Source organism: Neoarius graeffei, chromosome 4, assembly GCF_027579695.1.
Source record: "Neoarius graeffei isolate fNeoGra1 chromosome 4, fNeoGra1.pri, whole genome shotgun sequence".
Taxonomy (NCBI): Eukaryota; Metazoa; Chordata; class Actinopteri; order Siluriformes; family Ariidae; genus Neoarius; species Neoarius graeffei.
Window position 1 is genome coordinate 25505219 of NC_083572.1, and position 288358 is coordinate 25793576.

The 288358-nt window shown below is 42.9% G+C and overlaps 1 protein-coding gene across 3 annotated transcripts; it reads right to left on the reverse strand.

Moving 5' to 3' along the window:
• Nucleotides 1-51241: 51241 nt before the first annotated feature.
• On the reverse strand, nucleotides 51242-212223 carry aamp (angio-associated, migratory cell protein). 3 transcript variants are annotated; one of them, XM_060919060.1, is made up of 11 exons: nucleotides 211556-212223; nucleotides 208873-209007; nucleotides 164727-164846; nucleotides 164475-164614; nucleotides 137865-138009; nucleotides 132708-132791; nucleotides 120726-120841; nucleotides 77229-77323; nucleotides 77025-77119; nucleotides 75938-76088; nucleotides 51242-51743 (listed from the first exon to the last, which is right to left on the reverse strand). In XM_060919060.1, exons 1-11 carry the CDS (start codon nucleotides 211647-211649, stop codon nucleotides 51668-51670), a joined length of 1251 nt encoding a protein of 416 aa, XP_060775043.1. In that variant the 5' UTR covers nucleotides 211650-212223; the 3' UTR covers nucleotides 51242-51667. The 3 variants fall into 3 exon arrangements, with proteins under 3 accessions (XP_060775043.1, XP_060775044.1, XP_060775045.1); XM_060919061.1 differs by lacking the exons at nucleotides 77025-77119; nucleotides 77229-77323 and having other exon boundaries at nucleotides 75938-76092; XM_060919062.1 differs by lacking the exons at nucleotides 75938-76088; nucleotides 77025-77119; nucleotides 77229-77323.
• Nucleotides 212224-288358: the final 76135 nt, after the last annotated feature.

Sequence of the window (288358 nt, forward strand, 5' to 3'; positions counted from 1 at the left end):
CAGGATAAAGCGGCTAGAGGTAATGAGATGAGATGAGACATCTGAAACGAGTTTTCAACATAGTACAGTGAAATGCACTTGTTCAGAGTGGGAAAACACACTTTGTGTCACCGAGTGCATAAAAACAGCTTTCCTGGCACAGGAGCGCATTCAGTCTATCTGTAAAGCCGTTTCAGAGCATAAAGCAAGGGTTTGACGAGGAACATTGATTTGGAGTGAAATGAGTGCATTCGAGCATGTGTGACATGAAACAACTTTCTAAGCATGGATTTTCATGTTTTGGAACTTTTAACACATTTTCATCATATTGGTAATTTTTACTGTATAAGCACATCTGAAACGAATTTTCAACATAGTACTGTGAAATGCACTTGTTCAGAGTGGGAAAACACACTTTGTGTCACCGAGTGCATGAAAACAGCTTTCCTACCGCAGGAGCGCATTCAGTCTATCTGTAAAGCCGTTTCAGAGCAAAAAGCAAATGCTTGACAAGGAACATTGCTTTTGAGTGAAATGAGTGCATTCGAGCATACAGTATGTGACATGAAACAACTTTCTAAGCATGGATTTTCATGTTTTCTAGCCTTTAACACATTTTCATCATATTGGTCATTTTAACTGTAAAAGCACATCTGAAACGAATTTTCTTTTTTTTTTTTTTAGGACTCATCATTTTTTTTTATTTAAAAAATATATGGTATAAAGAATGTAACTTTATTAACAGTGTAATAGAACGAACAAACAAACACATAATTACAAATCAAATGGCATCAAATCCAATGATAAAAATGCAGCAGTTTTCCAAGTCAACTTTTTTTTTTCCAGAATGTGTGTAACAAACAATATAACAAAAAACATACAACATTAGTGAACCAGGACATGGGACCTTCAATAAAGGCTAGGGACATGTTACTGGGGGGGGGGATTAGAGTGTGTGTGTGTGTACATGAATACATATGTATATTATCAGTTTAGCAATTATGTAAATATGTGAGCAGAAAAGTCTGGGGATTAGGATGAGTCCCACTGGGAGGAAGGGAGGAAGAGACAAGGGAGGGAGAAGCAGACTTCGGGCAAACTGACGCACCCCCCCCGACACAATCACACCCCCAAGAGAAAAAATAAAATAAAATGGAGGGGGGCGTGGTAAGATGACTTCCTCTGACCACTCCAAGCCCCAGTGCATCAGAGGTACAAGCCGAAACCTAGCGGGAGGAGAGGACAGGAAAGGTCCGCCGCAGAGCCCCCCAGACCACCCCCGGCCCCCACCATCCCGAACAGAACAGGAGCCCAAGGCTCTCCCAATCCACGCGCCTCACTGACCCTATGATGTGTTTTATCTAATGTCTAAATGCATTAAAAAGAGGGGGGGGGCAGAGCAGAGAGAGAGCCTTACTAAAGACTCCCCCCCCCGACCCACCCCCACCTTTCCTATAAATTGAGATTGTGATTTTTCTAAAATGTGATGTATTAAAAGAAGTGAGGTGCAAGCTGATTCGGGCCTTTTTACAGGCCACTCTACAGAGCGCCCCACCTCGGCCCTTACTTACTGGAGGTGTTTGTGTTATTGAGTGGGAATGTACCTTCCGAGTCAGCTAATGTGGAGCGTTAAAAAGTGAGACACGCAGAGTGGAGGCAGCCCGGTCCATTCCAGGGGAGGATGGGGTCAGCAGCAGAGGCAGCGGGGGAGAGGCCCCACCACGGCCCCACCATGGCCAGAACCCCCCCACACAAGTCAGCCAGCCCCCGACCCCTGGAAGCCAGAGCAGTATAGAGGAGAGACTGATGTTATGTTGTGTTTTTGATGGGGGGAGGGGGGGTGGGTCTCATCCTGTCTCAGGCAGAGAGGGCCAGCAGAGCGGTTATAACTGTAAGAAATTGGAAAGTGATGACCAGGTTAGGTTGTTATTAGATGGGATATTAGAGGTTTCTAATGATATGTGGTCCAGTAACAAGTTTTTCCAGGCAGATATGTGAATTTTGTTCTTTGATTTCCAGTTCATGAGGATAGTTTTCTTGGCGACAGCTAGCGCAACCAATAGGATGATGTTGTTAAAGTGATTCAAGGTGGATACAGTGGTATCTCCAAGCAAACAGAGCGATGGAGAGGTTGGGATGCAGCAGCCAAAGAAAGTGGAAAGTAGATCTGTTACCTTCTCCCAAAATTGTTTGATGGGGGTACAGTGCCAGAGTGCGTGAATATAGGTGTCCGGGCAGTTTTGAGCACAGTGAGGGCAGATGTCTGTGGAAAAACCCATGCAAAACAATTTGTGGCCCGTGAGATGAGTCCTGTGGATAATCTTATATTGGATTAATTGTAGGTTGGTATTTTTGGTCATGAGAAAGGTATTTTTGCAGACTTGAGTCCAGAAATTGGCATCAATAGAGATAGAGATCTGAATTCCATTTGGCAGATGGTAAGCTCATACTGGTATCAGTTTGTATCAATAACTTATAAATTTTGGATAATAGCTTTTTTGAAGAAGATATATTAATAAAATTTGCGATGGGTGTAGTGAGTTCTAAATTGGGTGTTGAGGTATTCATTGTGGATGTGATTGTTGATTTGATCTGTAGGTATTGTAGAAAGTGCTTGTTGGTGATGCCAAATTTCTGGACCATGTCCGCAAATATGGAAAATTTGCTGTTCATAAACAAGTGCTGTAGGTGTGTAATGCCTTTATCTTTCCAGGTGCAGAAATTAAGTGTTCGTTTGTTGCAAATTAAATCTGGGTTATTCCAAATCGGGGTGAGCTTTGAGAGTGAGTGCTTTGTGTTAGTGATGTTGTGGAATTTCCACCAGGCTGTCAGACCCGAACAGATGGTAGGGGCTTTGAAACAGGGGTGTTTTTTGATTGTTGGAGTAAGGAATGGCAGATCTGAAATCAGAAGGTCATTGCAAATTGTCTGTTCTAAGTCCAGCCAGATAGTATCGGATTGGTTATGATGGGTCCATCTGTGCACATATTGGAGATGATTTGCCAGACTATATAGAATGAAATTTGGTGCTTCTAATCCTCCTAGGGACTTGGGTTTTTGAAGGGTTGCTAGTTTAATTCTGGGTGTCTTGTTTTTCCAATAGAATTTTGTGATTGCTGAATCTAGAGATTTAAACCAGGATGTGGGTGGTTGTATTGGGATCATTGAAAAGAGGTAATTAACTTTGGGTAGAATTATCATTTTGATAGCAGATATACGGCCCATGATGGAGAGTGGAAGGTTTGTCCAGCGTTGCAAATCATCCTGAATTGTTTTTAGAAGGGGGGAAAAGTTTAGATTGAATAGATCAGACAGCCTGGGGGAAACTCTTATTCCTAAATAGGTGATGTGATCGGTGCATAGTGAGATAGGAAGGGTGTTGGCTGCTGCATTCCCACTTTGTGGTTTTAGAAGGAGAGCTGATGATTTATTCCAGTTGATTGAGTATTCTGAAATATTGGCAAATGAGTTTGTTTTTATTGTTTCTTGTAATGAACTTACTGGGTTTTGAAGAAAAAGTAGAATATCATCTGCGTAGAGGCTTATTTTATGATGCATGTTTTTAGTCTGAATACCTGTGGGGGCCTTGTTATTTGACATTGTCTTTAGTGCAGCATGTAATTCGTCTTCAAATATTGGGGTTTCTAATGCGATTTTTTTGGTCATTGTCAATTATTGGTAGTTGGATGTGGTCCAGAAAATGATTAATGTCTTTACTATCTGGGTTTTTTTCTGATGAATAGAGCTTATCGTAGAATTGGTAGAAAATCTGATTGATTTCAGTTGGTGAGTGAGTAAGCTTCCCTGCTGAGTCCTGTAACATTGTGACTGTAGATTTTTCTTTGTTTCTTTGAATTTGGTTTGCCAGGTATTTGCCAGATTTATTGTCATGGTGAAAATGTTCCTGTCTTAGTCGGTGTATTAAAAACTGGGTCCGTTTGTTGATGATTTCATTGAGTTCTGATTTGTATTTATCTAATTTGTTTTGAATTTTGACTGATGCGTTTGTCATATTAATATTCTCTAGATGTTTAATTTCTTCTTCCAATTGAATTTCCTTTTGCTTTTCTATTTTTTTTTTTGAAGACGGAAAATGAGATGATGACTCCTCTAAGCACTGCTTTTCCTGTTTCCCACAGAAGAGAAGGTGATGACTCCGGGGAGTCATTCATCTCTATAAAGAGTGCCCACTCTCTCCTGATAAGGGTGTCAAAATGTGGATCTTGGAGGAGTGATATGTTAAAGCGCCATCTGGGGATTGATCTGTGTGGTTGATTCATAGACCAGTTAATTGTTACAGGGGCATGGTCACTGATGATGATTGGGTGGATTATTGATTGAGAAATATTGGGAATAAGGGAGTTACTTGTAAGAAAAAAGTCCAGATGGGAGTAGGAGCGGTGGACAGACGAGAAGAATGAGTATTCTCTGTTGTATGGGTGTTGTATGCGCCAGCTGTCGGCAAGACCAAAATCACTCATGAACTGCTTGATAGTTGAGGTGGATTGCCAAATTTGTTTGTTTTTTGAATTATTAGAGTGGTCAATTGTTGAGTCTAAGACAGTATTGAAATCTCCTGCAATTATTACTGGGCAGTCGGTCATATTTGCTATTGAAGAAAAGAAGGATTGAAAAAAAGCTGGATTATCTGAGTTTGGGCCATACACGTTTCCGATTGTAATTGGGCTATTGTTAATTGAGATGTTAATGATAATAAAGCGTCCTTCTGGATCGGAAATGGTAGTGTTGTGAATAAATGAGATTTTTTTATGAATTAATATGCAAACACCTCGTTTTGAGTTATAATTGGCTGAAAATGCTTGATTATATTGAGCAGATTTGATTTTGTTGCGGTCAAATTCTGATAGATGGGTTTCTTGAAGGAGGCAAATATCTGCTTGTAATTTACTAAGTTGGTCAAATACCTTGGCCCTCTTTGCCTGAGATCCAATGCCGCGGACATTCCAAGTTAGGAAGGTTAGCTTGGACATGCTAATATGGTTAATGTCTGATTGTGGTAAATGAGAGAAATGTATTGGTGAAATGATGCAAATGGGAGTATGTGTGTAGTGGTGACGTTTCAGAGCATGAAGCAAACGCTTGACAAGGAACTTTGATTTTGAGTGAAATGAGTGCATTCGAGCATAAGTGACATGAAACAACTTTCTAAGCATGGATTTTCATGTTTTTGAGTTGTTAACACATTTTCATCATATTGGTAATTTTAACTGTAAAAGCACATCAGAAAGGAGTTTTCAACATAGTACTGTGAAATGCACTTGTTCAGAGTGGGGAAAACACACTTTGTGTCACGGAGTGGATGAAAACAGCTTTCCTACCGCAGGAGTGCATTCAGTCCTTCTGTAAAGCCGTTTCAGCGCATAAAGCAAACTTTGACAAAGGAGCTTTGATTTTGAGTGAAATGAGTGCATTCGAGCATAAGTGACATGAAACAACTTTCTAAGCATGGATTTTCATGTTTTCTCACTTTTAACACATTTTCATCATATTGTTAATTTTTACTGTATAAGCACATCTGAAACGAGTTTTCAACATAGTACTGTGAAATGCACTTGTTCAGAGTGGGAAAACACACTTTGTGTCACTGGGTGCATGAAAACAGCTTTCCTGGTGCAGGAGCGCTTTCAGTCTATCTGTAAAGCCGTTTCAGAGCATAAAGCAAGGGTTTGACAAGGAAAATTGATTTTGAGTGAAATGAGTGCATTCGAGCATATGTGACATGAAACAACTTTCTAAGCATGGATTTTCATGTTTTGGAGCTTTTAACACATTTACATCATATTGGTCATTTTAACTGAATAAGCACATCTGAAACGAGTTTTCAACATAGTTCTGTGAAATGCACTTGTTCAGAGTGGGAAAACACACTTTGTGTCACCGAGTGCATGAAAACAGCTTTCCTGGCGCAGGAGCGCAGTCAGTCTATCTGTAAAGCCGTTTCAGAGCATAAAGCAAACGTTTGACAACGAACACTGATTTTGAGTGAAATGAGTGCATTCGAGCCTACGTGACATGAAACAACTTTCTAAGCATGGATTTTCATGTTTTCGAGTTTTTAACACATTTTCATCATATTGGTAATTTTAACTGTAAAAGCACATCAGAAACGAGTTTTCAACATAGTACTGTGAAATGCGCTTGTTCAGAGTGGGAAAACACACTTTGTGTCACCGAGTGCATGAGAACAGCTTTCCTACCGCAGGAGTGCATTCAGTCCTTCTGTAAAGCCGTTTCAGAGCATAAAGCAAACGTTTGACAAGGAACATTGATATTGAGTGCATTCGAGCATAAGTGACATGAAACAACTTTCTAAGCATGGATTTTCATGTTTTCGAGCTTTTAACACATTTTCATCATATTGTTAATTTTTACTGTATAAGCACATCTGAAACGAGTTTTCAACATCGTACTGTGAAATGCACTTGTTCAGAGTGGGAAAACACACTTTGTGTCACCGAGTGCATGAAAACAGCTTTCCTGGCGCAGGAGCGCATTCAGTCTATCTGTAAAGCCGTTTCAGAGCATAAAGCAAGGGTTTGACAAGGAACATTGATTTTGAGTGAAATGAGTGCATTCGAGCATATGCGCGAATACACTCATGACACACGAAATAAGTGTTCGTTATCAAACTTTTGCTTTAGGCGTTGAAACGGCTGTACAGAAGTACTGAAGGCGCTCCTGCACTAGGAAAGCTGCTTTCATGCACTCGGTGACACAAAGTGTGTTTCACCACTCTGAACAACTGCTTTTCAGAGTACTTTGTTGAAAAGTCGTTTCAGATTTGCTTATGCAGTTAAACATTACCAGTGTAATGAATTTGTGTGAAAACGTCGAAAACATGAAAATCCATGCTTAGGAAGTTTTTACTTGTCAAATATGCTCGAATGCACTCATTACACACGAAATCAGTGATCGTTGTCAAACTTTTGCTTTCGCCGCTGAAACGGATGTAGAGAAGGACTGAAGGCCGTCCTGCACGAGGAACACTGTTTTCATGCACTCTGTGACACAGTGTGTTTTCCCACTCTGAACAACTGCTTTTCAGAGTACTTTGTTGAAAAGTCGTTTCAGATGTGCTAATGCAGTTAAACATGACCAGTATGATGAAAATGTGTGAAAAACTCGAAACCATGAAAATCCAGGTTTAGGAAGTTATTACTTGTCAAATATGCTCGAATGCACTCATGACACACGAAAGAAGTGTTCGTTGTCAAACTTTTGCTTTCGGTGTTGAAACGGCTGTACGGAAGGACTGAAGGCGCTCCTGCGCTAGGACAGCTGTTTTCATGCATTCTGTGACACAAAGTGTGTTTTCCCACTCTGAACAACTGCTTTTCAGAGTACTTTATTGAAAACTCGTTTCAGATGTGCTTATGTATTTAAACATGACCAGTATGCTGAAAATATGTGAAAGACTCGAAAACATGAAAATCCATGCTTTGGAAGTTGTTACCTGTCAAATATGCTCAAATGCTCTGAATACACCCGAAATCAGTATTTGTTGTCAAACTTTTGCTTTAGGCGCTGAAAGCATATTTGTTACTTATCAAATCTACTCGAATGCACTCATTGTACTGTGAAAAGTACTTTCACTTTCAGAGTGGGAAAACAGACTTTTTGTCACCTCGTGCATTAAAACAGCTTTCCAAGCGCAGTCTCGCCTTCAGTCTCTCTGTACAAACATTTCTGCACCTAATGCAAATGTTTGGCAATGAACATTGATTTCATGAGAAATTAGTGCATTCGAGGGGCGGCACGGTGGTGTAGTGGTTAGCGCTGTCGCCTCACAGCAAGAAGGTCCTGGGTTCGAGCCCCGGGGCCGGCGAGGGCCTTTCTGTGTGGAGTTTGCATGTTCTCCCCGTGTCCGCGTGGGTTTCCTCCGGGTGCTCCGGTTTCCCCCACAGTCCAAAGACATGCAGGTTAGGTTAACTGGTGACTCTAAATTGACCGTAGGTGTGAATGGTTGTCTGTGTCTATGTGTCAGCCCTGTGATGACCTGGCGACTTGTCCAGGGTGTACCCCGCCTTTCGCCCGTAGTCAGCTGGGATAGGCTCCAGCTTGCCTGCGACCCTGTAGAAGGATAAAGCGGCTAGAGATAATGAGATGAGATGAGATTAGTGCATTCGAGCATATTTGACAAGTAACAACTTTCTTAGCATGGATTTTCATGTTTTCGAGCTTTTAACATATCATATTGGTCATGCTTAACTGTATCAGCACATCTGAAACGAGTTTTCAACAAAGTACAGGTATGCGTCGATTTATGACTGCGTTTGGTTATGACTGACCGGTCGTAAAATGATCTGGTCGCCTATGTTAAATGAAGGTAAGTATATTGTGATGTGTAATGATATTGTAATCATCTCAAAGTCTTATTTTATCAACATTTTCTTATTTCATTACCTTGGCTCGTTATTTGGTTTAAGTCAAACACTGCTTACTACAGTACAATTCGTTTAATATGTGCAAAATAAAAAATATGAAATGCAGGGGTGAGAAATTGAAAACATTTTCTTTTGAAACCTACCAAACTACAAATGTAAAACATAGCAAAATACAAAACTTAGTGACCGCTGGCATCACTGGTGCTTGGCTGTGGGTCGTCTACGTCATCATCAGCTGTTGCAGCACTCAGGATGGCGGGAGGATTTGCTCGTTTCATAAACCAGGAGCTGAGGCGGAAACTGTTATACGCGGCAAGAGGCTGGATGCTGTGCGCTACCAGGAGCTGGGGCGGAAACTGTCGTACGCTCAGCTAGCTCAGCTGGGAAACACTTGCCAGTCATAACCAGATGGCCATAAACTCGATCGGTCGTAAGTTGCATAGGTCGTAAGTCGAAGACTACCTGTACTGTGAAAAGCACTTGATTAGAGTGGGAAAACACACATTGTGTCACCTTGTGCATTAAAACAGCTGTCCTAGCACAGGAGCACCTTCAGTACCTCTGTACAGCCGTTTCAGCACCTAAAGCAAACAAACATTGATTTCGTGAGAAATGAGTGCATTTGAGCATATTTGACAAGTAACAACTTTCTTCACATGGATTTTCATGTTTTCGAGCTTCTAACACATTATCATCATACTGGTAATGTTTAACTGTATAAGCACATTTGAAACGAGTTTTCAACAAAGTACCATCAGAAGCACTGGTTCAGATTGTTAAAACACACTTTGTGTCACCGGATGCATTGAAACAGCTTTCCTAGCGCAGGAGCGCCTTCAGTCTCTCTGTTCAGCGGTTTCAGCGCCTAAACCAAACATTTGACAATGCACATTGATTTCGTGAGAAATGAGTGCATTCGAGCATATTTGACAAGCAACAACTTTCTCAACATGAATTTGCATGTTTTCGAGCTTCTGACCCATTTTTATCATAATGTCATGTTTAACTGTCTAAGCACATCTGAAACGAGTTTTCAACAAAGTCCTGTGAAAAGCACTTGATCAGAGTAGGAAAACACACTTTGTGTCACAAAGTGCATTAAAACAGCTTTCCTAGCGCAAGAGCACCTTCAGTCTCTCTGAACAAACGTTTCGGCGCCTAAAGCAAACGTTTGACAAAGAACGTTGATTTCGTGTGAAATGAGTGCATTCGAGCATATTTGACAAGCAGCAACTTTCTTAGCATGGATTTTCATGTTTTCGAGTTTTCCACACGTTTTCATTGTTTCACTGTATAAGCACATCTGAAATGAGTTTTCAACAAAGTACTGTGAAAAGCACTTGTTCAGAGTGGGAGAACACACTTTGTGTCACTAAGTGCATGAAAACAGCTTTCCTACCACAGGAGTGCCTTCAGTCTCTCTATATGGCCGTTTCAGCACCTAAAGCAAATGTGACCCCTCACCGAATCCAGGGACACATGTCGGCCGAAACGAATCCGAGATAATCGCAAAAGAAGCATTTTTTTTCGAAATTTGTGATTTTTGTTTTTTTCCATCATGTGCAAGTTGAGATCTTGAAGAATGCAATCAGTATTTCAGATAATAGATTTTGTTGGAAAAGCATACAATTTTTGTTGCAAATTGTCTCGTTTTTGTCAGGACTGTAGCCTGCTGGGGGGTGTGGGTAAATTACCATATGGGCCATTCACATGATTTAAGTCTTTTTTTTTTTTTTTCGCGAATCAGCTGTATGATACGAGCTGAGCTCGTGGCTACTTAAGCTGCATACAGGCATGTAATTTCACTATGGAATGAGCAAGCTAAACAGAGTGCAGAGGAGCTGAAACACCGCGAAGCAAACAGACACACGGTATTTACATCGGAGATAACCATTTCTAGCAAAAAAAACGCAACCTCGTTTTCCAGATTGAATGGAATACTTGAATGATCGGATGATACACGGACCGTTCTAGGACTACTTTCCATCGGAGGCATTGATGTGTGCAAGGCGACGTTTCTCTTTCTGATGGGGTAAGTTTATTAATCTAAGACTGTGTGGTTATTTTTGCATGTAACGGAGAGTGTTGTGGTTTGGTTAAGCCTAGGTCACAACCGGACGTACGATTTTTTGACCGTGCGATTTTTGGCATTTCCCAAATCGCTGCGTTTTTTTTTTTTTTTTTTTGTTCACAGAGAAAGACGCACGTTGGCCGTAAGTTTGTCTTGCAACCTGAAAAAAACGTAAGCGCCCGTAGAGTTTGTTTGACATGACAACGAACCTCTGCTGCTGGTCTGCGGCTCGAAAATCAGCACGTCACACGCACGCTCTCGTGCGTTTCATGCGCACCCTCCGTGCGTTTCTTGCGTTTTTTGCATGTAGACCGGCCGTAGGAGCACGTACGGCCGGTTGTGACAGAGGCTTTACATGAAACTAGCATTGTGTTAGTTGTGTCATCATTGTGCTATCTTTCTTTCTTACGGTGAGTAATTTTTCAACCACAAAACGTTAAAGTATACTTTAGGACTTATTTTTGTACTTCATAATTGTGTTGGGCATACTTTACATGGAAGGAAAATTGACATGGTGATCTTTGTTTACATGAAAGTAGCATCGTGCTAGCTAGTAGGGGGTAGAGCAAAGTCATGCAAATGAATACCATTATGTGCCCGCCCTACACCCAGAGTAGCTGAGATGGAAAACTTTGAGGGCGATTTTCTCCCTTTTCTGTTTTAAGAGGTATACACTTTCAAAAGGCCACACATTCTTCAAATATTGTCAGATTTCCACATGGGGTGTTTTCCGTGGGCTCCTGCCAAGTACAACATTTATTTTCTTATAAAACTCAGTATATTATATATATTTCACAAGATACTCTCCCATTTGGATATTTAATAAGTTTAAGTTGTCTCCTACGTCGTCTCCTGCCTGAAAACATGGATCCTCGACCGAAACGCGAGGCTTCAAAGAACACCACAACACGCAACAAGCCAGATTCTCCAAAAAGCTCTGCTAAAGAGATTGCTAACGTTGGTGAGGTGACTAGCATTGAGTCAGACTTATTGAGTGCAACAAAATTCACGGAAGCCCTGCAAGCTTTAAAAGTGGACATATGTGGCAAAATTGATTCTAAAGTGGACTTGTTATCCAATAGCCTCTGTAGTGAAATATCTGCCGTGAAGGAGGAGTTGAAAAACTCATTGTCGGGCTTACAAGCTACTGTGGCTACCCATGCCTCCACTATCCAAGAACTAGAAACTTTTGCCTCAACGCATAGCGACATAGTCGCTACCATGGAGTCTAAACTTGAGGAGTTATCCGTGGAAGTATGTGCACTAAAAACGAAATGCGACGACCTCGAGGGCAGGCAAAGGAGGCATAATCTCCGCATACTGGGAATACCGGAGGGAGATGAAGGGACTACTCATCCTACACAATTCGTTGCTCAGCTTCTTCAAGACACACTGGGGCTGGATGAAAAGCCCTTGCTAGACAGGGCACATCGCTCTCCCCGTGAAAAACCAAAGAAGATTGGGAAGACTACACCGCGCCCGCGTGCGTTTGTAATCAGAGTGCATTACTACGAGGTCCATGATCAGATTCTCCGACGAGCAGCTGAGGCATCTCCACTATCACGCAACGGTAATAGACTGTCCATCTTCCCGGACTTCACGGCGGAGGTATCAAAGAAACACAAGGCATTCAACCCAGTAAAGAAGATTCTACATGATTACCCTTCAATCAAATTCAGCCTGTTGTTTCCTGCTGAGCTAAAAATCACACTGGCAACAGGTGCAGTTCACAAATTCACCGACCCTGACAAAGCAATGGCCTTTGTGTCAACAACAATGAGTGAAAACATAGAGTAGATGGAATATCCATAGACAATGTCTATGTAGGCTACTTGTTAGGTTGGGTGCCAACTTACATTCTACTTGTATAGAGTACTTGGCCCAGTGGACAAGGGAGTGATTACAGTTTGGTTAAGAGTTTAATGTGTTCTCTAGGGAGAATAGGTGCGTGCGTCAAGTTCAGATTGACGCTTCAGCAGTTTTTGGTTTGTGTCTGTCTATGTTTATCATTTGTTTTGTCCCCTTTTTAATTTTTGTATGTGTATGGGCCTATTGGTTTGTGCAGTTACGGCGCCAGATATTATTCTTATGATACGCTTACTACTGTATCACACATTTTCTGCCTCCATTTGTGATGTAATATGACCCCCCAAAAGACTTCTAATTCCGCTCCCCAGCATGGGAGATTTGCACTCAAATTTACAAGCTGGAATGTAAAGGGACTGAATCAACCAGTCAAGAGAAGCAAAGTTCTTCATCACCTTCAAACTCTTGGGACCCATATAGCGTTCCTACAGGAAACACACCTGAAAACAGAAAAACACTCTTTGTTGCATAAACGATGGGTTGGCCAGGTGTATCACTCACAATACAGCTGTAAGGCAAGGGGAACTACCATTCTCATTCACAGGTCTGTGCCATTCACTTTATCAAAAACCAAAATAGATAAAAATGGAAGATATGTCATAGTAACAGGAACACTTCATAATATCCCTGTAATTTTAGCTAATGTCTATGCCCTTAATTGGGATGACGAATGTTTTTTCCAGTCTTTTTTGTCTTTTTTCCCAAGATATGCAGTCTCAATGCCTCATCTTAGGTGGTGATTTCAACTGTTGGTTAAATCCTTCCTTAGACCGCTCCTCTATGAATATGAAGCCTCAAACAAAGTCAGCTAAACTAATCAAGTCCTTTTTAAAGGAATTTCATGTATCTGATGTCTGGCGGTTTCTGAATCCGACTAGCAGAGCTTATTCCTTTTTCTCAAATATGCACCACACGTTCACACGCATAGACTATTTTCTATTAGATAATCGTCTCCTTCCTGCTGTGCGCTTATGCACATATAACCCCATAGTTATTTCTGATCATAGTCCTGTGACTTTGGAACTTAACTGGAAAGGTTACACAAAGCCACGCCCACCGTGGCGCTTAAACACTCGTCTACTATCAGATGATAATTTTGTACAATTTATGTCCACCAATATTGATGTGTTTATTAAGGTCAATAAAACTCCAGATACTTCTCCTTCTATCCTATGGGAAACATTTAAGGCATTTGCCAGGGGTGTAATCATCTCTTATGCAAGTTTTGAGAAAAGACAGAGAGAGAAAAGAATCGCTGAGCTGCTATCTCAGATCTCACAACTTGACCAAATGTACACCTCTTCTCTTTCCCCAGATGCTTATAAACAAACTGATATTACAAGCTGAATTTAATAACTTATCAAGCACTCTTGCTGAAGACCTACTTTTTAAATGTAGATACACTCTATATGAGCAAGGTGATAAATCCAGCAAACTGTTAGTCCATCAATTGCGTAGCAAATCCTCAGCACATCAAATTCTTAAAATAAATACACCAACAGGCAATACAACTGATCCACAACAAATAAATAATCAATTCAAAAATTACTACTCTCACCTATATACTTCTGAGGCCCAAGGTGGACTATCAGAATTAGATTTTTTTTTTTTCAGAATCTTAATATACCCAGCTTAGATGCAACCTCAACATCAGACTTGGAACAACCCATCACATTAGGCGAGCTCTCAAGAGCAATCTGTGCAATGCAAAGCGGTAAATGTCCTGGCCCAGATGGCTTCCCTGTCGAATTCTATAAAAAATTTTCTACTCAATTGACCCCTCTTTTGCTTGAAATGTTTAACGAATCATACGCTTCCACCTGTTTACCACCGTCTCTACGGCAAACTTCCATCTCCTTAATATTAAAAAAAAAACAAAGACCCACTTCTCTGCAGCTCTTATAGACCCATTTCATTGATCAACGTAGATGCTAAGCTGTTAGCTATGCGTTTAGACAACATTCTACCTTCAGTGATATCTCATGACCAAACAGGATTTATTACAAATAGACATTCCTTTTTCAATGTTAGACGATTATTTAATATAATATATTCTCTCCCTTCGCGCTGTTCGGAGGCCGTTGTTGCGTTGGACGCGGCGAAGGCCTTTGACCGCGTGGAGTGGAATTACCTTTTCTACACTCTAAAGAAATTTGGTATATGTGATAAATTCATTTCCTGGGTTAAGCTCTTGTACCATCTCCCCTCTGCTTCAGTTAGAACCAATAATATAAATTCAGAATACTTTCATCTTCAACGTGGTACTAGACAGGGATGCCCGCTATCTCCTTTGCTTTTTGCAATTGCTATTGAGCCTCTCTCCATAGCTTTACACTCTCATCCACAGATCTCTGGAATACTCAGGGGTGAAGTTGAGCAAAAGATATCTCTGTACGCCGATGATTTGCTTCTCTTTATTTCTGATCTGAGTCTTTCGATGCCGAACGTATTCTCCACACTCTGCGCATTTGGGGCTATTTCAGGCTACAAGGTCAACTACGACAAAAGTAAGATTTTCCCTTTGAATGCAGATGGACGTAAATTTACCTCAAAAACGAACATTCCATTTAAAATAGTTTCTAATAAATTCACATATCTAGGTATTCAAATAACAGAGATTTGAAAATCTCTTCAAAGCAAACTTTGATCCTTTGCTAACTAGAACTAAACAAGATCTAAAACGCTGGTCCCTACTCCCCCTGTCTATGGCTGGGCGTGTTAACTCTGTCAAGATGAATATTTTACCAAAATTCTCTTACCTCTTTCAGTGTTTGCCAGTATATCTAACAAAAAAATTCTTCCGCATGCTAGATAGCTTGATATCTGATTTCCTATGGAAGGGTCGGCCTTCAAGACTTAGAAAAGTTTATTTGGAAAGACCAAGGGTCCTTGGTGGCCTTGCTCTACCAAACTTCCAATTTTACTATTGGGCTGCCAATCTACGCGTGTTTCATTACTGGCTACAGTACAAAAATCAAGAACATACTGCCGCCTGGGTCAATATTGAAGCCACTTCCTGTAAACCATCTTCCCTCCCAGCACTACTGTACTCTCCTAAAACCTGTTCTACTCTGCGATACACAAAAAACATAATTGTGAGGACCACTCTTAAAATTTGGAAACAGATTAAACTTCACTTTAACATTACTCCACCTCTGCTTCATGCCCCTATTGATCAGAATCATTCATTTCCACCATCATTGATGGGCAAGGCCTTCTCTTCATGGGTGCAAGCAGGTATCTCCTCTTTCAATGGCCTGTACATAGATGACACCTTTGCCTCATTCCAGCAGCTGACCGAACGATTCCCCTTGGGTACAAATAATTTTTTCCAATACTTGCAGATACGCAGCTTTGTTCAAACTGAAATCCCTAATTTCCCCTCAAAACCACCAGACGAACAAATCACATTTCTACAACCAGTTTTCAGAGAGAAAGGTTTCATTTCATACATGTATAGCAAAATCTTTTCTGAATACAATCACTCCCTTTCTTCCATTCAGACACTCTGGGAACAGGATCTTGGGGAGGTGTTGGGTGAGGATATCTGGGAGAGAATCCTGCACCGTGTACACTCTTCGTCCTTTTGTGCCAAACATGGCTTAATACAATTTAAAATCCTTCATCGCACCCACTGGACTAAAGAGAGACTTTCTAGGATTTATCCCCATATAAGCCCCCTATGTGACCGATGTCAACAGTCTCCAGCCTCCCTAATTCATATGTTTCTATCATGTCCAACTCTCCATAATTTCTGGGCTGAAATTTTCAATATCCTTTCAACTGTATTAAATGTGCCCTGTGACCCAATCCCAGTAACAGTCCTATTTGGGGTGTTGCCGCTTACTCAAGTGGTGCCTAAAAACAAAGCTGATTTTGTAGCTTTTGCCACCCTACTAGCTAGGAGATTGATCTTGTTAAAGTGGAAATCCTCTGCTCCTCCCACAGTTTACCACTGGCTGAGAGATCTTCTGTCCTTCTCCAAATTAGAGAAAATGAGGGCTACACTACATGGGTCCATAGTTAAATTTTACAAGATATGGAGCCCCTTTCTTGAACATTTGAAATCAATCCAGTTCCCCTCTGCCAACTTGTGACTTGTTTTCTTAGGGGTGTATATCATTTGTACAATTGGTAGGCAGTATAATTATTTATTTGTCTATTTATTTATTTCTGGCTCTGATTTTGTAATTTGTATTTCACTTTGAGGCCCAGTTTTTTTTTTTTTGCTTATGTTTTTCTTTTTGTTAGCCATTTAGTGTTTATGTTTGTATCTTTGTGGTTGTATATGTATTGAGGAAAACAAAAGAAAAAAGCCGAAATGTATCATTTTATTACTGTAATTGATAAATATCTCAAATAAACATATGTATCAAAAAAAGATTTCCACATGGAAGGCATCATTGGAAAGCTTAGAAACTGTACTTTCTGAATCTGTCAATAACTCAAAATGCCCCTGGGCAGACATGTGTCCCTGGATTCCGTTATCTGACACAAATGTTTGACAAAGAACATTGATTTCGTGTGAAATGACTGCATTCGAGCATATTTGACAAGTCACAACTTTCGAGCATTTGAGCATATTTGACAAGTTGATTGATTTTTCATATTTTCGAGCTTTTAACACTTTACCACAGGTAAACTGGTCATGTTTAACTGTACAATCGCATCTGACACGAGTTTTCAACAATATACTCTGGAAAGCAGTTGTTCAGAGTGGGAAAACATACTTTGTGTCACCGAGTGCATTAAACAGCTTTCCTGACGCTGGAGCGCCCTGAAAGTCTCTGTACATCCAATTCAGTGCTTAAAACAGGTGCTTCACATCGAACATTGCTTTTGTGTGAAATTCGTGCATTCGAGCATATTTGACAAGTAACAACTTTCTCAGCATGGATTTTCATGTTTTTGAGCTTTTAACTCTGCTTTTAGCGCTGAAACAGCTGTACAGAGACTTTGAAGCCACTCCTCCGTCAAGGAAGTTGTTTTCTGCATTCGGTGACACAAAGTGTGTTTTCCCACTCTGAACAAATGCTTTTCACAGTATTTTGTTGAAAACTCGTGTCTGATGTGATTGTACAGGTAAACATGACCAGTATGATGATCTCATCTCATTATCTCTAGCCGCTTTATCCTGTTCTACAGGGTCGCAGGCAAGCTGGAGCCTATCCCAGCTGACTATGGGCGAAAGGCGGGGTACACCCTGGACAAGTCGCCAGGTCATCGCAGGGCTGACACATAGACACAGACAACCATTCACACTCACATTCACACCTACGGTCAATTTAGAGTCACCAGTTAACCTAACCTGCATGTCTTTGGACTGTGGGGGAAACCGGAGCACCCGGAGGAAACCCACGCGGACACGGGGAGAACATGCAAACTCCGCACAGAAAGGCCCTCGCCGGCCACGGGGCTCGAACCCGGACCTTCTTGCTGTGAGGCAACAGCGCTAACCACTACACCACCGTGCCGCCCCAGTATGATGAAAGTGTTAAAAGCCTAAAAAAAAAATTCCATGCTTAGAATGCACTCATTTCACACACAGTCAATGTTCGCTGTGATGCCCCTGCTTTTTGCACTGAAACGGCTGTCCTGATACTTTGAAGGCACTCCTGCGTCAATGAAGCTGTTTAATGCACTCGCAGACAAAAAAATTTGTTCTACCATGCGAAACAACAACTTCTCACATGATTTTCATAAAAACTTATTAACATTTTATACTTAATATTAGCCTTAAGAATAAAATGGCCAACTTCCATTCCAAACTAAGAGGTCTGGGATGTCCTGACGTGACCATAAATTCCCTGATGATCAAGCCCCAAGACAAGCATGTGGCAGTGTTGAATGTGAAAAAGGGCAGAAGTCAATTACTCTCCACAGCATCCAAAAGGAGATTATCAAGCTGCTTTCAGAGTTTATGAAGAGAAACAATGATCATATAGTGAGTGCAGAAATGGACAAGACTTTCGCTTGCAGAAGGCAAGAAGTTCTTCAAGGACAGCCCATGGTTGCAGATTTCAAAAGCAGATGGCCAGCTCTGTTCACTTTGAAAGGGGTGCAAGTCCTTTATGTGCTAAGTTTTTTTTCCATGCCCCCAGACTATGCTTAGTGTTGGCCAAAAACAAGGATATTGGTCATGTGATGTTTAGTCCACTTTCTCTCTCCATTAATATTGCAGATGTTGTAATCAAATGGCTAGTAATTTATTATTCATCCTTCCTGTGTTGTATATTGTCGTGATGTTCTAATAGGGGGAGTGACAAATGCGTTGATGTTTTTTAGATCGATAAGGAGTTCATGTGCATATCAACTGTACCTCTGCTTCTTTGCTGCATTGGACCAGTACTCACCACGCATCATGGGGATCTTTCGAGGCAAAGGTGGAGTTGTTGGAAGAAAAATAAGACCTCATGGTGGTCATCTCCAAGGTTTGTATTGAAATGGGGAGCCCTATGCTTATGAAAGGCTTTCCCCTGTCCTAACATGCATAATTCTCTATACAGTTCATGTGCTAAGTGAGTATGGTGAGAACTGGTCCAAATGAAAAACCAGCTTGGTTGCCTCATTTCGTGTCTGATTTAGCTGAGATCCCTTTATAGATGTTAATGTTATATTTGCCTTTTGGGTTCCCAAGACCAAAGTCAACCACACACTAACAATGTTCAACACTTAAAGATTCGTCAAACTTGCTGTTTATTATCAAGACTCTGTTTTTACAAACAGCTGCCCAAAATGCTGAATATTGTCAAAGCAGGTTCCTTTTTTTTTTTAACAGGATGACACAGTTAATATAAGATGAGCATGCATCCTCAAATCCTTGTGCACCTACCTGAATGAAGACCATGAGAAACTTGTTAAGGGTTAGGGTTAGTCACTTCTCCTGTATTTGTCTGTGTGATATGTTACATTCACAGCAGAAATTAAGGGTTATGAATATGACTTATTAAACAGCATGAGTGTGCAAAATACTGAATTCATTCTTTGGCTATTGTCATTTAATTGTGCACATACCAATAATTTTCAGGCCAGTTTTATACAGTGTTCTCTGTGATTGTGATCTATATTCTCTTGTAGCAGCTGAGGATTGTGACTCTGTTATGATTGTTTGTTTCTGTTAATTCCTTCCTGGTTCTTCAGCAAATGTTTTTGGTGCTCACTAGGATTTCCAAACTTTTTGTAATGTATGTATCTGTATTATTTGTGTCTCTTGACTGTATGACCTCCACAGGATGCTCTTAATTTGTGCTTCTTTTCTTCATAAAATTGTTGTGTGAATAGTGGGCTTTCCCAGATCGCCACATGGCAAATGGCATACACCTCCAGTCTCTTGCCACACTTCACTGAGACTCAGAAAATGTTTATATTTTACTCCACAGGACACAGACATTGAGGCCAAGTCTTCCATGGAGCAAACTCTGATGGGACTGTATGTCATTCAGAAGGAGGGTGCAGAGGCCAGAGATGGCCCAGAGGACATCTGTGTCCTGATTGAAGGTGTGGAGGTTATCAGTGGTTTGGGGAGTGTTGCAGTTGTCTGTGCCGTGTTATTTGGACTGATATACAGTTTGAACCTAAGCTACCCACCAGAGCTCAAATGGACTTTCGAAGTCCTGCAGAAGATTCTCCTGAATCTGAATGGGTAGAGGTTGTCATCAAAGACACAATTCCTAAAAAACAAGCTTCTGGGGCGAATAGATTCACTCCAAAACTGCTAAAGTGTTTAGCCACATCCTTGTAATGTAACCTTTTTGTGTTGCTTGCCTTTGAAAGTTTTAAATTAGAAGTCCAAAAAAGATTGAAGAGAACAAATCAAATCTTGGTATCTGTTAAATGCACTTGGAGACAGAAAATGTTCTACCACACTGAACAACTTCTCACATGATTTTGATGAAAACACATGTCAGATATGATTGTTCAGGTGAACTATTATGATGATAGTGTCAAAAGGTCAAAAACATGAAAATCCATGTTTTCAAATAACATTTGAAAGATGTTACTTGTCAAGTATGAACGAATGCACTTCTCATCTCATTATCTGTAGCCGCTTTATCCTGTTCAACAGGGTTGCAGGCAAGCTGGAGCCTATCCCAGCTGACTATGGGCGAAAGGCGGGGTACACCCTGGACAAGTCGCCAGGTCATCACAGGGCTGACACATAGACAACCATTCATACTCACACCTACAGTCAGTTAACCTAACCTGCATGTCTTTGGACTGTGGGGGAAACCGGAGCACCCGGAGGAAACCCACACGGACACGGGGAGAACATGCAAACTCCGCACAGAAAGGCCCTCGCCGGCCACGGGGCTCGAACCCGGACCTTCTTGCTGTGAGGCGACAGTGCTAACCACTGCACCACCGTGCCCCCCTACGAATGCACTTATTTCACACAATCCATGTAAGTTGTGAAGCACTTCCTTTAGGTGCTGAAAAGGCTGTAGAGTCTAAAGATGCAGTTGCGCCAGGAAATCGGTTTAATGCACTGAGACACAAAGTTTGTTCTACCATGTTGAACAACTCACATGATTCTGATGTAAACTCATTTCAGATATGATTGTTCAGGTGAAAATGACTATGATGGTAGTGTCAAAAGCTTGAAAGCATGAAAATCCATGCTGAGAAAGGTTTTACATGTCAAATATGAACGAATGTAGTCGTTTCACATGAAATCCATGTAGTCTGTGAAGTGGCTGCTTTAGGTGCTCAAAAGGCTGTACAGAGTATGTTCTACCATGCTGAACAGCTTCTTCTCACATGATTTTGATGAAAATTCAAGTCAGATATGATTGTTCAGGTGAACATGACTTATGATGAAGTGTCAAAAGCTAGAAAAAATGAAACTCCATGCTCAGAAAGTTATTTGACAAATATGAATGAATGCACCTCATTTCACACCAAATCCATGTAGTCTGTGAAGTGACTGCTTTAGGGGCTGAAAAGGCTGTACAGAGGGTATCAACACTTTAACGTGCCAGGGAAGTTGTTTAATACACTTGGAGACACAAAATAATCCACGCTAAACAACAACTTCTCACATGATTTTGATGAAAACTCAAGTCAGATATGATTGTTCATGTGAACATGACTGTTATGGTGATAAAGTGGCAAGAGCTCAAAAACATGAAAATCCCTGCTTAGCAAGTTGTTACTTGTCAAGTATGAACGAATGCACTCATTTCACACCAAATCCTTGTGTGCTGTGAAGCAGCTGCTTTAGGTGTTGAAAAGGCTGTACAGAGTGTCTCAGGGCACTATCACGCCAGGAAAGGTGTTTATTGCCCTCGGAGGCATAAAATATGTTCTACTACGCTGAACAACTCTCATTATTTTTTGATGAAAACTCATGTTAGAAATGATTGTTCATGTGAACATGACTATTATGATAAAGTGTCAAAATCTAAAAAACATGAAAATCAATGCTTAGAAAGTTATTACTTGACAAATATGAACGAATGCACTCATTTCACATGAAATCCATGTAGTCTGTGAAGCAGCTGCTTTCGGCACTGAAAAGGCTGTCCAGAGAGTCAAACATCGATACCGCGCCAGGAAAGCTGTTTAATGCACTCGGAGATGCAAAATAAGTTCTACCTCACTGAACAGCTCATATTAATTTGATGAAAACTCATGTTTTGTTCAAACTCATATGATTATCATCATAATAGTCGTGTTCACATGAACAAAGTGTCAAAAGCTTGAAAACATAAACGTCCATGCTTAGAAAGTTGTTACTTGTGTGGTGGAAAAAGAAAAATGCTCACTTGTTTGGATCCAAGCAGGGAAAAAGAATTTTTATTGTTGGTTTCTGAATGCAAAAGAAATGCAGAACAAAAGAAACGGTTCCGGGGGCACGCACCTCCCCTCCTATGCAATGGCATTTTATATTCTTGTGAAATATTCTTTGAAAAACCATAACCCAGTCAGAAACAAGGATTTAAACTCTTATCAGGGAAGGAACTGATCATTCTCAACATTAGCAATCCACATGATCTAGGCAATAACATGACTTGTTGTAAGTTCCTTACGTGACCGCACAAGAGTCACCCTTAAGGCTATCCAATGGGTGCACTAGACATGCTCCTGTCGACTTCACACACGCATACACATGGAATTTGTAACCCTTAGTCAACAGTCACAGTCCTATATCAGGGCTGCCAAAGGCTTTAGGTCCTCACTTGAATTCTCCTGGAGCTCTTAACGTTTGCAGTTCTAGACTGTGTATGATGTTCGGTGTGGTAGAGAGGCAGTTGTTCACAAATAGGCCTGCAATGTCATACTCAGGCCCTCCGGCATTTCTGGAAAACAGGACATTTACCATGGCCCTCAGAGTATCATTCAGGCTTGTTCTTGTGGGTTTACATGCAAAAGGCTGAGACGATGTATGGGGCATCAGGGTGCACATTACACATGGTTCTGTAAGGTTTAGACTCTTCACTGTGTAGTTTACATATTCCCAAAACTCATTGTGGATGATGGGTGCAAAATGATTAGGGCCTGTTTCACTTTATCTTTGTTGCAGCAATTTTTGGGAGTAAGCAAGATGGGAGTAAGCAGGATCTTCTTATCATATGGTGAACTTTCTTCTGAAATGGGTTATCTTGAGCAATCATTAGGCCATCGTTATTAGGTCAAATATGTTGCCTGCCCCTCCTCCCTCTCCTGGGGAGTCCCTTGAGGATTTCCCATTAAAGCTGTCGAGAGACGAGACTCTGTGTCATGCATTTGACCAAGTGAGAGTCAAACTCTCCAGCCAAGTGGATAGGATAGGATATTTATTTGTCCTTTCGGAAAATTGTTCTGTGCCATTTACAGTACGTCTGATACAAACTATTACAAAAACACAAAGAAACACAATATACAAACAAAGTGCGACACCGGCCTTCCCCTATTTTGCTATTATTAAGGTCAGGTTGTACTGATTGACACAGGACACTCAAACCAGTGAACAAATAACCCAGTTGTTAATCCCAAAGAGCCATAGGGAACTCGTATTCCATATGGCTCACTTTAATCCCATGGCCGGACACTTAGGGCAGGATAAAACACTAGTCTGAATTTTGGCCAGAGATTCACAGGGTTGTCCGTCGGTGGCGTGCGGCGTGCCACGAATGCCAATTAGTAAATCCTGCGGCCACTCCAAAAGCGCCTTTGTGCCCTCTCCCTCTAATCAAGACCCCTTTTGAGAGAATTGGAATGGATCTCTTTGGGCCATTAGATCGGTCAGCATGGGGATATCGCTTTATTTTATTTCTGGTGGACTGTGCAATGCGATATCCAGAAGCAGTGCCTCTGCAATATCTCAGCACATAGTATTACGGAAGCGCTCTTCCATATTATCTCCTAGGTCAAGATTCCAAAAGAAATCCTGACAGACCAAGGCACTACATTTACGTCATGCACACTGCACAAACTGTATGGGTTATTGGGAATCAAGTCCATCCGCACCAGTGTCTATCACCCACAAACAGATGGCTTAGTGGAATGGTTTAATCAAACCCTCAAAAACTTAATTCGGAAGTTTGTAAGTGAGGATGCACGTAATTGGGATAAATGGCTCGAGCCCCTGTTATTTGCAGTACGAGAGGCTTTCTCGAATGAATGAATTTCACCCAGAGAAAAGCACTCTGCCTTTCCACACCCATCATTAAATACTTGTCAAAATACCACAATAGTGCAACAGATATCTTCTTAATCTCATGGTGTCCAGCCTTGGCACTCTATCATTAACCACTGTCCCGGCACGTACACATGTTTATACTAACCTAGAAAATAGCACATAAACAGCATTCTTCATCTTATATAAACATGAGACACAGTGTCTGACCTTCTAAGTATCTAAGAGGCACGAGTTCTCTATGTAGCGCCCCCAGCCCGCTATAAGGTACTGCAGTGATGCCCTGGGTTCTATGAACTTATAACTCAATGTAGATTCAATATATATAACTCCTAGATTGTATCTGTCTCTATGATGGACTGAATGCAAATAAACTATGTTTGACTTAATGTTCTTGTGGTCTTGTATGTAAGCTTCTAACTTATTTATTCCAAAAATGAATTGTCCACACAGTGAATAAAGTTTAGTGTCTATATTGTAAATGTAATAAGTAAAATAAAAAAAGCATGAAAATAAACAGAAAAACACAAATGTAGCCTAAATGAGAATGTATCAATATGTTCCTTACACAACTTAAATAGCCTATTAATCCTTTTCAGGTAACCACAGGTTTCTCAAAAAAACATACCAGTAGTAGACACAGTTAAACTAATCACATTCAAATACCGTCAACCTCTTGTATAATAAACCTATTGGGCCCATTCAACATATAACACAAAGCCGGCACACCTTACTTGTCTCCCATACCCTACCCAGTGTCCCCGATGCAGGCCTGAGTCGAGGCTGGCATGCGTTGTGGCCTTAAACAAAAATGGTCACTTCGACAAAAGAAAAGAAGTGAAGCAGGCTACTCACACCAGCTCCAGTGTGTATTCCCCACAAGCAGTCGGTTTAGTCAGCCGACCTCAAACTCCCATGTCAATTTCCACCGTAGACCTCCGGAAAACAGTTCACGGTTAGCTGCAGTTTCTGGAACTCCGTTGTTGGCTTAGCCAGCCAGACTTGGGTTTCAGCGGCAGTTCTTCTGGCAGACACGTTGGCTACGTTATCTGCAATCGCGTGTGCAGTTTATCCACTCTCACTCAAAGTTCAGTTTCAGTTCCGCGCACAAACTCCAAAAACAGTTTACTAACTGCGGTCTCACACCTTTACAGTTACCTCAAATATCACTTTTTAACCGAAAAATAACAATAGCTCACTGTCTTGATGACAGCAGCATTCTCCTTCCTCACTCAAAACAAAAAGAAGCCCATTTCCGCTATATCTGGGCCTTTTTCTGGCTCCGTGACCTCTCACCCTGTACAGTCATTGGTTCCAATGCATTTTTTTTTCCAGAATTAAAAATAATTAAACATGCAATAATAATAACATAGGTACACATGAGAACACTTAATATTACACCAGGAAAACACAAAATGTCAAGGACCAGACAGGAGAGGAGATCAAATGCACTCGAACCACAGTTTATTAATAACAGGGGAAAAGGGATAATGCATGTGTGTGAAGTTCAGTGGCAGGAGGACTAAGAGGCAGGGATGGCTGGTGGGAGCGTGGTGGTGATGTCTGAGGTCTCCCATCCAAGTGCTGACCAGGCCCAACCCTGCTTAGCATCTGAGATCAGACAAGATTAGGCGTAGTCAGAGAGGTGTGGCTGTAGGCTGACAGCTCTTGGGTTTCAGGCAGTCCCTCAGCAGGCAAGAGACAGAGAGCAGGCTGGAACACAGAGTCACAAATCAGGTAGCAAGATAGGGGACAGAAATGCAGGGTCAGGTTACCAGGGCAGAAGAGTAGGGCTCCAGGCAGGGCTGCTCACACCAGGCAGATGGAGAGGCAGGCGAGCAGCAGGGCTGGGTGAGCTGGAGATCAGGCAAAGGTACAGGAGAGGCAGGCAAGAGGCAGAGTCGACAGGACAGAAGGCAGATCCGGTTACTGGGGCTGGAGAGCAGACAGAACAGAATATCTTCAGGAGTCAGAGTAGTAGGAACACAGAGCAGGTTATGATGCTGAGAGTTGCAGACGATCTGACACAGAAGCTTGGGAGGACTGCAGTATAAATACACACAGGGGGGAAAGCAGGTGATCGGCAACAGCCAATGACCGTCACTGAAAGTGAATAAGAGGAAGCGAGTGCGGGCGTGGCCAGTAATGCTGAGTGGAGATGTTACCTGAAGAGAAAAGCCCACAGGTAGGACCATGACATAAAATAGTAAATAAAATCAAGTAACAGAAACATGCGTTTCCTCCTATACCCTATATCTCCACTTACATGGATAATAAAGGAAACTTATCTGTATTTTCTGAAAGGGTTACATCTAAAAATTATATTTTCCCCCTACACAGTGTCTCTGAAGCTTACTTTTCTAAAGATCACTAAAAGCACAAGAAAAATCTAAAAATTAGATTTTCCCCTACACATTCCCTCTTTTATTAATTCTTTGATAAATATAAAAGCAAAATACTTTCCCTCATACAATCTTCTGTTTCCGGTCTCTCCTGTACAGGCTTTCCAACAGGCACGTCATTCACGGGGAAAATTAGACATGATTATACTGCTGTTTTTGTGAGACATAGACATCTCTACACAAATGGCAAATTAACAGAAAAGAAAATATGCAGATTCACATTATATAAATGAAACATAACTATCATTATAAACATTACATTTGATAACAAACATCACCATTCAACCAACAATAAGCATAAATAAAAATATCTACAGTTCATAATTGTCCACATTTGAAAAAGGGGGATCATAACTCTCACAAGGCCTCTGAGGGCAGTCCATGACCTCCTCTGGATACATCATCTGGTAATTTTTTTTTATTTTCATGACCGCATACACCGTTTTCATCATCATATCTCTCAAACATCATAGCACACAGTCAGATATATCAGGGACAGTATACATATTACCGACATGAATATGGTCAATAACCCATCCATTACCCCATTGGAGAAACCATGAGTACCAGGAATTGTCAGCAAGCAGTGGCGCTATCACCACTTTTCGCACATGAGCAATGATGGAGGAAATGTTCTGATAGTTGTCTGGTATATAAAAACAACAAGAAGTGTTTAATATCTTACACACTGCACCTTTTTCTGCCAACAACATGTCAAGTGCAAGTCTGTTCTGAATCACAGCCATCTAGTTTGGCAGCATCTAGTTTGTTATTTATGAGGGTGAGGGCTGACTCTATCTCATTGGCTAAGCTTAGCAGCTGCCATGCCAGCTGCTTGTTTTAATGCCGCTGTTGTTCCTCCTACCAGGAAGAACAACCACCCCACATTCGCGCCAGGTGATGTCCAGGGGTCAGCAAGGACATACCCATTATATCTAGTGGGTGTTGATCTTCTTATCATATGGTGAACTTTTTTCTGAAATGGGTTATCTTGAGCAATCATTAAGCCATTCACTGTTTGATGTATACCCTTAGGCATGTTTGTATTACGAAGTAGTTGTCCTATAAAAAGGACTAATTTCACACACTCATTTATTCTTGACTTTTTGGCTGCGTCCTGTCAGTTGTATTAACTACTAATGGGTGTGCTTTGCCCTCAGGAAAACATTTAGTACAATTAGGTGAGTGCCCCAGAAACTTACAAAACCAGGTGAAGGGTGATTTATATTAGATAAAGGGTGATTGCATTAGATAAACACTGATAGGTGCTTTTAGGGGGTGACACTTCACTATTCTTGACGTATTTTGGTGCTCCGAGTGCAGGCATGCCCTTTCGCACTCCTCACCGAACTCCATGACACCCCACTAGCTTCACCTACTCACTGTTCTCTTCCTCCTTCATCTCTGATAGTTCCTCTTCACCCTCCTCTTTTCCTCCTGGCAGTGGTATGTGTTTGCAGTGGGAGGCTTGAATCCAAGTGGCTCTTTCTCCCAACCTTGACAGCTGTTTGCGTCGTCAGCAGCACCTGATATGGTCTCAACCACTGCAATCCTCCTCAGGTTCTTCATCGCAATCCAGTCACCAGGCTTCAAATCATGAAGCAGTCCGGGCATGCATCCTTCACCTACTTGCGAGTGATAGCGAGGGCAAAAAGGAAAAAAAGAGATCCATACAATAAAACATTTCATCTTCACACAACGTAGTTAGGGTTTGTGGTTTTAGGCCCTGAGCCCACGCCAGTATTGGGTGGCCTGCCAAACAGAATTTCAAAGGGGCTCAGATTGTTTTTTTCTTTTTCTCACACGCGTTCTCATACAAAATAACATGATAGTGAGGGTCTTCACCCAATTCAGGCCCGTATCTTCACAGTATTTGGCCAGTTTATTCTTCAGTGTGCCATTTTCTCTCTCTACTGCACCGGCATTTGCCAGGTGATAGGTACAGTGGTGTCACAAGTCAAAGCCCATTACTCAAGTCAAAGCCTCACTTACTTGTTTCAATGCCTGATTAACAAATGAGGAGCCATTACCATTGCTAATTTTCTTTAGGACGCCCCTACGTGGAATAATTTCAGTCAGCAGGGCCTTTGCTACTGCACCTGCATCTTGTTTCGAGGTTGTAAAAGTCTCTACCCACTTAGAAAACATATCCACAATCACTAGAAAGTACTTTTCCCCCTCAGTGGGTAAGAGCTCAATGAAATCCATCTACAAATTATCAAACAGCATGTATGGTGTTGAGTGTGCAGCTGTAGGCATACTCTGACATTTCCCTATATTGTGCACAGCACAGATGGATCTCACTTTTCACAAAATTTTTGGGAAAAACGCTGAAAACCCCTTTGTAAACCACACTGTTAGCCTGGATTTCATATCCAATTAAACAGTTAAATTAAATGTACTCTAAAGCCTTTAGCTTAAAAGCATTACTGACAAATAGCAAGTACTTACTTGTTTCATATAGTATAGTACTGCAATCAAACAAATTGTTTGTGCACAATGCAGTTGGATTTATAAGCTAAATTAATTAATGACATGAATCACAATTGCTAAAACATTTTTGAAACCTTTTCTAGCTCAAACTATTTCTTGCAGCTCTTGCAAAATCAAACTATTACCTCAAAACAGCCTATCTGCTCAAAACCAAACACGGTTTTCAGAAGCCATCAACATTAACTGTGCATTCATTACATTTCATAATATGGAAAGTATGGTCTGGATTCAAAAAATAAATGCTCTGTTTAATGCATGATCTGTTTAATGCTGTTTTATAGGGAAAAAAATCATACAGAAAATATTGCACTGCATGCAAGTCAGCCCTTGAGCAATTTCAAAGTGATTCCCTGAACAAGAGCATGTTATTTTTTTAATTTCAAGTAAAATTCTTATTTTAGTGAGTCAAAAGTGTTTAGAATTTAACAAAAGAGTTCATGAAATCTGCAAACTCTGTGATTTAAACCATTAACAGCGTTGCAAAAAAGAAAAAAAAAGATTGATTCCATATTGCAGTGTTTCCCAACCTTTCTTGAGCCATGGCACATATTTTACATTTGAAAAATCCCACGGCACACCACCAAACAAAAATATCACAAAAATGTGTGTGTGTGTATATATATATATATATATATATATATATATATATATATATATATATATATATATATAAATAAAATGATAATCTACGTCAGCCCTGTGATGACCTGGCGACTTGTCCAGGGTGTACCCCGCCTTTCGCCCGTAGTCAGCTGGGATAGGCTCCAGCTTGCCTGCGACCCTGTAGAAGGATAAAGCGGCTAGAGATAATGAGATGAGATGGATGAGATATATATATATATATATATATATATATATATATATATATATATAAATAAAATGATAATCTACGTCAGCCCTGTGATGACCTGGCGACTTGTCCAGGGTGTACCCCGCCTTTCGCCCGTAGTCAGCTGGGATAGGCTCCAGCTTGCCTGCGACCCTGTAGAACAGGATAAAGCAGCTAGAGATAATGAGATGAGATGATAATCTAGTCTCAATTTACTCACAATTTCCTTAGTGGGAAACCTGGGCCTGTTTAGTTGAACACAAAGCTGATATACTCGTAGGAATTGAAGAAAGACACACACAAAGATCTTCAACAGCTCTGAGTCACTCTCCTTTTTTAGTTTTTATAGCAGTCATGCTTGAAAAGCCCAGCTCATATAGATAGGTTGTGGAAAATCACCTTTTTTGCTTTCTTCTGACCTCTACTCATACTAGGGCCTTCATCTGGGTCAGAATTTTCTCCAGGGCCCAGTTTGGATTGTGTACTTTTTCTTTTCAAATATTTATCTATCCAGGGATGAGAGTGGGTGGTCATCAAAAAAGCAGAAAACAAGATAAAGGTATGCGAGGGCGCCAAAGGCACCCGAAGCCAATGGGGGTGTGTGTCTAGGAGGGATACCCCCCTCCAGGAAAATTTTGAAAAATAAGGCCTTACAAACCACTTTTCCTGCAATCTGAGCTGTAGTAGATAAAAAATATCTGTTGTCTTTTTTATATATTTACATGAAAATATGTTTCAAATCAATAGGAGTATTGTTTGAATTCAAAATAAAATCACATTCTACATTCATGATAAACAAAAATGACAAACTAAATTCATATTAAACTTAAGTTCTATTAATTATCAAAATGTTCATATATTAAATAAAATTTCTTATGTGACTGACCTTGTTAGGACTGGGACTGTTTTGGCCTCTAGAGGCCGCTGTTATTTCCTTTTCTGGTTATGTTTGTTTTGGCCTCTAGAGGTCACCACTGTGTTCTGTGTTTTTTTTTTGTCTTATTGCCTGTTTCCTGCCCCGCCCTGTCCTTAATTAGTTTGTGTATTTATACCCCTGAGTTCAGTCCTCTTGTCGGAGTCTTTGTGCTGTTATGTTTAGCTCCAGTTTCCTCTGTACCGTGTTCCTTGTCTTTTTGGTTTTGCATTTTGCTTTTCTTTTTGGACTTTTTGGACCTAGTATTTACTGTTTTTGGATCTTCTGAGCGTTGGTATTTTTGCCTTTTCTTTTCTGGTTTTTTGGCTTTTGTTTTGTACTTTGGATATTTCTTATTTTTTCCTTCATCTTCTGAGTGTTTTGGATTATTTTCATTTGGACTGTATATATTGTAAATAAACCTTTTGATACTTTTCTACTTCCAGCTCATGCCTCTGCATTTGAGTCATCCCCCTGGTGGCCTAGTGGGGGTTTGCTGGATTATCACACCAGTGAACCAGGTTCGAATCCCAGCAAAACCCTAACAGAAAGACTCCGTCATGGCCGACTCAGCAGAGGCTGCTTCAACTGTCTACCCGGCCAACCTTCAGGGAGTTATGGCAGCTTTGACACGCTTCGGAGCAACCATGTATGCTCACCAGCCAACGTGAGGCCCTTGCTCGCCACGAGGAACTGGGAAAACCCTGGCACAGCTGACACCTCTGCCTGCATCTCCTGATCCGGCTCCTGCTCCCGCTCCAGTGCCTCCCGCCACGCTGTCTCCTTCACCTCGAGAACCCAGCCTTCCTGCACCACAGAGGTATGACGGCAAGCATGGTGAGTGCCGGGAGTTCCTTACCCAGTGCCAACTCACCTTTGAGCTCCAGCCTACCACCTACACTACAGATCGCCGCAAGATTGCCTTTGTGATAACCTTGTTAGCTGGTAAGGCACGAGCTTGGGCAACGGCCATCTGGCAAAGACAGGGACCCGAGTGTTCTGACTTCAAGCTATTTACGGAGGAGATGCTTCGGGCCTTTGATCAGGCAGACATCAGTAAAGATGCAGCCAGGAAGCTCATGTCTGTCCGACAGGAAGGAAGCATTGCAGACTACGCCATCTCGTTCTGGACCCTCGCAGCAGTAAGTGGATGGAACGAGACTGCCCTGGTGTCAGCCTTCCACCATGGTCTGTCTGACCCCATCAAAGACGGTCTGGCTTCTATCGGATGCCCAAGTGACCTCGAAACTCTGATCTCACATTCTACTCGCCTTGACAACAGGATGAGAGAACGCCGCCAAGTCCTCCCTGCCTCTACCTGGAGCCCGTCTACCTCCTCCAGTGACTGTCCAGAGCCCATGCAAGTTGGCCGTACTCGTCTCTCCGTAGCCGAGAGGGAGCGCAGAAGGAGGGACAAGTGCTGCATCTACTGTGACAAGCCTGGTCACTTCCGAGCATCATGTCCCGAGCTCTTGGGAAAAGGACCGACCCGTCCAGCCGAGGGAGGGTTGTGACGGGGCCTACCCTCTCTCCTGGACTCCCTGGCTAAGGAATCTACATCTCCATCTCCTGGGGTGAGTCCATCCACTCTTGTCAAGCATTGTTAGACTCAGGGGCGGCTGGAAACTTTATGGATATCCACTTCGCCCAAAGCATCAATGTCCCGACTGCGCCTCTTGAAGTCCCACTGTCTGTGTCTACCCTCGATGGCCAAGCATTAGGTGATGGAAGAGTCACCCAAGTTACTTCTCCAGTCTTCCTCCAGTCTCAAGGTCACAAGGAAGAAATATCCCTGCACCTGATTCCTTCACCTGAGTTCCCAGTTATTCTAGGTCTTCCTTGGCTTACCCGCCACAACCCTCATATAGACTGGGTCACTAGCCAGGTTGTGGAGTGGGGTCCTGCTTGCTATGCCTCTTGTCTGCTCTCTAGCTCTCCTGTGTCTCCTGCCGAGCCTCCCGATCTCACCGAGTTATCTCAAGTTCCCACAGAGTACTGGGAACTCAAGGAAGTTTTCAGTAAGAGCAGGGCCGCCGTTCTCCCTCCGCACCGTGCCTATGACTGTGCCGTCGACTTGCTCCCTGGGACTACCCCTCCTCATGGCAGACTGTTTTCCCTCTCTCAGCCAGAATGCAAGGCCATGGAGGAGTACATCAAGGAGGCCTTGGCCTCTGGGTTCATTCGACCCTCCACCTCACCCGCTGGTGCCGGCTTCTTCTTTGTCGGCAAGAAGGATGGGGGGCTCCGGCCATGTATTGATTATAGGGGCCTGAACAAGATCACTGTGCGCAACCGCTATCCCCTCCCGTTGATGTCCACAGCATTCGACCTGCTTCAAGGCGCCACCATCTTCACCAAGTTGGACTTACAGAACGCATACCATCTCATCCGTATCCGACAGGGAGATGAGTGGAAGACCGCCTTTAACACCCCGTCAGGGCACTACGAGTACCAGGTCATGCCCTTCGGACTCACCAATGCACCAGCTGTTTTTCAGGCCCTTATCAACGACGTCTTGAGGGATATGATTAATCAATACGTTTTCGTCTACCTCGACGACATCCTGATATTCTCCAAGACCTTACAGGAGCACCGCCACCATGTCCGCCAAGTCCTCCAGAGACTTTTACAGAATAATCTGTTTGCTAAAGCCCAGAAATGTGAGTTTCATGTCCCTAAGGTCTCCTTCCTGGGATTTATCGTACGAACAGGGCAACTCCAAATGGACCCAGCCAAGACCCTGGCCGTCCGGGCCTGGCCTACTCCCAAGTCCGTTAAAGAGGTTCAGCGGTTCTTAGGATTCGCTAACTTCTACCGCAAGTTCATCAGGAACTTCAGCTCCGTAGCAGCACCTATGTCGGACCTCACCAAAAGGACTGGTGGTTCCTATGTCTGGTCCCCTCAGGCGGAAAAGGCGTTTAATGACCTCAAACACCGCTTTTGCACAGCACCTATTCTGGTTCTCCCGGACACCTCCCAACCATTCATCGTGGAGGTGGACGCCTCGGACAGTGGTGTTGGCACGGTGCTCTCTCAACGCTCGGAAGGGAAGCTGCACCCCTGCGCTTACTTCTCCCACCGCCTGAGCCCTGCGGAGTCCCGCTATGATGTGGGGGATCGGGAACTGCTAGCGGTTAAATGAGCCCTTGAGGAGTGGAGGCACTGGCTGGAGAGAGCACAACATCCATTCCTGGTGTGGACGGACCATAAGAACCTGGAGTACCTCCAGCAAGCCAAGAGGCTGAACCCACGACAGGCTAGGTGGGCTTTGTTTTTCAGCCGTTTCAATTTCACCCTATCATACCGCCCGGGCTCTAAGAACACCAAACCGGATGCGCTCTCCAGGCTGTTCTCACCCAACAACAGGGAGAGTGAAGTTGGGCCTATCATCCCTGTATCCCGGATTGTGGCTCCTGTCCGCTGGGGTACTGAGGAGACCATTTGACAAGCTCAACGCCGGGACCCTGATCCTGGGACAGGGTCACCGGGCCTCCTGTACATCCCTCGTCAAGCCCGGGCCAAGGTTCTCCAGTGGGGTCACTCTTCCCCTCTCACCGCCCACCCGGGAGCTCGGAGGACCCTGGACTTCCTGAAAAGACGCTTCTGGTGGCCTAACATGGAGAAGGAAGTAAGGTCATTCGTCCTGTCCTGTGAGGTCTGCACCAGAACCAAGAACCCGCGACAGTGTCCCCAGGGTCTCCTGCATCCTCTGCCTATTCCCCGGCGTCCCTGGTCCCACGTGGCGGTCAACTTCATCACGGGTCTCCCTGAGTCTCAAGGTAACACTGTCATTTTGGTCATTGTGGACAGATTCTCCAAGGCCTGCCGCTTTATACCACTGTGCAAACTCCCTTCTGCCCTTGACACTGCTAAATTGCTATTTAATCACGTCTTCCGAGTCTTTGGTCTTCCACAGGACATCGTCTCTGACCGGGGGCCCCAGTTCTCCTCCCGAGTGTGGCACGGCTTCTGCAAGCTCATCGGGGCCACTGCCAGCCTCTCCTCTGGGTTCCACCCCCAGTCCAATGGCCAGACGGAGAGGCTCAACCAAGACCTGGAAACCACCCTGCGAGGCCTGGCTATGGATAACCCGACATTGTGGAGCACCTGGCTGCCATGGGCTGAGTACGCCCACAACACCCTGCAGTCATCGGCCACCAAGCTGTCGCCGTTCCAGTGCCAATTCGGGTTCCAGCCATCTCTGTTCCCAGACCAGGAGGAGGACGCTGGGGTGCCCTCGGTCAACCAATACGTGAGATGGTGTCGCAAGACCTGGAGCAAGGTCAGGAGGACACTCATCCAGACCTCCAGTACCAACCAGACTCAGGCCAACCGCCATAGGAGACCTGCCCACACTTTCCGCCCTGGGCAGCGGGTTTGGCTGTCCACCAAATACCTTCCGCTGTGGGTGGAGAACCGCAAGCTTGCTCCTTGCTACATTGGCCCCTTCAAGGTTGTACGCAGAGTTAACCCTGTCTCCTACCGGCTCCAATTACCACGTACGCTAAGGATTAACCCCACATTCCATGTTTCCCTGTTGCGGCCCGTACTGACGTCCACGTATGCCCCTGCCCCTAGGAACCCCCCGCCCCCCCGCATCTTCCAGGGTCAGACTGTTTTCACCGTGCGCCGTCTGCTGGACTCCCGCCGGGTTCGCGGGGGTCTCCAATATCTTGTGGACTGGGAGGGCTATGGCCCTGAGGAGCGCTGCTGGGTCCCAGCTCGGGACATACTAGACAAAGAACTTTGTCGGGACTTCCATTCGGCCCATCCTGATCATCCTGGGAACGTCAGGAGACGCTCCTAGAGGGGGGGACTGGGACTGTTTTGGCCTCTAGAGGCTGCTGTTATTTCCTTTTCTGGTCATGTTTGTTTTGGTCTCTAGAGGTCACCACTGTGTTTTGTTTTTGTCTTATTGCCTGTTTCCTGCCCCGCCCTGTCCTTAATTAGTTTGTGTATTTATACCCCTGAGTTCACGGAGTCTTTGTGCTGTTATGTTTAGCTCCAGTTTCCTCTGTACCGTGTTCCTTGTCTTTTTGGTTTTGCACTTTGCTTTTCTTTTTGGACTTTTTGGACCTAGTATTTACTGTGTTTTTGGATCTTCTGAGCGTTGGTATTTTTGCCTTTTCTTTTCTGGTTTTTTGGCTTTTGTTTTGTACTTTGGATATTTCTTATTTTTTCCTTCATTTTCTGAGCGTTTTGGATTATTTTCGTTTGGACTGTATATATTGTAAATAAACCTTTTGATACTTTTCTACCTCCGCCTCACGCCTCTGCATTTGAGTCATCCCCCTGGTGGCCTAGTGGGGGTTTGCTGGATTATCACATGAGCGAACCAGGTTTGAATCCCAGCAAAACCCTAACAGACCTTTTCTCCCTATGTCCTCATTAGTTGCATATGATTTCTTCAAAAAGTCTTTTGAAATATTTAAGTTTTCAAAACTGTTAGCATTAATTCAGATTTACTGACTATCATATACATTTCAATGTATTAAATCAAACAAATGCTAAGTTTATGGGATAATGTCTATGTACACTTTATACAATTATTTATAGTTCAGTCACTTCTCATTTTCATTTGATCATTTCAACTTCTTCAGCTTTTTGGCCAAAGACAAAAGCTTGTCAGTCCTCTCTTTTGTAAGAACTGTTATGATTGGCTATCATGCTCTCGCCATCGATGTTTTGGCCAATTACATTGTAGATAACACGTATTCTACCACGAGACTTAGCGAGACTAAAGATGGCAAAAAATGTAAACATGTAACATTGTCGCAGGAATGAATTACGCTTGAGTATCACGAAGGAACATACCCCAACCCCCCTCAATAAATGAAAAAAAAAATCTCAATGGATTTGGCATAATATAAAAAGGTCGATTTTTACTCAGAAAAAGCGGAAATCCACCGAGAAGCGGAAAACTCTCATCCCTGCTATCGCTATCACCGCTGTCACACCCAAAGCATTACTAATTCTATTGTTTTTTTTTTTTTTTAAAGATATTTTTTTGGGCTTTTTGCACCTTTATTGGATAGGACAGTGTAGAGACAGGAAATGAGCAGGAGAGAGAGACGGGAAGGGATCGGGAAATGACCTCGGGCCGGAATCGAACCCGGGTCGCCCGCATTCATGGTATGACGCCTTAACCACCTGAGCCACGACACCCCCACTAATTCTATTGTTTGAATGGCAACAGGTAGATACACAGGTTAATTAGCTACCCGCTGCCATCTATTGGAAGAGTATTTAAATGTTCTGCCGGTCACTATACATCGCTGGCATAGACGAACGAAGACAAATTATTTGCAGTAAATAAATAATTTTTGGAACAATTAAGTGAAATTGGATAATGTCCCATGGTACACCTGATGATCTCTCACGGCACACTAATGTGCCGCGGCACAGTGGTTGGGAATCACTGCCATATTGGGTCAGGAGCATTTAATGGCTTTAGTGTTTAATTTTAAGAAGTCATGAAAAAACAGTGAATCATGCTGCAAGTTGTATCACAAGCATATCTCGAAGGAGCTGTAGGTTCCATCAAAATTCCCCATTTTCCCCTCATGCTTCCAGCCAGCAGAGGAGGAGGGGCAGCTACCAAACTGCCGTTGAGGTTAACTTTGCTGACCAGACCACGTTGTGCTTTCAGACCAGCACCAGATCTTTAGTTAGCTGCAGCAGAGCAATGCAGTTTTGATGAAAAGGGCTGTAGGTGAGAATTAAGAAAGTTTGTTTTAACCAGTTCAGCATAAATTTTCTGTTTCTTCACTACATGAGCTTTGAGCCATCGACATTCAATTCAATTTTTTTTCACTTTTAAGTAAAGTTACCTGTTAGCTAACGTGATGTTAGCTGAATGTTACCATTAGCTATAATGTTCACTCAAGGCATTGGTTGTGAGATTTTTCAAACTTTTTTTTACTAGTGTAGCATTTTTTTTACTAGTGTAACATTCTTAATTGAGAGACATTTGTGAGTGGAAAACGGCAATGTAGCAGGACACTTTCACCGATTTCCCAATTGTTAGCTAACGTTTGGGTTAAGATAGCTAACGTTATCGCAAGCTGAGATAGGTATTGCTAGGTAGGTAAGTGATGCCTTTCTCACAGGACGGGCTGTTTATGAGCAGGGATGTTTTAATATAACGCATTCAGTCGATATGTAGTTGATTGTTTTATTCAAGAGAACTGAATAGGGAAGAACTGTTTTAATTTAACTCCTTCTGTCAATATTCAGTCAATGTTTTTTTTTTTATTCAAGAAGCCGTTAAAGTAATGTAACAACATTTCATGCAAACAGTAAGAAAATACAGACGGCATGCAAAATACAGATGAATTGTGATCGTTTATCTTAAACCCCTTTCTCTTATTTGCCTCTTAGGTTCATTGTGATTGCTGATCATAGAGACAGATGATTTGGAAGTGTCAAGAGAGCACAGCTATTTAAACACTATAGGTTGAAACATGGAAGTTATGCAAGAACAGAACCACTCCCTTGTTTACATCAAGATTGTCTTTGCACATTTAAATCAGTCAATGCACTTAAAGTGCATTTATCCCACCTTCACACCAAAGGTTTGGATCAGCAACCAAGTGTAGATGTACCAGATAAGTTTTGTTGTCTGTCGTATGGGTTTGCTGAATCTTGTTCTGAGAGTTTATTTTACTCACCTGTATAATGCACACGTAAAGTGCATTATACTTTACATCAAGTCAGCTGCCCTTGTAAAGACTGTAATTTCAAAAGCAGTGTCTACTCCATTTTCAGAGTACACAAGAGTAAACTACACAAGGAGCAGAGATTTACATTAGAAATAATTGGTGATCTAAACAGTGATGCTGCACAAGAGCAGATTTCATACGCTCTTGTGTGGAGGATTCATATGTGGAGGAGTTAGAAGAGGGAACTGAAGAAACCAGTGCAAGCAATTTTTGTGATTTAGAAAAACAGCTTGAGCGCAACTTTGCATCTCTTTTGTTAAAGATGCAAGCTGTTCTGCATTTGCCAGAAAGCACTGTGCAAGAAGTAGTAGAAGAGCTTTGTGAAATTAACAAGATGTCAGAGCCACTTCTGTGTAAGACACTTCAGTGAAGGCCATACTAAACAAATATTATGCAGAGATAAATTCAACAGTTATCAAAGAAGTTACCAGTGTCCTGTCAGAAAGTAGCAGCAGATTTTGTGCCAAAGACGGATCCCTTGGAACTGCTAAAATTAGAGCAGCCTATGTACGCAGAGAGTTTCCACAAGTAAGCCCCATAGAATATTTTGTGGGAAAAAAGGCACTGGCATATGTCCCCATTATATGGATGCTCCAGAGGTTGCTTAACAAAACTGATGTGTTGGAGAAAGCCATGGCAAAAAAGTACATGTTCTTCAGGAACACAGTTCATATGTAGGGTAATTACCCAGTATGTAATTACTAACATACCCTCAAGAGTGCTGCAACCCCTTTTATTTGATCTCAAGTCATTATAGCAAAATAGGGTTTACCTGGAGCAACTAGGTGCTAGTGTGAAAGTCTTGCATGTTGCCATCTTGCTGCCCACTCTCTTGCAGGATTTCAGGAGAGCTTCATTATTGAAAAATTCTGCAGATTCTGTTTGACCAGTAGCAGCAACACTCAAGAACAAGGGGTAAATTCTGCTTTTTTTTTTTTTCAATATAGAGACAAAGACTCCCATGATAGACAGGTAAAGGAAGTGGGAGAGAACCCAGAATTGAGACTAGCCTATGGTGTGAAAGGAGCATGTCTTTTCACTGAGAAGCTTGAGCACTTTCATGTGGTCACCGGTTACCCTCCTGACATCTTACATGATGTCTTGGAAGGTATCCTTCCAAATGAGTTGTCACTGTGTCTTAAAGATCTGATAGGCAAAAGGTATTTCACATTAGATATGTTAAATCAGGCTATCAGGTACTTTAAATTACACATTTACTGACAAAACAGACTGACTTCAAATGGTTGGAAAGGGATTTGCCACCAAACAAACCATTGGCGGAAATGCCCATGAGAACTGGTGTCTTATCAGGCTCCTTCCATTTTTCATTATGTCCCTGCACGTGGGAAATTCTCATGCTTCTCAAAGACATTGTTGAGCTAGTTGTGGCACCAAGACATATTAAAGAAACACTGCATTTCTTGGATTGTAAGATAGTAGAGCACAGACATCAGCTGCAGTCAACATTTCCAGATTTCCATTTAAGGCCAAAGCATCACTACTTAGAGCATTACCCTGAGCTTGTAAGAAGATTCAGTCCCCTGATTGATGTTTAGACAATGCGCTTCGAGGGGAAGCACAAGTTCTTTAAAATGGCAATTCTCAATGCTCAAAATTTCAAAAATGTTCCCATGACACTTGTTACTAAACACCAGAAAGGAGTCAGTTGCCATCCTGACTGTATATTTCAGATCATCAGTTGAGATGACAAAGGTAACACCCTTTTTGCTTGACTCTTTTTCTGTGAATGTAAAAATTAATCAAGGGTAATCAAAACATTACAAAGCCAGGTTCCATTTTAGATATTTCATCTGTCTGTTTAGATGGAATTCAGTATTATCCAGGCATGATACTGTCATGCTCAGGTCTTCCTGAATTTGCTGAGATTGAGAAGATCATTGCAGGTAACAAACAAGTCATGTTTGTCTGTCACAAAATGACAGCATCCCTGAGGGTGACAACATGTGGGAAATTCTCATGCTTCTCAAAGTGCTGTGAGCATTTGAGATCTTATGAGCTTCTGGTGATATCTCCTCTGTGTGCAGGGCTCGAAATTCGTATATTTTTTCACCAGCCAGCCGGACTAGTTACCTTCCAAAGTAACTAGCCAAACAGAAAATCAACTCGCCAAAATTTGTTCATGTATGAATTTTACTCAGGGGTGAAAGTAACTTTTATTTCTTGCCGTTACTATTATGTTGAGTCATAGCGCGCGCGCGCAGCGGGCGCCAAAAAATACACCTAATTATTTATTATTGCCTACTTATCAAGCATTCACTAGGACTTCTTATCACTCAGTAGAACTAGTATAGTACTTTTTTTTATCACACTATCACTCTTTCATCCACCTGTACCAGTTTTTGATTATAAATAAATTGCAAACATCATTTCAACAACACAATCGTTTTAATAACTTTTTTTTAGCTGAACAGTTGAAAACTAACTTTTCATTTTGGACATTCTGTCTACTAAAACACTTTGGATACCAGCTGCGCACGTTGGCGCAAGATGGTTAAGCAGTGGGCTCCGCGCACTATCTCGCACGTTGTCTGTCGAGTGAAACACGGAAGGAATTCACTTCAGACAGAATTCAGAGACAGGTCAGAACGAGTTATATGCAATGTATATTGAGGAAAACGTGTTGCTTTTGGTAAATTGACATTAGCAGGTGTGTTGTTATGCTGAAAGTGCATTTTTTTTTTCAGAGACAGTATATTTTTCTTTCCGGTACGGCCAAATCTTTTAGTGGTACGCCAGACTGGCCAGGACCGGCTTACTTTCACCCCTGATTTTACTTCTGTCAAAAATAACACAAAAGAGAGTAGTTACCATTGTTCATGACTAATGTGCATTTATTTCAATAACCGGAGTATTTTGATACTGTTGTTAAATACATAAATGAGAACAACACAGAGCACCATAATATAATATCAACAGATAATAACATATTGGACTTTTTCCCCTGGTCTGCAGGTTGGGATGTCTGTAAACCAATCAGGATGCTCTTTGTCTAGCATGCGCTTCATGAACGGGCACACGCGCAGTCTCTCTCGCGCTCCCTCGCGCACTCCGTCATATGCGCGATGTAGACATTAATGTTTCGCGTGCACGCTCTTGCTCGCTTGCTCTAGATTCCGGGAGATATTCTCCAATTTGCGGGCATCAGGGAGCCACTATCAATGGGAGACTCCCGGAACTTCCGGGAGACTTGGGATGTCTGTTATATGCATGCGCAGGAGTGAAAAAACCGACAGCCTGACCGTCCTGCCGATAAACACATCGATTAACACAGGCACGGCACGCGCTTAATATGTGGCGGCTTTACATAACGGTGTGTCTGAATCTTCGCTTCATATATATATTTTTTATTCTCAAGGCTGGCTAGTGACAGGAATTACTCGCCAAATGACAAATTAAGTCGCCTCGGGCCACGGACGCAGATAGAGGGGGGGACAGGGGGGATTCGTCCCACCCAGATTTAAATTCACCTAGTTCGGTCCCCCCCACTTATAGGGAGGAAAAAACGTTTATGCTGTCTTTCTTTGCATAAGGCAAACCTCACGGAAAAATCAAAAGACTAATTACCATTCGGTTTATTGAGGTGCACAGCAGTACAGACGTAGTTGCAACTGCGCAGACTGCACAGGTTGCGAGCTCGAGCTTGGTTGCTATGGTTACCCACAACAAGTTTGACAGGCATATCGGGGACAGCGCCTCCTAGTTCAGGACCCCAACACGGCATGATGAAGGGTGCCAAAAGGCAGAAAACGATTGCATCGTTTTTTCAAAAAAAATAAAATAAAACGACTAAGTAAACTGTGCCTTACTTTATCATATCACCTTGCAATTTTTTGATAGTCTGTTCAAAGTAATGTCGTAGTGAAAGTAAAATCGTACGGAGTAGAGATGCCTTTCTGGTAGCCTCCTTCTTTCGGTGGCAGCCTGTAGATACAGTGCTCAGAAGGCAGTTTTAATGTTTAATCTGGCGTTCCCTGCCATAATTTCAGCGAGCATATTGTTTCATAAGGAAACTTTGCGAAGAGTTGTTGACTGACTGCTGCTCACGCAACACACAGGCATAGTTAGAAAGTCAGGATGCACTGGTTTACACTTTACACACACACACATAGCCCAGCCTCTCGCTATGTTTAACAGTTGGAACTTAGCAGTTTTAAAACTAGTTTTGCAGTTTTGCAATTTCTGTGCGTGATGATAATGTGTAAACTTTGGATTTCCATAGGCTATGTTAAAATGTTATCATTGTCCTGGCCTGCAGGTAGTTCCTGGTGATGGCAGTGAGGGAGGTGAAATAACATGTATACACACTACCGTTCAAAAGTTTGGGGTCACCCAGACAATTTTGTGTTTTCCATGAAAAGTCACACTTTTATTTACCACCATAAGTTGTAAAATGAATAGAAAATATAGTCAAGACATTTTTCTGGCCATTTTGAGCATTTAATCGACCCCACAAATGTGATGCTCCAGAAACTCAATCTGCTCAAAGGAAGGTCAGTTTTATAGCTTCTCTAAAGAGCTAAACTGTTTTCAGCTGTGCTAACATGATTGTACAAGGGTTTTCTAATCATCCATTAGCCTTCTGAGGCAATGAGCAAACACAGTGTACCATTAGAACACTGGAGTGATAGTTGCTGGAAATGGGCCTCTATACACCTATGGAGATATTGCACCAAAAACCAGACATTTGCAGCTAGAATAGTCATTTACCACATTAGCAATGTATAGAGTGTATTTCTGATTAGTTTAAAGTGATCTTCATTGAAAAGAACAGTGCTTTTCTTTCAAAAATAAGGACATTTCAAAGTGACCCCAAACTTTTGAACGGTAGTGTGTGTATATATATATATATATATATATATATATATATATATATATATATGCACATATACATGCATACACAAAATGGAATCATTTGCTGACAGCTCAGTCCCCCCCAGTTCAAAAATCCTATCTGCGCCCCTGGTCTCACAGTGGTAAACATGGCCTTGTCCCAACTTTTTTGAGATGTGTTGTTGTCATGAAATTTAAAATCACCTAATTTTTCTCTTTAAATGATACATTTTCTCAGTTTAAACATTTGATATGTCATCTATGGTCTATTCTGAATAAAATATGGAATTTTGAAACTTCCACATCGTTGCATTCCGTTTTTATTTACAATTTGTACTTTGTCCCAACTTTTTTGGAATCGGGGTTGTAAATGATGGATACCTTAATAGTAACAAAAAGTATTAATTTTTCAACTGAAAAGATATATTATTAAAAGATAAATATCAACAAGATTACCTTGGCCATAACTATCTCATCTCATCTCATTATCTCTAGCCGCTTTATCCTTCTACAGGGTCGCAGGCAAGCTGGAGCCTATCCCAGCTGACTACGGGCGAAAGGCGGGGTACACCCTGGACAAGTCGCCAGGTCATCACAGGGCTGACACATAGACACAAACAACCATTCACACTCACATTCACACCTACGGTCAATTTAGAGTCACCAGTTAACCTAACCTGCATGTCTTTGGACTGTGGGGGAAACCGGAGCACCCGGAGGAAACCCACGCGGACACGGGGAGAACATGCAAACTCCACACAGAAAGGCCCTCGCCGGCCCCGGGGCTCGAACCCAGGACCTTCTTGCTGTGAGGCGACAGCGCTAACCACTACACCACCGTGCCGCCCGGCCATAACTATGTGTAGGTTATTCTTAATAACAGCTGTAATATCACGAACCAAGCCACTAACAACATAATTGTAAGCCTGTAGCCCTTTGTAGGCTTTCAAGTCATCAGCAGTGTAGGCAGTGTTTGAACTACGGGGGTACTCGGGGGATCCGAGATCCCCTGAAACAGACATGAGATCCCTTGAAAACATGATTTGGGAAATGTTGGGGGGTCTCTAAAATATTGGCAAAATGATGTTTATTGACATAGCAATCGTGTGTAACGGGAAGCATTTGCATATCCGAAGTGTTGTGTTTACATCAAAGATAAAATAAACCGATATGACAACGACTGCTGCTGCCAGGTTGGTTGTTGAGTAGCCTGACTGTTTTTTTTTTCTTGCGTGTGGTATCATTGTTGACGCGAGGTTGTTTTTTGAACATGCCAATGCGGACACAATTTCCCCTGATGAGTTATGACTTCAGACGCGATGCGTGTGTGGAGGTGTGGAGTCCGCGTGATATGTGCGTAAGATAGGCTTCTCATGTGTTTGGAGATCCGCGCTCTGAGACAAGCGCAAGCACCCACCCCCCCCACCCCCCCAGGGAAAAAAAGGGACCCCCCGAAAATATCGGCATAGATCGAACACTGAGTGTAGGCACTGGGTGTAAACAACAAATAGTTTACAATGTCTGGGTAGCAAACAGATGGCAGAATTGGTGTCAGGTCCTCCTTATGTTTCCATTCTCCCTTGCCCCGAGTCTTATCATATGGGTCAAACCCATCAATCACAGCCAGTTTCTCCACATACCGTGCCCTTTCTGCAGCTGGTAATGTACTCACATAACCAGAATTATCAGCCATCGTGTCACTTTACTCTCGCTCGTACTTTGTTTTATATTGTGAGGGCATGTACTTGATCTTCCAATATGGCGCCTAACAGAATCTCGCAGCGCGGTGACGTCATGCGGTAGCCCTCTATTAGGGCCACTTGGAGAAAATATTTTTTTCAAAATTCCAAGAAAAAAAGTCAGAAATTTCGAGAAAAAAAGTCGGAAATTTCGAGAAAAAAAGTCGGAATTATGACATACAAAGAACGCATGCTCTAACTGCTGCCATGGCAACGAAAGGCCACCAGAAAGGGAAGTCGTGGAAAGTGGCTGCTAACCAGCCTGGCCCTGAACATGTGAACTTGGCGACGTTGACTCTGAATGCAAGACACAAGGGATGTAGTTGAAAGGTAAGATTATCATTCTGTTCTGTTTGATGTTACATTGCATTGCGGATATGGTTAAGCGTACGTAATATCAATTAGGATCAGAAGTGGCACTTACTACCATGCAGGCTGCATGCTACAACCACAAGGCATACTGTCTCTGCTAGTTTAGAAATCTGGACATGACACTACCCTTAGTAGCCTATCATGTCCAAGTGCTAAACGTTTGTGCGTACAGTGAAACGACACAATTGTTGTCCGTATAATGACTGCAGAAACCCATTTCATCTAGCTAGTATTGCTAATATTATGCTAACGCCACTACAGTAGGCCTAAGCCTCGTCTGTAGAGCAGAAGGGTTTCCAAGTCACCTCTAATATTTCAATCTAGAGACATCAAACATATAATTTGCCTCGGCAGGCTAGATGAATAATTCCACTTGTACCTACCTGAAGTGTCATGAGTCCAGGAGTTAAATTCCTATTAAACGTTTTCTGGTGAGATTAGCCCACTGAATTGTTTTCGTTTTGGATTAATTGGCTATGAAAGTAGTTTAATCAAGGAAGATAACGTTAGCCTAAATTTGGGCTCAGCATGGGATGACTTTTGATGTTATCAGGGAAACCTGTGGGGATAAGATGGAACAGGCATATCTGTCCATACAATGTGATAGTAAAATATTGTGATTTCTACAGAAAGTATCATATGTGAACGTTCTTTTATGACTTTTCTCAGTTTAACGTACTGATTTTCACATTTTCCTGTATGAAGTAGTGTAAACGATGGAACATAGGTTTGACCCATAGACTATACAGTCGTTGGTTTGACCAACATAGATTTAAATTCTGCTATAGTAGGTAGTACACGTAAAGAAAGACGTTTGGAACAAGCTGACCTAAATACTATGTTGTGGTGTGACTACAGTTTCTAATAATGAAAACCTTGGTCTGATTTTTTTTTTTTTTAAGTTTCCTTGATCCCTGAACCGGTTGTGGAGGACTCCCAGACATCTGCCACCACCATGGCCATGGTGCTTGACAAGCAATACAACAACCTTCATCTGGAGGAGAAAAAACTCCTTCTGGAGATTGAGGTCTTGCAGCTCCAAAAGGAAAGACTGCAACTTAAATTGAAGAGACTCGCGCAGATGGAGGAGTGATGTAGTAATGTGTGTGTGTGTGTGTATGAGAGAGAGAGATAAGTGATGAGTGGTGATGTAATTATATGCAATAAATGAATTGATATATTTATATTATTTATATATATTTATATTATTTATAAGTAATAAAATGAATAAGCTGGCATTACACTGTTTGTTCTTTATTGAATACTTTATAGTTAGATTATAATAGCCTAAATTTGTGTATTACATACTTGCACTGCCTTAACATTTCAAGCTTTCTTGTAGTTATTGACATTGATGGCACTTATGGCTTGACTGGTTTTTTTTAAATTAAATTTTATTCATTTAAGAAAGTATGTCCAGTAATAATAGTAACAATAGTAATAATAATAACAATAGTAATAATATCAAGAACACAATAACAAGAACAACACTATAATAATAATAACACACACACACTGATTCACACACTATTTCGCTAACACACAATGCAAGTGGTCTTTAGTTTCTGTTGGAGATTGGTCAGTCTTGTGCATTGAAGATTCTCTCCACATACATTTGCCGCACAAATCGACCAGCTCCTTGCTGGTCCTCTTCATCCTCTCTGTCCTCTACGCTGTGATGGACAACTCCCTCCTCTTCTTCAGGGTCAGGTAGCTGAAGATCCCTTATGAATTACAATTTGAAAAGGAAAGATAGGCTTATAAGTATCATGTTTACTATAAATCAGTAAATGACATATGTCCTTAAACCATATCATGAAGGTCTTTACATATGTGGTCAGGCAGGCTTACCTTGCCATGTTGTGCAAAACAACAGTTGCACACACAATGTTGCACAGGAATCATTCTGAGTTCTCCATGCAGACAGTGAAACCTCCGTTTCAGGACTCCAAAGGCCCTCTCAATTGTGTTCCTGGTTGAGCAGTGTGCTGCATTGTATTTCCTCTGTGCAGGGGTGGTGGGGTTCAAGAAGGGCGTTAGGAGCCATGGCTTCAGAGGGTACCCAGAATCACCCAACAAAATGCCATCGATGATGCCCTCCTCGAATGCCTCGCACAGCTGGGAATTTTGAAGAATTCTTGAATCATGAACTGATCCTGGCCAGTGAGCCACACAATTTAAAAACTTTAAATTGTGGTCACACACAGCTTGAATGTTCAGACTATGGTAGCCTTTTCTGTTGACAAAAAGATGTTCATTGGCAGATGGCGCCTGCACATGTGTTCCATCGATGGCTCCCACAACATTGGGGAACCTTGAGATGTTGAAACCCCCCCTTTGAGACGGTTCAACTCTGCCGGTTCTGTAGGGAATTGGGGAAGCCTTTCTGAGAGTGCCCTTGACACTCTGTACACCACCCGAGAGACAGAGGCTTTACGAAGGCCTATTGTGTCACCTACAGTATTTAAAAAACTTCCTGTAGCATTAAATCTTAATGCGGTGCAAACCTGCAACAGAGCTGGAATGCTGTGGCTTCTTGATGTTGTAGGCCCTAGTTCTTCTGACTAGGTCTGTCAGCCTAAGGATGCTTCTTTTGACAATCTAAACCGAGAAATTACTTCATCACTGTTGTAACTGTTGCTCAACAATTTGGGGTCTTCTTTGTCGTATTTTGTGCTTCATAATGTGCTAAATGGGAGACAGGTCTGGACTGCAGGCAGCCCAGTTTAGCACCTGAACTCTTTTACTACAGACCCATGCAGTTTTAATATGTGCAGAAAGCAGTTTGGCATCATCTTGCTGAAAGAAGGAAGGCCTTCCCTGAAAAAGATTTTGTCTAGATGGCAGCATATTGCTCTGAAACACGTACAGTTGTGCTCAAAATAATAACAGTGTCTTTAAAAAGGCGAGTAAATGTCAAAATTCTTCAAATAAATTGTACTTTAATGAACACAAATGCATTGGGCATACTGCACATTCTATTTCAAAGCAAGAAAATTGGAAAGAGTAATTACATTTCATAATATTTCACAGAAAGTCAAGAAATGTCTCATCTCATCTCATCTCATTATCTCTAGCCGCTTTATCCTTCTACAGGGTCGCAGGCAAGCTGGAGCCTATCCCAGCTGACTATGGGCGAAAGGCGGGGTACACCCTGGACAAGTCGCCAGGTCATCACAGGGCTGACACATAGACACAGACAACCATTCACATTCACACCTACGGTCAATTTAGAGTCACCAGTTAACCTAACCTGCATGTCTTTGGACTGTGGGGGAAACCGGAGCACCCGGAGGAAACCCACGCGGACACGGGGAGAACATGCAAACTCCGCACAGAAAGGCCCTCGCCGGCCCCGGAGCTCGAACCCAGGACCTTCTTGCTGTGAGGCGACAGCGCTAACCACTACACCACCGTGCCGCCGTCAAGAAATGTAATGTTCAAAAAAATAGCAGTGTTGACATCTTTCTTTGGAAACTCAAAAATGTACCATACTAAGAAATTCTTGAAAATTCAACTTTGCTGAGTATCCTAAACTAATATTTTGTTGCATAACCATGGTTTCTGATAACTGCTTCGCATCTGTGGTGCATGGAGTCGACCAACTTCTGGCAACGGTCAACAGGTATTGCAGCCCAGGTCAATTGTACTACGTTCCACAATTCCTCTGCATTTCTTGCTTTGCCTCATGAACAGCATTTTTTATGTCAGCCCACAAGTTTTCTATGGGATTGAGGTCCGGGGATTGTGCTGGCCACTCCATTAGTTGGATGCTGTTTGTCTAGAACCATGATTTTGCTCGCTTGCTGGTGTGTTTGGGGTCATTGTCTTGTTGAAACACCCACTTCAAAGGCATTTCCTCTTCAGCATATGGCAACATGACTTCTTCCAGTATCCTGATGTACTCAAACTGATCCATGATCCCTGGTATGCGGTAAATAGGACCAACACCGTAGTATGAAAAACATCCCCATATCATGATGCTTGCACCACCATGCTTAACAGTCTTCACTGTGTACTGTGGCTTGAATTCTGTGTTTGCAGGACGTCTGACAAACTGTCTGTGACCCTTAGACCCAAAAAGAACAATCTTACTTTCATCTGTCCACAAAATATTACGCCATTTCTTTTCAGGCCAGTCAATGTGTTCTTTGGCAAATTGTAGCCGCTTCAGCACGTCTTTTCTTTAACAATGGGACTTTGCGGGGGCTTCTTGCTGGTAGATTGGCTTCGCGTAGACGTCGTCTGATTGTACCAGTACTCACAGGCAAGTTTAGATCTTCTTTGATCCTCCTGGAGCTGATCATTGGCTGAGCCTTTGCCAGTTTGGTTATTCTCCGATCCATTCGAGTTGTTGTTTTTCTTTTTCTTCCTCATTTTTCTGGTTTTGGCTGCCATTTTAAAGCGTTTGATATCATTTTAGCTGAACAGCCTACAAGTTTCTGCACTTCTTTGTAGGTTTTCCCCTCTTTTATCCATTTCTTGATTAAAAGCCGCGCTTCATCATAACAGTGTCTTGAACGACCCATTTTACTTGGTTTTTCAGGACCAATGCAGGACAGCCAGCATATGCAATGTCAGTTGCCTTGATCCTTAAATAAGGACCACCTGTTAACACCTTTTTTTTCACAAAATCAATGCCCTCCCTAATTGAACTCACCACTGCTATTTTTTTGAACACACCCCTTTCAGCTAATCATTCAATTTCACAGAATCAGTAGCATGCACAGCAGGCCTGTTGGGTCTGTTGGTTTTCTATACCTTTACTATACCCTCCAGAAACTTGCTTGCGGTGTAAAGGTTGAAATTTTAACAAAAAGTGATTTATCTCGCTACTGTTGAGGGACTGCTATTATTTTGAACATAACTGTATATATCATTCAGCATTAATGATGTCTTCCCAGATGTACAAGCTACCCATGTCATGTGCATTAGCGCACCCTCATACCATCACAGATGCTGGCTTTTGAACTGTGCACTGATGAGCCGAACAGTCCCTCTCCTCTTTAGCCTGGAGGACATGCTGTCCATGATTTCTAAAAAAAAAAAAAAAATTTCTACTTTTGATTCATCAGACCTTGTAACAATTTTCCACTTCATCCTGTTCCATCATAAAAGAACTCAGGCCCAGAGAAGGTGGCGGCGTTTCTGTATATTGTTTATATATGGTTTTAACTTGCATTTGTGGATGAAGTATAATGAACTGTTTTCACAGACGATGGTTTTTTTTGAAGTGTTCCTGAGCCCATACAGTGATCTCCACTACAGACACTTTTAATGCAGTGTCACCTGAGGGCCTGAAGATCACAGGCATCCTATCATTTTTCAACCTTGTCTCTTGCATACAAAGATTTATCCAGATTCTCTGAATCCTTTAATGATGTACCATAGATGATGTGATCCCCAAATTCTTTGCAAGTTTACATTGAGGATCATTATTCTTAAATTGTTGCACTGCTTGCCCACAGTCTTTCACAGAGCAGTGAACCCCTCCCAACCTTTACTTCTCAGAGACTCAGTCTCTATGGGATGCTCTTTTTATACCCAATCATGTTACTGACCTGTTGCCAATTAACCAAAGGAGTTATTTAAAAAAAAAAAAAAAAAAGAGCACTACACAACTTTTTTGAAATGTATTGCTGACATCAAATTCAAAATGAGCATATATTTTTCAAAAAACTAACATTTCTGTTCCGACATTTGATACATTGTACCGTTTTCAATGAAATATAGGGTTTCCATGATTTGCAAATGATCAAATTCTGTTTTTCAACACAGTGCCCCAACTTTTTCTGGAATTGGGATTGTATGAGTACAACTTTTGTTCTTGGTTAGAGCAGTGTACAGGACAAATACAAAAAGATTAAGCTGGAAAAAAAACCTATAGTATTTAGTTTACGATCCAATACATAACCACTGTGTGCCTTATGCTTTCCTGATCAAGAACTACATGAAAAAAAGATTACACAGAAGTCAAAATGGGTCATCTTAAGTAGGTCAAATAATTCAGGGATCATGAGTTTATTTAAAAAAGGGGGGGGGGCAGTAAATCAAGAAACTCGTGTTGATTTTCACTTTGTCTTGCAAAATGGTAAAATTATCAGATTTATTCACCTATAATTCAAATGCAATGCCAATATACATTACAGATTACACATAAATGAAGCAATTCTAATTGAGTCATCAAGAGATCTTAACCTTTGGAAGCCAGTCCAGTCCAAACACATTTGTAAGTAAGTTGCAGTTGTGGTGATTACCAAATTACACTTAACTGTGTAAAAACACTAATCTCTGTAGAACTGAGAAGCAGCTAGATTCAGTTAGTAAAACAGAGAGCATGATTATTCTTTGAGGATGTAAAAACAGGTCTAAATGGTTGTTTTGCTCCATGGGGAGAGTCACTCTTGTCCTATCGCTCAGGCCTCTGGAGACAGAAGACTTTGGCTTTGTGGTCTCCACCTGCTGTCACAGCCATGGAAGCATCTCTGGAAGACAGATGGAGGAACGCAAAATTACAGTGATTAGATGCTGGCAATGTGTGTAACTATATTTACCACCTTTAACATATACAGTGCTCTCTACAATTATTGGCACCCATTGAAAAGATTAGTCAAAAGGATTAGAAAAAAAATCCACAGATTATTGAAGTAGCTTCATCTCATGCTAAAAAAGAAAAAAAAAATCCAACCTTTAATTGAAAAATTTATTCAGAGAAAAAAAATTCATCAAGAAATAATTTGACAAAAAAACATGCCACTATTATTGGCATCCCTGGAAATAATGGTGAACACAATGTACGTGAAACATGTTTGCCATTTAAATTGTACATATTATTTGAGTTGACTGGACTCTGTAGGAACTCTCAAGCTGTAATCCATGACTTCCTACTGACATTCGGTTTAAATAAAGAAAATATAGTCACACTTCCATAGTGTGAAGCTACCTCAGATCATTATCTCATCTCATTCAAAATATGTCTGAGCAATAATACATGCACCTTACCACACTACTCTGTTAAACATACATTCATGTCAGCTACTTCACAAAGTTTTATAGTCTCCCAGAGTTATCAAATTTGATTGGATCACCGTCAGCCCCTACAGAACTTGATCAGGCAACTGAATGCTGACAGTCAAATGTATACTTCAAATAATATAGCTCCACTTAAAAGAAAAATGATGAGAGGAAAAAAAAAATCAGCACCCTGGGATAACGATTACACAAAAATTAGACGATTAGACAAAAATGTCACCAGTTCGATTTCCCTGGACCAGCAGGAATGGCTGAAGTGCCGCTGAGCAAGGAACCTAACCCACAACTGCTTCAGGTATGTTGTACGTGGCTCTGGATAAGTGTCTGCCAAATGCCATTTATATAATAGAATTAGAATGTTTTACTCCCCTTAGAGAAATCAAACCAATTTCATTAATTCCCACATCAAAATCTTCAACTTGCATATTAGATCATTTACCTACACAACTCTTCAAACAGATAATACCAGAAGCAATTGAATCTCTTCTAAAAATAATCTATTCTTCCCTTAGAATTGGTTATGTACCCAAATCCTTTAAACTAGCAGTTATCAAACCCCTGATTAAAAAAACCTAACCTTGACCCCTGTCAGCTGTCCAATTATCGGCCAATATTAAACCTCCCCTTCATCTCCAAGAGCCTAGGCAAAGCTGTAGCACAGCAGTTATGCTCATATCTACGTAGGAATAACATCCATGAAATGTATCAATCAGGATTTAGACCTCATCATCGCACCGAGACAGCACTGGTTAAGGTACTAAACGGCCTACTGTTGGCGTCTGATCGGGGCGGTGTCTCCCTGCTTGCATTACTTGACCTTAGTGCAGCATTTGACACTAATCATTCCATTCTCCTGGATAGACTAGAAAATGATGTGGAAGTTAAGCCCTCTCCTGGCTCAGGTCTTACGTGATATTTTTTCTTTTGGGCTTTTTCCACCTTTATTGGTTAGGACAGTGTAGAGACAGGAAATGAGCGGGAGAGAGAGACCTCCCGCTTATCTTTAACTAATGGTGATCGGTAGATCACCATTAGTTTGTTGATGTAAATGGCGAGTTTCTCTTTACATACCTAGGTAAAGTCTGGCGTTCCACAAGGTTCTGTCTTAGGCCCACTGCTTTTTTTTTCTTTATATGTATTACCTCTGGGTGATATTCATATTGGTATTAGCTTCCATTGCTATGCTAATGACACACAGTTGTATGTTTCTGCAAAGCCAGATGAGAGATACCAGCTTAATAAAATTGAGAAATGTGTTGAAGACATTAGACACATATCCTTATCGATAACATCACCCGGGTAGCTTTCTTTCATCTCAGAAATATTGCAAAGATAAGAAATTTAATGTCACTACATGATGCAGAAAAACTAGTTCATGCTTTTGTTACCTAAATTACTTTACTTAATCTAATTACTTCCTCTAGATTGGATTATCATAATGCCTTACTCTCTGGATATTCCAACAAGTGCATGAACAAGCTCCAGTTAGTTCAAAGTGCAGTAGCAAGAGTCCTCACTAGAACTAGAAAATATGAGCACATCCCTACCTTATTCACACACTGCATTGGCTCCCAATCAAATTTCGTATTGATTATAAAATACTATAATTGACCTTAAAAGCACTGAATGGTCTTGCACTACAGTACCTGAGTGAACTTGTGGTCCTTTATGACCCACCACACCTATTTTGATTAAAAGGTGCAGGATATCTGCTGGTACCTCATATAGCGAAGGCTACCATCAGGGGGCAGAACCTTTGCTTACAAAGCCCCACAGATAAATCCTGACTGACAAGTAGTGTTTGGGACTCGGACACAGTCTCAGTGTTCAAGTCTAGGCTGAAAACAATAACTTTTATTCGGTAAAGGAGTAGATCTGGGGGCAGCACGGTGGTGTAGTGGTTAGCACTGTCGCCTCACAGCAAGAAGGTCCGGGTTCGAGGCCCATGGCCGGCAAGGGCCTTTCCGTGTGGAGTTTGCATGTTCTCCCCGTGGGTTTCTTCCGGGGGCTCCGGTTTCCCCCACAGTCCAAAGACATGCAGGTTAGGTTAACTGGTGACTCTAAATTGACCAAACGTGTGAATGTGAGTGTGAATGGTTGTCTGTGTCTATGTGTCAGCCCTGCGATGACCTGGTGACTTGTCCAGGGTGCACCCCGCCTTTCGCCCGTAGTCAGCTGGGATAGGCTCCAGTTTGCCTGCAACCCTGTAGAACAGGATAAAGCGGCTAGAAATAATGAGATGAGGTGAATGAAAAGATCTGGAGGGTCCTCGGGTATAAAGTGTTCTAGTAAAAACTGGGATACATGGATGCTGTCATCCCCCCCACTCTCACTCATTCACTTGGGTTTGCTGACGGTGTAGTGGCTGGCTGCTTTATGTTCCAGGGCTCCCTCATGACTATGTTACCTCCCTTTTGCTCTCCCTTTTAGTTATGCTGTCACAGTTAGTCTTGCTGGAGTCCCTGCTTGCACTCACAATGTATCCTGTTCTTACTGTAGAATTATACCAGGTGGGTGGAGCACAGAAGCACGGCAGGCCAGAATTGAGTTCTCAATAACTCTTATTTTAGCTTTTCAGCTTTTATATTCACTCCTATCTACACACACACACACACACACACACACGTGTTCTGGTCGGGAGAGCTCCCTTCCTCTGCGCTCCCTCTCCCCTTATAGGGCACGGTCACTGGGGAAGACACACAAACACGGGTTAATTTCCGTCAGGTGCAGTGATTCTGCCACTTACCTTCCCTGACTCCGCCTTCCCTTCACAGACCGACGCTTGACCACGCCCCCGCTGCCACATACCCCCACCGCCCAACTCAGGCCGGGCAGCCATCCAGCCTGCAGCCGTCCGGCCTGCAGCCGACTCCCCCCCCCCCCCTTGACGGGAGAGAAAGTCCGCCATGACCATCTGCGCCTCTGGCCTGTGGACCACCTCGAACTTAAATGGCTGGAGCGCCAGATACCAACGGGTGATCCACGCGTTGGCAATCCTTCATGCAGTAGAGCGACTGCAAGGGCGCGTGGTCCGACCAGAGGGTGAAAGGGCGCCCCAGCAGGTAGTAGCGGAGGGCGAGGTCCGCCCACTTGATAGCAAGGCATTCCTTCTCTATGATGCTGTACTTGCCCTCACGCACCGACAGCTTGCGGCTGATGTACAGCACTGGATGGTCCTCCCCCTCCACCTCCTGGGACAGAACAGCCCCCAGCCCTCTGTCCGATGCGTCTGTCTGCAAAACAAAGGAGAGAGAAAAGTCAGGCATTGCTCCGTCCACTGGACCAGATCTGGTGCCCCCTTTTTAGTGAGATCAGTCAGCGGGCTGGTGACGTCCGAATAATTAGGTATAAACCTGCGATAGTAGCCAGCCAGCCCCAGGAACTGTCTCACCCCATTTTTGGTCTTGGGCAGGCCGCAATCGCTGCTGTCTTATTGATTTGGGGACGCACCTGCCCATTGCCCAAGTGGAAGCCCAGATACCGTACTTCCACCTGCCCAATCGCACACTTCTTCGGGTTGGCTGTGAGCCTGGCTCGGCTCAGCGACCTAAGGACGGCCCTCAGGTGTTCTAGGTGCTGCGGCCAGTCATTACTATAAATAATAATGTCATCCAGGTATGCAGCCGCATAGGTGGCGTGGGGGCGGAGGACCCTACCCATAAGCCGCTGGAACGTAGCGGGTGCCCCAAACAGCCCAAAAGGAAGTGTGACGAACTGGTGTAAGCCAAATGGTGTGGAAAAGGCCGTTTTCTCTCGGGATAGCGGAGTCAAGGGGATCTGCCAATATTCCTTTGTCAAATCCAGTGTCGAATAAAAGCGAGCCGTGCCGAGTCGATCGAGCAACTCGTCAATACGAGGCATTGGGTACGCGTCAAATTTAGACACCGCGTTGACTTTTCTAAAGTCCACACAGAACCGGACCGACCCATCAGCCTTGGGAACCAAGACCACCGGGCTGCTCCAGTCACTGTGGGACTCCTCAACGATGCCCATTTTGAGCATGGCCTCGAGTTCTTCCCGAACCACCTTTTTCTTGTGTTTGGGCAGTCTGTAAGGGCAGCTGCACACTACTACCCCCGGGGGCGTCTCAATGTGGTGTTCTATGAGGTGGGTGCGGCCGGGCAGGGTCAAGAACACATCAGAAAATTCTGTCTGCAACTGGGCTACCTCAGTGAGCTGGGTCGGGGAGAGGTGGTCTCCACAGGGGACCGGAGCGGTGGGCGATGTCAATTTTCCCTTTTGAACCTCCGGCCCCAGCTCCGCCTTCTCTGGAACCACAGACACCAACGCCACAGGGACCTCCTCATTCCAAAGTTTTAACAGATTGAGGTGGTAAATCTGTAATGCCCCACCCCTGTCCGTTCTCACGTCCCCGACTCGCTGTGTGACCTCAAAGGGTCCTTGCCACCTGGCGATTAATTTGGAGCTCGACGTGGGCAACAGCACGAGTACTTTATCTCCCGGTGTGAACTCCCTAAGGCGCGTGCCCGTTGTACAGACGGACTTGACGTTCTTGGGCCTGCCGCAAATTCTCCTGGGTTAAGTGCGTGAGGGTGTGGAGTTTGGCGCGCAGATCGATAACATACTAAATTTCATTTTTACTTGTTGAAGGTCCCTCCTCCCAATTTTCCCACAACACATCTAGAATGCCACGCGGCTTACGCCCATATAATAATTTGAACAGGGAGAACCCCGTGGAGGCTTGTGGGACCTCTCGCACTGCGAATAACAGGGGCTCGAGCCATTTATCCCAGTTGCGTGCATCTTCGCTTACAAATTTTTTAATTATGGTTTTGAGGATGTGGTTGAACCGTTCGATTAAGCCATCCGTTTGTGGGTGATAAATGCTGGTGCGGATAGGCTTAATTCCCAGTAACCTATACAGTTTGCGCAGTGTGTGTGACATAAACGAAGTGCCTTGATCAGTCAGAATCTCTTTGGGGATTCCGACTCGGGAGATGACGCGGAAGAGTGCTTCCGCAATACTATGTGCTGAGATATTGCGAAGAGGCACTGCTTCCGGATATCGCGTTGCATAGTCCACCAGAACTAAAATAAAGCGATACCCTTGTGTTAACCGATCTAATGGCCCGACGAGATCCGTCCCAATTCTTTTGAACGGGGTCTCGATTAATGGCAGAGGGCGCAAAGGCGCTTTTGGAATGGCCGTTGGATTTACTAACTGGCATTCGCGGCACGCCGTACACCACCTACGGACATCGCCGCGAATCCCTGGCCAATAGAACCGGGCCATTATTCGGGCTAGTGTCTTATACTACCCAAAGTGTCCGGCCATGGGATTAAAGTGAGCCACCTGGAATATAGATTCCCGGCGGCTCTTTGGGATTAAAAGCTGTGTTATCTGCTCCTTGGTCTGAGTGTCCTGCGTCACTCGGTATAATCTATCCTTAAAAATGGAGAAATAGGGGAAGGACGGGGTGGTGCGTTTGACCATCAATTACTCTCACTTGGTCAAACGCATGCCGCAGAGTCTCATCTCGCGACTGCTCTAACGGGAAATCCGCGAGGGATTCCCCGAGAGAGGGAGGAGGAGTATGCTGCTCCTCACTCTGATGCGGTGGTGACATGGACGGCTCTGTGACAGCTCTTCCCGCCAAAGCCACACCAGGACCTCCCCCCCGTTAAATTATTGCAGGCCCCACTCTTCACTAAATGTGTCATTAATTCCCCGAATCCCGGCCAATCAGTCCCCAAAATTATAGAGTGGGTGAGGCGAGGATTAACCGCTGCCTGTACTCTAAATTTCTCCCCTCGAAACAGAATGTGGACCAACACTAAAGGGTAGTTGTGAACATCCCTGTGCGCACACAACACCTTCACCAATTGTGCTCTCCCCAATGCCTCGTCTTGCACCAGGCTTTGGTGGATTGAGGTCTGATTACAGCCGGAGTCCACCAAAGCCTGATACGTATCCCCTTGGATACTCACCGGTATGCGATACGCTCCGGCCCAATCGAGGGCGGTCCCTGGCGCGTCGGGGATCCGGACCACCGCGCCCACCTCCATCGCCGAGCACTGATGCTGGAGGTGCCCTGGCTCCCCGCAGCGCCAGCAAACCGGCCCAGGCTCTCTCTCTGCACCGGTGTTCCGGAGATCACTCACCTGAAGGGGAGAAGACACAGACACGGAAGTAGGAAACGTTAGGACACCGCGGGTGCTGTGGGCTGGCTGGGGTGGAGCTGGCCCCCGCCTCCGCGGTGGGGGAATGGGGTGAGAACGAGGAACAGAAGGGGAGAGAGAAAGAGAGGGGAGAAGGAGAGACACGCTGTCCTGCTGTCGGAACGACTGCCATATGGTCCTCCGCCAGCTCGATGGCCTGATCCAGCGACGCCGGGCGATGGCACTGGACCCACTCCAAGGTTCCTTCCGGAAGTCGAGCGACGAATTGCTCCAGCGCCACCAGATCGATGATTCCCTCGGCGTCACGGTTGTCAGCCCTCAGCCACTGCCGGCAGGTGTCCCGGAGTTGCTGGCCGAATGCGAACAGCCGGCTGACCTCCTCCAGGCGCAGCACGCAGAAGCGCTGCCGCTGCTGCTCCGGGGTGCGGCCCACGTGCTGGAGGATGGCCCTGCGGAGGTCCGTGTAGACCAGCCGGCTGTCAGCGGGGAGCTGTAGCGCGGCCAGCTTCGCCTCGCCTGTTAGCAGGGGGAGGAGGCGCGCCGCACGCTGTTCCACCGGCCAACCCCACGCCTCGGCTGCCTGCTCGAAAAGAGCAAGGAAGGCTTCGGGGTCGTCCTGCAGACCCATCTTCGTTAGGGTGAGGTGGGGCGGGTCCGCGGCGGTGGTGATCGGGGCACCCGCCGACGCGAGCAGGTGCCGGAACGCCTGGCAATCTTCCTGTTGCGCCAGCACCAGGGCTTCAAAGCGCTGTTCTTGTTCCTTCCAGAGGGCGATCAGCGCCTGGTGCTGGCTCTGTTGGGCCGTGGCGAGGGCATGGACCAGGTCCTGAAAGGGGGAGGACTCCATGTGGCCGTTCCCTTCTGCACTATCCCGGGTTTCGGCACCACTGTAGAATTATATCAGGTGGGTGGAGCACAGAAGCACAGCAGGCCAGAACTAAGTTCTCAATAACTCTTATTTTAGCTTTTCAGCTTTTATATTCACTCCTATCCACACACACACACACACACACACACACACACACACACACACACACACACGTGTTCTGGTCAGGACAGCTCCTTTCCTCTGCGCTCCCTCTCCTCTTATAGGGCGTGGTCACTGGGGAAGACACAGAAACGCAGGTTAATTTCCATCAGGTGCAGTGATTCTGCCACTTACCTTCCCTGACTCCGCCCTCCCTTCACAGACCGACGCTTGACCACGCCCCCGCTGCCACAGTGACATTAGGAATACCCAACAACCTGTGTTGTCCCCTTCCGCCTCTCCCTCTCTTTTGAGTTCCATGTCGATCCTGAGCTGGATACATGTCAGGGTCCAGGGAACCAAACCGGAGACCCTTTGGCACCATGGCTGCCTCCATGATGCATGATTGTGTGAGCATGCAGAAGCGGTGGTAAAACAGCATGATCATTTCACACACTAGCTGTGTATCTTTTTAAAAGTGACATCTGCTGGATGGCACATCAGAGCAAAAACATACCAGTCCGTACTGTAAAATGTTTAGCAATTTTAAGCACAGAGACGTTAACGGCGACAGCTTATCAGAGAGTTTAAGTCTTATTAGACTTAATTTAAATTGATTCAATACATTTTTGACCCTTAATCTATGCAGAATATTCCACAATGGCAAAACAAAACTGTTCTTAGAATTTTTTCCAATTAAAAAAAGCTGAATTTGTTCCTGGCTAAGTATTCCATGTGGCTGTATTACACTTCTCCATAAAACCAGTAACCTTATCCACCCTTGAGCCCCAAACAATGGTGACAGCTGCCAGTCTGCTGTCTAGAAAGCTGACTTCATCTTGGCTTTAATGACCCTCCACTTTTTGGAGTGGAGTGAAAGTGGAGGCTAGCAATCATCCACTTTCTGTCACCGAGACCTGGATCACTCCAGAAAACTCTGCTCTGTCCTTTACCTATGCTTTGATTCAGACTCTACGAGTAATTGCCCAGGGGTGATGGAACAGGTTTACTTTTGTCTCAGACATTGTTTGATACCTCTTTCATCATCTCACCTCAACACTTCATCTTGTTACTGCTTCAGTTAATCACCACCACAACCTTCCTGGTCCCCTTGGATACTTCCTCTCTGACAAGCTCCAGTCCTCTTGCATTCTCTTTCTTTTGCACCCCCCCACCCGATATTCAACAGCTGTCCTCTGTCACACAAGCATGAATACGTTCTGGAACTGGTTTTCAGCCAGTCTTCCATAGCAGTAGACACTGTTATTCCACTGTGCTTTTCAGATCATCAGGTTGTATATTTGACCGTTTCCCTGCCCTTCCGGTTATCAACTGTTCATACACTCTTGTTGCAACCTGCACCCAATCTTTCATTCCTCCCTGGCTTCAAACATTTTAACAACCTTTCCACACTATAGCTGCTTTTACATAGGCACTTGCACTGGAACAAGTCCTTCCCGGAACAAGTTGCCCTGGCACAACTGCCAGTGTAAGCATGATTTGCTCTGGAACAATGCCACCGGTAGGCACAACTTGCTCTTGCTTACCATCTAAAACCCAATCTATGGCTTACACATGCGCAACAACGTTCATCTGGGTCATTTATCATCTGGAGAAAAGACCACTTTGCAGCAAATTCAAGTTTCAAGTTTATTTTTATAGCGCTTTTAACAACAGATTTAAAGAAAATTAAAGACTTTAAATATGAGCTAATTTTATCCCTAATCTATTCCCAATAAGCAAGCCTGTGGCAATGGTGGCAAGGAAAAACTCCCTCAGACGACATGAAGAAACCTCGAGAGGAACCAGACTCAAAAAGGAACTGATTCTCATTTGGATGATAACAGACAAAGTGATTATAAAGAACTTGCTTCTTCTATAACAGTGTCCTATATAGTCAAAGTATAACTGTGACACCAGGAAACTCATTAGAGTTTTAACAAAAAGGTCAGTTCTTTGAGTCATTTTTCTGCCTCTAAACGAAGGAGTCAAGCAATTCCCAAGCCAACAGCAGTGACAACTGAACTAAAGTTCTTGCCCTCATCCAGTTGTGGGGAGACACAGATACCCAGTGGGATTTGGAGAAACTGGGCCACAACGAGCCAATTTACCACCTAATCACCAAACATTTAAACAGAAATAAGCAGCAAGAGGACAAAAAAACAAGCTTCTGATCAATGATTTGTACACACGCACTTTTGTGTTTACCTGTCTAACGTTTGGTTTGCCACGGATGGAGTGTGAGTGTAAAGACAAAGAAAAGTGGGTCCACACACACACACACACACACACATATATACATACATACACACACACATACACACACATACTAGTGCATCTCAAAAAATTTGAATACCATGAAAAAGTTCCTTTTTTCATAATTTAATTCAAAAAGGTATACTTTCATATATTCTATATTCATTACATGTAAAGTGAAATATTTAAAGCCTTTTTTGTTTTAATTTTGATGATTATGGCTTATAGCTCATGAAAATCAGAAATCCAGCATCTCAAATTATTAGAATATTCCCCAAGATCAATCAAAAAAAGGATTTACAATACAGAAATGTCCAACTTCTGAAAATTATATTCATTTATACACTCAAAACTTGGTTGGGGCTCCTTTACCATGAATTACTGTATCAATGCGGTGTGGCATGGAGGTGATCAGTCTGTGGCACTGCTGAGGTGTTATAGAAGCCCAGGTTGCTTTGATAGTGGCCTTCACACTGCTGAGGTGTTATTGAAGCCCAGGTTGCTTTGATAGTGGCCTTCAGCGCATCTGTATTTTTGGGTCGGGTGTTTCTCATCTTCCTCTTGACAATACCCCATAGATTCTCTATGGGGTTCAGGTCAGGCAAGTTGGCTGGCCAATCAAACACAGTAATATCATGGTCAGCAAACCATTTGGTAGTAGTTTTGGCACTGTGGGTAGGTGCTAAGTTCTGCTGGAAAAGGAAATCAGCATCTCCAAAAAGCTCATCAGCAGATGGAAGCATGAAGTGCTCTAAAATCTCCTGGTAGATGGCTGTGTTGACTTTGGGCTTGATAAAATACAGTGGACCAACACCAGCAGATGACATGGCACCCCAAATCATCACAGACTGTGGAAACTTCACACTGGGCTTCAAACACCTTGGATTCTGTGCCTCTCCACTCTTCCTCCAGACTCTAGAACCATGATTTCCAAATTAAATGCAAAATGTACTTTCATCTGAAAAGAGGACTTTGGACCACTGAGCAACAGTCCATTTCTTTCTCTCCTTAGCCCAGATAAGACACTTCTGACATTGTCTCTGGCTCAGGAGTAGCTTGATATTAGAAATGCAAAAGTTGTATCCCCTTTCTTGAAGATGCCTGTTCGTGATGGGTCTTGATACACTGACACCAGCCTCAGTCCACTCCTTGTGAAGCTCTCCCAAGTTCTTGAATCAACTTTGCTTGACAATCCTCTCAAGACTGCGGCCATCCCTGTTGCTTGTGCACCTTTTCCAGCCACCCTTTTCAGCAATGACCTTTTGTGGCTTACCCTCCTTGTGGAGTAGTCTGGTTAACACCAGACCATATCACAAGTGAAATATGGTCTGGAATCCGCCTATTGAATTTCTCGTAGGGGAGGTGTGGTTTACAATTGTCAATGGCCGTTTATTGGATGTTGCGAATGTCTATCATTTGGTGTATACGTAGCCCATGGCCAATCATGGCAGTTGTACCCGGTGACGTAGTTAGAGCGACGAAGAAGACGAAGAGGCGAAGAAGAGAAGGAAAGAGAAAGAGAAGGCAAAACAAAAATAGGAAAACAATGGCACCGAATGATTACTGCCGTTTGTGCAAGACAAAGCTTGATCGAAAGTTTGGTTCGTATCGCTCGCCGCCATGTTAAATGTGATCCGTAAACAGTCCCAAATAAACTACAAGCTTCCGTTTGTCGAGTAGTACGTGTCACCGTCTTTCCACCCCTCCCCACTCTCTGATTGGCTCCCTAACTCAGGCGAGCCTTTAGACCATAGTTTCCATGCTGTCTTTTCAGATTGGAACGATTGTGCAAAGCAGCATGGGATTTCCCAGGCTACTTGTGGAGGGCATCAGTGATCATCTTCTGGACAACAGTCAAGTCAGCAGTCTTCCCCATGATTGTGGTTGTGTGTACTGAACTAGACCGAGAGATACACTGTGTTCATACCGTTTTACTCAAACTCGAAATAAAATATTCTAATATTTTGAGATGGGTTTTTTTTATGTTTTTGTACTGTATGCCATATTGATTAAAAGAGAAAAATGCTTGAAACATTTTAGTTTGTGTAATGAGTCTATAATATATAACATTTTCACTTTCTTAAATAACTGATGGAAAATATTGAACTTATATATATATATATATATATATATATATATATATATATATATATAAATAAAAAGTTGGGACAAAGTACAAATTGTAAATAAAAACGGAATGCAATGATGTGGAAGTTTCAAAATTCCATATTTTATTCAGAACATATCAAATGTTTAAACTGAGAAAATGTATCATTTAAAGAGAAAAATTAGGTGATTTTAAATTTCATGACAACACCACATCTGAAAAAAGTTGGGACAAGGCCATGTTTACCACTGTGAGACATCCCCTTTTCTCTTTACAACAGTCTGTAAACATCTGCTCAAGTTTAGGGATAGGAATGTTAACCGATTCTTGTCTAATGTAGGATTCTAGTTGCTCAACTGTCTTAGGTCTTTTTTGTCGTATCTTCCGTTTTATGATGCGCCAAATGTTTTCTATGGGTGAAAGATCTGGACTGCAGGCTGGCCAGTTCAGTACCCGGACCCTTCTTCTACGCAGCCATGATGCTGTAATTGATGCAGTATGTGGTTTGGCATTGTCATGTTGGAAAATGCAAGGTCTTCCCTGAAAGAGACGTCGTCTGGATGGGAGCATATGTTGCTCTAGAACCTGGATATACCTTTCAGCATTGATGGTGTCTTTCCAGATGTGTAAGCTGCCGATGCCACACGCACTAATGCAACCCCATACCATCAGAGATGCAGGCTCCTGAACTGAGCGCTGATGACAACTTGGGTCGTCCATCTCCTCTTTAATCCGAATGACACGGCGTCCCTGATTTCCATAAAGAACTTCAAATTTTGATTCGTCTGACCACAGAACAGTTTTCCACTTTGCCACAGTCCATTTTAAATAAGCCTTGGCCCAGAGAAGACATCTGCGCTTCTGGATCATGTTTAGATACGGCTTCTTCATTGAACTATAGTGTTTTAGCTGGCAACGGCGGATGGCAGGGTGAATTGTGTTCACAGATAATGTTCTCTGGAAATATTCCTGAGCCCATTTTGTGATTTCCAATACAGTGCCATCTAAGGGCCCGAAGATCATGGGCACCCAGTAAAACCCAGTGGTTTTCCGGCCTTGACCCTTACGCACAGAGATTCTTCCAGATTCTCTGAATCTTTTGATGATATTATGCACTGTAAATGATATGTTCAAACTCTGCAATTTTACACTGTCGAACTCCTTTCTGATATTGCTCCACTATTTGTTGGAGCAGAATTAGGGGGATTGGTGATCCTCTCCCCATCTTTACTTCTGAGAGCCGCTGACACTCCAAGATGCTCTTTTTATACCCAGTCATGTTAATGACCTATTGCCAATTGACCTAATGAGTTACAGTTTGGTCCTCCAGCTGTTCCTTTTTTGTACCTTTAACTTTTCCAGCCTCTTATTGCCCCTGTCCCAACTTTTTTGAGATGTGTTGTCATGAAATTTCAAATGAGACAATATTTGGCATGGAATTTCAAAATGTCTCACTTTCGACATTTGATATGTTGTCTATGTTCTATTGTGAATACAATATCGGTTTTTAAGATCTGTAAATTATTGCATTCCATTTTTATTTACAATTTGTACTTTGTCCCAACTTTTTTGGAATTGGGGTTGTATGCTTTTGGACCAAGCACAAGGAAAACCGCTCTCCTCAAGTTATCCACAGGTGAGACCATCACAAACCGCAATGAACAGATGGAACGATGGGTAGAATACTATCAAGACCTGTACTTGAGAGAGAATGTAGTCACAGAGTCGGCCCTTGACAGTTCCTACCAGTCATGGAGGAACTCGATGTCCCACCAACAAATGAAGAGCTCAGCAAGGCCATTGACTCCCTTGCACATGGCAAGGCTCCAGAAAGTGATGGCATTCCAGCAGAAGTGCTACAGTGCACCAAGTCCACTCGACGACTGCACCTCCATGAGTTCCTCTGTCAGGGCTGGGAAGAATGATCAGTGCCCCATGACATGCATGACACATTGTCATGCTTTACAAGAACAAAAGGGACCACAGCAATTGTAACAATTATCATGGGACATCACTGCTGAGCATTGCAGGGAAGGCGTCTGCCTGGGTAGCCTTGAAGAGACTGCAGCAACTCGCTGACTAAGTCTATCCTGAGTTGCAGTGTGGCTTCAGAGCACAGCGATCCACCATCGACATGCTTTTCACTCTGAAACAGCTGCAGGAGAAGTGCCAGGAACAAAAGCAGCCCCTGCACATAGATCTGACTAAGGCATTTGACCTCGTAAGCAGAAAGGGTCTCAAGCTCTTTAAGAAGATGGGATGTCCACAAGAACTTCTGAACATGATACTGTCATTCCACGAGGACATGAAGGGTACTGTGCAGTTCGACGGGTCATCTGCTCCCTTCTCCACCAGCAGTGGAGTGAAGCATAGCTGTGTCCTTGCTCCCACGCTCTTTTTGGCATCTTTTTGCTGCTGCTATCATATGCCTTCAGCTCATCAGAAGACAGGGTGTTTCTCCACACACAGATTGCAAGCTGTTCAACCTTTCCTGCTTGCGAGCCAAGACAAAAGTCTGCCAGCTTATACTCCGAGAGATGCTCTTTGCTGGCGACGCTGCCCTGGCTTCCCACACACAGGAAGGACTCCAGAGGCTCATCAACTGCCTGGCTCATGCCTGTAAAGAATTTGTCCTCACCATTAATCTAAAGAAGACAAACATGATGGGACAGGATGTCAGTGACACACCTAACATCTCCATTGGGGATTACACTCTGGACGTGCTCGAGGACTTCATGTACCTTGGCTCCACGATCTCCAACAACCTGACCCTTGATGCAGAGATTAACAAGCGCATCAGCAAAGCAGAATCTGCCATGTCACGACTGCCCAAAAGAGTGTGGGAGAATGACAAGCTGACCACAAACACGAAGACTGTAGTGTACAATGCCTAAATATTGGGCACTCTGCTCTATGGCAGCAAAATGTGGACAGCTTATGTATGACAGGAGCAATGCCTCAACACCTTCCACCTGTGTTGCATGCACCACACCTTGGGCATATTGTGGCAAGATAGAGTTTCCAGTAAGAATGTCCTCAAGCAGACACTCTTACCATGTTTGCGATTCTGTCCCAGAGACGCCTGCGTGGCTCAGACGCGTTCGTCGTATGGAGGATGGACGCCTCCCAAAGGATGTTCTGTACGGCAAACTCACCTCAGGCTCCAGACAAGTTGGCCGCCCGATGCTGCGTTACAAGGATGTATCCAAGAGGAACATGAAATCTGCCAACATCAACCCAGACTCGTAGGAAGCAGCTGCAACTGACCACAGCAACTGGCGACATGTCATCAAGACAGGTGTCAAAAGAGCTGAGGCAAAAGGGGAACAGTAGTGGCTTGGCAGAAGGGAATGACGAGAGCACGTACAGCTCCTGCATCCCTCATTACCATCAGAGTTCATATGCAGCAACTGTGACCAAGACTGCTGCTCCAGAATTGGACTTTACAGTCACAGCCAATGCTGCTCTACAACAAACTGACAATCCACAGGCCATTGTCTTTTGTTGTAGACAGAAAGAGATGACGTGTGTACATACATGCACCTTTTATTTTTTGGCATGTACACTCAAGCACAGCGAAATTCCTCCTCTTCATTTAACCCACCAGAAGCAGTGAACACATGCATGCACAAGTGAGCAGTGAGCGCACGCGCACATGTACCCAGAGAAGTGGGCAGCTATGCTACAGCATCTGGGGAGCAGTTGGGGGTTAGGTGCCTTGCTCAAAGGCCATGATACAAAAGGAGGAGAAAGTGTTGTTCATTCACTCAACTCCCCTTACCTTTTTCCTGCCAGTCCCAGGAACTGAATCAAACAACCCTCTGAGCCCAAGCTGCCCCATTCTATCAATAGGAGTATTATTTGAATTCAAAATAAAATCACATTCTACATTCAAGGGTATGGTCATGATCAACAAAAATGACAAACTAAATTCACATTAAACTTAAGTTCTATTAATTATCAAAATGTTCATATATTAAATAAAATTTCTTAGGGTGACTGACCTTTGCTCCCTATGTCCTCATTAGTTGCATATGATTTCTTCAAAAAGTCTTTTGAAATATTTAAGTTTTCAAAACTGTTAGTCAGTAAATCTGAATTAATGCTATCATATACATGTTCAATGTATTAAATCAAACGAATGCTAAGTTTATGGGATAATGTCTATGCACACTTTATACAGTTATTTATAGTTCACAGTCACTTCTCATTTTCATTTGATCCTTTCGACTTCTTCAGCTTTTTGGCCAAAGACCAAAAGGTCGATTTTTACACCAGAAGCATTACTAATTCTATTGTTTGAATTGCCATTGAATTGCCACAGGTAGATACACCTGCTGCCATCTATTGGAAGAGTATTTAATTGTTCTGCCGGTCACTATACATCGCTGGCATAGACGAACGAAGACAAATTATTTGCAGTAAATAAATAATTTTCGGAACAATTAAGTAAAATTGGATAATGTCCCACAGTACACCTGATGATCTCTCATGGCACACAGTGGTTGGGAATCACTGATGTAGGGGACACAGCAAACATGTGGAAGAAGGTGCTTTGGTCAGATGAGACCAAAGTTGAACTTTTTGGCCTAAATGGAAAGCGCTATGTGTGGTGGAAAACTAACACTGCTCATCACCCTGCACACACCATCCCCACTGTGAAACATGGTGGTGGCAGCATCATGCTATGGGGATGCTTTTCTTCAGCAGGGTCAGGGAAGCTAGTCAGAGTTGATGGGAAGATGGATGCAGCTAAATACAGGGCAATCCTGGAAGAAAACCTGTTGGAGGCTGCAAAAGACTTGAGACTGGGAAGGAGATTCACCTTCCAGCAAGACAATGACCCTAAACATACAGCCAGAGCTACAATGGAATGGTTTAAATCAAAGAATATTCATGTGGTAGAATGGCCCAGTCAAAGTCCAGACCTAAATCCCATTGAGCATCTGTGGCAAGACTTAAAAATTGCTGTTCACAGATGCTCTCCATCCAATCTGCCTGAGCTTGAGCTATTTTGCAAAGAAGAATGGACAAAAATTTTAGTGTCTAGATGTGCAATGCTGGTAGAGACATACCACAAAAGACTTGCAGCTGTAACATGGATTAAAGCAAAAAAAAAAAAATCATCTGACTGAAAAAAAAAAGCTCCATGTCGTTGGCCCCTACCACGTCAGCGATGCGTCAAATTTTAAACGCCGTGTTGTCCATTATCTCCTCGGCCCCTACTTATAGTACATTTACATAATTTTAACAATGACTAAAGCTAAGGCAAGACTTTACCATTGTCATTACTGGCTATTCATGATGAAACATCAAGTTTTCAGCGCAAAGTGCAAATTTATTTCAACAATACTTTAGTAATGCACAACAGTGGTTCAGAGAAAAGTGCAAGTGCAGTCGAACTTGAACCATGCTTTCAAAAGAGTGGAACAGAAAGAAAAATAAGAAAATCTGTTGAAATAAAGCCAGGAAACAAGAAAAGTAAAGTGAAAGTTCACTTTTTTTGCTTCTTCGCAGTGAAGCCAAAGGCATCTAGTTTGGCAACATCTGATGCCTGTTTTTGTTTCTTTTTCCTTGGCACAGCAGCAGGAGCTTGCCATTATCACCCATTTCATTTTGCCAAGCCCATCTCCACTTATTCTTTACCGTTTTGACACATCTGTGCCTTCATTTAAAAGAAGTGCGTCCATGCTGGCAAAACCGAAAGTAATTTGACGCGCTCTAGTGATGGAAATCGAAGGGCCTATGTCAGGTGAAATATGGCCTTATACGCAGTACTCGAGTTGAGGGGGGATGTGGGGGGAGGCATCCCCCTTCTGAAATAAAAATCTCAAATCATCCCCCTTAAAAAACGGCCATCCCCCCATCACATCCCTTGGACCATTTTACCAATTAATGTGGAAATTAGCCTACTATTATTTTAACAAATATTACTACCATTTCAACATTAGAGGCTTTGCGCAGTGATAGCCTACATGTAGCCGGATAAAAAAGACGCATATTTATTTATTCGGTTGCACCTCTCATTCACACCTACAGTACCAGTCAAAAGTTTGGAAACACCTCTAATTCAGTGGTTTTTCATTATTTTAAAATGTTCTGAATTGTAGATTAATACTAAAGTCATCGACTTTATGAAGAAATATCTATGGAATTATTTGGTAAACAAAAAAAGTGTTAATCAAACCAGAATATATGTTTTATATTTTAGATTCTTCAAAGTAGGCACCTTTTGCTTAGATGACAGCTTTGCACATCTTGGCATTTTCTCAGTCAGCTTTACGAGGTAGTCACCTGGAATGACTTTCAGTTTACAGCTGTGCCTTGTCAAGAGTTAATTTCATGAATTTCTTGACCTCTTAATGTGTTTGAGACCATCAGTTGTGTTGTGAAGAGGTAGAGTTGGTATACAGTGAATGGCCCTATTTGACTACTGTTCTAATCCATATTATGCCAAGAACTACTCACACTGCAAAAAATAAAAATCTTAGTAAGTTTATTTGTCTATTTTCAAGTCAAAACATCTAGCCACCCTTATTATAAGACATAATTGCCCAACAAGCAAAACCTCATTTAGCTAGAAAGGCTAGTTTTTAGACAGTCCATCTTGAAAATCTTGTATAGACAAAATGTCTTGAAAAAGTCTTATTTGGAGCACCTTTGAAAATAAAACAAGTTTTTTTAAACAAGTAAGTACATTTTGGACATTTGTCAAATGCGGTTCATCTTGTTTCAAGAAAAAAAAAAACAAAGCATGCTTGTTTTGGGAATTAATGAACTTTACTGAAATCTTTGAATCTTTCATTACAATTCATCTCCACCTTACATATCCTAAGTTTACTGCGACTGTTTTCTCAGTCATTCAGAGTGAGCTCCTTCTAGATGCTGTACGGTACATACTCTAGACCAGACAAGTGCCTTCAAAAAGGCTATGAGTGAGTGGAGGGCATTTTAGTGAGGTTTTTTTGGAATGCTGTGAGTTAAGTTCAGTGTTTTTTTGTTTTTTTTTTGTTTGTTTGGGGTTTTTTTGTGCCTGATCTTGTAAACCCCTCATACACATGAATAGTCAATGCCCCCAAAATGCACTGTTGCTTTGGCGTGGTGTAAGCACTGTAAGTCAAAATGCGTAGACTTTTTTTTTTGGTGCCTGAGGTCCTGGGGAAGTGGAATCTTAAGAGATGTTTTAATGTTTGAATGTTGAAATGGGGAAAAAAAAATAAACTTGTTGCAATACTACACGTGTCGTTAACTTGATTCAAGATAGTCTCTGGTCTCATATCTAGAATATTTTACTAATTACAGGTCACAAAAGGAGAATCTTTTAAGCTAGCAATGCTTAGTTGTAGAATTTAACAATCCTAATATTAGTATATTTATCTTAAATTCAGTTTTTACTGCTAAGACTGTCATGAATTTAAGTGAAATACCCTTAAAATGAAATAAATAAAAAAGACTTGAATGGCTAAATGTAAGAAGTACAATCTTGTTATAAGAACTATTTTGATTATTTTGAGTTAATCAGATCTCGCATAATAAGTTCCCCAATCTTATTTTGGAATTATTTCATCTAAAAACAGGTTAGATTTTTCATCTTACTTTAAGAAATCTTACCAAGTCAAATTTGACTAGTTCCATTGGCAGATTTTTTTCACCTGATTCAAGCAAATATGCTTTGTTTTAATCTTTTATTTCTTATTTTTGAAAGGCCATTTTTTGCAGTGCAACTAAGTAAAGAAAAACGACAGTCCATCATTACTTTAAGAAATGAAGGTCAGTCAGTCTGAAAAAGTTTGGGATGAGTTGGACCGCAGAGTGAAGGCAAAGCAGCCAACGAGTGCTCAGCACCTCTGCGAACTCCTTCGAGACTGTTGGAAAACCATTTCGAGTGATTACCTCATGAAGCTGATTGAGAAAATGTCAAGAGTGTGCAAAGCTGTAATCAAAGCAAAAGGTGCCTACTTTAAGAATCTAAAATCTAAAACATATTTTGGTTTGATTAACATTTTAAAGTTTACTAAATGATTCCTTATGTGTTGCTGCATAGTCTGGATGACTTCAGTATTCATTTACAATGTAGGAAAAAAATGTAAAAATAAAAACATTGAATTTGAAGGTGTTTCCAAACTTTTGACTGGTATTGTATACGGAGGTTTCAGTCACTGAAAACAGCTACTTTCACAAACTCTGGGCAGAGTGGAGATTTCTGAAAACTCCATCTTCAGAAATCGGGAAAACGAAGTGACAGTGGGCGAGAGGGCGCGCGCGAATACAATGAGTCATAGGTGTGAATCTTTCACCGAATGCCAATTGTCCCGGTTCTTCATGAAATCGCACGCGCAAATTCATCCGGTTAACTTTCAAATAACTGTTCTTGTGCACTTGTGACACCGGACCGAGTCACTTTCCTGAAGTTTGAGCTTCGGAGTATTGGCTTCCACTGTTTTCTGACCTTTTGTGCGGAGCGCCGCGGCTCACCCCAAGGCGTGGGGCTGGCCCGCCCTAGCGCTGGTTCGTTGGGGAGAGGGCAGAGGTCGCTGGCTGCCAAGTTTGGGGAGGCTGGGACCTCCCCTGGCCGAGTTACGAGCGTGCAAAGTCGGTCTGGAGCCGCCGATAGAAACGAAACTCAAGCCGAGCACCGCGGCTCGCTGCCTACGCCGAGCCTCCCTAGGACTAGACAGTAGCAGAGGCTGTATTTATTTATTTATGCATATCGAGCACAACAACTTATTCCTTTACATATACTCAAACACAGCACAAGAAAGGGTTCAACAACAGGCAATCACAGCAGCTTGGTGAAGTTCTAAATCACATCGGTGTCAGACCTATGGGCCTACCCCCCCTTTTTTTTCTTCCTTGGATCTGCATCAATCTCATTATTGACCTTTAGCGCTCCCAGTTGACGGAAATCCGTCGTAGCGACGGAAAACTTTAATCCATGAGCTGTAATTGCAGCAAAAGGTGGCTCTACAAAGTATTGACGCAGGGGGGCTGAATACTAATGCACATCACATTTTTCAGATTTTTATTTGTTTAAAATTTTGAAGACCATTTATCATTTTCGTTTCACTTCACAATTATGTGCTGCTCTGTGTTGGTCTATCACATAAAATCTCAATAAAAAACTTTTAAGGTCATGGTTGTAAGGTGGAAAAATGTGAAAAAGTTAAAGGGGTATGAATACTTTTTCAAGGCACTGTACTTGTGGTGATACCGGTCTCCTCGCCCAGCTGCCTCAATGGTGCTGAATGGTTAGCGTCCCCGCCACTCCATCTCAGAACAGAAGAAACTGTACCATTTCAGCACCACCGTTTTAGACCAGTGATTGTCGTATGGTTTGGGGGCAGGGAGAGACAATTTTGCATGGCTGGAGCACATAAAGGGGTATGGACATCTACCCTCTACAAGGAGGTGAGGGAGTATAAAAGGGAACTGTGTCTACCAGTGAAGTAAGTCATGCTCGCCATCATGCTAATTCTAACTTGCTTTGTATCTCTGCCAACAGACTCTAGTCCAGAAGGACTTCACTTACTTCCACAGAGATGCAGCACCACAGAGCAACTGCACCATGGCACAGAGGCTCCCTGCTCCTCCACAATGCACTGAGCTCACCTCCACAAACAAGATCTGTATGCATACCCCCTACCCTGCACCCCTGTCCTCCAGACAAAAAAAAAAAAAAAATTCCCAGTCCTGCCTGCTATGTCTACTTCTGAATACTTAAGTGCTATAATATCAGAGAACTGTTTGTTATGCAACAATGTACTAATAATAGTAGTCATCCAAGTTTGCATAAAGTAGCTAACTAGTTAGCAACATACAGTGTCTTACAAAAGTCTTCATCCCCCTTGATGTTTGTCCTGTTTTGTCGCATTACAAGCTGGAATTAAAATGGATTTTTGGGGTGTTGGCAGCATTTGATTTACACAACACGCCTACCACTTTAGAAGTGCAAATTTAAAAAATTTTTCTTATTGTGACACAATAAGATAAAAAAGCAGAAATCTGGAGTGTGCATAAGTATTCACCCCCAAAGTCACCTTTTGTAGAGCCACCTTTTGCTGCAATTACAACTGCAATTCTCTTGGAGTATGTCTCTATTAGCTTAGCACATCTGGCCATTGGGATTGTTGCCCATTCCTCAAGGCAAAACTGCTCCAACTCCTTCAAGTTAGATGGGTTTTGGCATACAGCAATTTTCAAGTTATGCCACAGATTCTCAACTGGATTGAGGTCTGGGCTTTGACTAGGCCATTCCAAGACTATTAAATGTTTCCCTTTAAACCACTCCAGTGTAGCTTTAGCAGTATGTGATTAGGGTCACTGTTCTGCTGGAATGCGAACCTTCGTCCCAGTCTCAAACCTCTGGCCGACTCGGACAAGTTTTCCTCCAGAATTGCCCTGTAGTGTCCTCCAGCTTTCCTTCAATCCTGACCAGCTTTCCTCTCCCTGCAGATAAAAAGCATCCCCACAGCATGATGCTGCCACCACCATGCTTCACAGCAGGGATGGCATTCTCAGGGTGATGGGAAGTGTTAGGTTTGCACCACACATGGAGTTTCCCATGATGGCCAAAAAGACTTAAGTCTCATCTGACCAGAGAATCTTCCATGTGTTTGGGGAGTCTGCTACATACTGTTGGGCAAACTCCAAACGCCTTTTCTTCTTTTTTTTTCTTTAAGCAACGGCTTTTTTTGGCCACTCTTCCATAAAACCCCGTTCTGTGGAGTATACAGCTTAAAGTGGTCCGACAGGCAGATACTCCCATTTCTGCTGTGGATCTTTGTAGCTCCTTCAGTGGTATCTTTAGTGTCTTTGTTGCATCTCTGATTAACGCCCTCCTTGACCGGACTGAGAGTTTTGGTGGGTGGCCTCTCTCTTGTTAGGTTTGTAGTGGTGCCATATTCTTTCCCTTTTGCTATAATGGATTTAATGGTGCTCCCTAGGACATTCAATTTTTTTTTAAATAAATAACCCAACCCTGATCTATACTTCTCCACAACTTTGTCTCTTTGGAGTGCTCCTTGGTTTTCATGTTGCTTGCTTAGGAGTGTTGCAGAGTCAGGGTCCTTCCAAAACAGGTTGATTTATACAGACATCATGATAAATACTTTTGCAAGACACTGCAATTGCAGGCAACTTATTTTGTGTCGAATTTTGCTTTTGTGGGGGGGCGGCACGGTGGTGTAGTGGTTAGCGCTGTCGCCTCACAGCAAGAAGGTCCGGGTTCGAGCCCCGTGGCTGGTGAGGGCCTTTCTGTGCGGAGTTTGCATGTGTCCGCGTGGGTTTTCTCCGGGTGCTCCGGTTTCCCCCACAGTCCAAAGACATGCAGGTTAGGTTAACTGGTGACTCTAAATTGACCGTAGGTGTGAATGTGAATGGTTGTCTGTGTGTCAGCCCTGTGATGACCTGGCGACTTGTCCAGGGTGTACCCCGCCTTTCGCCCGTAGTCAGCTGGGATAGGCTCCAGCTTGCCTGCGACCATGTAGAACAGGATAAAGCGGCTAGAGATAATGAGATTTTGCATTTGTGATACCTACTTTAAGTTTTAATTAAAACAAAACAGAATTTCAAAAGAATTGGAAAAAAAAAGTTTTGTGCAAAACATGTTGTTAAACATGTATGGGGTAGTAGTTGCCATTCACAGCCAAATGTCCAAGTGACAGAATCACATGCCAAATTTGACCCCATGCAGACATGCATTTATCAAAGTCTGAATCAGGTATATCCAATCATGTCCATAAATATTTGAACACTGACAAAGCTATTATTTTTTCTGTCTACGTCAATATACAAGAGTTTGATGTCTGTGGATTCCAGACTTCAAGACTTGCAACCAAATATAAAAAAAAATTACAATTTTCATTCAATTATATAAATTTATCCCATTACTTTTGGTCCTTTAAACAAGAAGGAACCGCATATTAAAAGTGCTGTAAATTCCTATAATGTGCACCCGCTAATTAAACCTGAAAGTCTACACTTTGAGGTCTTATTCATTATGTAATTTAAACTCCAACATACTGTGGGAAATGGCTAAAATAACAATAACTGTCAAATATTTGTCAATTATTTACAGACATGACTGTACATGTTGACCAGTTTAATGTTTTGTGCATTTTTGTTTAGATAGAATATTTAACACTCCCACCCCAACAGCTAGAAACTGGCATAGTCACCGGTTGAGTTTGAAGTCCAGGATCTCTGCTGTGTGACCACGGTATTCGGCCACCATGTTTCCTGAGCGAGCATCCCACAAAGTCACAACTCCACCCAGATTACAGGTAGCCACGACCGCTGAGGCCTGCTCCCACTGAAGATGGACAATCCCTACCTAAGTTTTCCCAAAAGAGATTCGTACAAGTTGGATTACATTTATTCCTTGTCAGCAAATAAACAAACATTTATTATACACCAATCAACCACAACGTTAAAACCACCTGCTTAATATTGTTTTGGTACTCCTTGTGCTGCCAAAACAGCTCTGACCCATTGTAGCAGGGTGCATTATTCTACTGAAAGATGCCACTGCCATTATGGTCTGCAACAATGTTTAGGTAGGTGGTATATGTCAAAGTAACATCTACATGAACAACAGGACCCAAGGTCTACCAGCATAACATTGCCCAGAGCAGCACAATGCCTCTGTCAGTTTGCCTTCTTCCCATAGTTTATCCTAGTACCATCTCTTCCCCAGGTAACTGCTGCACATGCACCTAGCCATCCACACGATGTAAAAGAAAATGGGATATGCAGCAAGCTGCAATATGTTGTGTTCCGACACCTATCATAGCCAGCATTAACTTTTTCAGCTGTTTCTGCTACAGTAGCTCCTTCTGGGGGATTGGACCAGACGGACTAACCTTTGCTCCCCAAGTGCCTCAAATCAGCCTTGGGCATCCATGATCCTGTCACTGGTCATCCTTCCCTGGACCACTTCTTGAAAGTACTAACCACTGCACACTGGGAACACCCCACAAGACCTGCAGTTTTGGAGACCAAGTCGTCTAGCCATCACAATTTAGCCCTTGTCAAAGTTGCTCAGACCCTTAAGCCAATTGTTCTTGCTTCCAATACATCAACTACAAAAACTGACTGTTTACCTGCTACCTAATATATTCCACCCCTTGACAGGTGCCATTGTAACAAAATAACTATTTGTTTCATGCATTTGTGGTTTTAATGTTATAGCTGATCAGTGTATATAGAATCACATGTATTCACAATATGTATACAATGCATATAATCATACAAATTAATTTGCACCTACCTCATGTTTGCACCTATGCCTAAGGCTCTGTGTGGTCAAGTCATATATGGCCAGAGTGCCATCCAGATATGCCACAGCAATCAGGGGCAGCCTGACCGAGTAACAAGCCACCACATTAGCATGAAACCAGTGATTGTTGATCATAAATAAAGAAATAAAACACATTTAGAAACCGATACTCCTAAAGAAGCATGACTTACACGTTACAAAATCCTACAGACTCCACAGAGATGGAATCCTGCTCATCCATCGTGTTTTTCTCCTCACTGTTCTCAACTGAGAATGAGCCAAGTACCTAAGCCAAAAGAATTACACCTCACTGCATTGCACAACTTTTGCACATACAGTGGGGAAAATAAGCATTCAACATATCAACTATTTTTCTATTGAACATATTTCCAGTGCAGCTATTCACATGAAATGTTAAAGCATTTAAATTTTTAATTTATTTAGTTTTGCTATGGTGAGATATACATGTATAAACTGGGAAATGACTACAGCTTGTGCCAATTACAGTGGCCCCATTGTACCTAATATGCATGTCTTTGAACATTGGTATTAATGCAATAAAACTACACAAAAATGACAGGGAAAAGTATTCGACATGCTAACAAAGTGATTTAAAGATCATAGGCAATGGTTTTCAATTTATGCACATTTGAAACTTTATATGTTACAGAGAGTTTTTTAATTTTCTTCTGGTCCAAAGTAGTATTGTTAAGTAATAATTAAAATAAGTTAGCGCGGATTGCAGCGAATTTCTGTTCGGTGATTTTCATGACCACTCGGCGCATGACGTCATTCAAGACAAACAAACTGCCTGAGTAGAGTCCATTTCCGTTTACTTGCATTGCCGTTCGGCTTGAGTGCAGACGTGCGTTTGGGAATTTCCAAAGAAAAACCATGCCTTATGTGCAGTGAGCTGTAACAACGGGATCGGTTCAGGAAGAAGTTTTTACCTTTTTATGAAAGCGGAGAAGAGGCAGAGCAAGTGGGTTGGCTTTTACCAAAAGAGAAGAGGCGGAGTGAGTGGGTTGGGTTTTTCCGAAAGAGAAGAGGCGGAGCGAGTGGATTGTGCGCGTCAAGCAAAAGGGTTGGCAGCTGGGTAAACACGCCACTCTGTGCTCCGATCACTTCAACGACGATTCATTTTTGAAGAATCCCCATCAGTTGGAGAGTTTAGGTGTCAGTGTCAGACAGAGAAGGCTCAAACCTGACGATGTTCCGACAAAATTCGAGCACAAAATCAAGCAGTCGAAGAAGAAACGGACCAGCAACACTCAAGCAAAAAGGAGAAGATTGGAGGTAAACATTTTTACCTTTTTAATTTAAATGCTTGGCAGTCGAAAAATAATCATTGATGAGATAAGATGAGATAAGATGATGAGATAAGATAAGATGAGATAAGATAAGATGAGATTGATGAGATAAGATGTCAGGGCTGATATATTGACACTGGGAAATACCGCAGATGGCAGGCTAATGTGGCCGGCGCACTGTCAAGTAATCGTTACCTATATCCACTATGGCTTCGCGACGGCCATAGGTTCATACATGTATGGTTTCACCTCTCGATATTCAATTTGGAGAGTTCCTACTTCAAAATCGCTATCGCTTTCAGACATTTCACACAATCTCTCACGACCAAAGTCCGAACACGTGCTCAGTTCACAAGTAAACACAGAACTGCTTCCAGTCTGTTTGCCTTGAATGACGTCATGACGACTGCCCCCTGGCGGTAAAAGTGCACGTCAGCGAGATGTAAACAAGCCTTCGGAACTTGAGCAAACCAGTATATTTTAATAGTTTTATTCGATTTTAGGGTGCAAATTAGACACTAGGAAGATTGAATTTGCTTTTTGGGTCGTTCTTCTAGAAAATAAAGTTGATATTCTACGTTCCACCTCCGACCTCTTACCTATGACCATTTTATATTATATACACGCACACACACACACACACACACGTACATACATACACGACAAACAGATGAAAACCTGGAAGAGCCTGAAGGTGTACAACATTTTGTATGAGGCTGGGTTAAAGATCTGGGGATCAGGACACGATCAATCCTGTATCGTTTTTGCCCAGGTAAATTGGAGTTTCTGGTGTAGTGGCGGCACGGTGGTGTAGTGGTAAGCACTGTCGCCTCCCAACAAGAAGGTTCTGGGTTCAAGCCCACCCGCTGGCGGGGGCCTTTCTGTGTGGAGTTTCCATCTTCTTCCCGTGTCTGCGTGGGTATCCTCTGGGTGCTCCAGTTTTTCCCACAGTTCAAAGACATGCAGTTAGGTTAACATGGGGCAGCCTTGGGCTGAAGTGCCCTTGAGCAAGGTACCTAACCCCCAACTGCTCCCTGGCCACTGTCATATGGCTGCCCACTGCTCTGGGTGTGTGCGCATTGTGTGTTCTCATGAATTAAATGCAGAGGATGAATCTCACTGTGCTTCAAGTGTGCATGTGACAAAAAAGGCTGCTTCTTCTTCGAGAAGGTTGCTAGGACACCAGAAGTTTTACTATCAGGTGTAAACAAACCACAGCCACTCAATTCTCAATCCTCCCTGCTCTTCTCTTCCAGCAGGCATCACAGATCCATGTAATTTACCCACAAATGTATTTATTCCGCTCTCTCCCTCACTCGCTCTGTGCACGTGGGTTACATGTGACAAAATAAAGGCTTGTTCTTAGTTTACCCATAAATGCATTTATTCCACTTGAAAAGTATACAGCAAACCAGCTACCGGATTTGAGACCTTACAACATCCTGAACTATTTGGCTTCAAACTTGAAAAAATTTCGCAGCCCATTAGTTTAGAAAGACTGTCCTAGAAGATATGAGCAGTAGGAACAATGCCTACTAACAAGCCGACATACATCAACAAGCTGATATCACAGCAACAGTGATCCTGGAAATGCTTGGCTATAGGATGGACACAAATCATAAGGTGCAATATCCACCATGGAAAAGAAGATTAGAGGCTAAGATCAAGGCGACCCGGAGAAGTTAACCAGCTATCAGAATTCCAGAAAAGTAAGGGCTACTGGGGATCACGTGGACCTGCAGACGCAATGGTCGGAGGGTGCTAGAGCTCCTACTAACTATCCCTCAATTTTGATATTTAGTTAGGCTACACAGTTAATAGCCGTATTTACGGAATCGGTAAAGTTGTAGGAGATGTCAGGGGACAAGAAGCCGGGCGGTTTGCCAGCCAAAACCCCTTCAGCGAAACGCAAACCGTCGGAGGGCGGCGGCGTGGATGCTAGCATTGCTAGTAGCGTTAGCGTGGCTATTGAACTAGCATTAGCCAGACAACAAGATAGCCTGGAAGCAGCGGTGACACGGGCTGTTCAGGGAGCTCTCGACGGAATGAAAAAACTCCGTAGATAGCTTGGAGAGGAAAGTGGAAGCCCACATGAAAACTGTCAAGGGACTGGTCGCGAAAGTAGACTGTGTACAAGCCGAGATGAGAGCCATGAAAAGGGAAGTGAGTAACAACACCTCTGATCGGGAAAAGATGCAGCTAAAAGTTGCCTCGCTGGAGGACCAAGACCGACGGAACAACGTGAGAATTACGGGGATCGTGTCCGGCAGAGAGGGGATGCAATCGCTTTCCTACAAGACATGTTGCCGAAATGGATCCCCTCGCTTAGCAACGTCAAGATTCAAATAGAGTGCGCCCATAGGATCCGCAGTAACAAGAACAATGGCCAGGCTACCATGATATTCAAAGTGCTCAGGTACCAGGACCGCAACACCATTCTGCAAGGGGCTTGTGAGGCAAAGAAAAAGGCTCCCATACAGGACGCCGGGAGGATAATACAATTCTATGCGGATTACAGTGCATTCACGAGCGAGAGGAGAAAGGCATATGGAGAGGTGATGAAGGAGCTGTACGAGAGAGGCATCCAGGCTTTTCTAATCTACCCAGCCATCCTGAGAATGACGATCAACAGTGAACAACGCACCTTCACCTCAGTGCGTGAGGCTGCACAGTTCCTGAGGAAGGAGGCTGGTGAGGGACCACCATCGCGCTGTCAGCTGTTCAACATCGGCTCGAGGAATTGCGTCACGACTGGAGGAGGATGACATGGAGCAGTCGGACATTTCGGATCGACATGGATGAGATCGGGGCCAGTGAGGATCACACCGAGAGCACTTGTTGGGGACTGGTGATAGTCGGGAGGACCTCACAGCCACAGTAAGAGGTGGCTGCATAAGGTGTGATAGGTTCGCAACAATCCCGGACTCTGTTACAAAGTTGAGGTGGGAGAATTATATTTGCCAGAATGTTTACATTATTACTTTTGATTACCCCCCATCTGACCGTACTGTTATTCTAGGATGCCCCAGCTATGAAAATGTCTAATTATGGTTGTTAGATAATCTTAAAGGGGATATTTATGTTTACTAAATATTATTTTGATTTATGACCGGAATTGATGACGGCGGTCACAATATGTACATTTATGTGCCTAATTTTGTTTCCACCTGCACTTTACTCGGACTATCTCATGGTTTTGGATGAATAAGGGATTTCCTGCAGGTGTATGTTTTATTGCAGGGAGTTAACCTGACGGGAAGGAGTGTTATAAGGGAGGGATAAACAGGAGTTTAGGGGTCTTGTCGAGCTGCGTTATGCAGAAGTCACACGCGTCAGAACCACTGTTCAGGGGTGGGGGGTGGGTCTGGAGGGGGGGTGGCGGTGGGAGATCTAGGTTATGACTCTTACATCAGGGTTAGACCTTTTATTGTAACACCTGGAGCAATAGGTACCAATTTCGATAATGGTTAAGCTATCTATATTGAGCTATAATGTCCGGGGTCTGAATACAAAAGTTAAAAGAGTAAAATGTTTAGACTTACTCCATCGCAAGAATGTGGATGTAGCATTCATTCAAGAAACAAACCTGAGGGCAGAGGATGTATCATGCTTTCAAAACAAGCAATATAAAAGTTGTAGTTTCAGATTGTGAAAGTTCTAACTCTAGGGGGACAGTCATCTTGACTAAAAGGAACTTGGCCCTAGAAGTGGAAAAGATTAATGAAGGGACAACAGGTCGCATAGCTTATTTATGTACATCCATATATGGAAAGAAAAGTAGCCTTTGTATCCATATATGCACCAGCAGTTTTTGATCCTCTCTTTTTTTCCTGAACTTACCAAGGCGCTGCTGTCCTTATTAGATTATGAGCTGATTGTGGGAGGGGATATGAACGCAGTGTGCGACCTCAATTTAGATAGATCCACCTTGTCTGCTTCCCACACCCAGCAGCAGCATCAGCTGCTTTTAACACCATGATAGAGAATATTAACCTAGTTGATATGTGACGCATTCAGAACCAGAGCATTAGAGACTATACATGCTTTTCCGCGTACCATAAATCACATTCCAGAATCGACTACTTTTTGCTCTCTTTGAGTCTAAAAACGGGCGTAGATTTGATACAGGTGCTGCCGGCGACACTGTCTGACCACAACCTGCTGTTGATGACGATACATCTTAGTCACAGATTCAACAAAACACCTAGATGGCGCTTTAATACGACACTTCTACAGGATGAGGTATTTGTAGCACAATTTAGGAAAAGGGTTACGGAATTCATAACCATTAAAATAGGCACAGTAGATGATGCCTCGTATATATGGATGGCCACCAAGGGTTGTATTAGGGACTTTACATCCTCTTATGCATCGCACCTCAAAAAATAGAGGAGCCGCAGGGTCTGCGAGTTAGAAAGGAAGTGTCACATACTTGAGAAGCGGTTAAAGGGTAGATACGCTGAATCGGTGGAAAAAGAACTGAAGGGAGTCAGGGTGGAGCTCAATGATCTGTTGAGGAGGCGAGCGGAATTCGTCATGCACAGAGTCAGGCAGAGTTATTGTTTTAATGGAGGCAAACCAAGCAGGTTATTGGCGCTGAAGCTTAAGCAAAGTGAATCCAGAGCATCGATCAATACCATAAAAACGATTAATAATAGATTTACATCTGACCCAAAAGAGATAAATACCGCGTTCCACTCTTTTTACAAGGAGTTGTACAAATCAACGCTTAATTTTGACTCAGAGAAATGTAAGCAATTTCTGAGCAATCTGGATTTGCCCACGTTAGGGGAGCAGGAAGCAACAGATCTGGGTCATCCCATATCTTTAAAGGAGCCGGGCCCAGACAGCATACCGCCAGAGCTCTTGCTACACTTCTGGGATATTCTGGGGCCAGTTTTGTTGGGGTCGATCAGATCAGCGGTTGAAAAAGGCTCTTTCCCTGCTCACACTAATGCCGCCTTGATTTTGCTAATCCCTAAAAAGGGAAAAGACAAAACTGATTGCTCCAATTACAGACCAATTTCATTAATTGACTCAAACAAGAAGCTGTACTCTAAGGTGCTAGCATTACGTTTGGAGAGATACATGGACAAACTAATCCATAAGGATCAGACTGGTTTCATGAAAGGGCGTCTAGCAGCGGACAATATTCAACGTCTAATACATGCAATTCATGAAACTCAACCGTTAAAGACTCCATGCGCGATATTGTCACTTGACGCTGAAAAGGCCTTTGACATGCTCGAATGGCAGTATCTGTGGGTGGTCTTGGAGAGATTTGGCCTAGGGAGAGGGTTTGTCGACATGATTCGTGTTTTATATGCTAACCCTACCGCCATGGTGTCCACGAACGGTTTACACTCGAGCCCCTTTTCCATTAATCTTTCGTGGGACTCGACAGGGATGCAGCCTCTCGTCAAGTTTATTTATTCTCTCGTTAGAACCACTAACCCAACATTTGAGGGAGAACCAGGTTATTGCCCCCATTCGGATTAAAACCTCGTTGCATGCCATTATTGGCCTTCGCTGATGACGTACTTATCTACTTAACAGATATCGAAAAGTCAGTACCTTCGCTGCTAGCCACTTTTGAAGAGTTCAGGATGTTGTCCAGCTATAAGATCAACTGGATGAAGTCAACTCTGATGCCCCTGAATGAATCCGCAAAAGCGGTAGTTTTGCCTTATGATATTCCCATTAATACAAGAATCACGTACTTGGGCATCCAGATTCAGCCTTCACTGCACAATATAGTTAAAACAAATTATGAGAACAAATTAAAGCCGCAAGCGGCCTCGACGGGCCCTCGCGCCAGCGGCCAAGGGGGGCGGGGGCATGCGTCCCCGCGAAATACCTTCCACAGCTTCTTCGGCAAGAGACATTACTCCCACAATGGCGACAGAGCACAGAATTGGACACATGGCAACAATAGGGTCTCGCACTGTACGGTGCTCGGGGCCTAATAATAATAATAATAATAATAATCCTTTAAAAAACAATAGGGTCTCGCACTGAACGGTGCTCGGGCCCTAATAATAATAACTAGAAACTATATGCCAAGCAGGCACCTTAATGCGAGAGGCAAAAATCACAACACGTTAGGGGGCGCTATAGAGGCCCTGAGGCCCGCCTGGATCTGGGCTTCTGGTTCTCAGAAGCGGTGGCAGTCTAAGAAAAAGGAGCCAAATTTCGGGCGTTGTCGACCCTGGCAAGCGCCCCAATAAGGGTCTTGTAAAGAGTTTGCTTGCCAAGTTTGACAAATCAGAAGCTGCAATATCATTTCTGCCATAACCAGCAGCCCCAGGGGCGAAAGTGCACAAAATTTGGCGTACATGTCAGGTGAGCTATGAAGAGTTTGCGTATGAAGTTTGATGACAATTGAGTAAATAGAAGATGAGATATAGATTTTTGAAGAATAAATTTTTTGGTTTTTCCCATGTCAGTAGGTGGCGCTATGCTGTACATGAGCGATTATGAGTTGGAGAAATAAGTGTCTACAACAGCAATGCACTATCACAAGGTAGTGGTGTGAAGGAAAAGCATTATGGAATTATTTACCAAAAACCCGTTTTGGAGCAATTGCGTCGGCCAAAAACAGCGCCCCCCATGGACGAAAATTCCCAAAATGTGGTATACATGACATGGGAGGTAGTAAGAGGGTGGCCGTGAAGTTTGACCAAATTTGAGGAAAGATTGGATTTTTTGCCCAAAAATAGCGCCCCCAGTGGCGAAATATCACAGAAATTGGGTAACATGTCAGAAGCCCAATGAGTGATTTGCTTGTGAAGTATGAGCAGTTTTGAGCAATTAGAAGATTTGTTATGAATTTTTAAGCATGTAAAATTTTGCATTGAAAATTGATTGACGTATAACTTCTGAACGGTTTATGCTACATGAAACGTATTTAGTAACTTTTGTCAGCCATGTCTGTAGATGATGTGTATCAATTTTGGTGACATTCCTATGAATGGTCTAGGAGGAGTTGCGCCGTCTTCGAGGCCATGCATTTCGCACAAAAGTGAAATTACCTCACTTCCTGTTGGGCGTGGCTAATGCATTGGCATTACATTTTTGTCCGGATTAGTGAGATACATATGCGTACCAAATGGCATGCCACTACTACAAACTACATGGCAACCAGGCACCTTAATGCGGGAGGCCAAAATCACAACGAGTTAGGGGGCGCTATAGAGGCCCTGAGGCCCGCCTGGATCTGGGCTTCTGGTTCTCAGTAGCGGTGGCAGTCTAAGAAAAAGGAGCCAAATTTCGTGCGTAGTCGACCATGGCAAGCGCCCCAATAAGTGTCTTATAAAGAGTTTGCTTGCCAAGTTTGACAAATCAGAAGCTGCAATATCATTTCTGCCATAACCAGCACCCCCAGGGGCGAAAGTGCACAAAATTTGGCGTACATGTCAGGTGAGCTATGAAGAGTTTGCGTATGAAGTTTGATGACAATTGAGTAAATAGAAGATGAGATATAGATTTTTGAAGAATAAATTTTTTGGTTTTTCCCATGTCAGTAGGTGGCGCTATGCTGTACATGAGCGATTACGAGTTGGAAAAATAAGTGTCTACAACAGCAACGCACTATCACAAGGTAGTGGTGTGAAGGAAAAGCATTATGGAATTATTTACCAAAAACCCGTTTTGGAGCAATTGCGTCGGCCAAAAACAGCGCCCCCCATGGACGAAAATTCCCAAAATGTGGTATACATGACATGGGAGGTAGTAAGAGGGTGGCCGTGAAGTTTGACCAAATTTGAGGAAAGATTGGATTTTGTGCCCAAAAATAGCGCCCCCAGTGGCGAAATATCACAGAAATTGGGTAACATGTCAGAAGCCCAATGAGTGATTTGCCTGTGAAGTATGAGCAGTTTTGAGCAATTAGAAGATTTGTTATGAATTTTTAAGCATGTAAAATTTTGAAGTGAAAATTGATTGACGTATAACTTCTGAACGGTTTATGCTACATGAAACGTATTTAGTAACTTTTGTCAGCCATGTCTGTAGATGATGTGTATCAATTTTGGTGACATTCCTATGAACGGTCTAGGAGGAGTTGCGCCGTCTTCGAGGCCATGCATTTCGCACAAAAGTGAAATTACCTCACTTCCTGTTGGGCGTGGCTAATGCATTGGCATTACATTTTTGTCCGGCTTAGTGAGATACATATGCGTACCAAATGGCATGCCACCACTACAAACTACATGGCAACCAGGCACCTTAATGCGGGAGACCAAAATCACAACGACTTAGGGGGCGCTATAGAGGCCCTGAGCCCCGGCCAAGTTTGGGCTTTTGGTTCTGAGTAGCGGTGGCAATTCTCGGAACTGGCGCCAAATTTCGTGCGTTTTCGCCCATGGCAAGCGCCCCGAAAATGGCCCAACAGCGGAGAAAAATAAAGAAGAAGACGGAAGAATAATAATAGTGAACTCTTACAAGAACAATAGGGCCTTCGCCCATTCGGGCTCGGGCCCTAATTATGAGGAGGTGGAATGTGACATAGCCATATGGACTAAATTACCAGCTTCACTGCAAACAAGGATTGCCTCCATCAAAATGAACGTGCTGCCTCGCCTCAACTTTGTTAGCATGATGATTCCGCTCCCTCCTCCGGCGGGATATTGGAAGAGAGTTGACTCCCTGCTACGAAAACATATCTGTGGACATCCCAAAATTAAATTCTCCACCTTACAGCGAGCAAAGCAAGAAGGTGGGCTGGCCTTCCCAAATTTTATGAGATATCACCTTTCAGCTATGCCCGCTTAAGACATGGCTTGACTGCTCCTCTCAGGTAGCCTGGAGAGATATAGAAGATGCACTAGTGCTTCCATACAAACTTGAAGGGGTCTTATTTTCTGGACTAACCATCAACCAATGTATCACTTTGGGCCTGTTATTACAAACTCGATAAGAAATTTTAAGGTGGTTGAGAAGAGTTTGGGGGGGGGGGGGGGGGGGGATTGGAAATGGCATCTGAATACTCCACTGTGGGGGAACAAGAACATTATCTCAGGGAATAAGCCGTTTGAATCAGCATTATGGTCCTCAAAGGGAGTGTACAATCTCGGAGATGTATTTGACCCAGGGGGTATGCTTAGCTTTCAGACATTGTGTTCTCTTTTTAATCTGCCAACGACTTCTCACTTTCTGTACCTCCAACTGCGGTCGGCTCTTCGCGCAGACTAACTCTAAGCTGCAGACACATCCTATTGTAGCCTGGCCATCCACAACGAACACTAGAGGACTCGTATCAGAATCAGAAACACTTATTGCCAGGTATGCGAACACACGAGGAATTTGACTCCGGTACCACTTAGCTTTCATAGTACAACACAGATAAAAGCGTATACACAAAACAAACAAACAAAAAAAGGAATGGTGCAATAGTTGGGAATAATAGGAAATACAGAGAGAGAGTCTAACTGCAGTGATCTTCAGGGGAAGATTGTTGCTCCAGCAACGACCTTGACCAAGGCAGTGCTGGCTGAGAGAGCCGAAGATAAGATTGGAATTTGTTTAGGCTTGAAACGGGTAGACGTGGCAGACTACCCCGCTTGTCCATTCTGGTCTCTAAAAACCATTTCTCTCTGCAAAGCCATCAACTTCTCCTAGATGGAATCCACAGAGTGGCTCAAGTTCTAATAGCCACAGTCTAAGTGCCGACAGCTCTGCCCACCACTTCAATCATGTCGGGCAGCTTTATGGGGCATTGAACAGCTGTCACTGTTTTCTGACTTCCTCGATACACCAGGGCAATGCCTAGTCCAATCAGCAAAAGTCCTGTGATCATGGTTCCGAATAGATAAATATCCTCAATGTCCTCCACAGAAAGAACTGCCAGGCACATGACACGCCACCTCTCCCACACGTCCATTGTATATCCAGCTGCGAATGTTCCGGCAGGACAGGCTGGTTCCCCAGAACCCAGGCCTCTCGTCGATAAGATTGTGTCAATTGTGTATATCAGTAATATCAGTTGTGTATTCACGACTTCAAACACATACACAGAGCTACCCCTGGTCAAGGCATGGTCTAGAGACTTGGCTGTTGCGGAGGAGGATATAAACTGGAAAAATGTCTGGGAGAACACATTGCACGCGTCCAAGAACCCCAATCACCAGTTGATTCACAAGTTGTGTCAGAAGGCCTATCTGACACAACTTTTGAGATTTCATATGAAGCTGTTAACCGGCCCGAACTGTGACTTGTGCTCCCTAAACACACCGGGAACATTTAAGCATATGGTATGGGACTGCCCAGAGGTTTATGGCTTTTGGAGGAAGGTAACAGTGACTTTATCCAATATGATTGATAAACCGGTACCTCTGGAGCCGACTCTCATTTTGCTCAATGACGATTCACATTTGGGGCTGACTGAGAAACAACGCAAGGTTTGGTTGGCTGGCTTGACGGCTGCCAAAAAACTGGTAGTACAACGTTGGCTACCCCCTCACAAATTATACGTTAGGAAATGGCTGGAATACTTTCAGGATGTGGTTATGTTAGAGATGTCTACAGCACGAGTGAACAAAGCTAAAAGTTCTACACTGGACTCATGGAAGAGAGCCGCTCTGGCTAGGGACCTGCTCAGTTCAGAATAAAGGCAAATCGTAGGATTGTAAGACACTAGACCGAGGGGGGAGGGAGGGGTATGTTAAAGATATTTGCACTTTTTGACCTTGTTAAGTGAAATTATAATTTCAATAAAACAGTTGTTCACAAAAAAAAAAAGGTAAGGGCTACTGAAGAAATACTGCAAGCTGTCCATAACCGAGGCCCTAGAGACTGCCAAACAAAGACACTCAGGCCTGACTACCCATCTGAGGTACACAAGCAAAGCTGAAGCCAGGAGAGTAAAAAGGAAGTTCTCCACTCAACCATCAAAAGGTGTACACCCAGTGGCAGAATAATAACATGGTTCCAGATCTACCAAGGCTGGAGACTGAACAATACTGGATGTTAATATGGGAAAAAGAAAAAAAAAAAAAAATCACATAATGACAGTGCTCGGTGGCTAAAGAAGCTAACCTCACTACATGAACACTTGGCAGCACAGATGGGACTCACCCGGAATAGCTGACTGAAGGTCTGACAGTCCTGATCGTGAAGGACCTACAGAAGGGAGCAGTCCCATCCAACTACTGCCCGATAACTTGCTTCTGCACAAAATGGAAGCTCCTGTCAGGCATCATAGCGGAGGAGTAGTCTTATGACTCAATGCCCTACACATGAATCCTGGAATGCTTGAAACTGTACATCATCAACAGGACTCTCAGAACCTTTATAAAGAACTCTATGAGGCTGTGGAAAATAATCCAAGAGGCCAACTTAAAGCCAATAACACAGGTCACCATCAAGTGCAGCATATACCAAGAAAGTTATGCTGCTGTTCGGCATAGGACTGAACCCCTTCAGCCAGATCACCACCAAGAGCAGCTATGGATACAGACTTGGATGACATCAAGCTGTATACCAGATCTGAGCGAGACATTTCACTCACTAATCCACACTACCAGGATCTACAACAATGACATCGGAATGTCATTTGGACTAAAAAGTGTGCCTAGATGGTAACAAGGAGAGGGAAAGCAGTCAGAACTGAGGGGGTGGTGCTACCAGATGGGAGACGTGAAAGACAGCTACAAGTACCTTGGAATCCTGCAGGCAAAAGGCAACCATGAAGAGTCCGCTAAGAAAGCCGCAACAGCCAAATACCTATGGAGGGTAAAGCAAGTCCTGAGAAGTCAGCTGAATGGGAAGAATAAAGTCTGGGCCATCAACACCTATGCCCTGCTGGTCATCAGATACCCTGCTGGCATAATAAGCTGGCCAAAGGAGAAGACAGAATTGTTTATTGGATGTGGCTCACAGTTTTTTCAAGGTTACCCTTGAAAGCTGTGAATATTAAATCAAAAATCATACAAATTGCGTGCATACATGCACACAATTTGTACTGTCTAATTGTACACTCAGGTACAATTAGTGCAATTTTAAAAGGAACTTTGTCACACTTGCTTCATTTTGCAGCAAAACCCAGGAACCTTCATTATGTTTTCTTTTACAATCTGAAAACAAATGTTTGGAACAGTAATGTTTTTGTACTGATTTAAAAATGTAGACATTATAAGATGGAAATCTATAAAAGATTGTATGAAAAAATAGGGTGCCTAGACTTTGGCACAGTACTGCATGTCTACGTACACCCACATGTGCATGCATACACACACGGAAATACGCCACTCATTTTTCATACAAACTACATCCAGGACATTGAGTAACATTTTACAATACCCTCACAAGTGAGAATATTGATGAATTGATTTGATTAAGTTGTGCTTGATTCAGTTTTTTTTGTAGTGGCGTCCAATAATAATAAAAAGATAATGACACGTTGGTTTGAAAATATCAACTTTGTGTTGAAAAACTCATTTTTCATATGAGCTACATTCCGGACCAGAGTAACACATTTTCCAATATTTCCCAACTCGTGAGAATATTGATGTCACTTCCAGTGTTTTACTGCTGACTTGCCACATGTTATTAAAATAGCAAACGGGTTCAAAATTAAAATTTTTCTGATTAACTTGTGTATTTTTTGTGGATGTCTTGATATAATGAAAAGATTATTACACGGTGATTAAGATAGCATTTATCTTCTCATACTGAAAAATATTTCACTTGTTTGCGTTGCTCACTCGTGAACATATTTCACCACACAAAGATAAACTTCATATCTCCACACCACCATCCTCTGTGTACACACATGCGCATTTCAAACAATTACAATATTTTCCATCAGTTATTTTAAAAAGTGAAAGTTTAATAGCATCGTTACACAAAAGAGGTTTCAATCATTTTTCTATTTTAATTTTGATCATTATGGCCTACAGTTAAAAAAAAAAATTTCATTTTGAGTAAATTATGATTCAAACAGTATAAAATACCGGGAATGTGAGAGTTGGCGCATGCGCATTCTGTGTGACATACTTCCTGGTTTCCGAGTTGTGGGCGACTAGTTTTTTCCGCGAGTGTTTGTGTTAAATCATTAATCTTTTCTATTTTCTCTACAAATAATTTTCCAGTACCCTTTTCATTTTTTATTGTACTTTCACTTCCCTTTTTCCACATTTTTAATTTTTTTTTTTTCGGAAGAACGTCAAGACCGGAAGCTTTCTTTTTTCTCCTCCTGCGTAAAGACTACAAGTGGAGGCCATCCACATTGGATCTGCTTTAATCAGATTCTCAATTAAAGGTACGTGAATCTTTTCATCACGGCACACCTTCAGCTTGTTCAGTGTGCTGAGTGCAGGACGTTTATTCATTCTTCCTCCGTCGCTAGTGATAGCTTTATTTGTGAAAAGTGCAGATTAGTTAGCTCTCTGACAGAGAAGATTGCAGCTTTAGAGGTGAGTATTCAGACTCAAGACAGGGCTAGTGAGAATGAGAACAGTTCAAGTATCAAGTATATGTAAATACTTAATTTAATTTATCTAGAAGTTTTTTCTCTATTTTCTATTCTCTGTTTATCCTGTAATGATGCTGCTAGAATCTTAATTTCCCTGAGGGAACCCTCCCAAAGAGATCAATAAAGTTCTATCTAATCTAATCTAGATCTGGAGGGTCCTGAGGCATACAGTGTTTTCGTAAACTGGGATGTATGGATGCTGTCAGTCCCCCACTCACTTGCTCACTCAAGTTTGTTGACTGTAGTGGCTGGCTGTTTTATGTCTCGGGGGACCCTCATGCCCATGTTACCTTCTGGCTCTCCCATTTTAGTTATGCTGTCATAGTTAGTTTTGCCAGAGTCCCTGCTTGCACTCAGTACAAAATGTATACTGTTCTTAAATCATCTGGCGACATTGGGCATACCTAACAAGCTGTGTTTTCTCTCCCTTTCTCCCACCCCCCTCCCTCTTTGAGTTACATGTCAATCCTGAGATCGAGATGCTGACCTCTTCTGCTCCTCGGACCTGCCTGATCCACCCTGATGCACCATGTCTGGCTGGAGTCTCATCACATCACTTCTGTGGAGGACAGCCCCATATGGACAGTTGAAAGTCACACTTGGAAGATGCTCTGGACACTTACAGTAATGTTTTTATGGCTGAGAACTACAGTTGACTTGCTAATTTTAGGACTGCAGTTGTTATGAACAGTTTTGCACTCAAGTCTCCATCAGTGAACACAACTTCAACACAACAGGCTACATGTTAAAACTGTTAATGTTATAATCACGTTGTCTTATCACCCAAACGAGGATGGGTTCCCCTCGAGGTTTCATCCTCATGTCGTCTGAGGGAATTTTTCCTTGCCACTGTCGCCACAGGCTTACTCGTTGAGGATAGATTAGGGATAAAATTAGCTCATGTTTAAAGTCATTCAAATTCTGTAAAGCTGCTTTGCGACAATGTCTATTGTTAAAAGTGCTATAGAAATAAACTTGACATGTATCTCTCGTTCTCATTCAGTTCACGCAACCACAATCATGGGGAACACTGCTGACCATGCTGATCATCGACACCCTCCACAAGGATGCTAAGCCACAGAAGGTAATAACTGAAAAGGCTGGCTGTAAAAAGGTGCAGAAGCACCAGGGATAACCACAACCTTGAGAGGATTGTCAAGAGAAGTCGATTCAAGAACTTGGGAGAGCTTCACAAAGAGTGGACTGAGGCTGGTGTCAGTGCATCAAGAGCTACCACACACACACACACGTCTTCAGGAAAGGGACTACAACTGTTGCATTCCTAATAGCAAGCCACTGCAGAACCAGAAACAACATCAGAAGCGTCTTTCCTGGGCTAAAGAGAGAAAGAAGTCAAGTTTATTTGTATAGCACTTTTAACAATAGACACTGCTGCAATGTCCAAAAAACTGGACTGTTGCTCAGTGGTCAGATAAAAGTAAATTTTGCATTTCCTTTGGAAATCATGGTCCTAGAGTCTGGACAAAGAGTGGAAAGGCACAGAATCCAAGGTGTTTGAAGTCCAGTGTGACGTTTGCGCAGCCTGTGATGATTTGGCGTGTCATGTCATCTGTGGACCAACTGTCATCCAGTTGGTCCACTGTATTTTATCAAGTCCAAAGTCAATGCAGCCATCTACCAGGAGATTTTAAAGCACTTCATGCTTCCATCTGCTGACGAGCTTTACAGAGATGCCGATTTCCTTCTCCAGCAGGACTTAACACCTACCCACAGTGCCAAAATTACTACCAAATGGTTTACTGCCTATGATATTACTGTGCTTGATTGGCCAGCCAACTCATCTGACCTGAACCCCATAGAGAATCTATGGGATACTGTCAACAGGAAAATAAACACCTGACCCAAAAATACAGACAAGCTGAAGGCCGCCATCAAAGCAACCTGGGCTTCAATAACATCTCAGCAGTGCTGCAGGTTGATCGCCTTCATGCAATGCCACAATACAGTAATTCATGGCAAAGGAGCCCCAACCAAGTATTGAATGTACAAAATCAACATACTTTAAGAAGATGGACATTTCTGCATTGGAAATCCTTTTTGATTGAGCTTAGGAAATATTCTAATAATTTGAGATACTGGATTTCTAATTTTCATGAGCTATGACAATTAAAATTAAAAAAAAGGCTTGAAATTTCACTATGTGCAGTGAACATAAAGAATTAAATTGCACAAAAAAGTGACTTTTGCACGGTATTCTAATTGTTTGAGATGCACGAGGGCGTGCGCACACACCCTTCAAAGGTTTGGACACCTGCTCAAAGGCACTAACAGCTAATTATGGCAGTATTGTTTACCTTGACATTTTCAGCATGCTCTCACCAGCGGTCCTCATTATTATTACAGGTGTTGATATGACGTCAGTGTGGGAAACAAGGCCGGATCGGTGGACATTTAGTGGTAATATTCACATTTGTCCGTCTGTATTTCAAAAGCATCAAACCGGATGGCCCATGAAAAACTGCAAAGTTTTGAGTCTAATCTACTAATTTTCTTCCAAAAATGTCACACTGAGCATTGTCGTAACGTGTTATGTGAAACTCATAACTCTGCCACCCAAGGTCCGAGTCCTGCCAAAACTTACAGAGCACGTCAGAAAATCGGACCCGTGTAACCATCTTTTGGTCATCTTTGAGCTAGCGGTCAACCTAGCGGTTAGCATTAACGACAAACGTCAACATAGTGGAGTAGAAGAAAGATTCTAGCTTCCGCTATGATGCAGCGGGAAAAGTCAGAGTTTGGGAAAGTTGTGGGCCGTGTCCGAAATCACTCTCATTCACTACTACCTACTCACTCGTGAACTCACTGGTAAAAAAAAAAATCCCTCACACCACTTTACTGCGCCATTATTTACGTCATTACTGTCGCACAATTAAAACATGCCAGATCAGTCAGCTGGTAGGTTTTCAAAATAATAAATGCATGCATTTGTGAGAAATATGTATTATACTGAGGGTAATTTCCACATTAATAAATACAAAAGCACTTTGTGTCTGCTGCATCTTTAAGTGCTTTTAAATCAAGGCCGAATACTTTCTTCTTTGTCGCTGCCTTTTATTAAATCAAATTTGAGGCTTTTGATTAATTTAATCGCTCTGCACTATAACTTATTCTTGTATTTTATCTGTCTTATTCTATTTTAGGGGCGGCATGGTGGTGTAGTGGTTAGCGCTGTCGCCTCACAGCAAGAAGGTCCGGGTTTGAGCCCCGTGGCCGGCGAGGGCCTTTCTGTGCTGAGTTTGCATGTTCTCCCCGTGGGTTTCCTCCGGGTGCTCCGGTTTCCCCCGCAGTCCAAAGACATGCAGATTAGGTTAACTGGTGACTCTAAATTGACTGTAGGTGTGAATGGTTGTCTGTGTCTATGTGTCAGCCCTGTGATGACCTGGTGACTTGTCCAGGGTGTACCCCGCCTTTCGGCCGTAGTCAGCTGGGATAGGCTCCAGCTTGCCTGCGACCCTGTAGGACAGGATAAAGCGGCAAGAGATAATGAGATTCTATTTTAGCTTATTTTCTATTCTTTTACCATTTTTAATTGTACTTGAACATCCAGGAGTGTATTTCTTCCTTCGTGCATCCCCCCAACACACCACAATATTGTCATTTTTGAGTCACAACTTAAATTTCTCGTGCCCGTTGTCGTAAGGAAAAAAAAATTACTCCTATACTCAAATGATCCTTATGAGACAGCTTTTACAGCTCTGAGAAAACGCATGATGATACATACACACACACACACATACATATATATATATATAACTAATAAATAAATTTATTAGTAATTTATTTATAAATTACTATAAATAAATTACATATATATACATATACACACACACACATACATATATATATATATATATATATATATATATATATACACACACACACACACACATACTAATGTACTAATATATATATATATATATATATATATACACACACACACACACACACACACACACTAATGTACTAATATATATATATATATATATACACACACACACACACACACACACACACACATATATATATATATATATATATATATATATATATATATATATATATATAATACATATATGCATAATACACACACACATATATATATATATATATATATATATATATATATATATATATATATATATATATAAAATAGAGCTTGGTTCGTAACCATTGGTTGTACACTACACAAACAGCTTTGAAACTTCCACTTTAGAACTAAACTTTTACTAGAATTCACAAACTTTGAGTTGAGGAAAGGGAAGCAAAGAAAGGTGCTCCAAGGAAAGAACATTACATTTTTATTGTAATTTATTTTGTACTTCTCAAAATCATAGTCGCCCTTTGCGACCAAGCCTCAAATTTTAATGGGCCTGGTACATATAAAAAATATATTTTATAATATATATATATATATTTTATAATATATATATATATATTTTATAATACATATGTAAGGTCCTCTAAAATAACACTGTATTTTATACTCTATATTGGATTGCCCTATTTTCTGTGTAATTAACTCCATTTACCATAATGCCTTGTGGTTTGGAATATTTTCACTGTTCTGATGTGTTGTGACGTTCTGTGCATTCGGACCAATCAGACTTATTTGCTCGTTGTAGTTTTATTTGAATTTTGATGTCAGCCAATGGTAATTGGTATATGTTTAATGCCCGCGAGTTCGCGGGCTTTTTGAGATGTTTCATCACTTCGCGAGGGAGAAGCTCACGGAGTTCCCGCCTGCTGCCGAGCAGAGAGAGATCGCGTTGTTTGTGAGCTCTATTTCAGCACTTATTTTGCAGACAGTTTTTTTTTATAGTTTGGTCTGCTTGTGGCCATAAACTCCGGTGTCACTCCAGTGAGTGATCTTGCTGTTTTTTTTTTCTGCGGACACATCTGCCCTCCGTGCTGTGCCCACCGGAGCGCTTTCGTCAGTCCCGGGAACTCACTGTGTCGGGTCTGGGACCCAGCCCGCTACCGAGGGGTTTGGGGTGAGCAGCATCTTATTCGAGCGAGCTAACCCACAGCAATAGCTAGCCCTCTGCTCAGGAGCATCTGCTGCGTGACTGTACCGACATCTGTAACCTGATCCGTCTGGTTTGACCGGTGGATTGTGAGTAACGCGAACCCACACTTACACTGACACACACACACACACACGCGTTCCTCTGGTCTCGCCTGGATAGCCAGCGTTTTAGAAGGGCATTGCAGCGGTTGCTGTTCTGTCTGCAGTTCACAGAGCTGCCACCTGTGCACCAACGGGCCCCAACTGCGCGCGCGTTTTTCTTTCTTGTCCACTTCTTTTCTTTTGATACTTTACCCAGTTTTATTTTCTTACTATGTACTGCTGGTATACACACTGTTGATGTGCTATCTGTAACATCTCTATTATGTAGGCTAATTGTTTCCGCTCTTCTTGTGCCGGTGTTACTATTTTCTTGGTGATTACATTGCATGCTTCTTTGGGAGCATTTATTGTCAAATACTATTATTATTATTATTATTGCTTATTAATAAATATAATCATTATTATTTAATTATATCTTGGGTGTATTGGCTGCTCATTTGGTTGTTTATATTTGAACATTCTGACATGCACACTGCAGACTAGCTATTAGTTCTTTCACTCATGCTACTGTTATTTTAAAGTCTGAGGAAATACACCATACACTAGCTTCAAAGGTAAGTGTAGTATTTTCGCAGTGGAGGCACCGCGCTGTTAAATTTATCATTTATTAGATTTATGCTTATTATTCTCTCTCTCTACTCATACTTGTACCCTTATGGTATCAGGAATCTCAGCCAGCTCACCACTCCACCGCTGAGAACTTAGGACCCTGTTGCGCCATTATTTATTGGGATTTAGGGTAACTCTTTAGTAGCCTATAGCCTACTGTGCTGGGTAATCAGCACCTGTCCAAAAAAAAAAAAAAGGGGGGTTACATTTTGGAGGCACCGCTGGGATTTTCCTGTTTACCAGAACAAGTAGATCGCTGTGTTTTGCTTAGTGTTTGTGTTGTGTTAGTTATTGCTGTTTGCTGGGCAGTTTTTTTTTTAAACATGGACCTTAGTCAGGCTGTTGAGTGGAGCCGTGAGGAGAATGTGGAGTTGTGTCATGCCATTTTACTTAGCAGAGTGCCATTGGAGGCCACTGATGATGTGGTTAGCCGTGTGCTCAGCACAGTTAAGGTTCTGGGTAGGACCCGGATACGCGGTCGCCGTGGTGACAAGACTGGTAGGCACCTGTACATTTTAGTCGAGACTTCTGCTGAGTTGGATCAGAGCTCTGTCCCTCCTGAAGTGGGAATTGTAGGTGAGGCAGGTCCATGGGCTGTTCATGTAGTGAGTAGTTTGCTGCTTGCTAGTCCTGTTCTTGAAAGTGATGGATTCGAAGCCAAGCTATTTTCATTATTACAGCAGGAAGGCAAGTCTATGGGTGATGTGAAGGCTGTTTTGGGCACGCAGCCTCCTAAACCTGATGTCAGCATGGATCTTGTGAATGCCATAGGCCAGCTCGTTGATCGCTGTAACCAGGCATCTGTTGATGTGCCTGGCTATAGAAAACTGAGGCTGTTTTCCGGTTTACGGCCCGTTCCCCCAGGCGAGGAAGAATATGAGGCCTGGATGGAGCAGGCTACTCAGATGATTACTGAGTGGCAGTGCAGTGATGCTGCTAAGCGACAGCGCATTGTTGAGAGTTTGCGTGGGCCTGCTGCGGATATAGTAAGGTTTTTGAAAGTCAGTAGCCCATCTGCTACTGCTACTGATTACTTAACCGCTCTTGACACTACTTATGGATCAACTGAGAGTGGGGCAGACCTTATGGCATCGTTTCGCCATACTTTTCAAGAAGATGGTGAGAAACTTTCTGCTTTCTTGTATCGCTTGGACAAGCTTCTCCACCGTGCTCTTTTGAGAGGAGGGATTGAAGCTGCAGGCCTGAATCGTGCACGTCTGGAGCAGTTGTTCAAGGGTGCTCTCACCACTGACATTGTGGCTTTACGTGTGCGACTTCTGCACACTTTGCAAGCTCCGCCTTCTTTTTCCCAGTTAATGCGAAATGTGAGAGAGGAAGAGCACTGGGTAAGTGCAAGGGAGAGTGCAAAGGTTTCTGTGGCCTCATCTACATTTTGCCAGGTTCCTGTGACTGCTGCTGTCGCTCTTCCTCATGTGCCTGTTACTCCCCTGGCGTCTGAGGTTGACAGTCTGAGGAAAGAGGTCAAGGAGCTGACGTCTTTAGTAACTAAACTTTTGACTGCTACTACCGTGGCTCCTGAAAATCCTCAAGTCTCACAGTTTGGTGTAAGCCACAGCACAGAAACCACAGCCCCAGCTGTTCCCACAAGGGCTGTTTCTTCGAACCTGCCGAAGTCTACGACATCCTCTTCTGTTCCTGCCATTTTTTGTTACAAGTGTGGAGAAGACGGCCACACCAAGCGAGAGTGCACACGCCCTGAGAACTTGAGGGTAGTGAATCAGAAGCTGCTTAAGAGGGTCACGCAGCAGGGAAACTTCCCCGGAGCTCAGTGAAGGAACGGCACAGAGCTCCATCACACAAAACACGTTCCGCTCATTGTTCACCTCCAATCAAAGTCAGCCAATCACAACTGCCGTCTGGGTTAGTGGGGCCCTCGGCTGAGGTGCCCGTGCAGATAGAAGGTATTTATGCTAAAGCTCTGCTTGATAGTGGTTCTCAGGTCACCATCTTGTATCATAGCTTTTATAATGCATATTTGAAGCATTTGCCACTGCAGCCAGTGGAAAATCTGGAAATATGGGGTTTGAGCTCTCACAAATACCCATATGATGGATATTTACCTCTTAGGCTTGAGTTCACTGAAGCGGTCACTGGTGTGCCTCAGGTGGTGGACACTTTAGCTCTTGTGTGTCCTGACCCTCAGACAAAAGAGGGTATAGCCATTTTGGTAGGCACAAACACTCACTTAGTGAAGAAGTTGTTCCACTCTTGTCGTGAACAGGCAGGTGACGGGTTTCTTAACACGCTGACCATACACCCGGTGATAAAAGAGGTTTTTGAGTCCATTAAGCACACAGGTGTATCACCGGAGGATGTGAATAAACACGGTACTGTGTGGTTCACGAAACCTAAGCCTGTTGTTTTAAAGCCTGGGCAGGAGCTGCAGCTTTCAGGACTGCCCAAGTTTCCTGGTGAACTCAATGACTCTTTAGTCCTGGTAGACCAGCCTTTTAGTGCTGATGATACATCTGTCCCTGAGCTTGAGGTTCGGCCTGAAGTCCATCCAGTCTCTGCGGTGTCCTGCCGTCGTATTACGGTAAATGTGAGGAATGTTTCTTCCAGGGATGTTCTTGTGAAGAGAGGTAGTCCCCTCGCTCACATATACCCTGTAGAGATGGTGCCACAGTTTCCGTCCACTTGCAGTCCCATAGCTGCTGGTGAGCTTACTTCTGCTTCTTTTGATTTTGGCACTTCTTCTATGCCAGAGGAGGCAAAACATCGCCTCTGCGAGAAGATGTTGCAGAGGAAGGAAGTGTTTTCTTGTAGCGAGTGGGATGTAGGCTGCTCAAAAAGCACTCAGCATGAAATCAGGTTAAATGACTCGCGGCCTTTTCGGGAGCGATCTCGACGTTTAGCTCCTGCTGATCTAGAGGATGTGCGTCAGCATTTGCTGGAACTCCAGAATCATGGCATCATTTCGGAGTCTCGGAGTCCGTATGCTTCGCCCATTGTTGTAGTGCGCAAGAAGTCAGGTAAAGTCAGGATGTGTATTGATTATAGAACGCTTAACCAGCGGACCATCCCTGACCAGTACACAGTTCCCAGGATCGAAGACGCCCTCCATTGTCTCTCTGGTAGTAAGTGGTTCTCGGTGTTGGACTTGAGAAGTGGCTACTACCAGATTCCCATGAGCGAGGCTGATAAAGAAAAGACAGCGTTCATCTGTCCTTTAGGTTTCTATCAGTTTGAGCGTATGCCTCAGGGAATCTGTGGTGCCCCTGCCACATTCCAGAGAGTCATGGAGCGGACAGTCGGAGACATGAATTTTCTGGAGGTTCTGGTGTATTTAGATGACCTGATTGTCTTTGGTAGCACCTTGGAGGAGCATGAGGAGAGACTCTTAAAGGTTCTGGACAGGTTGAGAGATGAAGGTCTCAAACTTTCGTTGGATAAGTGTCAGTTTGGCAGGACGTCTGTGAACTATGTGGGGCACATAGTTTCACAGGATGGCATAGCCACTGACCCCTCCAAAATAGAGGCTGTTGTTTCATGGCCTCGACCACAGACTGTCACTGAGCTACGGTCATTTTTGGGTTTTTGTGGATATTACCGTCGTTTTGTGAAGGGTTTTTCCACATTATGCCGACCGCTGAACGAGTTGCTTCAGGGCTGTCTGCCTCGGAAGAAGAGCTCGAGTTCACAGGCTGCTGACTCGAAACCTTCTTTCCGGCCCTCTGAACCTTTTGGCCCTAGATGGAGCGATCAGTGCGAATCCGCTTTTCAGGAGTTGAAGTCAAGGTTAACTCAGGCCCCGGTGCTAGCTTTTGCAGACCCCCAAAAGCCATATGTTTTGCATGTGGATGCAAGCCTGGATGGTCTAGGTGGTATCCTTTATCAAGAGTACGTTGAAGGATTGCGTCCTGTGGCGTTCATCAGTCGTAGTCTTTCCCCTTCAGAGAGGAATTATCCAGCTCACAAACTGGAGTTTTTAGCTTTGAAGTGGGCTATTGTGGATCGGCTGCATGACTACCTTTATGGAGCCAGTTTTGAAGTCAGGACGGACAACAACCCCCTGACTTATATAACCAAGTCTGCCACATTGGATGCCACTGGTCATCGCTGGTTGTCGGCATTGTCCACTTACGACTTCAGCCTGAAGTACAGGCCTGGGCGGAAGAACATGGATGCTGACGCACTGTCGCGACGCCCTCACGTCAGTCTGTCCCTTGACGATGAGTGGCAAGAGATTCCCGCCCCTGGAGTGCGAGCTATTTGTCAGGTGGTGGCCACACAGAGAGCTGGTTGTTCTCCATTCCCCCGGGTTGCTGATCAGATTTGCAGCCATGAGTCAGCTGTTCCAACAGCATTCTGTCATGTTGCTGCTGTAGCACCTGATCAGTTGCCTACTTTTAGTTCTAGTGAGCTTCAAGAAGCTCAGAAAAGCGACCCTGTTATAGGAGATGTCTGGCAAGCTATAAGTCTGAAGAAGCCTGCTAGTAGTATCCTGACGCGGCATCCTGACTTTAAGATCCTGAAAAAGGAGTGGGCAAAGCTGTCTATTGACAAGGGACTGCTATACAGGACTGTTAAGCAGGGTGGTCAGTGTGTGAGACAACTGGTGCTCCCTAAGCAATTCCATGGTCTGGTTTTTAAGCTGCTGCACGACGATAGTGGCCACTTGGGGTTTGACAAGTCATATAGTCTGGTTCGGGACAGGTTTTACTGGCCTCGTATGAAGCTTGATGCAGAGAAATACTGTAAGACATGTGAGCGCTGCATCAAGCGGAAAACGTTGCCTCAGAGGGCTGCTCCTCTTTCCCACATACAGAGTTCTGGACCCATGGATTTGGTGTGCATAGATTTTCTTTCGATTGAGCCTGACTCTCGAAATGTTTGCAATGTGTTGGTCGTCACTGACCATTTCACGCGTTATGCACAAGCCTTTCCTACTAAGGACCAGACAGCTGTCACAGTGGCAAGGACTCTCTGGGAGAGATATTTTATTCATTATGGCTTGCCCACCCGTATCCACTCCGACCAGGGTAGGGACTTCGAGAGTAGACTGGTGACTGAGATGTTGACAATGTTGGGTGTGAAAAAGTCGAGGACGTCTCCTTACCACCCCCAGGGTGACCCACAACCTGAGAGGTTCAATAGGACTTTGTTAGACATGTTGGGCACCCTAGAGTCACATCAAAAGTCAAAGTGGAGTCAGCATATAGCACATTTGGTGCATGCGTATAATTGCACTCCTAATGAGGCTACCGGGTACTCACCCTATTTCTTGATGTTTGGTCGGGAGGCTCGCCTCCCTGTTGATGTTTGCTTTGGTGTTTCATCTGATGACACGTCATTTGCATCACATTTAAAGTATGTGGCAAAGATGAAAGAGGAGTTGCAAGCTGCTTACCAGCTGGCATGTGCCTCTGCGGATAGGATGAATCAGAGCAACAAGGAGAGGTATGACCAGAAAGTTCGCTATCATAGCCTGAGTCCTGGGGATCGGGTTTTGATTAGAAACTTGGGTCTGAAAGGGAAGCAGAAGCTAGCGGATAGATGGAGCTCATGTCTTTACAGTGTTGATGGTCAGCTTTCTGACCTCCCTGTGTACAGGTTGACGCCTGTTGATGGTAATGGACCAGTCAAGGTGATGCACCGTAACCATATCTTGCCTTTAGGACAGGAGGTAAGACTAGGTCCAGGGGTCGCCACCACTCCAGCCGTGGGCCCAAGAGCTGTGAAACACAGAAGGGCTAGGGAAAATCGTAGGACTGGTGTCTCTGAGGTGTTGCCTCCTGTGGTACATGCACAGTCTAGCACTTCTGATTCTGATTCGGAATATGGTTGTTATGCTGAGGATGCAGTGCAACATGCTCCTCTGACTGCTGGCACGCATAATGCCCAGCCTGTACCAGATTCTACTGCGCCGTGTGTCTCCACCACAGTTAGAAGCCCTAGGTTAGTGCCCACACCTAGAGATGTGATAACTCCACTCAACCCTGCACTCCTTACCTCTCCACATAGGTCTCCTGAGGTAGTGAAGGATTTAGTAGCCACAGACCAGGATGTTAGTTGTCCTGATGTTCACTCTGTAGTTTATTCTGCAGCTCCCACAGACTCCGTTCTTCCCTTAGTACGTAGGTCACATAGGGATAGGAAGCCTACTGACCGCTTGACTTATGGCAAGCTAGGAGTGCAGAGCAGGAATGTTGTAGCATCACACTTTGCACTTGCCGAGCCATTCCCTGCACGATATAAAGTTTCTCATGCCTGGTGGTGTAATCCGCAGGCTCTTTGCAGTACATGCACAGACCGGCCATTCCTTATGCCATGCACTTCACCTGCCTTTACACCCATAGCTAGTTTTTAAGCAATAGGCCATGTTTGTTTTGGGTCTTTGTTTTGTTTTGCTTATTTGTTTTCTTACCTATTTTTCCTGTTCACCTTATAATATATGTAACCCAGCATGGGGGCATGCTGTTTGTTGGTGGGGGGAGAGTGTAAGGTCCTCTAAAATAACACTGTATTTTATACTCTATATTGGATTGCCCTATTTTCTGTGTAATTAACTCCATTTACCATAATGCCTTGTGGTTTGGAATATTTTCACTGTTCTGATGTGTTGTGACGTTCTGTGCATTCGGACCAATCAGACTTATTTGCTCGTTGTAGTTTTATTTGAATTTTGATGTCAGCCAATGGTAATTGGTATATGTTTAATGCCCGCGAGTTCGCGGGCTTTTTGAGATGTTTCATCACTTCGCGAGGGAGAAGCTCACGGAGTTCCCGCCTGCTGCCGAGCAGAGAGAGATCGCGTTGTTTGTGAGCTCTATTTCAGCACTTATTTTGCAGACAGTTTTTTTTTATAGTTTGGTCTGCTTGTGGCCATAAACTCCGGTGTCACTCCAGTGAGTGATCTTGCTGTTTTTTTTTTCTGCGGACACATCTGCCCTCCGTGCTGTGCCCACCGGAGCGCTTTCGTCAGTCCCGGGAACTCACTGTGTCGGGTCTGGGACCCAGCCCGCTACCGAGGGGTTTGGGGTGAGCAGCATCTTATTCGAGCGAGCTAACCCACAGCAATAGCTAGCCCTCTGCTCAGGAGCATCTGCTGCGTGACTGTACCGACATCTGTAACCTGATCCGTCTGGTTTGACCGGTGGATTGTGAGTAACGCGAACCCACACTTACACTGACACACACACACACACACGCGTTCCTCTGGTCTCGCCTGGATAGCCAGCGTTTTAGAAGGGCATTGCAGCGGTTGCTGTTCTGTCTGCAGTTCACAGAGCTGCCACCTGTGCACCAACGGGCCCCAACTGCGCGCGCGTTTTTCTTTCTTGTCCACTTCTTTTCTTTTGATACTTTACCCAGTTTTATTTTCTTACTATGTACTGCTGGTATACACACTGTTGATGTGCTATCTGTAACATCTCTATTATGTAGGCTAATTGTTTCCGCTCTTCTTGTGCCGGTGTTACTATTTTCTTGGTGATTACATTGCATGCTTCTTTGGGAGCATTTATTGTCAAATACTATTATTATTATTATTATTATTATTGCTTATTAATAAATATAATCATTATTATTTAATTATATCTTGGGTGTATTGGCTGCTCATTTGGTTGTTTATATTTGAACATTCTGACATGCACACTGCAGACTAGCTATTAGTTCTTTCACTCATGCTACTGTTATTTTAAAGTCTGAGGAAATACACCATACACTAGCTTCAAAGGTAAGTGTAGTATTTTCGCAGTGGAGGCACCGCGCTGTTAAATTTATCATTTATTAGATTTATGCTTATTATTCTCTCTCTCTACTCATACTTGTACCCTTATGGTATCAGGAATCTCAGCCAGCTCACCACTCCACCGCTGAGAACTTAGGACCCTGTTGCGCCATTATTTATTGGGATTTAGGGTAACTCTTTAGTAGCCTATAGCCTACTGTGCTGGGTAATCAGCACCTGTCCAAAAAAAAAAAAAAGGGGGTTACACATATATATATATATATATATATATATATATATATATATATATATATATAAATAAACACAGTCAAAAGTTTAGAAACACCTTCAAATTCGATGTTTTTTCTTTATTTTAATTAACTAAAAGACACTTTGTGTCTTAAAGTAATGACTGACTTATTTCTCTTTACTTAGTTGAGTGGTTATTGACATATGGATTACCACAGTTGTCGAACGGGGCTATTTACTGTATTTTTATTAGGGCCCGAGCCCTATAGGGCAAAGGCCCTATTGTTCTTGTAAGAGTTCACTATTATTTATTAGGGCCCGAGCCCTATGGGCGAAGGCCCTATTGTTCTTGTAAGAGTTCACTATTATTAGGGCCCGAGCCCTATGGGCGAAGGCCCTATTGTTCTTGTAAGAGTTCACTATTATTATTCTTCCGTCTTCTTCTTCTTCCGTCTTCTTCTTCTTCTTTATTTTTCTCCGCTGTTGGGCCATTTTCGGGGCGCTTGCCATGGGCGAAAACGCACGAAATTTGGCACCAGTTCCGAGAATTGCCACTGCTACTCAGAACCAGAAGCCCAAACTTGGCCGGGGCTCAGGGCCTCTATAGCGCCCCCTAAGTCGTTGTGATTTTGGCCTCCCGCATTAAGGTGCCTGGGTGCCATGTAGTTTGTGGTACTGGCATGCCATTTGGTACGCATATGTATCTCACTAAGCCGGACAAAAATGTAATGCCAATGCATTAGCCACGCCCAACAGGAAGTGAGGTAATTTCACTTTTGTGCGAAATGCATGGCCACGAAGACGGCGCAACTCCTCCTAGACCGTTCATAGGAATGTCACCAAAATTGATACACATCATCTACAGACATGGCTGACAAAAGTTACTAAATACGTTTCACGTAGGATAAACCGTTCAGAAGTTATACGTCAATCAATTTTCGATGCAAAATTTTACATGCTTAAAAATTCATAAATCTTCTGATTGCTCAAAACTGCTCATACTTCACACACAAATCACTCATTGGGCTTCTGACATGTTACCCAATTTCTGTGATATTTCGCCACTGGGGGCGCTATTTTTGGGCAAAAATTCCAATCTTTCCTCAAATTTGGTCAAACTTCACGGCCACCCTCTTACTACCTCCCATGTCATGTATACCACGTTTTGGAAATTTTCGTCCATGGGGGGCGCTGTTTTTGGCCGACGCAATTGCTCCAAAACGGGTTTTTGGTAAATAATTCCATAATGCTTTTCCTTCACACCACTACCTTGTGATAGTATGTTGCTGTTGTAGACACTTATTTTTCCAACTCATAATCGCTCATGTACAGCATAGCGCCACCTACTGACATGGGAAAAACCAAAAAATTTATTCTTCAAAAATCTATATCTCATCTTCTATTTACTCAATTGTCATCAAACTTCATACGCAAACTCTTCATAGCTCACCTGACGTCTACGCCAAATTTTGTGCACTTTCGCCCCTGGGGGTGCTGGTTATGGCAAAAATGATATTGCAGCTTCTGATTTGTCAAACTTGCCAAGCAAACTCTTTACAAGACCCTTATTGGGGCGCTTGCCATGGTCGACAACGCACGAAATTTGGCTCCTTTTTCTTAGACTGCCACCGCTACTGAGAACCAGAAGCCCAGATCCAGGCGGGCCTCAGGGCCTCTATAGCGCCCCCTAACTCGTTGTGATTTTGGCCTCCCGCATTAAGGTGCCTGGTTGCCATGTAGTTTGTAGTAGTGGCTTGCCATTTGGTACGCATATATATCTCACTAAGCCGGACAAAAATGTAATGCCAATGCATTAGCCACGCCCAACAGGAAGTGAGGTAATTTCACTTTTGTGCGAAATGCATGGCCACGAAGACGGCGCAACTCCTCCTAGACCGTTCATAGGAATGTCACCAAAATTGATACACATCATCTACAGACATGGCTGACAAAAGGTACTAAATAGGTTTCACGTACCATAAACCGTTCAGAAGTTATACGTCAATCAATTTTCAATGCAACATTTTACATGCTTAAAAATTCATAACAAATCTTCTACTTGCTCAAAACTGCTCATACTTCACACGCAGATCACTCATTGGGCTTCTGACATGTTACCCACTTTCTGTGATATTTCGCCACTGGGGGCGCTATTTTTGGGCAAAAATTCCAGTCTTTCCTCAAATTTGGTCAAACTTCACGGCCACCCTCTTACTACCTCCCATGTCATGTATACCACATTTTGGGAATTTTTGTCCATGGGGGGCGCTGTTTTTGGCCGACGCAATTGCTCCAAAACGGGTTTTTGGTAAATAATTCCATAATGCTTTTCCTTCACACCACTACCTTGTGATAGTGCGTTGCTGTTGTAGACACTTATTTTTCCAACTCATAATCGCTCATGTACAGCATAGCGCCACCTACTGACATGGGAAAAACCAAAAATTTTATTCTTCAAAAATCTCTCTCTCATCTTCTATTTACTCAATTGTCATCAAACTTCATACGCAAACTCTTCATAGCTCACCTGACATGTACGCCTAATTTTGTGCACTTTCGCCCCTGGGGGTGCTGGTTATGGCAGAAATGATATTGCAGCTTCTGATTTGTCAAACTTGGCAAGCAAACTCTTTACAAGACCCTTATTAGGGCGCTATTATTATTAGGGCCCGAGCACCGTACAGTGCGAGACCCTATCGTTGCCATGTGTCCAATTCTGTTCTTTGTCGCCATTGCGGGAGTAATGTCTCTTGCCGAAGAAGCTGTGGAAGGTATTTCGCGGGGACGCATGCCCCCGCCCCCCTTGGCCGCTGGCGCGAGGGCCCGTCGAAGCCGCTTGCGGCTTTAATTATTCTTCTACTTCTTCCGTCTTCTTCTTTATTTTTCTCCGCTGTTGGGCCATTTTCGGGGCGCTTGCCATGGGCGAAAACGCACGAAATTTGGCACCAGTTCCGAGAATTGCCACCGCTACTCAGAACCAAAAGCCCAAACTTGGCCGGGGCTCAGGGCCTCTATAGCGCCCCCTAAGTCGTTGTGATTTTGGTCTCCCGCATTAAGGTGCCTGGTTGCCATATAGTTTGTAGTAGTGGCATGCCATTTGGTACGCATATGTATCTCACTAAGCCGGACAAAAATGTAATGCCAATGCATTAGCCACGCCCAACAGGAAGTGAGGTAATTTCACTTTTGTGTGAAATGCATGGCCACGAAGAGGGCGCAACTCCTCCTAGACCGTTCATAGGAATGTCACCAAAATTGATACACATCATCTACAGACATGGCTGACAAAAGTTACTAAATACGTTTCACGTAGGATACACCGTTCAGAAGTTATACGTCAATCAATTTTCACTTCAAAATTTTACATGCTTAAAAATTCATAACAAATCTTCTAATTGCTCAAAACTGCTCAAACTTCACACGCTGATCACTCATTGGGCTTCTGACATGTTACCCAATTTCTGTGATATTTCGCCACTGGGGGCGCTATTTTTGGGCAAAAATTCCAATCTTTCCTCAAATTTGGTCAAACTTCACGGCCACCCTCTTGCTACCTCCCATGTCATGTATACCACATTTTGGGAATTTTCGTCTATGGGGGGCGCTGTTTTTGGCCCACGCAGTTGCTCCAAAACGGGTTTTTGGTAAATAATTCCATAATGCTTTTCCTTCACACCACTACCTTCTGATAGTGCGTTGCTGTTGTAGACACTTATTTTTCCAACTCATAATCGCTCATGTACAGCATAGCGCCACCTACTGACATGGGAAAAACCAAAAAATTTATTCTTCAAAAATCTATATCTCATCTTCTATTTACTCAATTGTCATCAAACTTCATACGCAAACTCTTCATAGCTCACCTGACATGTACGCCGAATTTTGTGCACTTTCGCCCCTGGGGGTGCTGGTTATGGCAGAAATGATATTGCAGCTTCTGATTTGTCAAACTTGGCACGCAAACTCTTTACAGGACCCTTATTGGGGCGCTTGCCATGGTCGACAACGCACGAGATTTGGCTCCTTTTTCTTAGACTGCCACCGCTTCTGAGAACCAGAAGCCCAGATCCAGGCGGGCCTCAGGGCCTCTATAGCGCCCCCTAACTCGTTGTGATTTTGGCCTCCCGCATTAAGGTGCCTGGTTGCCATGTAGTTTGTAGTAGTGGCATGCCATTTGGTACGCATACGTATCTCACTAAGCCGGACAAGAATGTAATGCCAATGCATTAGCCACGCCCAACAGGAAGTGAGGTAATTTCACTTTTGTGCGAAATGCATGGCCACGAAGACGGCGCAACTCCTCCTTGACCGTTCATAGGAATGTCACCAAAATTGATACACATCATCTACAGACATGGCTGACAAAAGTTCCTAGATACCTTTCACGTTGCATAAACCGTTCAGAAGTTATACGTCAATCAATTTTCAATGCAAAATTTTACATGCTTAAAAATTCATGACAAATCTTCTAATTGCTCAAAACTGCTCATACTTCACACGCAAACCACTCATTGGGCTTCTGACATGTTACCCAATTTCTGTGATATTTCGCCACTGGGGGCGCTATTTTTGGGCAAAAAATCCAATCTTTCCTCAAATTTGGTCAAAGTTCACGGCCACCCTCTTACTACCTCCCATGTCATGTATACCACATTTTGGGAATTTTCGTTCATGGGGGGCGCTGTTTTTGGCCGACGCACTTGCTCCAAAACGGGTTTTTGGTAAATAATTCCATTATGCTTTTCCTTCACACCACTACCTTGTGATTGTACGTTGCTGTTGTAGACACTTATTTTTCCAACTCATAATCGCTCATGTACAGCATAGCGCCACCTACTGACATGGGAAAAACCAAAAAATTTATTCTTCAAAAATCTATATCTCATCTTCTATTTACTCAATTGTCATCAAACTTCATACGCAAACTCTTCATAGGTCAACTGACATATACGCCAAATTTTGTGCACTTTCGCCCCTGGGGGTGCTGGTTATGGCAAAAATGATATTGCAGCTTCTGATTTGTCAAACTTGGCAAGCAAACTCTTTACAGTATTTCGTGGGGACACATGCCCCCGCCCCCCTTGGCCGCTGGCGCGAGGGCCCGTCGAGGCCGCTTGCGGCTTTAATTAGGGCCCGAGCCCTATGGGCGAAGGCCCTATTGTTCTTGTAAGAGTTCACTATTCTTCTTCTTCTTCTTCTTCCGTCTTCTTCTTCTTCTTTATTTTTCTCCGCTGTTGGGCCATTTTCGGGGTGCTTGCCATGGGCGAAAACGCACGAAATTTGGCACCAGTTCCGAGAATTGCCACCGCTACTCAGAACCAAAAGCCCAAACTTGGCCGGGGCTCAGGGCCTCTATAGCGCCCCCTAAGTCGTTGTGATTTTGGTCTCCCGCATTAAGGTGCCTGGTTGCCATATAGTTTGTAGTAGTGGCATGCCATTTGGTACGCATATGTATCTCACTAAGCCGGACAAAAATGTAATGCCAATGCATTAGCCACGCCCAACAGGAAGTGAGGTAATTTCACTTTTGTGTGAAATGCATGGCCACGAAGAGGGCGCAACTCCTCCTAGACCGTTCATAGGAATGTCACCAAAATTGATACACATCATCTACAGACATGGCTGACAAAAGTTACTAAATACGTTTCACGTACGATCAACCGTTCAGAAGTTATACGTCAATCAATTTTCACTTCAAAATTTTACATGCTTAAAAATTCATAACAAATCTTCTAATTGCTCAAAACTGCTCATACTTCACAAGCAAATCACTCATTGGGCTTCTGACATGTTACCCAATTTCTGTGATATTTCGCCACTGGGGGCGCTATTTTTGGGCAAAAAATCCAATCTTTCCTCAAATTTGGTCAAACTTCACGGCCACCCTCTTACTACCTCCCATGTCATGTATACCACATTTTGGGAATTTTCGTCCATGGGGGGTGCTGTTTTTGGCCGACGCAATTTCTCCAAAACGGGTTTTTGGTCAATAATTCCATAATGCTTTTCCTTCACACCACTACCTTGTGATAGTGCGTTGCTTTTGTAGACACTTATTTTTCCAACTCATAATCGCTCATGTACAGCATAGCGCCACCTACTGACATGGGAAAAACCAAAAAATTTATTCTTCAAAAATCTATATCTCATCTTCTATTTACTCAATTGTCATCAAACTTCATACGCAAACTCTTCATGGCTCACCTGACATGTACGCCAAATTTTGTGCACTTTCGCCCCTGGGGGTGCTGGTTATGGCAAAAATGATATTGCAGCTTCTGATTTGTCAAACTTGGCAAGCAAACTCTTTACAAGACCCTTATTGGGGCGCTTGCCATGGTCGACAACGCACGAAATTTGGCTCCTTTTTCTTAGACTGCCACCGCTACTGAGAACCAGAAGCCCAGATCCAGGCGGGCCTCAGGGCCTCTATAGCGCCCCCTAACTCGTTGTGATTCTGGCCTCCCGCATTAAGGTGCCTGGTTGCCATGTAGTTTGTAGTAGTGGCATGCCATTTGGTACGCATATGTATCTCACTACGCCGGACAAAAATGTAATGCCAATGCATTAGCCACGCCCAACAGGAAGTGAGGTAATTTCACTTTTGTGCGAAATGCATGGCCACGAAGACGGCGCAACTCCTCCTAGACCGTTCATAGGAATGTCACCAAAATTGATACACACCATCTACAGACACGGCTGACAAAAGTTACTAAATACGTTTCACGTTGCATAAACCGTTCAGAAGTTTTACGTCAATCAATTTTCAATGCAAAATTTTACATGCTTAAAAATTCATAACATATCTTCTAATTGCTCAAAACTGCTCATACTTCACACGCAAATCACTCATTGGGCTTCTGACATGTTACCCAATTTCTGTGATATTTCGCCACTGGGGGCGCTATTTTTGGGCAAAAAATCCAATCTTTCCTCAAATTTGGTCAAACTTCACGGCCACCCTCTTACTACCTCCCATGTCATGTATACCACATTTTGGGAATTTTCGTCCATGGGGGGCGCTGTTTTTGGCCGACGCAATTGCTCCAAAACAGGTTTTTGGTAAATATTTCCATAATGCTTTTCCTTCACACCACTACCTTGTGATAGTACGTTGCTGTTGTGGACACTTATTTTTCCAACTCATAATCGCTCATGTACAGCATTGCGCCACCTACTTACATGGGAAAAACCGAAAAATTTATTCTTCAAAAATCTATATCTCATCTTCTATTTATTCAATTGTCATCAAACTTCATACGCAAACTCTTCATAGCTCACCTGACATCTACACCAAATTTTGTGCACTTTCGCCCCTGGGGGTGCTGGTTATGGCAGAAATGATATTGCAGCTTCTGATTTGTCAACCTTGGCAAGCAAACTCTTTACAAGACCCTTATTGGGGCGCTTGCCATGGTCGACAACGCTCGAAATTTGGCTCCATTTCCTTAGACTGCCACCGCTACTGAGAACCAGAAGCCCAGATCCAGGCGGGCCTCAGGGCCTCTATAGCGCCCCCTAACGTGTTGTGATTTTTGCCTCTCGCATTAAGGTGCCTGGTTGCCATGTAGTTTGTAGTAGTGGCATGCCCTTTGGTACGCATATGTATCTCACCAAGCCGGACAAAAATGTAATGCCAATGCATTAGCCACGCCCTACAGGAAGTGAGGTAATTTCGCTTTTGTGCGAAATGCATGGCCACGAAGACGGCGCAACTCCTCCTAGACCGTTCATAGGAACGTCACCAAAATTGATACACATCATCTACAGACATGGCTGACAAAAGTTGCTAAATACGTTTCACGTAGGGTAAACCGTTCAGAAGTTGTACGTCAATCATTTTTCAATGCAGAATTTTACATGCTTAAAAATTCATAACAAATCTTCTAATTGCTCAACACTGCTCATACTTCACACGCAAATCCCTCATTGGGCTTCTGACATGTGACCCAATTTCTGTGATGTTTCGCCACTGGGGGCGCTATTTTTGGGCAAAAAAATCCACTCTTTTCTCAAATTTGGTCAAACTTCACGGCCACCCTCTTACTACCTCCCATGTCATGTATACCACATTTTGGGAATTTTCGTTCATGGGGGGCGCTGTTTTTGGCCCACGCAATTGCTCCAAAACGGGTTTTCGGTAAATAATTCCATAATTCTTTTCCTTCACACCACTACCTTGTGCTTGTACGTTGCTGTTGTAGACACTTATTTTTCCAACTCATGATCGCTCATGTACAGCATAGCGCCACCTACTGACATTGGAAAAACCAAAAAATTTATTCTTCAAAAATCTATATCTCATCTTCTATTTACTCAATTGTCATCAAACTTCATACGCAAACTCTTCATAGCTCACCTGACATATACGCCAAATTTTGTGCACTTTCGCCCCTGGGGGTGCTGATTATGGCAAAAATGCTATTGCAGCTTCTAATTTGTCAAACTTGGCAAGCTAACTCTTTTCAAGACCCTTATTGAGGCGCTTGCCATGGTCGACTACGCACGAAGTGCGAGACCCTATTGTTGCCATGTGTCCAATTCTGTGCTTTGTCGCCATTGTGCGAGTAATGTCTCTTGCCGCAGAAGCTGTGGAAGGTGTTTCGCAGGGACGCATGCCCCCGCCCCCCTTGGCCGCTGGCGCGAGGGCCCGTCGAGGCCGCTTGCGGCTTTATAATGTCTCTTGCCGAAGAAGCTGTGGAAGGTTTTTCGTGGGGACGCATGCCCCCGCCCCCCCTTGGCCGCTGGCGCGAGGGCCCGTCGAGGCCGCTTGCGGCTTTAATTAGGGCCCGAGCCCTATAGGGCGAAGGCCCTATTGTTCTTGTAAGAGTTCACTATTATTATTATTCTTCTTTATTTTTCTCCGCTGTTGGGCCATTTTCGGGGCGCTTGCCATGGGCGAAAACGCGCGAAATTTGGCGCCACTTCCGAGAATTGCCACCGCTACTCAGAACCAAAAGCCCACACTTGGCCGGGGCTCAGGGCCTCTATAGCGCCCCCTAAGTCATTGTGATTTTGGCCTCCCGCATTAAGGTGCCTGGTTGCCATATAGTTTGTAGTAGTGGCATGCCATTTGGTATGCATATGTATCTCACTAAGCCGGACAAAAATGTAATGCCAATGCATTAGCCACGCCCAACAGGAAGTGAGGTAATTTCACTTTTGTGTGAAATGCATGGCCACGAAGACGGCGCAACTCCTCCTAGACCGTTCATAGGAATGTCACCAAAATTGATACACATCATCTAGAGACATGGCTGACAAAAGTTACTAAATACGTTTCACGTAGGATAAACCGTTCAGAAGTTATACGTCAATCAATTTTCACTTCAAAATTTTACATGCTAAAAAATTCATAACAAATCTTCTTTCTAACAAAACTAAAAATCTAACAAAACTTTCGCCACTGGGGGCGCTGTTTTCAGGCAACAATTTATATCTCGGCTTCTGATTGGTCAAACTTGATCAAACTTGACAAAACAACTCTTCATAGGTCCCTTGACATGTATACCAAATTTGGTGAACTTTCACCACTGGGGGCGCTCATTGCGCTGTAGCAGTTGCAGGAGAGGTGTTTACAATCATGAGCCACCAGGAGTATGTTGTTTTGGTTGCCTTAAACACACATGACTTGTGGGGAATGGGTGGGCAGTCGGGAGCAAGTGTTGTAGCGTTACATACAGACTAATAGATGTCTAACAGAAGACAATCCTACGTAGCTATAGCTTGGTGACTGATGAGGTAAATACATTAATTTGGTTGGGAAGCCATGGCATAAAATGTTCTGTCCATGACAACATCTCAGCGCACCGTGTACTCTGTGTCCAATTCTGTGCTTTGTCGCCATTGTGGGAGTAATGTCTCTTGCCGAAGAAGCTGTGGAAGGTATATCGCGGGGACGCATGCCCCCGCCCCCCTTGGCCGCTGGCGCGAGGGCCCGTCGAGGCCGCTTGCGGCTTTAATTATTATTTACTCTTTACTGGTTGGTGGTGTCCAATGCACTAAGAAGGCAAGAAATTCCATTTTAGACAAGACACACCTGTTAATTGAGAAGCATTCCAGGTGACTACCTCATGAAGCTGGTTCAGATAATGCCAATAGTGTGCAAAGCTGTTATCAAGGTAAATAGTGACGACTTTGAAGAATCTAAAAGATGAAATGTTTTTTTAAACACTTTTTTTGTTTACCATATAATTCCATGTTATTTCATAGTTTTGATGAGTTCAGTATTGTTCTACAATGTAGGAAAAAAATTAAAAAATAAAAACATCGAATTTGAAGGTGTTTCCAAACTTTTGACTGGTAGCGTGTATATATACACACACACATACACACACAAATATATATATATATATATATATATATATATATATATATATATATATATATATATACACACACACACACACGCGTGTATATATATATATATATATATATATATATATATATATATATATACACACACTTTTTTTTTTTTTTTTAAATTTCACACACACACACACACACACACACACACACACACACACACACACACAGGGATTATTTAGGATTCAGGAGTCTAATTGCTTGGAGGAAGCAACTATTTCTGCTCCAGAACCTCTTGCCACGATGCTGGGGGGGGGGGGGGGGGGTGTCTTTTATAATGTTCTGAACCCTGGTCAAACAGCGCTCAACTGCAATGTCTTGGAAGGAAGAGACATCCTGATGATCTTTTCCACCATCCTCACCACTCAAGTTTTCCAGTCTGTGGCTTTGCAATCCCCAAACCAGATTGAGATGCAGCTGGTCAGTACATTCTCTATAGTGCTCCTATAGAAAGTGGTGAGGATGGGAGGGCGAGGCATGTTCTCATCAGGTGCAGAAAGTGCACGTGCTTCTGTGCTGTCAAGGTCTGGTCATTTCAACCACATACAGTTGGTACAGTATACAGTTTAAAACAAAACATTTCTCCAGGACCACAATCTACAACACAGTGCAAGAGTGCAACACTGCAGACAATAAATGACAAAGTGCAGAGCGGAGTATGCATATTGAGGTAGTATATGAAAGGGAATAAATGTAAACCTTGTGTGTGAGAGACACCGTAAACATTGCCATTATTGTCCACTGCATGATGTCCATGAAAATCAGTCCAGTCCCTCACAGTTGAGGAGTCTGATGGCATGTGGGAAGAAACTGTTAAGGAGCCTGCCTGTGAAGGCCCAAATGCTTTGCTACCTTTTTCCAGGGGTGTGTGGGGTCAGCCACAATGCTGGTGATTTTCCGGATGCAGGCACGTGGTGTAAATGTCCATGATGGAGGGAAGAGAGACTCCGATGATCTCTGCTGTCCTCACTATCCGCTGTAGGGTCTTGTGATCCAAGACGGTGCAATTTCCAAACCAGACCAGAATACAGCTGCTCAGAATGCTTAATAGTCCTACTGTAGAATATTGTGAGGATGGGTGATGAGAGAGAGGTTTTCCTCAGCCTCCGTAGGAAGTAGAGACACTGCTGGGCTTTCTTGACAATGGAGCTGGTGTTGAGGGACCAGGTGTGGTTCTCTGCCATGTTCAGAGACAGGTTGATGGAGAGGCCTTCTTTGGAACAGGGATGATGGTGGTGCTCTTGAAGCAGGTGGGGACAACAGCTTGGCTCAGGGAGGACATCTGTGAGCTCCTCTGCACAGTCCTTAAGCACACGACCTGGAATGTTGTCAGGTCCTACAGCTTTGCAGGTGTTGATCCTGGAGAGGGATCTCCTCACACTGGCTGGAGACAGGGACAGCACCTGGTCATCCGGAAGGGGTGGTGTCTTCTGTGCAGGCGTGCTGTTGTTGGCTTCAAACCATCCAAATAAGTTGTTCAGGCTGTTCAGCAGAGTGATGTCCTTGTCACAGGTCTGTGGTTGAGGTTTATAGTCCGTGATGGTCTGTATCCCCTGCCACAGGCTCCTTGTGTCTCTGCTGTCAGTGAAATGATGGGTTATCCTGCTGCTGTACTGCCCCTTTTCTAGTCTGATGCCACGGGACAAGTTGGCTCTTGCTGATCTCAGACCAGCCTCATCACCTGATGAGGCTGGTCTGAGATCTATAAGCACACTTTGCATCTCTAATGAGATCTATAAGCACACTTTACATCTCTGATGGTACAGTTCAAGTTGGCTCTTGCTGATCTGAGCACCACCACATCCCCAGCTTTGAATGTGGCATTTCACACCTTCAGCGTTGCATGTACCTCACTGGTCATCCATGGCTTCTGATTGGCTCGTGTGATATACTTGGGGACAAACATCCTCCATGCACTTCCAAATGTATGCAGACACCGATACAGCATACTACTCTACATTGATGTGTTGATTCTCAGTCACTGCCTCCCTAAACATGTCCCAATCCGTGCACTCAAAACCATTCTGTAATGCTGACGCAGCACCCTTGGGCCAGACCCTCACCTGCTTCCTGGTGAGTTTTTTTTTTTTTTCCTGGTGAGGATGGGCCTCTATGTGGGGACCAAGATCACAAAGATGGTCCAAGGAGCTGAGATGAGGGCAGGAGGCTGCCTTAAATGCTTTCATTTTTATGTAGGCTAGGTCCAGTGTGCTCATGACACTACTTGCATAATCCACATACTGATGGAAATGAGGGAGGACAGTCTTCATGTTGGCCTGGTTAAAATCCCCAGCTACAAACCCCCCAGATTTGTGGTTTGTAGATGACTGATGGAGTGATAAAGTATATTTAAGGCCTCTTTGGTGTTTGCATTGGAGGGAATGTACACAGCTGTAATGATCATTGTAAATTCCCTGGGCAGATAAAATGGTCTGCATTTAACAGTCAAAAACTCAACGTCCAGAGAGCAATGACTTGAGACCACTGTTGCATTATTACACCAGTTGTGTGTGTAGATGCACACACCACACCCCTGGGATTTACCACCGAGAGTACAGCTCCTGTCCCATTGGAATGTTGTTAGCCACTCCATGTTAAGAGTGACATCCAGAACGTTTAGTTATCTCTGTTAGAACTATAGTGCAGCAGTCCCTCATATCCAGTTTCATTGTTAAAACCAGCCTCAGGTAGTCCAATTTATTCTCCAAGGAGCAAACATTTGCAAGCAGGAAGAGGCATCCGAAAAGGATTAGCCTTTAGTTTGGCTGTTAGCCCGTAAAAGTTTCTGAGATCAACTGAACACACCCAATTGGATGTAGCCCGTATGTTAGTCACCAATCCTCCCTCCAAACAATTTAACACAGTACACCAGTTCAGCTACAGTCGACTTCCAGGTTTGTAATGCACATGTGAAAAATAAAGGCTTCTAATTCTAAAAATCTAATCAGAACTTTTCTGTAATCGTGATTTTTACTGCCAACAAAATCCATGAAATCAACAGACTTCATTTTTATCAAGTTTAAATCTCACTCGGCTGGATAACACACAGTACTGAAACAGATACTCAATCCTGTTACCATAGCAAAGCAATTCTTGCCATCTAAAAAGATAGCTTTTCTCAGTGAATATAAACAAAACCAATGTCACACAAAAATACAAGGAAAATTTTAATCTTTCGGGGAGAAGGGGGGGGGGGGACCACACACACACACAGGCCAGTGATTGAGTTTATAGGCAGCAAAATGCCCCCAAAGTCTGGGTGAGTGTACTCACCATTTACTTGTGTGCGCGTTTAACTGCTTCAATGATTAGTTGTTTTTTTAAAACACCCCAACACTTGGCACTCAGGCATCTTCAGAGTTGTTTTCAACAACTGTGCAAAATGACTTAAGGCCTCTGTATGCTCGTGCGACAAGGCTTTTGCAGATAGCTTTTCGCAGACAGTTGTAATTTATTGTTGAGCGGGGATAATAGGCATGCGCGATGTTATTCACCGGCACAACACAAGGGGGCGCGAAGTCGCTAGGAGTAGTTGGTGGGTGTGGTTAGTGGAGTGTTTATCCTCCGGTTACTTATAATAACTAGAACTTTTTTTTTTATAATGACTAGAACTGGAGTCGTATAGATGTACGTACTTCCTCAATCAACCGCTCTTCATGCTGCTCCATCTTCGCTCGTGTTTTTAAAAATGCCGGTCGTGAAAACAAACCAAACCGGGAAAGTAGGGAAGCGGAAGTGCCTGTACAGCGGATGTAAAGTGGACCAATCAGAGCCCTCTTGTCTGCGGCGCTGTCTGCGAGGCTTCTGCGGTGGTCACAATTTTTGGGAGGTGCGCGCAGAGCGTCTGCGAAGGTGGGGGGGCTACACAGACACTGTCTGCGACGCTATCTGCGAGGACTGGGTTGTCAGCATAAATTGGCCTTTAAGAATCGTGCCTAAAAGACTTGGGTGCAAAATGACCAGATACCTTCCTGCACACATGCTGCTCTGGCAGGAACTTTTATTAAAAAAAAAAAAAAAATGTACACCCAGCGGCTTGTACTCAATGGCTTGGCCATCTTTCAAGGCATGACTAAATGAAACCAACATAGCTCCACCAGGGACATCTTTTGATTGGTCTAAGTGAAACCTTACTTGTATTCACTGGCCATCTTTCAAGGAGTCATATCAATGTGACAGGACTTGACATGCCAATGCACGTTAATGAGCTTAGCTCAATTGCTAGCTATAAGTCTCCTTTTTGCCAATTATAAATTGTAATTCATTAATAAATGGTAATATGTTTTACATTTTACAATAAGACTCCCTCTTGCCAGTTATGAATGATAGTAACTCCTCAATAGATCAAATTTCACTTAATAAAGGACTCTGCCAACCAAGCATAATTTTTTGGTGGTTAAAATTGTAGTAGCATTTTAAATACATGATAAAGCTGACACTTTAACATACTGACTGACAAAGGGACAAGATAAAGTAAACTAAGCAAATAAGATTTAATCGAACATACAGAAAATGTGCAGAACTGATAGTGTGCATCTGTAACTTGAGCTTGCCAAGCTCTCATGATGACAGTGCATTATTTCTCTAAAGTTGCTGTGGTAATCTCCCATATTTAAAAGCACCAAATAAATAAAATTTAACTGAATTGGATTTCATGACAATTATATCCTTATACACAATAACACTGTTGTAAAGGACTCCCAAAATAATGGCACCACATTATAAAAAGGGTGTGACTTCAGACGATCCAAAAAAGAAAAAAAAACAAACAAAAAACCTCCCAATCATTTTACAAGGAGATAGGATTATATACGAAGTCTTGACTTGTAGAGATGCCCTCACCTTGCCTGTTGACGTGTTAATGAGTTTAGCCCGTCCATCAGTTGATCCTGTGAGAACCAGAGTTCCATCCTTGCTGCACTCCATGGATGTCAGTGGCCCCTGGTGGCCATCATAACCTGAGAAATCAATACAGCAGAGATGCCTACCCCAAATTTTGAATTTCAGTATTCTTGAAAACATTTTTCAGTATTTTGGAATGACTTTCAGTCACATTAATTTATGCGCATTTCCATTATAAAGAGGTGTATATACCAATATGTTTAACATTTAAATTATTAAAAAGAACTGTTTTGTGTGAATTGAATAAACAAAATGCGAGCAGCCATCTCAACTGAATTTCCACTCAACAAATTTCTAGAGCATACAATATATCACATTTTTATAAATACAATAGTGTTCCCTGTTTGCAGACATTACGGTTGACTACCAATCATTGGTACTGAATGTAACTCCTCAAAAGTATTATATTATATTGCCTGGCAAAATGTTCTACCTGTTAACGGATTCTAATAAAATTTAAAAAAATTTCTTATTTCATGCCAAAGAGAGTCCGACATTGTTATCTTAATGTCCCAATATATAAATACTTCAGCATAATGCTTCAGAAGAGAGACTGAATAAAATGACATTTATAATTGTATTTAAAACAGTGGAATGATCAATTTTTTGCCACAATCCCAACAGCACTAATCATAAAATTCTGTTTTTGATCATACTACATGTACATTTGCACTTGCAACACTGAAAAGACTTTGAATTAAAGAATTGCAGCCAGTGTTTGATATTTCAGTGAATAAAAATCATACATGTAAAAAGAAACTGAATAAGTTTAACTCACATTTCATGGCACTAATTGGCAAGTTCAACTCCAAGCATAGGTCAACCATAGGGTGACCAGATTTCCCTAGTCTGAAACCGGGACACTTTTGCGCGCGACTATGCTCGTGCACGCACACCTTTTTTTTACGTAAACGTGACACTCAGAGAGGTGCTCTTATCATTTTGTTGAAGCTCACATTTATCAACATCTCACATGAAATAAAACAAACAGGCATTTTGTTATCTAGTAGCATAGTGGTATACAGATCAGTTAATTTATGGTCAGACAACAGATTTTGTAATGGCTGAGAATAGGCCAGGCTATGTCCATAGGCCAAATTTAAACTGATTTATTCCACCTGTTTGTGAGAACACCAAGAAGAATGCAGATGCACATGTAGGCTACAGCTCTAAAATTGTATGCACTATAGCATGAACTTAAAAAGTAGATATGGTACCTCAACATAGCCTAGGTCAGAATCAACCTTACTAACCATTCCCCACAACTGAATGAATAAAGCAAGATGATGTGTACAAAAGTGAATACTTTAATGGAAGGTGCAACAAGCTGTTCAACACATTATGGCCAAACTGTCAGAATGGTATGTTAAACAGAAACAAAAAAGAGACAAGTGATTTGAGAATATACACTCAAACAAAACAGCAATAAAGGAGGAGAGGGGCGACAGCCCGAGGAAAGCCCCCACAGGAGCGCACAGCATTTGCAACATAGGCTACCCAACTCAGTACAAGAACAAAGCACAGGAACAAAGCTAAGGCAACTGTCAATCCACCCACCCTAAAGAAAATGCATTAGCCTACGTATATTTACAGGAAGAGTTTTAATGTGATCCTGTATATCGGCGTTACCACCGTGGGCTACGGAGAAGGAACACTTCCAGTGTGTGCAGTAGGCTTCATGCGCATTGTTCTGCACCTCTCGGAGGAAGGGGTAGGTGCCCTGTAAATCTTTGGAAAAGGTACATTTTCTTTTCGGCATAATTGCTGCGGCGTTACTGCTGCTAGCTGCTAGACAAAGAACATTCACGCCAGTTAATGTTTATTTTATTGTTGCATGGCAACACGTTCTGTTGTCTGGAATAATGTGGCTAAATAAACATCCATGCCACAGGGCCAGGGGGCAGTAACCAGGAAAGTTTGCGATTCCTGTCAATTCATCAAAATAGTAAATGCAGACATTTCTCCGCTAATGATTCCCACGCTCAGGGGCGCCGCTAGAAATCTTGGGCCCTATGAAAGATTACAATTTAGGGCCCCCCCAGTAAAATTTTCAAGCTCAAGCAACTGAGTTTTAAGTCTGTTTTTGGCTGGCACTTCTACTTTACTATGCATGCGATCAGCTACCTATCAAGTTTAGGTGATACAATTATTTGGTATATGAACATTTTAAATGCAGAACTGTCAGAATTAGACTGAATAGACTGTTGCCTTAAAATGAAAATTCCATGATATATATGGAATATATATATATATATATATATATATATATATATATTTTTTTTTTTCCTTTTATGAGCAACTATTATTAGGCCACTCAGTAGCCTATGGAGTTCATTCAATCCAAATGTTTGTGTTGAGAGAAATTGCATGCATCACTGTATCAGTATGGATTTATAACATTCTGTATGCACATTATGGATACTCCAGAGCCCTCCAGCAAACATCATCAATAATCAGGATTACAAAATGTATTCCTTTGTTTCCTCCATTTATTGACTTATTGTATGTGATCAAATGTATGCCTTGATGAATAACTACACTAGTTTTTTTGATACAATTACATAGTGCACTGCAAGAAATCCACTAAGTGTTTTTGGTTTCTTTTAGGCATCACACATTTATTAGAAAACACAGCAAATGTTCAAATATTCAAGTTAAATACTTAGCAACAGTGTCAATAAATCCACACATGAACAATAGCAATGATATCTATGACCACAGCTAATGTGCAAAATATTAAAGTTAAATACTTAATATCAACAAATCCACACATGAACAATGGCAAAACACTTAGACTTAATTATACAATAAAGATACCTATGAAAAAAGGTGATTTTTTTTTCACACACAGTGTGATATCCGGACTTCATAATTCATCACACCTGCTCCTGCTTAGCAACTTCTAGAATGTACACCTCTGTTGCGCACATAGAAAAACTGCCAGCTGATCTAAGCTGCGCTAACAGCGCTGTGCACACACGGAACTACACATTTCACGTGTCCCGCACCCAGAATCAGACTGTACCATTAGTAAAAATGGTGGAGGGGTGAAATGACAATATCATAAATAATTCAAGAAAAATGTTATAGCAAATCATAACCATGTGTAATTTGCATATTTTAACAGATGAAATGAAATATTTTATTTCAAAAACTTACACAAGGCAATACTATTAAAATAATATTAATATCCCTCACAGGCCCCCCTGTCAGTGCCAGGCCCTTAGAATCGTCCTAACTCCCCCCCCCCCCCAGCGGAGCCCCTGCCCACGCTGCTCAGTCGCAAACGTCGCGAGTGGCGAAAACCGGGACATATCCGTGGACTCGGGACACACAACCCCAAATCGGGACTGTCCCGGTAAAACCGGGACGTCTGGTCACCCTAGGCAACCATCACTGCTTCAGCACGTGTCACGTTCCGTGTCTTTTCATCCACAGATTTCGTAAAAAACTGCTGGATACCCCCAGATTTACTTTCCGCCTGACTCGCCATTTCAGCATACTCCATATGGTTTTTGGAGTTGACATGCCGCGTGCAGTCATCGCGATCACCATGAGTGATGTTAATGTCAGTTCTACACAGTTTGCAGTGCGCGTATCCATTGCCCTTTTGACTGGGTGTAATGCACGGCCATTCTACCGTATCGAAAATAGTGCGAACAAATGTGCGGAATCTGCGCATGTCACACACAGCATGTGCAGAATCTGCGCATGTCACACACAGCATGTGCGGAATCTGCGCATGTCACACACAGCAATGTGTGGTTGTCGTAAAAATAAATAGCCTAGCCGTGAATCGCGCATGGATTGAAAAAGTCGCTTGGACATTTAAAAACAACTCACTGAAATTGTTTAAGACTTTATAATAATTCCGTACAGAATAACACTGTCTGCCGTAACATCGTATTTACGTAACTTTTCCGTACAAAATACGGCCAAGCCGTACTAGTAGGCATCTCTGATACAGTAATGAGTAAAAGACTTAGCAACTCAAAACAGGGAGTTTACCCTCTCTCACATTTGACCCTTTCTAAGCATTTGTAGGATGATTTCCAGGCTTCTCATACAGTTTTTATATCAGTTATACAGTGTTTTCCCCAGAAAAAAATTAAAGCCCTAAATTCTGGCATGATACACAGATAACTGAGCGGCAAGGGCGCGAAAGCACGAAGCAAAACTAGGGGGGTCCAGGGGCATGCACCCCTGGAAAATTTTTTGAAAACAGATGCTCTTAGGTGCATTTTCAGGGTCTCTGAGAGGTTTTAGATACATGATCATAGGATAGATTTTACCAGTGTTTCAATGATTTCTGACCTAAATAGTATTAATGTATACACATTTGAAATTTCACCTTAAAAGTTCAACATGCAAGTTAAACTGTTTTGTTATAGATTACTTACATATATGATGGATTGAAAATCTACAGGGATACCTTAATTATCTATGATGAAGTAATGCTGTAACAAAAATGTGCATGAAAATATGAACAGTGGTTTGCTCCATCTTATGCAATCCAATGAAGAGAATCGATCATCATGACCTCCTGTTGATCACAAAGGTACCTGAACCTCAGAACTGCCACCTTAAAATAAGTTGCTGTATTACTATAACTAATGACTTAGAACGTTTCTAATGCAATTATCATAATATATGTATAACTAAGGGTGGCACGGTGGTGTAGTGGTTAGCACTGTCGCCTCACAGCAAGAAGGTCTGGGTTCGAGCCCCGTGGCCGGCAAGGGCCTTTCTGTGCAGAGTTTGCATGTTCTCCTCGTGTCCACGTGGGTTTCCCCCGGGTGCTCCAGTTTCCCCCACAGTCCAAAGACATGCAGGTTAGGTTAACTGGTGACTCTAAATTGACCGTAGGTGTGAATGCGAGGGTGAATGGTTGTCTGTGTCTATGTGTCAGCCCTGTGATGACCTGGCGACTTGTCCAGGGTGTACTCTGCCTTTCGCCTGTCAGCTGGGATAGGCTCCAGCTTGCCTGCGACCCTGTCGAACAGGATAAAGCGGCTAGAGATAATGAGATGAGATGTATAAGATACACTGAAAAGAAAAGTAAGGCAACTGCATATTATAAAGTTTAAATTTTGGCACTTTATTAAATGGACTAGATTAAGATTAAAACATATTTAAAGGAAAAGAAAACTTAATTCATCCATTTAAGTTTGCAGAAAGATTATGTACATAAACACATTCATGAAGAGAATTTGTTAATAAGTATCAAATGTAGCATAATTCTGAATAATAATGATAAGCATATTTTGCAGTGTGATGTCACTGTGAGCCTTTAACAAAAGAATAATCCGGAGCCGCCTTTTGTTAAATGGATCCCAGTGACATCACACTGCCAAAAATGCTTATGATTATTATTTGAAATTATGCTATATTTGACACATTTGGACAACTTCACTTTGTGAGTGTGTTTATAAATACATAATCTTTCTGCAAACCCAAACGAATGAATTAAGTTTTCTACTCCTTTAAAGCAGATTAATTCTCCTTGGCTTTTGCTTGGCCCAATGTTGGGCAACCCTTTCATAGTCCATCTCGCGGTCATCCATGCTGATGTGGATCAAACTGTCCAGCGAGTCTTCTCCTAGCTTATTAAAATCAGTCAGCTTTGTCCGTCTGGTGGGGGACAACATCGGCAGCCAATGAGATCGCTTATAATGAATCAGAAAATTCCGGGATGTCTGACGTTTTCTTTCAATATTTTTATTGGACAGTTTGAACACGTGATCTTGACATAGCCAACAGATTACAGTTTGTTTACCTCATACCACACGGACATATTACTTTGACAGAATCAACACAAACATTGGGGGAAAAAAAACCCGCTTAACACAAATATCAATCAATATGTAAATGGATCTGTTACTTTCTCTCCTATGTATCTAGTTACTTGTGGGTAGGATATTTAACGTATCGGTATAAATCTAAGCGTATCGGATTTTAACTAAAGCGACCAAGCGCATCAGCAGGCAGAGCAAGCATATCAGGCCCAATACGCTAAAATGCTTCGGGGAAAACCATGATTCTAGCTGTTATTATAGGGGATTAAAATAAAGTACATGTAGAAATGGAGCATTTCCACATTGAAATAGAACATTTCTACAGCCTAGAACACACCACGTTGCACCAACTACTGAAACCTAACTACTACAACAACACCTCGATTACGTTCATTATGTCTTATATTAGATATGATTAGTTTTTTCTTTTTTATCAGACATCTAATTTTAGGTTTGTTTACCTGACATGTTTCAATGTACGTAACTGTCGTCTTCCTCAGAGTGTCACTGGATGTTGTTGGTGACGCATCTTATCAGCTGATGTTTCCGAAGGCGTGACCTTCCTGTCTGGTTTGACAGGTCGGTCACATCTTCTACTGTCTGTTCGTCCCCTGCAAGATGGCACTCCAGGTATGGGAGAGCATGTATGCTCCCTCATCCCGGTTGATGGTCCTCGGGCTTCACTTTCGGATCTCCATGGCCTCCCTGATCCAGCGCTGATGTTTATTATCTTCTGTGCAGATGGCTCTGGCATTCCCCCAGTCCATAACGTGATTTTCTCTTTTGCAGTGATCTGTTATGGCTGACTTGTAATTTTCCTGTTGTGCCTTTTCTTTTATTGTTCGGGTTTGTCTTGTAGCTGTCTCCTTTTCGCACTCTTTATGTTCATTTTTCCTTGTGGTGAAGCTCCTCCCTGTCTCCCCGATGTAAGTTTTATTGCATGATTGGCATGGAATCTCATATATGGTGTTGCATTTGTTTTCCGGATGTATTCTGTCTTTGGGATGAACCAGGATCTGACGGAGTGTTGTGTGTGGTTTGACAGCTGTGTTAATGTTGTGTTTCCTCATTGCTCTTTGAATGTGTTCCGTTATTCCTCTGATGTATGGTAATGTTACTACTCCCCTGTGTGTTCTTGTTTGTTGCTTTGTTTTTTCTCTTTCTTCTGTGTTTTGTTGTTCTTGACCTGTTCTGCCCCTTTGGATATTGCCCACTGTGGATATTGACATGCCTTCAGCGCGTGTTGTATGTATTGTTCCTCCTGTTCTTTGTCCTATGGATCTGTAATTATTGCTGCGCGTTCATGTAATTAATGTTCTAACTACTGATATTTTGTGCATTATGGGGTGTTCGGAAGTCCAGTTTAAATACTGGTGTGTGGGTTTTCTGTGTACTTTTATTTTGATGTCCCCATCTTCTGTGTGTTGTATTTTTAGGTCCAAAAATGCTATTGACTGCTCCGTTTCCTCTTCATGTGTGAATTTTATGTTGCCGGTATTGTCTATGGTGTTGAGATGGTTGGTGAGTTGTTGAGTGTATCCCGTCTTCACTTTTTCCAGTATATCATCCACGTAACGTTTCCAAAGTGTTGGTCTGTATTCTACCAGTATTGTAGCGAGTGCTTTCTGCTCCAGGTCTTCCATGAAAAAGCCGCACATGATGGCCAATAGTGGGTCTCCCATGGCAAACCCTTCCTTTTGTCTGTATATTGTATTCCTAAACTGAAAGTATGTGGATGTGGCGATGAATTGAAGGAGTTGAGTGATGTACTGTGAGGTTTGTACGTTTCCTGAGCGTCCTGTCTGTTTTTAATCTGTCTTGCACTACCTGTATAGTGGCTTCCGTGGGTGTTCTGGTGAAAAGAGATATGACGTCGTGTGATATGAAAACTTCGTCTTGCTGCATTTTGATGTTTTTTAGTTCTTCTGCCAGTTGTTTTGAGTTTTTGCAGTGTTGGTCTGTGAGTCCTAGTAATGGTTTGATTTCGGCAAGTGCTTTTGATAGGTTGTATGTCACTGAGCCAATGCTGTCTACTATGGGGCGTAATGGTGTTCCTGGTTTGTGTATTTTTGGTGTGCCGTAAATCCTGGGGATGACGCTGGCTGTGGGTACTAGGTGATTGTATGCCTGTTTATCCATTTTATTTTCACTGAGTAGCACTTTGAGTTTCTTTTTCTTATCTTCAGTTGAGTCTTTTCTTAATTTCTCAAAGGCGTTGTCACTGAGTAATTCCATCATCTTTTGTTCATATTCATCAGTGTCCATGATAACTGTTGTTCTACCTTTGTCTGCTGGGAGATTGTGATGTCTTTATTTTTTGCTAATGTTCTCATGGCTTTGGCTGTTTGGTGATGTTGCTGGGTGGTGGTTTGGCCATTTTCAATATGCCAGCTGTTGCATTTCTTAGTGCTGCTTTTTGTCCCTGATCCTGTATTTTTTCACATGCTAATTCAGTTGCCAGAATGAATTCATCGTGAGGTATATTGTTCGGTGTGACAGCGTAGTTGAGTCCTTTTCCTAGTATACTGCGTTCTGCTTGTGAAAGTTTGTACCTTGATATGTTGTAGATCCATTTGTCGTTGATGTGTGCGTACTCCGGTTCCGCCTTCTTTTTCTGTGCGATGAGTCTGTCCAGTTTTCGGATTTGTCGGATTTTTGTCTTGGTGAATTCCTGCTCGTGTATGTCTGCCAAGTATCCATGTATTGCTATTTCCATGTCCTTGTTCTGGGAAAACTGGCATTTGAAAGTTTCCGTCTCCCTGTGTAGTTCGCTGTTGATATTTTTGAGTTTGTCAGTTGTGCACCGTATTCGTTCTTTTACCAGAGTCATCCGCACTTTCCTGATCATCATCTCCGTGTTTCTGGTTGGAATCGAGTTCTTGATATTCAGGCTGGCCGGTATGACCTTCATCCCGGTAGCACAGATTGAACCTCAGGTGGTTCCTGTAGCATGCCCGTTTTCGCGCCAGTCGTTCTAGGCGGCGAAACTCCTTGATGCTTTTATCACCGTAACTTATTCTTAATCTCTCGATTATGTTCATTATATCTTATATTAAATATGGTTCGTTTTTTATTTTTTATCAGACATCTAGTTTTAGGTTTGTTTACCTGACCATAATGCACAAAATATCAGTAGTTAGAACATTACATGAATGCGCAGCAATAATTACAGATCCACAGGACAAAGAACAGGAGGAACAATACATACAACATGGACGAAGGCATGTCAATATCCACAGTGGGCAATATCCAAAGGAGCAGAACAGGTCAAGAAAAACAAAACAGAAAAAAGAGAAAAAACAAAGCAACAAACAAGAACACAGGGGAGTAGTAACATTACCATACATCAGCGGAATAACGGAACGCATTCAAAGAGCAATGAGGAAACACAACATTAACACAGCTGTCAAACCACACACAACACTCCGTCAGATTCTGGTTCATCCCAAAGACAGAATACATCCGGAAAACAAATGCAACACCATATATGAGATTCCATGCCAATCATGCAATAAAACTTGCATCGGGGAGACAGGGAGGAGCTTCACCACAAGGAAAAATGAACATAAAGAGTGCGAAAAGGAGACAGCTACAAGACAAACCCGAACAATAAAAGAAAAGGCACAACAGGAAAGTTACAAGTCAGCCATAACAGATCACTGCAAAAGAGAAAATCACATTATGGACTGGGGGAATGCCAGAGTCATCCGCATAGAAGATAATAAACATCAGCGCTAGATCAGGGAGGTCATGGAGATCCGAAAGCGAAGCCCGAGGACCATCAACCGGGATGAGGGAGCATACATGCTCTCCCATACCTGGAGTGCCATCTTGCAGGGGACGAACAGACAGTAGAAGACGTGACCGACCTGTCAAACCAGACAGGAAGGTCACGCCTTCGGAAACATCAGCTGATAAGATGCGTCACCAACAACATCCGGTGACACTCTGAGGAAGACGACAGTTACGTACGTCGAAACATGTCAGGTAAACAAACCTAAAACTAGATGTCTGATAAACAATAATGCAATAAATGCAAAAATAACTTCTAAAGCTAGAATACCATGAAGAGAATAGATCCCAAAAGTATAAAACCACAAAGACGACAATATACCGATCATGATGGGAATACAATGACCAAGAAGAAAAGATCATCTTTTTACTGATTTTACTGTCTTTAACCCTCTGGGGTCGAGAGCTTCACCGGCGAAGCTCGGCATGTTTAGAATGAGTAAGTCATGTATTTAGATAAAATATCTTTGTGAGTTTTTAAATCATACAAGCATAGACAAACTTTATACTTTCCTATATGCCCACTGCCAAATATTTTTTTAAAATTACCTAAATTAGATGAAACATAAAACTTAAACCTTGTCAGATTACTCAGTTACACCTGAGTCAGAGCGCTGAGTGCCCACTTATGCATTCATAAAAGACTATTCACATGGTAAAGGAATGATCACTTTCACCCCTTCAGTTTCGATTGGTTTCTCTTTCACGGTGGGAACGCCCACCGTAAATAGGATACGTCAGCCATAATTTAGGCTACCAGTTTGGAGGTAAAATTTGTTGCGAGATGGCACAAGGATTTGATGCTCAGGAGGTGCTTCAGATGATTCAGGACAGCGATTCAATTTCAGGACAGCGATTCAATTAAATCTTGAACTGCAATGATGAGTGGTGTCATTTGGAACTTTGACTCACTCAATCCAGCCGAAGATCAACTCAAGTAAGTGTAAATATTTATTCCATTTATAATGAGCATATCAGTTGATATGCATGCGCTGTAGTGCATACACAGGAAAAATGACTGAGCGATTTTCAGAGTTAAAAGTATTTTCCTCAAAAAGAGTTAATTAGCTCTGTTGAGTTTAGAGAGTAAAATTTGGAGTTCAAGCAAAATTAGAGTAATTGCATAGGTTGTGGCTCTGAACAGAATAAAATAGTACAAGAGTTAATTTCAAAAACACACTGAAGAGTCAAATACCACCACAAAGAGTAAAATATTAATACTGAATTGAAGATAATTTACTCTGGAAAAACAGCTCTATCAAAAGAGTAACTTTCTCTTTTTAGAGAGAATGTTATCTGGCATACAGTAAAATTTTCTTCAATTTGAGTAAATTTTAATCAGCCAAATTTCCTGTGTAATATTTGCCTTGCTTCTTGAGTAAACAAAATGTGCACCGGTGCTTGTTTGCTCTCTTTTCTTCTTAGTCTTTTTCTGGCATGCTTGGCTAAATAAACAAATGATGTTGTGAAAAACAGTTTTTAAACCTTGTTGGAATGCGTGAACAAACATTACCTTACCCATTGTGACGAAGTTGACAGTGGGAGGGGTACTCGCGTCTCACTGAGTGGAATTTTTTTTTTGACTCCTCATTGAATACCCCTCCCACTGCCAACTCTTTATCCCAAAAACAATAGGACAAATTTGATGGCCAGTTAACTGTCCAAATCAATGGAGCAGATTTAAAAAAGTTTTTATGCTTGATACATTTCCTAAGACTGAACAGAATCACCTAAAGTGACCAAAATGGTTCATCACAATGGGAAAGGTTTTTTTCCCCACGCATTCCAACAATCCCAAAACTGCTTTTTACAACAGCTTCATTTCTCTTTTTTTTTTTTATAAAGTACAATCATGACATACATACCACATAGATATTATTGGAGCTGAACTTGTGCTGAATACAGAAAAAAAAAATTAACATGACTGAAAATACTGCTTAGATTTGTTGAAATTGACAGAGCATGTCAGGGTCATTAGTGCCAGAAAATACCCTCAGCCCCCAGAGGGTTAAATGCGTTTTGAAAAAACATTCACACTGGAAAATTGACAACACTGACAAGATAAAGGTGCTTATGGACTGCTGTGGCAGGACATCAACACTCAGTCCTGGAAGCTGCCATAAAGTCATTTGTGTTTTGAAAAAATTGAGGGGGGACCCCCTTCAGTTAGCAAAATTACAAATCGTAAATTCATCAGAATATAATTTATTTTGCAAAGCAATCATTGGTGGATATAAAACTATGTATAGACAAAATGTGTATGAAAAAATATTTAGAACTGCTCAAATGTAAAATAAACTTCCCCTTTAATTAAAACAAACATTTTGACATTTACCTTTAATGACATGGATTGCACTGCCTTGCTTAAGGTCCCACAGACGCAGGGTCCCATCCTCATAACCCACCATTGCTCTTTTTCCTTTGTACAAGTATGAAAAAAAAAAAATTTCATGAACACTGCAAGACTCATTTTAACACTCATATATTCATCAGGAAACTTAACACACTTCATCTGAGATAAAACGTGTGCACCTCAAACAATTAGAATATTGTGGAAAAGTTTTTTTTCACAAACTCAGTGTACCTTTTTATGTTCATTACACATAAGTGAAATATTTCAAGCCTTTTGTTTTAATTTTCATGATTATGCTTACAGCTAATGAAAATCAGAAATCCAATATCTCAAATTACTACAATATTTCCCATCAATTAAAAAAGAATTTACAACACAAGCGACAAACTTCTGAAAATGTTCATTCATTTACACATTCAATACTTGTTTGGGGCTCCTTTACCATGAATTACTGTGTCAATGCAGCGTGACATGGAGACAATCAGCCTATGGCACTGCTGAGTTGTTACTGAAGCCCAGGTTGCTTTGATAGCGACCTTCAGCTCATCTACATTTTTGGATAGGGTGTTTCTCATTTTCTTTGACAACACCCCATAGATTCTCTAAGGGGTTCAGGTCAGGAGAGTTGGCTGGCTTAATCAAGCACAGTAATATAGTCAGCAAACCATTTGGTAGTAATTTTAGCACTGGGCAGGTGCCAAGTACTGCTGGAAAAAGAAAACGGTATCTCCATAAAAGTTTGTCAGCAGATCGAAGCATGAAGTGCTCCAAAATCTCCTGGTTGATGGCCGTGTTGATTTTGGAGTAGATAAAACACAGTGGACCAACTCCAGCAAGTGACATGGCCCCCTCAAAACCATCACGGACTGCAGAAACTTCACACTGGACTTCAAACACATTGGATTCTGTGCTTCTCCACTTTTCCTCCAGACTCTAGGACCTCGATTCCCCAAATGAAATGCAAAATTTACTTTCATCTGAAAAGAGGACTTTGGACCACTGAGCAACAAGTCCAGTTCTTTCTCTCCTTAACCAAGGTAAGACACTTCTAACATTGTCTCTAGTTCTGGAGTGGCTTGATACTACCTTGATTGGGACAGTTGTAACCCCATTCCTGAAGATGTCTGTGCATGGTGGCTCTTGATGCACGGACACCAGCCTCAGTCCACGCCTTGTGAAGCTCTCCCAAGTTCCTGAATTGCCTTTTCTTGACAATCCTCTGAAGGCTGTGGTCATCCCTTGTGCGCCTTTTCCAACCAGCCTTTTCAGCAAGGACTTCCTGTGGATTACCCTCCTTGTGGAGGGTGTCGATGATCATCTTATGGACAACAATCAACAGTCTTCCACATGATTGTGGTTGCGAGTACTGAACTAGACAGTGATACACAGGATTTGTTTTACTGTTTTACTCAAACTCAAAATGAACCTCATTTTTAGAATGTTTGTGCGCTGTAGGCCATAATTATCAAAATTAAAATAGAAAAATGCCTGAAACATTAGTTTACATGTAAAGAGTCTAAAATATATTAAATTTTCACTTTCTTCAATAAATGATGGAAAATATTGATTTTTTCACAATATTCTAACTGCTTGAGATGAACTTTATATATATATATATATATATATATATATATATATATATATATATATATATATGTGTGTGTGTGTGTGTGTGTGTGTGGATTTTACATAAAAATACTTGGTTGGGGCATGAAGCTGTGTGCACATACACACAAGTGTGTTGTGTTATATATAAAAAACACAAAAACACACTATTACACATATAGTGGCGCTTGAAATCTTGTGAACCCTTTAGAATTTTCTATATTTCTGCATAAATATGACCTAAAACAAGATCAGATTTTCACACAAGTCCTCAAAAGTAGATAGAGTTAAACAATTGAGACAAAATTATAATACTTGGTCATTTATTTATTGAAGAAAATGATCCAATATTACATATCTGTGAGTGGCAAAAGTATGTGAACCCCTACAATGAGCAGTTAATTTGAAGGTGAAATTAGAGTCAGGTGTTTTCACTCAATGGGATGACAATCAGGTGTGAGTGTTTTATTTAAAGAACAGGGATCCATCAAACTTAGATTAGATAGAACTTTATTGATCCCTTTGGGAGGGTTCCCTCAGGGAAATTAAGATTCCAGCAGCATCATTACAGGATAAACAGAGAATAGAAAATAGAGAAAAAACTTCTAGATAAATTAAGTATTTACATATACAATATAAAAAGAATAACATATGGGGAAGAGGGGGGCAGCAGGAGAGATATTGCACTTAAATATTGCACATCGTCCGGTATTGCTTCTTGTTAGGCTAGGCTACTGTTCCTTCCTGTCCTCTGTCCTCCTGTTACCCCCCCCCAGAGAGGAGTTGTACAGTCTGATGGCATGAGGGACAAAAGGAGGAGTTAAGTCTGTTCGTCCTGCACTTGGGAAGGATCATTCGGTCACTGAACAGGCTCCTCTGGTTGCTGGTGACGGTGTGCAGAGGGTGACTGGCATCGTCCATGATGTTCAATAGTTTGTCCATAGTCCTCTTCTCTGCCACAGTCACCAGAGTCTCCAGTTTCATGCCGACCACAGAGCCAGCCCGCCTGATCAGTTTGTACAGCCTGGATGTGTCCTTCTTGGATGTGCTGCCCCCCCAGCATACCACGGTGTAAAACGACACTGGTGACCACAGACTGATAGAACATCCACAGGAGTTTTCTGAGGACCTCAGAAAAAGCATTGTTGATGCGTCTCAGGCTGGAAAAGGTTACAAAACCATCTCTAAAGAGTTTGGACTCCACCAATTCACAGTCAGACAGATTGTGTACAAATGGAGGAAATTCAAGACCATTGTTACCCTTCCCAGGAGTGGTGGACCAACGAAAATCACTCCAAGAGCAAGGCACGTAATAGTCGGCAAGGTCACAAAGGACCCCAGGGTAACTTCTAAGAAACTGAAGGCCTCTCTCACATTGGTTAATGTGAATTTTCATGAGTCCATCATCAGGAGAACACTGAACAACAATGGTGTGCATGGCAGGGTTGCAAGGAGAAAGCCATTGCTCTCCAAAAAGAACATTGCTGCTCGTCTGCAGTTTGCTAAAGCTCACATGGACAAGCCAGAAGGCTATTGGAAAAATCTTTTGTGGACGGATGAAACCAAAATAGAACTTTTTGATTTAATGAGAACTGTTATGTTTGGAGAAAGGAAAACACTGCATTCCAGCACTATGGACCTTATCCCACCTGTAAAACATGGTGGTGGTAGTAGTATCACGGTTTGGGCCGTTTTGCTGCATCTGGGCCAGGACGGCTTGCCATCATTGATGGAACAATGAATTCTGAATTATACCAGCGAATTCTAAAGGAAAAAGTCAGGACATCTGTCCATGAACTGACTCAAGAGATGGTGGGCCATGCAGCAAGACAACAACCCAAAGCACACAAGTCAGTCATTCTACCAAAGAATGGTTAAAGAAGAATAAAGTTAAAGGTTTTGGAATGGCCAAGTCAAAGTCCTGACCTTAATCCAATCGAAATGTTGTGGAAGGACCTGAAGCAAACAGTTCATGTGAGGAAACCCACCAACATCCCAAGTTGAAGCTGTTCTGTAAGGAGGAATGGGCTAAAATTCCTCCAAGCCGGTGTGCAACAGTTACCAGAAACGTTTAGTTGCAGTTATTGCTGCACAAGAGGGTCACACCAGATACTGAAAGCAAAAGGTTCACATACTTTTGCCACTCACAGACGTAATATTGGATCATTTTCCTCAATAAATAAATGACCAAGTATAATATTGTTGTCTCATTTGTTTAACTGGGTTCTCTTTATCTAATTTTAGGACTTGCTTGAAAATCTTGTGTGACGTTTTAAGTCATATTTATGCAAAAATGTAGAAAATTCTAAAGGGTTCACAAACTTTCAAGCACCACTGTATCATTCAGCATTAATGATGCCTTCCCAGATGTTCAAACTACCCATGTCATATGCACTAGTGCTGATACGATCACAGACGCTGGCTTTTGAACTGTGCACTGATCAGCCGTATGGTTGAGAGGTCCCCATGATGAACTCCTCACCATCTTTACTTCTGAGAGACTCCACCTCTCTGGGATACTCTTTTTTCCTTCATGTTACTGACCTGTTGCTAAATTAACCAAATTAGGTTTAGCATTACACAACTTTTTCAGGCTTTTGTTGCCCTTGTCCCAACTTTTCTGAAACGTGTTGCTGACATCAAATTTAAGAAAATAGTATTATTTTTCAAAAAACAAAATTTCAGTTTCAACATTTGATATGTTGTCTTTGTGCCATTTTCAATTAAATATAGTTTTTCCATGATTTGCAAATCTTCACATTCTCTTTTGTTTTACACAGTGTCCCAACTTTTTTGGAATTGGGGCTGTATATAAAGGCGACATACTTTAATTCCTAACAAATCCCGAATTCACCAGTATACATAACACCATCTGTCCATTTTCTTGCATCAGAGAGGTCTCATGATAGTGTTTCATTATAATACACAACCCTTGTACTGGTATAAATAACCATAAAGTTATTTATGGACCTGCCCGATCCATCCTGATGCCCTGTGTCTGGTTGGAGTCCCAGCACATCGTTCCTGTGGAGGACAGCCCCATATGGACAGTTGTAAGACGCTCTGGACACTTACAGTAATGCTTTTATGGCTGAGGACTACAGTTGACTTGCTGAGGACTGCAGTTGTCATGAAGTTTTGCACTCAAGTTTCCATTAATGAAGAGTTATAACATCAATGAAACTGACTTCATGTTAAAACTGTTAATGTTATAGTCATGTCATCTGTTGCTGCCCAAATGAGGATGGGTTCCCTTTTGAGTCTGGTTCCTCTCGAGGTTTCATGTCGTCTGAGGGAGTTTTTCCTTGCCACCGTCGCCACGGGCTTGCTCATTGGGGATAGATTGGGGATAAAATTGGCTCATGTGTTGGGTCATTCAGAGTCTGTAAAGCTGCTTTGGGACAATGTCTATTGTTACAAGTGCTAATACAAACAAACTTAAAGTTGAAGTGAACATAATTATTCCCTGATTCCTCAGTGTTCCATTTTAAAATGCGAATTAATTGTTAAGTCTAGCATTAAGAACAGTCTCACCATCAGGAAGGATTTTTCCACTTGTTGCCTGACAGTTGGGTCCTTGGAAGGTCTTGCATTCTCCACTTGGTATCTTCCACATCCACATATTGCCATCAGCAGTACCTGCAAGCAACACCGGTGCACAGGGGTGCCACTGCAACCACTAACAAAGAGAGTGAAGAGCACTGAACTCAACAAAGCAGCTCAGACTGTATAAAAAGTACACAGCATACAGTACAGCTCATAAGGTTCATTACACCTTATGATTATAGCAAGGTTCCCCCTGGGTTCTGAAAAATGTTCACTTTTTTACTTGGAAAAAAGTCAAATAAGTATTCTTCACTTTCTTAATCTGTATTTTTTGCAGTTGCCGATTTATCAAATTAGACTGCATACCAACCAAACTGGCACAATTCAAATATGCACAGACACCGGCCTCTCCATTACATATAAATTTTGAATTAATGGTAACATTTGAGATTTAATTCTGACTCCAGCAAGTCTCACTACTACTGGAACCCTCAATCCACTCAATCTCCTCCCACATGGTCTACTTACAGGTTACGGACTGTCCTCAAGCCACCATGTGCTTAGGAACTGGCTTAGGCCAGTTACTTATTGAGAATTATTCTTCTTGTAAAGTAGCCTTTGTTGGGGTTGGCCCAGTATTCAAAAGCTTTCTTGAAGTCAAACTTTGCCATGTCCAGAATAGGTGGGGTGTCATGAGAAATCTGTACGAGACGGCTGCACTCTGACTTCTAACCAGTTCCTTGTGATGGTTTTGATGAGGTTGTGAAACCTCTCTCACAATCCACACTGGCAACAGAGGTACACAGGGCAATGGAAAGCAACTTGGCGGTCTGTGGATAGTCCTCCAAAAAGACAACTCAATGTCTTTGAACATATCAAAGGACATGTCTCTATTCTGCACTCATCTGATATTTGAAAGTTGACCACTCAATTTTAAATGCAGCACTATCAGCTCTGAGGTTTAACCTCTCTTTCTACCAAAGTGACTACAGAGTGACTTCATTACCATATCTGGCCAGGATTTGAGGGATCAAAGATTAAGAAAGCCCTAAGGATATTCCCATCAGGGAGTCTGGACCAGAGATTGGTCTCAAGATTGGTAAGGAATTGCTCTTTCACATTTTTAAAACTCACTCTCCTTGCTGCACGGTCAACAATAGCAGGACCCTCCCAATCGAAAGACCCTTCTACAGACCCCTCTGGTGCAGCTGATCGTGCAGAGGTCAAAAAATTCTGGAAATTGATACCAGAATTGTCTTTCAAATCAGAAATGGCACTGATGTAGGAAATGAAAGATGTGTGCCTGAGAGAAATCAAGTTTTTCTTCTGAAAAACCCTGCACAGTTGACCAACCAAGATAAGGACATCAGTAAAGAAATGAGTTGTAGCTATAAATTCACGCGTACCCATTTTCTTCACCACTGGCTCTTTATCCTGGAGTAAGGCAGAGATGAGTGGGCTCAAATTTCTAAGGATGGCCTCCACAGCCCCTTCAAAAGAGAGCCACCTGGTGTCAAATACCTGCTTAATTTGTGCTTGAATATGTTTTAAAGCTGCCTGACGCTTGTGACCATAACAGTATTTGTAAATGGCACTGAAGGTCTCCTGGTAAGTGTCCAGGTACAAGATAGCATTAGCAGCTTGAGAAACTGTGAGCACTGATCCAGTGATCCAGTGCACTGATCCAGTAAATGGAAAGAGCTGCTTCAACCTCATGGCGACACCTGAGCAGGTTCCAACCATTACAGAGGCCCTATCACTAGCAACATAATTCTTAATATCTAAACCCATATTAACGTGTTCAACAGTTTGATATATTGCATCACCTGTACCACTATCAAGATTTAGAGAAGTTTAGTTTTCACATGACCATGTATGGTTTTCCCCAAAGCGTTTTAGTGTATCGGGCCCAATACGCTTGCTCTGTCTGATGATACACTTTGTCGCTTTAGTTAAAATCTGATACGCTTAGATTTATACCGATACGTTAAATTTCCTACCCCCAAGTAACTAGATACATAGAGCAAATAACAGATCCATTTACATATTGATTGATATTTGTGTTAAACAAGCGGCCTTTTTTTCCCAATGTTTATATTGATTCTGTCAAAGTAATATGTCTGCTTGGTATGATGTAAACAAACGAATCTGTTGACTGTGTCAAGATAACGTGTTCAAACCGTCCAATAAAAATATCGAAAGAAAACGGCAGACATCCCGGAATTTTCAGATTCATTATAAGCGATCTCATTGGCTGCCGAAGTTGCCCCCCACCAGACGGACAAAGCTGACTGATTTTAATCACAAAAGTTTGACCTAGTCTATTATCATTATGGCTTTGATCAAAGATTGGTTGACTAAACGTCAACAAACCCACGTGAGTGATGGTGCACAAAACCAGACAACTGTCACGACAACGAAAACGTCATCAATTTTGATCACAGTGACTGGCTCAAAAAGCATTCGCTGGACAATTTGATCCACATCAGCATGGATGACAGCAAGATGGACTATGAGAGGGTTGCCCAACATTGGGCCAAGCAAAAGCCAAGGAGAATTAATCTGCTTTAAAGGAGTAGAAAACTTAATTCATTCGTTTGGGTTTGCAGAAAGATTATGTATTTATAAACACACTTACAAAGTGAAGTTGTCCAAATGTGTCAAATATAGCATAATTTCAAATAATAATCATAAGCATTTTTGGCAGTGTGATGTCACTGGGATCCATTTAACAAAAGGCGGCTCCGGATTATTCTTTTGTTAAAGGCTCACAGTGACATCACACTGCAAAATATGCTTATCATTATTATTCAAAATTATGCTACATTTGATACTTATTAACAAATTTTCTTCATGAATGTGTTTATAAGTACATAATCTTTCTGCAAACTTAAATGGATGAATTAAGTTTTCTTTTCCTTTAAATACATTTTAATCTTAATCCAGTCCATTTAATAAAGTGCCAAAACTTAAACCTTATAATATGCAGTTACCTTACTTTTCTTTTCAGTGTATCTTAGTTATACATATATTATGATAATTGCATCAGAAACATTCTAAATCATTAGTTATAGTAATACAGCAACTTATTTTAAGGTGGCGTTTCTGAGGTTCAGATACCTTTGTGATCAACAGGAGGTCATGATGATCGATTCTCTTCATTGGATTTCATAAGATGGAGCAAACCACTGTTCATATTTTCATGCACATTTTTGTTACAGCACTACCTGATCATAGATAATTAAGGTATCCCCGTAGATTTTCAATCTATCATATACCTAAGTAATCTATAACAAAACAGTTTAACTTGCATGTTGAACTTTAAGGTGAAATTTCAAATGTGTATACATTAATACTATTTAGGTCAGAAATCACTGAAACACTGGTAAAATCTATCCTATAATAATGTATCTAAAACCTCTCAGAGACCCTGAAAATGCACCTAAGAGCATCTATTTTCAAAAAATTTTCCGGGGGTGCATGCCCCCCAGTTTCGCTTCGCGCCTTTGGCGCTCGCTTTCTCACCGTTGGTGCTCAATTGTCTGTGTATTATCATGCCAGAATTTAGGGCTTTAATTTTTTTCTGGGGAAAACACTGCCATGTGTATGGTATTTTATAAAGATTAAAGTTATTTTCAGTTGCCCTGTCTGGAATTATCCTGGAGAAGTCAAACAAACATCCCAGAGTCACAAAGTTCCTTCAACAGATTATCCACTACAACCTTAGCCATGGCTTGCTGAAATTCTTTCATAGAACTGTCATGTCTATAGTTAGGATGCTTATCAACATGATCTTGTCAGCCTTCAAACACTCTGGGCGATCTGAAAGTCTACCAAGTCCCCGAAGTCCAAATTAGGACGAGTTTCCTTAGACAGATTCACAGGTTTCATAGCCTTCACAATCACTCCACTCTCAGATTCATGCCTTTTTTAAATAGCCCGGTCCATTGAGCCCAAACATCTTTCATCAATACAAGCCTGCTTGTGGTCTTTTGTATTTGCATGCTTCTGAACAGAGTCAAGAATCTTGGAACAACCAACAGTGAAGGAATTTGATTTTCCTGTCGATTTACAAGCTGAATACAGCATGACACCACATTTTTCATCATATGTTAGCCACGGGAACTCAACATGCGACGCCGACAGAAACATAGCTCCCTTCAGTCACTTGCTGCAGCTGACAGCACTTTCACTTTTTTTTTTACTGACCCATGTATTACTGACACTGTCAGATGTGCTAGGGGACGGTAGGGGCTCCGACTGTGCCTCCCCCGTGGCTGTTTCGGCCCTTAAATCATCTTCAGTGCTTGAAGAAGCCTGCCCAAAAAATTATTAGCTTAGACTGTGCCTTTGTTTAGTTCACGCATAGACAATTACACCACCACACCAGGCTGATTAAGATGCACTACGATTGGTCAAAAGCTTGGCGCCCATTTGGTCATTATATGTAGTCGGTTTTTATCGGTCACAAGCACATGCTCATTGTTTGCACTCTGGCTTCCCACTGTCAATTCTGAGAATCAACTGGGAGTAGTCTCTTCACTGCGGTTAGATTTCGGCAAATGTAGGCATTTCTAGAAAATATGACGAATACATTTGTCACTGTGATGACTCAGTAATTTTCTCTTCGTCACTGATGGATTATGTTCATCGATGATTAGCACCAGCGGGAACCCTGATTTTAGTCCCATTACATAACAGACTACAGAAATATCGCTCATATATTTTCAGTTCAATACATGTCTACACAAAATAGACCTACCTCCCAAGGGTGTTCTTGATCTGGCCTTCAGCTGTTGACAGGTTTTTTCCTTAAAACTTCCTATAATTTCTTCGACATTCACCTAATTTGGAGGCCTGTACGCTCACATTATAGCTGAAAGTCTGAAAACACTCATTTTTAATTTCAACGCCTATAGACCCCTTGCGCATATCACATCATATGACAATGTCACCTGGGTGGCAAACAGTCTTTTCTGTAAGAAAGATTTAATCGGTCTTAAATATGGTTCATTTTTGTGCCGTTTTTGGTTGTTCAAATAGAGAAATAGATGAACGCTATTACCATCTCCCTGCTATCAAGAAAAATGTTAAAGAAGCAAATGCTTCAAGAAGTAATGAGTGGTTAAAACAGAATATGATGAGAAGATCTGGGCCTGAAAACTGCAGAGAAATATGTGAATATCCACATTTAATAGCGATCATTTTATTTCAGGTAAGAACTTGTATTTAAAAGTAGAAAAGTTGGAAGCGAGTATGGAAGAGAGTTTGCTAATCAATCAGTCTTGTTTTATTCCTGTTCGCATAAGAGTTAGCTTCTTCATGAAAGTGTTTTATTTTCTTACAAATGAACCAGCTTCCTGATTCAACACGGAAAACCCAGATTGGGCACCAAACAAATTACTCAGACATAACTCAGTTAAAAAAATAAAAACTAAACCACGCAACACAAGGAGTGACATGTACAATATATCCTGAGGGGGGGGAAAAAAAAACGCCAAAAACAAACAAACCCAGGAGGGGTCACGTGATGGCGGTGCACTGAGCAGACGCTTTTGCCAGAGCTCCGTGCCACTTTTTTCATTATCCTGACAACAACTGGGCGCTATAAGACATTTTTGTTTTGAACATAACAGACTATGTCCTTGGAAAACTTTTGGCAACAGTCTTTCGACAAGATGGGAAGAACCAGAGGAAATAAAGACTAAAAACAAACAAACAAAAAAAAACCATCCCATCCGAGCCCGGCGACGACACACAAGATGGCGACCAGACCAAATTTGTAACCGCAGATGGGCTTGACCCTGCCCTTGCTAAAGCCCTGAGCATAATGACTTCCAACATTATTAAAGTTATTGATGAAAAACGTAGCCCTCTGGCTGAGACTATCCACAAGCATGCTACAGAGCTCCAGGCTGCTAGGAAGCGGCTAGATGAAGCAGAGGCTAGGTTACTAGCAGTTGAAAACTCCGCCACAGCACAAGAGCCGAGGATTGTGGAGCTGGAAAAGCAGGTTAGCGCCCTCACGGAGAGTTTGGACATGGCGGAGGATACGGAGACTGGGCAGCCGGTGGAGTTTTTCGAGTCATGACTACCCCGCATCCTAAAGATGACCACGAAGGCCGGCCGCATAAAGCTGGAGAGAGCCCACCGCACCCTCGCACTGAAACCGGACCCGAACAGGAGGCCCAGGTCGCTGCTGTTACGATTCCACGTGTTCAGAGACAAACAGAGGGTCATAGAAGCAGTGCGTAGGGCGAGCCAGGACGTAGGCTTAATCTACAACGGATCCAGGGTCTCTTTCTACAGCGATTTTTCTTCAACAGTGATGAAGAAATTTCTGTCAATCCAGAGCCAAGGCCAGGGAGCAAACGAACAGGCTAAACCGACTGTCTGCTAGCTGCACAGAGTCGTCACTCAGGGCCCACTACATCGAGACTGTGTCTGTTCCCCGAGCTCAACAAAAAGGTAGAAATTTTCAGAGAGTTTGTTCCAGTAACCTAATCAATATAAAATTAGATCAGACTGACTGTACAGCTGCTGCCAGCACCTTTGATCTAAAGGTGGGGCTATTAAATGTAAGATCTCTTACATCTAAAGCGCTAATGGTTAATGAACTCATTACTGATCAGGAGTTTAATGTACTGTGTTTAACAGAAACATGGATTAAGCCAAATGAATATATAGCATTAAATGAAGCGAGTCCTCCTGGATACAGTTATATACACCAGCCTCGTCTAACTGGCAGAGGAGGAGGCGTCGCGGTTATTTATAACGATTATCTAGGTGTAACACACAAACCTGGTTATACATTTAATACATTTGAAGTTCTTCATACTCATATAATGTATGTAGCCTCGAAAAATAAGTCTACCCAGTTAATTCCATTGCTTATTATTTACAGGCCCCCGGGGCCATATTCTGAGTTTCTTTCTGAATTTGCAGATTTTATCTCAGATTTGGTTATTTCCTTAGACAAAGCTTTAGTTGTCGGAGATTTTAATATTCACTTCGATAACCCAGAAGACCCTTTAAAAACAGCGTTTGTGTCCATCTTAGATTCAGTCGGGATTAAGCAGAATGTCATAGGACCGACCCATAATGGTGGTCACACCCTTGATCTAATACTAACATTCAGATTAAACGTAGACAATATAGTCATACTTCCACAGTCTGAAGTTCTCAGATCATTGTCTCATCTCATTCAAAATATGTCTGAGTAATAATATGCATATATTATTACTCAGACATATTTTGAATGAGATGAGACAATGATCTGAGATCTGACCTCACCACGCTACTGTATTAAACGTACTTTCACGTCAACTACTGCACAGAGCTTTATAAATGATCTCTCAGAGCTGTCAACTTTGATTGGGTCACTGTCAGCCCCTGCAGAACTTGATCAGGCAACTGAATGCTTAGAGTCAACATTCCGCCATACTTTAGATAATGTAGCTCCTCTAAAAAGGAAAATGGTCAGAGACAAAAAATTAGCACCCTGGTATAATGATGACACTCGCACATTAAAACAGACCACTCGAAAATTGGAACGTAAATGGCGTCAAACAAAATTGGTAGGGTTCAAATTAGCTTGGAAGGAGAGCTTCCTGAAGTATAGAAAAGCTCTTAGTGCTGCGAGATCAACATATTTCTCCTCCCTAATAGAAGATAACAAAAATAATCCTAGATTCCTATTTAATACTGTAGCAAAATTAACCAGGAATAAGTCCACTATCAACACATGCACACCTGCAGTATGTAGTAGCAACGACTTCATGAATTTTTTTAATGACAAAATTGAGAATATCCGACAAAAAATTCAAACTACTAATTTAAGGTTAGACAATGAAAGTGACCTTGTAGTTAACAATATAACTGTATCAGATCATCAGTTAGAATGTTTTACTCCCCTAAAAGAAACTGAATTACTTTCATTAATCTCTACATCAAAAGCCTCAACTTGCGTACTAGATCCCTTACCGACACATCTATTCAAACAGATAATGCCTGGAGTAATTGAACCGCTTCTAAAAATAATAAATTCTTCTCTTATGATTGGCTATGTACCCAAATCCTTTAAACTAGCAGTTATCAAACCCCTGATTAAAAAACCTGACCTTGATCCCTGTCAGCTGTCCAATTATCGGCCAATATCAAACCTCCCCTTTATCTCCAAGATCCTTGAAAAAGCTGTGGCACAGCAGTTATGCTCATATTTACATAGGAATAACATCCATGAAATGTATCAGTCAGGATTTAGACCTCATCATAGCACAGAGACAGCACTGGTTAAAGTAGTAAACGACCTACTGTTGGCGTCTGATCAGGGCTGTGTCTCGCTACTTGTGTTGCTTGACCTTAGTGCAGCATTTGATACCATTGATCATTCCATTCTTCTGGATAGACTAGAAAATGTTGTGGGAGTTAAGGGAATGGCCCTCTCCTGGCTCAGGTCTTATCTAACTGATCGTTATCAGTATGTTGATATAAATGGTGATATTTCTAGACGTACTGAGGTAAAGTTTGGTGTTCCACAAGGTTCTGTCTTGGGTCCACTGCTTTTTTCTCTATATATGTTACCTCTGGGCGATATTATTCGTAAACATTGTATTAGTTTCCACTGTTATGCTGATGACACACAGTTGTATGTCTCTGCAAAACCTGATGAGAGACACCAGCTTAATAAAATTGAGGAATGTGTTAAGGACATTAGACACTGGATGCTTATAAATTTCCTTCTGCTTAACTCTGACAAGACTGAAGTACTTGTGCTAGGACCACATACAGCTTTCTGATTACACAGTAACTCTGGATGGCCTTTCTGTTTCTTCACGTGCAGCAGTAAAAGACCTCGGAGTGATTATTGACCCCAGTCTTTCATTCGAAACTCACATTGATAACATCACCCGGATAGCTTTCTTTCATCTCAGAAATATTGCAAAGATAAGAAATTTAATGTCATTGCATGATGCAGAAAAACTAGTCCATGCTTTCGTTACCTCCAGGTTGGATTATTGTAATGCCTTACTGTCTGGATGTTCCAATAAGTGCATAAACAAGCTCCAGTTAGTTCAAAATGCCGCAGCAAGAGTCCTTACTAGAACTAGAAAATATGACCACATCACGCCTGTCTTATCCACACTGCATTGGCTCCCAATCAAATTTCGTATTGATTATAAAATACTACTATTGACCTTTAAAGCACTAAATGGTCTCGCACCACAGTACCTGAGTGAACTTCTGCTCCTCTATGACCCGCCACGCCTACTTAGATCAAAAGGTGCAGGACAGGATGTTGTGTAATGTAATACATACTATATATGGTCAATTTGAAGATCAAGATGGTGATTTTGAATTAAAGAACAGGCATGTACAATTGGCATTACATATTGGAAATTTTTTTAAAATCAAAAACCAAGTTCATCTCAGCCTAAAAAATTTGGGCAGACGCTCCCGCGCGGCACATGCCAGCAATTCCCCCCCCCATGAAACGAGCAATAAGCATGGATTAAAGTTTTCTGTCGCTACGACGGATTTCCGTCAACTGGGAGCGCTAAAGGTCAATAATGAGATTGATGCAGATCCAAGGAAGAAAAAAAAAGGGGGGGGGGGGGGGGGGTAGGCCCATAGGTCTGACACCGATGTGATTTAGAACTTCACCAAGCTCCTGTGATTGCCTGTTGTTGAACCCTTTCTTGTGCTATGTTTGAGTATATGTAAAGGAATAAAGTTGTTGCGCTAGATAGGCATAAATAAATAAATACAGCCTCCGCTACTGTCTAGTCCCAGGGAGGCTAGGCGTAGGCAGCGAGCCGCAGTGCTCGGCTTGAGTTTTGTTTCTATCGGCGGCTCCAGCTCGACTTTGCACGCTCGTAACTTGGCCAGGGGAGGTCCCAGCCTCCCCAAACTTGGCAGCCAGCGACCTCTGCCCTCTCCCCAATGAACCAGCGCTGCCAGGGCGGGCCAGTTCCCCGCCTCGGGATGCGATTCACCCCGAGGCGAGCCGCGGCGCTCCGCATCAGTTTCCTTTTAACGGCGGTGTTCTGATAAATGGTCCTACTTCCACAAAGCGTCCTACGGTAGGAGGGGATGTCAGACATGTCTGTCGAGCAGTCCTACATTACAGGAAATCCTACAGTGTGATTCAACTTTAACTTTTAGTCATAGTTCGCGATTTTTCCCTCTGCAAAGAACATGCTTCTACATTGATACAATGTCAACCAACCCTGTCAGAATTCATATGAATGTAGGACGTCCTGACAATTCAAACGACTCCGTCAGAATATGCCTTTACATTTCATATTACATTTTACAACTCATATGACCCCATCAGAATATGCTTCTACATTAATATATGAGTGTAGGACATTCTTACAATTCAAATGACGCCGCAGGACATTCTGACAACTCATATGACCACGTCAGAATATGCTTCTACAGTAAGTAGGACGTTCTGACTATTCAAATGACCATCGGAATAAGTTTTTACAATATATGAATGTAGGGTGTTCGGACATATGCTTCTACATTAAAATAGGAGTGTAGGACGTTCTGACAGTTCAAACGACCTCGTCAGAATATTCTTTTACTTTAAATATATGAATGCAGGACTTTGACAACTCAATGACCATCAGAATATGCCTTTACATTAACATATGAATGTAGGAAGTTTTGACAATTCAAATGACCCCACCAGAATATACTACACTCACTGTAAAAAAGAATAAGTTAAGCTTACTTGAAAAAAAGGTGGAAACTCGTTGCCTCAAATAAATGAAGTAATATAACTTGTTCTCTTTCAAATTATCATCTTTACGTTTAAAAGTAATCTCCACTGAAAATATGTGTTATCCTTACTTGGAACTTGAATGTTGAGGTTGCTTAAAACCATCTAGTAACGTTTACTTCATACCAGCTAGTAAAGGTTACTTGGAGCAAAGTTGCGTTTACTGGTGGTGTTAAATGGGTTTCTCTTACTTCCAGCTGTGTAATGGGTACCTAATTCCTGATTGTAAGGTTTACTTGCAGAATCTACACCTTACCTATAGTTTGTAAGTATCAGCAACTTAAACAATTAATGTCTCACTTACACAATGTAATGTAATTAAATGTTATTTTTATTGCAAGATATAAAAGGGCATAACATATTGGAGCATCAATACAGTTTTCATTCAGTCAATAACTTTTTTTAAAGCTTACTTTCATTTAACACATCCAACCCAGAGAAGTATAACATTCCACTTGAAGTGTCAGTCCACCATTTCTGGAATTAAACTCATTTTCTCCACCTCCACTCGAGTTAAATAACTGAGTTTTACCTTTCTCCTATTCATCCAGCCGTTCTCCTTGTCTGGCGACGCAACAGCACACAGAAAACAAACTTCCACAACTAATTTTGAATGATTTCATTTTATTGGAACGCTTCAAGATGGCCAACTATTTGTTTTGAACAGGTTTACGGATTTGCACCAAATCTTACAAAACTGATTACAAAAACTGATTACATTTTGGATGTCTCAAATGGCACACACGCACATACAGTGCACCAGGCTCTCTCTCTCTCAGCGATATTTCAGGGAGATATTTCAGATGTATTGCAAGACTCACGCAATGGCTAGAAACCAGCATTATGTTTGATTAAGTAGTAAAGATTGAATGCACACCGTTGAGCTGCACCGTTTATAGCACAGCTGATGTAGGACAAAAACCGTTCAAATGCCAAGAAATTACGTTTTGTGCTCTGCACATGCGCAGTGGGGCTTTGTAGGACGCATTGATGTGTAGGACAGTTTATCAGAACAGCGGCTCCACTGATGAAACAATTTGGCTGTCCTACTACTAGGCAACTACTTGCCTACTACTAATACTAGGCCTATTGTAGTAATAATAATAATAATAATAATAAATGATATTTGCCTATTGAAAGGTGATCAGGTAAAAAATCTAAACAGCCCTGTTGAAGCCGCAGCAAGACCTATGCTATTAAGTCTTTTGTAGATTAAACAGGCTTCAGCAGACAACGTTCTGGAAAGGCTGTATTTTTCTTTGGTTTGATTAGCCTACGATTTAATCTTTAAACATTATGGTTTCAGCAGTTCACTTAAACATTGGAGTTAGGGATGTTAACCGATGACCGTTTGACTGGTGGTTGACCGAATCAACGTCAACCGGTTAATTTTTTTTTTGGGTTGTCGGTTAAAAAAAAAAAAAAAAAATCAATCGTTTTGAAGCTGCCGATTTTGGAGCGGAGAACCTGGAATTCCATGTTGTAAACGCTTGGGCCATGCCATACGGTGTAAGGGCGACAGCTGACAAATCAGAAACACCCATTCAGTCATGTCCCGCCCTCCCGCCCCAGTTAAAGACAGCTGACAAATCAGAAACACCTATTCAGTCATGTCCTGCCCAGCTGCCACTCGGTGAAAGAAAAAGTGTAGACACAGGCTTTTTAGCTTACAAATTACTATTCTGTTTTTTTTTTTAAATTATTATTAGAAGGCACATCGAGTTTAGTCCTGCCTTGGCCAGTGCATTCTGAAAGTATGTTTCGGTCTATAGCCAACAATGCATGTTATTGCAGATCATATCTCTCCACACAAACTAAAGGCGCAGATGCCGACTTTTTTTTTTTTTGAATCGCGCAGATCCGTTTTTTTTTGGGGGGGGAGGGCGTTGGAGTGTCTGATTGTAATTTCAAGGTGGATTCTGTATTAAAATTACTAAATAGGCGGGTGCCGTTGCAGTCCATGAGGCGTGGGGGGTGTGGGCGGAGGGCAGTGGATCAGGGGGCTGCGCGCGTTTGCGCGGAAGCTGAGCAATCAGTTTATTAAACTGTACATTAAATTTTGTGCGGCTTCGGCACGGGCGTGTGCGGCTTTCTGATTTGCTGTTTTCTTCTCGTGCTTGTACTTCCTGTGTTTCATGGACTGTGGCGGCATTTGCTTATATGCAGAATTTGCTTTGATGAAGTTGTGGTCGGACGCTCCAACGCCCCCCCTTGGGAAAGGAAGGTCGGATCTGCGCGATTCAGCCGTAGAGAGGGCGCCATCCGCCAAAAGGCGCGCCGTTTGCACCCCTGTAATAATTCCAATTCTAGAATTTTAAACTCATAGGTTAACCGACTTTAACCGGCTAATGAGGCTCGGTGGTCGGCCAAGATTTTTTTTAGTTTTCGCCATCCCTAATTGGAGTCTGCAGAGTCGGGCTGGAGAGACACTTGTTTAAGATGCCAAACTTCATAGTAAGGAGAAAATAATTCCACAGTATTTAGTGCCTCGTCAGTCTCAAAAATTAATAGTGAAGGACCAACGCGAATTAAGTCCCCAAAAAAAAAAAAAAAAACCTCGTAGGCCTATATTTTACATTTTCAAAAAAGTCCGGAATTGGAAGTCAGTCAGTAATGAAGTGTCTCATTCACTAAGCACAAAAGGTCAGAAAACAGTGGAAGCCAATACTCCGAAGCTCAAAATTCAGGAAAGTGGCTCCGGTGTTGCAAGTGCACAAGAACAGTTATTTGAAATGAATTTGTGCGTGCACGTGCAATTTCATGAAGAACCGGGACAATTGGCATTCGGTGAAAGATTCACACCTATGACTCATTATATTCACGCGCGCCCTCTCGCCCACTGTTGCTTCGTTTTCCCTATTTACACGAGTGTCTGAAGATGGAGTTTTCAGAAATCTCCACTCTGCCCCGAGTTTGCGAAAGTAGCTGTTTTCAGTGACTGAAACCTCCATATACAGTACCAGTCAAAAGTTTGGAAACACCTTCAAATTTGATGTTTTTATTTAAAAAATTTTCCCTACATTGTAAATGAATACTGAAGTCATCCAGACTATGCAGCAACACGTAAGGAATCATTTAGTAAACTTTAAAATGTTAATCAAACCAAAATATGTTTTAGATTTTAGATTCTTAAAGTAGGCACCTTTTGCTTTGATTACAACTTTGCACACTCTTGACATTCTCTCAGTCAGCTTCATGAGGTAATCACTCAAAATGGTTTTCCAACAGTCTTGAAGGAGTTCCCAGAGGTGCTGAGCACTCGTTGGCTGCTTTGCCTTCACTCTGCGGTCCAACTCATCCCAAACTTTTTTGGACTGACTGACCTTCATTTCTTAAAGTAATGATGGACCGTTATTTTTCTTTACTTAGTTGAGTAGTTCTTGGCATAATATGGATTAGAGCAGTACTCAAATAGGGCCATTCACTGTATACCAACTCTACCTCTTCACAACACAACTGATGGTCTCAAACACATTAAGAGGTCAAGAAATTCATGAAATTAACTCTTGACAAGGCACAGCTGTAAACTGAAAGCCATTCCAGGTGACTACCTCGTAAAGCTGACTGAGAAAATGCTAAGATGTGCAAAGCTGTCATCTAAGCAAAAGGTGCCTACTTTGAAGAATCTAAAATATAAAACATATTCTGGTTTGATTAACACTTTTTTTGTTTACCAAATAATTCTATATACATTTCTTCATAATGTCGATGACTTTAGTATTAATCTACAATTCAGATTAAAATAATGAAAAACCACTGAATTAGAGGCGTTTCCAAACTTTTGACAGGTACTGTAGGTGTGAATGAGAGATGCAACCGAATAAATAAATATGCGTCTTTTTTATCCGGCTACATGTAGGCTATCACTGCACAAAGCCTCTAATGTTGAAATGGTAGTAATATTTGTTAAAATAATAGTAGGCTAATTTCCACATTAATTGGTAAAATGGCACAAGGGATGTGATGGGGGATGGCCGTTTTATAAGGGGGATGATTTGAGATTTTTATTTCAGAAGGGGGATGCCTCCCCCCACATCCCCCCTCAACTCGAGTACTGCGTATAAGGCCATATTTCACCTGACATAGGCCCTTCGATTTCCATCACTAGAGCGCGTCAAATTACTTTCGGTTTTGCCAGCATGGACATGCTTCTTTTAAATGAAGGCACAGATGTGTCAGACATCGACAAAACGGTAAAGAATAAGTGGAGATGGGCTTGGCGAAATGAAATGGGCGATAATGGCAAGCTCCTGCTGCTGTGCCAAGGAAAAAGAAACAAAAATAGGCATCAGGTGTTGCCAAACTAGATGCCTTTGGCTTCACTGCGAAGAAGCAGAAAAAGTGAACTTTCATTTTACTTTTCTTGTTTCCTGGCTTTATTTCAACAAATTCTTATTTTTCTTTCTGTTCCACTCTTTTGAAAGCATGGTTCAAGTTCGACTGCACTTGCACTTTTCTCTTAACCACTGTTGTGCATTACTAAAGTATTGTTGAAATAAATTTGCACTTTGCGCTGAAAACTTGATGTTTCATCATTTATAGCCAGTAATAATGGTAAAGTCTTGCCTTAGCTTTATTCATTGTTAAAATTATGTAAATGTACTATAAGTAGGGGCCAAGGGGATAATGGACAACACGGCGTTTAAAATTTGACGCATCGCTGACGTGGTAGGGGCCAACGACATGGAGCTTTTTTTTTTTTCAGTCAGATTTTTTTTTTTTTTGCTTTAATCCATGAATGAGTAGGAGACCATGGTACCATACCTAAAATTTAATCAGAAATATAGATATGATACTATGATGGAGACACACACACACACACGGCATTGATTCGTGCGATATACATTATAAATATAATGAATCATTGAACAGGCAAAATAATTTTCGACCTACCTTTGTGTTTTTTGGTGAAGTTCGATAGTCCTTGCCCCTCTACTAGCGTAGTTTATCATGTCAGAACACAATGAGCAAAGTACTTTTCCTGGGACGTCTATTTTCCGTATGTGATCACCGAGCTTCGTTGTGACAGTCTGCTTGTCGATCTCGACATTCAATGTTCTTTCTAATCAAGCCCATCGAAAACAGTTCTTTATTCCTGCACCTTTATCAATCTCCCTCGCTCGATCCTCTTCTTCTTATCTAGGACTTTTGCCATTGTCGATATGCTAAAATACCCCGCCTGAATACGTGTCTTTCCGATGTTACCAATGCGTATCGTCAAACAGTGTGTACAGTCGGTGAACGGCGATTGCAAGCCACGCGTGGAGAGCATGCACACTTGTGTTTATACACTGCATGCGATGGGATTTCCCGAAAATTCTACTGCAAATAAGTCGAACATTGTCGCAAAAGTGAATGATAATTACGACATGTCGAAAGACTCGACTGTGTTAACCCGGAGCCTGCCAAGAATCAAGACGTTATAAGGTGACCACAGATCGTTAACCATCCCCCCCGAAAATTTCTCAACGGATTTACATCGATCTCAAAAATGATCATTTTGTTCTGAAAAAGTCGGAAATCCGCCCATCAGCAGAAAATTCTCATCCCTGATTTGAAAGGTGCTTGCATGGTGAAGTCCCTGTTTATTTGGGGAAAGACCCTCAGTTTGTTTTTCTCTGTTGTACATTTGTTATGCTTGTTTAGTGTAGTTCATGCGTTTAGCTCAGGACATGACTTATAAGATTTATGTGGGGTATCAGTGTGGCTTTTTCCATTCCTGTTAAATGTAACTGTCCTATGTATCTGATAATGTGGGTCATGGGATGCATATACAGGGTGAGTGTAGGTGTAAACGGCTCTGATTTTTTTTTTTTCCCTGCCCTTATGGCAAATAGTATCTTATGACCATGTCCGATTTATAGAATATTAAGATCTGTTCTTGGAACATCCGTGGCCTCCAAAAACCTGCCAAGAGGACGGCAGTATTATTTTTGAATAAGGAAGATGTTTCTATTGCGTTCCTCCAGGAGACTCACCTGGAGGACAAGGATAATGCCAAATTGCAAAGGAGTTGGGTGGGGCAGGTCTTTGCTACTTCATATTCTTCTTTCAGTAGGGGTGTAGCCATTTTGATTCGTAAAAAGCTGGCATTTAGGTCTCTTGATTGTGTTAAAGACAGCCAGGGCCGGTATATAATTGTTAAAGGAATACTCGCAAGAAAACATTTATGAATCTATATTGTCCCCCAGCCTATTCCCCTGATTTTCTCTCCAAAACTTTTGCAGTTTTTTATGGCTCGGGCCTCAGGGGAGTCTTTTGTGGGGGGAGATTTCAATTGTCACCTTAATCCCTCTCTTGACAAACTTCCATTTGACATTTCTCCCCCTCTAAACAAGCGAGTGCGCTCACTAATACGTGTCACGATATTGAATATTCTGATGTGTGGAGGCAGCTTCACCCTACTGATTCAGAGTTCACTTTTTTTTTTCAGCCCCACATAAAAGCTATACCAGAATTGATTACATTTTCATCCCCTCCTCAAAAATGTATCTTGCTTTATCATGTTCTATAGGCAACATTGTGTTATCAGACCATGTCCCCCTTTATTTGGTATACTTGCTCGCTGAGGACAGGGCATTGTCACGGTGCTGGAGATTTCAGCCTTATCTCCTCAAAGATAAGTTTATCTCCTACTTTACTTCAGAATTTAAGATTTTTTATTCTATCAACTCACCATCCACAGATAATCCCTCTGTTCTCTGGGAGATGTGTAAAATATACTCTCGTGGACTGATCATGTCTTTTGTTGCATCCAAAAGACGTGTGAAGAATGAACAGCGTAAACTTCTCGAATCTCGACTAGCTGAACTGGAGTCCTGATTTGTTTAAGGAACTGTTATCTGCATGTGCTGCATTAAATACTTTTCTGATTCTGGACTCCAAACAGTCCCTTAAATTTGCCAGGCAGAAACTACATGAGTTTGGGGATAAACCTGGAAGATATCTTGCTAATCTTGTCAAAAAGAGGGCAGATTCTCAAAATATAGTCTCTATTACTGACTCTAAATGGTGTAAGATCATTTGATATCAGAACCATTAATAAACACTTTGCATTCCAACCTATATAGTTCCAAGCAGCCTGACGGTGCCCTGACCCTTATGCATCAGTTTTTTGCAGACTTAAGACTCCCCAGAGCTACTGATGATCAAAAATTACAACTAAATGCCCCAATTACTAGAGAGGAAGCGTTACTTGCTTTGAAATCTATGCCGTCCAGTAAGGCCCCAGGGCCAGATGGATTCAAATGAGAGTTTTATAAGGAGTTTAGTGGTATTCTTTTAGACCCTCTGCTGTCTATGCTCACTCACTCATTTGAAAATGGGATCCTACCTCAATCCCTTAGGGAGGCCAACATTTCTCTTATCCTTAAAAAAGGAAAATGTCCGGATAGCTGTGCCTCATACAGGCCGATAGCCCTACTTAACTCTGACCAAAAACTGCTCTCCAAAATTTTGGCCTTACGCCTAGAGGGGGTTCTGCCTCATTGTCAGGGAGGACCAAACTGGCTTTGTCTCCTGTGATATGAGGAGGCTCCTTAACATCATCCAACTAACCCAGAGCTGCAAGGACCTGGCCCTCGTGCTCTCTCTCGACACCGAGAAGGCGTTTGACCAGGTCGAGTGGTCGTATTTGTTCTACGTTCTGGAGGAATTTGGCCGAGGCAATAATTTTGTGAATTGGATTAGGGTTCTGTATAATTCTCCGACGGCAGCGGTTCTGACGAATGGATTGAGATCCGACAATTTTCCCCTCCACCGCGGGAATAGGCAGGGTGACCCCCTCAGCCCCCTGCTCTTTGATATTGCTATTGAGCCACTGGCCCAATTAGTAAGGCAAAACACTTTAATTTCTGGTATTTTCATTGGTGAAAAGGAACACAAAATTACTCTATATGCGGATGACATTTTGGTACACTTATCGCAACCCCAGACTTCTGTTCCCCGCCTGATTAAGGTCATTTCGTCATTCAGCGTCTTCTCAGGATATAAAATTAACTTTGCAAAATCCGAGGCTATGCCCCTAGGGTCGTTAACACGTGTTCCAGATATGGCTGAGCCCTTCCCGTTCTGCTGGTCTCTCACTGGTTTCATTTACTTACAAGTGCATGTAACACCAACTTTTGGTCAGATGTTTAAGTCCAACCCCTCCCGGATGCCATAAGGGCAGACTTAGACCACTGGGCCCCTCTCCCTATTTCCTGGCTTGGTAGGTTTGCTCTTATAAAAATGAACATCCTGCCCAGACTGCTATACCCACTGCAAATGATCCCCATCTTATTATCCAACAAGGTTATTAAGGTGCTTGAAGGCTGGCTAAGCTCCTTCATTTGGAGCAAAAGGAAGCCTCATCTCAAGATGACAAAACTTCAAATGGCAGGTTGTGATGGAGGGTTAGATGTACCAAATCTTAGATTTTGCCAACCGGCATCACACCTGCGGGTGATTGCAAGCTGGCACAACTGTGATTCAGCCTCGATACTGAGTCCTCTCAGTCAAAGTGTCCCTTGTTGAATCTATTGTTTTTGAATAATCCTGAATCTGTTAAATAACACTGCTCTAACCCTATTACTCTCAGTACCATCAGAGCCTGGAGATCCATTCGCTCTATAGAAGGCCAGGCTCATTTATCATCTCTTCTCACTCCCATTCTTGATAACCTGGACTTCCTGCCAGGCTGTAAGCACCAGGGCTTTAAAGTGTGGAGCACCCAAGGGCTGAAGAAAATAGGTGATCTATTTAAAGCCCAGATTTTACTATCCTTTCAGCAGTTGCAACAACAATTTGGTTTATTCAAATCAAGGTGACTTCTACAGATATTTACAAATTAGAGATTTCATAGTTAAAGACACCACCAGAGATGCCTACCCCAAATTTTGAATTTCAGTATTCTTGAAAACATTTTTCAGTATTTTGGAATGACTTTCAGTCACATTAATTTATGCGCATTTCCATTATAAAGAGGTGTATATACCAATATGTTTAACATTTAAATTATTAAAAAGAACTGTTTTGTGTGAATTGAATAAACAAAATGCGAGCAGCCATCTCAACTGAATTTCCACTCAACAAATTTCTAGAGCATACAATATATCACATTTTTATAAATACAATAGTGTTCCCTGTTTGCAGACATTACGGTTGACTACCAATCATTAGTATTGAATGTAACTCCTCAAAAGTATTATATTGCTTGGCAAAATGTTCTACCTGTTAACGGATTCTAATAAAATTAAAAAAAATTCTTATTTCATGCCAAAGAGAGTCCGACATTGTTATCTTAATGTCCCAATATATAAATACTTCAGCATAATGCTTCAGAAGAGAGACTGAATAAAATGACATTTATAATTGTATTTAAAACAGTGGAATGATCAATTTTTTTGCCACAATCCCAACAGCACTAATCATAAAATTCTCTTTTTGATCATACTACATGTACATTTGCACTTGCAACACTGAAAAGACTTTGAATTAAAGAAGTACAGCCAGTGTTTGATATTTCAGTGAATAAAAATCATACATGTAAAAAGAAACTGAATAAGTTTAACTTACATTTCATGGCACTAATTGGCAAGTTCAACTCCAAGCATAGGTCAACCATCACCGCTTCAGCACGTGTCACGTTCCGTGTCTTTTCATCCACAGATTTCGTAAAAAACTGCTGGATACCCCCAGATTTACTTTCCGCCTGACTCGCCATTTCAGCATACTCCATATGGTTTTTGGAGTTGACATGCCGCGTGCAGTCATCGCGATCACCATGAGTGATGTAAATGTCAGTTCTACACAGTTTGCAGTGCGCGTATCCATTGCTCTTTTGACTGGGTGTAATGCACGGCCATTCTACCGTATCGAAAATAGCGCGAACAAATGTGTGGAATCTGCGCATGTCACACACAGCATGTGCAGAATCTGCGCATGTCACACACAGCATGTGCAGAAACTGCGCATGTCACACACAGCAATGTGTGGTTGTCGTAAAAATAAATAGCCTAGCCGTGAATCGCACATGGATTGAAAAAGTCGCTTGGACATTTAAAAACAACTCACTGGAATTTAAGACTTTATAATAATTCCGTACAGAATAACACTGTTTGCCGTAACATCGTATTTACGTAACTTTTCCGTACAAAATACGGCCAATCCGTACTAGTAGGCATCTCTGCACCACCTTAATGACCAATAACACCACTTCATGTGTGGAGAAGGCCCCATCTCTACAGATTAATAAGAAATGCATTACTGTTTTTTGTTTTTTTTTACAGAGCCCTGAACTCTAATTCTCCTCTTACCTCACAAACCATCAAGCTAGCTTGGGATCTAGGCGTTGCTATAGATGACGCTGACTGGCAGGGTCTCAGGCCATGAACATGTGTTTGTAACTGCACTAAATCCATACAGTGCAGAATTGTACATCGCACGCATATAACACCTGTTGTCAAGAACAAAATGGACGCTAATATTTCCCCGCTTTGTTGGAAATGCAGTTCTGAGACTGGTAGTTATGCTCACTGCTTCTGGTCATGTGTGAAGTTACAAAAGTATTGGTCTAGTATTGTGATTGAACTGACTGCCATCTTTGGTGTCCCAATACGGATGGACCCTCTGTGCAATCTTGGTCTCCCAGATGATCGGATCACTGACAGTAAAACACAGAAGACTTTTCAATATACTGACCTTTGCTGCTAGAAAGAACATTCTACTCTTCTGGATCAAGAATGTTGCTCCAACAACAAAAAAAAAAAATTCATGGTACAACATTGTTATGGACTGCGTTCCTAGTGAATACATCACGTGCATGCTTCACTCCAAAATAGATGCTTTCTATAAGGTTTGGGACCCTTATTTGCAGCATATTGGGCCCACGCTGTCATCTTCCTTGCTTTGTGGATTTCCCAGATCAGCCTAGCCTGTCTCTGTGACTTTGTTTTGAGTGCTCACTATCTAACAAGCACCTTGTAGCCTTGCTATGTTTGTATGCTCTGTATTGATTCCTATTTGGATACTGTCCTGTCTTGCTGCAGGAGATTGAAAGGGAGGGGGCTGGATGGAGACTGTGCCCACTGTCATTTTTATTTTCATATTTATTTTCCATTTACTGTACCCCACATGCCCACATTCTGCAGTTTTTTTCTTTTTTTTCTTCTGTCATGTCTGAGCAGTTCAGTGTGTTTTGCGTTTTGAGAAAATGTAATAAAAATATTTTTAAACAAAAAAAAAATATATATATAAAAATAAACCCAGAACAATTAAGAGCAGACGGCCCTGAAGCATTGCTTCTGTTATCAGAGGAACCCAGTCCTGTGCAAAATGTCAGCATGGAGCCAGAGTGTAGTAATGAACCTACAGTTCAAGAGAGTGTTCCACACTAGAGGTCTGCGCGGGACAAAATTTTCAGTCCCGCTCCCGCAAAGAATTATGATTTTCAGTCCCGCTCCCGCCTGCCATATTTTGTCCTGCTCCCGCCCGCAAATCCCGCATGATGCAGACGTTCGCGTTATCTCACCAAAGTTCTTGTCATTGGCTTGGGGAATTAAACATGCTGAGCTTAGCTGAGCTCTCCACTGACAGATCCTTCACCTAGCGCACGTAGCGAGGGTGCGCGTTGCCAGGTGGCATGCGCAGCTGAGGCTTTACAGAGATACCCAACACACCTACTCCCGCGGGAGTGCAGGGCTCTAATGCCAAAAAAAAAAAAAAAAAGGTGTGTTTCCGGTTACGTAGATTTCAAAACTAGGGTCAGTAGGCAGGCTTTTTTTTTTTCAAGATGGCTGCCATAACCTATATTTAGACAGGAATAATTTCACAAAAAATATAATGAATTTCTTTGCAGGTCACCTGAGTTACCACCTTCTGATGAATCTGATGCAGCATGAGACACCTTTTAACATGAATTTTTCTGTAAATATAACAGCTCAATACACCATGTTTGTTTCAGTTCAGAGAGAGAGAAGCCCCTCCCCTCTCTGCTCCCTGAGTGGAGCTCGTCGCCTTGGTAACGGTGCAGTGAAAAGACACAATATAACAAGCAAAGAGCGCTTTTTCTCTCAGAGTTCCCTCTCCTCGAACAACGCTGATTTACACGGAAACGAAAGGAGCTATTCACAAAATTCTTTCACATTGAGTGCTACAAGGCTCCCATGAACACATTAATATAATTTTTTTTGTCCCTAGTGTAAAAAATGTGGACACTAGAGCGAGTTAAAAACAAGTGACTTTTCTGATTTTGCAGTAAAAGCGCTGCCACGTTTATAATGTGAGTCTCGTTACTTTCAGGCTTCTCATTCAAAAACTGTAAATCCTATCGCTCAGGTAGACACTTGTCTTGATTCACACAATGTGTGACTACAACTTTTGAGAAAATTGTGTGTGTAGAGTGAAAATTGTGGCTGAGAAAACAGTTTAAATGAGAAAGTTAGAGCTTTTTTTTTCAAGCTGCCTACACTCTAAACTCCTGAGCTCCACTGGTGTGTAACGCCATAGACACCCATTATAAAGTCTGAATTTCTCCAGATTTGCTCATGGTGTTTGATCTGTGACTGATCAAAAAGTATAGAACCTAGCAAAAAAGTTGAATGCCAGATCCACACAGGAGAATTTTGTCTCCGTTTTAAAGTTTGAATCATGTCTCTAGGTGAAAGACAAAATAAGCGTTATCTCTGCTTCTGTTCCCTCCGATGTCTCCTCCGACGGCCCCGACACACTACTGCCTCCGCCGAGTGTGCGCGCGCACACCGCATGTCGGGGCCGCGGATGAGTTACTCTCCCCTGATCAACAAAGTCTGCGGGGAATTTGTGGTTATTATCGGTACAAACAGCGCGAATCACAACTTAAATGAGTGCGGTTCAGTTTGACATTATTGTCAGTCCGTTAGATAAACATTTAATTTTATTAAAATCGAAAATTAATATTTAGAGCCTGTGGGCTACAAAAATAAGTCATTAAAGTAGCCGGCTGGACTTAATTGTGTAGTCGGCTGTATGGCCGGCAGCCGGCACTTGTGGAAAGCCCTGATTTTCCCAGTGAGTGACAAAAACTTCCGGTTCACGCGGTTGGGTTATATGTAAAAGTCGCGACTGGGAAAAAAACGAAAAAAAAAGTTTAGGGTCGGGCGGTACGGATTAGGGTCGGTCGGGTAACCGGAAACACACTTTTTTTTTTTTTTTTGGCCCAATCTCAAACACGGAAGAGCAGAAAGGAATCGGAAATGTACGCGAGATTAGACCACATCCGCAAATTTAGGCATCTTAAAATGTTTTTAATGCCAAATAAAATATCCAGCACAAATTATATATGATAGACAAATTAATAATTTATAAATTTTATTTTAAACACGTTTTTAGTTAGCGGGACTGCAGCTTATCACCTCTCCCGCCCGCTCCGGCATTGTGCACTCACCCTCCCGCCCACGCTCGCAACGAGCTTTCAAAATTTGTCCCGCGCCGCACTGCTTTGCGTCGGGTCCCACGGGACTCCCGCGGGAGTGCAGGGCTCTATTCCACACCCACCTTTACAACAGCCGCATGCATGTGAAATGGAAATAAAATCGACTAAGGCAGGAAAAACTATTTTGGATAAAATTATTACTGTGTCAGTTGCACACTTATCAACCTATGTGACTCAGTTGTACCTTCTGAATAGAGAATAAAGTGAATGAAGAGTTAACTGAAATCATTGAATAATAATTTCAATAAATGATCTCATTCAATAAATGAAATCATTTATTGAAATTATTATTGCAAGGGTGATTATAGTTACTATATAACAATAGCTACAATTGGAATGTGCTAGTTCTGTTAGCATTTAATTATTTTACCATCCACCATGAGGTAAAATTAAAATAAAATCTGTTTGAAAGTCTCGAGCAAGATAATTATTTTACAAACAACACTTCAGATGTTTCACCAATAATAAGTATCACTATATAAAATGATAGAGTGCAAACAGCTCTGTACCTAGGTGTCCTTGGGGTTGTTGAGATATGGAGGGCAGGGAATACCATTTAGCTCATAGTTCAGGTACTAGTCCTTTGAGGGTAAATGCTCTGGCTTTTACAGCATTCTGATCCTAAAAGCTGACGTCAGGGAAAAGTTCTTTTGTAGTTTTTTTTTTTTTAATTGGTCTTCTGTGGAGGGACTCTTCCAACCCGTAGCTAACGCTTGGCCACAAATCTACACAGTCATTCCAATCGTTTCGAGGAATTTTGTAAGGATCATAACTACAAATAAACTCATTTCTGTGTACATCTATCCTTTGCTTCTTTTTAAGATTGTCCAAGTAATCCGGTAGTAAAGCTTTTTTTAGCTGTAGTTTTCTTCAGACAACAGCAACAGACATCTTCACTTGGCTTCCGTATATGAATAGCATGTAAACAAAAGTTCGCTTGTCCCCCAGGATAAAGGTAGCAATGGTTGCTAACAAATGTGACATCAGTGCAAAGGGTCTATATTCTATGGTAGACAGGTAAAATATCTCATCTCATCATCTCTAGCCGCTTTATCCTGTTCTACAGGGTCACAGGCAAGCTGGAGCCTATCCCAGCTGACTACGGGCGAGAGGTGGGGTACACCCTGGACAAGTCGCCAGGTCATCACAGGACTGACACATAGACACAGACAACCATTCACACTTGCATTCACACCTACGGTCAATTTAGAGTCACCAGTTAGCCTAACCTGCATGTCTTTGGACTGTGGGGGAAACCGGAGCACCCGGAGGAAACCCACGCGGACACGGGGAGAACATGCAAACTCCGCACAGAAAGGCCCTCGCCGGCCACGGGGCTCGAACCCGGACCTTCTTGCTGTGAGGCGACAGCGCTAACCACTACACCACCGTGCCGCCCTTCAGGTAAAATATGTTCAAGTTTATCAAAGTCCAAATATTTATGGACCTTTCCTTCTCCTGGGCAAGTTTTTTTTTTCATATTATACTTTTTGCTTGTATTTTTCTTGCATAGTGTAACAGTGTTTCTCAACTGGTGGGTCAACCAAAATCTGGGTCGCAGGCCCTTTATGACTGGGTTGTAGACTGTTGGGAAGGGGGGGGAAGCACTGCTAAATGTGCATTATAAAACAGAAAACGATGGGGAAAATATGACAATAAACCAAATTGTTTCAAAAAGTAAGAAGCAGCAGCTCCCTGTACCCAAAGAAAAATATGGTCATGTCATGCATCCAATTAAATTATGTTAATTTTGCGCTAATTCACCTGTAAACAGATGCTGCCAACATTGATAAATGGAGTGAAATTCCTATAAAATCCTGGAGGGGGAGGAGGGAGGAAAAAAAAAAAAAACTATGCAAGGTAAACAAAAAACAACAAGCATGGTTTGTGCAGACCAGTGTGTAGGGAGTTACAGGAAAGCATGAAACCATCAAAATTCATAAAGTATTTAGAGACAAAACACTCAAGACAAAGAAAGTCTATCAAGTTCCTCCCCCCAAAAAGAAAGGAACTGGATATGGATCTCAAAATAATAAATATAAAATAAAAATTCTAAAACTATGTTCACTGGTCAGTATCTATTATGCCAAATGAAAAGGAGAACAGCTAAGGTTCATGGTTGGGAAGCTATATTAACCAGATAAATTGGAGTCAGTTAAATATACTACATATTTATACATAGCCTTGAGCTTGATATTTACTTAATATGTGCAATACACACATTTAACGGTCAACTGTACTATTCTCAATCTTGTATCTTATGATTGGCTGTGGGGGGGGAAACCTACATAAAATTGCATAAGCCTATTCTTTTTAATATGGACTGGAACCTAGCTGTTTTCTGCTTCAGTTTACATACCTCTAGATCTCCTACTTCAAAAGACCAGATCTCCTCTTTGGCTTCAACTTTCCACACTTTAATCAGACCACTCATGTCCCCAGATGCCACTAGCTTTGAGTCATGGCTGAATGTTGCACATGTAACAGAGTCCTTATGGCCTAACAAAAACACGTGAATGAAAACTGCATTTTAAAAAAAAGTGGATTTATTAAAATAAAATAAAAAATTTTTTTTGAGTTTTGGCAAAGTTGATGTGTGGGCAAATCATACCTGTACATTCAAACACCACCTCTCCATTGTTGACCTTCCATACATAAGCTTTGTCATCCTCACCACCTGTGATGGCTAGGTTGTTTGTTACTAGGTCCAAACTGATGCAGAACACAGAACCTGAACCAGAGAATTTACAGAGTGAATAATTGCATCACCACCATCAAACACAGCCAACTGCCTGTTAATACTAATCTTTATATTTATTATAATTAGGGCTATCAACGTTAACATGACACATTAACCAAATTCCTTTTAACACCACTAATTGTTCTGACGCACTATTAATGCATGCACATTCTGTGCCCCTCCCCCATAGTTTGGGAAATCAGGAAGCGACACCGCGTGAGCAAGCCATGTAGCTGGTCGGCCGAAGTCATGATAAAGTGCACTTATATACAGAATCAACTTATATTACTGCATTATAACTTCACGTAAAATGTGTGTACTTTTATATGCTTTTGATGGCAGGCCTCAACATTAACTTTTGACACCTTTTGCCCTGCAGGGCAAATGGCCTCAATTTTTTTTTTTTGCCCCCCTTGAATTTCCTTTTGCCTTAAAATCTTGTGGTATTTTGGCAAGGTTTTCAAGTACATGGTTCAAGGCAATACGGATGTTTTCCAAGGGTATAACTGAGTTATTTAGACAAAAGTACATGTTTGTTTAATTAATTAATTACCCCACACTGATTTTTAAAAACATTTATTTCTGCAACCGAAGAATAAGACAAGTCCTGAAAACAGGAAACATAAATCAATATCATATATGTAAGACTGACGTATGGTACGAGTACATAATACATCTTTTTATATATAGAGTTTAGGACACAACACTGTTTTCCCTATAACAATGACTAGGAAATTTTGTAAAGATGAATTATAAAACTAAAAACATTATAAAACAGGAGTCTGTACTACAGTACTGTCTTATTCAGTTTGCCATTGCATTTAGGAGCAAATTAAACAACCTGTCCCACTCATCTACATCAGTTTCCTGTGCAGCCTCTACAAATTATGAGCGTCGTTCACGCTGTCCCTCCGTCCACCCGAGGTGGACTGCCCTCTCAGCATTAGGGGTCATCCATAATTTTCATCATTATCACAAGCGTACAAACCGTACGCAGGGGGGAGGGGGGTTAATGACCAGGCATACACTTTTTAAAAATGAAAAAATGATGAGCCGTTAATGTGCGAATTGGCGGCTGCCATGTTAAAAATTTCGCGCCACATTGGTGTTGCCAGCTAGCTCTACATGCTTTCTTTCTTCAATACAACAACAATGGCTGACCCAGATTTTGACCTCTTTACAAATTTGTGAATAGCAAAAAATACCGCTATTCACAAGACTCCTTCAAACGAGTATGAGCAGTTTTTAAATGTTTATTGTTTCCTGCATTCATCTGAGAAGCGGCAGGAGGCAGTTAGGGCAGGACAGGCTGCTTGGAAAGAATCAAAAACGAACGTTTCAAAGCAAGCTGAGCTGTGGCAGCAAGCGATCATCCGGATGGAAAAAGTCAAGTCAACTTTTACAATTCGGGATTATTTCTCTCGTAAAACGGTACGTAGGATATCATATGGGTATTTTGTACTTGCGTCAGCAGTCAGTTGAATTTTATACAGTCAGTCTTCTTTTCTTCCATTTCAGAATGAAAGTCCTGCACGACCAGTCCCAGCTCCAAAACTGGATTTCCTATTGTTCATGAGGAGCCAAAAGGCAACAGCTCCCCTTAAAAAGACAGTCCCTAATTTTCAAAAATGAATCGCCTGCTTTCTATGAAAACTTCTGGACCCGTCTTGCGTCTTCTTTTCTTCTCTTGTGAATCTTTGTATTGTCCTGTCATCCGATTTTAATAAAAAGTAATGCAAGACATGGTTTTATTTTGAATTCATATTCCACGTAGATCCATCATTTTTTTGTCTGCTAATGTACAATTTTTTTGGGGGGAGGGGGGTTGCTCAAAAGTCTACTCTTTGTAGACTCATGATAATGATGAAAATTATGGATGACCCCTTATATGCATCAAGATCGGGGCCCTGTAAAGCAAGGGTTCTCAACCTTTTCTGCTTTAAGACCCACCTATTCATACTTGTACCAAGTCAGGGCCCATTAAAAAAGATCCCCAATTATTTTGGCTCATCTATTCTATTGCAATCTAATAATCTATTTTAAAGCATATTAATGAGATGCAACATCACTCCCTACTACAGATAGAAATTTAAATAAAATGCAATAAACACATTTTTAGATTGTAGGTATTATGTATACAACTGTATGGATGTGCCAGAAGCGAAACCATGCATGCAGGGCATTCGCAGTCAAAAGTGATTAATGATCCAAAAGTGGAGTCTAATCGGGTAACACAGGAACTTATTGCCATGTTTGTGTGCAGAAAACAAGCAGGTTATTAAAATGAAATAGTAAAAGAAGTGGATGTAGAAGCCACTCAATGGGATTAGATCCTTACACACTAACACAAATATTTTCCCTATGAAAGAAAACTTTACCACCTAAATTTGACATTAGTAGAATAAAATTATCATATTGTAGCCATAAACTGAATACAGAAATAGTTATGCATACTATTAAATTAATGTGAAGATAATTAACAGATAATCATATTAAGTTTTTTTTTCCAAAAGACGATTTAGTCTTTTGTATTTGTATCATCTGTACATGCACGACCCCACCAGCTCTGCTGATCAACTTATGTTTAAATAAAGTTGATCTGAAATAAAAATGATCACGGGGAGGCGAGGATACACCACGTTCCAAATTATTATGCAAATTGGAATTAAGTGTCAAAGATTAAATTTTTTGTTTTTCAATTAAAAACTCATGGATGGTATTATGTTTCAGGGCTCTTTGGATCACTGAAATCAAATCTCAGACACCTGTGATAATTAGTTTGCCAGATGAGCCCAATTAAAGGAAAACTACTTAAGAAGGACGTTCCACATTATTAAGCAGGCCACAGGTTTCAAACAAAACGGGAAAGAAAAAGGATCTCTCTGCTGCCGAAAAGTGGCAAATAGTGCAATGCCTTGGACAAGATATGAAAACATTACTGTTGATATTTCACAAAAACTTAAGCGTGATCATTGTACTGTGAAGAGATTTGTGGCTGATTCAGAGCACAGACAGGTTTGTGCAGATAAAGGCATAATGAAGGTTTCTGACAGACAAATTCATCGGATTAAGAGAGCAGCTGCTAAAATGCCATTACAAAGCAGCAAACGGGTATTTGGAGCTACTGATGCCTCTGGAGTCCCGCAAACCTCAAGGTGTAGGATCCTCCAGAGGCTTGCAGTTGTGCATAAACCTACTATTCGGCCATCCCTAACCAATGCTCACAAGCAGAAACTGTTGCAGTGGGCCCAGAAATACATGAAGACTAATTTTCAATCAATCAATCAATCAATCAATCAATCAATCAATCAATCAAAGTCTTGTTTACTGATTAGTGCCTTGCAACCCTGGATGGTCCAGATGGATGGAGTAGTGGATGGTTGGTGGATGGCCACCATGTCCCAACAAGGCTGCAACATCAGTAAGGAGGTGGCAGTGTCATGTTTTGGGCCAGAATCATGGGGAGAGAGCTGGTAGGCCCCTTTAAGGTCCCTGAAGGTGTGAAAATGACTTCGGCAAAGTATACAGAGTTTCTGACTGACCACTTTCTCCCATGGTACAAAAAGAAGAACCGTGCCTTCCATAGCAAAATCACCTTCATGCATAACAATGCACCATTTCATGTTGCAAAGAATGTGTCTCATTGGCTGCTATGGGCATAAAAGGAGAGAAACTCATGGTGTGGTCCCCATCCTCAACCCTATCGAGAACCTTTGGGGTATCCTCAAGCAAAAGATCTATGAAGGTAGGAGGCAGTTCACATCAAAACAGCAGCTCTGGGAGGCTATTCTGACATCCTGCAAAGAAATTCAAGCAGAAACTCTCCAAAACCTCAAGTTCAATGGATGCAAGAATTGTGAAGGTGATATGAAAGGAGTCCTATGTTAACATGTAACTTGGCCTGTTAAAATGTTTTTGATTGAAATAGCTTTTGATTTCAGTAAATATGACCTCCTAATGCTGCAAATTCAACAAATGACCATTTTCAGTTCTTTACAGCCTAGAAAATGTTTTGAAACTCTGTTGTGCATAATTTACAACAGTGCATTGAGTTTTTTTTATTTTTGAAAAAAAAAAAAAAGTTATAATTGGGAGGTTTGTTCAATAAAATTCGATTTGTACTCTAATGGTTGATGACTGGAAAATTATACTGATTCATTTGCATCGACCATTTAGGAAAATCAGAGAAAAATATCGTTTGCATAATAATTTGGAAAGCGATGTAATGTTTTGTTTTTTTGTAATGTACTCGCTTGAAAAATCATTTTTGTGCTTAAAGAAGGTGTGCCCAAACGGGCCTAACTCGCTAAAATATTTCTGCCTGAACGTCTCAGTCGGGCAAGTCGAGCATTCAGGCAATGCCTGGTGTTGAGGCTAGGATGGTCTAGAGGGGAGAAAAGTGTCCAGGTGTGACGTGCACATCTTTCTAAGCGCACAGGCTCCACAGTGGAGTGTGTTTGTTTTATTCTGAGAAATTTGTGAGCTATGCAAGTGTTTATAAATGCAATTTTTGCTCATGAAATGTACCATATTTTTACCAGTGAGGCGTTGCACCATTATGAACTATGTGCAGGGAGCGCGCAGCAGCCAGGAATTTGTTAGGATTAACTTCCAAAAGCAAGTTGCTCATAAAACTACAACATTTTCAGGTTCTAACAGTACCAATTAGGACAAGGCAGACCCTTTCTAGTTTGTGCTACATTAGGTTGGGGGGGGAGGGGGGGGTTTCCCAGCATGCAATTACCGTTATAGATTTTTCCTAAAAAAAAAAAAACCACACCATATCTCTGCAACCGTTAAAGACTTTTACAATTCCACTCTCTCAAGTACTTTTACAACGCTCACTCCAGGAATTTACAAGACAGCCATTGTCATCAAGTACACCTCTTTCCTCCAATTTACAATGTGATAACTGCCCAACTCTGAAATCAGATAAAAGCTCTGCATTCCAAAATTAAAAGGCTGCAACAAAAAGTAAAAAGAAAACACAAATACAAGTCAGAGCAAGTGGGTGAATCCATTTAAAACTATGGTTGATTCTCCAATACCTTTCAGCAGGTACATACTAATGCATCTCAAAAAATTAGAATACCATGAAAAAAGTTCCCTTTTTTTCATAATTTAATTCAAAAAGGTAAACTTACATATATTCTATATTCATTACATGTAAAGTGAAATATTTAAAGCCTTTTTTGTTTTAATTTTGATGATTATGGCTTATAGCTCATGAAAATCAGAAATCCAGTATCTCAAATTATTAGAATATTCCCTAAGATCAATCAAAAAAAAGGATTTACAACACAGAAATGTCCAACTTCTGAAAAGTATATTCATTTATACACTCAATACTTGGTTGGGGCTCCTTTACCATGAATTACTATATCAATGCGGTGTGGCATGGAGGTGATCAGTCTGTGGCACCGCTGAGGTGTTATTGAAGCCCAGGTTGCTTTGATAGTGGCCTTCAGCGCATCTGTATTTTTGGGTCGGGTGTTTCTCATCTTCCTCTTGACAATACCCCATAGATTCTCCATAGATTCTCTATGGGGTTCAGGTCAGGCAAGTTGGCTGGCCAATCAAACACAGTAATATCATGGTCAGCAAACCATTTGGTAGTAGTTTTGGCACTGTGGGTAGGTGCTAAGCAGGGCTCGAAATTAACTTTTTTTTCTTTGTGTCCACCAGTGGTCCCGAATTCTGTGTTGTATTGTCCCGAATGGAAGCAATAGTGTCCCCATTTTTTTCCTCTCTGAAATAACCAGTGGTTAATATTATCATATGAAGTTACTATTATATTTGTAACTATGCGATTTTGAACCCTTTATATCATTTTTACAATAAGTCACAAGACACAAGCGACACATGTCCTATACATCATCTACTTCAAAATTACAGTTATTGCATTTTCAGTTTATTAAACTTTGGCGATCTCACTGTATGAATAGATACCCATTTATTTAACGGGGCCAACTAGCTCATTCAGAAAATGTTTCAACTCCCTACATCTGCAGTACACTTTAGTTGAAAATAAGACCCCTTTTATGTTCATTTCATCTACTTATACCTTGAATATCTGTTGGCACTTATAAGGCCAACTTATCATTTTCACCATTACCGTTATCCATTTTTATGAACTTTCCGTTAGCCATTACCGTTATCCATTTTTATGAACTTTCCGTTATCCATTTTTATGAACTTTCCGTTATCCGTTTTTTATGAACTTTCCGTTATCCATTACCGTTATCCATTTTTATGAACTTTCCGTTAACCATTACCATTATCCATTTTTATGAACTTTCCGTTATCCATTTTTATGAACTTTCCGTTATCCGTTTTTTATGAACTTTCCGTTAACCATTACCGTTATCCATTTTATGAACTTTCCGTTAACCATTACCGTTATCCATTTTTATGAACTTTCCGTTATCCATTTTTATGAACTTTCCGTTATCCATTTTTTATGAACTTTCCGTTATCCATTACCGTTATCCATTTTTATGAACTTTCCGTTAACCATTACCATTATCCATTTTTATGAACTTTCCGTTATCCATTACCGTTATCCATTTTTATGAACTTTCCGTTAACCATTACCGTTATCCATTTTTATGAACTTTCCGTTAACCATTACCGTTATCCATTTTTATGAACTTTCCGTTAACCATTACCGTTATCCGTTTTTATGAACTTTCCGTTAACCATTACCGTTATCCGTTTTTATGAACTTTCCGTTAACCATTACCGTTATCCGTTTTTATGAACTTTCCGTTATCCATTACCGTTATCCATTTTTATGAACTTTCCGTTATCCATTTTATGAACTTTCGCTGCCGGGTGCAAACGTTAGCAACATCAGCATAGTGGCAGGTCCGAGCCTAGTTGTGCTGCTGACTGACTAAACTTTCTGAACTAGAAAGACACCAAGAAAACTCACTTCTTCTGTTGAACGGTATCTTCCGTCAATATCACCCACATCATTCCTGTTGTATTTTATAACGTGTCTAACAGTGTTCATTAAGTTCATTCAGTTGCTAGCGTTGCCTGCAGACCAGGCGATGACACTTTGGATCCTGAAGGTCCCGGAGACGTTATGTCTGGGCTTTCAGTTTCTTCCCCGCGGTCGGTCCGCTTCAACCACTTAAGCGTTTTTGTTCTGGCAAGAGTCGGCGCAGCGTGTGCGGTAGCGATTCCATTCCAAGTCCATATAATGCGGACTCCGGCCGAAGATTCTAGAACAGAATGCGCTGCTCTGTAGCTTATGGATGCAGGTGCATCGAAAGTGTAGCTACTATGTATTTTTCGCTGTTAACGTTTTAAAATTGACAAATTAGGTGAATGTCTACGTATGTGTTACGGCTTTGTAAAAAATATTAATGTAGAACTTTTTTTCTAGATCTATTTTTTTCCATTGTCCCGGGATTGTCCCAGATATGATAATTTTGTGTCCCGATGACATTTTTTATGGTCCCCGGGACATCGGGACACCGTTAGTTTCGAGCGCTGGTGCTAAGTCCTGCTGGAAAAGGAAATCAGCATCTCCAAAAAGCTCGTCAGCAGATGGAAGCATGAAGTGCTCTAAAATCTCCTGGTAGATGGCTGTGTTGACTTTGGACTTGATAAAATACAGTGGACCAACACCAGCAGATGACATGGCACCCCAAATCATCACAGACTGTGGAAACTTCACACTGGGCTTCAAACACCTTGGATTCTGTGCCTCTCCACTCTTCTTCCAGACTCTAGAACCGCGATTTCCAAATTAAATGCAAAATGTACTTTCATCTGAAAAGAGGACTTTGGACCACTGAGCAACAGTCCATTTCTTTCTCTCCTTAGCCCAGATAAGACACTTCTGACATTGTCTCTGGCTCAGGAGTAGCTTGATATTAGGAATGCGAAAGTTGTATCCCCTTTCTTGAAGATGTCTGTTCGTGATGGGTCTTGATACACTGACACCAGCCTCAGTCCACTCCTTGTGAAGCTCTCCCAAGTTCTTGAATCAACTTTTCTTGACAATCCTCTCAAGACTACGGCCATCCCCGTTGCTTGTGCACCTTTTCCAGCCACCCTTTTCACAGGCATGCAAACTGGTCAGGGGTGAAAAAGGTGAGAAGGATGCACGGGGACACGGCACGCGCGCAAAAGTACATTTCGTAGTCTACGTTACAAAAAAAATTGCAACCAGTGACATCTTGAATTTAATACAGTACAAAATAACTTTCCATAAACATGTCTTAATAAGTTACTGTTGAGTGGCCGGTAAATTGTACCATTTATTTGTCAGTGGCCGGTAAAGTTTGATATTTTGTGAAGTTAATTTTCACCCCTGTGTACAACACAGTGGGCTATTTACAAAAAGGTATATATTGCTGCCTGTGCTATCTAACAGACCTACCCCAGAGGACACACCTGGCCAATCCCTGTCTGTCAATTTTCTTAAAGACATCACCTATGTGAAATCAGGGGCGGATCTAGAAAAATATTTATGGGGTGGCAAGAGGGGGGCAGGAATTTTTGAGGGGTGGCAACGTATTACAGACATGTATATATACTGAATTTAATCACAGTTTGACGACAAATAGTATGTACACACTACAAAAGGGCACAGACTGCCATTTACAAACTCATACAGATAAACTTAATCTCATGCCTTTATTGTTCACGAAGAACACACATTCTCAGATGAGGTCTATACCGTTTCTGGACAGTTTTATACTGTATATGCAAAAGAACAGACACTAAAAAACAACAATAACAACACTGCTTCAAGTTCAGCATGATTTAAACCATTTACACCAGTGTCACATTTTATAGTTTTTTTCCTCACGCTTTGTAAAGGCTCACCAGTGAGCATAACATGAACTTGTCATGCCTACAACAGCTGAATGCGGCGATTTCCATGTTGCTCAGCAAAACGCTTCACAAATTTATCAAGATCTAATGCTTTTGTGCGCTTTGATTCAATGCTGAGTACAGCCAAACTTGGTTCCCCCTCTTTTCTGTCATAGTCAACCGCAAATAAGTCTTTATGAGCCTGAGAGATGAAAAACTTCGTTCACAGGATGCACTGCTCACAGGCAAGACAACCGCTATTTTACACAACCTGAACAACTAAAAAAAAAAAAAAAAAAAAAAAAACATCATCATCATCATCTTGGTATGGGTCCAAAAACAGTGAACTCCATGAGAGTGGTAGGACTCTCCTGTTCCCCCTTTTTTCTGTCTAGTACTCTCCTCGTCTGATGTAACTCATGTTTAAGATCCTCAATATTTGAATCATAAGCTTCAGCCAATAGCAATGTTTTCCTTGACAGACGGTGAATCAATATTAACTTTTGTGGCCGACTTTACACAAAACTAATGTCAGACCTAGCTAACATTAGGCCAAAAAAAAAAAAAAAAAAAAAAAAAAAGTGTGTTTCAGGTAACATGAAATACTAAAATAAGGTCGGTAGGTAGGAAATTTTTTTTTTCTTAATTTGTTTTATTTTGTTCGAAAAAATTAAAAAGTAAACATCTTACAAAATAGTATTTTGGCACAGAATCCTTTATACCACACATCATAATAAAATAAGTGTTTTAAATCTTTAAACGAATAAAAAAAATATCGCAAGAGTTCGAGTTATGATCTGCGGAAGCGTATTGCTGCCACACTCAAAAAAAAAAAAAAAATTGGCTTAGACTCAAGTAATTACGTGAAAAGATATTGTTAACAGAATTATCACGTTTTTACAATATATTTATCATGTAATAACATAACACGTAATTTCATGATATTTTCATGTGATAATGTGAAAACACCTTATCAAGAAATAACGTGAAAATATGGTTTAACGTCCTAGGCTAGGCTACTTCCATTAAAAGCAGACGGCCTCGCCTAGCCTACTGTAGAACTTGGGTCGAGCAAAAACACGGAGCAAAAACATGGCTGAATCCTGAATGACTCCTATTTGTATAAATAGGGGACTACATAGACGGCAAAATGTAGTGTTTTTCCCTGCCATGGAAGTGCACTTGTATACTGAAGAGGAAGCAATTTGCATTACAGCCAGGAGGGCTGATAGAAGTGGCAAAACATTTAACTTTTTATCGTTTCTTTCACAACTTGAATGCGTTGAAACAAAAAAATTATGACAAACTAACGCTGCTTACACTAAAATATCGAGGGAAATTTGTAATAAAAACTTTACGGTCGGCAATTTCGACGCGGAAATTCTCGATCGGTCGGGTTACCGGAAACACACTTTTTTTTTTGCCTTACATGTATAGTTAGCTAAATAACCTTCTCCAACCTGATTTTTATCCTCTCAAAATCAGCATCGCAACTATACTAGCACTGTTCATTCATTATAATTTCATTTTTTGATAGATAGTTAATCAGCTTTTACCCCTTTCCTCCCGTGTCTCCTTTCCTCGCGACTCCTGGCTCCCTCGCTTCGCGCCTCTCAATTTTCCAAAACAACCAATCTCTGGCGTTATCTCGTGCTGCATTCGCCGCAGTCGGACATTGGAAATTCGTGCACGTAAATGTCAAATTGGCCGTAATTTTTCTTTGAATTCGTCGCTGCCAACTGGGGTAGCAGCAGGGGTGGCAAGGCTTTCTTTTAGAGTGGCATATGCCACCCCGGTAGAGTCGCCCATGGTTATTCACCCCCGAGTGCGCTGGAAACTGTTCCATTGGTATTCAGATTCAGTCGCGAGATGAGGTTGCCAGATCTCTCTATAAAAAGGTGACTTTGCGGTCTGAATCTGTGGAATATTCGTAAGCGAGGACTGGCAACCAGCAGTGGGTTGTGCACCAGCTGATCAGAACTCCAATGGAAAAGAAGCGTGTTAGTAACTGTTTATCTTGATTGGCTGTAACCTTGTAAGTGAAATGTTTGGCAACAATAGCGTTGTAGCCTGCCCACCCCCCCCCCAAAAAAAAAAACTCTTCGGATCTACACGATTCACACAAGTGACCTATTTTGGGACCAAAACGGCGAATTTCGCCGAAAGGTGAGGAGTTTGCATGTGTGTGTGGACATGTACTACCAGTAGTTTACCACAGCCAGCATTGAGGAACGGCAGCAAAGAAAGTGTTTATTTTCAGCAAGACTTCCATCATGCCACTATATTGTTGTGCACCTGGATGTAGTAACCATCAACAAACAAGGCAAGGGTTATCATTTTAACGGATCCCGGTAGATACTGACCGACGGAGAAGATGGATAGCGGCCATTAACAGGAAAGATTGGCAGCCCTCGGCATACCAGCGCTTGTGCAGTGACCACTTTGTTGGAGGTAAGACGAATAAAATTAGCCAGAAAAGGCATTACATTGCTGTTAACATTCTGTGGCGGCGAGTGTGTAACCAAATAGGCTAAAATAACCCATTGTAACCTCTTTGTTCTTCTGTAGTAGCTATTAGCTAACGACATTAGCTAGCGTTGTGTTCCTTTGCTGTTGGTAGACTGTAGGACAGATCAGAGGCAGTGTCCTACAAACAGCGCTTAATTTGAGGGGGAGCAAGCCAGAGCGTGCTCCGGAACCTCGGGCATTGGCTCCGGCAGCTATTTTCACTGGATCCGGTGATCCGACACCTCTTTTGACTATGTAACAAAAAAAAAATAATAATAATAATTAAATAAAAAAATGCAAGTTTATTTAGTGTTAATGTCTGATTTTGATATCTGTCTTGTTGGTGATTTCTCTCATGAAACGACATCCACAAAATATCTGCAGATGAACTTAATTTGCAGTGTTATTACAAAACATGCCCAGAAGCGCAGCGCCGCGCCCCCCTCCCCCCCTCTTTTTTTTCCGCACCGGAGCCGCTCATCCTCTCCGCTCCGGGACCTCCCACTTTACAAATTAAGCACTGCCTACGAATAAGTGTTCAAAACAAGAGGAACATGTATTTGTCTCTTAAATCCAGGCCGTTCCCTGTAATCTGTAACAACGGTTGGAGAAAGTAATGGCAAATAGTGAGTGCACAAACCATAGAAGGTAAACTGTACACAGCGCCAGGGCAGTGTGATGGTAACGGAGGTGATCTGATCCATTTAAATAGTTGCCGGAACACCGAATGAAATGAAAATAGCTGCTGGATCCGACAACGGAGGTTACGGATCTTGTTCCGTCATGTTCCGGCTCAAATTAAGCCCTGATTTTAGGCCTATAGGCTATTGAATAACTTGATGTTACGGTACATATTCAGCCAGTTTTTCTCTGGGCTATTATAAATGATTTTGTTTTGCATTTTTAAAAATAACTCTCCTTCCAAGATGAACTTTATTCTTTGTCTCTGATGTTATGGTGCTAATGGTCTGAATAACGTTTAATGTTTTTATCTGATATGACGTTAACTGGCAGGCGCACTTTCTGCCTGTTTTTCTCTCTGAGCAGTTGTTGTTGTTTTTTTTCACTAGACGGTTGTTTTTACTACTGTACCCGTCTTTGGAGATGATATATCTATAGCCTACTTGACCTCTGATTTGATTAAATAAAATTCGGCAAAAATGAAGAATGACACTCCTCGATGATGACTACAGCTTTAATAAAGATGAAAGAGCCATGGGGCGATAAGCAGCCCTACGGGTAAAAATATTCTAAAAGCAAACTGATTAATGCATCAGTAATAGGCTACTAATATTAGTTATAATAATAATAATAATAATAATAATAATAATATAGGCTATTAGTAATAACGATAGTGATAGTATTAAAGATAGTAGTAGGTATTTAAAATAATCAGACTAGGCTGCTTACAGGGCAAAGGGCGCGTTATCATTGCTCAGCTGTTCGTTTATTAAATAAACATTGCAGTCGCGCAGTAACCACACGCCGCTTATCAGATAGAATCACAGATTCTATGGATAGAATAACCCTTCAAAAAAGTGCGACTTGTAGTCCGGTGCGATGTATATGTTTTTTTCGTCTTCATAATGCATTTTTTGGCTGATACGACAAACTCCCTCCAAAGATTTTCTATGGGGTTGAGATCTGGAGACTGGCTAGGCCACTCCAGGACCTTGAAATGCTTCTTACAAAGCCACTCCTTCGTTGCCCGGGCGGTGTGTTTGGGATCATTGTCATGCTGAAAAACCCAGCCACGTTTCATCAGCTGATGGAAGGAGGTTTTCACTCAAAATCTCACGATACATGGCCCAATTCATTCTTTCCTTTACACGGATCAGTCGTCCTGGTCCCTTTGCAGAAAAACAGCCCCAAAGCATGTTTCCACCCCCATGCTTCACAGTAGTTATGGTGTTCTTTGGATGCAACTCAGCATTCTTTCTCCTCCAAACACAAGTTGAGTTTTTACCAAAAAGTTTTATTTTGGTTTCATCTGACCATATGACATTCTCCCAATCCTCTTCTGGATCATCCAAATGCTCTCTAGCAAACTTCAGACAGGCCTGGACACGTCTGGCACTGCAGGATTTGAGTCCCGGTGGCGTAGTGGGTTACTGATGGTAGCCTTTGTTACTTTGGTCCCAGCTCTCTGCAGGTCATTCACTAGGTCCCCCCCGTGTGGTTCTGGGATTTTTGCTCACCGTTCTTGTGATCATTTTGACCCTACGGGGTGAGATCTTGCATGGAGCCCCAGATCGAGGGAGATTATCAGTGGTCTTGTATGTCTTCCATTTTCTAATAATTGCTCCCACAGTTGATTTCTTCACACCAAGCTGCTTACTAGGGTTGGGCGGTATTACGGTAAGAAGGTATCCCGAGGTATCCAAAAGTACCAACGGTATCGGTCTCATTACCGTCATTTTAAAAAAATATATAATATCAAATAAATATGGAGTACATGAGGTCATAATATAAAATAATAAATTGAAGATCATCCCGAATAACTGTGTGATCGTATTTTCACTAATTCTATCAATTTCCTAAAGAAGTTCTCATCGCATGCAGGGTTGTTTATGTCGTTACCATGGCAACCCTGCGTGACATTTGGAGTCTGACAGAAAGCTTCGCAAGAGACTGAGACCAGGGGTGTCATGGCTCAGATGGCTAAGGCACCGTACCATAAATCCGGGGACCCGGGTTCGATTCCGACCCGAGGTTATTTCCCGATCCCGTCTCTCTCTCCCCCCCGCTCATTTCCTGTCTCTCTATACTGTCCTATCTTAAAAAAAAAAAAAAAGACTGAGACCGCGGTTGAAAGATGGCAAGTCAAGATAACGAGTTAGTGGCAAAAAAAAAAAAAAAAAAAAAAAAACCCATCGGTAGTGTGGCAATATTTTGGTTTCAAACCAAACGAAAAATCTAATATGTCCCCTAAGGCACACCATAGCCTGAGGTACTCCACTTCCACGAGATCTCTCCAATGAGTTGTGTTTTGAGTAGGTTACATGAGTAACAACAAGGTAAAATAATATAACGTTTGGGATGTTTGGGAACATGTTTGGGAACATTTGGGATGTGGGTAATAAACGTTTGAAATGTCAAGAAACGGAAGAAAACATCGTAGCGTAAACTGTTAGGTTTCTGGTGGGAATTAGCAATGCGCTTGCTATCTTTGTTGGGTGTGTTAAACCGTATGGATTTAAGTGGAATAATTGTAAGGAGTTATGTGATCAAGACAACGTTTTAAGCAAGGTAAGGCCATTTGATTATTAATTTCCCCGCCATGGCATGACGTGGGCCCATATGATTTTGCCTTGTGCAGCTATCACGCATTTGAATTAGGTTCGCCTCATTTGCGCTGAAGAATATGGTTTATCGCGCAGTCTAAACGGACTTGGGTGTTGGTTGATTCTTTTTCTTTTTTTTATTTCCCATGCTTGAAAGGGTATGATCCTGCTCATCGTGTACTTTTTTTTTGATGGAGTAGGTGAAATAGTGCTGCAAATGGCGTTTCAACGCAGACGTGTAAACGACAGTTGAATGCTATTTTCAAGATGAAGGAAGAGTTGCGTGATGCTTTGAAATATCTCAATCCATTCATCAATGCACAAAATTCGCTTTGCTGCTTAATCCATACCACAATGCACACAATTCGCTATGCTGCTTTTAAATAGTACATTTGAGGCATAGGCGCGCGTTACACAGTAGGCCGAAACAAAATATTTTTTTCTCGGTAATACCGTATACCCCGGGAAAACACAGACAGTTTAAAGGTATTAAAATTTGGATACCGCCCAACCCTACTGCTTACCTATTGCAGATTCAGTCTTCCCAGCCTGGTGCAGGTCTACAATTTTGTTTCTGGTGTCCTTTGACAGCTCTTTGGTCTTGGCCATAGTGGAGTTTGGAGTGTGACTGTTTGAGGTTGTGGACAGGTGTCTTTTATACTGATAACGAGTTCAAACAGGTGCCATTAATACAGGTAACGAGTGGAGGACAGAGGAGGCTCTTAAGAAGTTACAGGTCTGTGAGAGCCAGAAATCTTGCTTGTTTGTAGGTGACCAAATACTTATTTTACCGAGGAATTTACCAATTAATTCATTAAAAATCCTACAATGTGATTTCCTGGATTCTTTCCCCCCCCATTCTGTCTCTCATAGTTGAGGTGTACCTATGATGAAAATTACAAGCTTCTCTCATCTTTTTAAGTGGGAGAACTTGCACAATTGGTGGCTGACTAAATACTTTTTTGCCCCACTGTAGATGAGCATCTGCATGGACAATTTTTACAGGATGGGCTGTGAAAACTTGATTAATCCAGTAAAACCTGAAGTGTAAATTATTAAAACCTTAAAGTATAGAGAAATTAAACTGAAAAAAAAACCAAGCTGGACATCATGAGGGTGACCGAATCACGTTGTGAATGAAAAACCGTGAGCGAGTTCAGCACTGTCGTAAAAGTCCCCCAAAATATTTTACGACAGTAAAAATAAAAGTGAAAATGTGTACCATACAAAAGAAAAATACAATAAGTCCGAATGAAATGAAGATTCACCATAGATATTTTATTGAGATACACACACACACGTTTCCCCCCCCACACACACACCAAGTACCTTGTACTTGGTGCCAAGTACCCTGCGGTCTCAAAAGTAGCCGGTCACCGACGGCAAAAGAAAAAAAAAGTTGTGAACGTAAATTACATCCACCATGTCATGTATGTCCGTTGCCGCGTCAACTTTGTTTACATCCTCGACATGAGTGCAGCCATTACTGCCCCTTGTGCCATACGTAAGCCGTACTCTGATTGGCTTAGAGTGTTCCATGGACTGTGAATGGTTCATACCATCATGTGACTCACAAATGGCGACAAAGAGAGTTGCAAGCGGCTCCATGCTGGATGCATGGCTAAAAAGGTCTAGAGGGAAAGGTAAGTACGTTTTGAACGCAAATTTATTCCGTCATTGTGTTGATATAGAAAAATAAATACGTCTTAGTCCACCGTTTCTCAGCCTTGCTTAAGACATTATAATCGCAGATCGTAAAGTTGACTGTGCGTTTGACAGCTGCTCGAAAAAACAAACTGCGTGCGTAACAACGCTAATCAAGCTTAAGCTAGACGACCCGCCTCAAATACCCGTCCCGGGTAAATGTTATCCCAATTTTAGATGACCTGTTCCAAACCATCCCGCCCCATGAAAAACTCGTACTTGCATCTCTCTCTCTCATATTCATATTTTATTTTTTTATATATATATATATATATATATATATATATATATATATATATATATATATATATATATATAGGCGGCACGGTGGTGTAGTGGTTAGCGCTGTCGCCTCACAGCAAGAAGGTCCTGGGTTCGAGCCCCGGGGCCGGCGAGGGCCTTTCTGTGCGGAGTTTGCATGTTCTCCCCGTGTCCGCGTGGGTTTCCTCCGGGTGCTCCGGTTTCCCCCACAGTCCAAAGACATGCAGGTTAGGTTAACTGGTGACTCTAAATTGACCGTAGGTGTGAATGTGAGTGTGAATGGTTGTCTGTGTCTATGTGTCAGCCCTGCGATGACCTGGCGACTTGTCCAGGGTGTACCCCGCCTTTCGCCCGTAGTCAGCTGGGATAGGCTCCAGCTTGCCTGCGACCCTGTAGAAGGATAAAGCGGCTAGAGATAATGAGATGAGATATATATATATATATATATATATATATATATATATATATATATATACACACACATTTTTTATTTATACACATATACACACATTTTATATATATATATATATATATATGGATCAGCTGGATAGTACAGTGGTAATGCTCACTGACTACGACGCAGGAGATCGGGGTTCGAATCACGGTCGGGGCAAAACATCATCCAGTAAGGGTCCTTAGGCAAGACCCCTCATGATATATCAGCCTTATATATCAGCAAGGGGGAGCCAGGAAGACAGGTCAGCGGGGAGATGTGGTACCAAGCCCCAACACAAGAGCTGCTGACCTGAGAAGGAAGATCGTGACCCAACTGGAAACCTGGAGCCCCTGACAAATACCGAAGCTGAGTTGCCAAGTACCTTCAGAAGATCTACTAGTAGATGTGAATGCTGCTCTGAAGACAATCTTCACAAGAACCATCACTGAGACCAACAAGCTGATACACAGTACAGCAATAGTAATCATGGAGATGCTTGGACACAAGATGGGCTCGGGATATAAACAGTATCCACCATGGAAGAGACGATTAGAGGCCAAGATAAAGGCAGCACGGAGAGAAGTTAGCCAGCTAGCTGAACTACAGAAAGGGAACATGGTGAATAAAGGGGCACCCAGGAAGTACAACTCACTCTCCATACCAGAGGCACTCGAAACTGCCAAACAGCGACTAACAGCTCTGGCCACCCGGTTGAAGAGATACACCAAGGAGGGAGAGGCCAGAAGAATAAACAAGCTGTTCTCCACTGAACCAGCCAAGGTGTACTCTCAGTGGCAGGGGAACAACAACCGGTCAGACCCACCAAGAGCTGAGGTGGAAAAATACTGGAAAGACATATGGGAAAGAATGGCATCACACAACACCGATGCCCAATGGTTAGTGGACCTAAGAGCTGACCACAGCAACCTCCCAGAACAAGAACCAGTAACCATCTCAATGGCAGACATCCAAGAAAGAGTGTCAAAGATGAAGAGCTAGACAGCACCAGGCCCCGATATGATCCATACGTACTGGCTGAAGAAGCTAACTGCACTCCATGAACGCCTAGCAGCACAGATGAACCAGCTGCTGAGGGATGGAACCCACCCAGAATGGCTAACCCAAGGCAGGACAGTCCTAATCATGAAGGACCCCCAGAAGGGACCCATCCCATCCAACTACCGGCCAATTACCTGTCTCTGCACAACATGGAAGGCCCTGTCAGGCATCATTGCGGCAAAAATGAGTAAGCATGTGGCTCAATACATGAGCGAGGCACAGAAAGGGATTGGCAGTAACACCAGAGGAGCCAAGCACCAGCTACTGGTCGATAGAACAGTCGCCCGAGACTGTAAGAAGAGACAGACCAACCTGTGCACTGCCTGGATTGACTACAAGAAAGCCTACGACTCAATGCCACACACATGGATACTGGAATGTCTGGAACTGTATAAGATCAACAGGAACCTAAGGACCTTCATCCAGAACTCAATGGAAATGTGGAAGACAACCCTAGAGGCCAACTCAAAACCCATTGCCCAAGTCAACATCAAGTGCGGCATATACCAAGGAGACGCGCTATCACCACTGCTGTTCTGCATAGGCCTGAACCCCCTCAGTCGGATCATCACGAAGAGCGGCTACGGGTACCGATTCCGTAGTGGGGCAACAATCAGCCACCTGCTCTACATGGATGACATCAAGCTGTATGCCAGGAACGAGCGAGAAATAGACTCGCTGATCCACACCACCCGGATCTACAGCGATGACATAGGGATGTCATTCGGATTGGACAAGTGTGGCCGGATGGTCTCAAAGAGAGGCAAGATGATCCGGACTGAGGGGATTGACCTACCAGAGGGCAACATAGGTGATATCCAAGACAGCTACAAGTACCTTGGCATCCCACAGGCTAATGGAAACCATGAAGAAGCCACAAGGAAGTCAACCACACCCAAATACCTCCAGAGAGTAAGGCAGGTCCTGAAAAGTCAGCTGAATGGTAAGAACAAGGTCCGAGCCATCAACATGTACGCACTACCAGTCATCAGATACCCCGCTGGTATCATAAACTGGCCAAAGGAGGAGATAGAAGCCACAGATATCAAGACTAGAAAGCTCCTCACCATGCATGGAGGGTTCCACCCCAAGTCCAGCACCCTGAGACTATACACTAAGCGGAAAGAGGGAGGCCGAGGGCTAGTGAGCATCAAGACCACGGTCCAGGATGAAACATCGAAAATCCGAGAATACATCAGAAAGATGGCCCCAAAGGATGAACTGCTAAGTGAATGTCTCAGGCAGCAGAACCCTGATGAGAGTGCAGAGGAGGAGGAGGAACAGACAACCTGGAGAGACAAACCCCTACATGGCATGTACCACCGTCAGATAGAGGAAGTGGCTGATATCAAGAAATCCTACCAGTGGCTGGATAATGCAGGACTGACAGACAGCACAGAGGCACTAATCATGGCAGCACAAGAACAGGCCATAAGCACAAGAGCCATAGAGGCCAGGATCTACCAGAGTAGATCAGACCCAAGATGCAGACTGTGCAAAGAAGCCCCTGAAACAGTCCAGCACACAGTAGCAGGGTGTAAGATGCTAGCTGGATCAGCGTACATGGAGAGGCACAACCAAGTGGCTGGGATAGTATACAGGAACATCTGCAACCAGTATGGAATAGAAGTAACCCAAGTCCCAATGGGCCATACCACAGAAGGTGGCTGAGAACAACAGGGCCAAGGTTCTGCGGGACTTCAGCTTCCAGACTGACAAACAGATCCTGGCTAACCAACCGGACATAGTGGTGGTGGACAAAGAGCAGAAGAGGGTGGTGGTGATAGATGTGACGATCCCAGCTGACGCCAACATCAGGAAGAAGGAACATGAGAAACTTGAGAAGTATCAAGGGTTGAAAGAGCAGCTGGAACGGATGTGGAAGGTCAAGGGTTGCGTGGTCCCCGTGGTAGTGGGGGCACTTGGGGCAGTAACCCCCAAACTGGGAGAGTGGCTCCAGCAAATCCCAGGAACAACATCTGAAGCCTCAGTCCAGAAGAGCGCAGTCCTAGGAACATCGAAGATACTGCGCAGAACCCTCAAACTCCCAGGCCTCTGGTAGAGGACCCGAGCTTGAGGATGACATGGATACCACCCCCCCGCTGGGGGTGAGAAGATTTTTTTTTTTATACACACACACACAATACACACAATATTTGTTGTGCCTAACCTGCACTTGTGGGCAGTGGCTAGATCCAGCTTGGAGCTGGTCTAGAATGGAGAAGTAAGACACCTCCTTCCCTCCACTAGTCTGGGTGCTCACCTTGGGCAAGTGTCAGTACACCCTTAGCCAGGGTTACGGCTTGCGTAGTGAACACCCTATTGGCAGTTCTACTCGTCAGCTCGACAGTAGTTCCGGCAAACTGGCAGGACTGTTTACCAACCCGGTAGCAATCCTGGCACCAAAGCAACAGGTCTTACTCCTGTGGCCGTGTCAGCTTGCTGTCCCGCCACAATCAAGGAAAGCCCGCCAAGGGACACTATTTTGTGCCATTTAGTGTCGTCTTTTTTAGGCACAGCCTACACATTATGTCCATGTCTAATCATTATAATTCAGATAAAGTTACTGCATTCGAGGCAACCGACGCGCCACGTACTATGGCAGTGGTGGAAAATTTGCGAAGTCCATATAAGATTGAAAATAAAAAGAAAAAACAGCTCATCAACCTTGGAGCTTGGAATGTTCGCACAACCAATGACAGCGACTCATCCATTAGACCAGATCGTGCTACTGCTATAATCTGTCATGAACTTAATGAGGCTGGCATCAATATCTGTGCCATCAGCGAGGTCAGACGCCCAGGAACTGGAAACATCAGGGAGAAAGAGTACACTATATTTTGGAGTGGAGGTGAAAATATGACAGCTGGTGTTGGCTTTGCTATCTCAAATAGATTGAATGATCTAATTCCTACTCCAATCAATGACAGGTTAATGACACTCTGGATCCCACTTGCGAACAGAACTTCTTTAACCTTAATTAGCGTTTATGGTCCCACAATGCAACGCTCGGATCACGAAAAAGAGCGCTTTTATGAACAGCTAAGGGAGTGTGTTACCAATGTAAAAGGAGACCACGTCATCATCCTCGGTGACCTGAATGCACGTGTAGGTAAAGATTATGAATCTTGGGCATCTGTTATTGGTCGACACAGAGTAGGAAGAATGAACTTAAATGGTCTGATCCTCTTGGAGTTTTGCTCTCGTTTCCAGCTTTCAGTTATGGGAACCATGTTTCAGCTTAAAAACCACTTCAAGAACACCTGGCAACATCTAAGGCACTGGCATAAGATAGATCATGTACTAGCCAACAGAACAGTTAGAAAATTCATAAATGTGGTCAAAGTCAATCCACATGCTGACTGTTTTACTGACCATAAGCTTCTCACCTGCAGGTACTCTATTCCTATTAAGATGAAAAAGAGACGACCAAGACGTCCACCAAAGTTGGACACTTCAATGAATGCTGAGAAGTTAGACTCACTTCAGCGCTTTCTTGGTGACCGTTTAGTTGGATCAGTTGTGAATTGGGATGACCTGAAAAATGTGTTACACGAAGCTACCACTCACACCTTTGGAAAACTAAAGACAAGCTGTCAGGACTGGTTTGAAGATCATCACGAAGAAATAGTAACTCTTCTTAAAACCAAAGACCTCAGAAAAGACAGGAATGCTCTCAGAGCAACGATAAGGAACCTGAAGAACACCTGGTATCAACAGAAAGCATGTGAAGCAGAACAATATGCTAGAGAGAACAACCTCAGAGAATTTTATAAAACAATCAACGCTGTCTACGGCCCAAGATCTAAAAGTATCCATCCTGTAAAATCAAAAGGGTGGCGCCATTCTCTCTTCTTCTGACGATATCAAAGACAGATGGGTTGAGCACTTTGAAGAACTTCTGAATCAACCTTCTAATATTGATTGGTCTATAATAGAAGAGTTTGAGCAGCGACCCATCGTTGAAGATCTTGACAACAAGATCTCACTTGAAGAGACAAATGTAGCTATAAAGAACACCAAACTTAAGAAGAGCTCAGGTCCAGACGGAATCATACCTGAGGTGCTTGTCTATGGAGGCAATGCTTTAGCAACCACTCTTAACTCTTGTCAATGACTTCTGGAGAAAAGAATATCTACCAGCTGATCTTGTTGATTCTACGATCTGCATACTGTTCAAAAAAGGCAACCGTAATGATTGCTCTAACTACCGAGGTATATCTCTCCCAAGTGTTGTAGGCAAGCTATTTGCTGATGTTCTTCTGCAACGTCTTCGATACCTAGCCGAACAGATCTACCCGGAATCACAGTCTGGATACAGAGCTAGCAGAAGCACTGTTGATGGGATTTTTGTTCTGAGACAAGTTATGGAAAAGTCTCGAGAACAGCGTCAGAATCTGCATATTATCTTCATTGACTTTACCAAAGCTTTTGATTGCGTAAATCGCGATCTCCTCTTTAAAATCTTACAGAAACTCGGCTGTCCCGCAAAGTTTGTTCGCATAGTCAGCATGCTCTATTCATCAGTACACACCAGATTATTGATTGATGGAGATCTATCCAGACCCATTGATTATAAAAATGGTGTGAAGCAGGGATGCAAGCTTGCACCCACCTTGTTTGGAATCTATGCAGCAGTTATGCTTCACCTTGCATTTAAAAATCTTCCAGCACATTACAGTATCAAAGTTCGTTTTCTTTACGATGGTAACCTCTTTGACCTGAGACGCCTGAAATCTAAGACTAAGATACTTACCGAGTTTATAAGGGAGGCCCAATACGCAGATGACATTGCCATATTTGCCAACAGCAGCACATACCTACAGTCACTGCTAACAGCTTATCATCAACTCTCAAAGAGGATGGGCCTTTCAATTAACACCGATAAGACTGAATCTATGAGTATCGGTGACCAGTGTGACTTCTTCATTGATGGTTGCAAGATCAAGAGGGTACACCGTTTTAAATACCTTGGAAGCTACTTAACAAGTGACTGTAGATTAGATGAGGAACTTGCTGCTAAAATTCAAGCAGCCTCGTGTGCCATGGGAAGACTAAGAGATAGGGTATTCGACTGCAGAGACCTCACTGTTGAAACTAAACTCAATGTATACAACCAGTGCATTATGCCACTACTTCTCTATGCTAGTGAAACGTGGACGTTATGTTATCATCAAATCAAGCTTCTCAGAACGGTCCAACAAAGACACCTTAGATCCATCCTAGGTATAAAATGGAGCGACTACATTACTAATGACGAGGTACTGGCTCGTGCCAAAACTGCTGACATAGAAACTACATTAGTTAAAAACAGACTTCGATGGTTAGGTCATGTAATACGCCTCCCAGATGAAAGACCTGTAAAAATTCTTCTTTTTGGAGAACTTGCCGAGGGAACAAGGAAAGTTGGTCGTCCTTTTCTCAGATATAAAGACACATTAAAGTCGATACTCAAGCGTGCTGGAGTCCTGGACTCATGGTATAACAAGACGAATGATAGATTAGAGTGGCGCAAGCTTATAGAAGAAATCAGTTTATTTCTGGATCATGATCGTAAAGAAGCTAACATTCAGAAGAGACAAAAACGAAAAACAAGGACTGTTAAATGTACATGAAATATCTTTGTGACGTTATCTTTACCAACTATCGAATTCATATACATAATTTGTAAATACCCGTGTCGGGTGTAAGGCGTATGATGATGATAACCCGCACTAAATAACTAGATTTATATAATTCCTATTCAGTAAGCCCCTACATGATTAGGTTGATGAGATTTGGATAAAAGTTATTTTCAATAGAAATGCTGAGACTGTCAATGAGTGCTGCTAGCTGCTGTTTAACAACGATGAAGTCAGCTGATGAAGTACATGTAGCTGCATTTTATGTAACAGTTTATTGACTGCCAAAAAATAAACAATTCTGATTATAATTGAAGTTGTTTTGTTCATCTGTATTCAAGATTTCACCATATTCTTCAATAGTATTAGAGAATCTGGAGAAACTGGTCACCTTAGCTTAGTCAAAGTGCACATCAGACTTAAAATTATTATATCATCCATATGTGGATTTCAATCAGACTACTTTTTGTGTGTTTGTTTGCAAATATTTCTGAAATTTGATAAAATGACTGAGGTATGGTTTCATATTTCAAGTTTCCAAATAGTATTGATTACCCTTTATTTTCACTGTTAAAAGTTACCAGAGGCCACCATTTCTCAGTGCATTTCATAAAATTTTCCGTGCCCAAAGGGGGGCACACACCCCCGCACGCTTTGCGTGCATTATGTCTGCCGCTGGCAGACATTTTGCACCCTTCTGTAAGTTATTTGTACCCTGCTATTCTCCCAAACTTTGAAGCCCCTGACACACACACACACACACACACCTGATTCCCAAAAAGCTGGGACAAAGTACAAATTGTAAATAAAAATGGAATGCAATAATTTACAAATCTCAAAAACTGATTTTGTATTCACAATAGAACATAGACAACATATCAAATGTCGAAAGTGAGACATTTTGAAATTTCATGCCAAATATTGGCTCATTTGAAATTTCATGACAGCAACACATCTCAAAAAAGTTGGGACAGGGGCAATAAGAGGCTGGACAAGTTAAAGGTACAAAAAAGGAACAGGTGGAGGACCAAATTGCAACTCATTAGGTCAATTGGCAATAGGTCATTAACATGACTGGGTATAAAAAGAGCATCTTGGAGTGGCAGCGGCTCTCAGAAGTAAAGATGGGAAGAGGATCACCAATCCTCCTAATTCTGCGCCGACAAATAGTGGAGCAATATCAGAAAGGAGTTCGACAGTGTAAAATTGCAAAGAGTTTGAACATATCATCTACAGTGCATATCATCATCAAAAGATTCAAAGATTCAGAGAACCTGGAAAAATCTGTGCGTAAGGGTCAAGGCCAGAAAACCATACTGGGTGCCCATGATCTTCGGGCCCTTAGACGGCACTGCATCACATACAGGCATGCTTCTGTATTGGAAATCACAAAATGGGCTCAGGAATATTTCCAGAGAACATTATCTGTGAAGACAATTCACCGTGCCATCCGCTGTTGCCAGCTAAAACTCTATACAGTAGTTCAAAGAAGCCATATCTAAACATGATCCAGAAGCGCAGACGTCTTCTCTGGGCCAAGGCTCATTTAAAACGGACTGTGGCAAAGTGGAAAACTGTTCTGTGGTCAGACGAATCAAAATTTGAAGTTCTTTATGGAAATCAGGGACGCCGAGTCATTCGGACTAAAAAGGAGAAGGACGACCGGAGTTATCATCAGCGCTCATTTCAGAAGCCTGCATCTCTGATGGTATGGGGTTGCATTAGTGCGTGTGGCATGGGCAGCTTACACATCTGGAAAGACACCATCAATGCTGAAAGGTAGGTTCTAGAGCAACATATGCTCCCATCCAGACGACGTCTCTTTCAGGGAAGACCTTGCATTTTCCAACATGACGCGTACATTTTATTTTTATATAAAACGCATATATATAAAAAAATATATTACAACGCAACCACATACTGCATCAATCACAGCATCATGGCTGCGTAGAAGGAGGGTCCGGGTACTGAACTGGCTAGCCTGCAGTCCAGATCTTTCACCCACAGAAAACATTTGGCGCATCATAAAACGGAAGATACGACCTAAGACAGTTGAGCAACTAGAATCCTACATTAGACAAGAATGGGTTAACATTCCTTTCTCTAAACTTGAGCAACTTGTCTCCTCAGTCCCCAGACATTTACAGACTGTTGTAAAGAGAAAAGGGGATGTCTCACAGTGGTAAGCATGGCCTTGTCCCAACTTTGAGATGTGTTGTCGTCATGAAATTTAAAAAAAAAAAAAAAAAATCACCTAATTTTTCTCTTTAAATGATACATTTTCTCAGTTTAACCATTTGATATGTCATCTATGTTCTATTCTGAATAAAATATGGAATTACGTTGTCCCAACTTTTTTGGAATTGGGGTTTATATATATATATATATATATATATATATATATATATATATATATATATATATATATATATATGTGATTCCACGCTTATGGGTACTGAAATGGGGACATGAACTTATTCACCTAAAACCATTTCTTTTTTTACCATCAGGTCACAAAACATGTAATCTTTAATGAATGATATGTTAAAAGATAACTTTAATTTTCTGAGATGTAATAAAAACATATTTATATGCCAAAGTCAAGCCTATGAGTTCCAAAATGATGTCTGTTACATTACTTCTGTTACGATTGTCCATCTCGCGTCTGTTACAAATTAATTACAATCTAGCTATATACCATGTTAATCTTATTGAAAGAACGTGTATGTTTATTCTACTACACATGTTTATTAATTATATTTGCTAAAACATCACCTTCCTATGTTTCAAAAAGTAATTCTACATTGTTAAAATTGAGAATATATATGTCCACAACACTTCTGTTACGTTCTGACTTTGGCATATAAATATGTTTTTATTACATCTCAGAAAATTAAAGTTATCTTTTAACATATCATTCATTAAAGGTTACATGTTTTGTGACCTGATGGTAAAAAAAAAGAAATGGTTTTAGGTGAATTTTTAAAAATAAGTTCATGTCCCCATTTCAGTACCCATAAGCGTGGAATCACTCACTCATATTATTTATTTATATATATATATATATATATATATATATATATATATATATATATATATATATATTCATTCATTCCCCTCACACACACACAGTGGGGCAAACAAGTATTTAGTCAGCCACCAATTGTGCAAGTTCTCCCACTTAAAAAGATGAGAGGCCTGTAAATTTTCATCATGGATACACTTCAACTATGAGAGACAATGGGGGGAAAGAATCCAGGAAATCACATTGTAGGATTTTTAATGAATTAATTGGTAAATTCCTCAGTAAAATAAGTATTTTGTCACCTACAAACAAGCAAGATTTCTGGCTCTCACAGACCTGTAACTTCTTAAGAGCCTCCTCTGTCCTCCACTCGTTACCTGTATTAATGGCACCTGTTTGAACTCATTATCAGTATAAAAGACACCTGTCCACAACCTCAAACAGTCACACTCCAAACTCCACTATGGCCAAGACCAAAGAGCTGTCAAAGGACACCAGAAACAAAATTGTAGACCTGCACCAGGCTGGGAAGACTGAATCTGCAATAGGTAAGCAGCTTGGTGTGAAGAAATCAACTGTGGGAGCAATTATTAGAAAATGGAAGACATACAAGACCACTGATAATCTCCCTCGATCTGGGGCTCCACGCAAGATCTCACCCCGTGGGGTCAAAATGATCACAAGAACGGTGAGCAAAAATCCCAGAACCACACGGGGGGACCTAGTGAATGACCTGCAGAGAGCTGGGACCAAAGTAACAAAGGCTACCATCAGTAACACACTACACCGCCAGGGACTCAAATCCTGCAGTGCCAGACGTGTCCCCCTGCTTAAGCCAGTACATGTCCAGGCCTGTCTGAAGTTTGCTAGAGAGCATTTGGATGATCCAGAAGAGGATTGGGAGAATGTCATATGGTCAGATGAAACCAAAATAAAACTTTTTGGTAAAAACTCAACTTGTCGTGTTTGGAGGAGAAAGAATGCTGAGTTGCATCCAAAGAACACCATACATACTGTAAAGCATGGGGGTGGAAACATCATGCTTTGGGGCTGTTTTTCTGCAAAGGGACCAGGACGACTGATCCGTGTAAAGGAAAGAATGAATGGGGCCATGTATCGTGAGATTTTGAGTGAAAACCTCCTTCCATCAGCAAGGACATTGAAGATGAAACATGGCTGGGTCCTTCAGCATGGCAATGATCCCAAACACACCGCCCGGGCAACAAAGGAGTGGCTTCGTAAGAAGCATTTCAAGGTCCTGGAGTGGCCTAGCCAGTCTCCAGATCTCAACCCTATAGAAAATCTTTGGAGGGAGTTGAAAGTCCGTGTTGCCCAGTGACAGCCCCAAAACATCACTGCTCTAAAGGAGATCTGCATGGAGGAATGGGCCAAAATACCAGCAACAGTGTGTGAAAACCTTGTGAAGACTTACAGAAAACGTTTGACATCTGTCATTGCCAACAAAGGGTATATAACAAAGTATTGAGATGAACTTTTGTTATTGACCAAATACTTATTTTCCCACCATAATTTGCAAATAAATTTTTTAAAAAGCAGACTGATTTTCTAGATTTTTTTTTCTCATTTTGTCTCTCATAGTTGAGGTATACCTATGATGAAAATTGCAGGCCTCTCATCTTTTTAAATGGGAGAACTTGCACAATTGGTGACTGACTAAATACTTTTTTGCCCGTGTGTACACACACCTTTATTGATGTAATTCTTGAATAATTACTATGAAAATGGTGATTTTCAACATTCCCTAAAAGATGTGATCACTGAAAGATATAAAAGCATCACGTATAATTACTATATTGTCTGGAGTGGTTATATGTTATACTCGGAGTAATTTTCTGTGAAGTTCCATGGCAGGATGCAACCCACAGTCCACCATCAGTATCCCAACATCAGAAGAGAGTAATTCAAGCATACAATTTGAGAATCTAGAACCCAGGCAGACGCAGCCTGCTTTGGAGAACATCATCCAAGGTCACAGACCTCAAGAGAAGTGGCCAAAGTCCAGCAGGAAAAAAAAAAAAAAAAAAAAAAAAAAGAGTGGACAACAATCAACGCAGACCTGACAGAGATACTGTATAGTATCCGAGAAGCAGCAGAGAAGAAAATGGGTGAACTGATCATCTCCTATGGTGCAGACAGGTTTGGAACCAAAGAGCTCGGAAAGAAAGCCACAACAACTCCTCCCAAGTCCAGAAGGCAGCAGGAAATCAAGTACCTCAAGAAGAGAAGGAAGTTAAGAAAATGCTGGAAGAAATCCCTCACTGGAGAAGCGGGAGGGCATCAACATCCTGCAAGCAGCCCTAAAGGAGCACCTGGGAAGGTTGCGGAGAGCAGAAAATCTAAGAATTCAATACAAGAGGAAGGAGAGGACAAGAACACCCTTTTACAAGGATCCCTTCAGATTTGTCAAGGGACTCTTTGCAAAGGAAAAGAGCAGGTCACTTAAGGTGCCAAAGAGGGAGTTGGAGGATCACCTGAAAACAAGTCGTACCAAAAGATGGAAGAAAAGGAAATACCTCTAGACATGCCTCCCATGCCTCAACCAGAACACCAGTTGAATGACAGCCACCCCCCAAGATGGAGCGAAGTCAAGAAAGCTGTGGGGAAAGCAAGGGCAGCTTCAGGGCCAAACAGAGTCCCGTACCAGCTGTATAAAAATGCTCCCAAATGTCCTACAGTTCCTGTGGAGGCAAATGAAGGGGATTTGGGGAAAAAAAAGGAACCATCCCAAAAGCATAGCAAAAGAGCTGGAGGACTGATAATCTCAAAGGAAAAAGATGCTTCAAACATTGAGCAATTTCAACAAATCAACCTCCTGAATGTTGAAGACCTTCTTCAGTGTTTTAGCCCAAAGGTTGATATCGTACCTGAAACGGAACAACCTGATAAACACATTGGTACAGAAGGCTGGGATAACAGGCTTTTCAGGATGCTTACAACACACAAGCATGATATGGCATCAAATTCAGTCTGCAAAAATGGATGGAATAAACCTACAGGTCTTATTCCTGGACCTTGCCAATGCTTTTGGGACAGTTCCCCACTCTCTCCTGTGGACAGCCTTCAATTATTTCCACGTTCCAAAGACCATCACAAATCTGGTCAAAAACTACTTCTGAGATTTGCGATTCTGTATTGCAACACAATATCTGGCAACCTTCGGAAGTGGGAATAATGGCAGGGTGCACCATCTCCCCACCAGCCTTCACCATATAAGTTATTCGAGCATCCAAATGGGTGGTAGGAGGAGAACATCTGCAGTCTGGACAGTGCCCAACTCCCATTCACGCCTATAGAGATCTTGCATGTGACGTCACAGCCGATCCAGATTGTGACGGACGCCATTTTGTCTGTCAAACGCCATATTTCCACCTTCTACTTCTGGTTCTACTTCTACCTTTTCTTCCGGAAAACCATACTACAGGGGTTCCCAACCTTTTCTATGTCAGGGCCCACTTGAAGATTTCACAAATGTCCGCGGCCCACCACTGACCCAATAAATAATACCAAGGCAAATGAATGCATTTTAAGACCAATTTTTATTTTAATATAAAAAATGGAACTGTGGCAGCGGGGGCGTGGTCAAGCGCCGGTCTGTGACAGGAGGGCGGAGCCACGGAAGGTGAGGGGCAGAATCACTACACCTGATGGTAATTAACCTGTGTTTGTGTGTCTTCCCAGTAACTGCGCCCTATTTAAGGAGACGGAGGGAGAGCAGAGGGGAGATCTTCCCGGGACGAGAACACAGCGTGTGTGTTTTGCTGAAATATTGTTAAACTGAAAAGTCTGGCAATAAAGCCTGTTCCTTACCTGAAGCTTTTGTCCTGCCGTCCTCTGTGCTCCACCTACACCTAAGGGACATTCTACAGTGGTGCCGAAACCCGGGAAAAGGTGGAGCACCAACCCAGCAGCCCCATGGAATCCTCCCCGTTCGCCGACCTGGTCCACGCCCTCGCCACGGCTCAGCAAAGCCAGCACCAGGCACTCGTCACGCTCCGAAAGGAACAAGAGCGGCGCTTCGAAGCCCTGGTGCTGGCCCAGAAGGAAGATCGCGAGGCGTTCCGGCATCTCCTCGCGTCGGCGGGGTCCACCAGCGCCCCGGCCACGGGCCCGTCTCCCCTCACCGTGATCAAGATGGGCCCGCAGGACGACCCCGAGGCATTCCTCACATTGTTTGAACAGGTCGCCGAAGCCTTGGGGTGGCCGATGGAGCAGCGCGCGGCGCGCCTCCTCCCCCTTCTAACGGGAGAGGCGCAGCTGGCCGCGCTACAGCTCCCCGCCGACCGCCGGCTGGCCTATGCGGACCTCCGCCGGGCCATCCTCCAGCGCGTGGGGCGCACACCAGAACAACAGCGCCAGTGCTTCCGCGCGCTGCGATTGGAGGAAGTCGGCCGGCCGTTCGCGTTCGGCCAGCAGCTCCGGGACGCCTGCTGGCGGTGGCTGAGGACCAATGATCGCGACGCCGAGGGAATCATCGATCAGGTGGTGCTGGAGCAGTTCATCGCCCGCTTACCAGCCAGAACCGCGGAGTGGGTCCAGTGCCACTGCCCGGCCTCGCTGGATCAGGCAGTAGGACTGGCGGAGGATTATTTGGCGGCTGTTCCGGTGGCAGGACAGCCGACGACGTCTTCTCTCCTCTTCTCTCTTTCTCCCCTCCTCGCCCCATTCCCCCACCACGGAGACGGGGGCCGGCTCCACCCCAGCCGGCCCGCCACACCCGTGGTGCCCTCCCGTTTCTCCCTTCTGTGTCTGTCTCTTCCCCCCTCAGGTGAGTGAGCCCCAGAGCACCGGTGCAGAAGGAAAGCCCGGGCCGCTTTGCTGGCGCTGCGGGGAGCCGGGCCACCTGCAACAACAGTGTGCAGCAATGGAGGTGGGTGTGGTGGTACGGATCCCCGACGCGCCAGAGGCTGCCCTCGATCGGGCCGGAGCATATCGCATACCGGTGAGTGTCCAAGGGGCTACATATCAGGCGTTGGTGGATTCTGGTTGCAATCAGACCTCGATCCGCCAAAGCCTGGTGCAAGACGCGGCATTGGGGGGAGCACAGGGGGTGAAGGTGTTGTGTGTGCACGGGGATGTTCACAGCTACCCTTTGGTGTCGGTCCACATATTTTTCAGAGGGGAAAAATCTAGAGTGACGGCGGCGGTTAATCCTCGCCTTACCCACTCTTTAATTTTGGGGACTGATTGGCCGGGATTTCGGGGTTTAATGACACGCCTAGTAAAGAGTGGGTCCTGCCATTTGACAGGGGGAGGTCCCGGTGTCGCTTTGGCTCGAGCTGCTGTCGCAGAGCCGTCTACGTCATCTCCGCGACAGAGTGAGGAGCCGCCGGCTCCTCCTCTTTGTTGGGGAAGCCCTCGCGGATTTCCCATTAGAACAATCTCGAGACGAGACTCTGCGGCATGCGTTTGACCAAGTGAGAGTAATCGATGGTCAAACGCTCCAGCCGAACGCCACCCCGTCCTTCCTCTATTATAAAGGATAGATTATACCGAGTGACGCAGGACGCAGAATTGGTATTCCAGGCGGCTCACTTTAATCCCATGGCTGGACACCTAGGGCAGGATAAGACACTAGCCCGAATAATGGCCCGATTCTATTGGCTGGGGATTCACGGCGATGTCCGTAGGTGGTGTACGGCGTGCCGCGAATGCCAATTAGTAAATCCAGCCGCCATTCCAAAAGCGCCTTTGCGCCCTCTACCTCTAATCGAGAGCCCGCTCGAAAGAATTGGGATGGATCTCGTCGGGCCATTAGATTGGTCAGCACGAGGGTACCGCTTTATATTAGTCCTGGTGGACTATGCAACGCGATACCCGGAAGCAGTGCCTCTGCGCAATATCTCCGCACGCAGTATTGCGGAGGCACTCTTCCGCAGGCACTCTTCCGCGTCATCTCCCGAGTTGGAATCCCGAAAGAGATTCTGACTGATCAAGGCACTACGTTTATGTCACGGACACTGCGCAAACTGTATGGGTTATTGGGGATTAAGCCGATCCGCACCAGTGTGTATCACCCACAAACGGACGGTTTAGTAGAATGGTTCAACCGCACCCTCAAGAATATTATTAAAAAATTCGTAAGTAAGGACGCACGTAATTGGGATAAGTGGCTTGAACCCTTGCTGTTCTCAGTGCGAGAGGTCCCCAAAGCCTCCACGGGGTTCTCCCCGTTCGAATTGTTATATGGGCGTAAGCCGCGTGGCATCCTAGACGTGCTGCGGGAAAATTGGGGGGAAGAGGGACCTTCACAAAGCAAAAACGAAATCCAATACATTATGGACCTGCGCGCAAAACTCCACACACTCACCCACCTAACTCAGGAGAATTTGCGGCAGGCCCAGGAACGGCAAGCCCGCCTGTACAACAAGGGCACGCGCCTTAGAGAGTTCACTCCGGGAGATAAGGTACTCGTACTGTTGCCCACGTCGAGCTCCAAATTGATCGCCAAGTGGCAAGGACCCTTTGAGGTCACACGGCGAGTTGGGGACGTCAACTATGAGGTGAGGTGCTACAGATTTACCACCTCAATCTGCTTAAACTCTGGAACGAGGAAGTCCCCGTGGCATTGGTGTCGGTAGTTCCGGAGAAGGCGGAGCTGGGGCCGGAGGTTCAAAAAGGGACATTGGCATCACGTACCTCTCCGGTCCCCTGTGGAGACCACCCCTCCCCGGCCCAACTCACGGAGGTCACCCAGTTGCAGGCCAAGTTTTCGGATGTGTTCTCGCCCCTGCCTGGTCGCACTAACCTCATAGAGCACCACATAGAGACTCCCCCGGGGGTGGTAGTGCGTAGCCGCCCTTACAGGCTACCCGAACACAAAAAAAAAGGTGGTTCGGGAAGAACTTCAGACCATGCTCGAAATGGGCATCGTCGAGGAGTCCCACAGTGACTGGAGCAGCCCGGTGGTCATGGTCCCCAAGGCCGATGGGTCGGTCCGGTTCTGTGTGGACTATAGAAAAGTCAACGCGGTGTCTAAATTCGATGCGTACCCAATTCCTCGTATTGACGAGCTGCTCGATCGACTAGGCACGGCTCGCTTTTATTCGACACTGGATTTGACGAAGGGATATTGGCAGATCCCCTTGACTCCACTATCCCGGGAAAAAACGGCCTTTTCCACTCCGTTCAGCTTACACCAATTCGTCACACTTCCTTTTGGGCTGTTTGGGGCGCCTGCTACGTTTCAGCGGCTGATGGACAGGGTCCTCTGGCCCCACGCCACCAACACGGCCGCATATCTGGACGATATAGTCGTTTATAGTAATGACTGGCAGTGGCACTTGCAACACCTGAGGGCCGTCCTTAGGTCGCTGAGGCGGGCGGGTCTCACTGCCAACCCGAAGAAGTGTGCGATTGGGCGGGTGGAAGTACAGTATCTGGGCTTCCACTTGGGCAACGGGCAGGTGCATCCCCAAATTAAAAAGACAGCAGCGATTGCGGCCTGCCCGAGGCCCAAGACCAAAAAGGGGGTGAGACAGTTCCTGGGGCTGGCTGGCTACTATCGTAGGTTTATACCTAATTATTCGGATGTCACCAGCCCACTGACTGACCTCACTAAAAAGGGGGCACCAGACCCGGTCCAGTGGACGGAGCAGTGCCAGCGGGCTTTCTCTGAGGTAAAGGCTGCACTGTGTGGGGGGCCACTATTACACTCCCCTGACTTTTCTCTCCCTTTTGTGTTGCAGACCAACGCATCGGACAGAGGGCTGGGGGTGGTGTCGTCCCAGGAGGTGGAGGGGGAGGACCGCCCCATCCTGTACATTAGCAGGAAGCTGTCGGTGCGTGAGGGGCGCTACAGCACTATTGAAAAGGAATGTCTAGCGATCAAGTGGGCGGTCCTCGCCCTCCGTTACTACCTGCTGGGGCGCCCTTTCACCCTCCGTTCAGACCACGCGCCCCTCCAGTGGCTCCACCGCATGAAAGATGCCAACGCGCGGATCACCCGTTGGTATCTAGCACTCCAACCCGTGAATTTCAAGGTGGTCCACAAGCCGGGGGCGCAGATGGTCGTGGGGGACTTCCTCTCCCGCCGGGGGGGGGGGGGAAGTCGGCTGCAGGCCGGATGGCTGCCCGGCCTGAGACGGGCGGTGGGGGTATGTGGCAGCGGGGGCGTGGTCAAGCGCCGGTCTGTGACAGGAGGGCGGAGCCAGGGAAGGTGAGTGGCAGAATCACTACACCTGACGGTAATTAACCTGTGTTTAATTAACCTGAGAACACAGGTAATTAACCTGAGAACACAGCGCATGTGTGTGTGTGTGTGTGTTTGTTTTGCTGAAATATTGTTAAACTGACAAGTCTGGCAATAAAGCCTGTTCCTTACCTGAAGCTTTGTCCTGCCGTCCTCTGTGCTCCACCTACACCTAAGGGACATTCTACAGGAACATTTAGGACTGAATAGAACTATTATGAAAAATGCACTAACCGCATAAAAGGGTAACATTTTATTTTGATGTGAAAATAGAATATTTAGGACTGAACTGAATTAATATGCAGGAAGGTCAGTGTGCGTTACTCAACATCATATATTCTATCAAGAAAATAATTGCAATGAAGCAAAACCAATGCATTGCACCTAATGTGAAGGCTGATGTTGCATGGTGCCAACCAGATACTTTATGTCTGGCACAATGGATGACAGTCGAAGTCGAAGATCTGGCTCAACATTCAGTTTATTTCTGTACTTTGTCTTCAGCGCCACTAGTGCAGAAAACCCGCACTCACATAGGTACGTCGTCGGAAAAGGCATCAGAAATCTCACAGCTCTGTCGGCCAGATCGGGATACTCAGAAGCAACATGAAGCCAAAAGTTTATCAGGTGCTTCTGTGAGAAGACCAGCTTCAATGCGGTGTCGCAGAAGAGATACAGAAGACTGTCTTGCTCTTTTGTGCTCAGGGCAGCAATGGCCTCATCACTGTGAACACCGAATGGATTTTCGATCCAACTGCATTGCGCATCGAGAGGAGGGAAGTATTCACGCAGCTGTTTTCAAACCCTGGAAGTGCTCTTTGATTGCGTTAGTCACATGGATGGGAAGCTGCCTCTCTTCCTTTGTCAAAAAATCTGACAAGTTTTCAAAGGAGTCATAATTTGACTGGTTGACACACTTATCCCACTGCGCAAGTTTTCTTATTGCTCCCTCCACTTTGTGCTGGACCTTGAACATGTTAACAGCGGATCCCTGAAGAGCTAGATTCAAAGCATTTAAGTGGCTGAAAATGTCGGCGAGATAACCCAATTTAGCCAGCCATTCAAAATCACTCAGTGCGTTTACATGCACATAGAGAAAATCGAATTTCTGCCGTTGCTCGACTGAAATCGAAGTTCTAAATGGCATGTAAACACCTTAGCTCGGCTGAAATTGAACCAAACTTGATTTCTCGCAATTGAGCTACACGACCTAGATTATGCGATTGTAGCCGAGCTACTTAGTGCATGTAAACCCTATCGAGCTACGGAGTCGAGCCGCTTACTTCAGCGCTGCCCCTTCCGGAAGTGACGAGTGACGAGACCACAAGCGGGAAACACAACAGCCTCGGTCGGCATGACAACGGCATGAATCTTTTCTTTTTGTGGCATTGTTTGCACTGTTAAAATTTAGCTCACTTACTGTATCACCAAATACATCTGTACAGCTGTTGCATAGCTGTGAATTGTGTACATAAACAAGTCATTGTATTTGTGTGTGTATATATAATGTCCAACATCTGAAGAATGTCAATAAAAACAAAACAATTGAACTTTGTGTGTTTATTAAGACATAAGTTAAATTGTAAGCAAAAAAAAAAATTTTTTTGTAAGCAAAAAATGGACTTTAGAAAAATATTATTGTGCAAAATAAGTTGCCTTACAAAACAGTGGTCTGCGCCGGACAGTTTGTAGCCATACAGTCTGTTAGAGCAAGCCTAACAGCTTGAATACGGAACTGCCAGATTGGGGGGTTTTAAGTGCATTTTGGCGGATTTGAACATGTTTTGGGCTGGAATACGTCAGCAGTATCTGGCAACACTATAGCTCTTCTTCATGACGACAACCGGAAGTGTACCAACACGATGGGGCATGTAGCGCCACGTGTGGCTTGGGTGCACAATAGCCCGATTTCACTTGTGCATGTAGGATTGGATTTCTCTGGCACCCCTGCTGGGACCCTTTGCTCGATTACCGACAGTAGCTCGATTTGGATGTGCATGTAAACGTACTGACTGAAGCAGTGTGCGAGTTCAAACTTTGAGTCGAGAAAAAACACACGCACTTCATCCCGCAGCTCGAAAAGGCACGTCAGCACCTTTCCCCTCGAGAGCCATCGCACTTGTGTGTGTAACAACAGCTGCTGGTGATCACTGCCCATCTCTCCACACAGCACGGAAAATAAACGTGTTTGCAGTGGATGGCTTTTGATGAAGTTAACAGCTTTGACGGCCTGGTCTAAAACAGTCTTCAGATTCAGGGGCATTTTCTTTGCAGCCAGTGCTTCGCGGTGTATACTGCAGTGGACAGAACTCGCTTGAGGGGCCACCGCTTTTACACGACTGACAACTCCGCTGTGCTGGCCCAGCATTGCACGTGCTCCATCAGTGCTCACCCCAACACATTTGGACCATTCAATACCATTGGAAACTACGAAAGCATTCAAAATGTCCAATTGCCTCAGCAGTTGAACGGGTTGGCAGAGGTCTACAAAAGGTCTTCCTTTATTTTGCCACTCTTTTCGTATCGGATGTAGGCAAGCAGATTTGATACGTTGGCAATGTCAGTTGATTCGTCCAGTTGGATGGCATAAAAACGGCTCCCTTTTATGTTCTCCATCAGCTGATGTAGCACATTGTCTGCCATGTCATCAATTCTGCGCTTGACAGTGTTATCCGACAGTGAAAGGAGTTTGATCGGCTGCACTGCTTTCTCTCCCAACATCACCTCAACTATGTTTTTAGTAGCTGGAAGAATCAAGTTCTCTCCATCAGTGTGTGGTTTTCCCGTCTTAGCGATGAGCTCGGAGACCAGATATGACGCTTCCACAGCCTTTGCATTGTCACTGCCCCTGGCAGTACCTTCCATTATTTTTCTCTTGCTCTGGTATTCTTTGAGCTTGTTCTTAAAGAACTGTGGTGGCTTGTTCACGTACTCCCCCTGCTTTGTCTGGAGGTGACGGCGCAGTTTACAGGGCTTCAAGGCTTCATTCGAAAGTGTTTCGGAGCATACCAGACACAGCGGGAGTTGTTCAGCCTCTGAGCCAGTCCAATAAAATCCAAGACCCAAGTACTCATCACTGTATTTTCTTAGGCATTTTCTTTTCTGTTTGGCAGGGTGATGATCACTTGTAGACTCGCCCTCAGCCTCTGGAATCTCTTTTCTTTTAGTTCTCTCTGTTGCTAACCACCTATCCATTTTGATGCACCTTTTTGGTGCCTAAACTAGCTTAACTTTGTATCCTCACCATGACAACTACCACTGTTTACACTGACTTTGCCACGGATTGTAACGAGTCAACAGCCAATAAGGGGTTGCAACGTTCATCCTTTTACTCTGAAAACCATAAATATAATTCAGGAGATGGTAGCGCTTTATTATTTTTGGACACTCAGGCACACACAAATATTATATTAAGATTTTTAGAAAATGATTTGACGGCCCCCTTGCAATGCCTCCGCGGCCCACAGGTTGAAAATCACTGCTCTACTATATACAATTCTACTACAACGGCTGCGGCTACAAGCTCTCCCTACCTGTGCACGTTTATGTCTTTTGTGTGTATTTTTGCGTGTTGTTCGTCTGTATCGGACTTCAATATCCACTACAACCATATGGACTTACTGGACATTGGTTTCCAGCAGAAAATGACGGTTTGTAGCGATTTCCATCGCATGCACAACATTCCGGACGAGATAGCGAGACCAGCAGGGTCTCCGTGGATTGTTAACGGAAGCAAAGCAAAGGAGGCGGCATCGGGAGCGGAAGCAAAAGCGAGGCTGCAGGCAGAGCCGGCCTGTTGACTAAGCTCAGAAAACAGCCACTCAAATCTCCACTGCTAAGCCTCTATCTCTCCAACGCCAGATCCATGGTAAACAAGACGGACGATTTGGAATTACAGCTGGAATTACCTTATTCTATAATCGGCTGGTCAGTGCTATCAGTACTAGTAATACTTAAGTGACTTACCCGTCCAATGAGGATTATTTTCTTGTTTACAAGATGCCACATCTGAGTCGCTGACAAATCCTGAATTTCTGTAAAGATAACTGTCCAGAGATTTATAAGCACGCAGTGCTTCACCACTGAACAGCGAGGGAAAGTTAATGAGGTAATTATACATGTCCGGGTATTCCGCTGGCAGTTCAATATCCACTGACACGGTCGTGAAAACTACGTCCGGTAAGCCATAAGGGTCACTAATCTGTAGATCGTTTATTTTAGACATGTATCTAATTATCTGTTCATTAGAAAAATGAGCCGTGTAGTCCGTCGGTTGAAATTGATCCATTCTGTACACGAGGGCAGCAGTATTCAGCTGTGTTGTTTACCGACAAGATGGCGGCTGTTAACTTTCCAGTCATGTGACTGCAAGATCTCTATATGGAGGATATGACCACCCTCCCCTCAACCACTGCATGTACCAAGCAGCTGCTGAATAAGCTTCACACCAACATAACTTGGACAAGGATGAAGCTGAAACCCAGCAAGTCAAGGAATGTATCCATCGTCCGAGGAAAACTTGTGGACCAGAGATTCCATATTGGCAAAACACCCATTCCAACAGTGTTGGAGCAGTCTGTCAAGAGCTTAGGGTGCTGGTACAACTTCAGTCTCCAAAGACTCTGACCAGAACGGCCAACTCAGGCCAAGTTTACATTAGACCGTATCTGTCTCATTTTCTTCGCGGATGCACTGTCCGTTTACATTAAAACGCCTGGAAACGCCGGGAAACGGGAATCCGCCAGCGTCCACGTATTCAATCCAGATCGTGTCTGGTCCGGTGCTGTGTAAACATTGAGAATATGTGGATACGCTGTGCTGAGCTCTAGCTGGCGTCTCATTGGACATCACTGTGACATCCACCTTCCTGATTCGCTGCCGTTGGTCATGTGACGCGACTGCTGAAAAACGGCGCGGACTTCCGCCTTGTATCACCTTTCATTAAAGAGTATAAAAGTATGAAAATACTGCAAATACTGATGCAAATACTGCCCATTGTGTAGTTATGATTGTCTTTAGGCTTGCCATCCTTCCACTTGCAAGTGGTAAGTGATACGCGCTGGGATCTCACACACAGCGGCTCAGTCCCGAATCACTGCTTGTGCACTCCACTCGCGCGCTCTGTGAGCTGCGCAGGGCCAGAGTGCGCACCCTCCAGAGGGCACTCGCTGTTCAGGGCGGAGTGATTTGGAGCGCAGGATGCCTGCGGAGCCGAGCGTATCCGTGTATTGGTGTTGCTGCGTGCACGCGAATCGTGTATTGGTGTTGCTGTGTGCACACTAATCGTTTTAAAAACGTTAATCTGATGATCCGCTGATACGGTCTAAAGTAAACTTGGCCTAAGGGAAGACACCATCACAGGCCTTTCTAGCACAGACAAGACCTCTCTTTCTGGAAAGTTGAAACTGTGGTGCCTGCAGTTTGGATTGCTCCCCCGTCTGATGTGGCCTCCAACAGTCTATGAAGTCTCAATCACCATCAAGAAGCTTGAGAGAACAATCAGGTCACACATCAAAGAAGTGGCTTAGACTCCCACGCTGCCTCAGCAAGATCAGCCTGTATGGACATGGTGCTCTAGAACGGTCTCTGTCTCGAGCCTCATCAAAGCATACAAATGCACCAAAGTGAGGCTGGACATGACCCTGACTGAGTCACAAAATGCTGCTATACAAGCAGCTGATCCCAAGCTGGCAACTGGGAGGAAGTGGACCCCAGGGTTTCCCATACATAGACCATTGTGTGGCGCAGTGCCACACAATCAGACTCGCGATTTTGAAAAAAAAAAAAATTTCCGTTGCATACCATTCCGTTCATTCATAGTGCTCTTTCTTCTCGTTCACGCGCGCGCACACCCACACAGAGAGAGAGAGGCATGTCCACAGGCCTGCCGTTGCGCATATACCCCAGGCCCGGCACCAGGAACAGTTTACCAAGGGGGCAATTAGAAATCGCAAGGGGGCAAATATTTTTCATATAGTGTGTAGTAGTGATGGCGGTCTGACAATGTGTTTCAAACAATTAACTGCGCCAACCACAAAACCACGGCCCCGAAGGTTGCTTTAGTACGGGTAAATCATGTGACATATTACCAGGGCAGTTGTGCTTTATCAACACCCGTGCCCACCTGTTAACCCTCCCCTCCAATTTTCTCACAGACACGCGTTACAACCGGAAAGATGCCAAACATAAAACACACACAAACCTACAGGCAAGTCCTTTAAATTTAAAATACATACAAATAGCTCCGCAGCATGAAAACAAAACATATGCAAAAGGTACTTGGCTCAGTGGCCAAAATCATAATTTAAAAAAAAAAAAATCAACAGACCCCATGGCTGCGTAATAGCCTTCCTGACTCGCACCGAGTCAACGCTAACCACTTAATCCACAATCCCAGTTTGGGCGTGTAGGGGACAAAACACTCTGAAGTGATGAATTTTCACCCCCGCTGCATGGGGGGTGACATCAACCATTTGTGCACATTTGTGCACAAAGCGGACCATATATGAACACGTACACCAACATAAACGGAGATAAACTTAGCCTACAAAGAAAGAAAATGGATTCACAATATTGTGATTGAATTCATTTAATTTGGTGGGGGAAAGACTACTCCCGTAAACTTGACTGCATATTACAGGATATTGCAGAGACAGTGCACTTGTAAGTGTCATAACAACCAATCAGATTTGTTCTACCGTGCCAGTTTTAGTAGTGATTTATGTGAAATGCTTACGCTACATGGCACACAGTGACAAAAGCACTGACAGCAGAGCCAGCCAATTGCTCTTCTACATAATCTGATTGACAGTGACCAGTAGTTTGAAATTATAATACTGACTACTAGTGCAGAGGCAGGCTTGCAGACCGACTTAATCTTCTCACGGCCCGGTACCGGTCCACGGCCCATAGATTGAGAAACACCACCCTAACCTAATCTCTCCAAGGCAACACATCATTCCCAAGTGTATCCACGCCTCCTTACAATATAGTAGAATAAAATTTTTTAAACCAATGAAAAGGAAAAAAAGTGCAGATATCACCATAGGGAAAACAAACTGTTCAAATTGGATACAGTAGACGTAAAAGATAGTTCAGATGAGAAAAGTGACGGGGGGGGCTATATTTTTTTCATTGAAACATATGGGGGCAGGGCTCGAAATTAACTTTTTTTCTTTGTGTCCCCCAGTGGTCCCGAATTCTGTGTTGTATTGTCCCGAATGGAAGCAATAGTGTCCCCATTTTTTTCCTCTCTGAAATAACCAGTGGTTAATATTATCATATGAAGTCTCATCTCATCTCATTATCTCTAGCCGCTTTATCCTGCCCTACAGGGTCGCAGGCAAGCTGGAGCCCATCCCAGCTGACCACGGGCGAAAGGCGGGGTACACCCTGGACAAGTCGCCAGGTCATCACAGGGCTGACACATAGACACAGACAACCATTCACACTCACATTCACACCTACGGTCAATTTAGAGTCACCAGTTAACCTAACCTGCATGTCTTTGGACTGTGGGGGAAACCGGAGCACCCGGAGGAAACCCACGCGGACACGGGGAGAACATGCAAACTCCACACAGAAAGGCCCTCGCCGGCCCCGGGGCTCGAACCCAGGACCTTCTTGCTGTGAGGCGACAGCGCTAACCACTACACCACCGTGCCGCCCATCATATGAAGTTACTATTATATTTGTAACTATGCGATTTTGAACCCCTTATATCATTTTTACAATAAGTCACAAGACACAAGCGACACATGTCCTATACATCATCTACTTCAAAATTACAGTTATTGCATTTTCAGTTTATTAAACTTTGGCGATCTCACTGTATGAATAGATACCCGTTTATTTAAAGGGGCCAACTAGCTCATTCAGAAAATGTTTCAACTCCCTACATCTGCAGTACACTTTAGTTGAAAATAAGACCCCTTTTATGTTCATTTCATCTACTTATACCTTGAATATCTGTTGGTACTTATAAGGCCAACTTATAATTTTCACCATTACCGTTATCCATTTTTATGAACTTTCCGTTATCCATTTTTATGAACTTTCCGTTATCCATTTTTATGAACTTTCCGTTATCCATTTTTATGAACTTTCCGTTATCCATTTTATGAACTTTCGCTGCCGAAGCGTGGGTGCAAATGTTAGCAACATCAACATAGTGCCAGGTCCGAGCCTAGTTGTGCTGCTGACTGACTAAACTTTCTGAACTAGAAAGACACCAAGAAAACTCACTTATTCTGTTGAACGGTATCTTCCGTCAATATCATCCACATCATTCCTGTTGTATTTTATAACGTGTCTAACAGTGTTAGACACGTTATATAGCGTTGCCTGCAGACCAGGCGATGACACTTTGGATCCTGAAGGTCCCGGAGACGTTATGTCTGGGCTTTCAGTTTCTTCCCCGCGGTCGGTCCGCTTCAACCACTTCAGCATTTTTGTTCTGGCAAGAGTCGGCGCAGCGTGTGCGGTAGCAATTCCATTCCAAGTCCATATAATGCGGACTCCGGCCGAAGATTCTAGAACAGAATGCGCTGCTCTGTAGCCTACGGATGCAGGTGCATCGAAAGTGTAGCTACTATGTATTTTTCGCTGTTAACGTTTTAAAATTAAAATTGACAAATTAGGTGAATGTCTACGTATGTGTTACGGCTTTGTAAATAATATTAATGTAGAACTTTTTTCTAGATCTGTTTTTTTTCCATTGTCCCGGGATTGTCCCAGATATGATAATTTTGTGTCCCGATGACATTTTTTATGGTCCCCGGGACATCGTTAGTTTCGAGCGCTGTATGGGGGCAGTATTAAAATTGTACTGCAGCCAGCCAGTAAGGGTGTTAAGCCACCACAGGTCTAACATTTTTGAGATGATACATTGTCCATGTTTTCTATAGTCTTTGTATCTATATGACGGACAGTCACGTGACTGTACTACACCAAATCAAGTCACAAAAAATTGCACATAAATTTACTGTACACACTGATGTATTACATACAGGTTTGTTATGTAAACAGCAGCCCAAGCACATAAACATTGACCAGTAAAAAGAAAGCAGAAGACGTCACCGGTGTGTTTGATGAACGTGAGATCACTGTCATCCTGCTCTGCCTCCATCTCATCCTCAGTCTCCCAGGCACCATCATCTGCAGGTCCTTCAGCTTCGGCGAAATCCACATCTTCCAATTCCTCCACAAGATCATCTAAAAAACACACAAGTCACAGAGCTACTCAAAACTAACTGATGGAAATTAAGTTCATTATTTAGCCTCTTCAAGTATTCACCTCTCTGTGTTAAGACGACATCATTTAGTGATCAAGTATGGGTTGTTTCCTGTTAGCAGAGAGGACAAACCCAACTTTTATGTAAAATCGTGCAAATGGCGATACAAGCACTAAATTTAGGACAGTGATGCTCCATGGGCTATTGATAATTTTTACCTGATTGGCCATTCAAAAATCCAAGATGGCTGCCATTTTTCAAGATAGCCACGAAACTGGTCACCCGATATCGTTTTTTTTTTTTGCTGAGGCGCACATTGTTTTCATTTTTTTCTTCGGCACTTTTTGCCAAATCATTGATGTCAGCATTGACTATTTTACAATCTGAGAAGTGAATTGTGTTTCCCTTTTGAAATTTGTTAGCAGTTTTTGTTCTGAAATTCCTATTTTTGGCATCAATAACACTCATCTGAATAAGGATGGAAATGAAAGATTGTACGTGACTGTCTTTTTCTAGACTTAAAAAATTTGCTCTCTATAATATATATAAAAAAAGTTCTTATTTCTAAACGAATAATTTGGGGACAGGCAACAGTCTGCCTTCCAAACTTCAATAGCCCTTCCAGTTGGGGATGGACTCAGAACAGAGACACATGACATGCTGGACAGTTCTACCATCAATCGCAACAAGCTGCCAAGAGCTTACCAAGTGTTCCTGTAAGAAGAACTGCAGTCAGACGTGCAAATGTTACAGCTCAGGTCTCCCATGTACTGCGCTGTGCAGCTGTGTGTGTGAACAGCAGCAAACAATGTGAGTTGTGAACAGATGTGACTCACTCCTAGATGTCTCAGTAGCAAACAACATGGAGTTGTGAACATACGCCTCACTATTGCATGTGCAATCTGACATGAACTGAACCCAAGTTCAACATCTAGATTCATCGCATAGTGAAGAAAGTTAAATCAAAAAGGTGTCTAATCAAAAAAAGAAGAGCCGCCATCTTGAACCTTACAATGTCTTACTAAATGTCTATCTGGAAATACTGTGTATTTCCAGATAGACATTTAGTTCAGTTTGACAAAAGGCCTCAAATAACATGTTGATTCTTAACATCCGGTCAGTCAGATATTCGTAGTGCTTTGTTGAGAAAAACAATGATTCTGAAGGCCTGAATGGCAGCCATCTTGAAAAATGCTGCCATTTCAAGTCACCGATAATTTGGATGGCTAGATCTGACCAAATGTCATTAATGTGTATTCAAGTAATGACCAAACTGTCAATAATTGTTAACATATACAGCCACTAGCATGAAGAACCAGTGCCTCTCAATAGGCACCTTTGGCAGCCATCTTGAAAAAAATTGGCCACCATCTTGGATTTTCAAGTGGCCAATTGGGCAGATTTGATGCAGATCCCCTAGAAAAGCCGCATGCCAAGTTTCATGCTTGTATCACCATTTGCATGATTTTCTCATTACCCACTCTGCTATGTGTCCTATATGACAATTTTATGGCAAGTTATGATAATCTAGTGCTTGTTATACCAATGGACATAAAGTCTTATCTTCTTGTAACCAATCATCTGAATCTTATTTTAATAAAACCGGTGACATCCCGTTCCGTCCCGGGTTTTAATAATTGCCTGAGCCCAGCATTAATGGACTACACAGTACGAAGAAAAAAAGTGAATGAGTGGAGCAGCAGTCTTATTTCTAAACTGGATATTGCTGCCATCTCTTCCTTACATGGAAGAAGCAAATGAACAAAGAACTGAACAAACAACTGAAAGTCAGATTGTTTCAAAAACAATTGGCCTTCAAGAAGCGATAACAGATGGGCAAGCTCTGACTCATTTGGATTAAAAAAAAAAAAGGTTGTTTACCTGTATTTAGATTAATACATATAACTTGTATTGTGTGTTCAAGTTACCAGTATGAGATTATTTAATTTGCTTCAGAATATGATAGTCTCAATTCATCTAATTACTTAATTAGCTTTTTACATTTTATCAGTGAAAATGCATGTATGTACATGTTGCATAAGTTATAACACCTATCCTATTTTAATGAGAGTCAACCCACAATCAATGAAGTCAAATCAGTCTTAGTTGAGCAAGTCGGTAACGGTATTTCTTACTTGACCATAAATTATTTATATGACTTTGGTCTATAGCTGTAAAAGGCATCGTCCTTAAAACCGGTTCCTGCTGTGATGTCATGCACTCAGGGCTGGTTGGCTCAGCGGGGCAACTCGAATGCCAACTTTGCGGTCAATTTTAACTCGTGTGTATATGTATTTGTATTCCCATTTACGCAGCATACAAGAGTCAAGGATGGAGATACTATCCACTCAGAAATGTAAAAATAAAGGCTCTGCGTATCTCCTTTAACACAGCGATGCGTTACACTAACTTTATATATCCAAATCAATTACCTTGCTGACTAACATGCTTTCTAATTTCAGGAGCGTGAATTGACCCAACAGCATCTAGCTAGCTTTAATACATAAAAGTAATGATATAATACTAACCTGTGGATGTCTGTTCTGTATCATTCAAGTCAATAACTTCGATGATCTCCTCGTCTCCATGAAGCTGCACGGCATCTTCTTCATAAGTGTCCATGGTCTGTGTGATGCTGTCCAACTAAACTTAGCTAGCTAACTAGCGTGGTGAATTCCGCCTTTGGTAGAACACTATAATACAAGCAAGTGGTTGATAAAAAGCATCGCGTAAGGCTGAAAACTCCAACAGCAAGTCCTCATTTGACCAAATATAAAGTAATAACGTTTCACGACAAAATTCGTCAAATGTAATTCGTAGTCAAAAATCCGGTGCCAAATTCACGTGTTAGCTAGATTAGCTGGAACTAGCGGCGACGTTTCAAAGCTGACCCTTTCCAAACGACTTCTAAACAGATAAACAGTGCACTATATGGGACAGATACCCCATTACTTCGTACATTTTTGCAGTGAATTTAAACAAGGCAGTCATTTGGAACACGGCCTTACACAGGCACGTAATGCTGCGTTCGACTCGAGGTCGTAACTTGTATTTCCCTACCTCCAAGCAGTAAAAGTTAAACAAAACACGTTCTTATCTAGAAATTTCAATGTTACATGCACGTGCTCCTCGGATTGTTCTATTTCCTAAATTGTAAAGTCGTTCTTCCGACTTCGATGTGGTCCTCTTCTTCTTGGTGTTTTATGGCGGTTGGCAAACAACGTTTTGGTGCATTACCGCCACCAACCGGTATGGAGTGTGGCTCGGGATATTAACCCTTTGATGCAAAATATGGGTCAAAAGTGACCCGGCTGAGTTTTTATCTTCTATATCTTTGCAATAAATTAATTCCATCATTCAGTATTCAAGGTATTCCTCAATTAACTTGTTTCTGATCACCATACATCCTTATTTTATTTTTCCTTTCTTACTTTTTGAATAAAAACCCTTTTTGTATCACTACCCTTCTAATGCACAACATGGGTCAAAAAACGACCTGTATTCATTTTCCAGGTTATTTCATGTATGGCTGAGTGTTTCTATGATATACTTTTGAAATAAATTCATTTTGTCATTTACTTTTCCAAATATGCAGTAAATATCTTGTTTTTGTTTAGCACAAATCATAATTTTTATTTTTCCTTTCTTAAGTTATGAACAAGCACAGCTTTTGTAATTCTACATCAAGTTTACACACATGGGTCAGAAACGACCCGCATACATTTACTACAGCGTTTGGTGGGAACTGTGAATTGTGCTTGTGTCAGACATTTCACAGCTCAGCATAGCGCCCTTTGCCCATCTAATACATGTAAGTAATGTTTTTCAATTGTTCTAACATTACCTTAGAAAAAAACTGATTATGTTAGGTTACCTTGAGAGTGAGTCGATTACTTGTCAGAAAGTTACAAGTAATTACTATTAGCTACCTAGCTGTTGACATATTCTACTTTAGTTAGCTAATTTTATGGTTTGGCTTAGCTAACTACATAGTTAATAAATAAATAAATAACTGGCCCCATTCACTGCTAAAGTAATTACTTGAAACAATTTATTATTATAGTATTAAGACATTTAATTTTAAATCACACTTGGATGACCCATGTGTAGTAATATAAAAAGTATTTTTGTTCATAAAATAGGAAAGAGGGTGGCACGGTGGTGTAGTGGTTAGCGCTGTCGCCTCACAGCAAGAAGGTCCGGGTTCGAGCAGCCCCGTGGCCGGCAAGGGCCCTTCTGTGTGGAGTTTGCATGTTCTCCCCGTGTCTGCGTGGGTTTCCTCCGGGTGCTCCGGTTTCCCCCACAGTCCAAAGACATGCAGGTTAGGTTAACTGGTGACTCTAAATTGACCGTAGGTGTGAATGTGAGTGTGAATGGTTGTCTGTGTCTATGTGTCAGCCCTGTGATGACCTGGCGACTTGTCCAGGGTGTACCCCGCCTTTCGCCCGTAGTCAGCTGGGATAGGCTCCAGCTTGCCTGCGACCCTGTAGAACAGGATAAAGCGGCTAGAGATAATGAGATGAGATGAGAAAATAGGAAAGAAAAAATTAAATTAATGATTTGTGGTAATTAAAAATAAGATATTTAAAGAATACTTGGAGTATTCAATCATAAAATAAATTGATTTCAAAAGATAGAGCAAAGAAAAACTCAGTCAGCATGAAACAACCTGGAAAATGAATGCGGGTCATTTTTGACCCATGTTGTGCATTAGAAGGGGTGTGCATATGTTTTGCATCAAAGGATTAACTACATCATCTCATCTCATCTCATAATCTCTAGCCGCTTTATCCTGAAAAAAAAATTCTACAGGGTCGCAGGCAAGCTGGAGCCTATCCCAGCTGACTATGGGCGAAAGGCGGGGTACACCGTGGACAAGTCGCCAGGTCATCACAGGGCTGACACATAGACAGAGACAATCATTCACACTCACATTCACACCTACGGTCAATTTAGAGTCACCAGTTAACCTAACCTGCATGTCTTTGGACTGTGGGGGAAACCGGAGCACCCGGAGGAAACCCACGCAGACATGGGGAGAACATGCAAATACCGCACAGAAAGGCCCTCGCCGGCCACGGGGCTCGAACCCGGACCTTCTTGCTGTGAGGCGACAGCGCTAACCACTACACCACCATGCCGCCAAATTAAAAATTAAAATAAATACAATTTAAAAATTATTCTCTCCATCAATTTCACTCTTCTGAGATACTGAAACAAAAATAAATAACATTTCTCTCCAGAGCTTCTTTGTAGAAGATCCCACAAATTCAAATTTAATTTAAATTTAAGGTTCAGTCTCAGTTCCTTTCTCATCATTTCATATTTCGGACAGTACGTAACATGTTCTATTGTTTCTTCTTGACCACAAAATTAATAACTTCCTGTATTATATTTCTTTATTGTAAATAAAGTGTAGTGGTTAGCACTGTCGCCTCACAGCAAGAAGGTTCTGGGTTTGATCCCAGCGGCCGGCAGGGACCTTTCTGTGTGGAGTTTGCATGTTCTCCCCATGTCAGCGTGGGTTTCCTCTGGGTGCTCCGGTTTCCCCCACAGTTCAAAGACATGCAGTTAACATGGGTCAGCTATGGGCTGAAGTGCCGTTGAGCAAGGTACTTAACCCCTGACTTCTCCCCGGGTGCTGTAGTGTGGCTGCCCACTGCTCTGGGTGTGCACGCGTGTGTTCACTGCTTCAGATGGGTTAAATGCAGAGGATGAATCTCACTGTGCTTGAAGTGTGCATGTGACAAATAAAGGTTTCTTCTTCTTCTTAAGTGTTATTTAATCCTGTATGACCAAAACACAGTCTAGATATGACAGTTTCTCCTCTCCGTGTTCTCCTTGAGTTTCTCATCATACCTACTTTTCTTTGAATTCCATGAAACCATCTTCCCGTCTTCTCTTCTTCCCACTGTTTTTGCCACCTTTATTTCAACTTTTGCTTAATTTCAGTCTTTATTTCTTTTTTACTGAAGGGTACTCTGATGTCAACTTGATTTGTTCTTGTGGCTTCCTTTACACATTTGTCCGCTATTTCATTTCCTTTGAGTCCTATATGTTCTGATGTCCAAACTAGTGTCACATTCAGTTCCATCATTGGAATCCTGTATAGTGTTTGTTGTATCTCTATTAGAACATCTGGCCTGCTATCTGAGTAACTGTAGTGGTTAATGAAGCACTGGAATCGGAGCATATTACTGCTCTCAACGGTCTCACGTCTTCCACTCACTGTAGTGCTAACAAAATTTTCAGCATCTCCCCTGTGTATATATAGATAATCCATCACTGCTTCGTTTCAAATTTCTAATATTAAATTCTAGAATTATGAATGAAATACCAATTCAGTTAGCGGTATTCTTTGAAGCATCTGTGTAGATTCGAACAAAATTGCAATAATTATTTCCTATATATAGCTTTTTGTGGCTACTGCCTGATATAGAGGCAGCCACTATATCATGTTGTAAGAATGAGTGTAACAATAGCGCACTGCGCATGCGCATATGAAGAAGAAGAAACCTTTATTTGTCACCTGCACACCAAGCACAGTGAACTTCATCCTCTGCATTTAACCCATCTGAAGCAGTGAACACGTGCGCACACACACTCAGAGCAGTGGGCAGCCATACCAGAGCGCCCGGGGAGCAGTCAGGGGTCAGGTAACTTGCTCAAGGGCACATCAGCCCAAGGCCACCCCACGTCAACCTAACTGCATGTCTTTGGATTGTGGGGGAAACCGGAGCACCCGGAGGAAACCCACGCATACACGGGGAGAACATGCAAACTCCACACAGAAAGGCCCTCACCGGCCGCTGGGTTCGAACCTGGAACCTTCTTGCTGTGAGGCGACCGTGCTAACCACTACACCATACAATTTGGTTCACCATTTGTAATAAATGGACTAAAGAAATCGCTTTCAGACATATTTTTGCTTATTACTGAGGGAAAGTGCATTCCTATTTTAAAATATACTCCAGGTTGTCCCCCTTTCCTCACCTTCTTCAGCCAGTGGTCCCATGGGTGATGTAGATGTGATGCATTTCCAAGTTGTTACGGGAAGTTGTTGAAAAGAGTATTAAGACCACTGAGCTCTAGTCCCAGGCCTTTTCTGGGAAATAAGAGTTTCGGTCATGGTGACAGCGTGTGTATGTCAGCCTCGGTTCGAAGGTTTCAGTTTCGAAAACTGTAAGAGGTAAGAGTAGAATAATATAAAGTACAGACACTTGGTATATTTTACGTCTGTGATTTTTAAATTGTTTGTTTTTAGATTACACTTCATTTTTGTGGCGACTGTCTCAGAGAATATATGGTGTATTTACTGTATGGACATGGTATCAGAATTTTATTTATAAGCAGTAACCACATGTACCCATAAGGTACCTATTTTTATGACTTGTGAATGTAAAATCAACTTTTTATCATTGTTCTTTTTGTCAAGCAATGTGAGATCTACTACAGCATCAGGTAGTATCCATGGATGTATTGCTGAGAATGGGACTCTGTAGGGCTAATGTTTAATTTTGTTATTTCTAGTTATTTTGCTTTCTGCTCAACTGTTCATCCAAAGCTTTTTGTTCCTCTCCTCTCCTTTTCCCAACATGGTTTCAGTGTATCTTGTGTTGAATGTTCTTCATTGTCATTTTAAATTAACCCAGTAACTTGGTATTCGTCTTAACTCCAGTGGTATTTCTCCCATTTCCACTTGTAATGCTGATGTTGGGGCTGTTGGCCCAGGCTGCTGGTAATGGTATAAAAACCAATATCAGGCCATATATAATCAGTTTCGATGTTCAAATATCGGCTGTTCAAATATTATTACAGGTTTATATGGTCTTGCAGATTTTTTTTTCAAGATTAATACTGCTTGAAATTATTGCACATTTACAATTTGTCGTTAGTGTAAATGTATACTGTTAATATTGTTGGTCAGAGTTATAGTGCCAAGTAGTTGGAACATGTATTTTGTGTAAACAATGCAGAGAGTGAAAGTGAAAGGGCTGTATGGGTGATAATATAAGGATGACCAATTAAAAGCTGTGCTGATGAAAAATACCATGGAGCCAGTAACTAGACATATAAAAAAAAAAAAAAAAACCACTGCATTTCAGCTTGCATCCAATATTTGAACATCAAAACTGATCATATAGCCCAATATTGGTTTTTGTACCATTATCAGCAGCCTGGGCCTGGCCACCGAAAGTTCCCAACCACACAGTGGCTTATGGGATAAGTGTAAGGGGTGAATAGGCTCGTCAGAGTGAAGTCATCTGGCCGCCATTTTGCCACTCACATTGCAGAGTGGAACAGTAATTTAGGCTACTGGAAACTATACAAAACTGGACAAGTTATGTACGTAATTGGTGAGAAAAATTACAAGAAAAATACCTGCATGTGCAGCAGTGAACTGTACAAACCTTCAAGTCAAAGGTTGTGGACAGGCATTTCACCTGTGAGTATTGACAGTGTGTGATCGTTTTTACACGTGGGTGCACAGTGCCACTTGCATGGACCCCCTATAGCATTTTATGATGGTTTATAAGAGCAAAAGAAAAAAATATTTTGATGTTGCTATTAGTTTCTATGATGGTGCCAACTGATGACAACACATTGTGAGTATCTCCCTTTTCATAGTTTTAGGTTTAATTGTTAGGTTTTTAGCACAATCTACATCTTCCACAATCATTTGACTGCCAGACTCTACTGGACATCAGACAAAATGTTCCAAACTTCTGTACACCGATGGGGATACTGAAGGATATTGTTAAACCGGAGGTATCCTGGCGTTCCGGCTATGAGTGCCAACACAGGCAGAAATGGGAAAGATGCAGTGGGCTACTGGTGAGACCACGGCGGCGTCCTACTCGGCCTCCCATCCCGAGCATTTTGCTTGCCAATCTGCAGTCCATTAGCAATAAAATGGATGAGCTTCACTGCCGGAGCAGCACCCAATGGGACATGAGGAACTGCTGTGTGTTTTGTTTCTCTGAAACATGGTTAACACCTGACACCCCAGACAGTGCCATACAACTGGAGGGCTGCTTCTTGTATCGCCTGGACCACTAGAAGGTCCCCACAGGCAAATCAAAGGGAGACAGAATGTGTTTCCTAATGAACAACTCATGGTGTACTGATGTGGAGGTAATTTCCCACTCTTGCTCACTAGTTCTTGAACACCTTACTATCAAGTGCCGCACATTCTACTCACCGAGAGAATTCCCCTCTGTCCTGCTTATGGCTGCTTACATCCAGCCTCAAGCCAATGCTGTGGTTGCTCTGGAGGAGCTCCATGGCACAATCTGTGGCTACGAGACCCAGCACCCACAAGCCACTTCCATCATGGCAGGGGACTTCAATCAATGCGACCTTAAATCAGTACTACCGAAATATCAGCACGTCAGCTGTTTTACCAGGGGAAATAAAACCCTTAATCACTGTTATTCCACCATAAAGGGAGAGTACAGGTCTATTCAATGGCCTCATTTTGGGAAATCAGACCATTCATCCATGCTCTTGCTATCTGTTTACAAGTAGGTAGTAAAGATGGAGAAACCCACCTTGAGGACAGTCAAGTGTTGGTCAGTAGAGGAAGAGCTTAAACTCCAATGTTGTTTTGAATCAACTGACTGGTCAGTCTTCAGAGGTTCAGATAACCTGAGTGAGTATTGCTGATACCATTACTGACTATGTCAAATTCTGTGTAGACACCTGTATTCCCACTTGTACCATCTGTTTCTATCCAAACCAGAAACCATGGATTAATAATGTCTGTCAGAGGCTAAAAGATCAGTCCACTGCACTGAAAGCAGGGGATCATGAGTGCTATAAGGAAGCCATTAAGTCAGCCAAAAAACAATACCAGCTTCACCAGCAACACCACCGCTTCATTCCTGGACCAGTTGAACACTCTTTATGCCTGTTTTGAGCATGTCAGGGAGCCACCAGCACAGGGACAAATTCCCGCTGTGAATACATTCATCGGGACAACACATCAAGTGACACAGGCTGATGTGTGCAGAGTTTTTAAATCTATTAAGGCAGGTAAAGCTGCCGGCCCGGATGGCATTACACTCTTTATGCCTGTTTTGAGTCATTGTTAGTCAGTTTTCTGCTGTTTTTCACAGATATTTTTAACTTGTCACTGTTTCTTTGTGTGGTTTCTACATGTTTTAAGAAATCCATTATTGTTTGTGTGCCCAAGAAATTTCCTGCATCTTGTCTGAACAATTTTAGACCTGTAGCCTTAACATCTGTGATTGACGTGCTTTGAGCAACTGGTAATAGAATACATGAATAATAACATCTGCTAATACTGACCCACTACAGTTTGCATATTGGTCAAACAGATCTGTGGATGATGCTGTCTCCACTGGCTTTACATACTGTGTTAAAGCATCTGGAGGGCAAAAACACAGGTGTCAGAATGCTGTTTGTTGATTACAGCAGTGCTTTTAATACAATCCTACTATCCATTCTGGTATCTAAGCTGACTGACCTTGGCCTCTGCGATTCCATCTGCAAATGGTTACATGATTTTCTGACAGGCCGTCCCCAGACAGTAAAAGTTGGTGACAGATATTCATCTACCACAGTTCTGAATACTGGTGCTCCACAAGGCTGCTCTCTCAGTCCCTTGCTGTCATCTGTATACATATGACTGTGCAGCTAAACATCCTACAAACAGTATTGCAAAATTTGCAGATGATACAATGGTGATAGGATTCATAAATAACAGTGAGACGGCATGTAGGGATGAAGTGAGGAACCTGTCTATATGGTGTCATAATAATTTGTTCCTTAATGTGGAGAAAACAAAAGAGCTTATAATTGACTTCAGGATAAATAGAACTGTTCAGTTACCTGTTTACATAACTGACACACCTATCAAAATTGTTAACAGTTTCAAGTTCCTTGGTATCCATATTTATGACTCCCTCTCTTGGTCCTTGCACGTTAGTTATGTCAGTAAAAGGGCACAACAGTGACTTTATTTTTTTAAGGTGTTTGAAGAAATATGGTATGTCCACAAATACACTCATCAACTTCTGTAGGTCCACAATAGAAAGCATCTTAACTGGACACATGCTGGTATAGTTTGGTAGCATCACAGCATATGACCATAAGATCAGGAAAAACAGCATCTAAAATTATAGGATTTCCATTACCACAAATACAAGACCTCTACCCGTTGCAGGAGGAAAGCACTTAGTATCATGAAGGACACAAGCCACCCAGCACATAGCTTCTTCTCTTCTCTCCCTTCAGGGAAGCGCTTACTGTGCATCAGAGCTCGGACATCCTAGTTTATAGACAGTTTTTACCCTCAGGCGATCAGACTACTGAACAGTGGCACTTAAATGATTGTTGTAGAGGTGGATTATTATTTTATGGATGCTTTTACTAATGCCTTTGTTTTTATTACATGCTGCTATGGGTTTTAGGTTGTCTTATCAACAGATTGTGATCAGGTATCTGCTGATCAGATACCTTCAAGTTAGAGCTCATTTTAACAGTGATATAAAAACAGAGGACTGCAACTCTGATTTAATTAACATTTTTATTGACACATACAAATCTAAACTAAACCAGAAATTGATTACTAGAATCTACTCCTGTTTACAGTCAAACAATGGGTTTTCCACTCTTTATATTAAATCCAACTGGGAAAAAGAAGCAAAAATAACCATTTCAGAAGATGAATGGCTGAACATTTGTAAAACTCAAATGAGCACTTTAAGTTCTGGTCATTGGAGGGAATTTACATGGAAAAATATAATTCGATTTTTTATCACTCCAAAAATTAACCAACTTCAGAAAGACCAGCCTAGCTATGGATGGTGCTGGAGAGAGTGTGGAAACTCTCAGGCAGATCATTTCCATGTTTTCTGGGACTGTCCAGTTGTAGAATGGCACAGACAAAGGTGTTCCTTTAGAACTTTTATTGAGCAAGTTCAAGCTACCGAGATAACAAACATCCAACTCTGGCCTAAGCCATCTACCAGTGGGGGGAGCCTACGTGTTACAGTAACTCACTACATCATTCTACATCCCCCTTCTTTAGTATAGAACTTTAAGAACAGAAAATATATCAAATTCCTTCTTAAATACACCTGCTTTGGTGAAACAATCCATTAAACTAACTTCTAAGCATCACCTCACATAACAAAGGTTATCTTAAAATAAACTCATGTCTTTTCATAGCAACCCATTTATCAAAAGAATTTGACACAAAAACATTTCTTCTCATGCCATGACACAGCCCTGATGCTCACATGGGACAAACAGAATAACAGTGTTGACATTTTTTTTTTCAACACAACCACTTAATTTGCAAAAGGTCTCTGGTCAGCTGTTATACTCGGGGTTAGGCTTTAGGAGCCTACCAAATCTGGAACGGGCAGGGGAGGACTCAGTGGGTGTGTGGACAGGTGACTCACTAGAGTGGTCAGGTGAGTGTTCAGTGTGTGCAGGGGGCTGCCTGACTGGAGATGCTGGGACATTGGGCACATTTTCAATGCTGTCCTTTTCGGTTGATAGAACTGCCGATGACAATGGATCAGTTTCCGCAGTATGAGGTGGTTCTGCCACTAGCAGCAGGTGTCGCTGGTTCCTGTGGTACTCTCTGTCTTCTGATTCCACCAGGTAAGATCTTGGTTCGGCTGTAGCCCTTTTGATGATGCCTATTCTATCATGTCCTTTTTCTGTTTGCAGGCGTACCACTTGGGAGTCTTGGAGTGGAGAGAGTGGCCGGCTGCCATGATTGTAGAATCTTTTCTGTCCTTCCCTCTTCTTCGACAGGTGGGTGTGGATCGTTTTGGAATTCGTTGACTTTGGTTTCAACAAGTGTCTGCTGACAGGCATGTTTGTGCGTGTCACCCTGGACATTAGTCGTTGAGCAGGTGAACCCAGAGTGGCGTCTCGTGGGATGTTCGTGATGTTCAGCAGATTGAGGAACAGGTCAGTTCCATCTCTTTTTGACGTTTCCAGCAGATGCTTAGCACTCTGCACAGCTCTTTCTGCCAGCCCGTTTGCTTGATGGTACTCTGGACTGCTGGTGACATGAGTAAAATCCCAATCTTTGGCAAAGTCCTTGAAAGATTGGCTTGTGTACTGTGTTCCACAGTCTGACAACAGCTTGTGGGGAATTCCGTGAACAGAAAAATGACGTTTCAGCTTGTTAATGTGTTCAGTGTACACTGTGATGTGATTTTCTTGATAGGATCCAGTTCAAACCATCCTGAGTAGGAGTCTACTAGCACAAGGTAGTGTTGGCCATTCCATTCAAACAGATCTGTTGCCACTGTTGACCATGGGAGTTCTGGCACCTTGTGTAGTTGCATGGGCTCTTTTTGCTGATGTGGTTTTAATGCATTAAAAGTGCTGCATGACTGTACAAAATTGTCAATGTCTTTTATCATTGTTGTCCAAAAGACTACATTGTGTGCTCGTTGTTTGGTGGCCTCAGCACTGGGGTGTCCTTTGTGGAGCAGCATAAGGTATTCTTTGTGCAGTGTTTGTGGAATTACTGCTCTTGTGCCTTTCATTATTATTCCATCTTCCACACAGAGCTCATCTCGGAATGGGAAGAACTGTTTCACTGTGTCCAGGACTCTGCTCAGCCGATCTGGCCATCCATGCCTGATGATGTTACTCAGGGCCTGAAGCGAAGCATCTTCCATTGTGTGAGTGCGGAGTTCATCCTGACAACTGGATGAGATGTGCTGTACTGCCATCACCCCAAAGTCCTCCAGTTCTGTGAGGTGTCGCACTGTGGTATCCCTTGGTGCACGAGACAGCATGTCTGCCAAGTGCAACTCCTTCCTTTTCTTGTAGACCAGTGTGAGATTGAACTTGTGTAGCTTCAGCATCATACGTTGTAAACATGCAGGCGCTGTGTGGAGAGGCTTCTTTAGGATTGAGACTAAGGGTTGATGGTCTGTCTCCACAATCACTGGTTTTCTGTATATGTAATCATAGAACTTGAAACAGGTAAACACTACAGCAAGCAGCTCTTTGATGAACAACATAGAACAAGAAGGCACATACAAGGAGCACATACAATATCATTTTTCTCAAGGAAATTACAAAAAACCTTAATAATAATAACAATAATAATGAAAAAAAATTAATAATAATAAATAAATAAATAAAACTGAGGAAAAAATGCACATATATATACACACACACGGATACATATACTGTACATGTATGTAAAAGTCTAAATGTGTATACTAAATCAAGATAAAATAAAAGAAAGATAAATCTTTAGTTCAGCTCATCATTCCAGCCATCTACTTCAATATCATTTTTCTCAAGGAAATTACAAAAAACCTTCCAGATTTTCCAAAACTTGTCAAGCTTATTTTTCGAGGTGTAGCTTATCTTTTCTAAAGCCAGGTAGAAAGACATCCCTGTTAACCATTGCGAAGTAGTACAAGGTTTATCCCTTTTCCATGAACAGGCTATACATCTTTTAGCTTCCAGAAAGCAAATATTGAGTAAGGATTTTTCATTTTTGGAGGATACAAAGTTGTCCGGGTAGATATTCAGTAAACATAACTTTGGTTTGAGAGGTACTTCTTTTCCAATGATTCGACTGGCCAGGTCCAACACTTTTTTCCAAAAAGAGAGTATCAGAGGGCATTCCCCACATGCTATGGAATAAAGAACCTTTTTGTCGCTTACATTTGATGCAAGTATCTGGGATATTGGGGTTAAAACGGTGCAGTTTACTTGGGGTTATATACTGTCTGCTTATCCATTTGTATTGTAGTAATTTAGAATTTGTATTCACAGTTTGAGTTTGAGCTGATAAACAAGCTCTGGCCCATTCTTCCTCTGTTAGATTTTCTTGCAAATCGGATCTCCATGATTGTAATTTATTTTGTGATGACTCTTTGGACTTACTTACAAACAAATTATAAAGAAAGGAAACCTGTCCCTTGGAGTCTGAAAATCTTATCAAAAAGTCTTCAAGAGCAGACAATCGGGGAAGTTTCAAACTATTACACTGCCTGGCCAGTACAAAAGTTCTCAATTGAAGATATTTAAAGAAGTGTTTTGAGGGTATTCCATACAAGGCCTTAAGTTCTTCGAAAGACATGAAAGTATGATTGTCTTTAAAGAGGTCAGCTATTTTAGCTACACCTCGACATGCCCAGGTTTTAAACCCGCTGTCTGCTCTTCCAGGCTGAAATTCATCATTACCAAAGATAGGAGAAAACTGTGACAACTTGGAAGTCTCTCCCAAGTAGACCAAAGCATTGTGCCAAATCATTACTGTATTTTTGAGGAAGGGGTTTTTGGTCTGTTTGATTAGTTTATTTTTGTTGGCTGAATATATATATATATATATATATATATATATATATATATATATATATACAAATTCAAAGGAATATTAATTGAGTGAGATTCTACTGAAACCCAAGCTGGGGGATGGTCCTTCACAAAATAAAATATTTCTGCTCTGATTTCAGCTGCCCAATAATACCACATAAGATTTGGTAACTGTAATCCACCTCTATCGTATGGTAGATATAACAATGTGAGCCTGAGCCTGGGACGCCTGTTGTTCCAAATGAAGGAGGAGAAGAGCTTTTCAAGTGACCGAAAAAAAGAAAGTGGGGAAGCAAGTGGAATAAATTGGAAAAGGTACAAATACTTTGGTAAATTGACATTTTCAAGACATTGATACGCCCGATCATAGACACAGGTAATCTTGTCCACCTGTTTATGAGCTCTGTAACTCTATCTGTTATGGGATTGTAGTTCATTGGGACAATTTTGTCAATGGTAGGAGTAATCTTCACACCCAAGTACACAAAGCCTTCCAATGAAACCAGAAAAGGAGTATGAATTGGAGGGTTGAGTCTCTCATTTCCATTCATAAATAATATTACTGATTTGGTGTTATTTATTTTGTAACCTGCAAAGACACCAAAAGTGTTTGTGAGAGAAAGTAAAGTAGGTAGAGTCTGTTTCAAGTTAGAACAAAACAGAATTACATCATCTGCATATAAAGCTATGCGATGTTCACTGTCTCCTATCTTTATTACATTCAGGTTGGTGTTTTTCCGAATTGCCATAGCAAGTGGCTCGATAGCAAGAGTGAATAACAGGGGTGAAAGGGGGAAACCCTGTCTTGTCCCCCGGTGCAGTTCAAAAGGTGTTGAAAATAACCCATTTGTTAAAACTACAGCCTGTGGAGAAGTTGAACCCAACCAAGAAATTTCCCCCCTATACCAAACCTTTGCAGAGTCTCAAATAAATACAGCCACTTCACCCTGTCAAAGGCCTTCTCGGCATCCAACGACAGAATGGCAGTGTCCGTACAGCCAGATTTATTAAACACTATATTAAGTACTCTGCGGATATTGTGAAAGCCCTGCCTTCCCTGCACAAAGCCATTCTGGTCGGAGTGAACTATTTCCGGCAAACTCAGTTCAAGTCGTCTAGCCAATACTTTACAAAGAATTTTGAGATCATTATTAAGCAGTGAAATTGGTCTGTAAGATCCACACAGAGTGGGTGTCTTCCCTGGCTTCAACAACAAAGTAATTACTGCTGTATTGAGAGGAGGAAGGTATCCGCTATCCAAAGACTCCTGATATATCTCAAGCAGAGGTGGTATTAGTTTAGTTCTAAAGGTTTTATATATCTCGATGGGGATCCCGTCCGGCCCAGGGGCTTTCCCCCCCTTCATGCTACCTATTGAGGTATTTCACCTGACATCACAGGGTCACGTGACGCCCCGGTGTCCGCCATTTTGAACGTCAAGCTAGCTAATGTCAACAACAGTAGCTGGTATGTTACTGTAGCAATGTTTACGTTCAGTCATTTGGATGACTGTTAAAACCTTTCAGTCTCAAGTTTTTCCTTTACTGGATTTACTAGTTTACTGAGGTAGCGCGCGCCGGCCGCCGGCAGGCTAGCACGCGCTAGCTCCCAGCTTGCCCGAGCGCGCTAGCTCAGTAAACTAGTAAATCCAGTAAAGGAAAAACTTGAGACTGAAAGGTTTTAACAGTCATCCAAATGACTGAACGTAAACATTGCTACAGTAACATACCAGCTATGATGTTGTTGACATTAGCTAGTGCTAACAGCTAGTTGCTAATACACTGCTACAACTACATCGACCCTAATAATACAGTTCTTGGTCATTGCCTGGTAACAGCAAATTTATAACGGGCCATGTCTCAACAGACTAAGAAGTTATTTCAATGACATTTAATAACATTTTGTTTATCCTGAGGACCGAAAGTGAATGAAAATGTGAACAAACCTTAGCTGTAATAAGATGGCGACCACCGGCTCCAGGGACGACCCGCTGATGTAGGCATGTTACCCAGCCTGACACAAAATATTTGTAGGTATCCAAACTCTTATATGCGTTCAGATCAATACCTGTGTATGGCGATGGGTTTTTAACGACATAGGTATACAGATCATGTGGGCCGAAGTCAGGTAAAGACGAGGGCTTCGTGTACTTCCGTACATCAGTGAACAATCCTGGTGGAAGCAAGTAAACATCGTTCTCTAAGCCTGCTAACCTCAGTTTTTGCAAATACCTCTCCCTCTGCTCACCCTGTAAATGCCCTACGTCGCTGGATAGTGAAGGTGTTTTCTGCATCTCGCTCCTTTTTCTTTTATGTTTTTCGTTTGTCGCCTTCCTCGCATTCAAACTGATTCGAGCCGTGCTGTCCAAAATGGCAGCATCACATGACTTGGTCACGTGGGTGAAATACCTCAATAGCCGCAGACAGTTCTTCGGCCTCTAGGTCAAGCTCTAGAGCAGCCTGAGAGTCTTCCTTTAGGGGAACAAAGTCTAACACATCAAGAAATTCCTTTTGTTTTTGAAAAGCTGAGGTTGAATAAACCGAACAGTATAAATTTTCATAGAAGCTTGAAAAAATCTTATTAATTTCTTTAGGGTCACTAGTTACCAAACCTTCATCTGTTTGTATTGTATTTATTGCTCTTTCAGTTTCCATCTGTTTAATATGCCAAGCAAGGAGCTTACTTGCTTTCTCACCCTGTTCGTAATAGGACTGCTTCACTTTCATCAAATTTTTAGTTGCCTTATTTGTAGATAAAACATTGTATTTAGCTCTTAGCTCATTAAGTTCCACAAATAAGTGTTGAGAAGGATTTGCAAAGTAGCTTGTTTCAGTATCCTTTATCTTTTTTTCCAGTTGTTCCATCTCCAATCTACACTGCTTATGTTTGAAGCTTGTGAAGCTCATCATCTGGCCCCTCAAAAAGGCCTTAAAAGCCTCCCAACATATAGCAGCTGATGTCTGGTTTGTATTATATTCAAAATAGTAATCAATTTGTGTTCCAATAAACTCTATAAATTTTGGATCCCCAAGCAAAAATGCCTGGAGATGCCATCTTGGGGAGTAATTCAAAGATTGGGGCATGTCCAGGATAAATGAAACCGAAGCATGATCTGAAATTATAATGCTATCATACCAGGAACGTGAGACAGTAGATACTAAGGAGGCAGAAACCAAAAAGTAATCAATTCTGGAGAATGTCAGACATGTACTAGAGTAGCAAGAGAAAGTTAGTTGGTCGGGATGATTCTCTCTCCAGATGTCAATTAGATTAAATTCTTTAATATACTGTAGCAGCTCCTTTCTTTTCTGATTATGGGAAGAATCAATTCCAGTAGCTCTATCCATTCCAGGCTGTAGAGCACAATTAAAGTCCCCACCTATGATAAAGTTGCCAGGTAAAATAGCCAAGGACAAAAACAGGTGTCTAAAAAAAGACGGATTATCTTCATTGGGCCCATATATATTAACCAAATTAAATCGAACTGAGAGAACTTCACACTGAATAATGAGGTATCTGCCTAACTGATCTTCATCCACACTAATAAGATGAAAAGTCACAGAATTGTGTATCAGTGTAATTACCCCATGTGACTGTGAACTGAATGAAGCTGAGAATACTCGACCAGGCCACCTCCTCCTCACTTTGATTACATCATCAGAGGTCAAGTGCGTCTCCTGGATAAAAACTATTTTAGCTTTTAACTGTTTGATCCTACACATAACCTCTTTTAGCTTGACAAGTTTGTTTAATCCCCTTACATTCCAAGATGTAAACTGAAGTTCAGATGACATGTTGTAGTGACAATGAAATTGACTGTAGTAAACTGGAAATGACTGAAAACCAAAGACAAATCATAATAAAAAAATGAAATGAAAAATATGTGCCTTAGAACACTATGAACATAACTGAGTGTACATCCCCAACTAAGATACACCCATCCCTCCCACAGAACACACATCCAAACCATGGAGCTTAACTGGTCCGCCTGCGTCTACCGCGCAGCGAGGAACAGCATGTCCAACAACCGTAGCAGAGCCCCGCATGAAAAAACATTAATACAAGTACAACTACGTTTATAGCAACCAAACAGCTATTTTGCACGATTTAAACAGTGTTCAAAATAACTCCCTGTGAGGTCAGAGAGCAAAGTTCAGTGACTTAAACATACCAGCCATACAATCAGGTCTCAGGTTGTCTCTTTTCCTGTGGATCCCGGGGTACAGTCCTTCAAACTGCGCACAAAATCCTTTGCTCCTGCTGCGGTATCAAAGATGTGTCGTCTCCCCTCAGTGGTCACCAGGAGTTTAGCCGGGTGAATTATCCCATAGCGTAGAGTTGGGATGGAGAGGGAAGCCAGCTCTTTCTTCACCGAGTAGAAGACTTTCCTCCGTCTGACCAGATCAACAGAAACGTCGGGGAAAAACATGACTCTCTGGTTGTCGTAGAGTATTTCCCCCTTGCTCCTGGCAGCCGTCATGACCCAAGACTTGTCCGTGTAGTTTAGGAACTTCATGATTACCACTCTGGGACGCACACCAGAGCGGCCCCCTGCCTCAGCAGCATTAATGCCGGCTCCGCCGATTCTGTGCGCCCTCTCTATCAAAACGGGTCGTGGAAAATTATGTTCATCAAGCACTTCAGGAATCCACCTTTCCAGAAAGGCACACATATCAAACTCTTCTACCTTCTCTGGGAGGCCGACCAGGCGAAGATTCGAGCAGCGGGCTTGGTTTTCCAAGTCGTCCACTTTTGAGACTAGCTCTTCAATAGCCACCTTCATGGTGCTGGTCTGTGTTTTCAGTGATGCTACATCATCTTGATTGGTGCTAATTCTGTCCTCCGCTTCAGTAACACGTGATGACACTGCCTTCAGATCACTCTATATTCCCTCAATAGCACTGAACAGGCCGTCAAACCTCAGTACAAATTCTCCTTTTCATTGCGCTAATGGCGTTAAGAATTGGGTTACAGCTATCCACCACAACTGAGTCTCCATTGCTAGCATTAGCATCTGCCATTCCCGAAACATCTGTAGCTTCTGCTTTAGATGATTTCTTTGTTTTTGCAGCTTGTTTCGGAGGCATTTAGGCTGGTTGTTCTTGATTCTGCACAAAATTGTGACTACTCACAGGTCTTATACTGGCTATTTGGTTAGTTTATTCTCTGAATTTCCACGGGAGCTCCCACACACGTGCGTTCAGCACAGCATCATAACCCGGAAGTCGGCTTGATCCAGTTTGATCTGCCAAAAGGAACTCTTGGCGTCGAGCACTGAAAACATGGTTGCACCTGACATTTGTGCAGCAACTTCCTCAACGGTGCGCATAGGATGATGTGGGCGCATTATCGCTTCATTTAAATCTCTCGGGTCGATGCACACGTGGATTTTGTCAGTGTCTTTTTTTGTGTGGCCACCATTGAGGACGCCCATTCAGTGGGTTCTGAGATGGGTGTGATGACTCCTTGTTTCATCATGCTCTCTAGCTCTACTTAAACTTTGTCCATCATAGCAACTGGAATGCAACGAGAGGGGTGGACAACAGGTGTGACATTTGGGTCCAGTTTCATGTGGTACGTTACAGGGAGTGAACCTAGTTCATCATTAAACAGCTCAGCATAGTCATTAAACTACTTGTGAGAAGAGTGTCCGCTTAGATCAATTTGGAAAACCTCATCTTTCAGAGTTATCAGGTCCATTTTTAAACAGTCTGGTAGCCCTAGCAGTGGTTGGACTTTTCCCTTTACCACATGAAATTGCAGGCTGTCGAATCTCTGATCATTTGCCTGGCACTCTGACGACACAGTCCCCTCAGTGTTTATCACTGTGCCTCCATATGTGACGAGCTTTGCCCTGTTATTTTTGTTTATTTTTCTTACATTTCTCACCTGCCTAAGTGCATCCAGTGAAATGACGTTGCACTTCGTGCCAGTGTCCACCTTCAGTTTGAGTGTCTTGCCATTGACTTTTACACTGAAGTGCAGTTCCTCCTTGTTCACATCATTTTCAGTCAGTGCATTTATTTCACTGCTGTCAAATGACTCAGAGTCCTCACTGTTGCTGTCTGACAATTAGCCCACACAAACACTGTTGTTGTTTGTGTGGGCTAATTGATTAACAGACTTGTACTGTTTGCTTTTTGCTGCTGATCTGCAGTAACTTCTGAAGTGGCACTGCTTCCCATATGCTAGACACAGTTCTCTCTTTGCTGCGTGTTCATGGCCACAATTCATGCAGCTTATATTTTCCCCTGCAACCTGGTCTCTCTGCTGCTTGTTACGAGCAGGTCTTTGCATTCTTTGGTCTTGGCGTACTGCATCCACGCTCACCGTTGAGCTGCGTGGCATCGCTGCTAGTGTTCTAGTATGCTGTTCAGTTTGTTCATTAATTTAGCAGATTTTGATAGCTTTTGCTAATGTTAGCTCACACTCTCTTAACAGTATCTTTCTCACACTATCAGAGCTAATGCCACAAACAAGCCTGTCCCGAATTAAATCATCATGCAGTGCTCCAGAATCACACATTTTTGCCTTATTTCTGAGTGCACTTAGATATGACTCTATGGTCTCACCAGGTTTTTGGTTTCTTGTGTTGAATGAATGTCTTTCCATTGTTTGTCTGTGGACTGCAAATATCTCTGAATTTTTGTTTTAAAGGTCCCATGGCATGAAATTTTCACTTTCTGAGGTTTTTTAATGTTAAAATGAGTTCCTCTGACCTTCTTAAGTCACCCCAGTGGCTAGAAATTTCATAATGTGTAAACCAAACTATGCCCAACATTTGAGAATGGCGCGTCAAAACGGCGCGTTGATAAACTCTTCCCTTTACTATGTCAGCAAGGGAGATGATCCCCACGCCCCCCTCTGGATTCCCACCCACTGTATGAATTGCCCACCCAGTTGTAGTGAGGAGACCATAGAGGGAGGACACAACATGGCATCACCTAAGCGAGCGAAACATGGAAATTGCGCTGTACATGGATGTGACAACACAGAAAAGAGTCTGTTTTTACTGCCGACGGGAGAGCCCCTGAAGACGCAGTGGCTTAATTTTATTTACTTCAATAATACGCCGTCGAGTCTACCTAAGACAGTGCATGTTTGTCGGAAGCATTTTCCTGAGGAATGTTTCCACAACTTGGGACAGTACAGAGCAGGTTTTGCACATCAACTGTCACTGAAGCCTGGGTCCGTACCAAGCATCCCTACCGCATCAGCCACAAACACCGAACAAGTAAGTGTATAAATGTTAAGTCGTTTTGCCGTGTTTTAAAATCGGTGCCACGTTAGCCTTGCAATGGCTACATTAGCTGTGCAGCTAACCGCTTCCTGCAGTTAGCCAGGTACTCTGCGCTACAAAACCAAAAAGCATGCAGCATGCTCTGTTAAACTGAGTTTAGTCTGGAAATTGACTGTAACTTATGAGCTTATGTTTTGCCGTGTTTTAAAATCGGTGCCACGTTAGCCTTGCAATGGCTACATTAGCTGTGCAGCTAACCGCTTCCTGCAGTTAGCCAGGTACTCTGCACTACAAAACCAAAAAGCATGCAGCATGCTCTGTTATAATAGCCAATCAAAACAGTTTTTACAAAGACACCCACATTCTTTTTTTTAAGTCACTCATTCATTTTATTTGTTTGTTTGTTCAGTAAAAACCCAAACATTTGTTGAATTTATTTTATTTCCTCGTGTCACACCTTAATGATGTCAGCGCGCGGTATTTTTCCCTTCGCAGTTTGTTCCTTCTCTCTCGTCATAGTAAGACACCCACATCCGCTTGTTCTGACCCACTGGAGGTAGCATCACAGTGCTGTTAGCCAATCAGTGGTAACACGTTTACATGTCATGAATATTAATGATAAGACCCGCCCCCACCCTCTACCCTTCCCCGCCTCCTGCTTCTCATTAGCAAAACGACGCACTGGGAAAAGCGCTGAAATGGGGCTTTCTCCCAGGAGGCTATATCTACGTGCCGAGGGTTCATTTCGAGAAAGGCTGTGGATATAACATCCGGAAGCCTCCACGAGCCCGTTTAAAGCATCAACAAACCACCATGCCATGGGTCCTTTAAACATTCCAGATCCTCCCGTGATTCTGCAGGACGGATCACCTCTCCCTCTCCATCCATTTGAGCCGGTGCATAGGTAAACGTGCGTTCCCTCTTGATAGCCTTACTTCCTGCTAAATTAAGGAGTATGTAGGCCTTTGTTTGGTCAGGTTTGTCATCGTGGGCAGCCGCTATGAAGATGTCATATTCTTGTTCGAATATTCGCCAGTTCTCTGTGATTTTGTCGTTGAACACCAGCAGATCTAGATGACGGAATCCATCAGCCATGTTTCCTTCTCTAACATTCACTGGGCAGCACCAGTAGTTAACAGATATTCGTGGTCTAATTTAAGAAAACACTTACCTAACTATATAGAGTACGACATAAACGTTTTACTTCTGACACCATGTAGAATGGCACAGATGAAGGCGTTCCTTTAGAACTTTTATTGAGCAAGTTCAAGCTACTGAGGTAACAAACATCCAACTCTGACCTAAGCCATCTACCAGTGGGGGGAGCCTATGTGTTACGTGATGACGTAACTCACTACATCATTCTACATCATTCTACACCAATTATACAATCCTACTGGCAGGATGTGGTGGAGGAGATAAAGTCAATAGTAGGCTTTGAGATTAAACATGATTTTTGCACAATTTATCTTGGTAATATCTCCCCCACTATCAATGTCACACACTCACTATCCGGAAATTAGCATCCGTGTATCCACTTCAGAGTGGGTCGGATGTTGCATGGAGAACAGCAGCATGCCATCGAGCTCTGTCTTGGGTGTCGCTGGCAGACAGACCAGCAGCCTTCAGATCATTTTTCACGCATTCCTGCCAGGACTTCTGGGGCCTGCCAGAACATTTACGCCTGGCAACTTCGAGGTGGCATGCGCGATTGATGATGGAGTTGCTACGCTGCATGTGGCCAAACCAGCGAAGTCGCCGACACCTGAGGGTAGACTCCAGGTTCGTCAGACCGAGCCTCCTTCTCAAGATAGATGTGCTCAATCTATCGTCAGGCTTGGTGTGCAAAATCCAACGCAGCATGGCCCTCTCATTTCTTTCTAATCTTCCGAGATCACAACTTTTCAGGGGCCAACACTCGCTAGCATAAAGCATAGCACTCCTTACGCAGCTTTCGTACACTTTCCCACGGGTTGATAGAGACAAACACCTGCATGTCAGGACTGGGAGGAGTTCTCTGAACTTGCCCCATGCACATCTAGTTCTTGTGATAGTAGCAGCCTCACAGCCACCACCCGATGTGATGGTGTCACCCAGGTAGCAAAAGGAGTCGACGACTCCAAGCGTCTGACCGTCAGCAGTGACGTGTTCGCATGGCCTGTTGTCAATTGGGCGGGCTGTTCCTAGACACCTTCTACATCTGAAGCTTGGGTCAGCAGTGAGCCTTCCTTTGATGTTGCTACACCTTTTATGGATCCAATGAGAACAGCCTGTGCAGAAGATAGAGTTGCTACCCACGCCACTCCGGCAAACACCACAAGGGAACTTTCCCGAGTCTTTTAGAGGGTTTAGATTGGGGTTCACAATACCTCAGGCATCGGCGACTTCGCTGGTTTGGCCACGTGCAGCGTAGCAACTCCATCAACCATCATCTTGTCCACATTCACTCGCAGGCCCTTGGACTCGAGCCCTGCCTTCCAAAGTTGGAATTTATTGAGCACATCCTCGAGAGATTCGGATATCAGAACCAGGTCGTCTGCATAGAGTAGCTCCCAGGGGCAGCCCGTACAAAAATCTCTTTAAAGAGCCTCAAGGACGATGATGAACAGAAGAGGACTGAGGACAGAGCCTTGGTGAACCCCAACCTGAACATTAAACTCCTCGCTGTACGAGTTGTTAATACGTACTCTACTTCTGGCATGAGCATACATGGCCTGCACTGTTCCAACTAACCATTCAGGCAGTCCTAGCCGCCTCATGGCCCACCACAATACCTCACGGGGGACACGGTCGAATGCCTTCTCGAGATCCACAAAGATGAGGTAAAGCCTTCGGTCTCTCGCAAGATATTTCTCTTGTAGCTGACGAACGACGAAAACAGCATCAGTTGTACTTCTGCCACCCACAAAACCAAACTGCATTTCATTGATGTCAACAATGCCACGGCATATTTCCTCAATGACTCTTTCGATGACTTTAAGACAGTGTTCCGTGAGTTTCAGACCTCTATAACTACCTCTCTCTGCAGCATCACCTTTCCCCTTATACAAGTTGACAATATAGCTATCATCCCAGTCAGCTGGTATTTTCCTTTCTGCTATGATCGAGTTGGCAAGATTATTTAACACTTGGCATGTAACTTCAGAGGAAGATTTTAGCATTTCAGTGGCAATGCCAGAAGGTCCGGGGGCTTTGCCAGTTTTCATCTTTGTCAGGCACTCGGCTATCATTACAGGTGTCACCTGCACTGGAGGTCCTGCAACAGGCTCAGCAGTTGGTAAATCCTCTACAGACCATGGAAATTCTATGTTAAGGAGACGCTCGTAGTGCTCCTTCCAGGCTTCCTTCTTAGCATCGTCATCTACTGCCAGACAGCCAAGGTCGTTTCTCACAGCACTTTCACCAACAATATCCCGATTCTCTCTTCTCATTTGTTTAGCAATGCGGTAGATGTCCATCTCATTTTTCTCCACATTCTGAAACCTTTGATTCTCGGCACGTTTCTTAGCGGCAAAGACCACACGCCTAGCGTTACGCTTAGCTGCGAGATATTCCTCTTTACTGCCACCCTCTTTACACCATCTTTTCCATAACCGCCTCTTTTCGTCCACCGCAGAGCTCATGGTCTCATCCTACCACCATGTTTCCTTTCTCCAGCCACTGGCTTTCTTGGTCGAACCACATAGAGTTTCCGCTACCTTCAACAGGCCACCTTTTAGGGCATGCCACGTTCCTTCCACTGACGGGGCCTCTGCAGATGAATTTAGTAATTCACGCAGCTCCTTCTCAACCTCCTCTTGATATTTCGCCTGGGTTTCAGGGTCACGAAGCTTCCAAACACGGAGCTTGGGTTTAAAGGTTGATCTTTTGCATTTAGTTAGACTAACTGCCAGGTCACATAACAGAAGTCTGTATTGTGGGGCACATTCCTCATTAGGTAGTATCTTTACATTAGTCACAAATCTGAGGTGACTACGCCTAGTCAAGATGTAATCCACCTGGGTAGAGCACTCGCCAGACTTGTAGGTGACCAAATGAGTGCTTCTCTTCTTGAAAAGAGAGTTGCAGATAATAAGCTCATTAGCCACAGAGAACTCTAATGCCGCTTTTCCACTACCAACGCGGCTGAGTTGGGCTGAGCCGTGCCGTGCTGAGTCGAGTTGAGTGGGGCTGTTGGAGTTGCATTTCGACTACAACCGCGCTGAACCGTGCTGGCTGGAAGTGGGTGGACACATTGGGTGGAGTTAGCGAAAGTGGGTGGACGTCAGGCAGCGCAAACAGTGACATCAGTGACCTTTTAAGCGGTAGTCTCACAACCCGGAGAGTAAACAATAAACATGGAGGACATGGAGTCATTAGTGTTGCTGGTCTTGGTGCTGTGGCTTGTTGTCGCCGACAACGCCAACAGATACTGGCAAGAGCGTATAGATGAGGCGAGGCGCATAAGGCTTCATAATTCTCGTAATTCTCCTTCTTCCGGGTTTACAGTGTTTACAGATCCCAGCGTGCTCGCGGGGCGTGTGTGGGCGTGTGAGGACACTCCTCCTCACCAATCAGTGCACAGGGGAGTGTCTCCTCACGCCCCTAGCCTCACTCAGCTCTGTTTGGCTCGCTTCAGCCCCACTCCAAAACCGTGCCAGTTTTGGGGCCTGAGCAGGGCTGAAGCGAGCTGAGTCGTGCTGTTCTTAGATAGTCGAAACGCGAGCCGTGTCGGGCTGAAGTGAGCTGAAGCGAGCTGAAAAAGGGTAGTGGAAAAGGGCCATAAGATCCTTTCACCTTCAAGATTGCGCTCCCCATAACCAAAACCACCATGTATCCCCTCGTACCCGGAGGATGAGGCACCAATGTGACCGTTAAAGTCACCACAGATGAGGAGGGTTTCATTTGTGCCAATTTTGATGACTGAGTTCTGAAGTTCGTCATAGAAGGCATCCTTTGCAGCTTCGCACAGCCCAACTTGGGGAGCATAGATTGTAAATATTGATAAGATATTTGACCACACAATGATCTTAATAAGACAGATTCTGTCAGAGATCCGGTTGATATCCAACACATGCTCAACCCACTTTTCAGCCAGGAGAATACCTACTCCTGTACCCTTATCATTGCCGACCCAAAAGAATTTATATTTTGAGTCCTTGCCCGTAATCATTCGAGCTGATCCACCTCGCCACCTTGTCTCTTGCAGACAACATAAATCAATCTTCCTTCTTGAAACAGTCTCTACAACCTCACTTCCTCTACCTCTCATAGTACCAACATTCAAAGTCGCAAGTCGAAATTTCTGACATTTCTTGCGTGGTCGCAGGATGTCAATCTGGTGGTGCCCATGCATAGCACCCACCCTACCGTTCACGACATTCCTGGTACATCCAGGAGTCCCGTCTACTTCTAAACTACTACTGTGAACCTCCATGACTTGAATTGAAGCAAAATTTTTATGGCTGGATGCCCTTCCTACCACCAACCTGGATCTACAGGTTATCTAGAAATTAGGCGTTATAGGAGATGAGTAGATGACAAACTCTAAAGGAACAGGAACAACTGGTTTTAAGGCGCCAGTGACCCGCCTTGCGCCCCTTCTCCTGTTGGTTTTAACAGTTCAGCCATGTGAAGGCCAGGAGCTGGACTTTGGTTGTCAGAGGCTATATTTTGCGCTAAGCCATTGGGGCATTTTATAGGCTGAGAAGGCAAAACCTTGACAACCACCCCGGCGATAACAACCTTAGAACCAAATGTCACAGATAAATATTTGGTTAAAATAATGTTAGCAGCTAGTAAAAAAGCTATTACAAGAAGATGGCTAACAAAACAGTCCCCATCGAAAGAGGAGCGGATTGGAATTGTAAAAGGAATATCGTCTCGTCTCGTCTCGTCTTCTTCCGCTTATCCAGGACCGGGTCGCGGAGGCAGCAGTCTAAGCATGGAAGCCCAAACTTCCCTTTCCCCAGACACCTCGGCCAGCTCCTCGGGAAGAACACCGAGGCGTTCCCAGGCCAGCCGAGAGACATAGTCCCTCCAGCGTGTCCTGGGTCTTCCCCGGGGCCTCCTCCCGGGGGGACATGCCTGGAACACCTCCCCAGGGAGGCGTCCAGGAGGCATCCGAAACAGATGCCCGAGCCACCTCAGCTGGTTCCTCTCGATGTGGAGGAGCAGCGGCTCTACTCCGAGCTCCTCCCAAGTGACTGTGCTTCTCACCCTATCTCTAAGGGAGCGCCCAGCCACCCTGCGAAGGAAACTCATTTCAGCCGCTTGTATCCGCGATCTTGTTCTTTCTGTCATTACCCAAAGCTCATGACCATAGGTGAGAGTCGGAACGTAGATCGACCGGTAAATTGAGAGCTTCGCCTTTTGGCTCAGCTCCTTCTTCACCACGACGGACCGGTAAAGTGACCGCATCACTGCGGAGGCTGCACCGATCTGCCTGTCGATCTCACGCTCCATCCTTCCCTCACTCGTGAACAAGATCCCGAGATACTTAAACTCCTCCACTTGAGGCAGGACTTCTCCACCAACCTGGAGAGGGCAAGCCACCCTTTTCCGGTCGAGAACCATGGCCTCGGACTTGGAGGTGCTGATTCTCATCCCAGCCGCTTCACACTCGACTGCAAACCGCCCCAGTGCATGCTGAAGGTCCTGGTTTGAAGAAGCCAACAGGACAACATCATCTGCAAAAAGCAGAGATGAAATCCTGTGGTTCCCAAACAGGATTCCTTCCGGCCCCTGGCTGCGCCTAGAAATTCTGTCCATAAAAATTATGAACAGAACCGGTGACAAAGGGCAGCCCTGACGGAGTCCAACATGCACTGGGAACAGGTCTGACTTACTGCCGGCAATGCGAACCAGACTCCTGCTCCGTTCGTACAGGGACCGGACAGCCCTTAGCAAAGAGCCCCGAACCCCATACTCCCGAAGCACCCCCCACAGAATACCACGGGGGACACGGTCGAATGCCTTCTCCAGATCCACAAAGCACATGTGGACTGGTTGGGCAAACTCCCATGAACCCTCGAGCACCCTATGAAGGGTATAGAGCTGGTCCAGTGTTCCGCGACCAGGACGAAAACCGCATTGTTCCTCCTGGATCCGAGGTTCGACTATTGGTCGAATTCTCCTCTCCAGTACCCTGGAGTAAACTTTCCCTGGGAGGCTGAGAAATGTGATTCCCCTATAATTGGAGCACACTCTCCGGTCCCCTTTCTTAAAAAGAGGGACCACCACCCCAGTCTGCCACTCCAGAGGCACTGTCCCCAACTGCCACGCGATGTTGCAGAGGCGTGTCAACCAAGACAGCCCCACAACATCCAGAGACTTGAGATACTCAGGGCGGATCTCATCCACCCCCGGTGCCTTGCCACCGAGGAGCTTGCAAACCACCTCAGTGACTTCGGCTTGGGTAATGGACGAGTCCACCTCTGAGTCATCAGCCTCAGTCTCCTCAGTGGAAGACATGACGGTGGGATTGAGGAGATCCTCAAAGTATTCCTTCCACCGCCCGACAATGTCCCCAGTCGAGGTCAACAGCTCCCCACCCGCACTGTAAACAGTGTTGGCAGAGTACTGCTTCCCCCTCCTGAGGCGCCGGACGGTTTGCCAGAATTTCTTCGAGGCTGACCGATAGTCCTTCTCCATGGCCTCCCCGAACTCCTCCCAGTTCCGAGTTTTTGCCTCCGCAACTGCCCGAGCTGCAGCACGCCTGGCCTGCCGATACCCGTCGGCTGCCTCAGGAGTCCCGGAGGTCAACATGGCCCGATAGGACTCCTTCTTCAGCTTGACGGCATCCCTTACTTCCGGTGTCCACCACCGGGTTCGGGGATTGTCGCCACGACAGGCACCGGAGACCTTGCGGCCACAGCTCCGAACAGCTGCGTCCACAATGGAGGTAGAGAACATGGTCCACTCAGACTCAATGTCCCCCGCCTCCCTCGGAAGCTGGGAAAAGCTCTCCCAGAGGTGGGAGTTAAAGACCTCCCCAACAGAGTGCTCGGCCAGACGTTCCCAGCAGACCCTCACCATACGTTTGGGCCTGCCAGGTCTGTCCAGCTTCCTCCTCCGCCAGCGGATCCAACTCACCACCAGGTGGTGATCAGTTGACAACACAGCCCCTCTCTTCACCCGAGTGTCCAAGACATAGGGTCGGAGATCAGATGACACGACTACAAAGTCGATCATCGACCTCCGACCTAAGGTGTCCTGGTGCCACGTGCACTTATGGACACCCCTATGCTCGAACATGGTGTTCGTTATGGACAGAAGTCCAATAACAAAACACCACTCGGGTTCAGATCGGGGAGGCCGTTCCTCCCAACCACGCCCCTCCAGGTGTCACTGTCATCGCCCACGTGAGCATTGAAGTCCCCCAGTAGCACAATGGAGTCCCCAGTCTGAGCACCCCTCAGTACCTCTCCCAGGGACTCCAAGAAGGCCGGATACTCTATACTGCTATTTGGCCCGTAGGCACAAACAACAGCAAGAGCCCTCTCCCCAATCCGAAGGCGCAGAGAGGCGACCCTCTCGTTCACTGGGGTAAACTCCAACACATGGCGGCTGAGCTGGGGAGCTATAAAGAAGCCCCCACCAGCCCGCCGCCGCTCACCACGGGCGACTCCAGAGAAGTGGAAAGTCCAGCCCCTCTCGAGGAGCTGGGTTCCAGAGCCCAAGCTGTGCGTGGAGGTGAGCCCGACTATCTCTAGCCGGTACCTCTCAACCTCCCGCACAAGCTCAGGCTCCTTCCCCCCCAGCGAAGTGACATTCCATGTCCCAACAGCCAGCCGCTGTGTCCGGGGATCAGGTCGTCGAGGCCCCTGCCTTCGACTGCCACCCAATCCACACTGCACCAAACCCCTACTGCTACCTCTGTGGGTGGTGAACCCACAGGAGGTCGGGCCCACGTCACCTCTTCGGGCTGAGCCCGGCCGGGCCCCATGGGCAAAGGCCCGGCCACCAAGCGCTCGCATACGAGCCCCAACCCCGGGCCTGGCTCCAGGGTGGGGCCCCGGCTGCGTCCTACCGGGCGACGTCATGGTCCTGGATTTTTTCTCCATAGGGTTTTTTTTTTTGGTGAACTGCTCTTGGTCTGGCCTGTCACCTAGGACCTGTCTGCCTTGGGAAACCCTAACAGGGGCATAATGCCCCCGACAACATAGCTCCTAGGATCATTCAAGCACACAAACCCCTCCACCACAATAAGGTGGCAGTTCTAGGAGGGGTAAATTAAATTTTTAATAACCTTTTAATTAAAAGGAATATATGACATGGAAAAGCTGACTTTTTCCTTGAACCTGTGCATGGACAAATTTACAACATACTGGAGGAAATGGACAGTTCACCTTGAATGAGTGGCCCCTCATCACAACAGGATGTAATTAATAAGTACCTATAACTAATTGTGTTTTTTTTTTGGTTTGTGTAACCAAAAACACATGCCCCTTAATGTCCTATTCGATGTACCCTCTCAATGTTTATTGCACACTTATATGAGAAGGCTTCTGCTCTGTCTCGATGTGGAGAAAAGAATATGGACAAGTGGAACAAAAAGGACTGAAATGTTTCTAAACCCTCTCTCTTAATATGTACACGTCATTGTGATTCATCTACCCCCTGGTTATTTTTTTATTCCCCATCTGTGCCTTTTTCTTACGTTTTTCTTTTTATATTGTAAAATAAATGACTCCATAAATATAAAATAAAAAACACAAGTCACACGATTATTATCACTGTTAACTATTACAGATGGAGCATAAAACAGATAATCTCTAAACCATTCAGTAACAGCCCCCTTGAGTGCTAAAAACTCAAGTTTTCCTGAATGCAACCTATAGTTTTTTTTTCTGCTGGTGTCAGTGTTCATGAATCATACCCAATAACTCTCAGTTTGCTCAACTGTCTCTGATACAAGACTGCTCCGAGTCCCTCCTCCGAAGCATCTACATGTAAGATGAATGGATCCTCAAACCTAGGATATACTATTACAGGTGGGTTGGTCAAGACATCAACTAAATAGTCCAGCGCTTTCTGGTGAGTATCAGTCCACACAATCTTTTGAGAGGGGTCAGGTTGCCCTCCTTTGACTGACTGAGTTTTGGGTTTTGGCTGTAGGTCTGGACTTGTATCAACTGAAAGTAAATCATAAAGGCATTTGGCATGTTGTGAGAAATTTTGCACATAACTCCTATAGTACCTTAAAAATCCTAGAAGTTTGCGGAGTTTTTTTATATTTGTGGGAGGGGATGTTTTTAGTACCTGTACTGCCAATACTTCCTTTTCATCCATCCTGTAGCCCTCTGATGAGATGACTTTGCCCACATAATGTACCTCATTTTTGAACAAGTCACATTTGTCTGGCTTTAGTTTTATTCCCCAGGTTTGCTGTTGTTTGAGGAAAGCTCTCAAATTCTCTACATGTTGCTCAACTGTATTACTATACTCCAACACATCATCTAAATATGGAGTGCATATCTTGTCTCTGAGGCCTTCAAGGATCTCCTCCATACCTTGCTGAAAAGCTGAGGGTGCGTTTGTGAGACCGAACGGGATTCTGTTCCATTCATACAGACCCCATGGAGTTGTAAAGGCTGTGTATTTCTCTCTGATGGCTCCTTTACCTTGGTCCAGCACACTGAACCAGTTGTTCCCACCAAGTCCATCAAGTATCTCCTGGATGTGTGGTATAGGGTGCCTAAAGATGGCAGCGCACAGTAGAGCAGCGGCTTCTCGAGCTCCCGGGACTAAGCCCTTTTTTAGCTACTCAGAGGCTGTTTTTAGCGCTAGTTTAGAGCTAATTCAGCGTGTGAAGTACAGCCCAACCGAACTTATGCTCATCAGAGATAGTTCGGTTACTACGATCTCACCGAAGCTGAAATCCGCACTTGGAAGACAGGGGCTCCTGAGGACAACGGAGTGGCGCAGCAGAGTACGGGGAGCGGCCGGCAAGAGGAAACGATGTGCCCGAAAACAAAAGCGAGGAAAACGGGCAGGCGCGCTTGCCCAGCTGAAAGCTAGCAGGCCACCAATTCCAACTCTCTTCCTGGCCAACGTCCACTCCCTGGACAACAAGGTGGACTTGTTATGTCTGAGGCTGAGTGTTTCCACAGAGATGAGGAACTGTGCTATCCTTTGCCTCATGGAAACCTGGCTAAATCACAACATGCCGGACTCAGCGTTCCAGATTGACACCCTGCAGCTCTTCCGGGCAGATCGCGACCACCAGTCGGGGAAGTTACGAGGAGGAGGGCTCTGTGTGTACGTGAATGAAGGTTGGTGTACAAATTGTGGACTGATAAAAGCCTACTGCTCTGAGGCGATAGAACTTATGACAGTGAAATGTCGGCCGCACTATCTGCCTCGGGAGTTCACCGCGGTGTTTGTCACCATTGTTTACATCCCACCGGGTGCTAATGCTAATGAAGCACTACAGGAGCTACATGAAACTATTAGCTCGCTGCAGACTAGGCACCCGGAGGCGTTTTACGTGGTTGCGGGGGACTTTAATCACGTGAAACTGATGGACACTCTGCCCAGGTTTTATCAGCATGTCACCGTACCCACACGGGGAAACAACATTCTGGACTGTGTGTACACCAACATCCGCGATGCATATAGAGCTCTTCCTTGCCCCCACCTAGCCCTTCCTTAAGCCACTTTCAATCTGATGTTCAAGCACAAGGTGTCTTTTGATGTTGATTCACCCACACGTCCATTTACCCTGAGGTCTTTCCTGAATCCAGCTTGAGATAAATTATAGCAGCTGCTGCTAATGAAGTCTCTACCTCCGTGTTGAGTTCCACTGTCCCGCGTCGTCTCCTGAGCGAAGTGTTGTTCCAGCGGCGACAGCAGCGGTGCACGGTCCTGTCCTGAAGCAGCAGGTTGCGCAGGCTGTGCGGCCTCCACTCCGCTCTTGTCCGCAGGTGAAAGTGACGGCGCTGGTCCTGCCAGGTCTACCTCTGATGGAGTCTCTTGCAGAACGTCGATTGTGTCATTTAGTTCCAAAAGCACAGGCATTCCTTAATCATCTCTCTCCAAAAGCTCATTACGTTCACAAAATGTGATAATGTGTTTAACGAGCGCACAGCGGCTTTTCTTCTGAATGTCTGTATTGCCTTTTCAGGTTATTCCACAAAGCTCACATGCTCTTTGCAGTTCTTCGACAGAAAGTTCAAATATACTGGTATTCTGTCACCTAGGTTCACTTTATACAAATCAGTCTTCAACAGAGAGGATGATTTTATTTTTTTCTACGATTATTAATGTGGTTACACACAAGTGAACAATATTTTTAGAGTTGTTTTAGCTAGTCATTGCTGAGGCTTTTTTGACAACACTAAATCAAAGCAAGACACCCATCAACAAACATCAAGCTGCTTAGCTGCATCAGCAATTATTACGTTTATTCCCAAAGGAACTCAAAATAACGTATCTGTTTAATAAAGCATATCACGCTGAAAAGTTAGGGAAGCCATAAAAAGGTTTTTTGTTTGTTTGTTTTTTTTTAACCCTTTGAACTTCTCTTTTTCGGACTACTGACCATGTTGTCTCGTTTGTCTTGTCTGCTTTTTGGCCAAAGATTGTGGGAACCGCATCTGGATTCAGTGCTGGCTTTTACAGTATTCCTAATGCCCAGTGCATCCGAGTTGTTTGAGTGAAACAATTTTCTTCAAAATGTTCCGAGCACACGAGCTGCAAATGTGCTTTTTTTTTGCACTCGTATGACCATTCCAGTCATCCTGTGAGAGAGACCTCTCACAGGATGACTGGAATGGTCATACGAGTGCAAAAAAAAAGCACATTTGCAGCTCGTGTGCTCGGAACATTTTGAAGAAAATTGTTTCACTCAAACAACTCGGATGCACTGGGCATTAGGAATACTGTAAAAGCCAGCACTGAATCCAGATGCGGTTCCCACAAAAAAAAAGTGCAAAAAAAAAGCACATTTGCATGTGTGTCAAATGGCATTTATCCATTGCCTTCTTACATTCTTGTCCTTTGGGAATTGATGCAGGCTAGTTTTTTCACTTCTGCCAGTGTTGCATCCTCCCACACAACACCTGAATCCAACCAGTACCTCAAGTAATCTTAAAAAATACGAACACAATCATCACTGTTTTCACTTCTCTCAATTATGGCAGCGTGTATTGTGAGTGATGTCACCTGTCGGGAGCTTATGAACATTTCTGATCATCAACCGAGCAGCAATAGTCACTACGTTTACATGCACGTCCAAATCGAGCTACTGTCGGTAATCGAGCAAAGGGTCCCAGCAGGGGTGCCAGAGAAATCCAATCCTACATGCACAAGTGAAATCGGGCTATTGTGCAAGGTGCATTGTGCACCCGAGCCACATGTGGCGCTACACGCCCCATCGTGTTGGTACACTTCCGGTTGTCGTCATGAAGAAGAGCTATAGTGTTGCCAGATACTGCTGACGTATTCCAGCCCAAAACATGTTCAAATCCGCTAAAATGCACTTAAAACCCCCCAATCTGGCAACACTGGCAGTTCCGTGTTCAAGCTGTTAGGCTTGCTCTAACAGACTGTATGGCTACAAACTGTCCGGCGCAGACCACTGTTTTGTAAGACAACTTATTTTGCACACTAATATTTTTCTAAAGTCCATTTTTTGTTACAAAAAAATATTTTTTTTGGCTTACAATTTAACTTATGTCTTAATAAACACACAAAAAGTTCAATTGTTTTGTTTTTATTGACATTCTTCAGATGTTGGACATATATTTGTGTGTATATATACACACACACACACACACACACACACACACAAATACAATGACTTGTTTATGTACACAATTCACAACTATGCAACAGCTGTACAGATGTATTTGGTGATACAGTACGTGAGCTAAATTTTAACAGTGCAAACAATGCCACAAAAAGAAAAGATTCATGCCGTTGTCATGATTCGTTGTCATGCCGACCGAGGCTGTTGTGTTTCCCTTGTGGTCTCGTCACTCGTCACTTCTGGAAGGGGCAGTGCTGAAGTAAGTAGCTCGAATACGTAGCTCAATAGGGTATACATGCACTAAGTAGCTCGGCAGAAATCGCATAATCTAGGTCGTGTAGCTCGAGTCCGAGAAATCAAGTTCGGTTCAATTTCAGCCGAATTAAGGTGTATACATGGCATTTTGAACTTCGATTTCAGTCGAGCAACAGCAGAAATTCGATTCTCTCTATGTGCATGTAAATGCACTGTGTGTGTAAAATATGCGAAAGTAATTGGCTAACTAAAGTCGTTTACTATCATAAACAGTTAGAAAATGGGCTCTTATGTTGTTGAAAACCACTATTTGTTTGTTTAAAATAAGAAGAACGGGTTGGGTAATTGCCATCTTAGTTGGCCTTTTAATAGAATTGAGGAATGTGTAAAAGACATTAGACACTGGATGCTTATTAACTTCCTTCTACTTAACTCTGATAAGACTGAAGTACTTGAACAAGGACCACATGCAACTAGAAGTAGGTTTTCTGATTACACAGTAAGCCCATGTTTACATTAGACTGTATCAGCGGATCATCAGATTAACGTTTTTAAAACGATTAGTGTGCACACAGCAACACCAATACACGATTCGCGTGCACACAGCAATACCAATACACGGATACGCTCGGCTCCGCAGGCATCCTGCGCTCCAAATCACTCCGCCCTGAACAGCGAGTGCCCTCTGGAGGGTGCGCACTCCGGCCTTGCGCAGCTCACAGAGCACGCGAGTGAAATGAACAAGCTGTGATTCGGGACTGAGCCGCTGTGTGTGTGATCCCAGCGCATATCACTTACCACTTGCAAGTGGAAGGATGGCAAGCCTAAAGACAATCATAACTACACAATGGGCAGTATTTGCATCAGTATTTGCAGTATTTTCATACTTTTATACTCTTTAATGAAAGGTGATACAAGGCGGAAGTCCGCGCCGTTTTTCAGCAGTCGCGTCACATGACCAACGCCAGCGAATCAGGAAGGTGGATGTCACAGTGACGTTGTCCAATGAGACGCCAGCTAGAGCTCAGCACAGCGTATCCGCGTATTCTGAATGTTTACACAGCACCGGAGCTGACACGATCTGGATTGAATACGTGGACGCTGGCGGATTCCCGTTTCCCGGCGTTTCCAGGCGGTTTAATGTAAACGGACAGTGCATCTGCGAAGAAAACGAGACAGATACGATCTAATGTAAACGTAGCCTAACTCTGGATGGCCTTTGTTTTCTCACGTGCAGCAGTAAAAGACCTCGGTGTGATCATTGACTAGTCTTTCATTTGAAACTCACATTGATAACATTACCCGGATAGCTTTCTTTCATCTCAGAAATATTGCGAAGATAAGAAATATAATGTCACTACATGACACAGAAAAACTAGTTCATGCCTTTGTTAACTCTAGGTTGGATTATTGTAATACCTTACTGTCTGGATGTTCCAATAAGTGCATAAACAAGCTCCAGTTAGTTCAAAATGCAGCAGCAAGAGTCCTTACTAGAACTAGAAAATATGACCACATCATCCCTGTCTTATCCACACTGCATTGGATCCCAATCAAATTTTGTATTGATTATAAAATACTACTACTGACCGTTTAAAGTACATATTCTGGACCAATTTCATTTTTTTAAAATATGAAAGTATGTCCCTTTACACACTCATCCATAAGGGTAATTTTGCACAAGGCCATCTGTCTACAGCAGAAAAAAATAAAATAACAAAACACGTCTGGAAAAATCCCAAGGGAGTCTGGAGCCAGAATCGTAACGTTATCTGCGGAAGCGTGAGCAGGCTGCGCGAGCTTTGCACAGTTTACATGCACAGCCTGTGTAGACCAAGCGCTCCCATTTCTCTCTTATTGTTTGGTCTTTTGGAAAATGATAAGTACTAATCCCATCAAGATTGGTGTTGCTCCACCCTCCTACGATACATCTGTTAACCATTTTAATAATTACGCAATAACGTTGAAGAAATTTGCAGAAAACCACCAGGTCATTTTCTCATAAACAAACCAGTGCTGACGTAGAATTCAGAGGGAGGTGTCCCGCAGATGATGTTACGAAAATCAGTGTTTCCTGGGAAATCCAAATGCCAAGTTTTTTCAGAGGCGGACGAATTCGCCTCAAATGGCTTGATTTCAACTAAATTTTTCTGGTATTGTGCAAGGTAAAAAAAATTGCACAAAATGCAAAATGTGACCAATATTTGACCAAAGTTTAATATAAAATAGGAGAATTACATTGATCTTGCTCCTGAGTTTACCCATGATATGCCCTTTCTTTAAACTGAATGGTCTCGCGCCACAGTACCTGAGTGAATTTCTGGTCCTTTATGACCCACCACACCTACTTAGGTCAAAAGGTGCAGGCTATCTGCTGGTACCTTGGAAAGTGAAGGCTACATCAGGGGGCAGAGCCTTTTCTTACAAAGCCCCACAGTTATGGAACAGCCTTCCAAGTAATGTTCAAGAATCAGACAGTCTCAGCTTTTAAGTCTAGGCTGAAAACATATCAGTTTTGTCAAGCCTTTTGTTAATTTTATTAGGTAAAGGAGAAGATCTGGAAGGTCCTCAGGCATAGGATGTTTTGATAAACCGGGATGTATGGATGCTGTCAGCCCCCCCATTCGCTTGCTCCCCCCCTGTCCCTCTGAATTACATGTCAATCCTGAAGCCGAAATACTGACCTCTTCTGCTCCTCAGACCTACCTGATCCATCCTGATGTCCTACGTCTGGCTGGAGTCTCATCACATTGCTCTTGTGGAGGACAGCCCCATATGGACAGTCAAAAGTCGCACTTGGAAGATGGCTCTGAACACTTACAGTAATGCTTTTATGGCTGAGGACTACAGTTAACTTGCTAACTCTAGGACTGCAGTGGTCATGAACAGTTTTGCACTCAAGTTTCCATCAATGAACAGTTTATAACTTCAACAAAACAGACTTCATGTTAAAACTATAATGAATTAACTGGTTTCACAATTATACTTCGTGACTATATAGTAGAGGTGGGGACTTGAGACTTGGACTCGAGTCGACTCGAGTCACTGTTTTCATGACTTGTGACTTGACTTGACAAAACATGAAAATACTTGAGACTTGACTCGGACTTGGAAGTTTAAGACTCGGGACTTGACTTGACTTGACACATGATGACTTGAGTGACTTGAGTGTTATTTCCATCATGTTTTTATTGTAAAAATAAAATGTAATATGCACATACTTCAGTAATTTTGATTGCACTGCCGTTGCGTTGTCACCGCCCTGTCCATCAGGCACGCTCTCTGTGTGGGCTATATATACCACGCCCCATGCCACGATGTGTTCACAGATTTCACATCATATCATCATGTCAGCCATCCCAAGAGTAATCACTTTCAGCTTCAAGGGCTACTGCCTAAGGGAAACGACGAACGGCGCAGTGCAAGATTTGCAACGTGATGATTTCTGACAGCCAGACCACGACCTCCAATTTCGTCCGGCATTTGAAGATCCATTCTGCCCAGTAAGTTTATTAATGCGTTGTTATTTGGTGATAGCAGCTAAACTCCTCGTTAGCCAATGTTAGCCATGAGAGTGAGCGGTAGGAGGATTTTAGCCGTTGCAGATGTAGCTAGGGATTCAGCTTATTATTGTGAAATTCTTATGTGAATGCTGGTAAGCAATGTAGTTACGTCAAGTTTAATGATATTGTATATCAGTAGTAGTAAGTTGATTGTGCACTTTGCAGTCGTGATGCTGAATAACATAAGCAGCTTCCTACCCTGTTGTTCTGTTTCAGGGTTAAGCTAATGGTCAGCTTGTGAACATGTACACGTTCATGAGCAGTACAAATTCGTGTAAGTGTGTTCGTGTACATTAGCCAGACTGTCCATAGGGCATAGAGGCAGGGGAGTTTATCATAGCCGTTTGAAATAGCAGTGCAGTAACCTGCACATTTTTTTCGTCACACTACCCGATCAAAAAACTCCGTCCCACTGCCCATCATGCACTATTGAAAAAAGCGCCACGATTTGGATTCACCGGCATGCCACTCGCTGTTTGAATACAGGCTAGCAGCAATACTAAACTCTGCAAAATAGGCTGGCTGTGCGCGGGAGTCTCGGTTCCCGCTGTAACACACACTGTAAAAAAAAATTGTTGAGAATACTTGAAATTTCAAGGCAACCGTCTGCATTAAGAATTTTATGTTTTGCCAACGATGTGCCCATGATAATCCAAACTATGATAAAACTGTTATCTTTATTAAGAATTCTTAATTAAGTCAATTTTCAATTCCTCATTCTGCCAACATAGATTTCTCTTTTTGCTGAACAGTTGCATTCACAGTAGTACAAAAAGGCAATTGAGGTTATCTCAATTTTTTTAGATATTTTTTGGGGGCTTTTTTCACCTTTATTTGGATCGGACAGTGTAGAGACAGGAAATGAGCGGGAGAGAGGGACGGGATCGGGAAATGACCTCAGGTCGGAATCAAACCCGGGTCCCCGGATTTATGGTATGGCGCCTTATCCACCTGAGCCACGATGCCCCTGAGGTCTATACAATTACAAAACTTCAATAATGTACAATAAACTTCACACTTTTTTAAAAACTTTATTTCAATATTGAAGTTTTGTAATTGTGTAGAACAATGAAAAAAGGCATGTATAGTTTAATGATAAATTGTGACAACCTCGGGGGCGTCGTGGCTCAGGTGGATAAGGCGCCATACCATAAATCTGGGGACCCGGGTTCGGTTCCGACCCGAGGTCATTTCCTGATCCCTCCCTGTCTCTCTCTCCTGCTCATTTCCTGTCTCTACACTGTCCTATCCAAATAGAGGTGGAAAAAAGCCCCCAAAAAATCTAAAAAAAAAAAATTGTGATAACCTCAATTGCCTTTTTGTACTACTGTGAATGCCACTGTTCAGCAAAAAGAGAAATCTATGTTGGCAGAATGAGGAATTGAAAATTGACTTAAGAATTCTTAATAAAGATAACAGTTTTATCATAGTTTGGATTATCATGGGCACATCGTTGGCAAAACATAAAATTCTTAATGCAGACGGTTGCCTTGAAATTTCAAGTATTCTCAACTATTCTTTTTTTACAGTGCAGTGTTACGAAAATAAATTGTGCAGTCATCCAAACCATGAATTTACATTTAGTATATCAGGCTACCAGGCCGCCAAAACAATGGTTTGAATGACTACAATTTAGAGAGCACAACTCTGTAACTGAACAGGTGCATTGGATATTTCCCAGTGAGGTAATTTAAAAAGTCTCTGGGTAATTGTTCAAGGAAAGATGAATCCCGCGCACTGTCCTTTCCGTATTGTTCCCGAAACGTTGCACTTGTGGTAAGGAGGACAGTGCGTTAGCCACGACCGAAACGTTGTGAGCAAAGTTCCTGTGGAAAGGAATGCGCGGGATGCATATTTCATTTAACATTTATTTTCGTAACAATCTATTATAGCGGGAACCAAGACTCCCGCACCAAAGTTGTTCTATATGTCCCCGCTCCGCACAGGCTGAGGCAGCCTCGGAGAGCGAGGGAGCGAGAGAGCGCTTTTGCACACACCTCTGTAGCTTGTCATATGGGGTAAGATGATGTCACTTTTGCACGGGCAAACAGGTCTTCTTTTTGAGACCTAAATTATGTCTGACACATTTCTCTATCCTTTGGGTTTTTTTTTTTTTTACTGGCGCAAACATACATTGAAGTCACTTCAGGTTTCTCCACGTGTATCTTATTAATAATAATCATCTCATCTGACGTGATTAGAGATTGGAGGAGCTCATGCCCCTGTTAACCCAAGGTGTCGTCCTACCCTCTTTTAACTACGCACATAACAGAATGCCAATTCTCTGTTTATTTTTCTTGTTGGCTGATGACAATGTGAGAAACTTAGTTGGCTTTCAATCTTGCAATCAATTTTGCCATCAATAAATAACTTTGTGACATTATTACTGTTTTGTTTTATGTATTTTACAGAACATGAGTATTTAAAATGCAAATATTTAACAGGTTGGGCACATGTGCCAGGGATGTTTACTGACATTTACTTATGTATTGCCTTTTCAATGTATTAAATTCATATTCTGCTGCTAAAATTACGCCAATACGCCTAAGGTGACTTGACTTGACTTATTATAGGACTTGACTTGACTTGACATAGCCTGTGACTTGACTTGACTTGCCCAAGACAAAAAAGACTTGGGACTTACTTGGGACTTGAAGGTTAAGACTTGAGACTTACTTGAGACTTGCACATGTGTGACTTGGTCCCATCTCTGCTATATAGGACACTGTTGTAGAAGCAAGTTATTTATAATCACGTTGTCTGTTCCCTTTTGAGTCTGGTTCCTCTCGAGGTTTCTTCCTCATGTCGTCTGAGGGAGTTTTTCCTTGCCACCGTCACCACAGGCTTGCTTGTTGGGGATAGATTAGGGATAAAATTAGCTCATGTTTAAAGTCTTTAAATTTCTGTAAAGCTGCTTTGCAAAAATGTCTATTGTTAAAAGCACTATGTCATGTCATTCCTCGAACCAAAATATAAAATGTCTACTAGTTGTGGTCAGAAGTTTACAGACAGCGACATGAATGTCATCGTGGATATGAATGTCATGGCAATATTTGAGCTTTTAGTAATTTCTTTGAACTGTTCTTTTTCTGTGGCAGAATGTACAGGATACATCTTTAATTAAAAAAAACACTATAATTTGGTGCACAAGTTTTAATTTTCTTTGGGTTTTCTGAAATCAATACAGGGTCAAAATTATACATGCAGGGTCAAAAAATATGCATACAGTACACCTAATATTTGGGTAAAATGTCTCTTTGCAAGATTCACCTTGACCAAACATTTTTGTTTACCATGAACAAGCTTCTGGCAGAATTCTGGTTGGATATTTCATGACTTCATTATAGAATTGGTAGAGTTAAATTAAATTTTTTTTTTCTTGGCATGGACTCGACTTACAGTGGTGCTTGAAAGTTTGTGAACCCTTTAGAATTTTCTATATTTCTGCATAAATATGACCTAAAATATCATCAGATTTTCACACAAGTCCTAAAAGTAGATAAAGAGAACCCAGTTAAACAAATGAGACAAAAATATTATATTTGGTCAATTATTTATTGAGGGAAATGATCCAATATTACATATCTGTGAGTGGCAAAAGTATGTGAACCTCTAGGATTAGCAGTTAATTTGAAGGTGTAATTAGAGTCAGGTGTTTTCAATCAATAGGATGACAATCAGGTGTGAGTGGGCACCCTGTTTTATTTAAAGAACAGGGATCTATCAAAGTCTGATCTTCACAACACATGTTTGTGGCAGTGTCTCATGGCATGAACAAAAGAGATTTCTGAGGACCTCAGAAAAAGCGTTGTTGATGCTCATCAGGCTGGAAAAGGTTACAAAACCATCTCTAAAGAGTTTGGACTCCACCAATCCACAGTCAGACAGATTGTGTACAAATGGAGGAAATTCAAGACCATTGTTACCCTCCCCAGGAGTGGTCGACCAACAAAGATCACTCCAAGAGCAAGGCGTATAATCGTCGGCGAGGCCACAAAGGACCCCAGGGTAACTTCTAAGCAACTGAAGGCCTCTCTCACATTGGCTAATGTTAATGTTCATGAGTCCACGATCAGGAGAACACTGAACAACAGTGGTGTGCATGGCAGGGTTGCAAGGAGAAAGCTACTGCTCTCCAAAAAGAACATTGCTGCTCATCTGCAGTTTGCTAAAGATCATGTGGACAAGCCAGAAGGCTGTTGGAAAAATATTTTGTGGACGGATGAGACCAAAATAGAACTTTTTGGTTTAAATGAGAAGCTTTATGTTTGGAGAAAGGAAAACACTACATTCCAGCATAAGAACCTTATCCTATCTGTGAAACATGGTGGTGGTAGTATCGTGGTTTGGGCCTGTTTTGCTGCATCTGGGCCAGGACAGCTTGCCATCATTGATGGAACAATGAATTCTGAATTATACCAGTGAATTCTAAAGGAAAATGTCAGGACATCTGTCCATGAACTGAATCTCAAGAGAAGGTGGGTCATGCAGCAAGACAGTGACCCTAAGCACACAAGTCGTTCTAGCAAAGAATGGTTAAAAAAAGAATAAAGTTCATATTTTGGAATGGCCAAATCAAAGTCCTGACCTTAATCCAATCGAAATGTTGTGGAAGGACCTGAAGCGAGCAGTTCATGTGAGGAAACCCACCAACATCCCAGAGTTGAAGCTGTTCTGTATGGAGGAATGGGCTAAAATTCCTCCATGCCGGTGTGCAGGACTGATCAACAGTTACCGCAAATGTTTAGTTGCAGTTATTGCTGCACAAGGGGGTCACACCAGATACTGAAAGCAAAGATTCACATACTTTTGCCACTTACAGATATGTAATATTGGATCATTTTCCTCAAGAAATAAATGACCAAGTATAATATTTTTGTCTCATTTGTTTAACTGGGTTCTCTTTATCTACTTTTAGGGCTTGTGTGAAAATCCAATGATGTTTTAGGTGTATTTATGCAGAAATATAGAAAATTCTAAAGGGTTCACAAACTTTCAAGCACCACTGTATAAGCATGGTCCATATACAGTATTTTCAATAGGGTTGAAGTCAGGACTTGTTTTAAACTTAACATTAGCCTGCTTTATCCTCTACAACCAGCTTTGCATGTTTGGGTTCATTGTCCTGTTGTATCTCCCAAGTCATGTTCAAGTTTCTGATGGTTTATGCTGAAGAATTCTGAGGTAGTCCTCCTTCATTATTCCATCCACTTTGTGCAATGAACCAGTTCCACTGGCAGCAAAACAGCCCCAGAGCATGATGATCCTACCACCACCACCACCAATTGGTACAGTGTCCCTCTGTACATGGTGGTCATTGTGGCCAAACAACTCAATCTTTGTCTCATGTGACCATACAGCTATCCTCCAGAAGGCTTTTTTCTTTGTCCATGTGGTCAGCTTCAAACTTTAGTTAAAGCCTGAAGGTGTCAATTTTGGAGCTGGGAGTTAGTTCTTGGACAGCAGCCTCTTAGTCCATGGTGATGTAAAACTCACTGAACTGTCAATCAGCTTCCATTTCATGGCAGGGCTGTGCCATGGTTGTTCCCAGGTTGTTCCTGACCATGCAAACCAATTTCCTTTCAGCTGAAGGTGACAGTTTGGGTTTTCTTGAAGCAAAGTGGCTTGGCAAAGTGACTACACCTCACAATAACTTGCATACAATTGTTTTAACTGATCTTGGAATTTGCAGTTGTTTAGAAATGGCTCCAAGAGACATTCCGGAGTTGTGTACATCTGCAATCCTCTTTCTCAGATCTGCACTGAGCTCCTTGGACTTTCCCATTGTATTGTGTGTTGGTCAATCCAATGAGTGCTGTAAACAAACCCTTTTTATGAAGGCACAGAGAAAAAGCTACCAGCTGTAGCCAATCATGATCACTAACAGGAAATTAAGAGACCTTGGCCTTTGCAAGATAAGAGAGTTTGTAAGTTTCAGCACCTCTGAATTAATAATCTAAGTGAGCATATGTAAATTTTTGACCCTTTACATATAATTTTGACCCTGTGTTGATTTTAGAAAACTCAAAGAAAATTAAAATGTGCACCAAATTCTAGTTTTTTTGGTTTTTTTTTTTTAATTAAAGATGTATGCTGTACAACAGGTTTGTTGTACTCGAGTCCAGGATTCGGGCTTGAGTCCAACTCGTGCCCTAATTTTAAGGACTCATGACTCGACTCGGACTCCAGCACTGATGACTCGGACTCGTGTGTTAACTGCATTTGGACTTGAATTCTTTATTTTTGTAACATGCCATAATAAGTTGGCATAAGATATTTATATCTACGTTAATTTTTATATTAATTTCGTGCAAGTGTCACACCTGTGTGCCTTGGTGCATGCATCTCGGGCGCGCTCCGGACAGCTGATTTCCTGTTCCTCATCTTTGATTCTGCCGAGTCTATGATATCCTGTTTGTGCCTCGCTCAACCTATTGCCTGTTTCATTGTTTTACGATTTTGCCTGCCTTTCTGGGGTAGGTTTCCCAATAACGTTGCCCTTTAGGGCTAAAGAGAGAGTTGAGAGACTCTTCAGTAACGGGCGTTGTCTCTGGATGTGGTTTTCTCGAACTCACTTGTCAGAAGGAGTCTGAAGAGCAACATTATGAAGACCTTCTTTGCAATGAGCGTCCCTGCTATAGGCATGAGTAGTTGCTAAATCCAGTCCAGGAGGTCACATGGCATTCGTTTTTTGATAAACAATTAAATATAAAGTGTTTAAAATATGTTAAAATATTGTGTTGTCATTAAGCATTTTTTATATAACACACACACGTGCAAAGTAAAAAGTTTGTGAACCCCTTGGAATTTTCTATATTTATGTCTAATTCCCATATAAAACATGGTCATATCTTCATGTAAGTCATAACAATGAACAAAGACAGTCTCCTATAACTAAAGATACACAGATTTTCAAAGAATGTTTGACCATATTGAATAAATCATTCAAACTGTGAAACTGAAGGTTGGAAAAAGTAAGTGAACCCTAAGCTCTCCAAAGAATAAAGACTTTTTAAAAAGCTCATTACAGTCAGAATTTAACACACCTGGGTTCCATTTAATGAACCAAGTTCAGAGGTGTGGCCTAGAATTACTTTGATTGATACCCCCCCCCGAAAAGTTTGAGTTGGAGCTTTTGACAAGAAGCATATCCAGATGGGAATCATGCCTCACACAAAAGAGCTAGCTGAAGACCTAAGATCAAGAATTGTTAACTTACATAAGGCTGGAAAGGGTTACAAAGTCATCTCAAAGATTTTAGGTATTCATCAGTCTACTGTCAGGCAAGTTTGTGTATAAATGGAGACAATTAGCTATTGTGGCTTCCCTGCATAGAAGTGGGCGCCCAACCAAGATGACCCCAAGAGCAGAACGCAAAATCATTAATGAGGTAAAGAACCACCCTTGAGTGACAGCGAAAGACTTGAAGATGTCATTAGAACTGGCTACCATCTCTGTTCATGATTCAACAATACGTAAAACATTGAACAAGAAAGGAGTCAAATGGCAGAACACCAAGAAGGAAGCCACTGCTGTCAAAAAAGAACATTTGCTGCTGTAATGGAAACTTCTAATAAACACTTCAGAACGCTTAGCAGTTGTCTTTTCAGTTATTTATTATACAACCCCGATTCCAAAAAAGTTGGGACAAAGTACAAATTATAAATAAAAATGGAATGCAATAATTTACAAATCTCACAAAATGATATTGTATTCACAATAGAACATAGACAACATATCAAATGTCAAAAGTGAGACATTTTGAAATTTCATGCCAAATATTGGCTCATTTAAAAGCATATGACAGCAACACATCTCAAAAAAGTTGGGACAGGGGCAATAAGAGGCTGGAAAAGTTAAAGGTACAAAAAAGGAACAGCTGGAGGACCAAATTGCAACTCATTAGGTTAATTGGCAATAGGTCATTAACATGACTGGGTATAAAAAGAGCATCTTGGAGTGGCAGCGGCTCTCAGAAGTAAAGATGGGAAAAGGATCACCAATCCCCCTAATTCTGCGCTGACAAATAGTGGAGCAATATCAGAAAGGAGTTCGACAGTGTAAAATTGCAAAGAGTTTGAACATATCATCATCTACAGTGCATAATATCATCAAAAGATTCAGAGAATCTGGAAGAATCTCTGTGCGTAAGGGTCAAGGCCGGAAAACCATACTGGGTGCCCATGATCTTCGGGCCCTTAGACAGCACTGCATCACATACAGGCATGCTTCTGTATTGGAAATCACAAAATGGGCTCAGGAATATTTCCAGAGAAAATTATCTGTGAACGCAATTCACCGTGTCATCCGCCGTTGCCAGCTAAAACTCTATAGTTCAAAGAAGAAGCCGTATCTAAACACGATTCAGAAGCACAGACATCTTCACTGGGCCAAGGCTCATTTAAAATGGACTGTGGCAAAGTGGAAAACTGTTCTGTGGTCAGACGAATCAAAATTTGAAGTTCTTTATGGAAATCAGGGACGCTGTGTCATTCGGACTAAAGAGGAGAAGGATGACCCAAGTTGTTATCAGCACTCAGTTCAGAAGCCTGCATCTCTGATGGTATGGGGTTGCATTAGTGCGTGTGGCATGGGCAGCTTACACATCTGGAAAGACACCATCAATGCTGAAAGGTATATCCAGGTTCTAGAGCAACATATGCTCCCATCCAGACGACGTCTCTTTCAGGGAAGACCTTGCATTTTCCAACATGACAATGCCAAACCACATACTGCATCAATTACAGCATCATGGCTGTGTAGAAGAAGGGTCCGGGTACTGAACTGGCCAGCCTGCAGTCCAGATCTTTCACCCATAGAAAACATTTGGCGCATCATAAAACAGAAGATACGACAAAAAAGACCTAAGACAGTTGAGCAACTAGAATTCTACATTAGACAAGAATGGGTTAACATTCCTATCCCTAAACTTGAGCAACTTGTCTCCTCAGTCCCCAGACGTTTACAGACTGTTGTAAAGAGAAAAGGGGATGTCTCACAGTGGTAAACATGGCCTTGTCCCAACTTTTTTGAGATGTGTTGTTGTCATGAAATTTAAAATCACCTAATTTTTCTCTTTAAAGGTCCCATGGCATGAAATTTTCACTTTCTGAGTTTTTTTAACATTAAAATGAGTTCCTCTGACCTTCTTAAGTCACCCCAGTGGCTAGAAATTTCATAATGTGTAAACCAAACTATGCCCAACATTTGAGAATGGCGCATCAAAACGGCGCGTTGATAAGCTCTTCCCTTTACTACATCAGCAAGGGAGATGATCCCCATGCCCCCCCTCTGGATTCCCACCCACCATATGGATTGCCCGCCCAGTTGTAGTGAGGAGACCATAGAGGACACAACAACATGGCATCACCTAAACGAGCGAAACATGGAAATTGCGCTGTACATGGATGTGACAACACAGAAAAGAGTCTGTTTTTACTGCCGACGGGAGAGCCCCTGAAGACGCAATGGCTTAATTTTATTTACTTCAATAATACGCCGTCGAGTCTACCTAAGACGGTGTATGTTTGTCGGAAACATTTTCCTGAGGAATGTTTCCACAACTTGGGACAGTACAGGGCAGGTTTTGCACATCAACTGTCACTGAAGCCTGGGTCCGTACTAAGCATCCCTACTGCATCAGCCACAAACACCGAACAAGTAAGTGTATAACTGTTAAGTCGTTTTGCCGTGTTTTAAAATCGGTGCGTTTGCAATGGCTACATTAGCTGTGCAGCTAACCGCTTCCTGCATACCTCTGTTATAATAGCCAATCAAAACAGTTTTTACAAAGACACTCACATTCTTTTTTTTTAAGTCACTCGTTCATTTTATTTGTTTGTTTGTTCAGTAACAACCCAAACATTTGTTGAATTTATTTTATTTCCTCGCGTCGCACCTTAATGACATCAGCATGCGGTATTTTTCCCGGATTCTGGGCCGGGGTGTCGTGAGTGGCAGAGCAGCTCCATCGCTGCGATCCATTGAAAGTCAGCCCTAGATCCAATCTTTTGTCGGGAGCCGAGGTCGCGCGGACGGCCCTCCAGCGGCACCGGCACTGGCCGCCCGTGGAGGCAGCGGTTCTCCCAGGGGCGAGTTGGGGGGAGGAAACGGCAAAGTCCCCACTCCTCCATGGTAAAACTGCTCAGTTTTACCATGGGCCTCAGGCTGAAAAAACCCGACAAAGTCCCAGTTTTACCATGGGCTCGAGTTGTACCATTTTTTTTTTTAGACAGGGCGGACAGACCAGGGCATTCGCCCGCCTGGCCGTGCCCGATGAGGAGCGCTCTCGGCCAGCTTGGGAGGCAGACGGCAGCCCCTCCTGGAAGTGCAGTTTTACCATGGGCCTTAGGCGGAAAAAAATGACAAAGTCCCACTGCTCAGTTTTACCATGGGCCTCAGGCGGGGAAAAATGACAAAGTCCCAGTTTTACCATGGGCTCGAGTTGTACCATTTTTTTAGACAGGACCAGGGCATTCGCCCGCCTGGTCGTGCCCGACGAGGAGCGCTCTCGGCCGGCTTGGGAGGCAGACGGCAGCCCCTCCCCCCATGGCACGCCCCCACCCTCTACCCTTCCCCGCCTCCATGCTTCTCATTAGCAAAACGACGCACTGGGAAAAGGGCTGAAATGGGGCTTTCTTCCAGGAGGCTATATCTACGTTCCGAGGGTTCATTTCGAGAAAGGCTGCGGATATAACATCCGGAAGCCTCCACGATCCCGTTTAAAGCATCAACAAACCACCATGCCATGGGTCCTTTAAATGATACATTTTCTCAGTTTAAAAATTTGATATGTCATCTATGTTCTATTCTGAATAAAATATGGAATTTTGAAACTTCCACATCATTGCATTCCGTTTTTATTTACAATTTGTACTTTGTCCCAACTTTTTTGGAATCGGGGTTGTAGTAGATCATATAAAACATATATATAAAATAGGAAAGGAAAAGAGAAGAGAAGAAGAAAAGATGACACCACTTCAGTAATGCCGAGAGTACGCGCCCTCTGAGTTGTGTTTTAGTGGCTGTTATCTATTATACTCTAAAGGCATTCGCTTACTGCTCACGTCTTCACATGATTGGCTCAAGATTTTCTATGAAGCTTTGTTAAAGCATGCACCTGGCGTGCTCTGGTATGTGCAGGCGGATGCGTAGTTAGGGAGAACTCAGGCACCCTGCTTATCACCACCAAGGCCACAGAAAGGCGGTTACAGCATTGGAAAAACAACTTTTCTCAGTACACTAGATCACTTGAGCTTAACACACAGAAACACAGAGAATAGGAATGTTCATTCACTAAATTTCCTTCACATTTCCCCCCTTTTTATCCTACAGGATAATAATTGCTAAAAAAAAAGAAATGTACACAATTTCAGTGGTGAGAGTTCCCAGAGAGATTCGACTTAACACGTCATTGAGTGTACAGGGATAATGCTAAGGCGGTTTTGTAAGACCTAGACGTCTTAAGTTAATGTTAGCAAGCTATATACATAGATAAAGAAAACAATAGAACAGAAAACAACCACAAATGAGTGTTTTAAGCTAGGGCTAATTTCATATCAGCTGTGCTGACATCGTCAAATGGTGGGTTGTAGTCTTCGTGTGGGTTTGGAGGCCAGTAAGGCAAGTCATCTAGGTCTATTTTCCCATCTGATAACCAATATTTGTCAGCTGCCTCTGAAACAGACATACAACATTGACAGAAAACAGAGAGCAAACATAGCATCACAAATCACAGCCTAGTGGTGGTATGGTGGATAGAATCAGTCTTCCATCCTCTAAACCAACACCACCAGCTATCTTCGACTCCTCCATGTTCATCTGCTCATAATTGTTCAGCAACCTTGCGCATCTTGTTCAGTGCCTCAGTGATGTTACCGAGTTAACCCTTGCCCTTCTTGACGTGTATTGGTACTCAGAGGGCGGGCACACCCTATCAGCCCTCGTCCCACCTCACCGGGACTTGGAGGAAACTCGAAACCCTAAGACTTATCTATCGGCTAGACACTGAAATACTCTTCCCTATTGAGGATGCATGTGTGATTGATGTGATACTCGCACTGTTCCATGCAGTGATGCCTTTCTTCCTCACGCGCTTTACCAGCGTCCGGGTCACTTAGGCCTTCCTTTTCCTCCTGCTCAGCCGGTTCAGGAACCATCCTGCAGTGGCTAGCGTGGATCCACGTCACTCTGCCTGTGACCTGCACTCCCGTTGGGGTCGTGAGCAGGACCTGGAATGGGCCATTCCACCGTGGCTTGTTCCACTTGGTTCGTCCTTCACTACTATCCAATCCCCTGGTTGTAGATCGTGCAGAGGTCCATCAGCAGGCTTGGGAAGTGCTTCTTTTACCCGTTTGTGGATAGATTTCAAAGCAGATGACAGCGTTGCACAGTAATTCAACATTGCATCATCACACAGTCTGGTGTCCGGCAGTGTTCCTTGGGCTGGCCCTATCCCCGTGTTGGGTACTCGTCCAAACAGAATTTCAAATGGGCTTAACCCATGTTTAGGCCTAGTTTGCATTCTCATTTGTGTGAGCACTACAGGGAGGACCTTTGTCCATCCTAGCCCTGTTTCTGCACAAGCTTTGCTTAGTTTATTTTTAAGGGACCCATTTTCCTTCACAAAGTGTCAGTTCAATGAAGTCCATTTGGAGATGATCAAACAGTTTGTCTGGTATTGGGTGTGCTGCTTGAGTTAGTTTGATACCTTGACCTGCATTATGTTGTGCACATATCAAGCATTGCTTGCAAAATTTCGCAGCATAATTTGAAAACCCCTTTGTGAACCATCTCTTTGTTACTTCTGCTACCATCCCCCCTTTTTGACACATGGGTGAGCCCATGTGCCAATTTTGCATAGAAAGGGAACATGTGTTTTGGTAGACAGGGACGGCCTGAGGGACAAACCCAGACTGAGTTTGCAAAGATACAGCCGGCCTGTTTCCAGACTCATCTCTCATCCTGGGTGGCAGTGCTCTGAAGGTCTGCTAGCTGTAAACAGGAGGTAGAAACCTGAGGAAAAGCAAGGTTAGAGGGTGAACTGGAAGCTGAGGCTGCACACTTAGCTGCCACGTCTGCCCTGGCATTTCCTTGAGACACAAGATCAGTATTGTTAGTATGGGCAGCACACTTGCACACAGCAATGGCTCTAGGGAGTAGAATAGCATCCAACAACTCAGAGACCAGTTTATGATGTGCAATGGGAGATCCTGTGCTAGTGAGAAAATTTCTGTGTTTCCAAATAGTGCCAAAATCGTGCACAACGGCAAATGCATACCTGCTGTCCGTTAAAAATATTGACAGATTGCCCTGCAGCCAATTTGCATGCCTCGATAAGGGCACAGAGCTCTGTGGCCTGCGGCGGCGACAGGTTTGAGGACAGACACGACGCCTTGAGGACCTCGTGATCTGAGACTACGGCAAAACCTACTTTGTTCTTTCTCATCTCTGGGTTTCTGGGGGCTGAACCATCCACATAGAGGACCATGTCTGGATTTTCCAAAGGGTCGCTCTAAGTCTGCCCTGGGGGAACAAAAATCGTTAGTGAGAACGATACAGTCATGTGGTTCTCCATCGTCCTCTGTAGGGAGAAGAGAGGCAGAATTCAGAACAGAACAACATTTCACAATGTTAGGTATATCAAGTATGACAGTGTTATACTTTAACCATCTCTGTGCTGACAAATGTGACGTCTTTTTCTCCAACAGAAGCAGGGAGACAGCATTTGGGACCAAAAGGGTGAGGTTAGAATACCCCACAATATTTCTGGAAGCAGTTACCGCCTTTTCAGCTGCAGCAACTGCATGCAGGCAAACAGGAAGTCCAGCCGCCACTGGGTCCAGTTTGCTGGAGAAGTAGGCTACAGGTCTTAATCTATCCCCGTGCTTCTGCAAAAGAACAGAGGTCATGAAACCCTTCTTTTCATCTACAGTTTGAACAAATGGTTTATTAGGGTCAGGCAATCCCAGAGTGGGTGTGGTCTGCAGTAGGGATGTTAACCGATGACCGTTTGACTGGTGGTTGACCGAATCAACGTCAACCGGTTAATTTTTTTTTGGTTGTTGGTTAAAAAAAAAATCGTTTTGAAGCTGCCAATTTTGGAGCGGAGAACCTGGAATTCTGTGTTGCAAACGCTTGGGGCATGCCATGCGGTGTAAGGACGACAGCTGACAAATCAGAAACACCCATTCAGTCATGTCCCGCCCTAGTTGAAGACAGCTGACAAATCAGAAACACCCATTCAGTCATGTCCCGCCCTCTCGCCCCAGTTGAAGACAGCTGACAAATCAGAAACACCCATTCAGTCATGTCCCGCCCTCGCCCCAGTTGAAGACAGCTGCCACGCGGTGAAAGAAAAAAGTGTAGACACAGGCTTTTTAGTTTACAAATTACTATTGTTTTTTTAAAATTATTATTAGAAGGCACATCGAGTTTAGTCCTGCTTTGGCCAGTGCATTCTGAAAGTATGTTTCGGTCTGTGGCCAACAATGCATGTTATTGCAGATCATATCTCTCCACACAAACTAAAGGCGCAGATGCCGTCTTTTTCACGGCTGAATTGTGCAGATCCAATTTTTTTTTTTAGGGGGGGCGTTGGAGTGTCTGAATAATTTCATCACTCCAACCCCCCCCCCAAAAAAAAAATCGGATCTGCACGATTCAGCCGTGAAAAAGGCGGCATCCGCCAAAAGGCGCGCCGTTTGCATCCCTGTTTAAACTCATAGGTTAATTGACTTTAACCGGCTAATGAGGCTCGGTGGTCGGTCAAGATTTTTTTTAGTTTTCGCCATCCCTAGTCTGCAGAGCGCTCTTTAGGGACATCAGGCGCGCGCGGAACAACCGCAGCATTTACTGCTTGCAGATCTTGGACAAACCTCCACTCATCGGGCTGGTTTTCTTGCCTTCTTAACTGGAAAAATAGGAGAGGGACAATTACACCTGCCTTCAGCAACGAATCAAAGACCGATCTTATACCTGCGATTGCTTCTGGTTTGAGTGGGTACTGGGTCTGTTTAGGCCTGAAATCTGATTTGGGGGTGATCACCACTGGTTCAGCATTCTTTATTAGGCCTACATCATGTTTACCCTTCGCCCAAACGGAATTTGGAACTCCTGCCAATTTGGGGTGCACCTCTGCTGGAGTTATGCCTGTGGAAACAGAGACAAACAGGCCACTATGGCTGGGGTCCCCAGGATCCCGGTCATCAGTAGCTAATATTACGCTGCGCTTAACATGCACACACATAGCATGACTTTGTTTGTAGACCCCAAGCCTTTGGCAAAACAACACACTAGGGTCCTCTGTTTGGGACCATTCATTGCCATTGACTGCGCACTTCTTGACCCACTTCCCCACATCTTTCCAATGGGTGGCTTTGCTAATGAGACATGGGGTATAGAATTAACGATGTCAAAGAAATCATGTTGGCAGCAGTCGACCTCAGAGTCCTCTGACATGAGGCCGCGTATAACATGTTTGAGAACACTGCGATGAACATCGATGCAGCTGTTTGGACAACGAGTAAAATGGACCTGCACAGCGCAATAATGTTTAGACCAATACATAGTTTTGAGGGTCAATCTTTCACGTACATGGGGGTCTGCAAACCAAGTCTTTTCAAACTCTACATCTTGCCCTTGGTGAACATGTGCTGTGCAATGCAAATCTTCCTTTTTCATATAATCTGTGTCAACTGATGAGGTGTTCAAGTGTGTGAGCTATACAAGGTGTTTGGGAGTTTGTGTGAGTTGATCTGAGCAGAGCCGCCAGACATACACATACAGGGGGCTTCCAAACCCATACTGCACACCGCACATTTCAGTTACTTCAATAGTTAGTCCATCTGGAGTGGATGTGAGATTTACTCCTAATTTGCACATTAAATCGCGTGCTAACAAATTTACTGGACATGTATGTGAGATGAGGAATGAGTGGGAAGTAACTATTCCTCCCTCGCTTTTACACAGGAGGTTGACTGAGAAAGTCACAGGCCGTCCTGAGATGCCCATCGTCTGAATAGAATTTGAGCTGAGCGGTGGGTCTACTGGAAGTACCCCATGTTGTATGACTGAGTGTCCTGGTCCAGAATCTACTAAAAGGTTAACACATGCCCAAATACAGTGAGGGGCATACAAGGGAGTAGTTGTGTATTTTAACAAACTTAATGCAACTTCAGGTGTATCGGTTTGGACTGGTATATTGGGCGTTTCTGTGTAGTCTTGCTCAGTAGCATGCAGGTGCTGCTACTAATGTGTTTAACGTTATGTGAATGTTCCTGTCCATGTGTATGTATATCATCAGGGGCGTGTGTGTGTGTGTGTGTGTGTGTGTTACCTCCCCTGTTCTCTGTGTGGGGCCTGTTCCCGGAGTCCGCCCGTCAGTCTGCTTTGCTGTACTCCTCATGGGGCTTCTGTCTGCTATTGTGGAGACAATCTTGAGCAATGTGTCCCTTCTGATTGCAGTTGTAGCAGGTTGCGCCTTTTATCCAGGACGAGTCACCCCAGGTCATCCTGCCTCGGCCCCTACCTCGACCTCTTCCTCTTTGTCCAGGCTGAGCAGTCTGGAGAAGAGTGAGAGTGGCGGCGTGTACTGTAGGTCTTGGTCTCTTTTTGCTGACTTTGTCTTCTTCTCTTTCAGCAGCCTTTCTGCATGCACAGCGTACTGCTTGATCTTGGTGAGGCTGGCGGTTTCCCACAGGAGACAGAGCTGCTTTACTGACTTGGTCATTGCTGGATTCATACCGTTCATGAAACTGTTCCACAGGTGCGCTTCCCAGACCTCAGGAGTGCCTTCCACTCCAGCCAGGGTCACGGGTCTGGGTCAGGCCACTGTATTTCTCATGCACGGTGGTGAGACGGGCGAAAAATGCTGACACCACTTCTCCATCTTCTTGCTTACACATACTGATCTTAGTCATGTCTATGTTCAAGGGAAAAGCGCTGTCCAAACGAACACAGAGAGCAGTGAGGATATTTCTATACTCACTATTGCCATCTGCTGGTCAGCTTCTGGCCACTCTCTGGAAACCTTGCTCCAATCTATACCCATCTTGGTCATGAGTAGGTGGCGAAGTTCATGGGTGGTTGGCTGGAATTCTCTGCAAAACATCAACAGCTCATTACCAAATCTCTTTCTTCCTACCTCTCTCACATTGGGAAGAGAAGCCATGCTTTCCTTGATATCAGCTGCCGTCCAGGGTCTGTGGACTAGAAGCACACTGTCAGCTCCAGCCACTTCCACCATTGGAAGATGAAGGACTTCAGACTTTAGGTTATGGCCTTGTGGACCCACTGGTGAGCATGTGGTCAGGTCCAGGAGGGTGTCTCTTCCGTCGCCATATGCAAGACCGGATCTCGTGTGTGATGGAGAAGCGAGGGGAGGCGCTGACGCTGGAGGCCACTGGTAGGCTGGGAGAGATTCCAGAGGCTCATTTTTTTTCTTTGTCTCGACTTCTCCCCCTTTCTGTGGGTGAGGCGCTTATGGGAATGATGCTCCACCTTGCTGAGGAGGCAGTGTGTGTTGGGGTGGTGGGGCAGACTCCAGGTCAGGGTCCATCTGAAATTTCAAACACTGAGAAGAGGGTGAGAGCCCTGCCTGTCATTTCTCTCTTTTGTACTCTCTCTTAAGTGTTTCTTCTTTCCATGCAGAAAACACCCTCCAGTCCCCTAAGAACTTAACATTATCTGCAGACTCTTCTTTTTCCTTCCGTTTCAACTTTTCTTCTAACTGTTCTATCTGCCTGGGACTAAAACTGCCCTTCTCAGGGAATCCTAAGTCCTTTACCCATATGTCAAACTGTGCCAAACAATCCTCGCCATACGAGGTTTTTATAAACTGGATGTTTGGGCTGTCATAGGAACACCCAATTCTTATTATAGTACATGTAGCCTCAGGCTTACTTGCTTTTTATTTTCTTTCCCTAACTTACCGTTTCTGTTCCCCATCATACCGTTATATCAATAGGTTGTGACAATGGCGGAGTTTTTTTTTTACTAGGATCACAAGAAGAACAGGTTGGACTATGTCCAAAAATGCGACACAATAATCCTTTAGGTATGTTCTTATTAGTAAACAATTTATCTGACACTTACCTTAAGCTAAAAGTAGGTATCATTTAGCACAACAACCTCAAAGACAACTCACGCATGTGTACAAGATCTATTTCTCTGTTTCAGAATTTGGAGGAGGACAGTACTCTGTTAATTCATCAATATTTTGCATGCACACCGGTGTGTCTTGGCAACTTCGTGATCGAACCTCTCTATCCTGTTCCTATGACGGGCCAGTTGTTCACACAGAACAAAGGGAGCAAGATTCAATTCTTTCCCAGTTACGAATCACTGAATGTGAATCCGTCGAAACACGCCCCCTTACTTCACTCTCTCAAGTAGGTGAGCCGTTACCCAGTCATCACTTAGGCCAGGGCTTTTCAAAGTGTGGGGCGCGCCCCCCCTGGGGGGCGCCAGAGTTCTTCAGGGGGGGCGCAACGTGAGAGACAAAATGGATCGATTTTTAGTACCTAAAGCTACAGTGAGTGAGGAGATAAAGTCTGGGGCAAGCAAAAAAACAGAGCCTCCAGGATGTTGCGATTTGCAACTTCAGCGCAAATTCAACCAATCCCGGCGAATTCAGGGCGGTGTTGCAATTATATCCAATCACCGCAACTTTCCCGCAAATTTGACCAATCATTGGCGTCGTCCTGAGGTGACGTCGACAAACTACCTTCCGCCTTACTTCCGTGTGTTCAAGAGAAGCAGCATGCGCGTTATGTTTACAGTGAAGCACTGTGTGCACTTTATTTTTTTTTTACTTAATACAAGAAATTAATGGATGCCAACATTTTTGCCAAAATGGTATTTTATTTTCCATTGTTTAGGCAGCTTCAGCATCATAATGTGATATTCTGTTCAAATTTTTTTTTCTTCTATGAAGCCTGAGCCATTTATTTTATTAGTTTATAATTATTGTTTAATTTAGTCTTCAGGAGAGACTGACTGTACACAGTACTAGTATTAATAGTTTTTTTTCTTATATGAAAGCTGAGGCATTTATATTATATTTGAAGGTAACTTCATGTTGTGCTGTGAGGTTCTCTGCACTTTAACTTTTGAACCAACAGGTGCATTTGGATAAGTAAAGCCTATTTTTCTGCATTTTTGTAGTCCTGGTAATCTTTTATATTGGTAAAGTTGTTTATAGGACCATTTCTCAGTGTCTTTGTTTTTTTAATCAATAGTTTTTTAGTAATAACTTAATATTTAACATATCATTCAATTTTAATCACAAAAAGAGAAAATTGCAACAATTTCTCGCAACTTTCACTTCCTCCCACAATGTAATCGCAACAAAAACCTAAAAAACACCGCAACTTTCATCGCAATTTTTTTTGGAAAACCCCCCGCAACATCAGACATTTTAGCCCGCAACAATCACAAAAAAGGCCCGCGAAATCCTGGGGGACTGGAAAAAGAAGGAAGTATGACCACGATTATTTAAAGTTTGGAATTTTCATGGACTGGATCTGAAGATGCTCCACTGCCACAGTGTGTTGTCTGCCAAGAGGTGCTAGCTAATGATGCTATGAGATGTTTAAAATGTGTAAAACAAGATGTTTTAAAAAGCACAGATGTTTAAAATGTGAAAAAGAAAAAAATTGTGTACAACAACCATTTTTAAAAATACGAATGGAACATTAAGTATAGCAACAACAAAAATTGTAAGGGGGGCGTGGTTGTTTATTTGCTCTCCGAGGGGGGGCTGACTCTCCCACACTTTGAAAACCCCTGACTTAGGCGGATAATTCTATTACACAACCCAATAAACTACTCGCGGTTTATTGTCTCAAAATTGTGTTTTATCCATTTCTGCAAACATATTGATTTTTTTTTCGTTTCCGGTTGAGAGTACGTCGTGCGCGTTCTGGCTGCCGCTTCTCACCAGAGCATTTTTTTCTTTTTCTATTTTTATTTATTTATTTTTCTGTGTGTTTGTGTAGTTTGATGTTTGGTTGAGTGTTTTGTCCGCCAGTTGTGGTGTAGCTCCGGACCTAGTTTTGGGCGTGGGTTCCCTCCAGGCCTTCAGGGTTCACCGTGGGCAATGCCTGTGCTCCCAGCTATGGACTGCAGTGAGCTCGTTGCTCATTTTACATCATGGTTGTCCAGCGCTCTGTGCTTTAATGCTTGGCGTGATGTTCCGAGCGATGTTGCTCGGTGGTGTCGCGGCTGTGCAGGCGGTTTGGGACACACCAGCACTCTGTATGGCGGAGCTTCTCTGCTCGCTTTGTGGATCCATGGCGTGGTGTTCGAGCAATGTTGCTGACGGCGTCACGGTGGCGGTGCTGGAGATGTGGGACTCGTTTTCGTGCGCCTTTTGGTGGGACTGTGGCTGCTACACCACTGGAATTACATCCTGACCCCTACTTGGTGGACTTTTTACTTTTTTTTAATTTATTTATTTATTTATTATTTTTTATTATTATCATTTTTATTTATTTTTTCTTTGTCTATAATTGTAAAGCATCCTCGGGTTTCTTGAAAGGCGCTATATAAATTTAACATTATTATTATTATTATTATTATTATTATATTGATGGCACCACAGCTTAGCAGTCCTCCTTGGCTAGGACAAATTTCTGTCCATCTCTTATATCAGTTTTTAAATACCATTTCCACTAATTTCTTTACACAAGAATGCAAAGTTATCACTTACTGGTTCGGTGAGCCCTGACGGTCTGGTCTCTCGTCCGAGTTCTCAGCGCCGCACTGTAGCTTTGGGAGTGTTCCATCGTCCGAGGATCAGACGCGTAGGGCCCACCCAGGGATGCCAAATTGTAATGGAAACTTCTAATAAACACTTCAGTATGCTTAGCAGTTGTCTTTTCAGTTATTTATTATAGTAGATCATGTAAAACAGATATATAAAATAGGAAAGGAAAAAAGAAGAAGAAGAAAAGAAGACACCACTTCAGTGATGCTGAGAGTACGCGCACTCTGAGTTGTGTTTTAGTGGCTGTTATCTATTATACTCTAAAGGCATTCACTTACTGCTCACATCTTCACGTGATTGGCTCAAGATTTTCTATGAAGCTTTGTTAAAGCATGCACCTGATGTGCTCTGGTATGTGCAGGCAGATGTGTAGTTAGGGAGAACTCAGGCACCCTGCTTATCACCACCAAGGCCACAGAAAGGTGGTTACAGCATTGGAAAAACAACTTTTCTCAGTACACCAGGTCACTTGAGCTCAACAGAAACACAGAGAATAGGAATGTTCATTCACTAAATTTCCTTCACACTGCACACCTGAATTTTGCAAAAGAGCACTTGGACACACCACAATAGTACTGGGAAAATGTTTTGTGGAGTGATGAAACCAAAATTGAACTATTTGGGAGGAACAAGCAGAACTCCATTTGGCATAAAAAGGGCACTGCATATCAACATCAAAATATCATTCATACAGTAAAGTATGGTGGAGGGAACATCATGATTTGGGCCTGCTTTGCTGCATCAGGGCCTGGACAGCTTGCCATCATTGAGGGGAAAATTAATTCCCAAATTTATCAACAAATTTTCCAGGATAATGTGAGGGTGTCTGTCTGTCAACTGAAGCTCAGAAGAGGCTGGGTGATGCAACAGGACAATGACCCCAAACATCTCAGCAAATCCATAGCACAATGGTTTCAGAAGAACAAAAGCCGCCTTTTGGAGTGGCCTAGTCAGGGCCCAGATCTCAATCCTATTGAGATGCTGTGGAATGACTTGAAGACAGCCATACAAAGAAGACAACCCAAGAATATGGAAGAGTTAAGGCAGTTCTGCAGGGAAGAATGGGCTAAAATTCACTCTGCACGATGTACAGGTCTGATCTTCCTGCCATTGTTCTCATTATGCAATGAAACCTGTACCTAAACCTATTTGGAACTGTTTAAAAGAAGCTGAAATTTTGAAGTGCATTAGGGGCTGTCGTGGTGGACGATCTAGAGGAGACTCTGCATCAGTTCGAACAACAATTTCTTTGAATTTTGGAAACTGTGTGTCTTCAAACTCTAGTAAGATAGCCACTGAACCAGAACGAAGGAATGTAAATAGTTTAGTTAATATTCAACCTCCTATTTCCCAAGCGGCCTCTACTATCGCCAATAATTATGCCAATTTTTGTCTATGGAATGCTCAGTCAATCAAGAATAAGACCGCTTGTTTTGCTGACTATTTATGTGAGAAGAAAATTGATTTGGCTGCGCTTACAGAAACATGGTTTAATGAATTTGATTCTGCGGCTAAAGCTGAATGTTTACTTGGTTATAAGCGATTTGATTCTTCAAGATCTGAATGGAAATGTGGTAGAATTGCACTGGTCTGTCGTTCCAACATAGCTGTAAAGAAAATAGCCTCTTTGAATTGTCAATCTTTTGAGGTTGCTGAATCATCATGTTTGCGTCTATCCATTATCTACAGACCTCCTTATTCTACTGCTCATCCTGTATCTACTGGGACGTTCATTACTGAATTTTCTACTTATTTGGAATCCTTTATTCTATGCACAGAGCCTGTTCTGATTCCTGGAGATTTCAATATTCATGTTGATGATCTGTCTGATCCTTATGCTGTTGTACTGACTGACTTGCTTCAATCCATGGCGCTCAAACAACATGCATGTACTCCTACCCAAATTCATGGTCATAGCCTTGATTTAATCATTACTAGAGAGTCTGACAACATTATTGTGGATTCACCTGTATCTGACAGTTTTCTTTCTGACCATGCAACTTTACTTTGTAGCCTATCTATGAGCAAAGCAAGATTAACTGCCAGGAATGTGACCTATAGGAAATTAAAATCAACTGACTTGGAGGCGTTTAAAGATGATCTATGTGTCTCTGAACTTTTTCAACAGACACCTTCTCAGCTGAGTGACTTGGTTAGCTCTTATAACAGAACAATGTTATCCTTGCTAGACAAGCACGCTCCTCTTTGTACCAGATCCATTGTAATACGTCATCGTGTACCGTGGTTTAGTGACGAGATTCGAGCTGTAAAGATGGGGCATAGACGTGTTGAGCGCAAGTGGAGAAGAATACCGACTTGTGCCCTGTGTCTGGTCGGAGTTTTATCGCACCGCTCCTGTGAAGGACGGCCCCATGAGGACAGTTGAGGGTTATACCTGGAGGATGCTCTGGACTCTTACAGTAATGCTTTTATGGCTGAGGACTACAGTTGTCTTGCTAACTTTAGGACTGCAGTTATCATGAACAGTTTTGCACTCAAGTTTCCATCAATGAAGAGTTATAACATCAACGAAACTGTCCTCATGTTAAAACTGTTAATATTATAGTTAGGCTGTCTGTTGTTGCCCAAATGAGGATGGGTTCCCTTTTGAGACTGGTTCCTCTCGAGGTTTCTTCCTCATGTCGTTTGAGGGAGTTTTTCCTTGCCACTGTCGCCACAGGCTTGCTCATTGGGGATAGATTAGGGATAAAATTAGCTCATGTTTTAAGTCGTTCAAATTCTGTAAAGCTGCTTTGCGACAATGTTTATTGTTAAAAGCGCTATACAAATAAACTTGACTTGACTTGACATTCGAGCTGAGCTTGACAATGCTGGTAATGTAACCCTGCCTTCTGTTGTTGCTCCTCGAGAAGTGACTGCAGCTTTTTGTCACTTCAAGATCCTTGACAAGGATGCTGTAAGAAAGCTTATAATGAAAGCACCAACAAAGACTTGTTCACTTGATCCTCTACCCACATCTATATTGAAGGACTGTCTAGAAGACCTTTTACCAATTCTGACTAAGATGTTAAACTTGTCTTTACAAACTGGAGAATTTCCTGATTCATGGAAAGAGGCTCTTGTCAACCCAACTTTGAAACGGCATGGGCTTGATACAGTTTTCAAGAATTACCGCCCAATCAGCAACTTACAGTTTGTATCAAAACTTGTTGAATGAGAGGTGGCTGATCAACTGTATATTTATGTGGAGGATAATGGGTTTTTACCAATTTTTCAATCTGCCTACCGTCTGGACAAAGCACGGAAACTCCATTACTCAAGGTCAAGAATGACCTTCTGATTAACATGGACAACCAACGTGTTACCTTATTGGTTCTACTAGACCTTAGTGCTGCCTTTGACACAGTGGATCACAGTGTTCTACTCCACCGTCTTTCAGCAGACTGTGGCATATCAGAGATCGCATTAAGCTGGTTTGAGTCATATCTTTCACATAGACGTCAACGTGTGACCACTGAAGGTGTCTTCTCTGACATGTTTGACTTGAAGTATGGCATTCCACAAGGAAGTTGCCTGGGTCCTTTGTTGTTTCTACTGTACTCAAGCAAACTATTCAGAATTATTTCTAACCATCTTCCTCGAGCCCACTCATATGCAGTTGTATCCCAGTTGTATCTGGCGTTCAAGCCTGGCGATGACACTGATGAACAATCGGCTATAGCTTCAACGGAAGCATGTATTTTGGATATACATACATACATACATACATACATACATACATGTTGTCTGATAAACTCAAACTGAATACTGATAAAACAGAATTCTTGCTTGTTGGTACTCAACCTCAATTGGAGAAAGTTACTGTCATGAATTTGTGTATTGGAGAATCTATAATTGACCAATCTTCTGCTGTAAAGAACTTGGGAGCCTGGTTTGACTCCCACTTGAACATGCACAAACATATATAAAAAAAAATGTTGTTCATCGTTTTACCACCTCTACAATATTCGTAGAATTAGAAAGTATTTATCTCGTAATACAACAGAATTGTTAGTTCATGCTTTTATTACAAGTAAATTGGATTATTGCAATAGCTTATTATATGGCCTTCCTGATGTACATATTACTAAATTGCAGAGAGTACAAAATGCTGTGGCCAGGCTTGTTGGACTTCCTCGTTTTTGCCATATTACACCTGTATTATTTGATCTACACTGGCTGCCAATTAGGTATCGTATTCATTTTAAAGATCTTATTGTCTCATCTCATCTCATTATCTCTAGCCACTTTATCCTGTTCTACAGGGTTGCAGGCAAGCTGGAGCCTATCCCAGCTGACTACGGGCAAAAGGCGGGGTACACCCTGGACAAGTCGCCAGGTCATCACAGGGCTGACACATAGACACAGACAACCATTCACGCTCACATTCACACCTACGGTCAATTTAGAGTCACCAGTTAACCTAACCTGCATGTCTTTGGACTGTGGGGGAAACCGGAGCACCCGGAGGAAACCCACGCGGACACGGGGAGAACATGCAAACTCCGCACAGAAAGGCCCTCGCTGGCCACAAGGCTCGAACCCGGACCTTCTTGCTGTGAGGCGACAGCACTAACCACTACACCACCGTGCCGCCCATGATCTTATTGTTAACTTTTAAATGTTTACATGGTCTGGCACCACAATATCTATCTGAATTAGTTTCTGTTTCTAAGGCTTCTGGATATAATCTACGTAATCACAAGGGTACTTTGTTAGTTCCAGCCAGTGGAAAGTGTAAAGTAACATTGGGTGATCGGGCTTTTCAGTCTGCCGCCCCTAAGCTTTGGAATGTACTTCCTATAGAAATCAGAAATGAACAATCTTTAGCTAAGTTTAAATCGTATATTAAGACTTCTTTTTGAATTAGCTTATAAACGTGATTAGAATTTTTATATGGATATATATTTTGCAGGTTTTTGTCTAATTTTTGTCCATTTTTTGTGTATGTATTTGTTATGGTGAAATTAGATTTTTGTTGTTTGTTGATTTTGGTTGCGTGTGCGCATGTGAGCATATCTGCATGAAATATGCGCATTATAAGTATTAAATTATTATTATTATTTGCAGTTACAGGAAGTGCCTGGTTGAGGTCATTGCTGGAGGGTCAACCAGTTATTAAATCCAAAGGTTCACTTACTTTTTCCACTACTACTGTGAATGTTGAATGCATTTGTATAATAAAGTCATGAAAAAGTAAAATTTTTTGTGCTATTGGCTTAAGCTCATTGTGTATATCAGTACCTGTGACTTGGATGAAGATCGGATCACTTTTTAATTACCAATTCATGCAGAAAACCAGATAATTCCAAAGGGTGCACATACTTTTTACTTTGACTATATATAAAACGTGTCAATATCCTTATAGGTACACACAGATCAAAACCTCTCTCACACACACTTAAACAGCCACCATCTTGGTGCGGCTGGAGTCTTGGACTTGACTCGAAATTTTTTTTTTTTAATGACAGTTATTCCAACTCTCTCTCACTTACACACACACACACACGTTAGAGATGCAGACATTTCTCATTCATGACACTAAATTAGATAATCACTGGCCTTATGGTGTTAAATTTGATGAAAATGTAGCGAAATCAATGTGACATTACAATATCCATACGTGATTCCAGACCATATTGAAATAATCATAATGTTTTTTGTATGTTTATTTAATAATTAACTATATGTTAATTATATTAAATGGAACCCCGATTCCAAAAAAGTTGGGACAAAGTACAAATTGTAAATAAAAGCAGAATGCAATAATTTACAAACCTCAAAAACTGATATTGTATTCACAATAGAACATAGACAACATATCAAATGTCGAAAGTGAGACATTTTGAAATTTCATGCTAAATACTGGCTCATTTGAAATTTCATGACAGCAACACATCTCAAAAAAGTTGGGACAGGGGCAATAAGAGGCTGGAAAAGTTAAAGGGACACAAAAGGAGGACCAAACTGCAACTCATTAGGTCAACTGGCAATAGGTCATTAACATGACTGGGTATAAAAAGAGCATCTTGGAGTGGCAGCAGCTCTCAGAAGTAAAGATGGGAAGAGGATCACCAATCCCCCTAATTCTGCGCCGACAAATAGTGGAGCAATATCAGAAAGGAGTTAGACAGTGTAAAATTGCAAAAGAGTTTGAACATATCATCTACAGCGCATAATATCATCAAAAGATTCAGAGAACCTGGAAGAATCTCTGTGCGCAAGGGTCAAGGCCGGAAAACCATACTGGGTGCCCGTGATCTTCGGGCCCTTAGACAGCACTGCATCACATACAGGCATGCTTCTGTATTGGAAATCACAAAATGGGCTCAGGAATATTTCCAGAGAACATTATCTGTGAACACAATTCACCCTGCCATCCACCATTGCCAGCTAAAACTCTATAGTTCAAAGAAGAAGCCATATCTAAACATGATCCAGAAGCGCAGACGTCTTCTCTGGGCCAAAGCTCATTTAAAATAGACTGTGGCAAAGTGGAAAACTGTTCTGTGGTCAGACGAATCAAAATTTGAAGTTCTTTATGGAAATCAGGGACGCCGTGTCATTCGGACTAAAGAGGAGAAGGACGACCCAAGTTATCATCAGGGCTCAGTTCAGAAGCTTGTATCTCTGATGGTATGGGGTTGCATTAGTGCGTGTGGCATGGGCAGCTTACACATCTGGAAAGACACCATCAATGCTGAAAGGTATATCCAGGTTCTAGAGCAACATATGCTCCCATCCAGACGACGTCCCTTGCATTTTCCAACATGACAATGCCAAACCACATACTGCATCAATTACAGCATCATGGCTGTGTAGAAGAAGGGTCCGGGTACTGAACTGGCCAACCTGCAGTCCAGATCTTTCACCCATAGAAAACATTTGGCGCATCATAAAACAGAAGATACGACAAAAAAGACCTAAGACAGTTGAGCAACTAGAATCCTACATTAGACAAGAATTGATTAACATTCCTATCCCTAAACTTGAGCAACTTGTCTCCTCAGTCCCCAGACGTTTACAGACTGTTGTAAAGAGAAAAGGGGATGTCTCACAGTGGTAAACATGGCCTTGTCTCAACTTTGAGATGTGTTGTTGTCATGAAATTTAAAAATCACCTAATTTTTCTCTTTAAATGATACATTTTCTCAGTTTAACCATTTGATATGTCATCTACGTTCTATTCTGAATAAAATATGGAATTTTGAAACTTCCACATTATTGCATTCCGTTTTTATTTACAATTTGTATTTTGTCCCAACTTTTTTGGAATCGGGGTTGTATATGAATATATGTTAAATATATTAAAGACACTCTTGGCCTTAAGAGGCTTTCAGGAAACCTACACCTGGATTGTTTACCTGTCTTCACTTGTATTAATAAACACACACCTTCTGCACTTACATCCATCTCCCAACCATCTCTGACCGAATACTTCGCATTCCCTGACAAAGAGAATGCACATTCACCTATACATACGTCGTGTTCAGGAACAAACTAATGTCAATAGCACTTAAACAGCCACCGTCTTGGTGCAGTGCGAGTCTTGGACTTGACTCAGATCAATAGTGCACTTGACTTGATTTTTTTTTTTTTAAATGACTTGGAATTGACTCGGACTTGAACACTGGGGAGTCGAGACTGGACTCAAACTTGAGGTTTAGTGACTCAACGACAACACTGCTGTACAGTCATTCTACCACAGAAAAGAACAGTTCAAAGAAATTATTGAAAGCCCACATATTGCCATGACATTCATATCCAAGATGACATTCATGTGACTGTATTTAAACTTCTGACCATAACTGTATGTGGTAGATGTTTAACAAGAAATTGAGAAAAAAAAAATTCTGAATGGAAAAGAAAAATCTGAATATTTCAAATATATATATATATATATATATATATATATATATATATATATATATGTATATATATATATACACACACACACACACACAGTGGTGCTTGAAAGTTTGTGAACCTTTTAGAATTTTCTATATTTCTGCATAAATAGGACCTAAAACATAATCAGATTTTCACACAAGTCCTAAAAGTAGATAAAGAGAACCCAGTTAAACAAATGAGACAAAAATATTATACTTGGTCATTTATTTCTTGAGGAAAATGATCCAGTATTACATATCTGTGAGTGGCAAAAGTATGTGAACCTTGGCTTTCAGTATCTGGTGTGACCCCCTTGTGCAGCAATAACTGCAACTAAACATTTGCGGTAACTGTTGATCAGTCCTGCACACCGGCTTGGAGGAATTTTAGCCCATTCCTCCGTACAGAACAGCTTCAACTCTGGGATGTTGGTGGGTTTCTTCACATGAACTGCTTGCTTCAGGTCCTTCCACAACATTTCGATTGGATTAAGGTCAGGATGTTGACTTGGCCATTCCAAAACATTAACTTTATTCTTCTTTAACCATTCTTTGGTAGAACAACTTGTGTGCTTAGGGTCGTTGTCTTGCTGCATGACCCACCTTCTCTTAAAATTCAGTTCATGGACAGATGTCCTGACATTTTTCTTTAGAATTTGCTGGTATAATTCAGAATTCATTGTTCCATCAATGATGGCAAGCCGTCCTGGCCCAGATGCAGCAAAACAGGCCCAAACCATGATACTACCACCACCATGTTTCACAGATGGGATAAGGTTCTTATGCTGGAATGCAGTGTTTTCTTTTCTCCAAACATAATGCTTCTCATTTAAACCAAAAAGTTCTATTTTGGCCTCATCTGTCCACAAAACATTTTTCCAATAGCCTTCTGGCTTGTCCACATGATCTTTAGTAAACTGCAGACGAGCAGCAATGTTCTTTTTGGAGCAGTGGTTTTCTTCTTGCAACCCTGCCATGCACACCATTGTTGTTCAGTGTTCTCCTAATGGTGGACTCATGAACATTAGCCAATGTGAGAGAAGCCTTCAGTTGCTTAGAAGTTACCCTGGGGTCCTTTGTGACATCACTGACTATTATACGCCTTGCTCTTGGAGTGATCTTTGTTGGTCGACCACTCCTGGGGAGGGTAACAATGGTCTTGAATTTCCTCCATTCGTACCCAGTCTGTCTGACTGTGGATTGGTGGAGTCCAAACTCTTTAGAGATGGTTTTGTAACCTTTTCCAGCCTGATGAGCATCAACAACACTTTTTCTGAGGTCCTCAGAAATCTCCTTTGTTCATGCCATGACACACTTCCACAAACATGTGTTGTGAAGATCAGACTTTGATAGATCCCTGTTCTTTAAATAAAACAGGGTGCCCACTCACACCTGATTGTCATCCCACTGATTGAAAACACCTGACTCTAATTTCACCTTCAAATTAACTGCTAATCCTAGAGGTTCACATACTTTTGCCACTCACATATGTAATATTGGATCATTTTCCTCAATAAATAAATGACCAAGTATAATATTCTTGTTTCATTTGTTTAACTGGGTTCTCTTTATCTACTTTTAGGACTTGTGTGAAAATCTGATGATGTTTTAGGTCATATTTATGCAGAAATATAGAAAATTCTAAAGGGTTCACAAACTTTCAAGCACCACTGTATATATACACACACACATATCGTAAGTTACGAAGGTAACTATGGATCTGTGAGACTGAGGGATGATCGTCACTACGGTCTAAAAAAAGGAATGATCACCTTCGTTCTGCCCATCACCGAGACCATATGTCAACAAAGTCATGTCTATGACCTCCGGAAGCAGAACGACTCACGTTATAAATAGCAGAGATTGCTCCCGGTTCAGTCTCCTACCTTGAGCGCCTCCAGATGGTCAGAATGACAAGGATAGTGACGGTCATCCCTCGGTCTCACAGATCCATAGTTACCTTCGTAACTTACGATCTGTTTTGACCTCGCTCTGATCGTCACTATGGTCTAAAAAAGGGATGACACATTTAATTTAATTTTCATTTAATTTTATTTGAAAGGGACCATGTGCAATTAAAAACATAAATGTTGCCATTTGATGCACTGCACCAAAGTTAGCCTTAGGCTAATTTACATCTGCAGTCCCTAGTTAATGACACAGAAAAAAAATCACTCAGCAAGTGCTGACATGAAGAATACAAATAAAAACAATACAGATAAAACATCAAATATCACTCAGCAAGTATTGACAGAGTACAAAAAAAAAAGGTCACTCAGCAAGCAAAGACAATACAATAAGGAAGTACCCCTCACAGGTACGCATACACGCACACGTGCGCGCACACAGTTAGTGGGTACATTGTTGCGAGAGTTTTAGGTGTTTTTTTATGTTTGCTTTAAAGTCACCAAGCATGTCACAGTTTAAGTTGTCTGAAATGGTGTTCCATTGTGTGATAGCTTTAACAGAAAAGGCTGCCTGTCCAAATGCTGAGTAGCGAAAGGGTACAGTGCAGCTATGTACAGAAGCTATTCAAGTGGACCTTACAGAGCCACGGTAACAGACAAACTTTTGCAAACAGGTGGGAGCCAAGCCATTTAAGATTTTGTAGACTGTACATACGTTTGAAAAAAATCTGAAATTATCAAAAGTTAGGAAATTGTGCCTATGTAGTATGTCACAGTGGTGGTATCTAAGTGTCTTCTTGTCAAATATTTTCAGTGCCTGTTTGTACAGTGATTCTAAGGGCCTGATTGTTGTTTGACTAGCCTGCCCCCAGCAGGTGATACAGTATGAGATGTGTGAGAAAATAAGAGCATGCAGAAATATTTTTGCAGCCTCTGTGGATAGAGAGGATCTGATCTGTCTGAAGTTAGCCAAGTTATATTTAATAGTTTTTGTCATCTTCTTGATGTGTTTTTTGAAACTCAGGTTTCGATCAAGTAGTACACCAAGATATTCAAATTTGCTGACAGTCTCAATCTGTTCACCTTTGATGCAGATGTTTACATCTGAGATGTTTAGGTTAGTTTTGGAGAAGAACATGCCTTTTGTTTTGCTTACATTCAGGGTAAGGCAGGATCGGTTGAGCCACTCAGCAACTCCAACCAGGGCATTGGTTAATTTAGTTGCAGCTTGCTGGGCTGATTTTGCATGTACATATAAGACAGTGTCATCAGCGTAGAGCTGCACTTCTACGTCATGACAGTACTGTGGGAGGTCATTAATGTATAAGCTGAAAAGTAGTGGGCCTAACACAGATCCTTGAGGTACACCCATTGTGCTCCTCAGGTAGCTGGAGCGTGCATCTTTAATTTTCACGCACTGCCTTCTATCGGATAGGTATGATGATATCCATGCAAGTGTGTTGGAGGAAAGGTTAAAGTTGGAAAGTTTAGACATGAGGACATTATGATTAACTGTGTCGAAGGCTTTACTTAAGTCTAAGAACACAGCTCCAACAACTCCACCTTTGTCCAAACCTTGTCTGATTTGCTCTGTTAAATGGAGGATGGCTGTTTCTGTAGAGTGATATTTTCTGAATCCAAATTGAGCTGAGTCTAGACCTGGGTTACAGCTGTTTATGTGGTCTATAAGTTGATTTATGACTACTTTCTCTGCAATTTTAGAGATTACTGGTAAGATGCTTATGGGTCTGTAATTACTAACTATATGGCGATCACCAGATTTGTAAATTGGAGTTACAATGGCCTGTTTCCAGTGTGAAGGAAAAAAAAAACTGAGTGATTGAGAGATTTACCGAATAAGTAATAGAAGGGATTAGAGTGTTTGAGTGTTTTTTGATAAACACTGTGTCCTGATGGGAAGCATCTTTGCTTTTTTACTTTTTTAGGGAGCAAATCACTTTCTTTACTTCCTCTTCAGTGACTGTGGCTAGGTGGAAACCCTGTCCCACAGCATTCAGGTCTGTGAATTGTTCCCTAGGTTTAAAATTATTTCCTAGTTCCTGAACAGAGTCTATAAAAAAAAGAATTAAAAATGGAGGCAATTTTTGCATTGTCGTCTATCATCTGGCCCTGAACTGTGAGCTGGATATCCTCAATGTGGTGTTGAGCTTTCCCTAATAAACTGTTGATGCTTTTAGCATCATTCATAAGTTGGAGAAAGAAGTGCGACTTGGCTAATCTTAGTTCGTTTATGACTTTGTTCCTTAGACCTTTGTAAACCAGAATATCTGTGTCTCTTTTGGTTTTAATGGCTTTAAGGCAGTGTCTCTACTCATCAGTTGCCAGAGATTTTCATTAAACCAAGGCAGGTTAACCTTGTTTTTATTTTTTCTCTTGATTTTAACAGTGTGTTTATCTCTGACAGTGTTGATTTTAGATGTAAATAATTGACAACTATGTTCCAGATTTTCAGAGGATAGAATGTCACCCCAGCCCAAGTTATTTATCTCATTATCAAATGTTTCCTGTTTACTTTTAAGTATACAGTTAACAATTGTTTGGCATGAAGCTAAAAGTATAGCTCTTAAATCTTTTTTTCGTTAGTTTCCTTGCCACCAGGTTTAAATTGTGGTCAGACTATAAGTTTTAGTTATCCTTTCAGGTTTGTTAGAGAAAAAAAAGATCAAGTTGTGTACTTGAACATTTTGTGATTCTGGTAGGGCCTTTTATCAGCTGTTCTAAATGGTATTTGTCTGTAATAACTTTTAGCTTTCTCCTCTTAAGGCCAATTTATGCTTACAACGCAGTCCTTGCAGATGGCGTCGCAGATGGCGTCTGCGTAGCCCCCCCACCTTCGCAGACGCTCTGCGTGCACCTCCCAAAAATTTTGACCACCGCAGACAGCGTCGCAGACAGCGTCGCAGACAAGGGGGCTCTGATTGGTCCACTCTACATCCGCTGTACACGCACTCCCGCTTCCCTACTTTCCCGGTTTGTTTTGTTTTCACGACCGCCATTTTTAAAAACACGAGCGAAGTTGGAGCAGCATGAAGAGCGGTTGATCGAGGAAGTGAGGAAGTACGTACATCTATACGACTCCAGTTCTAGTCATTATAAGTAACCGGAGGATAAACACTCCACTAACCACACCCACCAACTACTCCTAGCAATTTCGCAACTTCGCGCCCCCTTGCGTTGTGGCGGTGAATAACATCGCACACACCTATTACTCCCCGCTCAACGATAAATTACAACTGTCTGCGAAAAGCTATCTGCGAAAGCCTTGTCGCAAGAGCATGCAGAGGCCCTTAGACTTATCCTCCCAGTTAAGATTAAAATCCCCCATGATAATAATTTCTTTGTTATTGTCACATTCTTTAAGAATATCATCAAGTTCATCATAAAATGTGTCACTGGCAGTCAGGGGTCTATAAAAGCCTATAATGGTGAATGACATTTGCTGAGACAAAACAACTTTTAGTGCAACATACTCAATAGAGATTTCCGGCTTGAAATATATGCGTTCACATTTGATAGTATTTTTCACATACACAAGTACCCCGCCCCCTTTTCCCACAGTCCTGTCTCGTCTGAAGCATTGGAACCCACTCATTGTAAATACATTAGTGGGAGTAGAGTGTTGAAGCCATGTTTCAGATATGCACAAGAAGTCCAAGTTTGAGTTCGCAAGTAAATGGGTCAACTGTTCAGTTTTTGAGGCGATACTTCTGATGTTTAAATGGCCACCAAGAAGACCTCTCGGTTTCCTCTTCGGGTCCCAAACAACCTTTGCGTGATTGACGGTTTGGAATGTTTTAAAAGAAACTTGTTTTTTAACAGCAGGATTAATTAACCTTACAGCATTTAGAGTAGATTGTTTAGTCTGATGTCAACGCCGCTGTTGTGCTGGCTAAATCAAAGGCCAGGGCATCTACTCCAATTAGCGGGAGGCCAGGTACAGGTATTCCACAGAAGCTCACCACCTCCTCCGGCGCTGCCACCGCTGTTGTTGAGGGGAGCTTGGCACTGATTATTTGTGATGCGTTCCGAGTGACTACTGGTTCTGGGTTAAGTTGTACATCCCCGGACAGCAGCAGCAAAAGGAGCAGCAAGCCCATGCTCTTTTTGGTCATCATACCATCGCCCGGGCTGCAATACTCATTTTATTTTCCTGGGACCTTCTGTTGAAGAGTTATAGCTATAACAGCTTCAGGGTTGAGGTGCAGATGAAGTCAAGATGGCGATAAGAAGGCTCCAGAATGGGAAGTCACCAGGAATTGATTCAATCACGGCTGAGTTATTGAAGGCTGACAGAGGTTGCAACAGAGAAAATACACTAACTTTTGAGCAAAGTATGGATGCATGAGATGATTCCGGAGAGCTGGAGGCAGGGTCTTATCAAACTAGTTGAGCTGAACAGGAGGAGAAGAACCCCAGCAGAACAGCTATTAACACCACCTTCACCTTCATTCAAGTTGATCTTTGGCTGGATCAAGTCGAAGTAAAAAAAATTAAAATAAAATAAATAAATTTAAAAAAAGGCACCGCTCATCAGTGTCGCAGTTCTCAAGATTGAACTGAATCACTGTCCTGAATCATGAATTGATCTGCTGTCCTGAAATTGAATCGCTGTCCTGAATCATGAAATGAATCATGAACTGAACCGCTGTCCTGAATCATCCGAAGTGCATAAAATCCACCTGCCATCTCACAACAAGTTGTACCTCCAAAAAAAAAAAAAATCAAAAGAGTCGCGAGAAACCCAGAATTAATCATTAGAACCCAGAATTAATCATTAGAACCTCGCTCGGTCATGGACATGAGGGCGGCATCGCCAACTGGAGCTGGGCGAGTTACGTCCACCCTGTAAAATCTAGTAAAAGTGCATGGCGTAGCCCATGAAGCCGCTGCACAGATATCGCCTGCTGCCATACCCCCAAGGGCAGCCCAAGACATAGCTACACTTCTGGTAGAGTGAGCCCTCGTACCCAAAGGGATTGGTATCCCCTGAGCCCTGTAAGTGTGGGAAATAATCTCCACCAGCCAATGAGACAGCCTCTGTTTGGAAAGCAGCAGCCCGCGCTTCGCCGCCCCATAACAGACAAAAAGTTGAGAGTGCGTTCTCCTCAAGGACTGTATTCAGGCCAGATACGCCCTCAAGACCCTGACTGGGCACAAAGTGAGCAACTTGTCCTGCTCTGCCTACGAGCCAGAGGAAGGCTGGAATTGGGACACCTCCAGAACCTGGTTGATGGACTGCTGATTAAGAACTTTTGGCAGAAAAGCTGGATTTGGCCAAAGCGACATGCCAGTGCCTCCTGCCTGCCACCTTAGACAGTCGTCGCTAATGGAGAGAGCACACAGCTCTCCAACCCGCTTTGCTGAACAGAGTGCCAAAAGAAAAGCAGTCTTAAGGGACAAAGATCGCAAATCTGCATCTGAAATAGGCTCATACGGAGCTTCAGTGAGCGATGTTAAGACTGTGGGCAGATCCCAGCTTGGCGCCCGCAAGGTACGACCGGGACGCAACCAGAGGGCTCCCTTCAAGAACTGACCAATCAAAGGATGCCTACCCAGGGGTCTGTTATCTGCGCCCTGGTGAAAGGCTGAAATGGCCGAAGCATAGACCTTTATTGTATTGACTGCCCTGCCTTGATCCAAATGGGTCTGCAAGAAGCATAAAACATGTGGCACAGGGCAAGCTGCTGGCTCAAGACCCATGCCGGCACACCAATCTGAAAAGATCCTCCATCTGAGTGCATAGCAAGCTCTAGTAGATGGAGCCCTGGCATTATTGAGTGTCTCTTGAACAGACTCATCTAGCCGCTCAGTGATGGACTCTGCAGGGGCCAAACCCATAGACATAGGGCACCTGGGTTCGGATACCAGATCCGCCCATCCGCCTGTGACAGAAGATCCGCTCTGCATGGTAACTGCCATGGCTGACCCTGCAGCAGCCGGAGCAGGTCCGGGAACCAAGGCCTCGACAGCCACTGTGGAGTAACCAGCAGGACTGAGTGTTGGCCCTCTCCGAGCCTCCGGAGGACCTGAGCTATGAGAGGAAGTGGAGGAAAAGCAGGCCCAGACTGCCCCCCTGCCCCATGAGGGAGTACCATTCCGGGCAGTGTGTTGTCCCTGCTGACACAAAGAGATCCACTTGTGCAACACCGTACCGCATCCAGATCTGGCTGATGACGTCCGTGTTCAGTCTCCATTCTCCCGGGAGTGGTCCCGTCCTGGAGAGAATGTCGGCCGCTCTGTTCTCTACACTCGGGATGTGCACTGCCCTCAGTGAAGAGAGTCGTGGGCATGCCCATGTCAGCAACTCCTCCGCCACCTGGAGGCACTGCCGGGACCTCGTGCCCCCTTGGTGATTCACATGATACACCGCCGAGGTGCTGTCTGTTCTCACAAGAACATGTTGGTATTGCAACACCGGCAGGAATCTTTGAAGAGCAAGATGGATTGCTTTCAGTTAGAGGACGTTTATGTGCTCCAACATCCATGGGGGTTGCCACATGCCCCTCACCGACCATCCTTCCCAGACAGCTCCCCAGCCTGTCAGGGACGTGTCCGTCGAGATGACCTGTCTCCTGTGGGGAAGGCCCCCCAGTGGGACACCTCGGAGCAGGAACTCCCGGTCCCACCAAGGACGTAGAGCTTGGATGCAAGCCCGAGACACACGCAGCCTCACCTGCCTGTTGTCTTTCGGGTGGAGATGGAAAGCTTTGAACCAGCACTGCAGGGGGTGTGTCCTCAGCAGGCCAAGAGGAATTACTGCTGCTGCTGCGGCCATCAAACCCAGCAGCTTCTGGACTCTGTGAGCCGTAACAAGACTGCCCAAGTGGAAATACTTCAGCATTTTGATAAAGCTGTCCACTCTACGTGGAGTGAGAGATGCAGTCATGCCGAATGAGTCGAGGAAGATGCCAAGGAATTCCACCTGTTGGCGGGGTTGCAGGTTGCTCTTCTTGTGGTTGACAGTGAAGCCCAAGGATTGGATGTGGGCCAGAACTGTGTCTGTGTCGTGCACTACCTGCTCTCAAGAGGGGGCGCAGATGAGCCAATCATCCAGGTAGGGTAGGATTTTTCGACCTTGAGCCTGGAGGGGGGACAGCACGGCTGACACCACGCGAGTAAAAACCCTTGGGGCCAGGGAAAGGCCAAAAGGAAGGACCTGGAACTGGAACACCCTGCCCTGGAAGGCGAAGCGCAGGAAGGGCCTGTGTTCTGGGCAGATTGGGACGTGGAAATACGCGTCCTTTAGGTCCAGAGATGTGAAGCACTCCCCCTGCCGGATGGACTGCATCACTACTCTTGTGTGGACCATCTTGAAAGGCAGCACCTTGAGATATCGGTTCAAGGGCCTGAGGTCAAGAACAGGCCGATGACCGCTGTCTTTTTTGGGAACAATAAAATACTTGGAGTAGAACCCAGTGAGCTGTGCGCTGGGCGGTACTTGTGAGATGGCCCCTTTTAGAAGTAGCTCTTGAACCTCCTTGATGAGTACGGACATCAAAGCTGGGTCTTTTACGGATGTTACCCTGACCCTTGAAAACATAGGGGGTCACCATCGAAATTGCAATCAGTAGCCGCAAGCCATTGTAGCCACGACCCAAGGGTCTGGCGCAATCCCCTCCCAGGAGGTCTGTGACAGCTGGGAAGGACAATCGACGGGCGACCCAAGACTCCTATGCAGGACCGCTGCCGCGGCCTGCACCCCTGCCTGTGCCCCGCTGCAGTCCTCTTCTTCCCCTGGGTCGGAGATTTGGGGCTGTACTTTGGTTGGGTGCACGAAATCACCAGTCCCATGGGGCCACCGGGTCATTGCCTGCTGATGGAGGCCGGGTGGGCTGCCGCAGCCTATACCTACCCATAAGCGCCTGGCTGGCAGTTGAAGCCAACTTACGGCACATATGCTGGACATATGCTGGACATAGTTCAGCACGATCAAGCACCTCCTGGGATCCTGGGTGAAAGACATGCCCAGGTGCCACAGGGAGGCTCAGCAGCTCCTGCTTGATGGCTTCCGGCAGGGAGGTTTGCACCAGCCAAACCTGTCTGCGGCACAGCACCGCAGAGGCCATAGCGTCCCCCACGTCTTGCATCAGCTGGGAGTAGGAAGAAAGAGCTGCATCCACCCATCCCTGGCGTCCTGATCGTCTGGGCTCAGTGTCTTCCGTAGAGCCGCCAGGGTGATGGCTAGAGCATTACTCATTTGGGCCGCTCGTGCCGATGCATTAAAAGAGCGAGTGGCCAGGCGGTCCGTCTTGGCGCACTCCTTACGAGGGCAACGTGGATTGGGGGATATGCGGACAAGGTCCAGGGATGTCAATGCAGCCATTGGTGGCTCAACTGGTGGCATGTCCCCTAGTCCAGTCTCAACCGGGTAACCAGCTGTTGCCAGCTGGCGGCAGCCTGCATGAAACCGGGGGCGTTGCGACGACTTATCCCATGTTGACTTGAGCATTGCTGTGTAATCATCCGCCACAGGTATAGGAGGTGGTGGGGTAGCGTGAGAGACGCCCTCCCAAACTCCTCCCAAAGGAGCCGGGGCCGGTGCAGGCGCCTGAAGGCCCAGGACCTTGGCAGCGCTCAGCACCCATGACACCAGGGAGCTGACAGGGGCCTCTTCCGTCCTCGTG

Excerpts from the sequence above, each read along its gene's own strand:
- aamp (XM_060919060.1), bottom strand. The coding sequence starts at position 211,649 with ATGGACACTTATGAAGAAGATGCCGTGCAGCTTCATGGAGACGAGGAG. Across the intron at positions 77,120-77,228 it reads TCTGTAGGATTTTGTAACGT|GCTGCCCCTGATTGCTGTGG; the intron begins GTAAGTCATGCT and ends TTACTCGGTCAG. Across the intron at positions 51,744-75,937 it reads CTGGACTTCAAACTCAACCG|AGATGCTTCCATGGCTGTGA; the intron begins GTGACTATGCCA and ends TCTGTCTTCCAG.